The sequence below is a fragment of the Mustela nivalis genome, assembly GCF_964662115.1.
Source record: "Mustela nivalis genome assembly, chromosome: 4".
NCBI classification, from domain to species: domain Eukaryota; kingdom Metazoa; phylum Chordata; class Mammalia; order Carnivora; family Mustelidae; genus Mustela; species Mustela nivalis.
This window is the reverse complement of record NC_139023.1, coordinates 139,868,083-140,156,440: the sequence shown is the minus strand read 5'-3', so window position 1 is coordinate 140,156,440 and position 288,358 is coordinate 139,868,083. Positions and strand designations below refer to the sequence as shown.

Below are 288,358 nucleotides of genomic sequence, written 5' to 3'. Positions count from 1 at the left end.
ACTTATAATAGCACTCAATGTGCCACACATTATTTTAAATGTTTTACAAGTATTTATTCATATAATCCTAAGTGTAGTTTCCCCCTTGTACAGAGGAAAAACTTTGGTACAAAGAGTTTTTTAAAACTTGCTCAAAATCGCAATAGGATGTTGAGTTCATGAATGACTTTTTTCCTCTTTAAACAAATACCTTTGAAAAGAATAGTGGACATTATCGGTTGCTTATCCAACTATTCATTTACCCTTTCAATTTTTTTTTAAAGATTTTATTTGAGAGAGAGAGGGAGAGAGTGCATGCATGCAAGCATCCAAGGGGCAGAGGAAGAAAGAATCCCAACCAGGCTCTACACCCAGCATGGAGACTGACTCAGGGCTACACCCCAGGACCCCAAGAATATGACCTGAGCCAAAGTCAGACATTTAACCAACTGAGCCTCCCAGGCACCCCTACCCTTTCAATCTCTTGCCCAGATTTTTATTTGCGTATCCACCTCTCACCAGACAGGCCACGTAGTTCAGAGAAAATTAACCCCATCCTTAGGTATAGTAGTTGGCCCCGGTTTGCTTAAGCCAATTAACCATTTCAATGACCATAGTCACTCGTTCAGTAATCAGGTCCAGACCCTTATTTGGAATGTTAGGACAGTGAGGCTCTCCCCCAAGAGATGTGAACAAAAATATATATGGTCCCAACCACCACTGGCAGCCTTCCTACAATCATGAGAGGAACAGCAACAGACTGAAGAAAGCAGAACTTTCGAAACGGAAAGAAAGTGATCTTTAATATTACTGTATTACCGTAAGTCTTGCCCTACCTTTGGACTTGGAGATAAATAAGCCTATAAATCCTTTTTACTGTGTTTAAAACCAGTTCAAGTTTCCTATTACTTATAACATGATGTACAAATTTATGGGGGTTGGGGGAGAACATTAAGAAGCATTTTGTGCTATTATCTTTTTTTTATTCTTTTAAACTTGCTAATTTGTTACTATCTTTCTAATAAATGTTCATATAAACGCTTGAAAAATAACTACCTGCAATTTTATATGTCTCACACAGTAGCTTGCACTATTTTAATAGGACATTTAAAAATGTTATTTTTTTAAATATTAATTTCCAATTCTTCCTGGAAAATCAAAAGGTATGACACCTTTGGGCCCATGTTACTATGGTCCAACAACAAACGAGAATGGAACAGAAGCTGCCTTTCTAAGTCTATAAGCACACCCTCTGCAGACAGTCAATACAAACGGAACCTCTATGTGATATGCTCAGCTCCTATAGTTATTGTAAGTTTGCACCATTAATATCTTTAGCAGGACCTATATCAAATGACATATAGTGAGTCATGAAAAAGTATATTCCACTTTTTAAGATTTAACATTTTAAATAAATTAATATACTTTTTAAACAAGTTTTATTAAAACATGTATTTGTCACTAGCCCATGGGAAACACTTTTCTTGAATTGAATACCTTTAAAGGCCTGATGGAAGTTAAACTCAGCAGCAAGTCTCTGAAAACATGCCAATACCTTAATTTTTCTGGGTCCAAATGTCTGACAAATTAGTTTAGCACACAGATAAGAAAAAATGAAATGGTTTAAAGCTGCAACTAGAAAAATGTAAAAGTTGCCTAGAAGTTTGAAACACTTGAATACACAGGTGTACTATTAATCAAAACCTTTAAAACAGATTTGCAAGAGAAATTATAAGAACAGTGGTAAATTTCAAAGGAATTTTAGTCAAGTTACAGTAAGGTCAAGCTACATTAGCAAATTTAGGAGAGAGCACTTTGTAAAGATCTCTGAATGTATGGCTCTACCACTAATTTGGACAACTCCAGGGAAAGGGAAGTTATTAATTTTAACAGCACAGATATTATTACTTTAAGTAGCTAACATGTAATCAGTAAAAAACAATCAGTAGGACATGATCTATTTTAACAAAATGCATCAAAAATAGGAAAAATTTATAATTGCTATAAATAGTAGTTTAAACTTACTAATGAAAAATTCAGTGAAGATAGTAGAATAAAGCAGAACACACATAAGGAAGGATTCAGTCATACTGGTAATATACTGGGCTAAGTAAGCCAGACTCACAGGGCTTATATCATTGTAAGACTTAATAACTTACACATATTACATATTCTTCTGTCTGTATTCTAGTTTTTCACAATTTTATACATTTTAATCCAATATACTGACTATAAAAAGTGTAATGATAAACTTTCTACATCTGCATGCCAAGTAAAGAAACAACTGAATGGCCAGAAAAATGTTTTTGCTTTAAAGCTGTTTTTTGTTTTACTCTTTAAAGCAGTTTTGTGAAAGCTATTGGAATGTTAGAGGAAGAAATGGGGGGCACCTGTGTGGCACAGTCAGTTAAGCCTTGGATTGACTTAGGCTCACATGATGATCTCGGGGTCATGAGATCAATCCCCAAGTCAGGTAAATCTGCTAAAGATTCCTTCCCTCTCCCTCTGCCCTTCTCCATCCCCCCAGCTCATGCTCATTCTCTCTTAAAAAAAAAAAAAAAAAAAGAAGAAGAAGAAGAAGAAATGAATTATACTGATGGAGAGTTCATCATTAATATTAGGTGTCCTTATATGAGGAAAGTCATACCTGAGCTATAAATACCTGCTCAGAGAAGCAAACAATTCTATATCAACTCAACAGACAGATGTACTCCTAGAAAGGTGGCCATTCTAAGAATCACCAAATAGTAGGCAATCTACTCAACCTTTCAGTGTCTCTGTCTACTCATCCATAAAATGAGATATATATTAAACAGTTGTTCAAAGAATTTAAAAACATATGTAAATCACTTGACCCACTGCCTGGCAAATAATAAACATCATAACGTTTGTAAAATCATGATTATTAATATTTCCTTCTTTAAGCAGAATTAAGATTAAAGCTGATAACTATCAGGAAATATTTAGGTGCTGTAGAACTAACAATGTTGAGATGGACTAGCTTATCAGATTCCCAAAACTTCAGTTCTCAAGATTTTCTAAAGACTAGCCAAGACCATACATATCCATGAAGGAACATGTAAAGTACTGTAAGGTAGAATGGAAAAGGGAGGAACTAATCTAATTCTGTGCTCTACATAAGAAGAGAATGACCGTAAGTAAAGAAGAGGTGTAACTGAACAGAGTTTCCCTCTCCTTTATAAGGGACACCTATTACTCTGAAAACATACAGCTGTGCAGAATTTAACCAATAATCTTGTATCTCTAACAGGCCTACAATTATAGACAGCATATAAGCAAACCATTCCTTCAGGATTTGGATTTTCCTTAATAAAATGCAGATGACTCATATTTGGTGATCCACCTTCACACAGGGCATTCTAAAGGAGTTGGAATCCTCTTTCTGCCAGAAGAATGTTGTATTTCATACACAAACAACTAATTATGGGCTATATCACTACCACAGATTTCTGTCTGTCATCCAAGGAACATGACGTTTAGAAACAGAAAAAGAAATCTTAAAAAAAAGTCTATTTTCAAGTCTATTTTGAGGTAAAGGAATGAATCAATTTACCATTTATCTCCTTGAGACTTACAAACTTCTAAAGACCACAAACACACTAGATCCCCAAAGTTTAGTAATTGTTAAAACTGGATAATGGATACTAGAGAACTATCCTGTTTTTGTATATATGTGAACATTTCCATAATATATAGGTTTTTTAAAATGTGTATATATGTGTCTGTTCTTTCTAAATAAACAAACAAAATGGTAGAGAAATCCCCTATTGGAGTTTTTATACTCCAAAAGTAAGTGAATTTCATTTAGCTCCTTTCTCATTCTAGAAGTTGTACTGCAGGTGACCAGACTATTAGTAAAGGTCTAGTTAAGGAAACAATTAACTGCCCTGGAGTAAAACAAGCCTAATCTTGAAAACACAGAAGCAAAAGGGAAGAGTACTAAATAGTTATTACAGCATTATACATTCATATTTGTTCCAATCCGTTATCTTCCTAACACAGGTAAGTAGGCAGAAGAGGTGGAAGTATTTTTAAGGCCAAACTTACTTTTAATTCCATAAACTGATGGGCAACAGAAGTTGCAGTACAGAAATCTAAAACACCCCCATTAGAAATAACCATTTTTAAGAATGGAGTAGAGAAAAAGTATTGCATATCCACCTTTCAAAAATAACAAAGTTCTGAGTATAACCAGCAGCTTCCAAAGACCAAATATGCCTTATAGTTAGACATGCATTTACTAAAGAAATAGATTTGGTTAGACTGATTCTGCCACAATCCTCTTTTCAAACTGCCATTCAATTTTCACAAGATGTAACCCAAATCCATTCCAAAATTCAATTTTTGTTAATTATGTCTAAAATAAAACTGATCAAAATATAAATACTGACTTTGTAGCAAATTAATCTCTCATCATGAACAAATCTTTGTTCATCTATGAACAAAACTTTCATGTTCAAAACTTACAGCAAAATGCAACCTAGGCCAACTCAAAAGAGTAAGTAAGTACATAGGGCATTTATTTCTCAAGTCCAAAAAAAGACAAAAATATCTTTAAAATGTTGAAGAGGAATGCAGACTTAGTTACATACATCCCAAGAAAAAACAATGTTTATATAATAAAACTTCCCCACTGGAACCCCCACAAAATACTTCCAAGCGACAATTTATTTCCTTAGCACAAAAGCGGTACCGGTTCAGTTCCACAAAACCTGAAGCACCTACATTTACATAATTCCTCTTAAATTGAAAAATACAAAAAATTCTTTCATTTAGGTCAGCAGAATTTTGTGCTTCTATCCATGGAAAAAGCCATCATCAGTCTGAATCAAGCACATGGCTCCAGCTTCAACGTCTAGTTCCCCAACCCACTCATAAGAATATATGCTTACAAAATAGGTATTTACTTACCAGGTTAAAGACAGTTTCTACAATATCCCTATTGGATACTTCTCCAACTTCAACCAACCCCGTCAACACGGCAAATTTCATTCTGATGCCCCTGATGGGGAGCCCTGGTTTCAGGGACAATGCACCCTCTTCAGCAGAGGTTTCTTCTTTCCCTCCACCTCCCCCGTCATCACCTGTTGGTGGCGGGGAAGGGACATTATTGTCTTCACTAGCCATTGCTAGCTAGTTCGCGAGAAAGGACAACTCAGAGTCACTACGGGACAGCAGTTGCAGCACTAGGAATAAGCACACACACGCAACACAACAGGAAAAGGGTCACTCTTCCAAGTTGTGGAGAAACCCCAAAAGCAGTTGATGGGGAAAGTCCTTGGAGTCGCCCTCCTCCTCTTGGAGAATATTTGTCCAATCTCTCTCCCCGAGGCTGACAACAACGCCAAACCCTATTGGAAGATTAGATAAATGTTAAATACGCTAGGTTTTGTTTTAGGGTTTCGTGGGGGGGAGAGGGAAATAGTTACTGTCTGTCAAATAAGTTGCTAAAGGGACCCTACTACCAGCCACCCGCTACCCTCCCTGGCTCAAAGAGGTAGGTTCTGACTGAAGGCGGGTTCAAGAGGCCCCTGAACAGGTTCACTCCTCCCCCACACTCTCGCAGGTTCCAGGCGCAGGGCTACCTCTCCTCACAGGTGCACGGAAAGAGAAACTGTCGCTGGGAAATGAAGGGTCCGAGGAAAAGAGGGGGTCCCCAAGCTACCACATAAGTAGAAAGTTCCTCCTCACCCAGATACTCCGGACTCGTCCTCACCCCCCACCAGGGAGCCGCGAGACGGAGGTGGCGGCTGAGATCCAGGGCAGGAAAAGGCGGGGGAAGGGGGCGGTGATTACTCTCAACGCTCGGCCCAGGGGGAGGAGTGGAGCACTCAAGCACCTGAGGTTCGACGGCGAGAGGAGGGGAGGTGTGTGTTGTGGCTAGGAGGGAGGAGAGGCCCGGCGGCGAAGGCGAGGAAGGGAGGGAGGAGAGAGGTCAGTGCACCTGGTCGCAGCCTCCAAGTTTCCCTAGTCCGCTCCCCGGGAGTCCGCGGCTGCACAGAACTCCATGGCTTCCTGGCCCACCCGACCCCTGCGCTGAGCCTTTGCAAAAACAGCCGCCCTGGCGCTATGGACACCCCGGCTGAGGCTGCCAGCGGTGGTGAGATTGCTACTACCACAGCTCGCTCCCCCACGGCTCGCACGAATGTCCCTGTACCCACTGAAGCTACTCCTCGCCGCCATGACAGCGCCGAGGGCTGCCGGGCGCGGCGTGCGCGTGCGCGAGCGCGCGGGACGGTGGGGCGGGCGCCCGCGAAGGCGGGGGCAACCGTGTGGCGGGGTGGGGAAGCGCGGGCGGCCTAGGGGGGCGCGAAAGGGCGGAGGTGCTAGGCGCGGGCTTGCAGGCGGGACTACGAGTGAGGGTGGGCACCCTAGCGGGAGCGTTGCCCAGATTACACCATGTGTCTCTCGGACCGGCAAGAAGAGACATTTCCTTCCAGGAGCCGACTCTCTCCACACACGCACACATAACACCTACCACCCCCCGACCTGGGAAGGTGTTTTGACAAGTGCTGAGGTGATTCTGAAGCTTCTTCCGTTGTTAAGTTACCGTAGGGTATCCTAGCGCGGAGAGAACCCGCCTCACGTTTCCAAGGTGTTTTCTTGGACTTGAAGAAGGACACCTGAGGGACTGCTACGACGAGCCAGAGAAGTGGCAGCGCTGGAGCCAGCGAGGCTGCTTTCCTTGTCTAAAGGGAGCAGAGAGTCCCCACCCCTGCTGCTGCCCGCCCGCGGCGCTCGGCGAAGACTTGGAGAGAGATTTCCACTGGGATGCCCCAGCAGCTGCCACCAATTGGAAGAGGGTGGGAGGGGGGACGTGTCCACGAGGAATGGGAAAGATTCCTTGCTTTGCAGCTGCCGCCCCACCAAACCTCTCCCACATTCTAAGGGAGGGAGGATTCCTGAGACAGTTGCTCCAAACAGCGTGGAGGCGGGGTTAATTTTGCCTGAGTATCTCAGGGTTTTTTTTCACTCTTGAAATTTTCCAATGTAAAAGTTAAGTTCGCCTCAGTCTCAGATCAGTTTAAAAGATAAGTTACCTTAGGACTGAAATCAGCACAGGTCATCGTAATGTGTCCTTCCCCTCCACCCCCACTATTAACAATAAAGTATGCCTCCTGATGCATTAGAGAAAAACAGGTATCGTTAAAGAAAATGGGTTTTCACCCTTATGTACCCTTTGAAGTCATAAGGCCTTAAAAAATAATGATGTTTAATATACTAGTAGTTCCCTAAAATGAAAGTGAAGCAAAAAGTGAGGTCAAATGAAATCCCATGGAGGAGCCAGAAGAAAAAATATATTGGTTTGAGAAACGAAATAATTGCCTAGAGAAACGGTTACTTGAGATGGGGTTGAAAAGGAAACTGAATTTCAACTATCACATGGAAATTTGTGGAGGGAGGGAGGTAACATGAGAAAAGACAAGAAGCATCTTCGTACCTTCTTCAAAAAAACAGTACACCTTTTAAAAACACTAAAATGAATTTGACTTCACCAAATCGTATCTGGTTGCAAATGTTTGTTAAAGGCTTGTTTTATATAAGTGGATTTAAATATTCCAAAGGTGAGGCAGACATTTTTCTCATAATCTGAATTGGTGATTCATGTATTGCCAGGGTAAGGGGCAAGCCACATCAACGGCTTCCCTTGCCTTAAATCCCGAAAAACTAAACACCTCAGATTTCAATTTCAGACTGTGGGATGCTTGGGTGGCTCAGTATGCCTTCACCTGGTTGTGATCCTAGAGTCCTGGGATCAAGTTCCCCTTTGGGCTCCTTCCTCAATGGGGAGCCTGCTTTCTCCCTCTGCCTGCCTGCTGCTCCCCCTGCTTGTGCTCTAACAGATAAATAATTAAAATCTTTAAAAAAATAATTTAAAAGTTTTTATTTATTTATTTATTTCAGATTGCTAAATGAATAAGTCTGGAATAAGAGGGAGTGGGGTGTGCCTGAAGTAGAGAGACAAACTTCACTTGACCTTTAACACATATGTAGGGAAGGAGACAGAGAGGTACATTTGAGGTAGAGAAGCATTAATGAAAGGCTTTTATTATAGCATTTTGTCTCCCCAGATGTGGGCAAATAGTTGGGCAAATTGACTATGTTAATATATCTGGCATATAATTGCTAGTAAAGTATTTGCTAAATAAATAAATGTCTGCCATTAAGAAGAAGCAGATGACAATGAACATGTCCTAGTAACAATGTGGTCACAGTTACTCAATCTAAATGACTGGGACTAAGGTTTGTAGCTGTTCTTGATTTGCCAGCTCACTGTTAACACTATTCTACTGTTGAAACAAAAGAGACATAAGGCAATTACCCAAATATTTCCCCCCCAAAATTGTCAGCTATTTTTTATAGTTTTTCAGAATTATCCGCCTCCTGCTTTACTTTATCTCTGGTTACAGTATAGCACCTGACAAAAAATGGGAGTTCAGAAGGAAGCCTATGGAAGGCGGAAACTTCACTTCTAGCCACATTTAGAATAAAATAGCTGTGGATTATTGTTTAGGTCAAAAGAATAGAATCAGTTCTTCAGGGTGAATTATCTATCCATCAACTATTAAGTTCTTTCATGGCACCATCCTGAACATTGTAGGTACTCAATACATATTATATAAGTTGAGTTGAAACTCTAAAGATAACTTGCTTTAATTTTTCTCACCTGAAAGTCCTTGCTTGAATCTATACACCTACTATCAGTTAGAGAGGGCAGGATCTTGGTATAAATGGCTATCTTAATACGAAAAGCAGTTTTACCAGTTGTTAAAACATTTTTATATTTTTGGTACTATAATGGATGGTTTCTAGTCAAAAGATTTCATATAAAGGTGAGTTTACAGGACTGCATTACTTGTATCCCTATATTATATGTTCAAATGCTATACAAAAAGGAAGAAAGTAGGGAAAAGGATTACCTCCTATAAAGCCAGGCTCAAAGTTCTTTTTATCCTCATTGACTTTGTATTTCTTGTCTATCACCATCCTGACAGAATTAAGGACTAAAATTTTTCATAATTTTACTTGCCTTCAGCATTATGTTAAAAACCATAGCAAAAAAACAGTAGATTCAGAACAGGAAACCTGTGCATAACTCAGAGAAGCTCAAGCAAAGAGAATGTAATTTCATGGTGAAATCAAGAAGATTATTGATCTATAAACCCTTTCCTATATACAAAAAAAATTTTGATCGCAAAGATACGATGGAATTTTCTTTCTACCAGAAAGGATACCCAACCTACCCAAATGTAACTTATTGGCATTTTGCTAGGGTATAGATGAAATGATAATTTAGGGGAAAGGTACCACCCACATGATTTGCTATGAGCCTGGATGTGTATCTCTGGATTTGGAGTTTCTTCAAATTGTTATTTCTCATCGCTTATGGTATGATAGACTGGAAATATATGGTCCTGGCTTGCAGCACCCTCCTTGTGATAAAATGAAACATTCATTAAATCTTACTAATGTAAAATAAATTTTTTATGTTAGTAGTCTTTATTAATGACATTTTTATTGGGTGTTAGATTCTAGGAACAATTAAATTTAAAAGAAAAAGACATTACCTTCTCTAATAGTTGGAAACTCAAAAAAGTTTAAAAGTATTATTGACTTTTTTTTTTTAAGATTTTATCCATTTATTTGTCAGAGGGAGAGAGAGAGAGCACATGTACAGAGAGCAGCAGGCAGAGCAGGCAGGAGGAGAGTCAAGCACCCTGCTGAGCAGAACCCTAAGATCACTACCAGAGCTGAAGGCAGATGCTCAACTGACTGTGCGGCCCAGGCATACCTGATTAATTTCTTAATATCTAGAAGTTCAAAATGATCCACATCCACTTACTACATTTTGGGAATTCTTACATTCTTTTTTCCCTTGTGTATGTCACACAAGAGGTAGAGGCTTTGTAAAGGGCAACTCTACTTTCAGCAAGTATGCTAGCCAAGACATACTTTTTAAGACATAAAATATTAATGCAGTAGTTAGTGTATTTGGCATGGACATAGACTAGGTTGGTTGATTTGTCTTTTCTACTTTCCCATCTCTGTTTTGTTCAAAGTAGTATGTAAATAGGTTATCTCATTTGCAGTGTTCTCTTATGATAAGTTAACAGTTGTCATGTACTACAATAAAATGTACCACCACCCAATCCCACCTTTGCAATCTATTTAAGTGTATATCCCTAGAATAACTATTGATATTGTTAGCTAAATTCTGAATTTTTGTCCAGTGAGGTCTCTGAGAGGTCAGTGTGTCCCCTGAAAGTAGCAGGTTACTGTTTAAGACATCAAATAAAAGTAGGGGTATTCACATAGGAAATGAGACACCAGGAGAATGACTTCAAGCAGATAGGAGAAGAAATTACTTTTTTCCAGTCCCTACTCTCTGGATTTGAACTTTTCATTTCCTCTTGGTACTCAAGCTGAGGGGAGAAAGATGACTTCTGTCATATGGAGGCATACTTGGAGCATTCCTTCTTGGAAGCCAAGCTAGGCGGAGAGGCTATATAGAGAAAAATCAAGGCCTTCCAGTCAACAGCCCCAGCTGAGTTCCCAGCTGAGTTCCCAGCCAACCACCAGAACCAACAGCCTACCATGAGAGTGAGCCATCTTGGATATTCCAGCCAGGTTGAATCCTCAGATGACTGAAGCACTGCCAACACCACATGGTTTAGAAGAGCACAGTTGGATCCAGTTAACCCACAAGAAATTATAAGAGATAATAAGTACTTGTCAATTTAAGCCACTGAGTTTCAGGGGTGTTTCTTACATGGCAATAGATAGAACAACATCAGGTAAAAACATATTGTATAGTTTTGGGTTACTCTCCTGACCATATTACTTTTTTCTGTCCCCAGTATAAACTTTTATAAACTATTCCAGCCTAGTCACATCCATGTTGTAATTTGGAGTCCCCATAACTGGGCCCATATCTTAAAGAGGGTGGTAGCAGAGATCCTCAAGGGAAGGGGAATTATGTGGGATCACATTTAGGGTTATAAGGTCCACAAGAAATTTTCCAGGGAGGTTTTCTCTTGATTGCTGAAGAGTTAGATTTAATTTTATTCAAGAAAGCATCCATTTCCTTTAGACACCAAATTATTTTCTTTGCTGAGAAATGTGCAACCATGTGGGTAAGGCAAACATCTATTAAGAGAGGAGGAAAAGGGTTCAAATCCACTAATAATTTTTAAAATGGGGGTGTCTGGATGGCTCACTCAGTTAAGCATCTACCTTTGACTCAGGTTATGATCCCAGGTCCTAGGGATTGAGCCCCACATCAGGCTACTTGCTCAGCAGGGAGCCTGCTTCTCCCTCTCCTTCTGCCCACTCCCCTTGTGCTCTCCCCTTGTCGAATAAATAAATAAAAGTCTTTAAAATTTTTTAAATGTTAATTAAGATAATAATGAGATAATATTTTTTACTTCTCATTGCAAATATTTATAGTACCCAGTGTTGGCAAAGGGGAAATGTGCACTCTCATTTGCTGCAAATGTAAGACATCACTGAGAGGCAGTTTAGCAATATAAGCAATATACTGTTCTTGCACTGAGGAATGTATCCTAACCTGAATATAACCCGGTAGATCAGAGGCAGAGTTAAAATTGTGTTTATTTTAGTAGTATTTATAATTTCAAAAACTTAGAATCTACATATCTAACACAAAAAAACAGCTAGATAAATCATGGTTCTTCCACACAATGGAATTCTCTGTAGCCATTAAAAATAGCATTGGAGATAGTTAATAACCACAGAATATTTTCATGATACATTAAGTCAGGGGACTCTACTTTTTTGCGTCATATACCACTGATGATGTGGTACTGATTAGGACCAAAAGATATTTAAAGCAATAAGAAATTCAATCAAAGAAATTAAGATTATTCCAAAAAAATGTGCTGAATGATCCTACATATTAAGCACCTCATTAGACCGTTAGGTAAAAGAAAAATCCAGTCCCTGCCTTGGGGAGTCTCAGTCTAGTCTTTGAGACTGACATTACAATGCAGTATGTTAAACCTACAAAAACCTAAAAGAGAGACTTTCAAGAAAAATGTGATACCAAAGCTGAATATTAAAGGATAAATAGGAATAAGCCAGATGAAAAAGTCAGGGAAGGTTATTCCACAATATGAAAAGTCTCTAGAGTGGTTGGACATTTTGGACTGAAAAGATAATTTAGTCCAATTGTCACTCTTAAATAATAGATTTTTTTCTTCTGGATAGAGCTATAGAGAAGCAATAAGCTTGCTTTATAAATAAATATTTAAAAACACATCCTACCACCCACACTTTGATCACACTCTCTTTATAGGTATTCTTTGTGTATGAGGAATCTACGTGTGGGTAACTCTCATCCCATGACATTAGATGGTATTGTGATTGCCTAAAATGTTATTACAGTGTTTATTGTCCCTGTACAAAGGGGGAAATAGAATTGACTCTGTGCTTACACAATAGGCAGCAGGAGGGTGATTGAATAGATTATGATACATTCTTGGTTTTATTATGAATGAAAATTAGGTTAGCATAACCAAGACTCCCAATCCTAAATTACAATTGTTACAGGAAAATGGTAAGTGTAGGAAAAGCAAGTAGATTGTTAATAAGAAGTTGACTAGAGATGAAGCTGGAGAGGTGGAGTGGACCAAAGTAAACCAGGCCAAGGACTGGGCTCTACCATGAAGGGAACTTAATGCCTTCAGATTTCAAACTGTAAAGTGATAGGATTTTACCAGCTTCTTAAGAAAAATCACTACCCAGCTAGCTACCCAACTCCATTATATATATATATATTTGGGTGGAATCATCCATTGTACAGCATTGGTGGGAGACAGTGTTTATATTACTTAAATAATTTGCATTTTAAAAGGTGCAAAATGGTATGGGATAATGAGATGACTAACATATTCATTAAATGGGGGTACATCATTTTAGGCTTTTGCCTCAAAATATTGAGAAACTGAAGATAAAGTTAAGATTCATAGATTATCTCTCCGTAGATACCATGATATCTGATGAGGAGCTATGGAAGTTTATAAATACTATTTAGCTGTTAAACAAATACTTGAATTGAAACATATTTGGAAGGTTGATGTTCCTGTGTGTAGCACACACTCCTAGGAAAATATATTGCTACTAGTAACCACATGAAAAATGAAATTGGACCCCTATCTTACATCACTCACAAAAATTAACTCAAAATGGATTAAAGACTTAAACATAAAACCCGATACTAAAAAAACACCTAAAAGAAAACAAAAGAAACTCCTTGACATTGATCTTGGTGATGTATTTTTACCGAAAGCCCAAGCAGCCAAAGTAAAAGTCAACAAGTGGGATGACATCAAACTAAAAAGCATCCTTACACACACACACACACACACACACACACACAAATCAACAAATTAATAAGCAAAGCTGAAGAATGTGAGAAAATATTTGCAAATCATATATTGTATAAGGGGCTAATATCCAAAATATATAAAGAACTCATATAGCTCAAAAACAACAACAGCAAAACAATCTGATTTTTAAATGAGCAAACAAAATAGACATTTTCCCAAAAAAGACATCAAAATGGCCAGTAGAGGGGTCCCTGGCTGGCTCAGTCGATAAAGCATGCGACTCTTGATCTCAGGGTTGTGAATTTGAGCCCCATAATTTGGTATAGAGATTACTTTAAAAAATCTCTTTTAAAAATGGCCAGTGAGAGGTGCCTGGGAGGCTCCGTGGGTTAAAGCCTCTGCCTTCAGCTCAGGTCATAATTCCAGGCCAGGGTCCTGGGATAGAGCACTATATTGGGCTCTCTGCTTAGCAGGGAGCCTGCTTCCCTTCCTCTTTCTCTGCCTGCCTCTCTGCCTACTTGTGATCTCTGTCTGACAAATAAATAAATAAAATCTTTAAAAAAAGAAAAAAGGCCAATGAATTCTGGCACACTGAAAAGAAATAAAAAATAAATAAATTTTTTTAAATGGCCAATAAGTCCATGAAAAGATGCTCAACATCATTAATAATCAGAGAAATGCAAATCAAAACTACCTCACACTTGTTAGCCTGACCACTATCAAGAAGCCAATGACAACAATGTTAGTGAGGATGTGGAGAAAAGAGATCTCTTATACACTATCAGTAGGAATGCAAATTAGTGCAGCCACTTTGGAAAACTATATGGAGGTTCCTTTAAAAAATTTAAAGTAGAGCTACCATATAATCTGGCAATTCCTTATACTCATAAGTATATATCCAAAGGAAATTAAAACAGGGTATCAGAGAGATATCTGCACTTTCATTTCTACTGCAGCATTATTCATAATGGCCAAGATATGAAGCAAGTTCCTGTCAGTGGATGAATGGATATAGAAGATGTGATATACATATATAATGAAATATTACTTAGCCATGAAAATCCTGCCATTTGCAACAACAGGGATAGACATGAAGGGCATTATGCTAAGTGAGCTACATCAGACAAAGAAAAATAGTGTATGATATCACCTATATGTGGAATACTTAAAAAAGCTGTACTCATAAAAACAGAGACTGAGATGGTGGTCACCGGGGACTGGAGTTAAGGGAGATGTTGTTTAAGAGTACAAACTCACATCTGGTAGATAAATAAATCATAGAGCTCTAATGTACCACATAATGGTTCTAGTCAATAATACTGTATTAGAAACTTCAAAATTGCAAGAGATTAGATCTTAATTGTTCTCAGCACAGAAAAAGAAATGGTAATTATATGATGTGATAGAGATGTTAGTAAACACTACAATTATAATCATATTGCATATATGAATATATCGACAGGTTTTACATCTAAAACTTACATGATGGGGGTGCCTGGGTGGCTCAGTGGGTTAATCCTCTGCCTTCAGCTCAGGTCATGGTCTCAGAGTCCTGGGATCAAGTCCCGCATCCGACTCTCTGCTCAGCAGGGAGCCTGCTTCCCCCTCTCTCTCTCTCTGCCTGCCTCTCTGCCTACTTGTGATCACTCTCTCTCTCTCTCTCTCTGTCAAATAAATAAATAAAATCTTTTAAAAATAAATAAATAAATAAAATTTACATGATGTTATATGTGAATTACATCTCAATTTTTAAAAAAGAAAAGCTTCCTGGAGAAAGTTACACATGCTTTGAATTTTAAAGGATAAAGGAGATAGTGTGACATGAAAAAAAAGGAGAAAAAGGTATCTAAACCAAGAGAGAAAAGTGTGCAAAGACCTTAAGGTCAGAAACAGCATGGGTTCCAATGCCTATGAGATATCAAGAGGAGATACCCAGTGAATATTTGCAACGGAAGTTGTAGATAGAAATGTGGCATCATCACTAGAATGAGAAAAAAATCACCAAGCAAAGTGTGTAAAGTTAGAAGGGGTAACAATACACACTATGGGGCTTATGGTGGGCCTAGAATAGGTTCTCAAAGTTTTCTGAGTCCTAACCACTAGACCTGTGAATATATTACCTCACATGAAAAAAAGGACCTTGCAGCTGATTAAGGATCTTGAAGATCTATAGTCTTGGTGGGCCCACTGTAATCACACGGGTCCTTATAAGTGAAAGAGGGAGACAGAAAGGTTAGAGTCAGTGAGAGATTTGAAGATGCTACACTGATGTCTTTGAAGACAGAGGAAGAGGCCACATACTGAGGAATTCAGGCAGCCTCTAGAGCCTGGCAAAGGTGAGAAGGCAGATTCTCTCACCTGCAGTCTCCAGAAGGAATGCAGCCCTGCCAATACCTTGATTTAATCCAGTGAAACCCATTTTGAACTTCTGACCTCTGAACTATAATAAATCTGTGTTGTTTTAAACCACATAAAAAAAGGGGTGGGGAGGCACCTGGCTGGCTCAACTAGTTGGAAAAGCATGCAACTCTTGATCTCGGGGTCATGAGTTCAAGCCCCACACTGGATGTAGAGATTACATCAAAAATAATAAAAATCTTTAAAAGAAAGGAAGGAAGGAAGGAAGAAAGAAAGAAAGAAAGTAAGTTAGTTAGTTTGGGGGTGCCTGGGTGGCACAGTTGGTTAAGCAACCAACTCTTGGTTTCATGACCACTGGGCATGAGACAGAGCCCTGCATCAGGCTCCGCACTCAGTGCAGAGTCTGCTGAAGTTTCTTCCTCTCTCTTTGTCCCTCCCCACTGTGTAAGTATGCACTCTCTCTCTCTCAAATAAATAAAATGTTTTCAAAAGGAAGGTGGGAATGGGAATATATAGAATTCTCGGAGCTGTGATTGCCTAATGCTCTGGTTCTTAACCTTGGCCATGTTTTATTTATTTATTTTAAAGATTTATTTATTCAAGGGCACCAGGGTGGCTTAGTTGTTAAGTGTCTGCCTTCAGCTCAGGTCATGATCCCACGGTCCTGGAATCAAGCTCTGTGTCAAGCTCCCCATTCAGCAGTGGAGTCTGTTTCTCCCTCTCCCTCTGCCCTTGCTCATGTGCACTCTTTCTTGCTCACTCTCTCTTTCTCTCTGAAATAAATAAAGATTTTATTTATTTTATTTATTTTAGGAGAAGAGGGGAAGAAAGAGAAGAAGAGGGAGAGAATAGCCAACAGATGCCCCACTGAATCCCATGACCCTGACATTATGACCTGAGTGAAACTAAGAGTTGGTTGTTTAACCAAGCCACCCAGGCATCCCAACCTTGCCCATGTTTTAGAATCACTCAAACCTTTTATGAATCTCAATCCCAAGCCAATTAAATTATAATTTTTTAAAAGATTTTTTTTTATTTATTTGACAGAGAGAGACACAAAGAGAGAGGGAACGCAAGCAGGGGGAGTAGGAGAGGGAGAAGCAGGCTTCCCGTTGAGCAGGGAGCCCGATATGGGCCTTGATCCCAGGACCCTGGGATCATGACCTGAGCTGAAGGCAGCCACTTAACAACTGACCCACCCAGGTGCCCCTTAAATTATAATCTTGATTAGGACCCAGACATCAGCATTTTTTGCAGCTTCCTGTGTAATTCCAATGTGGAGCCAAAGTTTATAACCACTGAACTAATTAATTTTTTACTTCATAATACTCTTTTGATGAAATATATAATAAAGAGTTTGATGTTAATTAAAATAAATTGTATAAATATCTTAGTATCACTCATTTAAATTATTTCTATATTAAAAGCAATGGTCTTATAAATCAGAAAGTAGAAGAATTGAGAATTCGTGTAAAGAAAAGAAAGTAATGTTTGCTAGATTTCATGTTAAAGCAACACAGAAATAGTGACAACTCCAAAATAGTTTCTTTTTTTCCTTTTTCTTTTTTTAAAGATTGTATTTATTTATTTGACAAAGAGAAAGAAAGTACAAGCAGGGGAACAGCAGAGGGAGAGGAAGAAGTAGGCTCCCCACTGACTTGGGAGCCTGATACAGGGCTGGATCCCACGACCCTAGGATCATGACATGAGTCAAAGGCAGATGCTTAACTGAATGAGCCACCCAGGTGCCCCCAGTTTCTTTTTTTAAAAAAAGATTTTTTTTAAAGCAATCTCTATACCTAGTGTGGGGGTCAAACTTAAAACCATGAGATCAAGAGTCACACACTCCACCAAATGAACCAGCGAGGCATCCCCAAAATAATCTATTTCTAGAACAAAATGTGGTTAGTAAATGAAAAATTACCATTTAGGAAATGTACTCTAACTTTCAGGATCTAAATGAGATTAATGGAAGTTCTATAATCAGCAACTGTGGAAGAAATAGCAGGAGGAAGCAATTGCACTACTTCAGTGATCTGAAGGGACACCTGTACCCCAATCTTTATGGCAGCAATGTCTACAATGTCCAAACTATGGACATTGGAAAGAGACTAGATGTCCATCAGCAGATAAATGGATCAGGAATATGTGGATATATACATAATGAAATACTACTCAGCCATCAAAAGGAACAAAATCTTACCGTTTGCATTGGCATGGATGGAACTATAGGGTGTTATGCTAAGCAAGGTAAGTCAATCAGAGAAAGACAATTATCATATGATCTTACGGTATGGGGAATTTAAAAAACAAAACAGATCTCACTAGTATGTAGAATTTAAGAAACAACATTGGGGAAGAGAGGAAAAAATAAAACAAGACAAAATCAGAGAGGAAGACAAACCACAAGAGATTCTTTTTTTTTTTTTTTTAAGATTTAATTTATTTATTTGAGAGAGAGAGAGAGTGAGAGAGAACATGAGCAAGGAGAATGTCAGAGAGAGAAGCAGACTCCCCGTGGAACTGGGAGCCCTATGCGGGACTCGATCCTGGGACTCCGGGATCATGACCTGAGCCGAAGGCAGTCGTCCATCCAACTGGGCCACCCAGGCGTCCCACCCCAAGAGATTCTTAATCAGAGGAAACAAACGGAGGGTTGCTGGAGTGGAGGGGGTGAGGAGATGGAGGGGCTGGATGCTGGACATTAAGGAGGGCAGATGATATAATGAGTACTGGGTGTTATGTAAGACTGATGAAAAAAATTTCATTTGCTCATTTATTTTGTTTCTTAAATTCCACATGTGAATGAACTCATAACGTACTTGTCTTACTCTAAATCATTTCACTTGGTTTTATAGCCTCTAGGTTCATCCATGCTGTTGTAAACGGCAGGATTTCATTCTTTTTTATGGCTGAGTAATGTTCTTTTTTTTTTTTTAAAGATTTTATTTATTTATTTATTTGACAGATAGAGATCACAAGCAGGCAGAGAGAAAGAGAGGAGGAAGCAGGCTCCCCGCTGAGCAGAGAGCCCAATGCGGGGCTCAATCCCAGGACCCTAAGATCATGACTTGAGCCGAAGGCAGAGGCTTTAACCCACTGAGCCACCCAGGACACTGGGGTCATGACCAGAGCCAAAGGCAGAGGCTTTAACCTACTGAGCCATCCAGGCGTCCCGGAGTAATATTCTATTGTGTGTGTATCAAATCTTCTTTATCCATTCATCTGCTGGTGCACACTTGAGTTACTTCCATATTTTGGTTATTGTGAATAATGATGCAATAAACATAAGGTTTTATATATGTCTTCAAAAAAAAGGGTAGAAATAGCTGGAGGAAATTATGTTGTATAATAAAATTAGAAGTCTTTATTCCTCTACTAAACCCAATTTCTATTAATGGAAGTTTGTTAGACAGTTTAACTTTGTGTTTAAGTTTTAGAAGAACAAAATGTGTTTTGCTTATATCAATTTTAACCAGTTGAGAAAAATCTAATATAGAAAGTAGCACATAGCAGTGCTGATCTAGTTCAAGTTCCATGAGTCATAGCTGTAGAAACTTAGAAGGCAAAAAAAAAAAAAAAAAACAACAAAAAAAAACCTTCAAATTATTGAAGGCCTGGAAAAATGAGGTAAGACTAACTTAAGTGGAAACAAGTTTGGTAAGCCTCCCCAGACTATAATACATACTTATTTCAGCATTTCTGTTTTGTTCTTTACAGATGGATGAGAATTAAGAATAGAATATAATTTTCCTTTTTTTCAATTCTCCCTGAACCATTGTTAACCAAGGTGGTGGTGTACAAAGTGAACAGAACAAATGAGCATTTTTTTTTTTTTAGGTTCCCAAATATTTGACTGCTAGGAAACCAAAGGGAGTGCAATTTTTGTACTATTAAATTAATTCTGAATTGTGATAAATCAGACAAGTTCGGTAAATCTTAACTTTTCAGTTAAAAAAATGAAAGAGCAGAGCCACATCTTCTCAGTTTTCAATTTCAAATCCAGAGATTAGTATGGCTGGCTATGTGTGAAGAACAGATGGTAGCCAAGCAAAAATAAAAGCAAAGAGATAATTTAGAATAACAAATAGCCTAAGAAAAATGGAGCCTGAGAAGGCAAAGAAAAGGACTCAAGCTATATTTCAAAAATCGAACCAATAGGATTTGCTGATATACTGTATGTGAGGGGGTAAAGATGAGGAAAAGGGTGCAGTGAAAAATGCCATTTAGATTTTTGACTTGAGCAATTGTTGGATAAGCTATTAACTGAGGTGGAAATAACTGGTGTTGAGCTAGGGAAAGAGTTGGCAGTGACATCAAGGATTTAATTCACTCACTTGTTTATGGCAGGGCTCCTGAAGGCATGTGTGTGTGTGTGTGTGTGTGTGTGTCTGTCTGTCTGTCTATTTTTCCGCCCCTCTGAAATGGGTGGTGAAGAGGAGACCCAAGGCCAGGCCTAGGGCTCTTTGAAATGAAGGGGTGGTGGGTAGAAGAGAAGGAACTAGCAAAGGAGATTGAAAAAGGGAAGCCAGTGAGGTACATGGAAATTAGGAGCAGGCAGTCACTGAAGCCAAGGGAGGAAAGCAATTCAAGAAGGAGGAAAATGATTAGGATATGATTGTGCTTACTCATGGCCCTGGTTAATATGGTATCGACTAATGGAAAATTATGAGACATATCTGCACTTGTGGCTACACCTATGAAAGAACATGCATTTATGTTACAGCAACATTCAGTACGTTTAGTTCTCCCCTCCCTTCTTTCCCCACAAATTTTCCATTATCTGTCATAAAATTGATGACAGATACTACTAATTTTTCTGATGACAGATCTTACTAATTTCTCTCTTCTATACGAAATAACACTGAAGGGTCTTACAGACTTAAAAAGTAATGTACATTAATTGTAGAAAGGTTAGAAAATGTAGAAAAGTTGAAAAATGGGGGGAAAAAAACCCCACACATTATTTCCACACCCAAAGATACCATCTCTAACATTTGGTGTAGGTGAGTATTCGAACTAAATAAATGTTACAAAATTGAGCTCATGTTAAATATAGTGCTTGTAATCTGTTTTTTTTTAAACTTAGAAATATATTATTAACAACTTTTCATGTCACCAAATAGTGTTTTAAGCATCACTTTTTTAAAAAAGATTTTATTTATTTGACAGACAGAGATCACAAGTAGGCAGAGAGGCAGACAGAGGGAGGGGGGAAGCAGGCTCCCTGCTGAGCAGAGAGCCTGATGCGGGGCTCGATCCGAGGACCCTGAGATCATGACCTGAGCCATGACCTGAGCCGAAGGCAGAGGCTTAACCCACTGAGCCACCCAGGTGCCCCTTAAGCATCACTTTAATAACTGCATTATTACATTATTGACTAAACCATAATTTAACCAATCTTCTATTGTTTAAAAAATTCAAGTTGCTTCCACTGTTTTGCTATTATAAACATTGCAAAACTGATACTGGTTAACAGTATAGACTTTGACATCTAATACATCCGGTTTAAATTCTATTTCCATTGCTTACTGGCTGCTTGTTCTATGACATTACTGAACAAATTAGTTAAGTTTCAATTTCCTCATCTATAAAATGACTATAATAAGTGTACCCATTTTTAAGGATTAAAGTACTTACCATATCACCCCAAAGCAATTAATGCTTAATAAATTAATGCTTAATAAATGCTATAATTATTTTAATAATTTAAGCATATGTTATTAAATCACTATCTCTTAAATTTTTTGAAAAAAATTATAAAAGCCTTCCTGATCAATTTAGCTATTTGCCATTCTGTTTATCAGCTAGTCTGGTTGGCATTTGGGATATCCATATAATCTTTGATTTAGTCACAAATTCCATTAATTTCTTGGACCAAAAGAGGAAACTCTTCTTTTATTTTTTTAATTTTAAAATTTTAATACCGTTCAAATCAGTAGGCCAGGTTCATTTCAGCTCCTTCACTGAAAAGAGGTAACTCTTTTTTTATTTTTTTAATTTTAAAATTTTAATACAGTTTAAATCAGTGGGCCAGATTCATTTCAGCTCCTTCACTTCCAAGCCTGAGGGCAGGGACTGCTTTAGTTTTCCTGCCTTCTCTTTGTCTGTGATGACCAAGGGATAAGGTATCCACAGCACTGAACTTTAATGTTTATTATCTTTGTTTTTCTTGATCATGGTAGATTTGGCTGTGAGTAGAAAGTCGTGTTTTGTTCCATTCTGTGAGGCATGGTTACGAAGGATGCACGGGAGTGTGCAACCTGCACAGCAAGAAGGGAGGACAGAAGAGCCAAAAGAGGTAACCCTTGACATTGGGTTCTTCTTTGCTCATTCAGACCATTAGGAATCCAGGAAGCAAAATGATTTAATTGATTTTTTCAGAATCAGAATCTCAGAATCAACTCTTCAAGATCACACAAAATACCAAAAAATATCTAGTACTAAACACAAGAAACTGGTACAAACTCCTGCTCGTCCTGCTCAGCTCCCAGTGTTGCCCACTTCTTCTCTGCCACTTTTTTTTTTAAAGATTGATTTATCTATTTATTTCAGAGAGAGAGAGAATGAGCGGGGATGGGGAGCAGAAGGAGCGGAACAAGCAGATTCTACGCTGAGAGCCGCCTGAGGCGGGGCTCGATTCCACAACCCTGGAGATTGTGACATAAGCTGAAATCAAGCGCTGGACACCCAACCAACTGAGCCCCCCAGGCACCCTGACACTTTTTGTGGGTAGTGAAAGGAGAGAAGGCTATGCAAAGTTCATGTGGTATCTAGGAACAAGTCTAGAGGTATTGAATTCCATCCTGCCTAATACAACACCTCCCATTAACTCAGACTCTCTCGTCTAGCACTGCCCCCACCTGCTCAGAGCCTACAAACTGCACCAGATCCTTTTGCTTATGTGTCAACAAAGATGATTTTGACTTCCTTCGTAGGGAACAGAGTTGTCCCTCATGTCTTGGTCACTTTTTTATTACTGAAAATTCTTCAGGGTTCCTAATATGTGAGCTACTTGAATCAAAAGTTTTGAGCAGGTGATTTTTTTGGACAAAAGCAGGAGCAGCCAGATAAAATTTCCACTCCACTCCCTCCTCCCAAACTATTTCTGTTTTGTGGCTTATGGGTTGTCTACTGTGATCTTTTTCTGCTAGGTTCCTAGTGTCAGATGAGAACTAGAGAAAGTACAGGTACTATGCTTACACAGCCTTCATTTCTATTTACAAAATCTCTTCTGTGGAGTTTGTAAAGTTTTTTTGGTTTTTTTGTTTGCTTGTTTTTTTTCACTGCAGCACCTATTGCTTCGCTCTGACCATCAGCCAATGGGCACTAAGGTCTGAAGCCAGTTTACGATGGGGGAAGTAGGGAGGGTACCCATCAAACTGGTTTTACTGCCTGAAGATGACTGATTACCCCAGTTTTAGAAAGAAATGGAACAGGGGCACCTGGGTGGCTCAGAGGGCTAAGTCTCTGCCTTCTGCTCACGTCATGATCTCAGGGTCCTGGGATTGAGCCCCACATCTCTGCTCAGCGGGGAGCCTGCTTCCCCCCTTCTCTCTGCCTGCCTCTCTGCTTACTTGTGATCTCTCTCTGTCAAATAAATAAATAAATTCTTTAAAAAGAAAGAAAGAAAGAAAGAAAGAAAGAAAGAAAGAAAGAAAGAAAGAAAACATACAAAATAACATCAGTCTTTGGATTTCCCAATGCTGAAACTGAATTGAGGTCTGCAAACAACTACTTCACTTCAGTGAAATACACTTCAGTTTCTAACTGAAAAAAATACACTTCAGTTTTTAACTGCCATGTAAACCAGCTTTAGAGAGCTACATTGTTCTCAGTAACACTACAGACTGAATTTTACCCATTTGGATTGAGAGAGCTGTTATGTCCCCAAGCACTTGATTGCTGGATCATTCTGCCAATGAAGAAAATGAGTGTCCTGGGTTAAATCTGGAGGTCTGTGAGTCTCTTCAGTTTCAGTGCTGGCATTTAACTTTTCCACCTTGTAAAACCCAGAAGATGTATATTTAAATAAATGTTCTGCATGTAGTTCCCTAAAAAATTCATTTTAAATAATGAGGAAAAGAGTTTAATTCTATTTGAGGTCAGTTTCCTACATTCTTATTTAACTCCTCTGAGTCTCACCTTCTTCATCTGAAAAACAAGGCTAATAATATCTACCAAATAAGATTGTTCTAAGGATCAAGTGAGAAAAGGATTACCACTACATATAGTAATTGCCTTAAAAAGGAAGTTTCAATACTTGTAATAAAATGAACCAATAATGCAGGAGGAAAAACAAATTTTGTTTAAGAATCACACAAACTGGGCACTTGGGTGGTTCAGTTGGTTAAGTGACTGCCTTCGGCTCAAGTCATGATCCTAGAATCCCAGGATCGAGTCCCATATTGGGCTCCCTGCTAGGCAGGGAATCTGCTTCTCCCACTGACCTCTCCTTCTCCTGTTCTCTCTCTCTCATTCTCTCTCTCTCTCTCTCTCTCTCTCTCAAATAAATAAAATATTTTAAAAAACCCACAAACTTTATAACTTAATTTTTTTTAACCAATGGAGCATTGGTAATAAATGCCCTCATACTTGGAAAGATATGAATAATTATTTTATTTTTTATTTACTTTTAATTTTTTTTATTTTTAAAAGACTTAATTTCTTTTCATATTAGTGAGAGAGAGAGCATGCTTGGAGTGGGAGAGAGGAACAGAGGGGGAGGGAGAGGGAGAGACTCTCTAGAAAACTCCATGCTGGGGCTCCTGGGTGGCTCAGTGGGTTAAGCCTCTGTCTTCAGCTCAGGTCATGATCCCAGGGTCCTGGGATCGAGTCCCACATTGGGCTCTCTGCTCAGCAGGGAGCCTGCTTCCCTCTCTCTCTCTCTGCCTGCCTCTCTGTCTACTTGTGATCTCTCTCTGTCAAATAAATAAATAAAATCTTTAAAACAAACAAACAAACAAAAAAAACTCCATGCTGAATGTAGAGTTAGACACAGGGTTTGATCTCTTGACCCTGAGATCACAACTTGAGCCAAAAACCAAGAGTTGGGAGCTTAGCCAACAGAGTCACCCAGGTGTCCCTAATCCCCCCCCCTTTCTTTTTTAAGATTTTATTTTTAAGTAATCTCTACCCCCAACGTGGGGCTCAAACTCAACAACCCTGAGATGGAGAGTCACACACTCTGCCAACAGAGCCAGCCAGGCACCCCAGATATGAATAATTCTTATCTTCAAGATCATTTTAAATTGCCTCTCCTTTTTACATCCACAGAATGTTGCTTCTGCTTATCAACCCTTATCTTTTTCTGCTTTGAGTTTCAATTTCTTGTTTATCAATCTCTTTCCCCCACAAGATTGGACATTCCAGGGGTCTTTCCACTCTTACAACACGTGGCATGGTGTCTTGCATATAGCATGTTTTCCATATAAGTTTGTGTTGAAATGAAAGAAGTTAAATGTAGAGACTGTTACAGGTCCTTGCTGTTTCCCATTGACAGGTGTGTCCTAAAAGGAGCTCATTTTTGTTATCTGTCAATGGAAAATGGACCAGAAAAAGGGATATTATCAGAATGAGTTACAGAGGAAGAGGTTTCAGTAAAGAAAGAAGATTAAATTGTTGAATGCCACAGATAGGTAGGGAAGGGAAGAGGATGATCAAAGTCCACTGTTTTTTTCTGGTGGTTAGGGGTGACCTTCAATAGAACTGTCTCAATTAAGAGATAGGAAAAACCAAATTACTGTAGGCTTGAGAGTGAGTGAGTGGTGACAAATAGTTGGGAGGGATATAGACCCTATTTCTAGGAAATAAATTCCTTCAGGGTTGAGCTCCAGTCCACCATGACACATAAGCAGCCTCCACAGTTCTACACTCTAGCCATGCCAACCATATTACAATTTCCTCTCCACACACAGTGATTTCCCATCTCCAGGATTTTGTTCTTGGTCTTCCGATCTGATCTGAGAGCCCAGTGTCAACTACCCTGAAACAGTAAGATCTTTTCCCAATTGCTCCTGCTTAATGTGTTCTGTTTTGTCCTGAAGCCAGTAAAATGTAAGCTGTAACTTTCTTAAGTAATTTAACATGTTCAGCCAAGGATTACTGTTAGATAAATACGTGATTTTCTTATTAATCTGTAAGGGATAAATAAACTGTAATAAATACTTAAACCACTTTTTATAGTAAGATACTACCCATTCAAATGGATAGTAGTTATGTAGATCCAGACAAAGAATTTTAAGTCAGAAAAATTAAATCAAGAGACTTTAGAGTTTCAGCTATCCCAAAAAACATGTATTGAATGCCTTCTATGTGGAAAACACTGTCCCCTCAAGGAATTTGAGATTGAATACACAGGTCAGCAAACATTGTTTTATAAACAGTCAGTAAATATTTCAGACTTTGTGGACAACATGGTCTCTGTCTCATCTACTCAATTCTGCCACTGTAGCAGGAAAAGAGCTATTGATACTACCTAAAGTAATGAGGTGGGCTGTGTTCTAATAAAACTTTATAGACACTGAAATTTGAATTTCATATGATTTTCACATGTCATGATACATTATTTTTCTTTTGATTTTTTTCCAATCATCTAGAAATATAAAAACTCGTATTTGGCTTGTGACCATACAAAAACAGATAGCAGACCAGATTTGGCTCATGGGCCATAGTTTTCTGACTCTTGATACAGTGAATGGACAGAAAGACAGTTCACTCAGAAGCACTTTGAAGTTTGAGCCTCAACACCAAAATAATCTACCATGTTCCTACCATTTTGACAAGATTTGTGACTGATTTATCATATACAACATAGATTTTCATTTCTTCACCAAATTTTATTTAGTGCCTAACTTATTCTGAGCTGAGGATGTAGCTGTGAAGAGGTCAGAAAGATGATTATCCTTAGAAAGATCACTATTTTGCAACTACCCCTGTAAAATAATTATCAAAAGATGCTAAAACCAAAGGGTGAAAGGTTATGAAGAACTAAATACTCACATGTTGTTGAAATACCAAGCTAACTGTCAAGGGGAAAGTATTTTGACAATGAAGCAATCTGACAGACCCTGTCTTAACGAAGTGATTACTATGAAATTCATATCTTAGTGAGAAAGCCAAGCAATGTACCACTAAAAATATGTAATATATAACCATTGAAAGATTGTAAATCCAGTGAAGAAAATAAGTACAGTGATGTGACAGAATGTAACTAGGTAGATGGAGGCTATTTTTTGAATATTGTATTCAGGAAAAACTTCTCTGCAGAGGTATCATTTCAGCTGAGACCCTCAAGATGAGCCACCCATGTTAGATGCAAGTAGAAAAAGTATTCCAGGGTAAGGAAATAACAGCGGCAAAGGCAAATGTGTCCTGAAATAATTGGAGGGAAGCAAATAAGAGGCAGATTATACAAAGTTATAGGCCATTGTTCAGAGTTTAGATTTTATCTAAACTCCAGTGAGATAGAAAAGAAATTGATGGTTATTAGAAGGAGGTGGGTGTGGTGATGGGTGAAACAGGTGATGGGATTAAGGAGTTCACTTGCTATGATGAGCACCGGGTATTGTATGGAAGTGTTGAATCACTATATTGTATACCTGAATATTACATTGCTTGTTAACTAACTGGAATTTATAACTACTTAAGTAATAAAACTTCATAAAAAAATAAAATCCAATGGGTGATGTTTGCACAACTTTGTAAATAGTTCTCTGTAAAAAGTGAATTTATGGGGCACCTAGGTGGCTCAGTCAGTCAAGTGTTCAACTCCTGATCTCAGAGTTATGAATTCAAGCCCTTTTGGGTTCCACACTGGGCATGGAGCCTACTTAGAAAACAAGTAAGTAAATTAAATAAAAAGTGAATTTGCAACCATATGGTCAACTGATTGACAAAGCTGGAAAAATATCCAATGGGAAAAAGACAGTTTCTTCAACAAATGGGGCTGGGAAAACTAGACAGCAACATGTAGAAGAATGAAACTGGACCACTTTCTTAAACCATACACAAAGATAGACTCCAAATGGGGATGCCTGGGTGCCTCCGTTGGGTAAGCATCTGCTTTTGGCTCAGGTCATGATTCCAGGGTCCTGGGATCCAGGCCCCCATTGGGCTCCTTGCTCAGGCGGAGCTTGCTTCTCCCTATGCCTGCTGCTCCCCCTGCTTTGTGCTTGCTCTCTCTCTCTCTGATAAATAAATAAATAAATCTTTTGAAAAAATAAAAATGAATGAACAACCTAAATGTGAGACAGGAAATCATCAAAAATCCTAGCGAACACAGGCAGCAACCTCTTTGACCTCAGTTGGAGCAACTTCTTACTAGACACATTACCAGAGGCAAGGGAAACAAAAGCCAAAATAAACTATTAGGACTTCATCAAGATAAAAAGCTTCTGCACACCAAAGGAAATAATCAACAAAACTAATAGGCAGCCTAAGGAATGGGAGAAAATGTTTGCAAATGACATATCTGATAAAGGGTTAAAATCCAAAATCTATAAAGAACTTATCAAACTCAACACCCAAAAAAACAAATAATCAAGTTAAGAAATGGGCAAAAGACATGAATAGACATTTTTCCTAGGAACACATCCACCTGGCTAAAGGACACATGAACAGATGCTCAACATCACTCATCATCAGGATATACAAATCAAAACCATGATGAGAGACCACTTAACACCTGTGAGAATGGCTAAAATTAACAATACAAGATGTTGGCAAGGATGAGGAGAAAGAGGAACCCTCCAGCAGTGTTGAAGGGAATATGGAGGTTCCTAAAAAGTTAAAAATAGAACCACCTGGGTGGCTCAGTCAGTTGAGCATCCAACTCTTGGTTTTGGTTCAGGTCATGATCTCCTGGTTGGGAAATGGAGGCTTAGGTGGGGTTCCTCAGTCATCAAGGAGTGTGCCTCCACTCTCCTTCCTCTCTTTTTCAAATAAATAAATAAATCTTAAACAAAAATAGAACTACCCTATGATCTAGCAATTATACCAAGGTATTTACCCAAAGGATACAAAAATACAGATTTGAAGGGGCACATGCACCCCCATGTTTATAGCAGCATTATCAAGCTATGGAACTATGGAATCACCAAACTATGGAAAGCGTCCAAATATCAATAGAACAATGAATGCATAAAGAAGATGTGGTACACATGTACAACAGAATATTACTCAGCCATCAAAAAGAATGAAATCTTGCCATTTGCAATGATATAGATGGAACTAGAGTGTATTATGCTAAGTGAATTAAGTCAGAGAAAGACAAATAACGTGATTTCACTCGTATGTGGAATTTAAGAAACAAAACAGATGAACATATGGGAGGGGAAAAAAGAAAAAAGAGAGAGGGAAACAAACCATAACAGACTCTTAAAGATAGAGAACATGCTGAGGGTTGATGGAGGGAGGTGGGTGGGGGATGGGCTAGATGGTGATGGATATTAAGAAGGCACTTGTGATGAGCACTGGGTGTTGTATGTAAGTGATGAATTACTAAGTTCTACTCCTGAAACTAATATTATATGTTAACTAACTAGAATTTAAATAAAAAACTCAAAAAGAAAAAAATAAAATAAAGAGTGAATGTATGGTGTGTGAATTATATCCCAATAAACTGTTTAATTAAAATAAAAATAATTTGAGAACTCATTAAAGATTATAAGCAAGAACATGATATGGCCTAATTTACCTTTATAAAAAGTTCACTCTGATGAATGGCAGCTTTCTTGAGTCACATATCCTTAGTGGCTTGAATTAAGGTTTTAAACATGTGTTTAAATGGAGATCTTCCCAATAATCTATAAGTGGTTGAGTCATGGAAGTGGTGTCCAATTTATCTTTCTATTGTGCAGAGTGTCAAGCCCAGTGTCTTACTCATGTTTTATGTTCAGAAAATATTTTCTAAATGAAATAATGAACACACCCCATACACACAGATATATCTCAATGATAAGTTGTATTCTGTAACTTTTCCACAATTAGACTTTTTGGAATCAAGAAATCAGTGTCTAAATATATATTCAATATGGTTTATCTTCAATTTCAAATACCATATTTTTAAGACTTTTTAAAAAGATTTTATTTATTTATTTGACACAGAGAGAGAGAGAGAGAGAGAGATCACAAGTACACAGAGCAGCAGGCAGATGGAGAAGCAAGCTCCCTGCTGAGCAGAGAGCCCAATGCTGGCTCAATCCCAGAACCCCGGGATCATGACCCAAACTGAAAGCAAAGGCCTAACCCACTGAGCCACCCAGTTGCCCCTCACTTTTTAAAGATTTATTTATATATTCCAGAGAGAGAGAGAGCATGAGTGGGAGAGACAGAGAGAGAGGGAGAGAATCTTAAGCCTGGAACCTGACGTGGAGCTCATTCTCACGACCCTGCAATCATGTTCGGAGCCAAAATCAATAGTTAGACACTTAACCAACTGAGACACCCAGGTACCCCCGAATCCCACTGATATAAAACACCCTTAGATAGTTCCATGCAGTCATGAAACTGTTTGTAGAGGACTTTAGTTTTATTTTTCATTTATTTATTTATTTTAGAGAGACAGAGGAGGGTGTAGGGGCAGAAGGAGAGGGAAAGAGAATCTCAGGCGGACTCCCTGCTGAGCATGGAGTCTCAGGGCTCAATCCAGGACACTGAGATCATGACCTGAGCTGAAATCAAGAGTCAGATACTTAACTAACTGAGCCACCGGGCCCCCCTAATTTTATTTTTTTATATTTTGCCACATTTTTCAAGTTTCCTTTAAATGAACTTATAATACTTTTATAATCAGAACAAGTCTTTTTTAAGACTTTGAAATATTTATCTCTTCTAGACTCTTAAAAACAGAAAAAAAATTAGCATGGCTGATTTTAAAAACTGTGTACACAAAATCCAAGAATGATTCCTATCCAAATTTCACTCTCTGCAGCACTCTTCCTCACCCAGGTGAGGTCACTCATTCGTTCATTTGTCAATAAAATACAATCAGGCCAGGGCTGATAATTCTACAGCTCCAGCGTGGGCGAAGACCATTTACTTAGAATACGGTGTGAATGGCACCCTCTGGAATTGTGTAACACTTAGGCACTTAGCAGGTACTGGTCCAGGTACTTTGTAAGCCCTGGAGGTAGAGGAGTAAACAAAGCAATTCACACATTGTGATAATTACATGTTTAATTATCCGCCTTCCCCAGAGTGATGTAAACCCTGTGAGGCCAGGAACCATATAGAAGATAAATCAGATTTCTGCAGGAGGTGATGACTAAGACTAAGGGGTTTAGCAAGCAGAGAAGGGGGAGAGTTAAGGAAGAAGATTCCTATCAGAAAAAAAAACAAAAAAAAAACCACAAAAAAAAACCAGTATGTAGGCAGGCAAGAAAAAATTGTGTTCGACAAATTATGTTTGGCTAGGGAAGAGATCAAAAGTAAAGAACTGGAGAGAGACCCATCCTGGAGGGATTTGTGAGTCACAGTAAAGTATGTAGACTTAATACTAAAGGGAAGGAGAACCCATGAAAAATTTTAAGGAGGGAAATGGTTTGATCACATTTATGTATCCCCAAACCATATGCTGGATTAGAGACAAGATCTGACTAAAGGCAGGGTGATTTGTATAGAAGCTAAACAGCCTAAGAGACGGATTCACAAATTGGAGCCTATTGTAATTTGAACTTGAATAAGAAAAAAAATAATCTTTTTTTTTTTAAACAAGAGGAAAACAAACAGAAATGTATTAAAATGTATAGAGCAGGTATAGATGGACAATACCAAGGGAAACTGAGTAACCCCCAAAATAAAACAATTTAAAAATCCTTATCTTTACTGATCCCTAACTGAAATTTAGGAATTCCTCTTGTTATGAATGTAAGCACTAAACCACAGTACAATGTCTGTGGGGCACTGGGTGGAACAGTTGGTTAAGCACTGGATTCCTGATTTCGGCTCAGGTCGTAATCTAAAGGTCATGAGACTGATCCCCACATCAGGCTCCTTGCTCAGTGCAGAGTCTCCCTGGGACTCTCCTCTCCCTTTGCCCCTCCCCACTGCTCTCTCACTCTCTCTCTCTCAAATAAATACATAAACCTTAAAAAAATGTCTGTGACTTTATGATCAGTAGAAATCAGGTATTTCCTTTTCCTTTTTTTTTTTTTCAAGATTGTATGTATTTTTTTAGAGAGAATGTACAAGAGTTGGGAGAGGGACAGAGAGAGAGAGAAGCAGACTCACTGCTGAACACAAAGCCGGATATGGGGCTTAATCCCATGACCCTGAGAACGTGACCTGAGCTGAAATCAAGAGAGGCACAACTGACTGAGCCACCCAGGCACTCTGAAATCAGATATTTTCATAACACATTCCAGTTGTTGCAGATATCTCAAAACACTGTTTATTCTCATTGCTACTGTGAAATAGTAGTTATTATACCCACTGCCAGACCTTATTATTAACGATTAATAAAGAAATACACGTGTTACAGGGCACCGGGTGGCTCAGTCAGTTAAGCATCAGACTCTTGATTTCGGCTCAGGTCCTGATCTCAGGGTGTAGGATCAAACTCCACGATGGGCTCCGTAATAGGTGTGGAACCTTCTCCCTCTGATGAATGGATAAAGAAGATATGGCCCAGATGTACAATGGAGTATTATGCCTCCATCAGAAAGATGAATACCCAACTTTTGTATCAACATGGACGGGACTGGCAGAGATTATGCTGAGTGAAATAAGTCAAGCAGAGAGAGTCGATTATCATATGGTTTTGCTTATTTGTGGAGCATAAAGAATAACACGGAGGACATGGGGAGATGGAGAGAAGGGAGTTGGGGGAAATCGGAAGGGGAGACCATGAGAGACTATGGACTCTGAGAAACAAACTGAGGGTTTTGGAGGGGAGGGAGTGGGGGGGGAGTTGGGGAAGCCTGGTGGTGGGTATTAAGGAGGTCCTGTATCGCATGGAGCACTGGGTGTGGTACATAAACAATGAATTCTGAAACACTGAAAAGAAAAAAAAATTAAAAAGAAAATAAGATTCTCTCTCTGCCCCTTCCTGCCCCTCTTTCAAAGAAAGGAAAGGAAAGGAGAGGAAAGGAAAGGAATACATGTGTTACATTTATATTCTAAATATGGGGATAACGGCACAGAAATATAATAGTTTCCAACTTTATGTATTTAAAAACTTCACTCCGAGTAGGGTCCATTGGCTTTACCAAATGGGCAAAGTGGGCTGTGGCACACAAAAAAGGCTTAAAATCCCTGCTCAGAGTCTGGTTATACTTAAATACCTGGGACTCCTTTAAAATACCAGGCTTCCTTCTCTGGCCTCTACCTGCTTCCCTAATCTCTTCTGCTTTAAATACCAGCTCTTTCCATCATCAGACTAATGCTTCAGACCTCACCTCAGGATTCCCTGCTCCAACCCCATTCCCCACTCAGGCGTCCTTTCTATATACCCTCACGACAACCTGTTTTTACTCCAAACACAGTCTTTACCACATGGACCTCGCATCCTACAATTTAACATTTGAGGTTTTAAATATCACAAGTGGCCCTGAAACTCTAGGACATGTAGTAATTTGTCAGTCTGCTGAGGCATGAAATAGGATTGCTACTGCTGACACACAGTCACTGAGCCAGTCAGGAGCCTGACTGCCCAGGGTCCACACTGCTACATGATGTTATTTAATGTGCACAATAAAGCTATAAATGATGTCATATTATCCCCCATTTCACAGATGAATAATGTGATGAAATCACAAATTAGAGTAGAATTAGTGGATCTGGAGATTTTCAAAGGTTGACAGCTGCAACTCTTTAGACTACTGTTTTGTTTCTAACTCAACCAGAGGGAAGTGAGCAAGGTAAAGGCAAGGACTTTGTCTTGAATCTTGACACCCCCAGGGCACAGACTGGTCCTGGTATTAGTAGGTATTCATTAAAGGTATTCATTAGTAGGTATTCATTAATAAAAGGAGGAATCCTAAGAATTCTGCCTTCCCTCACTGAAAAGAAATTTCCTGCAGATCCTGGCCTTCATTTTGATCCCAGCTAATTCCCAGCTCCTAGAAAAGTGCCTCACTCATAAAAACTAGAAGTATTTATCTACGGACTGCTTGTTTAACTTTAATTTGTGTTTGACACCTGATATACATTTTATTTTATTGATATAATTCTATAAATGCCTTTAAACAGCAGAATATTGTACAAAGTATAAATAAGACCAGTTTTATAGATACCTAGTAACTCCAGCTTTCAACATTTCTATTCTTTGGAATAACTTGAACATCAGTCTCCTTGATTATTACAGGAAATTTTTACTTATAAACTGCAAAGAGAGATATCTATGTTTTGTTTTGGCTATTGATCATCAGTACACATACAACTGGTACACACACGTTAAGTGTACTTTTATGTAGTCACATTTTTCCTTAGGTTCAAATAAAGTAAAAATAATAATATATAATTTCTTAGTTTTTTCAGAATACTTGATCCTACAGAATGAAAAAAAAAATCAAGCAAGGATAATCAGGAGAAAGTCTTAATGAAAAATTTTATTATATTAAACTGAAGCATTCACTTAGGCTTAAGATATCTTTTTGAGAGAGTTGAAACTTTTTGGTGGTATTAAGTCAAAGAAAGAAGGGTCCATCTTTTTTCTTTGTCTAGAATGTATTAAGTATAAAAAGTGTTCTATCTCAAAATGCTTCCTTCCTAACTGATCCAGAAATAGACACATGAAATCCAAATGTGAAACGTACAAATTTCTACTTTACAGCTCCTTGCCCTTTTCTCTCATTAGCTTTATTTGAACTGAACTTGCTCAGATCGTCGCTAATAACTAGGTGCCCCATGTATATTTAGAAGCCACCTTGCAGAGGCATTTGTCTTTGCCTCTAATATACAGTTTAAATAAGCATTTCAGTTTCTGTTTCTCACAGATCACAAAATCCCCAGCTTTGTAAAATTAGTCACTTTCACTTTTTTAAAAAATAATGAATTTTCATGTGGTAAGGGATGACAAAAGCATTTGGTACTATTTCTTTATATGTTATGCAATAAAAGTAAATTTACTAATGCTTTTTAAGTGACTTATACAAAGATAAGGATAAAATATAATAAAGGAAAAATAACTTCAGTTCTTCCTTGTGAAATCTGGGGATACATTGACAAATAGTAATGTTTCAGTGAGTCTGAATATATCCTAACCCTACGTATTCGTGGCATGATATAATGGGACCAAAATCATCTCCCCATCAGTGTTCTACCACACCTCAAAAGTCAACAATGGGATTAGTCATTAAGGGTTTTCTTAGCACACAAACATTTTAACTGTAAGAAACCCTGTTAATTTTATTTGTGAATTCATTACTGCTCATGTCATCTAGAGGACACCATGGTCACAAAGAAACGATACATATAATAGGTAAGTTTTTATGGAGAAAAAACTGCTGGAGAAAAAAAGCTCACCTCTTACTATACAAAAGTGGAGACCCAGTATAGCCAGGAATTAATACTTCACCATCTTTCTTTCCTTCTGATCCCAAGGAAGGGTAACTTTGAGTTGGGAAAGAGGTAAAGAAATTTAGCAACTAGTGTCACCTAAGCTTTACACTGTGTATTTTGCTAAGTGATGACTCTAAAAGACAAATCCCTAAATTTCCCATGTATAGCATAAAAGGGGCAAAGATTTAGTTCAAATATAAAATAAACTCTAATCTAGGGGTATCTGGGTGGCTTAGTTGATTAAGCAACCAACTGCTGGTTTGGACTCAGGTCACGATCTCAGGGTCATGAGATTGAGACATGCATGGGGCTCCACACTGGGCATGGAGCCTGCTTAAGATTCTCTCTCTCCCTCTCCCTCTGCCCGTCCTCCCCAACCTTTCAAGACACCCCCTAGCAATTTACATGTTCTCTCCCTCTAAAATAAACAAATAAAGTATAGTATAATATTATAACTAAATGAGATTAAGTGAATTAGGAAAACTATTCCTGGGGCACCTGTTGGCTCAGTTAGAGGAGCATGCACCTCCTGATCTCAGGGCTATGAGTTCAAGCCCCATGATGGGTGGAGAGATTATTAAGAATAAGTGAATAAACTTAAAAAAAAAAAAAAGGAAGAAAATATTTCCTAAATTTCTGAGTTAGAATGGCAGGTCAAACAGTCTCCTTCCCAAATTCATTTTAGTCTCCTTCCCAAATACCACCAAAACTAAGGAAGTATGGGGAAAAGAGCAATATCAAAATTTTGGAAGTTGAAAACATAAAAGGCCATGTTAACTGAGTTAGATCCAAGCAACCTGACTTCCAAGACATCAGTAGGGAAACTGAAAATCTACTCAATTTATTCTACAGGATCTTCAAAAGACATGAGAAATGGTGGCAACAGGAACTTCTGGGACTTGCAGTTAGGAAGACTAGAGTGCAAGCAGTTTGATCTCCCCTTTTCAACCGGGGAGCAATTGCTCATTTTCAAGCATGGGATAGATCAGACATTTATTCTCTGAAAAAAGTAAAACTTAATGTCTCCAGACTATTGAAGTGCCTGGTGAAGTTGAAGGGATAGGTCTTGTAGCCCAAAGGATGAACTTACCAAATATGCATACTGATTGCTTATTGCAGAAAACAACCCCACCCCCTTCCCTTAATATCCAGAATGCTAGCAAACAGGCACTTACCTCCCTAGCAGGGTATTGGAGATAACTTTCCTGGTGAATCTAACCAAAGGGTTAAATTTGCCCACCCAAGTCACCTGATAGTAAAGTGCAATCCCTTTATTCAACACATTCAACGAGTGTTTTAGTCCCTCATGCTTAATCATGAGATCATGCTGTTAAGGATTACAAGTCATTGAGGGAAGTTTCTAATGTGAAAGATACGGTGTATAAATACAAACAGAAAAAAGCAGGGGGAGTGTGCCTGGGTGGCTCAGTCAGTTGAACATACGATTCTTGGTTTCATCTCAGGTCATGATCTCATGGGTTGTGGGACCGAGCCCCATGATGGGCTTCTCACTCAGTGCAGAGTCTGCTCCAGATTCTCTCTCCCTCCCCTTCTGCCCCTTTCCCCACTCTCTTTCTCTCAAATAAATAAATAAATAAAATCTTAAAAAAACAAAAAGGAAAAAGAAAGCAATAAGGAAGGAGCAAATTTTAAAAGGAAAACACTCATTAGTATCTTTAGAGTTATTTTTTAAAAAGCATACCGCATCCATGAAACAAGACCAGGAATTTTCGGAGAACAAAAATGAGTCATTGGGAATTAAAAGCTTGGTAGAGGAATACCTGGGTGGCTCAGTCAGTTAAGCATCTGCCTTTGGCTCAGGTCATGATCCCAGGGTCCTGAGAGTGAGTCCTGCATCAGGCTCCTTGTTCAGTGCGGAGCCTGCTTCTCCTTCTGCCTGCTGCCCTCCTTGCTTGTGTTCTCCCACTTGCTCTCTCTCTCTCTATCTCTATCTCTGACAAATAAATAAAATCTTAAAAAAAAAAAGCTTGATAGAAAAAAACCCCCAAAATCAAAAATACAACAACCCTAAAAGATGAGTTAAAAGATAAAGTTGAAGAAAGCAGTTCTGAAAGTAGAGGAGAAAAAAAAAAAAGAAGATGGGAAATAGGAGAAAAAAGATAAGAAAACTGAAGAAGGGGCGCCTGGGTGGCTCAGTGGTTAAAGCCTCTGCCTTCGGCTCAGGTCATGGTCTCAGGGTCCTGGGATCGAGTCCCGCATCAGGCTCTCTGCTCAGCAGGGAGCCTGCCTCTTCCTCCTCTCTCTGCTTGCCTCTCTGCCTACTTGTGATCTCTCTGTCATATAAATAAATAAATAAATAAATAAACCTTAAAAAAAGAAAAAACAAAGAAAACTGAAGAAAAAGAAAAAACAGAACAGGGCGCCTGGGTGGCTCAGTGGGTTAAGCCGCTGCCTTTGGCTCAGGTCATGATCTCAGGGTCCTGGAATCGAGGCCCGCATCGGGCTCTCTGCTCAGCGGGGAGCCTGCTTCCCTCTCTCTCTCTCTGCCTGCCTCTCCATCTACTTGTGATTTCTCTCTGTCAAGTAAATAAATAAAATCTTTAAAAAAAAAAAAAGAAAGAAAAGAAAAAGCAGAACAAAGGAAATCATCAAAATAATTCTTCCAGATTTAGAAAGCCCACTAAGTGCCAAGGAAGACAGATGAAGACTGACTCAAACAAGTTGTCCATTGTGAAATTTTAGGACACCTGGGCAGAGAAATGATTCCACTAACTTTCAGGAGCAAAAGTAAAAGAGGTTACACATAAAGGATAAAGAAATGTAACAGCTTTGGACTTCTCCACAGCAGTACTGGAAGCAAGGCAATAGGCTTTCAAGAAGCAAGAGAAATATATTTAAAATCCTGAACAAAATAATCTCCATCCTAGAATCCTTTCCTCAGACACTCTCAATCAAGAATGAGGATTAAACAAAAATATTTTCAGACATTCAAGGTCTCAATTTATTTCTCATGTATTTTTTCTTAAGAAGCTACTAGAATATGTGCTTCATCAATATGAGAGAAAAAAACAAGAAAGAGGAAGACATGAAATACAGAGAGGACACAAGGGAGAGGGAATCCCATATGACAACGGTGCCCCACACATAAGGGTAACCAGGTCAGGTGGGGAATCTAAAGAATCATGATCAACACTCTCATCATCAAAATCCTCTGCCTTATATCCTCTTTTAATCTGATGATAGAGTACCTGGGTGAGCCTGACCCATGTTCTTTCCTGGGTTTGGGTGTCTTGACCATGTATTGATGAAGTTTCTGCTCACCTCTTCATCTGAGGACCATCAATCCACCTCAAAAGGATTTGAGCTTGACTTAGTCCTCAGACCTAGAGGGAGACCATAGGAGTTAAAAGTAGAAACTACAGAACAGCGCTCTCTGAGCAAGCTTCCACTGTGTGATCAGTATCTACTCCATACTACATACGTGTCAGATGGGTGGATTCTGATAAGCTATTTCCCAGGAGTCTCTGTGGAAAGAGACATTTCTTATAAACTCTCAGAGGAGCTGAAATCACACTATGACCCAGAGACTTCATTCGGTATATTTTCTCCCGATAGCCTTCAACAAATGATGAGAATATTGCCTTTTCTTTATACAACTAGGTTTGTGATTGCTACTCTAATTTTCAAAACTAAATAATATATTCTTTGGTAATATATATACACAGATGGTGGGACAAAGCAAATGAATAGTGGACACAAAATCAAAATAATAGTTGCCTCTGGGGAGAAAGAGGAAGATGTTATGGGAAGGAGCACACAGTAATGCCATTTCTTCATCCAAGTGGGGGGTAGACGGATTTATCATGATTATTTAAAACCATGCATATGTGCATATGTAGCTTATACATTGTTCCATTTAAATGCTACATTTTATAATAGAACACCTAAAAATAAAAAAATTAAATAGACATTTTATTAAGGCTATTTAACTGCATTTCATTAAAAGATGCTTCTATTTTATAGCAACTTTGATTTCAGATTTTAACCAAATTCAAAGCATTTATAAAACTTAGTCTCTCCAGGGGCGCTAGGTGGCTCAGGGAGTTAAGCCTCTGCCTTTGGCTTAGGTCATGGTCTCAGAGTCCTGGGATGGAGCCCCACATCAAGCTCTGTATGGAGCCCCGCATTGGGCTCTCTGCTCAGCAGGGAGCCTGCTTCCCCTCTCTCTCTGTGCCTGCCTCTCTACCCACTTGTGATCTCTCTCTGTCACATAAATAAATAAAATATTTTTAAAAAAACAACAACAACAAAACTTAGTCTCTCCTGGTACAACCATCTGATTCAAATAAAAACAGACAAAACAAAAAACAAACAAAAAACCCCCAACTCATCTATCCTCTATTCATAGAACATTCCTAGCAAAAGGAAATCAAATGAGGGGCGCCTGGGTGACTCAGTTGAGTAAATGTCTGCCTTCTGCTCAGTCCTTGGATCAAGCCTCACACAGAGCTCCCTCCTCAGCTGGGAGCCTCTTTCTCCCCCTGTCTCTGCCTGCCCCTCCCTGCTGCTTGTGCTCTCTCTCTGACAAATAAATAAAATCTTTATAAATAAATAAACAGATATTTTTTAGACTCTGTTTCATTATGATAAATAAAACATGATCCAATTTGATTTTCTTAGGTGAGAAAGATGAATAAGATTAAGAATGACTATTATGGTTTGCTTGTTGAGTTTGACAATATCAAAATGTCATACCTGGCAACTTTTATTTTGTTTTGTCCTGCATCTGCAGATTCTGGAGGCAACTCCAATGTGAAATTTTTGGGGGGCGCCTGGGTGGCTCAGTCATTAAGCCTCTGCCTTCAGCTCAGGTCATGATCCCAGGGTCCTGGGATCGAGTCCCGCATCCGCCTCCCTGCTCAGCCATGAGTCCGTTTCTCCCTCACCCTCTGCCTGCCTCTGCCTTTGCTTGTGCTCTTTCTTGATATCTCTCTGTCTCTGTGTGTCCAATAAATAAATAAAATCTTAAAAAAAAAAAAGGAAATCATATCATACAATATTGAGGTTATGTTAAAAAAAAAGGAATTTCCTCTCAAATAAGCGTAAAGAAACATGTTTTTGCATTATGTAAGTTTTCCCTGACTGGCAATACACTTTTTTATACTCTAAATATAAAAAATTAGGGGTGCCTAGGTGGTTCAATCACTTGAGTGCCTAACTCATGCTTTCCAGTCAGGTCAGGATCCCAGGGTCTTGAGATGGAGCCCCGCCTCCAGGTCCACGCTCAGCAGGAACTCTACTTGTCCCCCTCCGTCTCTCACTCTGCCCCTCCCCCTGCTCATGCTCTGTCTCTCAAATAAAATCTTTAATTAAAAGGGTCATATATATATATATATATATATATATATATATATAAATCTGAAAATATTTGCTCTATAGGAATATAGAATTCATAGTTCTATAAGGTATTTTATAAGCTAATCAAATAAACATCAGATATATTAGTAACATAGGCAATTTATTAAAAGTATATTAAAAATTAGAAGATCAAATGTTACCACAGATTTACCAATCTCAAATATTATTTACTTTTTAAAACACTGAAGTATAGTAGAGCATGCCACTTTTAATCTAGGGGTTGTGAATTCAAGCTCACATTGAGTGTAGAAATTACTTAGAAATAAAATCTTAAGGGGCGCCTGGGTGGCTCAGTCATTAAACATCTGCGTTTGGCTTGGGTCATGATCCCAGGGTCCTGAGATTGAGCCCTGCATCGGGCTCCCTGCTCAGCAAGAGGCCTGTTTCTCCCTCTCCCACTCCCCTTGCTTGTGTACTTCTCTCGCTGTGTGTCTCTCTCTGTCAAATAAATAAATAAAATCTTTAAAAAAGTAAAAATAAAATACCGAAGTATAGAGGCATGCTGGCTCAGTTGCAGGTGTGTGCAGCTCTTGATCTCGGGATTGTGAAGAGGGGGGCAGAAAAAGAGAGGGGAGAGAGAGAGAGCCCCTTGAGGGGTTGGACCTCACAACCTGAGCAGAAATCAAAAGCCAGCCACTCAAGTGACTGAAACACCCAGGCATCCTGAAATACAGTAATATTTTGATGTACTGTTTTGGATTTTGGTTTGTTTTATTTTTAAACCCTGAATCATTGCTAAGGTGAAGTAAAGCAATTTTACAAAGGTTCATAAAACACAAATATTTTTCTAGCTTGGCTAAATATAAGCTATAGTTAAGAAAATTTTAATTTTCCTCTGGACATACTGCCTCGGGCAAATATCTACTTTTATCTATGCCCAGGGGTTGTCTGATTCATCACTTACTGAAACTGCAATTCACCTGATACCTGAAAAATGCTAATTATATCTACTTTTTCTAATTTGTGCTACAATTGCAAAGCAAGTATCAATCTAAAACCAAAAATAGGGCGCCTGGGTGGCTCAGTGGGTTAAGCCACTGCCTTCGGCTCAGGTCATGATCTCAGGGTCCTGGGATCGAGTCCCGCATCGGGCTCTCTGCTCAGCAGGGAGCCTGCTTCCTCCTCTCTCTCTCTCTCTGCCTGCCTCTCTGCCTACTTGTGATCTCTCTCTGTCAAATAAATAAATAAAATCTTAAAAAATAAATAAATAAAAAAAATAAATAAAACCAAAAATAAGTCATTTTATCTAGTTATCAATAGCACAAGTGCTTTTTGTAGAAAAGTCTTCAGTATAAAAAGTGAAGCCTTGCAAATTAACTAATTACAATTTTATTGAGTACTTGCTATATGCCAAGCACTGAAGTAACTGCTTTTGACACATCCATGTATGTATAAAACAGAAAAAAAAAAAAAAACCCTGACATCAGAGAGTTTATATTCTGATGAGGGGAAAGATGGTCAAAAATATATAGGTACATTATATAGCATGTAAAATGGTATGAAGACATGTGGAGGGAAATATAATAGGCAAGGAATATGTATGTCATGACAGTTGTGATTTTAAATAGGGTGGTAAAGGAAGGCCTCACTGAGAAAGTGGTAAGGGCGAAGAGTTAAGGTGGCAAGGACGTGCGTGAGACCTGAAGCTCTCTGGAACAAGGCATTCTACGCAAGAGAAGAGCAAGTACAAAAGTCCTGAGATGAGAGTTCGTCTAGTATATCTGTGAAAAAGCAAGGAGGCCAGTGTTACAACAGTGGAATGAATGAAGATTGTTGCAGGTGAGATCACAAAATTAAGGAGCTAGATCATGAATGCCCTTGTAGGCCATTGTAAGGAATGCAATGGAAAGTCACTAGAGGTCTTGAGCAGAAGATAGACATGGTTGCCATATATTTTTAAAGAGTTGCTCTGGCTGCTGGATTGTGAATAGGCTGAAGGAGGGGCAAAAGCCAAAGTACAAAGGCCAGTTAGAAGAATACAGACAAGAGATAATAATGGCTCTGATATGGAGAGTAGTAAGAAGTAGTCAGATTCTGGGACACCTGGGTGGCTCAGTCTGTTGAATGTCTGTCTTCAGCTCAGGTCATGATCCTGTGGTCCTGGGATCCTGGGATCAAATCCTGCATCAGGACTGCATCTTAAAAAAAAAGAAAGAAATTTGCAACATTTATCAATTTATCATTAATGGCAGCTGAATTTTTCCAGTAGTTTGCTTTAGAATTATCCTCAAGTCCTCTTTTTGTCATATTCCTCATCTTAAACTTATCAGCTCTATCTTCAAAATATATTCAGAATCTGAGCACTTAAAAAAAAAAGATTTTATTTATTTATTGTACAGAAAGAGATCACAAGCAGGCAGAGAGGCAGGCAGAGAGAGAGGTGGGGAAGCAGGCTCCCTGCTGAGCAGAGAGCCCAATGCAGGGCTCGATCCCAGGACCCTGAGATCATGACCTGAGCCAAAGGCAGTGGCTTAACCCACTGAGCCACCCAGGCTCCCCAGCAAATTTATTTCTAAATAATGTTTCACTACTTACCAAAGTATTTTATGGGTGAGAAATATTTATAAGTAATAAGCCGGTTGGATCAGAGTGTAATATTTTTTATTTCTGAGGATCTGATAAATGAAAAAACATTCATGATGGTTGTTTAAAACAGTACTTCTTATATAATTGTTAAGTATAACTTACAATCTTTGCTCTAGTTGATCTGCTTAAGTCCTTTTCTTATGGTGGGTGTTCAAGTGCTGGTGACACATGCTGGTGCTGTCTATACAGCACTTTAATTGTAGGAATTATCACTTAGCCTACCCAGCTCCTGATTTTTAATTATCTTTAGAGAACTTATACATAGAAGTTCCACAATGATTACCTACTGTCCTACGCTAGTAACTCCCATTATGATGTAAAGGGGACAAGAATATGTTCTCTGCTCCACTTCCTGGTGTATATTTATTTCACTGTAGTGTCTCTCTCCATTTCTACAAATAATCCAAATCTAAAAATGTATGGTTTTCTCTTCTCTTTTTATTTCTTGAAAGATAAAATTCCTGTTTTCACAACTTTACTCTTATTTTGGCTATGGTTTCTGTGCTTGCATTTTATCCTGGTATCCTTTTTATTCTAAATGAAATCCAGCTGACATACAATATTTTATTAGTTTCAGGTATACAACATAGTGATTTGAGAACTATATACATTATGAAATGCTCACTACAGTAAGTGTAGCTACCATCTGTCACCATACAAAGTTATTATAATATTATTGGCTATATTCACTATGCTGTGCTTTTCATTATTCTGATATTAATTTTAATTTATTATTAATATTAATGAATTTTAATATTCATTTTCATATTAATGAAAATGCACTGCTTATTTCTATGAGGCAAGTTTTGCTTTTAAGATCCTATAATTCTGTTTTTATTGCCATGGTAAATATTGGTCTGTTTGTAGTCTATTAAACCTTAAAATTAATATGGAAGCACATATTAGGCTAGGTTGGAAACCTGGAAGTAATCTGATTCAACTCAATATCTAATTACACAGTACCCAGGTCATTTATTTTAACCACATACAGTATCAGGGAACCCACTACACCAGATAGCAGTCATCACCTTCTTTTTTTTTTTTTTAAAGATTTTATTTATTTGACAGAGAGAGATCACAAGTAGGCAGAGAGGCTGGCAAAGAGAGAGAGGGAAGCAGGCTCCCCGCTGAGCAAAGAGCCCAACACGGGGCTTGATCCCAAGATCCTGAGATCATGACCTGAGCTGAAGGCAGAGGCTTAAACCACTGAGCCACCCAGGCACCCCCAGTCATCACATTCTTAAAGAGCTCCATTGGTTAGAAAGGTTTTCTTCACAACTAACAAAATAAAGTTGGCTTTCCTATACCTTTTATCCGTAAATCCCTGAAACTACAAAAGCACAAATGTCTTTGATTCAGACATCCGGAGTTACATTATCAGGTCAACCAGTAACTAGCTATGTGACATTGTCAAAATCATAACCACTTTGAGTCTCACCTTTTTTTTTTAAATTTATTTATTTGAGAGAGTGAAAACACAGGTGGAGGAGCAGAGGAAGAGGGAAAGAGAACCTTAAGCTGACTCCACACTGAGCATGGAGCCTGCGTGGGGCTCAACTCGGGTCTCATCTCACCACCCCAAGAGCATGACCTGAGCCAAAACCAAGAGCTAGATGCTCAAGCAACTGCAACATCCAGGTACCATGAGGCTCACCATTCTGATTTATAAAATGAGGGACTGGACCATTGAATATTGATAGTAGATCTTAAGTTCCATGTTTCTAGTAGCTCTTTCATAGGATCTTACAGTGCCAGAAAGTAGCTATCATATTCTTCCCTAACTTACTTTTTTCCTACCCTAAGGTCCTGAGTTCACTCAAGGATTACCTTAGTGACATGGTTTCTAGCTCCTCCACAGTCCTTAGTGTACTTGCCTGATAGACTCCAGACTGTCAACATGCTTAAAGACAGTACTCAGAACTGACGAAAATAAATGTTCTAGATGTGGTCTGGGTCTTGAGCTCCATGTTCCAGTCCTCCATCTTTCTTTATTAATTATCTATACCTGTGTAACAAATTACCCCCAAATTTGACAACTTAAAATAGCAATAAACATTTAGTAATTCATAATTCTGGAAGTTAAGAATTTGAAAAGGATTTGGCAGAGTGAATCTGATATAATTTCTCATCAGGTTGCAGTTAGGTCATTGACCAGGGCTGTAGTCATCTCAAGACTCAACTGGGCCTGAAAGATCTCTTCTAAACTCATTCATGTCATTGCTAGCAGGCTGAACTTTCTTATGGGCCATTCACTTGAGGGTCTCAATTTCTCATCATACCATGTGAGTCTCCTCTATAAGACTGCTTACATCGCAAGGCACCATGACAGCTTGCTCACTCGAAAGCAAGTGATCCCAGAGAGAGAAGGAGTGGAGAGGAAGAGAGAGAGAGAGAGAGAGCAAGACCAGAGTCTTTATAATTCAGAATGAGTATCCCATCACCTCTGCCATGTTCTGTTATAATTGAGTCACTAGGTCCAGTTTATAGGATTATAGTTAGACATTGAACATCTGGAGGCATTGGAGGCTATCTTAGAGGCTGCCGCTTCAGTTGTGAATATCACCTTTCTATAAATGCAGCCTAAGGTTACCTAATAGCTTTATAACAATGGTTCATGTTGAGCTTCTGGTCAATTAAAACACAGAAAGATTGTTTTTTTCACAAAACAATTGATTTTGCACTTAGTCCTTTGAATCTAAGGCAAGAATTATCTCTGATTTCATCGCTAGTGCATTTTTTAAAAATTACCTCCTATATCTTATAGTTTAAATTCCTATTGAGAGAATAGAGGTCTGCTAAAACACTGTTTCAGATGTTAACCAATTTACTTTAAGTAACTCCTGTGACATCCCTTGATAGGAGGATTAAAGTTGTCTCATCTACTTTAAATCAGTAAATCAGTACCTTAAAAGCCTTCAACATCTCTTATAAAACTTGATAAACATTCTTCATTAAATTAATTGAAGGTAATTATAAATAAACCATTCTTTTTCTTTTTATGGAGAAAAGAGAACTAAAAAGTATGAATAAAATGACATATTTAAATGTTGTAGCTGTGTTAAAAAATGTTGTAGCTGTGTTGTATTGTTTGTAAAATATGAAATAAATATCTTTTGAATGTCTGTTTTTAGTAGCATAGTACAGTTGTATGCTGTAAATTAAGGAAGTGCGTTCCAAGTTAAGAATCACTGATCTGACTCAGAAATCTAGTCAAATAAAATTATGTAGGTTTTTGATACATGGGAGAAAAAGAGGTTTCAAATTGGTTTTCCTTCTGTCAACAGGAAAAACTGTTTTATTCATAGTCAAAATACCTGGGCTCTGTACATGGCACTCACTGTCTGTATGGTATAATCTTAGACCAGTCATCAATTCCTCTTTATCTTGGTTACTGGTCTGTAAAAGGATGTGGTTGGACCAAGGTTTCTTTCAGATTACAAAGTTTCTGTTTTTATGAATTTCTTACCATTCTCACCAACTTCCTTGAATATTCATTTCAACCTAAAATGAAGGAATTATACAGAAGGGAAGCTTAGGCAAAATTAAATGTGTGGTGTCTGGCTCCTGGTCCACTACTATACTTTGGAATTTTAATTTATCTTTCTTTCTTTCTTTTTTTTTTCATGACTTGCTTGGAGCAATTTTAGGTTTACAATACAATTCAGAGGAAGGTACAGATATTTCATATATTCCCTACCCTCACACATGCACAGCCTCCCTCATTATCAACATCACTCAACAAAGCGGTACATTTCTTTTTCTAAATCAAGGATGAACCTACATTAACACATCAAAATAACCCATAGTTTACCTTTGGATTCACTCTTGGTTTTGTCCATAGTTTATCTTTGGATTCACTCTTGGTTTTGCTTTCTCTCGGTTTTGTCCAAAACTTTTATACAAAAGTGTAGTGCATATATTCATCATTATAATATTATATAGTGTATTTCTCTCCCCTAAAGTCACTAATCTTTAAGGATTTTATTTATTTATTTATTTATTTATTTGCAAGAGAGAGACCCTGCACACAGGTAGGGGAGGGAGGAGGCGTAGGGAGAGGGACAAGTCGACTCTGCTCTGAGGCCAAAGCAGGGCTGATCTCATGATCCTTATATCACAACCTGAAGTACCTGCTTGGAAATCAAGTGTGGGATGTTTAACTGACTGAGACACTCAGGTACCCCTAAAGTCACTAATCTTTAAAAAAAAAAAAAAGAGCAGATATTATTTTTTGGATTATAATTCATATGATCTCTATAAGAAATTCAAATATTTCAAAAATTATAATTTAGAAAAGTCTACCATGATTTGATAGATTTTAAATGTACATTTTAACCTGCATATTAATTTGTTCTAACCTAACCTACATATTTAATGAGCACCTATTATGTACTCAGTTTATATAAAATCATATAAATATTAATTTTTCAGAAATGCAGTCACCTATTCTTCCAATACATACTATTTAAGCCAGTTTTTTTTTCACCTAAGGAATAATCTTGGACTACTACATGTTACCCCTTGTGTGGATATTTAAGTTGTTTCCAATTTACATTATTATGAATAAATTTGCAGTGACTATTCTTATACTTACATCTTCATGCACTTGTAAAAATATTTCTCCAAATAAATTCTTTTAATGGAATTGCTGAATCAGAGGATATATATATTTAAAACTGTAGTCAACATTGCATATTACCATCCAAAACAATCATATGTTTACATTCTCTCACCATCAGGAAATGAGAGTGATTATTTCTAAACACTCTCTTCCACACTGGATATTATCAATCTTTTAAATCTTTCCCAATTTGGGGTGCCTGGGTGACTCAGTGAGTTAAAGCCTTTGGCTCAGGTCATGATCCCAGGGTCCTGGGATTGAGGCCCACATCAGGCTCTCTGCTCAGAGGGGAGCCTGCTTCCTCCCTCTCTCTCTGCCTGTCTCTCTGTCTACTTATGATCTCTGCCTGTCAAATAAAAAAAAAAATCTTTTTAAAAAATATGAGTACTAATTTTGACTTTACCCTGAGTCAGTGGCAATAGATGGGCTATTACTTTAGTTGTACCCTTTACCTCCTCAAGGACATTTTAAGAGATCTCTAGAGGTAGTTGTTATTTCAGCGCAGAGAATAGTATGTCAGGGGAAACAAATGTGTTTGTAAATCATGGGGAAAATATTTGAGAGAGTATAATATAAATTTGGATATGACTAATCATTGTTGACTATTGATGTTTTTCTATATACTCCTTACCTTGATTCAGAATGTATTTGTGAAATTGAAGTTTTCTTATAGGGGTGTCTGGGTGGCTCAGATGTTAAACATCTGCCTTTAGGTCAGATTATGATCCCAAGGTGCCAGGGTGGAGTCCACATAAGACTTCCTGCTAAGCAGGAAGCCTGTTTCTCCCTCTCCCACTCGCCCTGCTTGTATTCCTTCTCTTGCTGTCTCTCTGTGTCAAATAAATAAAATATCTTTAAAAAAAAAAGTTTTCTTATAATAATAGGACCCCAAATAGATAAAAAATCAAAAATTTTTTGAGTTATAATTCACATATCATACAATTCACCCTTTTATAGTGTGCAATTCAGCAATTTTTAGTATATTCAGAGTTAATCACCATACCATTATCCAATTTTAGAACATTTTCATCCCCCAAAGAAACCCCATATCCATTTTTCCTTTGTCTCTCTGCAGCTCCTGGCAAACATTAATTCATTTTTCAACTCTTTAAATTTGCCTATCTTGGAAATTTCATATAAATAGAATCATACAGGGACACCTGGGTGGCTCAGTCAGTCAGATGACTGCTCAGGTCATGTTCCCAGGGTCCTGGAATTAAGCCCTGCATTAGGTTCCCTGCTCAGCCCCACGTCAGGATTCCTGCTGCTGCTCCCCTTGCTTGTGCACTCTCTCTCAGATAAATAAATAAATAGAATCTTTTAAAAATAAATAAATAAGTAAATAAAATCATACATGTGGACTTCCTTGTCTGGCTTTTTTTTCTTTAATGTAATCTTTGCAAACTTCATCCATGGGTATAGCACATATCGATTCTTCATTCCTTTTTATGACCTGTCTTAGTCAGCTTGGGGTGCAATACAAAATGCCACAGGCTGGATGGCTTAACCAACAGACATTTATTTCTTATCATTCTGGAGGCTGTGAAGTCCAAGATCAAGGTGTTGACCAGATTTGATTCTTGGTGAGAGCCCTCTTCCTAGCTTGCAGTTGGCCACCTTTTCACTATATCTTTCTGTGGTGGAGAGAGGAAGCTCCAGGGCTTCTTCCTTTGCTTTTTTCTTTTTAAGATTTTATTTATTTACCTGAGGCTTGTGGGTGGGGCACAGCAGAGAGGGACAGAGGAAGAGGTAAAAGTAAACTCCCCACTGAATGTGGAGCCTGATACCGGGCTCAATCCTAGGACCCCATGACCTGAGCTAAAGTCAGACACTTAATCAACTGAGCTACCAAGGCGCCCCTCTTCCTTTTCTGATAAGGGCACTAATTCCATTATGGGGGCTCTACTGTTATGACCTGATCTAAACCTAATTACTTCTCAAAAGCCCCACCTCCTAATATCACAATAGGGGTAAGGGCTTTAACATAGGAATCTGGGTGTGGGCACAAATATTCTGTACTTAACATGACCCTATATTATTCCTTTGTATGGATACACTTAATTTTGTTTATCTTATTAGTTGAGAGGCATTTCTATTGTTTTCACTGAAGTTGGCTATTAAGAATAATGCTCTTCTATGAGCACTTGTGTACAAGTTTTGTGTGGACACATGTTTTCAATTCCCTTAGGTACACACCTAGAAGTGGAATTGCTAGCTCATATAGCAACTCTCTGTTTAACCACTTGAAGAATGGTTTCCCAAGTGGCTGCACCATTTTACAGTCATGCCAGCAATATATGAGGGTTCCAATTTCTCCAAATCCTCACCAACATTTGTTACTATCTGTCTTTTTTAGTATAGTCACCCATCCTACTGGGTGTGAAAGGATATCTCATTTTGATTTTGTTTTGATTTGTATTTCCCTAATGACTAATGATGTTGAGCATCTTTTCATGTCCTTGTTGGTCATTTGTACAGATATCCTCAAGTTAAGTCAGTTGGTCTGCTTTTATGAAAGTTCTACATTCATACCTGTTTTCACTAACCAAAAGAAATCTGGAAAGGATTTTTGCTTTTATGTAAAAAGGCAAAAAGCAAAAATAACATTTGTCATGTTTTGCAGTGAGCCGTTATGGAGGCAGAGCACACCCTCAGCGGCAAGAGCAGCATAACCAAGTTCCTTCCCTGGGAACTACATTCAACATCTCACCATCAAGCTGCCACAGCTCTGAACCATGCCTGTGAGCACCTATGCTTTACCTCTCTTTTGTGCATCTTTTTGCAAAATGTGTCCTAAGGTATCAGAAAAGCCGAAATAGGAGAGGTTTTCTTGGGGTATTTGGACTCAAGAAATTCTCCATATAGGTGTGCCTGGCTGGCTCAGTTGGAAGAGCGTGGGACTCTTGATCTTGGGATTATGAGTTTGAGCCCCACGTTGGGCATAGAGATTACTTAAAAATAAAATCTTTTAAAAATTAAAAAAAATTTTAATTTAAATTTTTAAAAAAATAAAAAATTTTAAATAAAATCTTTTAAAAATTAAAAAAAATTTTAAATAAAAGATTTTAAGTAAAATCTTTTAAAATTTTTTAATTTAAAAAAATTTTTTTAATAAAAGATTTTATTTTTAAGTAATCTCTACACCCAACGTGGGGCTCAAACTCATAATCCCAAGATCAAGAGTCCCACGCTCTTCCAACTGAGCCAGCCAGGCATACCTATATAAAATCTTTACAAATTCTTTCTCTAAATAAATTAATGGTAATTGCTTCTTTGTTTTATGACAATTTGGCTTACAAATGATTTCATAGGAATGCTTTCCTTTCAGATAGTTTGGGAAACCTGTATATTTTCTTTGGAGAAATGTTTATTTGAATACTTTGTCCATTTTTAAATGGGTTATTTGCCTTTTTGTTACTGACTGTACAGATTTTTAATATATTCTGGATAAGTCCCTTATCATATACAATTTGCAAATATTTTCTCCCATTCTTTGGGTTGTCTTTTTAGTTTCTTGATACTAGTCTTAGAAAAAACTTTTTTTTTAAAGGCTTTATTTATTTATTTGACAGACAGAGATCACAAGTAGGCAGAGAAGCAGGTAAGGGACCAGGGTGGGGGGGCAGCAGGCTCCCTGCTGAGCAGAGAGCCCAATACGGGGCTCCATCCCAGGACCCCAGGATCATGACCTGAGCCGAAGACAGAGGCTTTAACCCACTGAGCCATCCAGGTGCCCTAAAAAGACTTTTTTTTTTTTTTTTTTAACTTTGATGATAAATTGCTTTTTAAAAAAGCCTTTAGAGATCTAGTTCCAGAATAATGTTTTCCTAACATATAATGAATTTTATAGCAGGTAGGAAAGTAATTCAGGAGTGTAATACAAGAAGAATATGAGAGCTTAACTGATAATTAAAACAAAAAATATCTTAATGGGCAGGAAACTAAATTTCACATAGTTAATACATATGAGGAAAAGCTCTGTGATATATATTTAGAATCTTTTAATATGTGCAAGTGCACATAAAGCAGATTGCAAGACATTATTTTATAAGCACAAGCCAAAGAAAACTCTGTGCTTACCCCTAAACTTACTAAGTGGACCTGAAAACAGAGGTGATTACTTAGGTTAATGGACTGATGTCTATAAATGACAAGAGGCTATATTAAAGAAGTCTTTAACTTTATATACTGAACTGTTACTAATGATATTTTAATAAAAGCTGCTCTTGAAGTTCACCTTTCTGGCTAATTTCTCTTCTCTCTTTGGAATTTTTGGTAGTTTAAAAAAAAACAAACAACCCAAACTACTGAATTCAATATGCATCTGCAACTTTTACAACAGTTCATGTGGAGCATACAAAATTAACAGCTTATAAATTCTCCTTAACTCAAAAAAGAAAATGGGCATAAAGACACTATGAACCACTGTTGTAGTCACTCCTGTTAAAATACTTATACTTTGGATTGTTCATTTCCTTCTTGTAAATACATTTTAACATCCTTTAAATAAACATGAAGATACCAAAAGCCAGAGAAGGAATAGAACAGGAATTTGAGTAAGCAGATGAGGCTTAAATAAGAAGGGAGCTCTTTCCGGTAAACTTGGAGAAAGTCTAACTTGTGTCGTCACACAGGGGAGAAAGGCCAAATGAAGGCAGAAATCTATTCCAAGTCGTCTAGTCAAAAGAGTTCAGAACTTAAGAAGAGCTGAAGCAACAGTCAAAAACAAAGTAGAAAGCAGGACCTTAACACCTTTATATGCTTTATATTAAGGAAAGAACTTTTATGTGCTTCCTGTTAAGGATTCTCAAACCTGGCCTGGATGTGCAGTGGAAGTCAATGGGGTACCTGGCAGAAAGGAAGAGAATAGTAGCTTCTGACAGAAATGAATCCTGACAAGACATTGAAGGATGGGTGTCTGGGAGAGTCTCTAAAATTCTGGAGCCATGTACATTCCCCAGAGTGTTCTCAAACTACACTGGAAAATATGGGATAAGTTGAAGAAAGCATTCTATCAGCATCTGGGGGAAAATCAATGTTACCAAGTGGTGCTAACATTTAGTAGCTCAGTCGGAATGCTTTGACTATAAATAATTACCAAACCCCACTCATACTATCAATACTACCCATACAATAAGGAAATGTATTATGTCGTTTAACAAGGGGATTCATAGGAAGGATCAGAGATAGATGCAGTTGCATGACTAAGCCAGAAAAGACCCAGGGTTCTTCCATCTCTTTATTTCAACATCTATCAGGTAAGAGCTTCACCTTATAGGTAACAGCTTCATCCTCAGGCAACAGAGAGATGGTTCAGAAATTCCTGGCATCACAACCTAGACATGCCAACATCCAGAGAAAGAAGACCACTCTTAGGAGGAGATATTTCTATGACCCTTGGCACAGTTGGTCGGCTGAAAATTTGTAATCAGTTCTTGGTAAGGCAATAGAATAAACTATGACTAGTTCAGACTAGTCATCTGGGGTGGATTAAATTTCAGGGTCAGTTATTTATATCATCTATTTACGCAGATTTTTGCTTTTGTTGGGATTTCCTTAGTTTCTCCGTAAGTTGTCTACATGTTATTGTAAGTTAAAATTTTTGTATGGTATAACTAAAGATGTATCAGTTAATCATTTGCGCATCTGTTTTGGTAAAGAGCTCTTTTTTTCCCCTCAAGCCATGAAGCCATAACTGAGGGAAATGGATATTTGCCCTGCTGGCTTGTAAACCAACATATAAAATGATGAAAAATGTCTAGGAGAGAAATAGATACACATGAACTATGGCATACACATATGAAACAGTTTAGTCACATTTAATTCAGCATGATTAAGTTCAGAATTAATGCTATAAATACATACTATTGAACTCGAGGCAGCAGAGGGTATGAGAGGGGCATTGTGACCTTCTCTTGATTCCAGAAAGACAGACAGTAAAATTATGCAGTGTCATTTGAGTTTATCTAGCATCACAATAAAGACTCAGGGACCAGGCAGTGAGGGATTATAAATAGTAGTTCATTGTCTCTGAGATTACAAATGGTGGTCTTTCAGGTGAAGAGTCACAGTGTCCCTGTCCATCAAAAGGCCTGGCTGAATCGTGCCACAGATGCAGCAGAGGAAAGCCTAAACCTTTCACTCTTAAAAGAAGTAAAGAGGTTAAAGAAGTTCAATTCCCACCAAAGATCATGATTTCCAGGCACCTAAACTCATTTGTTTGTTTGTTTTTAATTTTATTATTTTATTTCTTTACTTGACAGAGAGATCACAAGTAGGCAGAGAGGCAGGCAGAGAGAAAGGGGAAAGCAGGCTCCCTGCTGAGCAGAGAGCCCCAGGTGGGGCTCAATCTCAGGACCCTGAGATCATGACCTGAGCCAAAGGCAGAGAGGCTTAACCCACTGAGCCACCCAGGCACCCCTAAACTCATTTGTATCTTCATCCCTGGCACGCCAAAGGTGTTGACCTGTGAATTATTAAACAGTGCCTAATTCCTGAATGAAAGCACCCAAAATAATTTTTTAAGGGAATTATTTTTTACATGTGTTAAAGGGGAAAATCCCTGCATGTGCAAATTCTAAAGTGAAAGAAAAATACAGTGAATTGTAAGAACCTCCTTTTTTCCCCTTGATTAATGGATTTTGTTAGATGTATACTTGTCACAGTGGTTTTAAAACTATTCTGATCATAACCCACAGTGAGATCCACATTTTACGCAAACACACACTTTGTATTTTTAAAACTGAAACAAAAGCTCATGAAACAATAGTTAAACCTTCTAAGTGATAGTTTTTATTCATTTCATTTAAAAGTAAGTGCTGATTGACACCCAGTGAGTTGATTTGATGACCTACTAATGCGCTTTGAAAAACATTGTCCTAAGCCAAATGGGTGAAGAATGTTCTGAGGTCCTTATACAAATTATACCTCTGCACCTCTTTAACAGGTGGTGGAGGGAAGGAGACTATCCCATAGATAATGGTAAGAAGTGTCTGGGCTGCTTAACCCCCAACTGTGATGTCTGAGTTTTACCTTCCCTTTGGGAGGTCACAATGCTGCCACCACCTACCCGGCCTCAAGGGGATATACTCTTCACTTTTAGCCTCTGGTCTAAAGGGGGCAGAGCTCTCAACTCCCTGTGGCCTAGATAAATCAGATTGAAACATTCAAATGACATTTCACCAATGGCTGAGGGTATAACAAGAGGGAAATGAACAAAAAGAGTAATAGGAACCTAGATAATCTTCTATTAAGATAAGGCTCATTTATTTTCAGCTTTAGTGTCTAGGTCATCAGTCTCTAGGGTGCAGAGGTCGTCTTTTTCTTTTCCTTCTAGGAGGGCCTTGAAATGAATTCTTAAGAAAACAACAGAGTGGCTCCCAGCCAAGTACCTGTAGTTCCTCCTCCTGACCATCTAGTTTCTGCTTTCCTGTTTCAGTTCCTACCTCTGCTCTAATACTCAGCCCGGTAAAAGTCCAAATCTTTGGTTGAGGTCTTCACCCCCATGTCAGGAGCGTGATCTTACTCGGAGGGTTTATCCTTCTCAGACTTTAAGGCAAAAGCTTTACATTCTTAGGAGAGATGTATATAAACTCTTTTTTGTGAGTCCCCAAAGGACTGATGGAAAAAAAGAAGTCTGAACATCTAGAAAGTGAATTTACCCTGGTCCTTCTGAAATACAATAAACTCAGATGGAAAAGACATAATTAGAATAGCAAAAACACCATGCTTCTCAATTTTAGAATCCCTTCCTTTCTTCCTTCTTAAGAGCACAGACTTCAGAGTCAAGTGTGAAGTCCAATTCTCCTTACCCTAAAGGGCAAGTTTCTTATTCTCTCTGAACCCCAGTTCCCTCACCCATAAGATGGGACAAAAGTAGTACTCACTTCCCAGGCTTATAAAAAAGAGTGAAATGAGCTAACCCACAAATATGTATAATTCACTTAGCAAATAATCAGTAAATAATGGCTGTTGCTTATCTTAGGCTCGTTGGAGACAGACTAAGAAAGCAAACATTGTCAACTCGTTGCTTAACAATAAAATCATTACAGACTGCCTATTTCCTGGTCTGATGTTTTCCTTGGGGAGGCTCTAGATTTGCCTATACCTAGAAGGATACTGCTCTGGTCTGCTAACTGCTGCTACTACAGAAATTGGATCGCTGGTGCAGTAGATACAAAAGAAGACCAAAGGGCAAATACAGGCATTCATATATTTCTTTCTATTCCCACCACACCCACCTTAAAGTCTCAAAAGTCTCCGACCATTACAAGAAGTCCATGCCTGTAGTCCATCACCCACCAACCAACCTTGTAGTGCCAGATGGATTTCCTAAAGTACAGTTCTGATTATGTCACTTTGTTGCTCAATAAATTTACTTGGCTTCCTACACCTGATCAAAGGAACTCTGAACTGTATATTTTGGTACCTGGTGTACCATATGAAGTAAAAGGCTCTAACTTGCTTTTTTTTTTTTTTAACATCTAGAAACCCATTTTGATTGTTGAAGTCAGTTTGCTTCTTTGTATTTGACATTTGTCTTAAACTGGATGGTAGGTATATGAGTTTTGTCTTTTTATAATTATTATTGTGGGACGTATTTACTCTACCCACCCTTGCTCTCCCTGCCCTGGGGAACCACTAATCTGTTTTCTGTCTTTAAAGATTTGGAAGTGCTGGTTATTTCAATAAATGGAATCATGTAATATATGTCTGAATTCCTTCACTTAGAATAATGTTTGTAATGTTCATGAATGCTGTAGCATGCACCACTCTTTTTTATGGCTGAATAATATTCTACTGTATGGATCTACCACCTTTTGTTTATCTACTTATTTGTTGAAACACTATTTGGGTTCTTTCCACCTTTTGGCTATTGTGAATAGTGGCACTATGAATACTTGGGAGCAATCTTTTGTTTGAACACCTTTTTTAAATTCTTTAAATGACATACCCAGGAATGGAATTGCCAGGTCATAGGGAAATCTATATCTAACATTTTGGGAAATTGCCAGTATGTCTTGCAAAGTTTGTTTCCTGTGATTTAGAGTCTTTTATGGTTTGTCTCCCTCTCTAATTTAGTCTTATTTTTTCCCTGCCTTCCTCTATGATCCTGTTTTGTTTCTTAAATTCCACATATGAGAAAGATCAAATGATAATTGTATTTCTCTGATTGACTTATTTCACTGAGCATAATACCTTTTAATTCTATCCACATTGTTCCAAATGGCAAATTTCTCTTTCTTTCTTTCATTGCTAAGCGGTATTACATTGTATATATATACCACATCTTCTTTTTTTTTTTAAGATTTTATTTATTTATTTGACAGACAGAGATTACAAGTAGGCAGAGAGGCAGGCAGAGAGAGAAGGGGAAGCAGGCTCCCCGCTGAGCAGAGACCCCCGATGTGGGGCTCGATCCCAGGACCCTGAGATCATGACCCGAGCCGAAGGCAGAGTTCTTAACCCACTGAGCCACCCAGGCTCCCCAATATACCACATCTTCTTTATCCATTCATCTGTCGATGGACTTCTGGGCTCTTTCCATAGTTTGACCTCTGTGGACATTGCTGCTGTAAACACTGGGATGCAGATGCCCATTCATATCACTACATTTGTATCTTTGGGGTAAATACCCGAAAGTATTTTGGGGTATTTGTATCTTTGGAGTAATTGCTGGGTCATAGGGTAGCTCTGTTTTCAACTTTTTGAGGAACCTCCACACTGTTTTCTAGAGTGGCTGCACCAGCTTGCATTCCCACCAACAGTGTAAGAGGGCTCACCTGTCTCCACATTCCCACCAACTTCTGTCATTTCCTGACTTGTTAAGTTTAGCCATTCTGACTGGTGTGAGGTGGGATCTCATTGTGGTTTGGATTTGTATTTCCCTGATGCCAAGTGATGTTGAGCATTTTTTCATGTGTCTGTTGGCCATTTGGATATATTCTTTGGAGAAATATCTATTCATGTCTTCTGCCCATTTTTTAAAAAGATTTTATTTATTTATTTGACAGACATAGATCACAAGTAGGCAGAGAGAGAGGAAGGGAAGCAGTCTCCCTGCTGAGCAGAGAGCCCGATGCAGGGCTCAATCCCGGCACCCTGGGATCATGACCTGAGTTGAAGGTAGAGGCTTTAACCCACTGAGCCATCCAGGCACCCCTCTTCTGCCATTTTTTTATTGGATTATTTGTTCATGGGGTGTTGAGTTTGATAAGTTCTTTACAGTTTTTGGATACTAGCTGTCAGGGATTTTTTTTTTTTTTTTAGTTGTTGTTGTTTATTTATTTATTTGAGAAGGGGGGCATCAAGAGAGAGGAGAGAATCCTCAAGCAGATTCCCCACTGAGCACAGAGCCCAATGTGAAGCTCAATCCCAGGACCCTGAGATCATGATCTGAGCAGAAATCAACAGTAGGACGCTTAACTGACTGAGCCACCCAGGAGCTCCAGGGTTTTTCAGTTTTTGATCTTGTCAAAGGACCAGCTTTTGTTTTGTTTTTATTATTTTTCTATTCTCTATTTCATTCATCTTGTCTCTAATGTGTATTACTTCATTTCATCTGCTTGCTAACTATTTAGTTTGCTCTTCCTTTGCCAGTGTCTTAAGATGGAAGGTTAAGTTACTGATTAAGATCTTTCTTCTTTAATATACACATATTCAGATATAAGTTATCTTCTAAACACTGTTTTAGCTGCATCCTATAAGTTTCATTTGTGCTTTCATTTTCATTCATCTCGGAGTATTTTCTTTCTTCCTTTCTTTCTCTTTCTTCATTCCTTCCTTTCTCTCAAGGAGGCTCCACACTCAGTTTCCTGGGGTTGAACTCAAGCCTGAGGGCTTAAACTCACACCCTTGAAATCAAGAGTTGGATGTTCTAGCAACTGACCCAGCCAGGCTCCCTCACAGTATTTTTTAATTTCCATTTTGCTTTCTTCTTTAACCTTTTGGGTATTTATGAGTGTGTTGTTTAATTTCAACATACTTGTGAATTTCCCTGAATTCTTTCTGCTACTGATTTCAATTTCCATTTTCTTTCCATTCTTGTGGGAAAACATACTTTGCATTATTTCTATCCTCTTCAATGTATTTGTTTGTTTTTATGGCTCAGCATATGGTCTATCCTGAAGGGCTCTATGGATGTCCATTAGAGCTAGTTGGTTTATAGCATTGTTTAAGTCTTCTATTTTGTGGCTGGCTTTTATCCAATTCTTCTATCCATTTTTGAAAATAGAGTATTGAAGTCTCCAACTATATTGTACAATGAACTCTCCCTTCATTTCTATAAGTTTTTGCTTAATGCATTTTGGCAATCTGTTGTTAGATGTATGCATGGTTACAATTGTTATAGCTTCCTGACATTCATTATAAAATGTCCCTCTTGGGCGCCTGGGTGGCTCAGTGGTTAAGCCGCTGCCTTCGGCTCAGGTCATGATCTCAGGGTCCTGGGATCGAGTCCCGCATCGGGCTCTCTGCTCAGCGGGGAGCCTGCTTCCTCCTCTCTCTCTCTGCCTGCCTCTCTGCCTACTTGTGATTTCTCTCTGTCAAATAAATAAATAAAATCTTTAAAAAAAAAATAAAATGTCCCTCTTAATCTCAAAGAAAATTTTTTGTTAATTGATTTTTAAATCTCTTTTGTCTGACAGTAGTAAAATCAACTCCAACTTTCTTTTGTTGTTTGCATGATATAAGCTTTTTCATTCTTTTACTTTCTATTTGTATCTTGGAATCTAAAGTATATGTCCTGTTGACAATATATAGTTGGATTTATTTTTTTTTAATTTTAAAAAAGATTATTTTTATTTATTTGACAGAGAGAGAGAGACCAGAAGCAGGGAGAGCAGCAGGCAGAGGGAGAGGGAGAAGCAAAACTCAACCCCAGGACCCTGGGATTATAACCCAAGCTGAAGGCAGACTCTTAACCAACTGAGCCATCCAGGCACCCCAATGGGATTTTTTATATCCAGTCTGACATTGTCTGCCTTTTTACTGGATTGGTTATACCATTCACATGTAATGCTATTGGATTAGATTTACACTTACCATTTTAATTTTCTTTTCTCTATTCCTTGTTTTTTACTGTGTTTCAAGAGGGGTAACCTGAGTTGCTCCCTAGCCAGTATATCCTAGGTTTCCAATCCAATATTGAATTTTACATTATAGATTCTAGGTGATAAATACATGAGTCTTGCCCAGTGGTTCTTAAAACATGGACTCCAAACCAGCATAATCAACTGCACTTGGGGATTTGTTAGAGGAAAAAAGTTAATTTTGGTGATCAAACTTGGGTTTGAATCCCAGCTCCACACTTAGGGCTGTGATTTGGGGCAAGTCACTAAACAACTGAGTCATATTTCCTCAAGAACAATCTTATCCTACAATATTGTGAGGACTAAACAAGATTAGTGAGATAAGGTAAATAATTCTACTACTAGATCAGGACTTCCCTAATGCTAGTTTTCTTTCCCATTACTATAATATAAGAAAAGCTTCTACTGTTTTCTCAGTACTTTCAGTATAACTACCAGGGGCTTAAATTATTTTTATTTTTTATTTTATTTTTTTTTAAATTTATTTATTTGACAGAGAGAGATCACAAATAGACGGAGAGGCAGGCAGAGAGAGAGAGAGAGAGAGAGGGAAGCAGGCTCCCTGCTGAGCAGAGAGCCTGATACGGGGCTCGATCCCAGGACCCCGAGATCATGACCTGAGCCGAAGGCAGCGGCTTAACCCACTGAGCCACCCAGGTGCCCCATTTATTTTTAAACCATTTCTCATTTCAGCAATTATTAGGAAGGAAAAATGCAGAAATAGGAATAGGAATAGAAAACATGAGGTTGTGTGGTAGTAAAAGAGTGAAAGAGAAATCCAGCCTGAGCTCATCTTTCAAAGTGCTCAGAAAAATTAGATGCAATTTAAATACTACCCTGGGTACTGGTATATGCTCAAGGACTGGAATAATAGCAATTAAAAAGAAATCATTGTTCTATGTATTTTTTACTTTTACTGAGAGCATGGCAATAATCCTGTGTGGTAAATAAGGTAGGCATTACTAGCTCCATTTTACAGAGACTTAAAACTCAGAGGGATTAAGTGCCTTGTCTGTGATTACATGTTGGTGGGGAAATTGGGACTGAAGTCATGTCAATTAATTGCAAATATCATAATATCACAATTTTTGAGAGGGCCTCAAAATAAAGAACCTATGAAGCAGATAAAGGTCACTATGTAACTAGAAAATCACTATGTAACTAGAAAACCGCATAAATTGCATAAATAAATATCTGATTAGCAAGAAATATTTTGTTGCAGTGAATACCATTGAAAAACCCTATTTAAAAGGTTCTCCATGCTACTGAAGAGGAGACCCTATGCTATTTGTAATACTGATTTTGGGAGTAGAAGGTAGGAAGTGTAAATGTGGATATTCATTCTGACCAAAAATTTAAACAACATGCATAATGTTTTTGAAGTCTTTATAATTTGACTTGACCATACATGGATTTTATGGTAATATGCACATTGCTGTCTTACTATAACATTTGAAGGTGTCACTGAGTGGAATACATGTATAGATTAGGTACTGTGCAAATATACAAGGCTGTATTATTCAACCGCCATAGCATACTATAATTTTTGAGGACAGATCCTATGTTTCTCCCCCTGATTTCACTGTTCCTGCCATTAATGAGTAAATAAACACATAAATGAATAAATGAATGCACTTTCTTTAAAATCATCCTTTGTTTACTCCCCATTTTGTCAAAAACACCCTTCTCTGTTTCTGACCTTTGACATTTACAGTCACTATTCTCTCTTGTTAGTCAAAATGTTTCCACCCAGACCCAGATTCAGTTCTCTCTAGAACCAAGATCCTTTCTTCCCCAGACCACTGATTTATCCCCTACCTGACAGATCAAAGTGATTCTTGCAGTTATTTTGATCATATCTTGGGTCCCTTGAGCTGCTCACATGAATTTGCTCATCAACATTTCCATTATTCTACTCATTTCTTATGAACCAAGCTTCTAATCAAAATCAGCACATTCAAGATGGTTTCTGGTGCTTCCCTTTTCCTTTTCCCTTTCCCAAGTCTGTTATTTTTACAGCACCTTTCATATACTTATTACAGTGTTCCACATCTTCTTATTATTTTATTTTAAAAGTTTATTATTTTTTTAAATTAATCTCTACTTCCACAACATAGGGCTCAAACTCACAACCCTGAGATCCAGAGTCACATGCTCTTCCAAATGAACCAGCCAGGCACCCCCACAGCAAAAATAACAGTTGTGTGGGTATCAAAAAAAAGTGAGTATCCTCTGAATGTCTGGTTCTTAGTGATAGCAGTTGTAAGGAATCTAGTTTGATTGTACCACGGGGTTTTTGTAATGACATTAATATCCCTATGTACGGATTTATTCACTTATTTTTAAAGATTTTATTTATCTGACACAGAACAAGAGAGAGAGCCAGAGAGAGAGCACAAGCAGGGGGAGCAGCAGAGAGAGAGGGAGAAGCAGGCTCCCCATTGAGCAGGGGACTCTCTCTGGGACTGGGATCATGACCTGAGCCAAAGGCTGACACTTAACCGACTGAGCCACCCAGGCATCCTCTGTGTACAGATTTAATCTCAATTTTCCTTCTCAGTTCTCTTGCTCTGCTTCCTGGAACAAGTTCCTCCTATCTGCTCCCAACAACAAACCACACAAACCATGTGAGCAGGGGAGCCCTTTCTCTAACAAGAACACACTTTAAATTTAACAAGGTTAATGATAGAGAGGTGTTGACAAGAGTGCAACTGGGCAGATATTTGTTTTGGAAAAGAGAAAAAGAGAGTTAAGAGTTACTGAGCACTGCCTACATGCTAAGCCCTGTGCTAGGCTTCTAATGTATATTGTGCCACTTAAACCTTGCAATAACCACAGGGAGGTAGGTATTACTTCCACCAAGCTGTGACAAAACAAAGACAGTATAGTCACACGGCAGGTGACAGAGCAGTGATTTGAAACCAGGTCTCAGTACAAAATCCATGTTCTTTCTATTATATCTTGCTGCCTTTTAACATTTTAAAGTTCTTTCGGGGGCACCAGGGTGGCTTGGTGGGTTAAAGCCTCTGCCTTGGGCTCAGGTCATGATCTCAGGGTCCTGTGATCAGGCCCACATAGGACTCTCTGCTCCATGGGGAGCCTGCTCCGTCCTTTCTCTCTGTCTGCCTCTCTGCCTACTTGTGATCTCTGTCTGTCAAATAAATAAATAAAATCTAAAAAAAAAAAAAAATTCCTTTAAAAAACAATGTTCTCATTTTCAAATACATCATCCCCTCTATATGACTCTGCAGATTATCTTGGGACTTAAAGAAATTTACCAGGCCTCTACTATGTTTGGCATGTCCAAGAAAAATTCTATAGCATTCAGAAAATCCAGCTGATCCTTTGTTGTAGTATAATAAAAAGTGCCAGTGGCAACAAGATAAGGAGCTTAAGCTAGAATGCAAATCTGCGTTCTACTTCCTTAATAAAGTTTTACTATGGAAAAAAATGTAAAAAAACAACCACAACTTCACTCTGTCAAGAAATCCTTATCTTGGGGAGCCTGGGTGGCTCACTCATTGAGCGTCTGCTTTGGCTGGGGTCATGGTCTCAGGGTCCTGGGATTGAGCCCTGCAGCATCCGGGTCCCTGCTCCCAGCTCAGCAGGAAGCCTGCTTCTCCCTCTCCCACTTCCCCTGCTTGTGTCTCCTCTCTCGCTGTCTCTCTGTCAAATAAATAAATAAAATCTTAAAAAAAAAAAAAAAACAAAAACAAAAAACAACTCCTTATCTCATTGCCAACTGGTAATAGTTTGTTGACTGGTAATCGTTCTGATGGCTGTATTTGGGGAAGCACTAGTGTAGGGTGTTTTTTAATAATCCCATCTAGAATACAATGAAACCTCATTATTATACAATACTTTCTCTTTGTAAATTGAAAAGCAAGGAGAAAGCTATTTTCTCAAAGAAAAAAGGTAATCTGCTCTAATGTAAAAATTTCAAACAGGATTCATCCCTTAATTGAGGCATTCATTCATTCATTCATTCAAGACTAGTTTACAAAGAAAGGTACTTAGGACAGAGCCTGCCTTCTGCTCAGAGGGAGTAGGGCAGGTAAGAACCAATGTAAAAAAATTATTATTATACAATGTGATTATCCTTGCATCCTCTTTTTATTCTCACACAACAATTCATCAGCAAATTCTGTTCTTTTTTTTTTTTTTTAAGATTTTATTTATTTATTTGACAGACAAAGATCACAAGTAGGCAGAGAGGCAGGCAGAGAAAGACAGGAGGATGCAGGCTCCCTGCAGAGCTGAAAGCCCAGTGTAGGGCTCTATCCCAGGACGCTGGGATCATGACCTGAGCTAAAGGCAGAGGCTTTAACCCACTGAGCCACCCATGCGCCCCAGCAAACTCTGTTCTTATCTTCAAAATATAACCAGAATTTTCAAGGCATCCCTCTACCCTGGTCAACTGCATTTCACCACTCCAGAGATGTCATTTGCATGTTAATCTCTATGAATGGTGTCCTGTTCCCACCATTCTTCAACCTCTTGCACCTCCTCCTCTAGCTCCCTAAACCAAGCTACCATCACCTCTTTTAACTTCTTAATTCTATTCTTGCTCTATTACATTGTATTTTCCACACAAGAGTTGGAGTGTCACTCCACTGCTCAAAAATCTCCAACGGCTTTTTAGCCTATACAGAAAAATACCCGAGTCCTTGCTGAAGCCTGCAAACTCCACATTATCTCAAGCAGGCAACAAACTTATTTTCTAAAAATGACAGGCGATAAGACTGAATTGGGGATGGGAGGATCAGGGTGAGGGACTGGAATGTTCAGACATTTTGAGAAGTAGGGGAAGGTAGCTGACAGGTAAAGGACTGATAGGGACTGCAAGAACCCAGGTGAGATGTGATCTGATTAATTTCTAACAGTTCTAGCCTCAGCTATGCAGTTTTCCCTACTCATGCCACGAAGGTAAGGGTAAATGTAAGGTTAGAGAAAATGCATGTTAGTTTTTGCTGCAGAACAAATTCTCTCAACGTTCCATGACTTAAAACAACAAATATGTATTATTCATCACAATTCTAAATGTCAGCAAGGTAGTTCTTTTGTTCCAGGCTGGCTTAGTTGGACAAAATGGTCTAGAATGGACTTCTTCAAATGCCTAATGATTGGCAAAACAATTGTTCTGGAGAGACCTCAACTGGGGCTACTTATTTCTACTTTAAAAGAGCTCTCATTCTCCAGCAGGCTAATAGCCTTCTTAGTGAACTAAGAAGTGTTCTAAAGAGCAGACAGCAAGGTCCATATGTGCCAGCATTTTGTTTGTTTGTTTGTTTTGTTTTGTTTTTTAGAGGGAGAGAGAGCACACAAATGAGCAGGGTGGTGGGGCAGAGGGAGAGGGAGAGATAGAATCTAGAATCCTAAGCAGTCTCCACGCATAGAGGGAACTCAATCTCATGATCCTGATGACCTGAGCCAAAAACAAGAGTCAGGCACTTAACTGACTGAGCCGTCCAGATGCCCCAATGCCAGCATTTTTTAAGCCATTGGCTTGAGTCACATTTGCTAATGTCCTTGATCAAAGCAAGTCACATGATCAAGCAGTTAGTGTAGGAAGGACTGAACAAGGTCAGTACAGGGAGGAGTGAAAAAACTGGGACCTACACAATCACAAAAGTATACTGCGCAATGAACTTGATTTAGGGTTTTCTGGGAAGGGTCAGACAAGAATAAGGCTATACGGAAGTTTAGAGATTCTCATCAAAGATGAGAAAGTTTGTTGCTCAAATGAGCAACCATGGGCTGCAGCTGAGAGGAAAAAGAAATGAGATCAGGACGTATTTACAGACTGAGAGAAAATGATGTTAAATGATCCTGGAACCCACTGATGGATGTCATTCCTACACCAAGCAATTCTCAGACACCAGCTGGATGTGCTACAATTGAAATCAAATTGTTTAAAAAGATTTTTATTTATTTATTTATTTGACAGAGAGGGAGAGAGAGATCACAAGTAGGCAGAGAAGCAGGCAGAGAGAGAGGGGGAAGCAGGCTCCCCGCTGAGCAGACAGCCTGATTCAGGGCTCCATCCCAGGATGCTGGGATCATGACCTGAGCTGTAGGCAGAGGCTTAAGCCACTGAGCCACCCAGGTGCCCTTGAACTCAATTATTATACTACCTATCCAAGAACAGCATCAGATCCCACAGGTGATGTGCTCCATCCTTTGAGACTGCCACCCCACCTCAGACAACAATCGCAAGTCCAGACTATCACCTGTTTCTGACTGGCTGTGGATCTGCGGTCCCAATGATCCCCTCCTTGGATTAATTTGATAGAGTGGGTCACAGAACTCTGAGAAACATTTTCCTTACTTTACTAAGTAAGTTAACTTTTGATTTACTTACTAGTTTACTAAGTTAGTAAGTTAACACTTAGATTACTGATTTATTATAAAAGGACAAAACTCAGGAACAACTAGATGGAGGAGATGCATAGGGCAGGCTATGGGAAAAGGGTGCAAAATCTCCATGCTCTCTCCAAACACACCAGCTTCCCCACATCTGCATGTGTTCACCAACTTGGAAGATCTCTGAACCCTCCCATTTTGGGTTTTTATTTTTATTTTTTTTAAGATTCATTTTATTTTAGAGAGAAAGTGTGCATGAGTGAGCAGGAAGAGGGGGAGAGGGAGAGAGAAGCAGATTCTCCATTGAACATGGAACTAGATCCCAGGACCCTGAGATCAGGACTTCAGTCAGCTGAAATCAAGATTTGGAGGCTTAACTGACTGAGCCACCCAGGCACTCCCTTGCCATTTTGGATTTTTAAAGAGGCTTCATTGCATGGGCATTACCAACCACTGACCATTGATGATTCAGAGAGGTAGGACAGAAAATTCCAACCTATAAATACAGGTTTGGCTCTTCTGGCAACTAGCCCTCATCCTTAGGTGCATCCAAAACTATTAACATAACAAGAGACACCTTTACTGATCTCATCCCTTAGGAAATTTCCAAGGGTTTTTGGAGCTCTCTACCAGCAACGCAGAGGAAGATGTAAATATGTATTTTTTTTTTATTATAAATCACAGTGTCACAGATGTATTAAAGAGAATGAAGGTCTCATGAGAAAGAGGATAGTTGGGGTACCTGGGTGGGTTAGATGTTAAGCAGGGTCCTGGGATCAAGCCCCTCATTGGCCTCCCTGCTCAGCAGGGAGCCTGCTTCTCCCTCTCCCACTCCTGCTTGTGTTCCCTCTCTCGCTGTCTCCCTCTGTCAGATAAATATAAAAACTTTTAAAGAGAGAGAGAAAGAGGATAGATGTGTTGGTAGCAGTGGGGAGGGAGCTGGGAAGACTAAAGTTAGAATAATATCTAATTATAAGGCTATAGGATTGACAAATTAAATATTTTAAAAAGCTCAAACACTGGGATATTTCATAAGCAATATTCACTTTAGAAATTATGTTTTTAATTTTTTAACAACAGCTTTTTCAGCTATAAAATTCCCCTTTTAAAGTACACAATTAAATGTTTTTAGTATATTCAGAGTTGTGCAACCACCACCAATATGTTATTTTATTTTAATTTTCAACTATTCATTTTATACTTAATGTCATAGGAAACTTGACAAGAACAGAAAAAAAGGAATACCACTCTAGTACAACTATGTTGACTTCCTCTGAGTCTGATATAGATGGGCTCACAAAATAACCTGAGAGATTTTAAATTGTTATTTCTTGTGGTTTTTTCTTTAAATTTTTAAAAAGGTTTTATTTATTTATTTGACAGAGAGAGAGCTCACAAGTAGGCAGGGAGGCAGGCAGAGGGAGAGGGGGAAGCAGGCTCCTCACCGAGCAGAGCCTGATGTGGGGCTGGATCCCAGGAACCTGAGATCATGACCTGAGCAGAAGGCAGAGGCTTAACCCACTGAACCACCCAGGTGACCCTCTTGTATTTTTTTTTTTTAAAGACTTTATTTATTCATCTGTCAGAGAGAAAGAGAGAGAGACCACACAAGAAGGGGGAGCAGCAGGCAGAGAGAGTAGCAGGCTCCCTGCTGAGCAAAGAGTCTGACAGAGGACTCTATCCAGGACCCCAGGATCACTACCCCAGCCTTAAAGCAGATGCTTAACCAACTGAGCCATCCAGTTATCCCAAGTTTCTTGTGTTCAATATGTCTTTTTTTTTTTTTTTTACTGCCTTCTGCCTTTTATATAGTTATGATGAAGATGGAAATAAATTTTATATCTTTCATTGACTACTTTATCATAAGTATTTTCATTTGTCTAAACACTGTTCATACTCATATTTATAATAGCTGGGTAATGGTATACCAAATGAGTATATCATAATTTACCATTTCTTTATTATTATTATTATTATTTTTTAAAGATTTTATTTATTTATTTGTCAGAGAGAGAGGAGCTAGAGCGAGCACAAGCAGACAGAGTGGCAGGCAGAGGCGGAGGGAGAAGCAGGCTCCCTGCCAAGCAAGGAGCCCGATGTGGGACTCGATCCCAGGACCCTGGGATCATGACCCGAGCCGAAGGCAGCCGCTTAACCACCTGAGCCACCTAGGCGCCCCACTTTATTATTTTTTTAACATGTAAGAATCATCATCCTTTTTACTATTTATTTAAATATTTATTTATTTTTGAGAGAAAGAGAGTGTGTGTGTGTGTGAGTGTGGGGGGGGGGGTGGGGGCAGAAGGAGAGGGAGAAAGGTTTAAGCAGATTCTGGACTGAGCTTGGAGCCCAACGTGGAGCTCAATGTGGGGCTCATCTTCTGACCCCAAGGGTACTACCTGAGCCTAAATCAAGAGTCTGAGGCTTAACTGTCTACACCACCCAGGCATCCCTTCCATTTCCTTACTTTAAAGCATTTAGGTTATTTCTCATCTTCTAACTTTATGATTAAGACTGAATAATACTTTATACATACAGGTTTTCCCCAATTTTATTTCCTTATGATATATTTGCAGGACACTGATGGTTTTTGAATCACATGGACAAATTACTTTTCAAGTGGCTTATCTTTGTAAAATACCAACAGGTATGAATTAGAGAGCACTAGTTTCACTGCAATCTGGTTAGCATTTAGTAATACCATTTAAACATTTAAGATAACCTCATCTGCAAAAACACAAACTTGCAATTATTTTGTCAGGATGACAACCAAAGTAAGATTTCCTCAATTTTTCTCCATTTATGGAAGACATTTCTAAACATCAATTAAATGAATGATCTACTGTTCCCCAAACTTCTAAACAAAAATTCTACTTAAAATGCTATTCCTGGGACGCCTGGGTGGCTCAGTCCATTAAGCCGATGCCTTCGACTCAGGTCATGATCCCAGGATCCTGAGATAGAGTCCCACGTCGGGCTCCTTGCTTGGCAGGGAGACTTCTCTCTCTGTCTCTGCCTGCCACTCTGCCTGCTTGTGCGCTCTCTCTCTGACAAATAAATACATAAATAAAATTTTTTAAAAAATGCTATTCTTGGGGCACTGGGCTGCCTCAGTCCGTTGACCATGAAACTCCTGAACTTGCGTTTGTAAGTTTAAGCCCCATACTGGGTGTAGATACCTTAAAAATAAAATCATTAAAAACTATTTCTTTTTAGTAAGGAATTAATTGTCCAAAACAGGATGGGGGTGGGGGAGGAATAAACAAATACCAAACTGCTTTTACCCTAAGTGTATTTCTTGGTTCCAGATAATAGGTACACCCACTTGGATAGCCACTCTGGGTGACAGGGACATAAATCCAATCCCAGGATCCATGGGAGGTATGAACTCTAATAGGAGGTCCTCCCTTCAGCAAACTGTGACCCCAAAGGGTTACACCATTAAGAACTGAATTTAAAGTAGGACACCTACAAAGAATTATATCTGCATTTGAACCTCCTGGGTTGCCCAGGAAGCCTAAAGCCAAAAAAGCTGGTTTACATGCCTTCAGGACTCCAGCAGCGGACTGTACCCGCTACTTTACCTTCTGGGGCTGGGGGCGGGGTGGGGTGGCGATGGGGGGAGTTGTGGGGTAGGGGCGGGGCCTCGAGGGTGATGGTCCCGAGGGGTGGGCGCTGGGGGCGGCCGCACCCCCCACCCGGCTGAGTTTCTGACTCTACAAAGGTTTTGGCCGCAGTGGGGGAGGGTCCTGGTCCCCAGCTCTGCCAGACCCCTCCCAGCATTTTAGGTGCCCCCGTGGCTGGGACATCCCAGTTCCTCTTGGTCCTCCTCGCCCAGGCTGCGCAGCCAGCCCAGTTCATCCAATGCACGCTGCCCGCTGGCCGGACCGCCCGCCCCCCACCACAGCCATGGGCACAAGCAAGAAGAAGATGCAGATGCTATAGCCAGACAAGAAGAATGCCATCAACCCTGCGGAGCAGGCCGACGCCCATAAGAGGCTGGCTGAGAACCATTGCAAGCAGCTGCAGGAGGAGCAGCAGGCCTTCCAGAAGAAGCTGAAGGGGACTGAGGATGAGGTGGGAAAGTATTCTGAGTCAGTGAAGGATGCCCAGGAGAAACTGGAGCAGGCCAAGAAGGCTACCAACGTGGAGGCAGATGTGGCCTCCCTGAACCACTGCATTCAGCTGGTAGAGGAGGAGGAGCTGGTCCAGGGAAGCTGGAGGAGGTCAGCAGACGAGAGTGAGAGAGGAATGAAGGTCATTGGAAACCGAGCCATGAAGGGTGAGGAGAAGATGGAGCTTGAGATGAGGGATGAGGGATGAGCAGGAGATGCAGCTGAAGGAGGCCAAGCACATCTCTAAGGAGTCTGCCCGCAAATATAAGGAGGTGGCCAGGAAGCTGGGGACCCTGGAAGGAGAGCTGGAGCGCCGGGAAAAGAGAGCAGAGGTGACTGAGAGCTGTGCCAGGCAGCTGGAGGAGGAACTCTGAACCAGGGACCAGGCCCTCAAGTCCCTGATGGCCTCAAAAGAGGAGTATTCAACCAAAGAAGATAAATACGAAGAGGAGATCAAACTGCTGGAGGAGAAGCTAAAAGAGGCTGAGACCTGAGCTGAGTCTGCCGAGAGTCTGTGGCAAAGTTGAAGACCATCGATGATCTGGAAGAGACCTAGGCCAGTGCCAAGGAGGAGAATGTGGAGATTCACCAGACTCTCGACCAGCCCCTGCTGGAACTCAACAACCTGTGAGGGTTGCTCTGCTCCCAGCCAGGCTGCCCTCCCACCCCAACACAATAAAATGGATGTTACTCAGAAAAAAAAAAAGTCATATCTGAAGAGACTATCTTCATCACAAGCCTCAAATTATTCCCACAGAGCTCTAGAGCAGAGTACGGACTGCGGCGGCCGGAGTCATGGCAGGACAGGCGTTTAGAAAGTTTCTTCCCCTCTTTGACCGAGTTTTAGTTGAAAGGAGTGCAGCTGAAACTGTAACCAAAGGCGGTATCATGCTTCCAGAAAAATCTCAAGGAAAAGTGTTGCAAGCAACAGTAGTAGCTGTTGGATCCGGCTCTAAAGGAAAGGGTGGAGAGATTCAACCAGTTAGTGTGAAAGTTGGAGATAAAGTTCTTCTCCCAGAATATGGAGGCACCAAAGTAGTTCTAGATGACAAGGATTATTTCTTATTTAGAGATGGTGACATTCTTGGAAAGTATGTGGACTGAAATCATTATTAAAATGGCATGAAGTGAAGCTGCCCATTCCAGTGAAGTTGTGAAATCTTTCATCATGTAAATAATTTTCATGTCTCTTTTATAATAAACTAATAGTATCCAAACTAAAAAAAAAAAATTATTCCCACAAATATTAGTTTTCACTTTTTTCAGATTTTTATTTATTTACTTATTTGAGAGAGAGAGAGGGAGAGGGAACAGAAGAGAGATTGTGAGTGGGGGGGAGGGGCAGAGGGAGAATCAGACTCCCCTGCTGATCAGGGAGCCTGATGTAGGGCTTGATACCAGGACCCCGGGATTGTGACCTGAGCTGAAGGCAGATGCTTAACTGACTGAGCCACCCAGGTGCCCCAAATATTAATTTTCAAATGCAATGGCCAGTACACAAAGATATCTAGAAACTAGACTCTACTCAAAGAACCAGCGCAGAAACAGGCAATAGAAACAGACTGAGAAAGAATTCAGATACCAGAATTATCATACAGTGACTATAGAACAATTATGCTTACTGCCTTCAAAGAATAAGAAACTACAAAGTGACATAAATTGAAAAAGAACTAAGTTGACCTTTTAGAAATAAGGCACAGTAATCAAAATTTAAAAATCATTAGATCAGTTTAAGAGATTAGTCACAGATGAAAAGAAAATCAGTGAAGCAATTTGACACTTTACTAGGTTTGATGCAGTGTGACATTTTTCTGTTCCATTTTATTCTATCTGAATTTTCAAATTCTCAGATGGTTGAGACCCAATAACCTGATTTCACATGCCCTGGGCTGTCTTTTATTCATCATAATTAAATTAAAACAGATAATTGCACCATTTAATGTAACAATGTCAAGGAACGTAATTTTTTTTTAAAAGCTTTTATTACAAATAGAGGATTCAAATATGTACCTCTGACAAATCCCTTATGTGCTCATTTTGCTAGAAGAAACTAGATGCAATTGACTTCATTACTGCCTCCTCTGTGGCTTTTTTACTCTTGGGCAGAAGGAGGAATCAGATTGGGAAGAAGACAAGTTTGATTTTAATTCTGGAATAGGTAGCCTTGGGGTCTATAACATTTTCCACTGGGAAGGTTTTAAACTAGTGAACTGCCACCTATGAAGTAAATTTAGGGTTACTCTAAGTATAGAATTAATAGAGTTTATTAGACTCAATATTATATTTATAAGGACTCATTGATTTCCATTGTCACTAGTTTTCACCAGCCTGCAGTGAGACAAGAAAAATATGATCTAAAGAGGTTTTCATAAAGTTGATTTATTTATTTAAAAGGACTGACTTGGGGCGCCTGGGTGGCTCAGTGGGTTAAGCCGCTGCCTTCAGCTCAGGTCATGATCTCAGGGTCCTGGGATCGAGTCCCGCATCGGCTCTCTGCTCAGTGGGGAGCCTGCTTCCCTCTCTCTCTCTCTCTGCCTGCCTCTCCGTCTACTTGTAATTTCTCTCTGTCAAATAAATAAACAAAATCTTAAAAAAAAATAAAAATAAAAAAAAATAAAAGGACTGACTTTTTAGAGGATATGTTCTTTATTTTTATTTTGGGGTCAAAATATAACTTAAAAATGAAGTGATACAGATAATAAATGGCAGTTATCTTTTTTAATAGGTTGGTAAAATTCAAAAATTGCAATTCTATTGGTTCTAAAATTATTTTGAAAATCTGGATTGATCCATAAAGTCCAAAAGACTGGGAAAACCACTGATGTTATCTACCTCTTATTTTTTTATACAACAAACATTTTGAGGGCCTATGATGTGCTAAGTGAAAGGGCTACAAAATAAGAAAATGACCGCACTGTCACTCCTGCTGACAGTAAGAAAGGAACAGGTTTAATCCATAGTTACTAAGAAGTTAAGTAGTATTAGGTCTTCTGGGAACGGGTCTGAGGGAAAGCCGGTTTGTCTGGGGACTCCAACTCTTACTAAAAGAAGAAATGAGGCTAAGCAGTCTTACAAATGCACAGAGGGAAAAGGAATGAGGGAAGAGAAAACTGTTTAGGGTAGGGAATTTTATTTTATTTATATATTCTTAAGACTTTGAGAGAGAGAAAGAGCACGAGCAGGGGTCGGGGCAGAAAGAGAGAAGCAGACTCTTCGCTGAGCAGGGAGCCCTCAATCCCAGGACTCTGGGATCATGACCTAAGCAGAAGACAGATGCTTAATAACTGAGCCCCCAAGGCGCCCCGAGGGTCAGGAATTTTAAACAGGGGTTGGAGACCTGGTAAAGGCCAAGATGTAGTGATAATGAAAAGAGATGAGGAGGGCCAGATAAAAGAGTTTTTGTTGGCTTGGCTACGGACTTTAATTTTTGTTGTTGTTGTTATTATTGTGAAATTGCAGTAAACAAACAAAAAACCCAAACCATGCAGCACCTGGGTGGCTCAGTCAGTTAAGCATCTGCATTCAACTCCGGTCATGATCTTGGGGTCCTGGGATTCAGTTCTTGCTCAGCGGGAGTCTGCTTGCTTGCCTTCTCCCCATGCTTGCTTGCTTGCTCTCTCTCTCTCAAACAAATAAATAAATAAAATCTTAAAAAAAAACCAAAAAACAAAAAAACAAACCCAAGCCATTTACCATATTTACCATTAAAAAAAATTTTTTTAATTAACATATAATTATTATTAGCCCCAGGGCATCTTTACCATTCTTAAGTGCACAGTTCAGTAGTGTTAAACATATTCGTATTGTTATAAAATAAGGACTTTATGGTGTAAGCGCCTTAGATTAATGTTATTACTGAAAGATCTCAGAATAGGATTGGAGATTTAGGAAGACTGTTTTGGATGGTGGGAGTAGTAGGAGGTAGGGGATGGAGGTTAGGAGGACTGAAAGGGATTAGAGGATTAAAGGTTTGTGGGGCCTTGTGAGTGGGAACCGGTTTCTGGCTTGGTCACAGGGTTTTTGCCAGAGGGAATGTTAGGGACCAGAACTCAACGTACCTCTGGCTGAGTACCAGGCCTGTATGGGCCAGCTTCCCAGGGGCTGCACTACTTGAAGCTGTGAGCCTCATCTAACCAGGATGTATTCTGTTAAAACCCTAGAATTAAAAAGACTTTTTTTTTTTTTTTTTTTGCATTGGTTGCAGAAAAATGAAGTTTGGTGATTTTCAGCTTTTCTTGAAAAATTAAAATCTTTAATTTTGTAAATTAAAGTGGAATCATAGTGGAATCATAAGACAGTGGAATCATAGTCCCTCAAGGAAACAATCACATTAACTTCGTTTTAATGTATAATAAACCGACAGAAAAGTGCACAAGTGTGTAACTTGATGCTCACCAGTGACCATTCCCCACTAACCAGCAATCCTATCAACATGCGGAACACTCCAGTATCTCTGAAGTTATTTAATACTGCTTATTCAAATCCTACTAATTTATTTAATCCTACTAATTTATTTAATCCTACTAACAACCTTATGAGGCAGATTATATTACTATCTCCTTTTTAAACACAAGGAAACTGAAGCACAGACAAGCCATCAGGCTAAATATTGAAACTAGCATTTGAACCTGGATCTGCTGTCTGATTCTGAATCCCACACTCTCCAGAAAAAAAGAGCGAACCGGTAAGTTCTTTTTTAACAACGTGGAAAGGCGGCCTCCTGCCACCGACACTTACTTCCGGGCGTCAGAGCCACGGAAACCACACGCCACCACTGGCTCGAACCTGAGGCCGCCAGCGCCAGCGCCCGCCCCTCCCGAGCGCGGCGTCCTGGAGAGCCGCCCGCGGCGTGCTGCGCAGTCTCCACACACGTGAGGGCGCTGTCGCAGCTTCAGTCGGAGTTCCTCTTTCTGTTGTCGCGATATCTTTGACGCCGGAAAAACGCAAGACCGAAGGTCCCGTAGATGGCACGCCTCTCCCGGTACGCCTAAGTTCTCGCGTGAGTTTTACTTCCGCCCTTTTGGCTCCCTGAGCAGCGCCATGGCGGTCGGCAAGAACAAGCGCCTTACGAAAGGCGGCAAAAAGGGAGCCAAGAAGAAAGTGTAAGTGTCTCCTGTCCTGGCCCCCAGCTTTTTGGGGTCTTGCTGGGCTCGGCAGGCGGGTTCTGGATGGTGGTGTGAGCCGGATGGTGAGGATGTCAAGTGGATTGCGAGGGCCGTACCGAGTTGGTAAACTCAGAACGGCGGCCTGGGGGGGTATGGGTGCTGCATCGTTACGGGCTGGTTTCTTTCCTTTGGCCTTTCGGGTCTTGGGCGCCCGCTTTTGAGCGAAATTGTCGATGATCTTTGGGGCTTGGGTGTTGGGTTTCTTGGCATTGTAAATTTCACGGGTAGTGGATGGTACTACTCCCGAGAGCTTGTTCACCCGAGACCCCGCACCCCTTCCTCCGCTTGGGCCAGGTGGGACCCTTGGAGTTCCTTTTGGGTTCGTGTGAGTCCTTGCAGAGCCAGGGCTACCACTACGTGTTTTCATGCACCCGGAAGGTTCAAGAGACGTGCATGTAACTTGGCGGCAGTGCTTCTTGTGAAGCCGAAGAAACGATGGGGTGGGAAGTGTGTACATTTATGGCGTAACTTTTTCGGTGTCCGGTCTGTACAGTGAAGCAGACCGTGGGAAGAGCTAAGTTTGCACCTCCCTGAAGGGAGTAGGTTCTTAGACTCCAGTTGCTTACATGAGCCATTTATGATCCTTAGAATGAGGAAAGTTTTAAAAACTCAGTAAGAGTTACGTGATCTGCGGTAACAACTTACTTGTTTTTAAAATACAGGGTTGATCCATTTTCTAAGAAAGATTGGTATGATGTGAAAGCACCAGCTATGTTCAATATAAGAAATATTGGAAAAACACTAGTCACAAGAACTCAAGGAACCAGTGAGTATTTTCTCGTTTTGTTTTTTGTTTTTTAAATACGCCTGCTGGTGGGAGAACTCAGTAGAATGGTCGCAGCTTTGGCCACGGTGGTGCTTGTTTGGTACAACACTTGGGGAAGGAAGGTGGTGCTTTGAGAATTAGTTAAGAAAATGTGCTTAGGTATTATTTGAGTTCCTTGTGAGGATTGTCAGTAAGTCATGGGTGTCCACATGGAATTAGGCTAACAAAAGTTAGGGTCTTTATAATTTACATTAACTTTCTAAGTTCAACCTTATGCATGAATGTTCTTGGCTGGCTTGACTTTATGTGGTTCTTAATGATAAAAACACAATTTATTGTTTTCTAGAAATCGCTTCTGATGGCCTCAAGGGTCGTGTATTTGAAGTGAGTCTTGCTGATCTGCAGAATGATGAAGTTGCATTTAGAAAATTCAAGCTAATTACTGAGGATGTCCAGGGCAAAAACTGCCTGACCAATTTCCATGGCATGGATCTTACCCGGGACAAAATGTGCTCCATGGTCAAAAAATGGCAGGTAAGAACAGAAGTTTCTTAGTGCGTGGTGTTCTAGCGTGCATGGTCAAGGATGCCCTTTTCGGAAAAGAAGGAACATATGTGATTGAAGTAAATTGTATTTCAAATCCGACGTTTTGTAGCTTTTATCGAGTGCTGACTCCGGGATTGGCACTCTTGAACTTGAGTAAAGCAGTGAGTGAGCCATGATCATCGTATTTAACTGGAGTTCAAGATATATTTATTATCTTTTTTTCCAAGTTTTTGAAATTAGGTTATCAGAGTTGGTAAGAGTGGCAAAGCTTCTTGTGAGGTTGGAATCTTTGCTCAGTTTCCCAATTGTGTTCTCTTTGGCAAGTAACTTAAAGCTTGCTGGGCTTTGATTCCTTTATCTAAAATGATATGTAGGTAAGAGTATCACTTCTTGGGAGTTACAAAGATGAAATAAAAGAGCCATGAAAACATGCTTATACACAGAATTTGTGCATAATGCACAATGCTTTGACACAAAGCATTTAGAAGGCATTGTTACTACAGGAAATAATAATTACATTGGTTCAGATGTGTTTGGCTAACCAGTTTTGGGATGTTTTGTATATGGGAATGAGTGATGACAAAATGTTTCGGTCCCAAATGATACATACTGATTATACCGTTACATTTATTTCTGACATTCCCTGAAGGTTTTATGGTTGAATTTCTGGAAATACTCTAACGTCCTTTCGCTATACAGTTTACAAAATGCAAAGACGGTATTTGTTTTTGTTGTTACCTAAGGTAGTTTTCATTTTTTACTTGAGGCAAAAATATGAGTAGTTAGTGGATTACTTACTAACATTTTAGTTGTGAAATTAAATATTTAATCATCATCACACTTTAGTTTGGAACAAAAGTTACATTTAAAAATATGCATTTAGGGGCGCCTGGGTGGCTCAGTGGTTGGCTCGGGTCGTGATCTCAGGGTCCTGGGATCGAGTCCCGCATCAGGCTCTCTGCTCAGCGGGGAGCCTGCTTCCCTCTCTCTCTCTCTGCCTGCCTCTCCGACTACTTGTGATTTCTCTCTGTCAAATAAATAAATAAAATCTTTAAAAAAGAATGCATTTAGTGTTGTAGTAGTATTTCACCTCTTCAGACAATACTTTTTAAAAAAGAGTGACCTAAGTGTAGACTAGAGTCTCAGAACGGGTTTTCTTAGATGCAGAGGTATATAGTTGATTGGTGGGAAAAAAGTCTGGCATCTAAAAGAAATGGGGCTGGATGCTGCTGAGATTGGGATAGAAGTGTTCACCTAGGGTAGAGTGTTGAGAGAACTTGGTATTTATTTAATTAGACATGAAGGATAGTAAGATTTGGAGTAACTGGGTAAGTTCACTTCAAGGAAGTTAATTCTGTAAATTAGGCGTTTAGTTTGTATGATGATCATGTACTTGATATTTCTAGCATTTTTATATTAGAATTTGAGGGCTGTAAATTAATAACATTAAAACCTGGTACATCTGACTATCTTTTTTCACTAGACCATGATTGAAGCTCATGTTGATGTCAAGACTACCGATGGTTATTTGCTTCGTCTATTTTGTGTTGGTTTTACTAAAAAACGGAATAATCAGATTCGGAAGACCTCTTACGCTCAGCATCAACAGGTCCGTCAAATTCGGAAAAAGATGATGGAGATCATGACCCGAGAGGTTCAGACAAATGACTTGAAAGAAGTGGTCAATAAATTGTAAGTGTTTGTTTTCCTCACACCTCATAACAATGAATCTCTTCTTATCCCTCTGATGAAGGACTTCTCAGGCTGTGTTTAAATCCTGTCTGTGAAGCTGTCTGGCTATATGTCCCTTAAAATATTTTAAGTGCTCAGTAAATGTGATTTGGTTTTTTTATCCTTATTTGAATGAAGCAATCTCATAGTGAGACCTGAAGTATAGGAAATGTTTTTGTCTTAATTAGAAAATATACTGAAAAGGCTAAACTTTCTACTGTCAGTGATGTATGGGAATAGATGATGACAAGATGTTTCGGTCCCAAATGATGTCCACTGATAAAACTTAACATTTTTCTGATGTTCCCATGCAGTTGGTTTGAGAGGGTAGAATAGAAAAGGCAGAAAGATCAAATGCTGACTTTCTTACTAACTGGCTGTATAATTTAGGTCATTTAACCTCTACCCTTAGAAGGACTGTCTTACAAGACTGTCCTATAAGAGCACTGTCTTGCAAGAGGATTTGAGTGGATTAAATGAGGTGGGTATTAATGTGTATATATTTATCCTTTCTTTACTGGTTTGCAGGATTCCAGACAGCATTGGAAAAGATATAGAAAAAGCTTGTCAGTCTATTTATCCACTCCATGATGTCTTCGTTAGAAAAGTAAAAATGCTGAAGAAGCCCAAGTTTGAATGTAAGTTAAAAAGTCATAGGATTCCTGAGAAAAATGTGCAGCAAGATATATTGGTGTTTTGTTTTTTTGAGTCCAGATAATCTTTTTTTTCTGTCCTGCATATGTAGTATTGAAGACATTGTTTTAAGAAAATGGTGTGCTATAAAAATTCTTTATTTCTTTCTTTTAGTGGGAAAGCTCATGGAGCTTCATGGTGAAGGTAGTAGTTCTGGAAAAGCTACTGGGGATGAGACCGGTGCTAAAGTGGAACGAGCTGATGGATATGAGCCACCAGTCCAAGAATCTGTTTAAAATTCAGACATTCAATGGTGACAAATAAAAAATCTTATTTGTGATGTTCAATTTCTGATTATTCTTTTTAATAATGTAGGCTTGGTGAATCAGATACTCTGAACTGATGATGACGCAAACTTTTCTGAACTGTTGAATGGATTTTATCCATTGCTCTGGGTTACTAAATAGCTGCAAAAGGTAGTGATCTGGATGGAAGTACTATAGAGGGGTAATAAAAGGAAATCTTTTTTTTTTTTTCTTTTTTTAACGTGTATGTTTTTTAAAAAATTGTTTTTTCTTTTTTCAGGTTTTGTTTATTTATTTGACAGAACACAGGCAGGGGGGGAGCAGCAGAGGCAGAGGGAGAACCAGGCTCCCTGCTGAGCAAGGAATCTGACCTGGGACTCAGTCCCAGGACCTTGGGATGACCTGAGCGGAAGGCAGACGCTTAACTGTCTGAGCCACCCAGGCATCCCTTAAATGGTTCTTGAATCATCTGGAAGGCTTGTTAAAATAATGGCAGGGCCCTGCCCCAGAGCTTCTGATACACCGATTGCAGTGTGAGACCTGAAAACTTGCCCTTTTTTTGAAATTTGAATTAACAAAGTTTCCAGGTGATGGTGATGGCCAGGGACCATACTTGGAGAACCACTATGCTAGACTGATTGAATAATGGGAAAAGCCCGTTAACTTTTTTTTTTTTTTTAAGGTTTATTTATTTGACAGATCACAAGCAGGCAGAGAGAGAGAAGAGGAAACAGGTTCCCTGCCAAGCAGAGAGCCTGATCCCACGACCCTGAGATCATGACCTGAGCTGAAGGCAGAGGCTTAACCCACTGAGCCACAGGCGCCCCTAACTTTTATTTTTTTAATCTAAATGATTTTTTCCCTAAAGCCTCAAAATGTCATATTGTGTACTAGTACTGGGAGTTGAACTTGGCTAGAGAACTTGGTTGTTGATACCTGTTAATAAGTGGGTATTTGATGTTGCACACTAGCCAGTAATTCCTTTTCTATTTTTTACCCATTCTTTTCTGTAGTCCTGCTCACCTCCAACTTTCTCATTTTCAATCAGCTGATGACCTTAAAATCATTAGAAGAGTTTAAAGTAGATGAGAGAAAAGAACTTGACAATTCCCAGTCTGCCGTGTATGTATACAGTGGCATTTTTGCCTTCCCTCTTGGTTAATCAAGCTCATGGCTTTAGCAGTTTTTACCTTTATTGGTATTTATTTGACCATTCCCTTCCATCAGCATACACCCTACCCAAACCCTTTGTAGAGCAAAGCTCAAAAAAGTTGACGATACATACTTTTTCTTGGAAAGTGAGTTTTTTGTTTGATGTTTGAGTAAACCATTTTCATTGTATCTTAATTTTACTTTTAAAATTACCCAGTTAAACACATCCACAAGCTGTTGGCTGTGAAAGTTACAGTGACTTCATCGCTAAGTCTAAATGGTCTTTTTATGACCTTTTATGTGCCTCTAGTGGCATTTGACAGTTGATTTTCTTCGAGAATTTTTTTTTAAACATTTTATTTATTTGTCAGAGAGAGAGAGAGAGGGAGGGAGAGCGAGCACAGGCAGACAGAATGGCAGGCAGAGACAGAAGCAGGCTCCCTGCCGAGCAAGGAGCCCGATGTGGGACTCAATCCCAGGACACTGGGATCATGACCTGAGCTGAAGGCAGCTGCTTAACCAACTGAGCCACCCAGGCCTCCCTCTTCGAGAGTCTTAAAAAGATTTCCTCCCATGTCAGTAGCCATTACTAGTTCATCTCAGACTTGTTGGAGAGGCCTAGGGCTTAGTCCTTGGACAGTTATTAGTACTCTCCCTAGATACTATTCAGTATATATATATATATATATATTTTTTTTTTTTTTTTTAAGATTTTATTTATTTATTTGACAGATCACAAGTAGGCAGAGAGAGAGAGGAGGAAGCAGGCTCCCTGCTGAGCAGAGAGCCCGATGCGGGACTCAATCCCAGGACCCCGAGATCATGACCCGAGTTGAAGGCAGAGGCTTAACCCACTGAGCCACCCAGGTGCCCACTATTCAATATATTAAACTGACTTCCAGATTTTTTATTTCTAGCCTGTACCTTTCTTTGAACTGTAGGTTTGTCTATCCAACTGCTTACTTGATATCTTTACTTGAATAGAGAATAGGCATTTCATATTTGACAGGTCTAAAATGGTATTCCGGATCCTAACAGTTTATACTACTCTTAGGTTTTAGGCCAAAATCTGGTCATCCTTGACAATTCAGTTTATTCAAAATAATATCTGGAATCTCACCATTTCTTTCTTTCTTTTCTTTTTTTTTTTTTTTTTAAGATTTTATTCATTTATCAGAGAGAGGGGGAGAGAGCGAGCACAGGCACACAGAATGGCAGGCAGAGGCAGAGGGAGAAGCAGACTCCCTGCTGAGCAAGGAGCCTGTTGTGGGACTCGATCCCAGGACGCTGGGATCATGACCTGAGCCGAAGGCAGCTGCTTAACCAACTGAGCCACCCAGGCGTCCCAATCTCACCATTTCTTAACCAACTCCATTGTGATCACTTTTGTCATCATTACTAACCAGATTGTTACTGCCCATGGTCTGTCCACTCAAGGCCCAAATTGGAATTGTCCCTGACCTCTTACCATTCCTTAACTTTCTAACCAGATTGCCCTCACTATTCCTGGATGGGATAGGTACATTGGTAACCTTAAGGATTTGGCACTTGTTCTCCCTGTGCTTGGAATGCTGTCCCCTTAAATGTCACAGCACTTGTTCCTTAACCTCTAAATCTCTCTAAGACCCCCATGATGGGCTTGGCCTATTAAAAATTGTGCCATATCCAGCATTCCCAATTTCCCATTAAACTTTTTTCTGTAGTTTTGTGTCTACTAGAATGTTCCATGAGGATTGCTTTTTGGTCTTGTTCACCACTATACCTCTAGTGCCTAAGAGTTCAGTGTTGAAAAAGGAATGATGTTCCTATGGTGAAGAAAATGTTTTCAGTGAAAAACATTAGTTGTACATTTGGATCTCAAATACAGGGGCTTCCCTTTCCAGGGCGGACAGAAGTTGGGTCTAAAAAGGTTACTGAGGGTAGGGTTCAGGAATTGAGTTAAATGGTTTTTTATTGGTGTTAATCAGTCAAGCTCCAATCTGCTACATCTATATAGGGCTTGGCATAGTTCTATCTTAAGGGTTCATTTGAAAGTGATTCAGAAACAATGTGTGATTGGATTTTTTTTAAATGGTTCAGCCTGTTTGATGGTGGATTTAATTAAGTTACATTCTTGGCCAGCTTGAAGGTGGGTAACTTCCAACCAGTGGAAAATATGTAAAGGGTAATTCTGTTTCCTGTTTCCCTTTTAAATCTTATAAACTTAATACATAGATCCTAAGTGTTCACACGTGGCTTTTCTCTGGCTCTAATTGGAACAATTTCACTTCGGTCTTTCCTTGGAAAACAGCTGCTGTAACCAGGGATACAGGAACCTTCAAAAACAAGCTACTGAAGAGCTTCGTGTTCAGGCATGATTGGATTAGGCAGTAAATCTAACAGGTGACCTTAAACTGGCTTTTGCCCTTTTTTTTAAAGTGGCTTTTGCTTCTGAATGTTGAGTTGAGAGGTATTTGAAAGTATGTACTAATGTGGAAAAAAATGCTTGGAAGAGTATCATAGATAATTTGGGTGCACATTATGTAATTCTACAGGTTGTTTTTTTTTTTTAAAGATTTTATTTATTTATTTGACAGATCACAAGTAGGCAGAGAGGCAGGCAGAGAGAGAGGAAGGGAAGCAGGCCCCCTGCTGAGCAGAGAGCCCGATGTGGGACTCGATCCCAGGACCCTGGAATCATGACCTGAGCTGAAGGCAGCGGCTTAACCCACTGAGCCACCCAGGCGTCCCTGAAAAACTCCAATAAAACACAGGACCTGCTCACCAAGTAGTTTCTTGGGACTGCTTGGGTGGATTTAGAATATTTAATCTTTTTAGTAATCAAGGCAGGTCTCTTGACCTGCTACAAAAGGAGGCCCAACTCCTTGGAGGCTTTGGGTATTGGAGAAAGCATACGTCTCAGTAAATGGACCTTTCCGGTCAAGTAAAAATGGCAGCAGCTTTAGCATCTCCATTTTGCATGAGGTTGTGACAGTTACTCTTGGGAATCCGTGTCTCCCAACCCATTGGCTGAAGCATAGCTGCTAGCTCATGGGGGCCCTCACTTCATAGAGATCCCCTATATACACACTCTCAATCACTGGTGGCTCAGCCAAGCTGCAAGCTGATGGTACTCATTACCAATGTGGAACTAAAGGGAGTGGTCACTGCTCAGTGAGCTGAGGCAGTTCTCACAGACCTGCCAATCCGTCCCTTGATCAACAGTCCCCTTTGCTGACTCTTTGCCCACGGCCTAGCCATCTGGTCTGCCACTTTAAAGACTATATTCAGGCAGATTAAAAACATCCCTTTTTTAGGGCTGTGAATTGTGGGAACAAATTGCAGCTACTGATTGGGCCATCTGGTAAAGGCCAGCTCTGACATGACCTAGTAGAATCAAACTACTGATCAAGCCTGCACCACCTGGATTGCCACCACACACGGCAACACATTCACCATTAAGGGCTGTTAAGAAGTGGAGTAACTGAACTCTCAAATATCACTAATGGAGTGTAAAATGGTACAACACTTTGGAAAACAGACAGCCTTTTTTTTTTTTTTTTTTAAAAAGGGAGAGCGAGTGAGCGAGCCCAGGTGAGCAGAGGGCGGGTCAGAGAATCTCAAAAGACGCCCTGCTGAGCTGGGAGCCTGACGCAGGGCTAGATCTCACAATCCTGAGGTCATGGCCTGAGTTGAAATCAAGAGTTGGCCACTTACCTTAAACTGAGCCACCCAGGCGCCCCAGACAGGCAGATTTTAATAAAATTAAATATGTACCTATTTCACCCCTTAACAATTTTACTCCTAGATATTTATCCAGGAGAAGTGAAATCCTATGTGTGCAAAGGACTTAAGAATGTTAATACTAGTCAACGATAAAGCTGGGGGAGGGGAATGCAGATACCAGTTTTATTCATAATAGCTAAAAACTAGAAATAAATCAATAGGATAAGTTGTGGTGTATTCATATGATGAAATACTACTGAGAAATAAAAGGGAACCAACTATATTACACAAAACATGGATGACTCTCAAATATGTTGAGCTAAAGAAACCAGAAGAGTAGATACTATGTTATTTCATTTTAATGACATCCTAGAATGGGCAAAACCAACCTTTAGTGATAGAAATCAGAACAGTGACTGCCTCTGCAGGGGGCAGGGGGTGGGACAGGAGAGCAGGATGTGATCATTGAATGGAAGGCGGCATGAGAAACTTTGTGGTGATGGAAATGTTCTATGTATTTACTGATGGTTTTGAGTGTACAGAATTGCATACTTAAGTTCTACACATTTTATGCAAAGTATGCTGCAAATTAACAGCAACAACAAAAAATGGATCTTAACCAGCTACGTCATGGACATGCTGCATTTTAGTATCTGTCACATTCTGGAATATGCTTTCCATTCTATGAGCTTCCTCCTTCATATCTACTTCAGTCTGGAACCAAATCTAAATACACTTGTTTGTCATAGGCTTCTGGGCCACCCCAGGATTCAGGACCTTGGCTCCATGTACAGCTCAGCACCGAGGCTTAGGCATCATCTCCAGGAACCACGCCAGATCTGATCACAATGTCCAACATTCCAGTGGTTATGGTTATTACTGCCATCTATGGCCTGATGGCAGTTGTCCTTATTACCAAATTCTAAAGAAGAAAATCTTACTTTGTGCACTTGGACACCAGCTTGAGTGATCTGGCTACTGGCTTTGTGCAAGGTCTGCTCAGCAGCCCTATCTGTGAGTGAATTTCTGAGTCTCATCTTTCCAGAGGAACTGTTTCTTTGGTCTCATCATTTGCATTTATTCTCTTTATAAAGTAGTCCCTCTCGTGTCCATCAAATAGAATGTGCTGTAGCAGCCATCCAGCCGGATGAAGCAGGAACAGCCTGACACATCGCACCAGGGTAATCATCCCACTTAGCAGTTAGTCTTCCGGATGCATGGTGCTTTAGTGCCCTCTATTCTCTTGCTTTCTGACCTTGCCCCGAACTGTCTCATTACAGTGGAAAACTAAGCCTTCTCATAGCCCAGCCAGGCCCCTCTGACCAGCAAAGATGCAAGCCTCTGTCTGCTCACCAATATTCTTCTTCCCTGAGAGTGCTCTGTATATATAAATGAATTTGATAATTTTTTTCATCACTGTATATTTTTTATTAATTATTTTTACTAACGTATAATGTATCATTTGCCCCAGGGGTACAGGTCTGTGAAACATCAGGCTTACACACTTCACAGCACTCACCTTATCACATAACCTCCCCCATGTCCATAACCCCACCACCCTCTCCACAGCCCCCTCCTCCCAGCAACCCTTAGTTTGTTTCGGGAGTTAAGGTTTGTCTTATGGTTTGTCTCCCTCCCGATCCCATCTTGTTTCATTTTTTCCTTCCCTACCTCCCACCGTCCCCACTGCCTCTCAAATTCCTCTTATCAGGGAGATCATATGATAATTATCCTTCTCTGCTTGACTTATTTCGCTCAGCATAATACCCTCTAGTTCCATCAACATTGTTGCAGATGACAAGATTTCATTTCTTTTGATGGCTGCATAGTATTCCACCGTGTGTGTGTGTTTTAAGATTTTATTTATTTATTTGACAGAGATCACAAGTAGGCAGAGAGGCAGGCAGAGAGAGAGGGGGAAGCAGGCTCCCCACTGAACAGAGAGCCCAATGTGGGGCTCGATACCAGGACCTCAGGATCATGACCCGAGCCGAAGGCAGAGGCTTTAGCCCACTGAGCCACCCAGATGCCCCTCACACCACATCTTCTTTATCCATTTGTCTGTTGATGGACATCTAGGTTCTTTCCTTCAGATCTGTATATTTATTTTTTAACAGCTCTGACATTTCATATGTTAAAGAGAAGACACCACTGGTCTCCTTAGTACAGGTATAGCTCATTTTGTTGTTGTTGTTTTCTTGTTTTTTCATAAGTTGGAGGTCTGTGGCAACCCCACATCGGGCAAGCCTATTGATGCCACTGTTCCAACAGCATTTGCTCACTTTGTGTTTCTGTGCCACATTTTGGTAAGTCTTGCAATATTTCAAACGTTTTCATTATTATTATATTTAAAATGCTGGTGATCCGTGATTTTTTTTTCCTTTTATTGTGCTGTATGACCTTTAATTAGGTATGAAGACTTCCAATCATGTCACCTAGGGACCATTTTACCAGCTGCTCTGTTTGGCCGCCAGTCTTGTCTCCCTCTTCAGCAATGGTGGGGCAGATATCCTTTCCATGGGGAAGAGAAATCTATAGTTTGTTGCCTTTGCCAGTATTTGATACTTCAAAAATGTTGGTAGTTGGGTAGCAAAGCTGTTGCCAATGGCATCTTTCATGTGAACAACATCAAACGAACTGGGGTGTCTCTCTCTGTTGGTGATCACACCAGTACTTCCCAGGCTAGCACCCCTAGTCATCATACACAGATTATCAGTGTCAAACTTGATGAAATCAGTAAGCTTTCCGGTCTCCAGATCAATCTGGATGGCGTCATTCACCTTGATGAGGGGATCAGGATAGCGGATGGTACAAACCTCGTGAGTCACCAGATGGGGGATTCCTTTTGTCCCCACAAAGATCTTTCTCACTTTGTACAACTTGTACTTGGCCTCAAGTGTAATGCGATGAAGAGCAAAGCAACGCTTGGTGTCATGGATCAGAAGGAAATTCTCCCCAGTCTTGTCCATGCTGATGACAGCCATAAAGCCAGCTAGGCCGGTCATATCAGTTTGGACCTTGCCATTGATCTTAATAAAACCCTGCATACAGATCTTCTTTACTTCATCTCCTGTTAGGGTATACTTAAGTCTGTTCCTTAGGAAAATGATGAAAGGGAGACATTCTCTCAACTTATAGGGACAAGCAGATGGGTGAGGAGCAAACACATTGGTCAGTTTATCCAGCATCCAATGCTTTGGCGCTGCTACACGCCTCAGATGCTTCTTAGGACCATAAGCCATGGCTGTGCTAGGCACGAAAAGAGGACTGCCTCCTTCTGGCACCGGAGATAAGAGGGTTGGAGGCTGCGTGCCGATAGGTAATCTTTGATATTACTATTATATCATTTCCTTGAGACCCAACAATGTTGAATTTAGGCCAATTAATAACTCTACAATGGCCTCCAAGTGTTCAAGTGAAAGGATGAGTCGTGTGTCTCTTACTTTAAATCAAAAGCTAGAAATGATTATGTTTAATGAGGAAAGCATGTCGAAAGCGGAGATGGGCCAAAACCCAAGCTTCTTGCACAAAAGTTAGCCAAACTGTGAATTCAAAGGTAAAGTTCTCCGAGGAAGTTAAAGGTGCTACTCCAGTGAAGAGTGATTAAAAAGTGAAGAGCCTTATTGTTGATATGGAGGAAGTTAGAGTGGTCTGGATAGAAGGTCAAACCAGCCACAACATTCCCTTAAGCCAAACCCTAACCCAGAGCAAGACCCCAAGTCTCTTCAATTCTGTGAGGGCTGAGAGGTGAGGAAGCTGCAGAAGAAAAGTCTGGAGCTAGCAGAGGTTGGGTCATGAGGTTTAAGGAATGAATCCATCTTCATAACATCAAAGTGCAGGAAGAAGCAGCACGTGCAGATGGAGAAGCTGCAGCAAGTTCTCCAGAAGTTCCGGCTAAGATCATTCATGAAGGTGGCTACACTGAACAAGAAATTTTCAACAGAGATGAAACAGTTGTATATTGGAAGAAGATGCCATCCAGAACTTTCAGAGCTAGAGAGGAGAAGTCAAAAAACTTCAAAGGACAGGCTGACTCCCTTGTTGGGGGCAAATGCAGCTGGTGACTTCAAGCTGAAGCCATTTACCATTCCTCAGATCCTAGAGCCCTCATGAGTTACGGTAAATCTACTGTACCTGTGCTCTATCAGTGGAACAACAAAGCCTGGATGACAGCACATCTGTTTACAGCATGGTTTACTGAATATTTTCAACCCACTGTTGAGACTTAATGCTCAGAGAAGACGACTCCTTTCAAAATATGACCACTCGTTGACAATGCACCTGGTCACCCGAGAGCTCTGATGGACAACATCAATGTTTCCATGCCTGCTAACACAACATCCATTCTGTGGCTTGTGGATCAAGGAGTAATTTCAACTTTTGAGTGTTCTCATTTAAGAAACACATTTCCTAAGGCTATAGCTGCCATAGTTTCTCCTCTAATGGATCTGGACAAAGTAAACTGAAAACCTTCTGAAAGGATTCAGCATTCTAGATGACATGAAGAACAGTTGTGATTCATGAGAAGATGTCAGAATATCGACACGAGCGGAAGTTTAGAAGAAGTGCGTTCCAAACCTCAAGGATGACTTTGAGGAGTTCAAGACTTCATGCAGGAAGTAACTGCAGATGGGGTGGGACGAGCAAGAGAACTAGAATTAGAAGTGGAGACTAAAGATGTGACTGGGTGGCTGCAATCTCATGATCAAACTTGAAGGGATAAGGAGCTGCTTCTCATGGCTGGGCAAAGAAACCGGTTTCTTGAGATGGAATCTACCCCTGCTAAGGATGCTGTGAATATTGTTGAAATGACAACAAAAGATTTAGAACATTCTGTAAATTTAGTTTGAGAAGATTGACTCAAACTTTGAAAATTATTCTACTGTGGGTAAAATGCTATCAATCAGCATCACATGCCACAGAGAAATTGTTCATGAAAGGAAGAGTCAATTAATGTGGCAAACGTCACTGTTCTCCTATTTTAAGAAATTGCCACAACTACCCCACCCTTCGGTAGTCATCACCCTGGTCAATCGGCAGCCATCATTATTGAGGCCAGACCCTCCACCAGCAAAAAGATTATGACTTGACTGGCTGAAAGCTCAGATATGGTTAGCATTTTTTATAGCAACAAAGTATTTTTAAATTTAGGTATATACATTGTTTCTTTTTAAGAACTTAATGCTATTGCACATTTAACAGACTATGGTATAGTGTAAACACAATTTCTATACACACTGGGAAACCAAAAGATTCATTTGACTTGATCTGTTGCGATATACACTTCATTGCAGTGGTCTGGAAATGAACCTCCAATATTACCAAGCTTTCTCTGTAGAGAGCGATCTTAGGCAGAGTACTGAATTGAAGGGTTAGTGACATGCTCTGATGCTCTTTGGAAGTACATCTGCCCTTCGGCTGTTGCTACTTGGGATCAGGAGAACACTGTGGTGGGCCTCAGTGGTCCCGGGTCAGGGCTCTATGGAATAAATAAACTTAGATACAACTAGAGAAATAAATGTTGCTGTACTTTTTATTTTAATTGTAAAGAAGAACTAAATAATGCTATTTTGGTATTAAGACTGTCAGCTGATTCCTGTTAAAAGAGGATAGACAACCAACAGGTAATTTTCCTTTCTAAATTTCCTTTCCTTTCTAAATTCTAAAGGAATTTGAATCACTATTTCTCCTGAAAAATATTTCAGTGAGTTATTACCTAATTTGCAGTATTTGAAGATAAACAATCCATGGCTTATATGCAATTAAGATTCCTTAAGAAATTCAGACTCTGAAATTTAGATTTATTGGCTTAACAGTGCCTGAGTTAATCTATTAGACTACAAAATACTATAACAGTGTTTTGCACTACATGAAAACTTAGGTTTAGGAATTTTTGCTCTTACCAAGAGCACAGCCCATAGAAACACCTTTTCATGATCTGATGTTTCAAGCATTCATAAATTCCCTATTAAGCCAAAAAGGAAACCCCATTAATGGATCAGTTTATGTTTGAGTTTTTAGGTACCATCAATATAAACTGTCTACATAAAATTGAGAAGCCAAGAAGGAATTTTCTTTTTTTCTTGAAGAGAAATAAATTTAAGGCTGTAATTTATTCTCTGCAACTTTTTTTAAAAAAAAGATTTTATTTATTTGACAGAGAGAGCTCACAAATAGGCAGAGAGGCAGGCGTAGGGGTGTGGGGGTGGGAAGCAGGCTCCCTGCTGAGCAGAGAGCCCAATGTGGGGCTTGATCCCAAGACCCTGAGACCATGACCTGAGCTTAACCCACTGAGCCACCCAGGCGCCCAATTCTTTTTTTTTTTTTAACTGGTATTTATTTATTATATTCGGTTAGTTTTTGATATAGTGTTCAATGATTCATTAGTTACCCATAACACCCAGGGCTCATCACAACACGTTAGGCAAGTCATTCTAATCATATGTATCATACCTGAGAAGTTATGTATACAAGAAAAACAGATCTACTTATTTAATTGCTAGAGAGAAATGCATCATGTTAGCACAACAAATGGGAAAAGGTACTCATCCGGGAATCAGTAGAGCTAGCTAGGTTTTGCTTTAGGCTCTGCCATACCTGTATGACCTTAGGCAAATCATTTACCCTCTGCAGGTTGAGCTCTGGTGTGCAGACTCTTCTGTGGTTTAACGGGATGAGCTTGCAATTAGGAGAGAGGCCCCTAGATGGTGCTGTTGTTCTGATTTAGGCTTTGTATTTTTTTCCCCTCTAGCCTTACAGTGAAGTAAAAAAGCATAGGTTAGAAAACGATTTCCTCTTAGTTCTGAAAAAATTCACTCTTAAGTATTCAAAACGGCATTGAGTTATGAATCATAAGGCCCATGTGCATCTGGCATTAATAACCATAAAAAGGAATAAACCATTAATGATTATAATGAATATCTCCTATTATAATTAGCCCAAATATCCATCACTATTTCTCTAGATATATGTATCTAGGCCTAAGAAACTGAATAAAAACCAAAAAAATTACCTTTAAGAGTTGATGGATAACAAATACTATAGAAGAGTATTTTGTTTTTCTCAAATGCTAGTTCTAACCAAAAATCTTGACAAATGCACTGATGGTTTTTCCACTATGAATGTTCCAGGCTATATTTAAAACCTGTGATTTCCACAAGCACAACGACAGATACATTGCATTACCCCCCACCCCGCTCAGCTATGTAAACAAGGACATCTTTTTTTTAAAAAAATCTACTTTAAGTATTTCAAAAGGATGAGAATAATGTATTAAATGACTTCTCTAGTTTCAACCCACTAACGACAAAGGATTTGAAGATTGTAGTTTGAGCAGGCTTTGGATGTACACTATCAGATTTCATCTAAAATTATGGAAAGGAAAAGTAATACATTCTTATTTCTCCCCTATGAAATTCACTGAGTATGAAAATTAGGTTCAATCAATACAGAGAATAAGGAGGTACCTATTGAAACCCATCCTGAGCAACATCCTGGCCTCTTGTCAGTTGAGTGGGTAATAAGTGGCAAGCAAAAAAGGTGCCTTGAAGGAGTGAAATGATACAAAACTGAATTTTGTTTCAATAAAAACTTTTGTCAACAAGTTCAAGAGGTTAAGATATTGGATCTTGGTGTATCCAATATAGTACTGCTGTGTGTGAAATCTTTCCATCCAACCAACCAATCTACCAATTATCCAACCAACCAACCAACCAACCAACCAACCAACCAACCAACCAACCGTTTATTGAGCCCTGTATGGTGCAAACGGCTGGAGACATAAAGGTACCACTTCCATTCTCAAAAAATTCAGTCTAGTATGAGAAAAGGACTTTGAAAAGTTCAGTTCAGTTTATTATAGTGTCAAGTAGATTTACAACTATTGCACTTATCATTCTGCTAACACAAGGCCAAAATTTAAGAGGGATATTTTTCTCCAATAAAGCTAGGCTTTCACGATCTTTGATATATGATGTCACAATTATAGGCAAAAATAATATACCTCATGTCCTATTCCAGACACATCCCCCACTTCCAGCTGTTGTGCACCTTAATGCAAATAAGACTTTACTTGAGACAATACTCTAAGCCATTCATTTCTCATGAAATTACTCTTAAGTGAGATTTGACAAGTTTTCTTTATAATGTCCTCTAACCAAAATGTATGAAAAACAGCTCCCATACTCCAAAATCAATGATAACCATGTAACTGAAAAATGAAGTTTTATCAAAGACAAAGTAAGTATCTCCTCCCTTACAGAACCCCACAGGGTGTTCAAATAATTGTTGACAACTGGCTGCCAAACTTTTTGGATAGTGGGAAACAATGACAAAAGCTAAAAAGTGACCAAGCATATGAAACTCTTCTCAAAAATGGAAGAAAACTGGGAGGGCTGTTGAAGAAATGTTTTACATTTCCAATGAAATTCCATTCCATTGATCTGTTTGGAAGATTGTCTTCGACCTATTTGGCTTAAGCCCATAAACTGTAATTGATTCAATCACATAAAGAACCACTTTTACCTTAAGTCTGGAATGCATAACAAATGGATAGCAGGAAAGTGGTTTTTTAATTTACTCTAATAATTTGTGCAGGAATAAACTGGGGACAAAAACCCAAAGAAGTATCAGCCTTGGATCTCCTTCAGTTATTTTTCATTCTGATTATAAGGAAGAAATGAGCTGTGGGGGTTTGGTGTTTTCTGTCTTAATAGTTGCTCTGTATTCTGAGATATATGTGATTCATAATGTACCAGTATAACAAGACACAGGTTTTTATGTATTACTGGGGTAACACAAAGAAAATGAATTTCTCTTTGGGTACCAGTAATTGTCAAAAGAATGATTGCAGATTCAGAAAATGTGCTTTATAATAACCCTGTTAGCATGAAATATACGTGGAAGAAAGAAGGTATGGCCGGTATGTGGAAGGGTTAGTTGTATTAGCAAGGCATTTCAGGATGGTTTTGGTTCTTTTGACTAAGATACATCAAATTCTAACCCCCTTTAAATCCTTGGACAAAGGGAAAAATACTTAGTAACAAAAGAAGCATTTGATAAGCACGGGCTGATTTACCAAGTGCTTATAAAGGCTCCAGCTAGTTAATAAACTGCCCCACCAGAAGCAAAGATTTACCCTGGTAATAAGGATAATGGGCTTAAATGGTTAGAACTAATTTGAATGTCAAAAATGAAATTTAGATTACCAACCATGTCCTGACAGTTACAGCACAGAGAATATCAAATTATCAAATGTCCTCTTTTTAAACTAAAGTGAAAAATGAAGAAGCATGGTTAATTTCCTGGTGTTGAGGTCAAGATGTCCAAGTGCAACCTCTGCTCATAAGCCTCCCCATGCCACCACGCCACCTGACGCTTTCCCTGGGGGAAGTGTGTACCTGCCTTGCTGATCCCACCAGACGTCCTCCCTGGTAGGATACCAGGGTGGTTCACAGGTTTCCATGTGCATGTTTCTACTGTGAATGAAAGCGGACTACAGAACCTGGACATATTCTGCTTTCAGAAAATTCTAGTGTACCATGTAGAGCACAGATATTTCAGTTTACAAAAATAGTGCAAAAATGTATCTGATAGTCAAAGTAATAGTTCAAGTGAGTGCTTGTGCCAAAGAACACAGTCATTCTTCACCTTTAGCTGACTTGTAAAAACTGAACGTAGTTTTTGGGAAATATTCCAGATTTTCCCATTAGTTCTCCACTCATCCAGTCATCATCTACAGATTCCAGCTCTGTTATGATGTCTCCAGCCTGTCAGAAGACATAAATTGGAAAGAATGATTATTTTCTGTTGTGAATTAAGTGTGGAAAGCAGCCTCCTTGAAGAGGCATGGTTAATCTTCTCTTGATGTCACTTGCTGATCTTGATCTGCCCAGTGGGTTACATGATGGGCCACGCAGATGATGGAGTCCTCACGACACCCTCTGCTTGTATGCCTCTTCTCAGAGCCCGTTCCTTCACTATTGTCACCCTTACTGCACTTTTATTTTCCCACTTGCATTTTGTGCCCCCCAAATTCACTACTCCTAATCTCAAATTCTTCTTTAAGAACAGTCCTAGATGTCATATATGTTATATATAGATTTTTCATGTAACAATTACTTCCTGAGCACCCAGCATGTGTCAGACCCTGTTCTGAGTATTACGGACACAGAAGGAGTAAGGACCTCATTTTATTTATTTATTTATTTAACAAAAGATTTTATTTATTTATTTGACATACAGATCATAAGTAGGCAGAGAGGCAGGCAGAGAGAGAGGAGGAAGCAGGCTCCCTGCTGAGCAGAGAGCCCGATGCGGGGCTCGATCCCGGGACTCTGGGATCATGACCTGAGCCAAAGGTAGAGGCTTTAACCCACTAAGCCACCCAGGCACCCCAAATAGGGTAGGGAGGCAAATAAATAAGCTGGCCCAAGAGGACAGAAAGTGGGGTTCACATCTCATTAGTTCCAGTCAGGGAACACCGCCCTGAAGGTGACATTTAAGCAGACTTAAAGGTAAGAGAGCCCATGTGTTTACTATAGGTAGTTCTACTCTGTGTACTTTAAAGGAATTAACTCGCTTGAACAACACCACAGTCCTAGAGGTTGACACTGTTATTTTGCTGTTTGAGAGAGGTTTGTTTTTTTTTTTTTTTTAAAGATTTTATCCATTTATTTGACAGACAGAGATCACAAGTAGGCAGAGAGGCAGGCAGAGAGAGGAAGCAGGCTCCCGGTGGAGCAGAGAGCCCAATGTGGGGCTCCATCCCAGGACCCTGGGATCACAACCTGAGCTGAGGGCAGAGGCCTTAACCCACTGAGCCACTCCAGTGCCCCATGAGAGAGATATTTTTATGGACTTCTTCATTTTAAATCTCTCTGAAGCTCAGAGAGATTCAACAGCTTCCCCAGGGTTGCATGTCTAGTTAGTGGTAGGGTCAGGAGTCCAGTCCAGTGTGATTTCAGGGCCAGTGTTGCTAACCATTGGGGAACACGGCCTTCACAATTTACAGTGGACTTTTTACTTTTATCATTGCCTTTTCTCAACATCCTGAGCATTTTGTACTGTACAATCATTCTTCCACATAATGGTATCCTCCTTTACCATTTAGTTCATTCCATGCTCCTATGGTCTAACAATCAAATTTAGATTCATTCCTGTCTTTAAAGAGCTTCTCCCTGACTCAGAACATCTGATTTACCCTCATCAAGTTAGTCAAAGGGACTATGTGTCTTATTCATGCGTGAATTTTAATTCCTCAACAGATGAAGACATCATTTTTGAAATTTTCTCTTGAAACTATTTTGTTCTTTATGGATTCTAACCATTTCTTAGAATCTGGGCTTAAGATTCTTTAATGGTTCAGGATGACCCTGGCTACTTTTAAGAATATCTTTATCAGGCTAAATGGATTTTATTTATAGCACTAGTACACTGCCCTCTGTAAAAATGGTTTGATTTAAGGCCTTTCTTTATGGAAAATGGAAGGGAAAAATGCTGACTATCAAATGTCATTAATTTACTTTACTCTGCCAAAATCTGTATAAATTCTGGCTGTTCAAAGTTTCTATTATAAATAAGTTCCTTCTGGTTTCTAAATTATAACATAATAGTTAAATGAAACTATTTTTTTTTGGCTCTGGTCTATATGTACATACTATGTCAGTTTTCTGATGGCAAGGAAAATTTCTTTTTCAAAAAAAGTTCTACTAATATTCTGTGAATATTTAATAAAATATTAAAGATTAACAATGAATCCCTTAAGCTTAAAAAAAAAAAAACCTCAGGAACTACCCTGTTTATATTCAGTCATTTGTAAAATGAAGACACCCTATTTTCTGGAGAATACTGTGAATTCTATTATTTACACTGACATAACTTAAACAAAGGCCAACATAACATCCAAAAAGTTTGAATCCAGATTGTTCACTTGCAGTAACATTTTACGTAACAATAAAAAGAATTAACTTTGAGCCACTGATTCCCATGACTGAAAAAGATGAGGGCAACAGTTTCCAAACATTTGGATTTTGAGAACCAAGAAATTAAGGAGGGAAAAAAGGGAACTGATACAAGGTTACCAAATTATAATTCTGCATAATAAATAGTATTTACTCACAGCATTTTATTAGAGAAATGACATTTTAATATGAAAAGGAAGAAATTCCTAGAAGAATGGAAAACTCCATAACAAAATAGGAAAGTTAGCAACTTTCTACTGACTTATCTCCGCATACCCCTTACTCTACGACTTCCCAGTATCACCTTCACCTCCCTTGTTTTGTTTTTGATAGCTGGTGGGGTACCTACTGGTTTAAGTTTCTTCTTCTCCAATCACTCCCTGATGATTTAATTTTTTCTATGGCAACTCTGCCTCTGGCCGAGCATCTGGTGATAGAGAACTTCCCAGCATCGGATGCAGGCTGCTCTGATGGCAACTGAAGGAAACCCACCCTCTTTCCTCTTGGAACAGTCCCAAAGTCCTGTCCTGAGTGCCTTCCTCTGACCATGGTCAGAGGAAATATTCGGTTCCTTACTCTTTAAAAAACAAACAAAAAAGAACAAACAAAAAAGAGGAGGTACTTCTTCGGGAAAGTAAAATTGAATTTTAGGCTGCTAAAAACAAAAACAACACATTTGCAGGGGCACCGGCTGACTGAGTCAGAAGATTGTGCGACTTTTTTTTTTTTTTAAGATTTTATTTATTTATTTGACAGAGATCACAAGTAGGCAGAGAGACAGGCTGGCCGGGGGTGGGGGGGAGCAGGCTCCCCGCTGAAGAGAGACCCCGATGTGGGACTTGATCCCAGGACCCTGAGATCACGACCTGAGCCGAAGGCAGAGGCTCAACCCACTGAGCCACCCAGGCGCACCAGACTGTGCGACTCTTGATCTCAGGGGCGTGAGTTCAAGTGTCACGCTGGGTGTAGAGATGACTTAAATAAATAAATAAATAAGCCTTTGCATAGGAGCATAACCTTTTGGGATCATTTCCCCAAAGTCTAGTCAGTATCTTTGTAGACAAGACTCCAGTGTTTTACGAAGCCTGCTGCCATGGCCAGCTGTGGCAGGAACCATCTGATTCTTCCATTGATTTCGGAGACATGATAGTAGCAGGCTGCAAAGGCCATGGAGAGAATTATCCTTCACTAGGGCTACCAATGAAAATTCCAGTATTGTTGAGCTCAGATGTTACAAGGCCCAGGAATAAGGAATTTGTTTGGGGATTGTGGGGCAGTAAGGTTTTAAGTACTTAAATGCCTTGCTGATAATTTAAATGTGCCCTATTCACCTTTTCTAATCCTATCCATTAAAGTTAGGGTCTAAGATCTGTTCATTCCTGACTAATAATCAGTTCTCCACCCAAATGTTCCCCTCTTCACTAGAAGACACTTCAAAATTTAGAGCCATTTAATGCAGTTACAAAAAGATACACATTCTTACCTTGAAAGAAAGTTCATCTTCATTCTCCCCATGGAAATCATACAAGGCTTTGGCCTTCTTCCCCTTCAATGCCAAAGCAGACATACTTTTTGCCTCTGCTGTGAAGACACCAAAAATCCAAATATATAGAGAGAGACACTGGACTAAAACACAAATCAAACATTTCAAGAAGCCCCCCTTCTCATTCCTGGGACAGAATAATTTCAATTAATTCTGTATTTATTTAACTTGCAAAAAGATGATGTTTTCTTACCAGGAATAAAACTAGACAGCATGTATTTAGTAGACAAAATTAGCCATTATTAAGTGAAGGCATTTTTGTCTTTATTTTCCCCCCAAAACAAGAGTGTGTGCATACATTTATGAATCACCTCTTTCAAATACAGGCAAGCAAGTTAAACTGAGCATGGCCAGAGGGGAAAGGAGTATCTACCATTTCTAAAGGTCTCAGGCTCCCCTTGGAGAGAAACAGTCATTTCGGCAGTTGCCGTACCTGGGCAGGGCCGCACGAAGACTGCTGGGAAGATCCCCTCCCTGTCCCGCAGTCTGCCCTTGTACCAGTCAGCGTCCACCCGCTCAAGGATCAGGATCCGGTCTCCCCTCCGGAAGGATAAGTCATCACCGGTCTCCGCTGTAAAACTGTGAAGGGCTTCACACCATTCTCCGGAAAGACTAGTATCCTGTTACAAACCACAGGTTTGGTAAGAAATGGGAGATTTTATTTGACGTTGATTCCTACAAAGCTTAAAAAAGTAGTGGGGGAAAGAAAAAAGAAGAAAAGCTAAGGGCTCAAAGATTTCAAAGCCTGAAGGCTTCTTTACGTCACCCAAGACTTTATGTTTTCTACCAACTTTCAGAAATAAAAGCTTCCAATAACTTTTTTCTTAAAATAGAATTCCAAATGACAGATATGATGAGATTCGCAGCTTTTTAGCTTTTAAGGTATACATACAATGCTTAAGCAAAACCTTTTTTCTAATTGAGATTTTTAAAAAAATTTTATTCATTTATTTGATACACACACACACACACACACACACACACACACACACAGAGAAATCACAAGTAGGCAGAGAGAGGAAGGGAAGCAGGCTCCCTGCTGAGCAGAGAGCCAGATGCGGGACTTGATCCCAGGACGCTGAGATCATGACCTGAGCCGAAGGCAGAGGCTTAACCCACTGAGCCACCCAGGCGCCCCTGTTACCTAATGTTTTTAATGTAACTCATGTTACAGATGTTATTTTAAGATCACAATTAGACAGTGCCTGGATGGCTCAGTGGGTTAAGCCTCTGCCTTCGGCTCAGGTCATGATCTCAGGGTCCTGGGATCGAGTCCCACATCGGGCTCTCTGCTTGGCGGGGAGCCTGCTTCCCTCTCTCTCTCTCTCTCTCTCTGTCAGCCTCTCTACCTACCTGTGATCTCTCTCTGTCAAATAAATAAATAAAATCTCATCACATTAGGTAACAGCATATGGTGTTTACATATAGTATTTATGATGCTTTGAAAAAATTCTGGTGAAGCATATAATTTTCAGTAAAGCTCTTCTTTACCTAAATTAGGAAGGCTCAGAATGGGCACTCTGTTAATTCCAGATCTTGATCTGATTCAGAGGCTATCAGATCCCACCACATGGGACTTCATTCTTCACACTTTTAATTTTATGAGGTATATAGTTAGCATTAAGGCTGGCGCGGTAATGACCCAAACATGGTGGGCTAGTATGAGGAAACACTCCAACAAGAATGCTTTTACCTCACACCCAACAGAGGAAGGTTTTGCTCTGTAAAAACGTGTCTCTGCCAAGTCAGGATGGGAACCCCATGTTCGAGGAGCTCAAGCAGGGAGGAGAGGAAAATGCGAAGGCAAAGGCTTGGAGGCAGACAGGCCTGGGTTCTAGAACCGAGCCTCAGATTCATGTTAGTGCTGCTCGGTGGTGTTGTGAGGACGGAATGAGGTAATGCAGGTTGCACGCTGGACACAGCGCCTAGCATAGCTGAAGTTTGCCACAACTGATGGGTTACTATACAAAAACAAAAATATAAGCAAACAAACCCCCTCTTTTTCCTGAACTTGAGTAACCCATCTTCAAGAATGGCACTTTAAACCCCCAAGAAATGCAGGCAACTAATGTGAACATTTCCTTCTGGAGAACTGTAGTCACTCACCAACCTTCCTGTTTGACTTTATCAGTGAACGGGGATCAAAGAATTTAGAGGTATACAGCCCAATTACCAGTGACGTTTTGATAAACAATGACCCCATCAGGCTCACTCTTCTAAAATATGTCATAAAAACAATGGCAATCACCCACATTCCTATTCCATTTAAACACTCTAAAGTCACATTATATAGCATAACATTTTTAATATTTTTTCTTTTTTCCACTATAAAAACAATAAAATGTTCCCAAACATTTGGCAAGTTAGAAAATGTATGAAGTTGGGGAAAAAACACTACCCCTTACAGCAACTTAAGTATATTTTCTTCTAGTCTTTTTATGCTATATATTCAATTTCCCTATGTTTTTCTCCCATGACATTTACTTTATAAGTCTAGTATTCATGGTCTCAGAACATCCTCCAAATAATGGAGGTTATATTTTATATATATATATTATATAAATATTAAATACATATATAAATTATATGTATTTTCTATATATATAATTTAGGTTGCTTCTAATTTTTTTCTATTATACAAATACCACCATGACCATCTTTGTGAAGAAAACCTTTTTTTTTTCCTCCTTGGGGGGTGGGGAAGCAAGGGGAAGGACAAAGGGAAAGGGAGAGAACCTCCAGCAAACTCTGTGCTGAGCATGGAGCCCCACGTGGGGTTCGATCCCACGACCCTGAGAACACAACCTGAGTTGAAACCAAGAATCAGATGCTCAACCAAGATACCCAGGCGCCCTTTAAAATTTTTTTTAGTATCAGTCACTTATGGTATATCTTTTATAAATATTCTAATCATGTCTCTTTGTTTTTATAAAAAAAATTTGCACGTCTTTTAAAAAAAATTATTTATTTACTTGACAGAGAGAGACAGCAAGAAAGGGAACACAAACAGGGGGAGTGGGAGAGGGAGAAGCAGGCTTCCTGCTGAGCAGGGAGCCCAATGCCGGGCTTGATCCCAGGACCTGGGATCATGACCTGACCTAAGCCAAAAGCAGACACTTAATGACTGGGTCACCTAGGCACCCTGTTTGCATGTCTTCCTAACCCATCTTTATGAGCTCTATTACACAGAATAAAGATAGTAACCTTCTAACCATTTATTTCAAACATTTGCTCTGTGAATTGAAAAATGGTTTATAACATTTTTTCTTGGTAATTATGATTTTAATATTCCTCCCAGAATTGAAAGCAGTTTTCACTACAGTTGCCTATTCAAGCAGCCTACCTGAGAATTTGCACCAGAATCTTCTTTTTTGGTCTTGGGTGGTACCTTTGTGCCTATGTTTAAGGGAAAAAAAAAAAAGTTAAAACTTTAGATGTTGCTATTGGAAATGCAATAGATGTTGGAGAAAAACCACAGAGAGAGAATAAAAATTCTGGGACTCTAGATCAGTTTCTTCATGTCCTGGTTAACTCTGACCAGTACCATCCTCTCTGGCCATGTTTTCTTTACTGAGAAGTGGAGGATACACACTAGTTATACTAGATAGTCTACTTCTGTTTCATAGTCTATGATTCTTTACAATTTCTGATATGAAGCAATTGCTAATTACCTAAAACACCAATGCCAGATCCTTGAGAGATTACCACAATAATGGCTATCCCAATAATGATTATTATCATTTAAAAATAATTTTTCTTTATACTTTAAAAAATATAAATTATTAAGCAGCTCAAGAATTATCCTATTATTTGGTTTAGCTGAATTAGGATAGAACATAATAAAAACCCATATTCTCCATACTCACTGAAAACATTTGTTCCAGAGATGGGATGGTCCTCCACAAGTTCTACAAAATTAAGGGGAAAAACCCCAGTTCTGTCTCGAAGTTCTCCTCTGGCCCATTCTTCACTCACATACTCTTTAAGAATAATAATTTCTCCCTCTGAGAAGCTTAACTCATCCTTCTGGTCTCCAATATATTCAAACCGAGCCACACATCTTGGGCCCCTGAACAAAGAAGATCATGCTGTGGGTTAACCTAGAGAGTACTAACTTTCAAAATTCTTTAAAACTTTCACTCGGTCTTTCAATAAACATGTATTCTGTGTTTATTGTGGAACAAGATACACGAGGCATAATTTAAAAATTCCTGTGGAAAAGAGTAAGCTGTATTTCTAAATGATAGTCCTTACTTTCTGGATATGAACCTATACTCTCAAAAAGAGTAAAGAAAAAAGGCCAAAGTCAGGGTCACAGAGTACATGTAGAATTCCAAACAAGGGTCGGGGGGGGGTGGTCACTCTACACTGGTCACCTTTTGGTCCCCTTTACTTCACTGCATGCTTGTGTATGCCTGGGCCACAGTAATCCACGGCTGAATCCAAACCCTCTCAATCGGAGAGGGTTTAGGAGCGGAGTTTAGGAGCGCCCACCCTGAGAATCTCGGGGCAAGACACAGAACTTCCGCGGCAGAAGGCAATGGGCAGCAGCTGGGCAGAGGAGACCGCAACACGTGGTGACTCATCCGTGAGTTGTCTATGGGGATACGTGGTCTTCACAACCAGGAAGTTGGAAGAAAACAGAAACTGGGCAAATTGTAACAAACGTAAACTTAATGTGGTTTCTTTAAAAGATGATTTCTGTAATCACCTTTAAAAAGGCTTTACTTCTGAGAATAAGAACAATCCTTCAATGATCTACAATGTGACTAAAAACAAGGTAAAAGTAAAGATAAAACAGTGTTTCCGGAAGGCACGGTTTAATACCGAACCTTCGATAAGGCTTCAGAAAGGAAGTCTCAGTCGGAGACTCAGAAGCAACAGTCACAGGAGACACAACTGCCTGAGGAGACAAGGTCGGTCCCGGCACCAATCAAAGTCTGATTTAAGTCCGGTCAATGGACCAACGGCTGCGAAAGCCCACTTTAAATTCAACCTGCTGACATAGTAAACACTGCTTAGAAAGAGGAGACAAATTGAACCGAGATAGAATTCAACTATTGTGACATCAGAAGTTTTCTTATTTGTGGTAACCTTTGCATTTATTTTCTGAAGTCCTTGGGGAGCATCTCCTTATGTCTGACCTATTCAAAGACAGGTTTACAGTCTTCAGCAGGTAGTGAATTCTACTAATTTGCTCCTCTACTGGAATATAAAGTTGCAGTATGGCAGTGTTTTAAATCACAAAGGAGTTACGGTGGTGCGTAAAAGGGTATATAAATTCACGGAAAGGCCTTTAGGCATAAAGGCAGACCCCTCCACCTTAACTCTTCCTTTACTTTCTCCTCATTCCTCTTAAAAACAAAACAATATAAAATGCCTAGCAGTTTTTGTGGGGTTCCTATTTCTATAAGGTTAAAATATTTTCAGTGACTAAAATATCTAAATAGTCTGTTGGTAGACAGACAGAAGGCCCAAACAAAATGCATCGATAATGAACCTGTCTCTGCTCGAACTCAGGCCAGGCTGTGTGTGAAAAGCTGCAGGAGTTAGTCTGTGGCTGTCTGTCTGTCCTGCATGACATGGAGCATTGCTTCTGCCAGCTTCTATTGGCATGTCGCATTTATCAGAATTTTAATCCACTATGACTTTTTATTTTTATTTATTCATTTATTTTTTAAAAGATTTTATTTATTTATTTGAGAGAGAATGAGAGAGAGAGAAAACATGAGAAGCAGCAGGTCAGGGGGAGCCTGAGCAGAAGCCGAGCAGGGAGCCTGATGCGGGGCTGGAACCCCTGACTCCAGGATCATGGCCTGAGCCAAAGATTGTCGTCCAACCAAGCCACCTGGGCACCTATTATTCACTTATTTTCTAAAAAGATTTTATTTCTGGGGTGCCTGGGTGGCTCAGTGGGTTAAAGCCTCTGCCTTTGGCTCGGGTCATGATTCCAGGGTCCTGGGATCGAGCCCCGCATCAGGCTCTGCTCGGCAGGGGGCCTGCTTCCTCCTCTCTCTCTGCCTGCCTCTCTGCCTACTTGTGATCTCTGTCTGTCAAATAAATAAAATCTTAAAAAAAAAAAAAAGATTTTATTTCTAAGTGATCTTTACACCCAACATGGGGCTTGAACTTACAACCCTGAGATCAAGAGTCACATGCTCTTCCAACTGAGCCAGGCAGGCGCCCCCCTCCCCCCACCACTAAGGCTTTTTTTTTTTTTTTTTTCCCCACTAAGGCTTTTTAAACAAGTTAAGTTTTCCTCATCATTACAAAGACACACAGAGAAGGTGAATAATCACACATGTGAAGTGTTTAAAGTTTGGTAATTCTTTATGACATAAATGCATGCCTCCTTTGCATTTTGTGCAAAAGAACACAAATCAAACTTACTTAACACAGTGAGATGAAACAGATTCTCTTTTCCCATTTCCTCCTTCTGGAACATCAACCTGTAAAGATAACGTCAAGGCAACAATTTTATGTTTTCAGATTTTAGTAAGATAAATGTAAGCCTAGGTAATTAGGAAATATGTGATTAAAATGAGCCAATTTACATAGGTATTAAACTGATGAAGTTGTACCACAGGTGCTAAAAGGTAAGAAAACCAGAATTGGGGTTTTGAAAAAAAATACGTAACCTGTCTTTCTGCAGTAGCCTTTTTTTGAATCGCCAATCAATCCTCTTTCTTGCTGGAATAAGCACACTGATACTGCTCTACAATGGACTCCCGTTTTCTCTCTCCCACATCCTCTAAGTCGAAAGCTTCAGATGAGGAGGACTGAAGACGGAAACTAGGCAGCAAGCACTCAGGCACCAGCCCGCCTATTTCAAAGCGTTAGTAGAATTCTGCCATACTTTCCTGACCCCCAAATAAAAATTTTAATCAAACTCGTGGATTCTCTCTCTTTTCCCCACTCTGGACCATTTTCTTTTCCTTCAGTGTGAGTGGGAAGGAAGTAAGGAGTGAGTACTCAGTGAGCGTCTATTAAATGGCAGGCACTTTACAGAATACCTCATTTTCAAGGCTCAGTAGAGCGGGGTTGTCATAAAATATTTGACCATAATGCACTATGCCTGAAAGCTACGTTAAGGTTTTCAGGTTTATTTGAAATAAATCAGCAACCTTCCAGATCAATTCTGAAAGTTCAAAAACAATTTTTTAAACTAGGAGGCTTCGAAGTGGCACTTATACCAATAAAGTGGCAGATTCGGTGTGACTGATTTCACTGTGGTTACTGGGCTTTTTAAAGTACTGCCATATTGGGCAGAAGAAAAATAAGGAAGAGTGCTAAAACAAACATTATTCTTAATATTAATTTAGAGAGAGTGGTAAAGATTTCTCTAAAGAGTCAGGGCATATAGAGATATCTATCTATCTATATATACACTGCACAATTTTTAAGACCCTCATTTTGGAATTCAAGAGACTCAAACTCATTTATCTTTGAAAAATAGTTTTTTAAAAAAAGATTTACTCATTTGACAGAAAGAGATACACTCAGAGAGAGAATGAGCAGAGGGTGAAGCAGGCTCCCCAATGAGCCAGCAGCCTGACATGGGGCTCAATCCCAGGACCCTGGGATCATGACCTGAGCTGAAGGCAGACTTTAATCATCTGAACCACCCAGGTGCCCCAGGTTTTCTGTTGTTTTTGTTTGTCCTGTTTCCTAGGTTTCTGATGTAATGGAAAATCCTTGGCTTTTTCCCCTTCAAATAAGCTGTTAATACTCAACGACTTAAGCTAGCTTTATTGATATCTTCCGGTATCAGTAAGTTATATTAGGGACTGAGTCATACTCTTCCTATTGACATAAATGTTCAAGTGGCATTCTGATTTTCTGTACGTTTTTCACAGACATCTGGGCTTACTAGCACTGAGGGCTCTACAATATGGACTCACATATTGCAGGCTGGGAGGGTGTAAAAAATTCCGATACTTTAATGTTTCCCAATCAGATTTGAAGTTATTATGTGAAAAACCATGAATGGATCACTACCTCTAATTAAAGTACTTTAGTAACCCCAAACCTTTTTTTTTTTTTTTAAAGATGAAAATAAATGGGAATGGAAAGAATGAAAGAAACCAAAATTGATATGTAGTCCAAAGAAAGTAAGTGGCACCATAACCTCAGGGAAAATTCCTCTGGGACTATCTGGTACCATTTAACTGTTGTTTACTAAAGTATCGTTTAGTGCCTACCCACCCCTCCAAGTTGGTTTGCCTGTTGACCTGCAGTCATTTCCCACCTTCGGATTTCAGACAGCACTGAGGCATTCAGTTGTACACTCCACATAATATAATAATAATTAATCATTATCTAGTTAAACAAAATTTTATTTTTCAAATTTTCCAAATACCAGATGCATCAATGTTAGAACAGGAACAAGAATGTAAGAATCTAGGCTTCCGTCTTTTTCCAAACTGCAAGTTACACAGAATATATGACAAATTTAAATAAGCATTACCCACTTACAATTACTCTGACGTAGTTGGCAGGAAATATGCCAGTCTGGTTTCTACATCTCCCTCTATACCAATCTGGGTCTATTTTTTCCAGAAGATAAACAATTTCTCCAGAAGTGAGGTGCAAGTCATCAGCTTGCTCTGTAACATAAAATTGTAATTACGTATATGATGAATTCTCTTGGTTGCAGATTTGATTAAAGCAGAGCACAAAGTAACATTTACTTCTGTCCACTGAGGCAGTATGTTCCAGTGATTCTGAGAACAGATTAGTTCAATCAAATTGACTTAAAAATATATTCTTTTGGGGGGGGGGGATATTGTTATTATGAGCTTCCTCTTTAAAGACCAAATTAGATGCATTTACCATGCATTGATTGATAGGAAATGGTTAAAAAAAAAATACTGTGCTGGCCAACGGTTCCTACAGGGCCAATATAAACGTTTGCTGAATACATATTGAACAATGAAAGATTTTATAGACATAGTATAATATTCTTATTATGCTCAATCATGCTTAAAAATCATTTTAATCTCAAAATATTAACTAAGGGACTACTACAGCTCTTTAGCAAGCAAATGTACTCACACTAAAATAAAGATCAGTCTACCAAGCAGATCAGAAGAGATGTTAAATAAATCAGGAGTTTATTTGTAGTCCTGTAATCTTAGATATAAAAGGTATCTAAAGATTTATTACAAAAATGTGTATTTTCATCTTGCAAATAATAGCTAAGCTATGTGTGCAAATTTTGCAACTGTTAGGAGAAAATTATTTCGCTTATTAAATTAGAACTAATCTCATTATAATTGCTAATTGGTATGCACTGTTTTTAAAGAGTTAAAAGTTTGCAGTTGGTAGGCAATTTGCTATCTGTTCATTGTAAGGAACCCTCCCTCCTTTCTGCCTCCCCTCACTCTTTCTCTCTCACAGGGAGTTTCAAAGGCAAGGGAATGCAGCTAAGCTCTCTGGAATGGTTGGGTCCAATCGACCCTTCCTTGAAGGCACGGCGATAGATAAAATGACCTTTCCAATTCAGAACTCCACTGGTACAGAATATGAAGATGTCCCTGAGAGGTTAGTTCAGGGAAGATGGCTGCCTGGCGATCCTAAGGCTCTAGCACCTGATTACTCATGTGCTTACCTGCTGGAAAATCATGAAGAACAACAGCATGAGGGGCACTACTGTCAACAGGCTTCTGGGCATGGTTCGGATCCTGAGGGAGAAAACAGGGCTGTGGATGAAGTGTGCAGGATGGATGCTGGATTTGCCAGTCACTCTGAGACCATTTTTTTTTTCTCATTAGAATCCTCTTGACACAATTACATTCTGAGTACAAGATGCAAACCACACAGCTGAGCCAAACAAGGGAATCATTATCAAGTTGAAAAGGCATGTGTCCTTGCCAAGGGAGGAGAGAAATCACTCAACTGTAATATCCCCCAGCACTTTTTTGAAACCAAGAGAGTAAAATAAAAGGGAATTAACTTTTTATCATTATTATTATTTTTTTAAACTAGTACCATTCTCCTCCGAAGTAGTGGTTTTTGATCTGTGCACCTTGCCAAGGTCGCTTTTTCCTTAAATTACGATCAGTACTAAATTTCAACAGAGCCTTAAAAGTTGAATCTTCATTAAAATGGAAAAAGAAGAAAGCTCTGCAATTTATGCTCTTGCCTTTCATAATGAAAAGAGCTAATGACTTCCACACAAGTATAATTCACAAAAAGTAAAATCTATTTCATTTATTACCACTTAACAGAATGCTTTCTCTAATTTGAAGGCCAACAACACTACTTCCCATGCCTCGTCTGGATTTTCTATTTAATCTAAATGGTTTTATTCAACAGTAATTCTAAGCAAATTAGCAAAGAGAATTCAACACTCTCTACTCATGTAGCCAACTTCCTAGATTGGCTAGGGGAGAAAGTAAAGTTGAAGAGTGACATTTTCTCATTGGCAAGCAGTTGTTACTCTTAGTTTAACACAAATTGGTTATCATCATCATCATCTAATCTGACTAAAAGATATTATTTGGAGTTATAACTTCAAACTCTTCAATACTCACAAACTTGTGAACTGAATGTAGATTTATTACCTCATCTTTCAATCAAAATACCTCCCCCCCCGAGGCATGCTATATTCTCTCAAGTTAGGTAAACATAAATACTAATTTAGGCCAAGACAGCTTACCAAAGTAACACTGATATTTTCTTGGAAGCTGCTCAGTGCTTTTCTCTAACTAAATGAGCATGATGGGAATTTCAGGAAAGGAGCTGTGAGGTATCTGCAGTCTGGAGGGGCTTTAAAAAATTCACTTAAGGGGGCGCCTGGGTGGCTCAGTGGGTTAAAGCCTCTGCCTTCGGCTCGGGTCGTGATCTCAGGGTCCTGGGATCGAGTCCCGCATTGGGCTCTCTGCTCAGCAGGGAGCCTGCTTCTCTCTCTCTCTCTCTCTCTCTGCCCGCCTCTCTGCCTACTTGTGATCTCTGTCTGTCAAATAAATAAATAAAATCTTTTTTTTTTTAAGATTATTTATTTATTTATTTGACAGAGAGAGATCACAGAGAGAGAGGAAGGGAAGCAGGCCCCCTGCTGAGCAGAGAGCCCGATGTGGGACTCGATCCCAGGACCCTGAGATCATGACCTGAGCTGAAGGCAGCGGCTCAACCCACTGAGCCACCCAGGCGCCCAATAAATAAAATCTTTAAAAAAAAATTCACTTAAGTTATCATAGGTATGTCTGTATGATTTTCATTTTTTTCTGATTTACCTCTGTGGAAAAAGGAATGACTGTTCAGTGAATAGTGTCAGGCTAGATGGCTATCCACTGGGAAAAAAATGAAGTCAGAGGCTTACCCCACACCAAACACAAACAAGAATCTTCAAAGGGGCCCAACAATCTGAACATTACCAAGCCTGAGAGGGAAGATGAGGTGGGACAGTAACTTGAGCCTCCCAATTAGTTTCCCTTCTCCGCCTTCAATGCAAGGATTTCCCCAGCAGTGAGACCTTGCCTGGCAGCTGAGGGGCAGAGAACAGGGTTGGCCACCAGGGGTCAGTACGACCACGCCATCCGGGTGGGTATCTGGTAGGTACATGGAATATATTCCAAAGCTCTTCCTAATAGGACTATAAATGCTGACATGAGTAATAAAAAATGCTAATATTCAGTGTTTACTCACTATGTGCTATTCACCAGGTTAAACACCTTAATATGCATTAATTAGTTCTTTTGTTTTTTTTTAAAGATTTTATTTTTATTTATTTGACAGAGAGAGATCACAAGTAGACAGAGAGGCAGGCAGAAAGAGAGAGGGAAGCAGGCTCCCTGCTGAGCAGAGAGCCCGATGCAGGACTCGATCCCAGGACCCTGAGATCATGACCTGAGTTGAAGGCAGCGGCTTAACCCACTGAGCCACCCAGGTGCCCAGTTCTTTTAAGTTTTTAAACATCTCTGAGATATCATTCATGGATCATAAAATTCACCCCTTTAAAGTGTACATAGTTTGAAAATTCACAGAACCGTGCAACTCTCACCGAAGTGAGAATTTAGACCATTTTGGGGTCTAAGTTTAGACCCTTTTTACCACTCCCCAAAGAAACCCTCTCCCGGTTAGCAGTCACTCCCCCTGCACCGTCCCCGTGGCCCTTAGGCAACCACTGGTTTACTGTCTGTATTTACCTCTTGTGGACTTTTTATAAAAATGGAATCATACAATAAATCAATTCTAAAGAAACCTCTGTGGTGTTATCACAACTATTTCCCACATTTATTTATTTATTTAAAGATTTCATTTATTTTTTTGACAAACAGAGATCACAGGTAGGCAGAGAGGCAGGCAGAGAGAGAGGGGAAGGGAAGCAGGCTCCCTGCTGAGCAGAGAGCCCGATGTGGGGCTCAATCACAGGACCCTGAGACCATGACCTGAGTTGAAGGCAGAGAGAGGCTTTAACCCACTGAGCCACCCAGGCGCCCCTATTTCCCACATTTAAAAATATGAAGGTAGAGGTTAAGAACGGCCTGGTGACGTACAGTGAACTGAAACCATGATCTGAGACATTCAACCTCAACTGATAATGTTCACTATTTTCTGTTTACTAAGGCAGGGGAGAGTAGAACTCAGCTGTAGAAATCTTTACCTTAAAACTAAGCTTACAAATAGGTAAATTTTATTTTTCTGAAAAATGTAATGCTAAGCCATGAATGCAGAGTCTACAGGAGGCTTCATTGTGGCATCACGAGTAGTTGGCCAAAGGAGGCCGGGTGTCTTCAATTCTATGGTACAAGGGGAAGGAGGTAACGTTTAAAGTGGAAAAAGCTGGGGTTCCTGGGTATCTCAGTTGGGTGAGGGTCCTGGGGTCCTGGGACAGAACCCTACATCGGGGTCCCTGTTCAGCAGGCAGCCTGCTTTTCCCTCCCCCGCAACCCGCTCCTGCTCTCTCTTGCTATGTTCCTCTCTCTCTTAAAAAAATATTTTAAAAAATAAAGTGGAAAAAACTTTGGACTGTTCTAAAAGAATAACTTCTAATTTTTTTTAGCTTTTGTTTATTTTATCGAGGAAAGCTTTTTGGCAGTACAAGTCCCACTATTACCCATCGGTGCGTTCTGAGAGAGGAAGGACAGCTGGGACAGATGGATAATGCTGTATCAAAACAAAGGGAAAATGAGCAACAGGGGAACTCTAGCTATGCGGACTAAACTTAGAATTTCAGTATCCTAGCGGTGACTCGTTTCATACATATCTTCTCTGCTCTCCGAAATATCATCTCTTACGTTTCTTAGCAAACTTCAAAAGATAAACTGCCTTCTGGGAAGAAAGAATTGGACTAGATTTTGAAAAAGCAGGACAAATGGCCAATCAAATAAACCCCCTTGTGTTAAGTGATAGGCGGCTATTATTTTTCATGTGTGCCACGTTAACTACCAGATAGTGAAAACTTAACAGGGTAACTTAAGAAGCTCTTTTACAAACAGACCTCTGTAAATCATTCCGTGCTACTTTTCTGGCGAAACAAATGACCTTCAACATGCACCGCATTCTCCCAGGCTCCGCAAATTTGTTAGGCCTGCCCTGTGACTTGAGGTTGTTGGATTACATTTCATTTCATTATTCTGAGCTACGATGAGAGAAATGAGGCTTGCTCTAAGCTTCAATCTTACAGGGAAGTGCTTCTTAATGTCAGACTTAGCATTTATAGGGCCCCCTTAAAAATAATTACCCATTCTGATAGAAAACTAATCTCTGGCACTTTGGTAAACATGTTTACATTATTTCAAAAATAAATAGCTCTCACAGTTGAAAATTAATGACGGAGTGGCCTCCTTGCTCTAAGTCATCATGAGATGAAGAAGGCTAAACACATGGTAGTCATTCTCTGTAGCAAAGTGATTAGCATGGCAGAGGCAAGTCTTTTAGAAGTAATTTATTCTTAAAATGAAATAAAATGCTACCATCATTTTTAACTCTGGTTAAGATAAACGTGCTAATAAAAACCTGAGGATGAGATATAATTAATAGTTCTATGAAATGTGCTGCCATGTGTGATACAAGGGCCGTACAGCATTAATTCCTTACATTTGGTCTGCTTCTAAGATGTTCATCAAGTGGAGTGATAATCTTTATCTGAGACAGGTGAACTCTGCCAGTATCTTCTCCCTTTTGGCATTCCAAGTAATTATTTTCTGCCTGCTTCAGCATCACAAGTACGTCCCCACGCTGTAAGGCACAATACCACACTCTGCAGCAATTATTATTTAATAAAACATTATTACTTTTTTCACATTTTAATCTTCAGAGCCTAAAGCATTTAATAACGTGTAAAGCAGTAACAGAGGCCAGTGATTTTTTTTTTTAATCAGTCAGTAAAGAAAGAGCTCTACTTTACCTTACAGGAGAGTTCTCCAGGGTTTTGGGAGACAATGTCTTCATTGGCAATTCCATGAGGCACAGACAGCTTAAACACAAACCCACAAAAGTATTATTCGCCATCAAATGACCTACTCATAAGCTGCTGATAACATGGGAGATTTCACATGTGTGCAGACGTGCGCGGACAGTGCAACGTCTCCAGCAGCTCAGCTGTTTGGGTTCCTCAGGCTCTAGATCTGGTGGGGCCTGCCACTCTCATGGATCCCTCAACAGTCCCTGGGGAGGTGTAGTTGAGCCCACAGGACGGTGGCTTAACGAGGCCCCAAGTTCCCTTTAACAACCACAACCTGCAAGTTCCACTGTGCAAGACAAGGCCCACCATGTCTCCTGGGCATATGGATCAATGCTCAGCACCCGACCTCAAGCTCTGTCAGGACAGGGTCCTCAGTGGTTGTCTTCTAAAGGCTGACAGGGGGCTGGAGTGTCCTCTGTAGTGCTTGACTGACTGATTCCATCTGCCTTGCATCTCGTTTTCTTTTAATCTCTTTGACACCAAGTGTCTACGTAAACCTAGTTCACTGCCTGACCCCAGTCACTTCCTGGTCTACCCCACTGCTTTTCTATCTGCAGCCCTCTCTGGCCAGAGGACTCTGTTCCCAGCCTTTGGTAAATTCAGGCCCGTGAGTGCAGATCAGAGGGCCTGTAAAATATAAAAGGCATACCCAGGAAATGTGAGCACACAAGCTCACTTCCAACAAGGATAAAGGAGGTTGCCTGGGCCCTTGGATCACTCAGGAGCAAAGACTCAAGAGTGCAAGAACGTGTGACCCTGTAAGGCTGGGTTGGGTGGTGCTGATTCCCAGGATCTCTGTGAAGAGTCCCAGGCTCCTGAAGTAACCAGATTCCTGATTAGCAATTTAATGAAAAGGTTGCCATGGAAAAAATGAGAGATTTAAAGAATCATTTCACAATGAGATACTTTACTACCACTTTAAATTTATTAACTTGAGACATCTAAATGTTTTATACAGTTATGCTAAGAACCATAAGCAAAATGCGGTTCTTCCTAAATGAGACTCTGAACATGGAATGGCCAAAACAAGTAGACTTTACAGTTAGTAACACTACTGTTGTAGTATGGTTTAATGACTACGAGCACGGGCTCCGAGCCAGCTGACCTATGTTCAAATCTTGGCTCTACCATTAACTGGCTTTGTGATCCTGAACAAATTCCTCAACCTTCCTGTGTCTTATTTTCCTCATTGGTACAACAGAGATCATTATAGTATTTACTTCACGGGGTTGGGTGATGAATAAATGAGTTATTTAAAAGGCATAAAGCGTTTCAAACAGTATCTGGCTCATAAAAAGTACTTAATACATCAACCACTGTTTATTATTTTAAGTCAAAGAACATCTCTGGGTTTTAGCCATTAAAATTTCCTCAGTTTAAATGAAAATGAAAATGAATATACTACATCTTTCTTACCTATTTCTTATCTGTCTATACCCTTCCCTCAGGGGGACTAAAAAATCCTAAATGGCTTAAGGTAGAAACAGATTCTGGCATAATGATGGAAATGTAGAACATGGACTTATTAATTAGTATCCTTGTTAAAAACCATTGTCCTATAATTGTTTAAAAAGTGCGAACAGTTCTGTTCCCCTTTTTTTTATTTGCTTTGCATTTTATCAGGCTAACCTGACCAAAGTAGAGACAGCACATCAGCTCTGTTTTCAAGCGCAGGGAATGGACTGGACAAATGTTTAAAGTCACACGGAAAAAAACCTTCAAAGAGAACAGAACTAATACCTCAACGATCTCAGTTATCGATTAAAAACTTCTAACCAGTGACTGTTAAAGGGGCCATGATAATTAGGTTTAGCAAAGGGAAAAGTGAGGAAGAATGCACCCATCCTAAAGAGGAATTCCCTTCTATTGTAATCTGAATTTTAGTCTGTGGGCAAGGTAGCTGTAAGACACAAACTGTATCAAGTTATGAACTACAACATCTGTCAGAGCTACTCCCATCAGTATAACACACTGGGTCAGGTTTTTCAGTTTGTTTGGTCAAGCCAGACAGCAGGTTACAATCTCTGTCTGCCCTACTTCCTCTTCCTGCATTTCTTCTAATAAGGAAACCCCTCTGGAAAGACCTAGGTTTCACTCTGGCCTACTTATCTCAAGCCTTCTTGGCGCTCAAGGGGCAATTCCACATTTGTCTCATCATCTTTTTCTAAGGAATAATGGGTCTTTTATGTACTTCAGGACAAATCTCTTGACCAGAAACATTTTTAAAAGCTACATTTACCATGTATTTCCTGTAGAGAGGGTGTCCTGGTTTGGGGCGAGGGGGCAGCACCGGATCTTGAGTTCTAAATACTTGACTCTTGGCTTTTGAGAGTCCAGATGCCAAGTTACTTTGCTTTTTCTGAAGATCCATGTCAGAAGAAGACCGATTAAAAGGCAGTTTTTTACTGGATGCTCTGGTTGCAGAAAGTTTGGGGGGAGGTGGTCTCTCAGGGGCTCCCCTGTGAGGAGGTTGTCGAGCTGGTATCGCTTTTCCATTTACAGGTCTGAAATTCAAGTTGGTAGCTCTAAGTCCGTGCTTGATCAATATTAGGGTCCTGGTTGACTCTTTCTTATTACACACACACACACACACACACACACACACACACTCGTATTTGCTGGTGTAATATAATTTGCTAAAACATGCAGGGTATGCTATTTTTGAGCAAATGACTGCTGCATTAAACATTATATTATTAGAGGAAATGCCATGGTGCTCCAGCTTCCTCTTATCTTGCACTAGAGATTCATTAGTTTCAGACAAACAAGGCTTTACTATCATGAGCTCTCTAAGGCCCCATTTACTCTGAAACACACCATGATGACTACAGAAGACTAAGCACTTTCTACCAAAGTCTCAGATGAGAGCTAATAATAAGGTATCAGGTGTATCTATGGGGTCTTAGACGTAATTACAAAAGGAACATCAAACTCCAATATTCGTGTTACAGGAATTATTATTAAAACCCCAATTTAGATTAATATAAAGCAAGCTAGTTCTGCAAATGGGGTTGGACAACTATTATTTTGAAAGCCTTCCCTTAACTCCTATGATAAAAATAATTGCCAACATAGTAACATCTTCCATTCCATCTTAGCTTTTTGTTCAAAGAGCCCTGGAACTCGGGAGGGCAGGGAACCCCTGAGCTCACAAAGTCTGTCTCCTTTTGGAGATAGTTCCCAAATCCAGGCTAGTTCTCACAGCAGGAAGCTTGTGTGTGTGTGTGTGTGTGTGTGTGTGTGTACGTACACATTCCAAAAGTGGAGGTGCTTTAGGTTCAGAAAGCAGTTTTGTTTATTTAATTGAGGAAAAGAAATAAAGATCCATGTCTGTGTTCTAGGAGTTGTGGGATTGTGTGAAAAGAAAGAAGGAGCAGAGATTCCTACAACCTGCCGTGGGAAGCAGACCAGAGGTTGGTTAGTGCTCTGGGTGAGTTTGTGAGTTCAATGCATCTCTAAAAGATCTAAGACCAACGACTCTCAGTTTTGTTTTGTTTTGAGAACTTATTTATTTATCAGAGACAGATGGAGAGGGAGAGAACATGAAGGGGGCAGTGGGAGAAGCAGACTCCCTGCTGAGTGAGAGCACAATGCGGGGATCGATCCCAGGACCCCAAGATCATGACCTGAGCTGAAGGCACATACTTAACTGACTAAGCCACCCAGGTGCCCCAACACTCAGTTTTGGTAACAGAAAAGAGAGTCTAGTCTTTGAATCATTAGTTTTTCTCTAATTTACCTTTTTAAAAAAAGTTTATTTATTTTTTTAATAATCTCTGTACCCAATGTGGGGCTTGAACTCACGACCCCGAGATCAAAAGTCACATGCTCTTCTGAATGACCCAGCCAGGCAGCCCTTTAATTTACTTTTTACAAGTTGTCCCACACTTTACTTACCTTGGTGGCAACCTTGGGGGTCCCCGCACAGAGCCTCCTGTTTGACCAGTGTGGTCAGATTCCTACAATTATCAGAGAATTCTTTTAAGTTAAGGTAAATCTGGAACAGGAGCTTGTCGAGAGGAATTATGGACAACTTGTTGGCTAGATCTCTAAGTGAAAATGTAGCTGTTATAGACAGTAGCTTAAGAGTTTCTGGTCTTAAGCAATATTAACTCATTACTTGTTCCTACCTAAGTTTTCAAGTCCTAATATAAGTGAAAACAGAGAGGAGACCAGCAGGTGGACCACAGTGCAACCGAGTGGACAACGTGGTTATGCATGCAGCAGACCCACCACGTATGAAAGATGTTGCTGAAATCCTATATAGCAGCAATTTAAGCAGAAACTGTGGGGAATTAAAAAAAAATATGGCCTCTATTTATCCCATGATAATACATAAAGTATGCACTACTCCTCGGTTTAAACATATAGTAAGTGAGGTGGCAGTTAGTTTGTTTTGCTTTGAACAGGCAGATCTCACATCGCTGGATGGTTTATACTTTATGTGGTGGCTTTTCAACTGGGAGAAGGAGAACACAGAAGAAGCTTAAGGGATGGCCTGAAAGCAAAGTATGTGAAGCGGAATAGAAAAGGCCCAAGAAAGAAGAGAGGGTAAAAGGGGATACCTGGAAAAAGAAAAAAGAGAGGTGGAGCAGGAATGTACGTGCCTAAGAGCAGAGGGGAAGAACTGGAAGCGTGGAGAACAACAGGGAGATTTCTTTAGGCTAAAGGAATCAAACCAGGTTCTTCAAACATGGTGTAGCCCAAGGACGGGGACATGAATACAATACAAAGGGAAAATGCTAGTCCTTTAAAATTACACTGCCCCCCCCCCTTTTTTAAAGGGAGATTGAACTGTTGCTTGGGGTTCTTTGGGCTAATTTAGACTGTTTTCCTCCTTCTCACCTGATAAATGAGTTAAAATTCACTTCCACAGTGTTTTAATTTGAACTGAATATTAAATACCAAATGATTAATTGCCAATAACTGCGATCATTTATGTATGTTTCAAAATCCAATTTTTAAAAAACAAATTAAGCTTGCCCTTAAAACCTGGTTTCACTAATGAGTTCAGTTAATGTAGTGAGGCGAGTCACCAGCGCATAAACCCTGCAATATTCCAGTCTAATCCATGCTTTATAAATACACGGCTGCCCATTCCCCCCCACTGACGAATACTGCTATGACTCTGAAAAACTCACTCACATCTTTGGCCCTCTTTAAGATTAACAAACGAACAAACAGAAAAACCATCTAGTAGACAGGCAGGAACTCTTACTTGTTTTTTTTTTAATTACAGTTGTTAGGTAACTTAACAATTAAGGGCAAATTAAACAAATACATTCGGAGAAATCTGACGAAGTTATAGGGGATGTACTTTAGTAACGACCCGCCACAGAATCCTAATCTTGTGTCAAATACGAGCTGCGATTTTCTCTCAGTGGTGTTCTGTTTATGGAGGATCCTAAGTGTCTTTTGAGTTTCTCAAGTTTTCTAACTGAGGAAATTTTAACTCGGGCGAAAAAAAACGGGGAGGGGACGGAGCGCCCCCACGGGCCAGGAACGGCTGGCACGCGGTGAAGGCACTGCTGTGTCCCGCATCCGCAGTGAGTACTGAGAAGAGGGGAGGGGACTGTCCTCCTGTTCGCTCGAGTCCAGCTTTGCGCCCGGTTCCGCCAACAGTCTCTGGAAGACGACTGATTAGCGATTCCCTCCTTTCCAATATTCCGCCCCTAACTGGAGCCTCTCTGCATCTGCTTTTTTGTAGTTTTTCTTTAGCTCTGACATCTCTGCACTTTGGCTTTTGATGTGTCTGGACAGGCGTTTTAGTGCCTGGAGACGTTGGTTTTTCCGCTTGTACTGTTCCTGCGGATGCCATCTTTTTGTTCATCGGCTTTGAAACGGCTTCTTACTTTCTAACATCAAAATAATCCCGCCGTTTTTTGCAGAACTTCAAAAGACCAGGGGGTAGTCTTGTCTGTCGGAACTGAGCAGCCTCCACGGATGCTCCTTCTGTTCTTTCTCCAGGAAGTGGGGCCACTTCTTCGCTCCGGAAGGCCGCGGCCAGCGTGTGCGCCAGCGTGTGCGCCAGCGTGTGCGCCAGCGTGTGCGCCAGCGTGTGCGCCAGCGTGTGCGCCAGCGTGTGCGCCAGCGTGTGCGCCAGCGTGTGCGCCAGCGTGTGCGCCAGCGTGTGCGCCAGCGTGTGCGCCAGCGTGTGCGCCAGCGTGTGCGCGGCCGCCCGGATTCCTCAACCACGCCAGGGGGCGCCTCCTGCCTCCTCCTGCACCGGCTGCAGCTTGCCTGAGGAGTTCCTGCGGCGTTCCTGCGGCGTTCCTGCGGCGAGCACGGGGCACACAGAAGCACCCGTTCTCGCTCCGGGGGCTCCGCACGGTCCTTACCCTTGAGTCGAGTGTGACATTCTGTAACGGTTCTCTTGTCCTAAGATGGGAAGTTCCCTGGCTCTCAAGGCAGGAGAAACAGTGGAGCGTTTTCGTCTTGCGCCTCGTCAGAAGACCAGGCCTCTCCCCACCGGTAATTACACTGGTCAAATAATCTCTCTAGGTATCCTCCCCGATACCTGAAGGCTTTTTGGTCTCTGGTCTACTATTCATTCAGTAATTCGAATTTTCAAACAGAAGGAATTTCTCAGGCATAGATTGGACTTCCTGGCCCTGGAATTGTGTGTGTGTGACTTGAGCCGGCTCCTGTCCCTTGCGGTCTGTTTCTTGTCTCTTCCTGCTCCAGACCCAGTGCGTCTCTCAAGGTACGGACTGATTAGAACACGGCACGGAATGCTTGGCCTTCCTTCGTCAACAGTGCAGGACAGGATTTTCCTGTTCTCGTGAGGTACCACTGTGATTACAGGACCTCTCCAGATGGTCTATTTATTCTAACTTCCTCTTCTTGTTTTTCTAGAATGTGGGAGTTGCTTCGTGGTCCGCTTAACACCCAATGTAATAATACCTAATACTTTAATAGAGCTTTACGGTTTACAAAAGCCCATTACACGACTTCCTGAATGAGGTATATGCCTGCTCATCCTCCTCTCACTCTCCTTTACAACCCTTTAGAGCAGAAGCCAGTAACCTTCTTAAGTAAATTTTCCTCCATGGAAATTTGGGATTCTCTCCTATTCAACAGTATTATAGGGACCCTATCCTCCCCTTTTGGGCTTTCTTGGCCCAGTTTTAATAAAAATTTATAACCAAGTACTTTGAAAATGCAAATGATCACTAAATTTTAGTTCAGCCTACAGGAAAATCTCATTAACTTGATATTGGCTAATTCAATTTAATGTCTCCTTCAAAGAAATATCTTTTCACTAGATGATTAGATGGGTTTGCATGTCTAATAAGCATAGTTAATGCACAGAATAAAACTACTATGAAATTTTAATTGAAAATTTGGTTCAAAGGCATTAAGAATTTGTTCCTTAAAATTTTTTTTAATTTTGTTTTTTAATTTTTATTTTCTTATTGAATAATTAATATATAACATTCTATTAGTTTCTAGTATACAATGATTTAATATTTATATACATTAAATAATGGGCACTACAGTAAGTCTAGTTACCTACTCTCTGTCACCCATATGAAGTCATTACAGTATGTCTTCTTTGGAGAAGTATCTGCTCATGTTTTCTGCCCATTTTTTGACTTAATTTTTTTTGGGTGTTGAGTTTCAGAAATTCTTTATAGATCTTGGATACCAGCCCTTTGTCTGTACTGTCATTTGGAAATATCTTCTCCCATTCTGTGGGTTGCCTCTTTGTTTTGTTGACTGTTTCCTTTGCTGTGCAGAAGCTTTTTATCTCGATGAAGTCCCCAAAATCCCTTTCGCTTTTGTTTCCCTTGCCCTTGGAGAGTGTCTTCAAAGAAGTTGCTGTGGCCGGGGTCAAAGAGGCTGCTGCCTTGAGGATTTTGATAGATTCCTGCCTCACTCTGAGGTCGTTCATCCATTTAGAGTTTATCTTTGTGCATGGTGTAAGAGAATGGTCGAGTTTCATTCTTCTGCATGTGACTGTCCAATTTTCCCAGCACCATTTATTGAAGAGACTGTCTTTTTTTCTCACTGAATATTTTCCTACTTTGTTGAAGGTTAGTAGCCCATAGAGTTGCAGGTCCATATCTGGGCTCTCTACTCTGTTCCCCAAAGTTGTTTGACTATTACTGATCATATTCCCTATACTGCATACTACACCCCCATATCTTTATTTATTTTAAAAGCATAAGATTGTACCTCTTAATCTTCTTCACCTGTTTCATCTATCCTACCCCCCCGGACCCTTCCACTTCCCCTCTGGCAACCTCAGTTTGTTTTCTGTATCTATGAGTCTGTTTCTATTTTGTTGTTTGTGTTGCTTTTTAGATCCCATATATAAATAAGTCATACGGTACTTGTCTTTCTCGGCCTGACTTACTTAACTTAGCTTAATACCCTCTAGGTTCATCCATGTTGTCACAAATGGCAAGATTTCATCTTTTTTTGTGGCTGAGTAATATTTCATTGTACATAGACAGCACATCTTCTTTACCCATTCATCTATTGATGGACACTTAGGCTGCTCCCACATCTTTTTTTTTTCTTTTTTATTTACTTGACAGAGAGATACACAATGAGAGAGAGAATACAAACAGGGGGAGTGGGAAAGGAGAGGCAGGCTTCCCGCCGAGCAGGGAGCCCCATGCGGAACTCGACCCCCAGACCCTGGAATCATGACCTGAGCTGAAAGCAAGCACTTATTAACAACTGAGCCACCCAGGAGCCCTGCTGCTTCCATATCTTGGCTACTGTAAATAATGCTGTGATGAACATAGGGGTACACACGTCTTTTTGAATTATTGTCTTCATTTTTTTTTTTAGGTAACTACCTAGAAGTGAAATTGCTGGATCATATGGTGGTTCTGTTCCTAATTTTCTGAGGAACTTCTACACTGTTTTTCACAGTGGCTGCACAAATTTACATGCCCACCAACAGTGCAAGAGGGTTACCTTTTCCCCACATCCTTGCCAATACTCGTTAACAAACCTTTAAAGATAATCTAGCATATGGGAATTAGAAACAGTATGGGGAAAAGGTATTGAGATTGAAAAAAAAATGTATATATATATATATATTTAATACTTGTTAACTACCATTGTTTCACAAGTACATGGTAAAGTACTATTTTTTATTTAAAAAATTATTTTCCTTAAATTTCTTATGTTAATTATCTTAAAATTATGTCACTAGTTGGACATTTTAAATAAAACTGATGACTAAGTCTAATTCCACAAATATTAAAGGTTTTCAGAGATGTCAATAACTTCCTCATTATTAGTGCCATTTAAAAGACAATATAGGACAGCATAGGACAAATTATTTTATGATGAAGTACAATGAACTGGCCTAATTCTTTTGTTCTACAAGAATTTTAAAAATATTGAACAACAGGGGTGCCTGGATGGCTCAGTGGATTAAAGCCTCTGCTTTCCCCTTGGGTCATGATCCCAGGGTCCTGAGATCGAGCCCCGCTTCGGGCTCTCTGTTCAGCGGGGAGCCTGCCTCCCCTGCTTCTCTGCCTCCCTCTCTGCCTACTTGTGATCTCTCTGTCAAATAAATAAAATCTTCAAAAAAATATTGAATATCACATTAAATAAGTACTGGGCTCAGAACTGGTTTGCAATAGAAGTCTTTATGTGACCAACAGTAAAATAATTCAGACATCATAATTTAAAATTAGTAGCTTCGTCTTTGATCTAAGACAATTTATAAGGACAACTTACCAAGTTTCTAGTTCTGTCAACAGTACTGAGCTTTCCAGACACTGTACTGCAAGTATTTCCAATAGGTTTTTCAATAGGGAGAGGAGGTGGGCTTTGTGGATCCTCATGTAAACCTGGAAAAATAGCAGTAATTCATCAGTAATTTCTGGCCTTTGGGGATTCTGAAAGATGAAATGATTGCAGCTTGTTTCCTCAGGAAAAAGACCATCTTAAGAGAGCCACACAAAGAATGGACAGCGAAGTAAATGAGAAGGAGCTAGGAAGCCTCAGAAGACTGATGGGTTAGGAGACATCAGGCAGTTTTACTGACTGTTGTACAGAGTAAAAATAATACCAATTAAATAGTAGCTGTAGCAGCCCACATTTTTGAGAACCCTCAGTGCGCCAGGCACTAAGTTAAGGCCTTTTGTTCATATACATTTCTCCAACTGATATCTCTGTGCTCTATGTGCACAGTTCTCTGGCTAGTCGTCACATGTGGTGATGTAAACTTACATCTTAAACAAAATGAAAAATTCAGTTCCTTGGCTGAACTAGCTACCTTCACTCAGTGGCCAAGCACTCACAGCCACATCTGGCTACTGGTTACTATCATGGACAGCACCATCCTGGAACATTTCCCTCTTTGCAGGAAGTCCTACTGGACAGCACTGCACTACATAACAACTTACCTATTCTATAGATGAAGAAAGCAAAGCTGAGAAGACAATAAATAAGCCATTCAATGTCTTAATGCTAGTAACTGTCAGATCCAGGGTTTTGAACCCTAAAGCCTGTGCTACTGTAATATGGCATGTTGCTTCCTAATAAGTTGTGTAATCCAGATATCCCACTCCCCCAAATAATTAAATGTTTTCTAATTCATTAGCTCCAGATTAGTGGACTTAATTGCCTTCATTTTAACAAACAATATCTTTACATCCAAACCATATCCTTAAGTCAGTGAGAGCATAGGCCCCTTAACATTATTCTAAAAAGAAGAAAAAGATCAGATTTAATTAGTGACAGCTAATTAAAATCTGTATGCAAAAACACTTGGAGAGCGGATGACTTAACATACTAAAGGAGGCTAAAGTCACCATTCACACAAATTTAGACACTTAAAGGAGATGGGATTTTTTTTCCTTCTTTCAAATGAACACTCTCTACTCTCATTTCACATGAAACACCTATAAACAAGAGGATGATCTGTCAGGTTCCTATTTTATCTACAGGCAGGAAAACACTCTCTAAAGGAGGAAAATTCCCAGGCCAGCTACTAGGAAACAACAAAAGAGAGACAGACAAGCATTCCCAGCGAGAAGCAGGTCTGCTCTGGAAATGAAGACACACAGCAACATTTCAACTCAGCTGCCATCTTGAAGACTCTCACTCTGGTACAGTTTTCTTATTCTTATAAAGAAACGATAAATCACACAGGATACTGTATTGCTCTGAAGAACCATTAAGGGTACAAAGTCGTAATAACATGAAAATAGAGAGGAGATACCTTACTGGCAGGACGGGACATAGGGATTATCAGGCATGGGTGTGTGGGCTAAGTGGAGAATTCCAATTTCAAGTCATGTGGTCAGAGGAGGTCTCAATGAGAAAAGTGGCATTTGAACAAGACCCGGAGGAGTGGTGGAGGGAGCCATGCACCTATCTGGGAAAAGGACATCCTAGTCAGAAGAAACAAACCTCAAGGGGAAAGATCTGACAGGCTCAAAGAAGACCAAGAAGTCTTGCACCACAAAGCTTTCCTTTCTTCATTTGACCATTCCAAGTTCTTCCAACACCGAGGAAATTTTTTTTTCCTCCACAGCACATATGAATTGCTTAATAACTAAAATAATACAGTCCTGGGGAACTGGTTTTTAATAGAAATAATGCTCTAGAAACTGGCATGTCCGTTCTCTCATCTACGGCAGTTAGAATCCAACTTTCGAAGAATTCCTGGAACTTTGTCAGAATAATAAATAAAGGTGCTTTCTCAATACATCCACTACAGGATTCTAGGACTATGAATCCAATTTGTAAATATGCAGACAAGAATGAATGTAGCAGGCCTGGGACTGCTTATTCATAGAAAGGCCTGCTTCCAGGGCGGGTCCTTGCTGGCATCTGGGAATTTGGGAGTTGGGGAATTCCCACCAGCCCCAGAACTGATAAAATGAAAAAATATGGTTGATGCTGAATACCTGCTTTTCTTCTCAGAATCTAGAATTTTACAATGTGCCCAAATTCCCAGAGGTGCCTACGTGATCAACCCCTAATAAAAAACCCTGGGTATTCAGTATCTAATGAGCTTCCTCAGCTGACAACATTTCACCTGTGTTGTCACAACTGGATCCTGGGGGAGTTAAGCAGAGCCTTTGTGATTCCCCTGGGAGACAACACCTAGAAGCCCGTGCCAGGTTTCCTCCAGACTCTGCCCAATGCACCGTTTCCTGTTGCTGATTTTGTTTTGTATACTTTTGCTGTAATAAATCACAGCTGTGAACATAATGCTAAGTCCTGCCAGTCCTCCTAGGGATTGTCAAACCCGGGGTTTTGGGGGACCCTGGTGCAACAGGAGAATAAATTTAATAAATGTAAAAACTGTATTACTTAAAACCTACATGAGCGTCAGGCAATATTTATGCTCACTGTATTTCACTGGGCCTGTTAAAATCCAGAATACATTTTGACAAGGTAACAGCAAACAGACAAACAACCCATTGAACTATCATCTGGGAGACTTACATATAGCCCACTGGTTTGCGGGCTATCTAATGCTGTCAAAAGAAATATACCACCAGTTCTTTAACCTACCACATAACCTCCTAAGAAGCAAGAACCCACCAGAATTTGGTACCCTTGACTTTTTCTCCTCTGCATTCTTCATAGTCACTGTTTAATCTTCTATGTGGCTTAGAGCCATCAATTAATAAAAAAACACTCAAAAGACCAAAACCAGTATGATCCTTCTGGGTAGTTTTTTTACAGAAAAACCAAACCCCTGAACTAAAGGGGTTTCATGGCATTCTAGGGTATGCCTGGAGAATAGGCTGGGGATGTTACAGACCGGTGAAGGACGGGGACACTTGATCTGCTACCAGGAGCAACGGAGTGGCAGGATCTCCTACTGACTAGAGGCAAGGATGCATCTGGACCATGCAAAGGCACTGAATGAAATGAAATGAGAGCAGACGCTCCTGGCAAAAACTATGTGATCGCCTCGAGCAATGCCAGGAACCGCTTTGGAAATCAGTGCACAAGCACATGCGCACACTGTACACACACCTTTACACACAACTTTTAACCATCTCCAGGGTCTAAAATAAATGCGCCTGGCCTTCTTGGCCTCTCTTACAATAATTTCCTTGCAGTCCTTATAAAAGCTCACAGGAAATATCATTTATTGTACCATTAAAAAAAATCAAGGCAAATAATATCAAAATGGAAAGTTACACTGATTTTTAAAAATGTTAAACATTATTATGTCTTCATAATTCTTGGTTACTGCTCTTCATATAATTCATACATACTTAGACTATGGTATCCAGGCAGACACACACAACGTTATTTGCTATCACTTTCAATCAGAACTGACATGTGAACAATGTGAGGTTAGAGGTGCTGATACCCTGGTGCAGCCAAAAATCCATAAGTATCATCATCTTTTTTTTTTTTTAAAGATACTATTTATTTGACAGAGCCCAAGTTGGGGAAGGGCAGAGAGAGAGGGAGAAGCTGACTACCTGTTGAGCAAGGAGCCTGATGTGGGGTCCAATCTCAGGACCCTGGGATCACAACCTGAGCCAAAGGCAGACACTTAACTGACTGAGCCAACCAGGCACCCCCAACATGTAACTTCTGATTCTCCCGAAACTTAACTATTAACAGCCTACTGATACCATAAATAGCCAATGAACACAGATTTTGTATGTTATATACATGACATACTGTATTGTTACAACACTAGGCTAGAGAAAAGAAAATGTTATTAAGAAAACCATAAAGAGGGGTGCTTGAGCGGCTCAGTTGGTTGAGTGTCTGCCTTCGGCTCGGGTCATGATCTCAGGGCCCTGGGATTTAGCCCCACATCGGGCTCTCTGCTCAGCAGGAAGCCTGTTTCTCCCTCTCCCTCTGCCACTAGCAACCCCCAGTTGAGCTTGCTCTCTCTCTCAAATAAATAAAATCTTTTAAAAAAAAATTTTTTTTAAAGATTTTATTTATTTATTTGACAGAGAGAGATCACAACTAGGCAGAGAGGCAGGCAGAGAGAGAGAGGAGGAAGCAGGCTCCCCGCTGAGCAGAGAGCCCGATGCGGGACTCGATCCCAGGACCCTGAGATCATGACCTGAGCCGAAGGCAGTGGCTTAACCCACTGAGCCACCCAGGCGCCCTCAAATAAATAAAATCTTTAAAAAGAAAAATAAGAAACCATAAAGAAAATACCTTTATAGTACTGTACTATAAAAAGTCTGCATGTAAGTGGATGCACACAGTTCATACCTGTGTTGTTCAAGGGTCAACTGTACTTTCTCACCACGTTTACCCAAGGCACTAACAAGACACTACAATTTTTCTGAGTTTCAGTTTCCTTCTACTCTCTGCCTCAAAACCACGGTATAGATAAATGAAAGTTTCCTTCTACTCTCTGCCTCAAAACCACGGTATAGATAAATGAAATCCATATTTACTGTACCAACTGTCAAAAGAACTGTGAAAAAAGAACTTGTTTTCAAATATCCTTTGACTGTAAATAATAGCAAATGGCCAATCCCACATAATTTCAAAAGCAGACATTGACAAATTAGTATTATATTTCTCCCAGGCTCTGAGAAGCAAAGAAAGAAGGCCGGTTAGTGCTTACATTTTCCTGGTTTGGCTGGAATTCGAATCACAGTGGGCTTCCTGGTGGGTGCTGGTTGAACTGCTCGTTCCTTTGTTGGTTCTGTTTTTATGGGGAGCTGAAAGGGATCTAATGAAAAACACAGTTTATTTTGCATGTTTTAGTTAACACGGACTCAAAACAAAAAAAATCTCATTCATAATTAAAGAGTCATATTTTCATGCCCCAGGGAAAACTATTCATGGTTAAACAGAATCTCAGTTTGCAGAGACAAAAACAAAGTCGGAGCTCATGAAAGGAAATAAGTTGGTGCTCTGTAAATAATTCATGTGGCTTTTCTTCCTCTCTGATGAGAGATATCCAGGACAATCTTGAATTATGTAGAAGCTATCTTCCACGGGAGTACAATCATTTCATAAGTGTCGCCTGAAAATGAGGGGCAACTGAAAGAGGAGCCAATTGCCCCCCTGCTGGGAGGCCTCCTAGATCCCCCAGGCAAGAGGTCTCTTCTCCCCCACACTGCTGCGCCTGGACTGGAAAACTGATGCACAGGGCTCACCAAGGGCCCTCATCCTGCCCAGCATCGTGCCTGGCACAGGGCAGGTACCCAGCGGAGGAGCGCCAGTCGTTCAGTCAAACCACACTTCAGTCAACGTGAAAATGGAAAGTGTTTTATCCTGGAGATAAAATCAGACATCTTCCTTCAAATATTTAATTTGGGGGCAAGGACACCGGGCTGGGCACTTCTCCATTTAACGGATTCATTTAAAAATGACAATACATGTTCAAAGAAAGTATTTTAAACAAAGACATAATTACCAAACTTTTTTTTTTTTTTAGCTGAAAGAAATAGTCTTTTTTTTTCTTTAATGTAAATATTCTTTTCAGTACTTTGGGGGAAATGACCATACAATTTATTTTTTTATTTTATTTTATTTTTTTTTATTTTAAAGATTTTATTTATTTATCAGAGAGGGGGGGGCAGAGAGAGCGAGCACAGGCAGATAGAATGACAGGCAGAGGCAGAGGGAGAAGCAGGCTCCCCGCTGAGCAAGGAGCCCGATGCGGGACTCGATTCCAGGATGCTGGGATCATGACCTGAGCTGAAGGCAGCTGCTCAACCAACTGAGCCGCCCAGGCGTCCTGACCATACAATTTCTTAAAGATGAAAAATCTAAAAATACTAGATCAGCAAAAATAAAATAAATGCTGTATAATAGATACTCTGTGCAGCACAGACTCTCCTGAGCTGCCTCTGCCTTTAATTCTACAAGAGGCTGTAATTCTGCACCTGTTCTACACTCTTCACTATAGGGAGATACTCCCTGTAAAAACAACATACACTATAGCTCCTGTGATGAACAGCGTTCATATTCTGCCGATTATAAGCTCTAGTTCCAGAAGCACCTTCTGCTGACCAGCTATTTTCAGGACACATGAAGAGCTGGGCTAAGGATAAGGAGGCCGTCCAGCCCTCCGATACCTGACCTTCCCTTGCCCCACAGCTCGCAGGCAACCCTACCATTATCCATGCCACCAAAGGCATCATCGCTCACTCACCAGCCACTTGCTCCCATGTGTATGTCTACCACGTGCCAGGAACAGTGATAGATGGGGAGATACTGTGGTAAAGTACGATCCCATTTTATTACCTCCCACCTAGGAATGGCCCTCAAGTGGCGTGCCAGGTAGAACAATTACTACTAGGCTACTGAGAAAAATAATATATTAGATGACCCTTTCATGAAAACATATTAGCTCACAAGTGAGGAAAGTCTTGTCTAAGTTCAAGAAACCAACTGGGGATTATCAAAACAATATCAAACTTGAAAAAAAAAGTTGTAATAATACAACTTTCTTCCACTGTAAACTACGAGCTCACAAAACAAAGTTCCTTCTAGATTGAACCACATTTTTAAATTCTATATTTTCTTGTACCATTTTTTACTTCAAAAGTAGTATTTATTATAAAAATGGGAAACATTAAGAAATCTATGAGGTAAGGTCTCCTGTAATCCCATCTCTCCGGTAATAATGAAACTTTGGTGATCTGCCTACAGATTTTTTTACTATATTACATGTATTATTATGTAGGTATTTTGATAAACAAAAACCCCAGGATTTTATACCTTGCCTTGTAATCTGCTTTTTTGCTTTTTTTCACTCGAAAGTGACTGGATGTCTGCTACAAAGCAAATGCTGTTCTGTGTTGCTGGGAATACTTCAGTGAACAAAGCAAAGAAACCTGCTCTCGGCACTTACATTCCAGTAGGGAGATGGCAGTAATAAACAGTAAATACAATAGTAAGTAGTTTATGTGGTATTCCACGTGAGAAGTACTACTGAAAAAGGAAAACGTAGGGCATGGTGAGAGATTCCAGGTGTGGGCAGACTGAAAGCAGGATGCAGCGTAAAACAAGAGTGCAAAGGTGAGGGGGGGGGGTGGTTCTCTACTACTGTCTCTCCAACAACTAGATTTCACATATTCTAATAGTTCTTCCAACTTGGATTATATGCACCAGTGTCTGGGAAACAGCAGTGCCAGCAGGTAAAAAAGGGGTATGCTCATTTGTATTAAAGCCCATTATTGCAAATATTATCTGAATGTGAACTCACTAAAGTGTTCATCTATTCTGAGTGATTCTAGCTGAAGTGAAAGATTTTGAAGTGCCTTTGTAATCCTGATATGCATTTTATTCAAACACAGAAACATAGTATCTTTCATTTGTGTTCATCTTTCCTTCCTATTCATCTTTCCCTACTATTGCCCTTGTTCTGCCTCCTTGACCCTTATTGGATCCCACTGACTTCCAAGGACCCACCTTCCTTTTCCCAGCTGTGGAAGACACTTGACTGTTCAGAGACTTGACTGTCCTCCCTCCCCCCAGTCTTGGTTGTCACATCCCATTGTATTGGGAGTCTGTTTTTCTGTTGGGAAAAGGACCAAAAACTCAAGGAAAGATTAAGGCTGGTGACTCTTCACTGTGTTCTACCTTTCAAGTGGCATTTCTGCTTTAATAGTTGTTTCTGATACCTATAATTTTTTGGTTATTAGTTGAGGGTTTTTTTGGGGGGGTGGTATGGAGGGGGAAGAGAATCTTGAGCATGGGATGACTTCAATTATTTCCCAGCTCATAGTATATTCTGAGCCAGAATACCACCTACACTCTCTCACATTCCAGGGGGACGGCATGCATAAGGTGGCGCAGGGAAAGGAGAAAGGACACCCATCAATGCCTTGAGGGGCCAAGCACAGGGGCATCCAAATTATGCTTGCTGTTGCCCTCAAGACACCTGCTCCAAATCCTGCACACTGTTCATAACTCACCCCTATTACATGGAAGGGTCCAGTTACTTTTTTGTTTTTTTTAAACCTAAAGGATTTACATTGAAGTAGTATAGATAAAATTTATATAACAAACTATTCCAAGTGTCCTAGTTACCTACCCACTCTTTCTCTTCTTTGGTCTTTATTTTTAATATCATTAGCTACTCTTTCATAATTGGTACTCAGATCATGTAAAATTATTCTACTACATGTCTCTGGAAAAAAAAAATTCTTCGTACAGTGAAGCAAGGAAGTCTTCGGGTTCTAGTACAGCGGGCTGTTTGGCAGGAGTGGGTCTGTTTAATGACCTGCCCCAGCTGTGCTCAGTGAGTCAGTGAGCTCAGCATCTGCCTCTCTGTCTGCATGCTGTCCAGGCTATAATCCAGACGAGGTGTGCGGATTAGTGGGGAGGGCACAGAGCATCATTTCAATAAGGGGGAGGAAAACTAGAGGCCTGTTTTCCATCTTGATGATGGTGTGCAAATCTCTTTAGTTAAACAGTATGCAGTCTACTTTTTATGTCTATTCATGAGCAGGGTATATTTTCTAACAGAAATGAAAGTGGGCAACATATAAAGCAAAGGTGGCATCTCATGTTTGGGAACTCCAGGCGTTGCCAAGTGGGAAACTGGATCGCTGGTACAATGAAAATGTTTCAAGTTCATAACCTCTGACCCGGCAGTCTCACTCCTTGGAAATTTATCCTTCAGAAATAAGAGCCGTAGTAGGAGAGGCAATATTTATGAATGTTTACTACAGCATTATCTGTAGAAGAAAAAGAAATCCAAAAAATCAGAAGCAATGTCCGTGGATAGGGGAAATGTTGACTCAATCGCAATATACTCACACTAAGAAATATTAGGCAGGTATAAGGAAACAAGGAATTAGATTTAGACAGACTGGACTGAGAAGTCCATAAATCTCACTGTTATATAAACAAACAAACAAGGGTATAGTATGATGAAAATGTTCGTAAAAAGTAGGAAAAAGTACATATATGTATGTTTGTAAGTTTTGGTTTGAAATGTCCAAAGGCATAGAAGACCATATATAACATTGAGGATATGGACAGACTAGAGATAAAAATTTTTTTCTTTTAGTAAATGTTTGTATCATTTCACCTGTTACAGCAAATATGTGTTACTTTGTAACTGAAAAAATCCAGTAAAATAAATTCAACCACAAGAAAAAAGTTACAAGATGAAGCTGAAATAACTCCCCTGCCAAACCAAAAATCACTTAAAAATAAGGGGGAAAAAGAGAAAATTCTAGTCCTTTTAAAGTTGCTTTTTAAAGGCAATAATGGGGGGCGCCTGGGTGGCTCAGTGGGTTAAAGCTTCTGCTTTCGGCTCGGGTCATGATCCCGGGGTCCTGGGATCGAGCCCCACATCGGGCTCTCTGCTCAGCAGGGAGCCTGCTTCCTCCTCTCCTGGGATCGAGTCCCGCATCAGGTTCTCTGCTCAGCAGGGAGCCTGCTTCCTCCTCTCTCTCTGCCTCTCTGCCTACTTGTGATCTCTGTCAAGTAAATAAAAAAAATCTTAAAAAAATAAATAAAGGCAATAATGGGCATAAAATTTTCCATAAGGTAATTAGAAAAATTAAAGCTATATGGAAAATTAAAACTCTTTTTTTGAGTCTATGTAATAGGATTTAATGCACATGTTTTTGAATGTCTTATTTACACATATGTAGTTCAAAATAATAGGCTTTCATTTATAATCTTAATAACAGCAATTTAGAAAAATCATATACTATTATTTTTTTTTAAAGGTTTTATTTATTTATTTGACAGAGAGAGAGACAGAGATCACAAGCAGGCAGAGAGGCAGGCAGAGGCAGAGAGAGAAGCAGGCTCCCCGCTGAGCAAGGAGCCCGATGCGGGACTCGATCCCAGCATGCTGAAATCATGACCTGAGCCGAAGGCAGCTGCTTAACCAACTGAGCCACCCAGGCGTCCCTATACTATTATTTTTAACATTTCTACTCATCCTATGACTGAGGGTCAGTGCGGGAAGCAGCTATCTCTCTGCGGCAAAGATGACAAGCGCTAACTCCCCCGGGTTTTCTTTTTCTTTTCTTTTTTTTTTTTAAGATTTTATTTATTTGACAGACAGAGATCACAAGTAGGCAGGGAGGCAGGCAGAGAGAGAGGAAGGGAAGCAGGCTACCTGCTGAGCAGAGAACCTGATGCGGGACTCGATCCCAGGACCCTGAGACCATGACCTGAGCCAAAGGCAGAGGCTTAACCCACTGAGCCACCCAGGCGCCCCTCCCCCAGGTTTTCATCCTAATTCTGCTTATGGTTAGCTATTGGAAAACCAGGTTCCCCATCCTCTCCTGCCAACCCAGTTCCCTCATAAAGAAAACCTTTGTTACCAGCTTTTTATATATTTTTCCAAAGATACTACATATCTATATGTGTGTGTGTTAACACAAACAGTAGCTAAAATGCCACGAATATTAACTATACCTTGCATTTTTCACCTAACGATATCTTGGGCATTGGAACACAGCAGGAAGTAATAGGTGGTGTGCCTCCTTTTTAATTAGCACACAATCCTTCACTGCATGGGCGTACCAGTCCACTGGAGGTTATCGCAATATTCTGTGGAAGTGCTTCATTTGGGGTCCAAGAATGGGCCCTTGAAGGTCTGGAAATTGTGCATAGGTGAGCTAAAGGGCTATTTTCAAGAGAGAAAAAAGAGTCCCAGGATAATCAGATTCTCAGAGTTCTGTGATTCCCAGGAGGGGTTAAGAACCACAGTGCCACGACTGGACCACAGAGTTTGCTCCGGCTTCTAAAAAGAAAACACAGAGCATCTCAAAAAAACAAAACAAAACAAAACAAAACAAACAAAAAATACAAACACAACAAAACAAAATCCAAAACGCTTGCCTATCTAAAACTAAGGAATCTCCATGGCATTTTTCTCTACTTTTATTTGCAGTAGTTACTCTGCCCTCCTTTCAGCATCTCGCACCAAACCAATTATTCCACACCTGCTGCCAAACAAGCCGGCCGCTTTTACACTTCTATCCGCATGGTCTTCATTACTGGGCTGAGAAAAACACTGATGGTAATGTAGTTTTCTGCCCATTACCTGTCTCTCATAATATGCTTGTCATCATAATTAGTTTCACCATCCTTGGCTTGCTTTTCTGTCATTTCTTTCCCTTGAGTTCTGTTAATAGCAGAAATTGGCTGCTAAACTATTATTCTGGTCTGTGTAATGGGGCTGACAGCAGAGGCATTCTGCCTTTTTTTTTGACAACTGGGTATGATTTCTAAAGGTGTGAAGAGGAATTGCTAATACTTCTCAGCTCCATTACATTAACCTGGAAGGCATTCTACCCAAGGAATGAATCCAATATTAAATTGCTTGTTTTATGAGTTTTCCCTTAATAATTTTTCTAATCTTTACCATGTTTTCACAGCTTCAGTATTTTCTGATCTCTATTTCCTGAGATTAATACAGCAACTTCATTTTATGAAAACCAGCTCATTAGATTTTCTTTATTTTTGAGGGAAGGAAAAGGAGGAAAGACATATATGTGAGTTCCTCTCCTTTCTTTCGCATTCCTATCTCAGTTTCTGGCTAATGCCAGGATGATTAAGTAAGGTTTCACAAAGAGACCGTGATTCCTTATTTACAAAGACAATGCTACTGATACACCATCAAAAAGTCACGGAGCCCCAGATCGATAAACGAACAGAAACTTCTCTACATGCTGAGGAATTCAGGGTGATCCTAAAGGCCTCTGGAGGACATTAAGTGGGAGAGCAACAAGGTCCAGGGTATACTCTAGAAAAATCCCTTGGGTAGCCATAACATGGAGGATGATGGGTTTGAAGCAAAAGCAGGGGCTCAAAGTAGGAGGCCTCTGTAGTCATCTGGCATAAAGACCCAAAGTGGGGCAGTACAGGCAGATGAAAATGAGAGGGCTCAAGAACTACTTCGAAGGTTAAACCAGCAGGAGTTGCTATCTAATTGGATGTGAAGGGCAAGAAGTAACAATGATTACTACTTAATAAGCACTTGCCACGTTTCAGACAATAGGACATGGCTTTCCTGCACAATCACATTTAATCCTCGCACTGCCTCCAAGAGGAGTATTATTACCATGTTTTATAGATGAGGAAATCGAGGCACAGTAGGGTTAAGTAAATAGCTCAAAGTCACACAGCAATTAAGTGGCAGATTCTGGCCTGACCCCAAGTCCAAACAAACAGCGTGACACATAGGAAGACTCGAAGATGATCTCTAGGCTTCTCCAAGGAAGGCTGGGGACATGATGGGGGACATGATGGCATTATTAAGTGAGTACAGAAAATAGGAAAAGGAGCAGGTTTAGAAAGATGATGAGGTAAGCATTCAGTGACTCCACAGTCAAGAGCAATGGTTCGAGTCAGGTAGGGCAAGCAAATTACATACTTCGCTAAGAGACTGCCTACATAATTAAATATTGTGCAACGAGGTGGTAGAAATCAAGGGACAGAAAAGGCTGAGTATGAGGCATGAGACTATATTCATGTTGAATGTATACTGTTGACCTTCTTTTGAAAGATGACTGTGATTATCCATTTGATGACAGGGAATAAAGTCTCAGCGGTTATTAATCAAGTTGCCATCCCCACAGAATCTAGAAGTTTCTACTAAAGGTGGTATTTCTTCGGCTTGTGCTGATTCCACCCCTTAACAACTTGCTGTTGTTGGTTTTACCATCCCTATCCCACCATGAACCTTGTAACACCAAAAAGGTTTAAATAAGAAAATGATGTAACAAAGTCTTGAAGTGTTACCTGGGTTAAGGATTCATACAATGTTGGTTAGCAATGTCATATAATGAAAAATACACTAGACCTAGAATAAAAAGATGGGAGTTTGAATCATGCCTTGGAAGCTGCTAATGTTATGACACTCGGCAAGCTACCCACTGATTTCTCTCAGTCTCATTTTTTTCTTCTGCAAACTGAGGCCAACAATACCAATACCTTGCAGAGGTATTGACCAACAATACCAATACCTTGTAGGTCTGGGTACCTAGCGAAATGTTTGGAACACTGCAGAAGCTCAGTACATTCTAATGTCTTTCCTCCTACCTCTTATAGACAAGAGGCATGCTGTAGCCACACTAACATGTTGTATGCATAATACATATTTAATAAATATGTTTGTTATCATTGAAAATACACCTGTGCTGTACAGAATTTGGTTTTGAATCACAGAGCTTATCCCATTTTGATGCATGTTAAACATTTATAAGATGACAGCTAACCTTTTGAAAATACTATTAAGCTCATATGTTCACATATGCTACCCAAATAAGTAAACAGCAGTAAAAGGAATCATCAACGACAAGGAAAGCAGCTTACTTTGACAAATCAAAGATAAGGTTTACCATCATAGCCTCCATCTGAATAGTGTGAGCAAAGAAAACATAATCTCTGAATTTCCTCTTGAGAAATTTAATTGTCCTGATCCTGGCAGGAAATGTACAGCTGTTGTATTTTATTTACAAAACTTTGCATTCCCCAGGGAAGATGTTCTGTGAAGATTAGCGAAAAAATTTTTGCTACATATGGCTGGGTCGTCATTCCTGGCTTTGCTCTTGCCAGAGTCCTCCCCAGGGTCGACGCCTCTCCTGGCATTCCCCATGGGGCTGGCTCAGTCTACGGAGCCCTTCTGGGGCCACACTGTTGACTTCTCATCTATGAGAAGTTTCCCCTGCCTCCCCCTAGTGCTTGACTCTCCACCTGCCAGAGTTAGGAAGCCAGCCTCACACCTGGTTTAGTCGCTAGACCCAGTCTGCTTATTTCTGGCTCACGTAGTAGTCTACACGTGTCTCCTGCTTTCTCTGTCTCCATCTCCCCCATTCCAGATTTTCCTATCCCTCTGTCTCCATCTCCCTCCCAGCTCCATGTTTCTTAATCTGTGTTTCTGTCTCTGTACACACACAGGCATGAGCGCGCACGCGTGCACACACACACACACACACACACCCTCCAGAAATTATGTCCTAGAAACTAAAAGAGCAAGTGCCATTCAAGATGCCCTCTGGTGAGTTCCCACTCCTTCCCACTTCTCCTTTTTACTCACCTAGAACCATCTCTGAACCAAGAGATTCTTCAACCAGGTTCCCAGCTGGTGTGGGTAAAACATCATCATCAAAACTGATGAGGTCAATGTCCCCTGGAGGCTTGCTTTGCTGAGCTGCAGCTGGGGAGACGGCCGGGGGCCCTTCTCCCAGTGACCTGAATGCTTTGGCCTGTGACGCCACTGAGAGTCGGGGAGGAACGGTGACCGGTTTCAGCAAAGCTGTAGAGTTGGGGATTTCTAAGGAGACCGATTTCTTCGGCAACAAAGGCCGAGGAGCAGGGGTTGGGACTTTCTTCCCACCGTCAGGGCTCTCAGCCATGGGCCCTCCTCCCAGAATCTCATGATTAATACTTCGTGTAAGGCCAGCATTTGGTTTCTTTGGCAATTCAGGTTTGGTTACTGGGATGCTCCCTACTTCTTGTGGTGGAGACTGTGGGGTGAGCCCTTCCCTGGGGGCCACCTTGAGTCTGTTTTCAGTCCAGGAGTCCCACTCTCCAGAAGCTCGGTTGGCAGCTGGCTTGGGAGCCACTAAGGGTTTCCCTGAGGGAAGAGCAGGCCTGGGGGGGAGTGTGCGGGGAGCGATTTCTGGTTTCACGGGTGGTCCCAAGGTTTCTTTATTTGTCTGGCCCTCAAATGCTTTGATTCTTGAAACGACACTATTTTGGCTTCGTTCTGTGTTCATAGTGTTCATCACTGCCTGACTATCCAAGTTGTTGGTACTATCCAACAAAGACTGGGGCTGGCTCAGCGAGGACTCCTTGTCTGTGGCTGTGGGGCTGGTTTTCTGGTGATTTTGCTCTTTAATGTGACTGTCTCTGGCTACAGGTCTGAGGTTGGCTTTTGATCTTGGTCTTGGCACTGGACATCTTGTAGCACTGGAGTTCTCTGGTTCCTCTGAAGTATCAAAGACTATTAAAGGTGCAACATTTGTTGGAAGATCACTGGCCGAGACCACCGGGGAAGGCTGGAGAGGCTTGAGAGGTGCCTGTAGTGCTGACAAGACCAAAACCCACAGACACAAGTTGCAACATTGTAATTTAAAAGAAAAAAAAAAAACAGAAGATACACAGACTGTTTAAATATACATGTAGAATATCAAGAGATCTTGGTTTCCTTAATTAGTAAAAAGTAATTCCAAAATCAATGCGGAACTGTTTACACTCAGCTTCTCGCAGGAGTGTTCTTCAAGTTGTATTTATTCATAAGAGAAATATTCATTACATAATATTTTTAAAACACCATTAAATTCTCAATTCCCAGCAGACTTAACACATGAACGCTTTCCCTCTCGTCAGAATTCCAACATTGCTTGCTTTACTTTTCCAAAGTAAGAACTTACTCTTATCTGTTATACAAACACGATGCTTTTTAAAAGCCTAATGGGACAACCCGTCTTTTACACTCTATCAAGTTTAAGGTTGCTAAATAGAGCATCCTTCTCAGTGGGCATAAAGGGGATCAATAGTAATACAACCACGAGTTAAAAGAACGCTGTTTGGGGCACCTGGGTGGCTCAGTGGGTTAAAGCCTCTGCCTTCGGCTCAGGTCATGATCCAGGGTCCTGGGATCGAGCCCCGCGTCCGGCGCTCTGCTCCGCAGGAAGCCTGCTTCCTCCTCTCTCTCTGCCTGCCTCTCTGCCTACATGTGATCTCTGTCAGATAAATAAATAAAATCTTAAAAAAAAAAAAAAAACGCTGTTTTTGCAATATGAACAGACACTGGGGCTGCAGCTCATGGGAGTGATCTGTTGTGATAATCACAGCAAATCAAAATAATGGAAGCACACAGTGATCACACTGACTGGGAAGCAGAGCTCAATGAATTATGCACAAGTCACAAATCATTTTAAAGGCCAGAAGCCTACTGATAACTCCCCTAGATCTAGGTCAGAATTAGGGAAGACAAATTACTTGCATTACTTTGAGGCAGCTGGTTGTCTATTTCTTCTGGAAAGTCAGTCTGAGTTGCAGAAGTAATTGTGTGCCTTGGAGTGGCAGCAGCATTATTATTATTTGTAGTATTCACTTGAACTTGGTTGATTTCTTTTATGACTTGTTCATAAGATGGTGGGAGCTGCAAAATAAAGAATGAAGATTTTAGACATCTATGGACAAGAGCCAAAGTACTGATGTATTAATAGTCTCACTCTTCTTATCTTTGAACTCACTTTAAAAAATAAAATGCAGAGAGATAATGTGATATTTATTTACCTCAGCAGGAACCAGCTCACTGGGCCTCCAAGGACCTGCTGCAGAAGATGGGGGAAATCCCAGTCCCGGGGGTGGGGCTCCTGGGAACCAAGAGGCCGGCCTCAGGGGCTCAGCTGCCACGATGGTGATCTCTGGGCGCCTAGCAGATAAGACCTCAGTGAGGGTTTGCAGGTTGATAACAAGCTATTGTCTGCCTCAAACATTCAAAGATTCCTAAAAACAACCATTGCCTCAAAAAAGTTACATAAGAATTGCCGTAGTCCTAGAAATGACCTATCTGGCCTGGGCTATCAAGGGAGCAGAGGACAGTCATCTTCCAGGACTCCAGGGCTCAAAGTTAGAGATGTACCTTAAGCATACTCAGCTCTGCCTTGCTGGATAAGAATAAGGGCTAAGGAAGGCTCACACAATCTCTTCATTCCAGGGTTCTGCTATCCAGCCTATACCATGAATATAAATAATATATGGTAAGGCAGAAAGTACACCGGTCAAATAAAACTGCTTCATTTTCTGCCATTATAAATGATATACTCTGACATGATACCAAAAAAGAACAATATCCTTTTCCTCCTCACCCAGCCTCTGCCCCAATTCAAAGTCTTCTCTAAGTGTTTAGAGATTGCATGTTCATCTCTAGACCCTGCTATGTGTGTCTGTGCTCCTAGTCAGTGTGGTATATGACTCTGGTAACTAACCTTTAATACTGGCACCACAGTAATTCAGGCAACTCAGGCATGGCTCCTTTCATCATTTTCTTAATCTGATTCTACATTCTCATGTTTAAACTTTATAGTCAACCTCATTTCCTAACAAACACCAACTGTGTGACCCTGAGCAAGCAATCAACCTCTCTGAGCCTCAGTTTTATTATCTAACAAGCAGGGATGATGAGATCTGCCCTGACCTTCTCTAGCACTCTACAGAAAATGAAAATAAAAAAGCACTGCAGGGGCACCTGGGTGGCTCAGTGGGTTAAGCCGCTGCCTTCGGCTCAGGTCATGATCCCAGCGTCCTGGGATCAAGTCCTGCATTGGGCTCCTTGCTTGGCAGGGAGCCTGCTTCTCTCGCTGCCTCTGCCTGCTTGTGTGTATTCTCTCTCTGTTGAATAAATAAATAAAATCTTAAAAAAAAAAAAAAAAAAGGCATGGTATTGAGGCACCTGGGTGGCTCTGGTCATGATCCCATGATCCTGCGATTGAGCCCTGGCATCAGGCTTCCTGCTCAGTGCAGAGCCTGCCTCCCCCCCCCCCCCCCATTCCCTCTGCCTGTGCTCTCTGGCTCTAACTCTCGGTTGAATAAGTAAATAAAATCTTAAAAAAAAAAAAAAAAGAAAAAGCCCTGCTATTATCAAAACTGGGCATATTCACACATTCTCGGCTAGCTCATGAAACAGTAGAACCTGCTCATTGATTAAATTTGAATTGCATTACCTAAAGACCTCTGCTTAAAGCTTTTGTCTAACTAATGAGGTATTGGCTAATAAATATTAAGCACTACGCATGCAGTAATCCTTATGACAGCCTTGAGATAGGTATGACTAGCAACATTTCTCTTTAAAGATTTTATTTTTAGTAAATCTCTGTACCCAACACGGGGCTCGAACTTAAAACTCTGAGATCAAGAGTTGCATGTTGTACCCACTGAGCCAGCCACGTTCCCTCATTAGCAACATTTTAAAGATGGGGATACAGAAGCTAAGAATAGGTTAAGCAGCTTGCCCAAGGCGACACAACAAGAAGGCAGTGAAATCAAAATTTGAACTCGGTTATGTCTGATGCTAAAATTCTCATTCTTCATTATTCTATATTACCCTGTTAAGAAATGTGAAAGCAGGTACCCTGTCTTATAAAAATCCCCCTATCCATGCTGCTTCCATCCATTCAACCATCTGTCTGTCTACTGGTACTTCCTTCTGTCTATCCAGCGACTCTCCCCTCCCTTCCCCCTCCTTCCCTCCCTCCTCCTCTCCAACCAGTCATCCAGCCATTTATCCAATTAGTTATCCATCCATCCTGCCTCTTCTCCTCTCCTATTCTTCCATCATTTCTATCTTTATCTATGCAACATTTACTAAGCAGTGAGGAGGTACAAAACATTTCTTTGAGCAACTCTTTGAAGCAGTTATGACAGTTCTTTACATAAAGCACTTAATAAACATTTAAACAATTAACTTCAGTAAATAATTATTGCCAAAAGAACATTCTGAGGTTTGTATTGCTTCTTTTCCCACCAAAATTTTCATCATTCAAGCTTACAGATTAATTCAGGAAATGTACTGCTGAGGCAGAACACTGCTTATGTAAACACACTGCGTATGAAAGAGAAATATTTAACTTGTTAACGGGCAGCACACTTTGATTTCATTATTAGCAGAATAGATGACCTCTGTTATAGCCATACCTCCTATCTCGATGAAGCTCACTCTGAAAAGAACTCCGAGAAGCTACAGAAGAAAGAATGAACTGTTAAAATACAAAATCAGTACATTCAATTAAGGTTTAAATTTTTATGGGTACATTATTGGAAAAAGTTAGCTGATACTTCAAATCATATAGGATATCTGAATTTTAACATCCATAAGTAGAAAAGCAAATCAAACTGATCTTTTTATATGGCATAAAAATAATTTTATTTACATATTTGAATTGCATAAAAAAACACAGATTTCAAAAACTCCCCAAAGCACATCCCATGGTTCTGAAAATAATTTGAAGAGTGAAAGGGAAAAGAAGACAACTATTAAATACAAATTGCCTGGTAAGAGCATTACGACAATGACATGAATTTACAATGGGCAGAAAAAATTTTAAATATCTATTCTAATCCATGAGACTGTACTTTTGCAATAGCTGTTAACAACTCTATTGTAAAGAAAGTGAAAGAGATCTGAATTCCATCTATTTTCTAATATTTCTGGAATTTCATAACCTTTAAATTGTTTTATTACTTAAATTCAAAGATAATGGTAAGAAATGCAAAAACTGTTCATAACACTTTTATAAAACATGTTTCTAGCACATACTACTGTATACCCAGCACCAAGTTTTCCTTTAAGCCTCAAACTCAAAAAACTAGATGGTTCAGACTTTTTCCAAATTTATTTTTAAATTAAATCAAGTCTTAATCATATGATCTGGAAAATGTCACATACGGTGCCACACATTACACGTATGTGTAATGGAGAACAGTATTCCTATTTTCAAGAAACACATTCTTACAATTCCTTTAAGAAAAGCTTCAAGTACCAAACTGTAAAGATAGGCACACAAAGGAGAAATTGTTTCCGATATAAACTATTTCTACCAGCTGCCTTTCTCTCTCTCTAGTAGTCTACTTTTTCCATTCTTCTGACTGAGAAGGCTAAGGACATGAATCCCTCCTTCCTTCCTCCTATTAACTTTGGATCCTCTCCAACGACGGAGGCTGCCAAAGCCGGGGTGCAGGGGTGGAGGTGGGCAGTGGAGATGAAATCTAGGCTGGAGTAGGGGGAGCTGTGACAACTGTTGGGCTGGTCTATCAGGAATCCTACATGTGTATCCTTAGCCGATGGCATTGTCGAATTTTTATTGAGAGCTAAACCAAGCAGAGGTACGTTTTGTCTCCTGGAGTAAGAGAGGACAGAGAGGCTCAAGCTCTGAGAGGGGTATCTGATTCGTAAGAACGGTTGCATTAAGTCAGACAGAGGCACAAGAGTGCTATGATCACGTCACCACCGTCGCGACAGCCCAAATCAGCAGACACAACACTATTAAAAAGATACCATGTCATTGTCACAAACGTACCTCTTCCACGGGGCATTTTGGCTGTGCACTATTCATGAGTGCTAAGGGAAAAAAAGAAGGGGTTATAGAAGAGGAAAGGGAGAAAAAAGAAGAGTGAACCAGTTGCCTAGGCTTTAAAGGGAATTCAGGAACAGGACTGTTCTGCATGCTGAGTTTCCTCCCATCTGCACACTGGGACAGAAAAGGGAAGTTGATGCGCCACAGTTTCAGAGAGTAAAGAAACAGACAAGGAGACATCTCTACAGACCAGGACATTCACCTACATAACCCCAGTAAAAATAAACCTACCTACAGTTTTTAACAACACTGCAAAAAAACAAAACAAAACCAAAAAAACCTAAAAAACCATTTTTGAAAAATCAATATGCTACTTTAACAGGGATTAATTTTAAACTATGAATATAGTACTTAAAGGGGAACCCGGGAGTCAATTTACATTCTCTTTTTTTTTTTTTTAATAAAGATTTTAATTATTTATTTGACAGAGAGAAATCACAAGTAGATGGAGAGGCAGGCAGAGAGAGAGAGAGGGAAGCAGGCTCCCTGCCGAGCAGAGAGCCCGATGCGGGGCTCCATCCCAGAACCCTGAGATCATGACCTGAGCCGAAGGCAGTGGCTTAACCCACTGAGCCACCCAGGCGCCCCAATTTACATTCTCTTAAATCAGTGGCTTTTCACTTGATTTCGCTCCTTCACAGCAGAGGTGATTAGTGGCAGGAGTCCCTGGTTGGCAGAGGGATACTCCCCCTCGGGAGGGGGCAGAACGAGGGACAGGAGATCTCCCAGCCTTACTTGTCGATCTCCTCCACGTCCTTTGGGAGTCACTGCTTTCCTCTCTCCTGCTTTGAATTTCTTTTTCTCCTTCGTACTCACTGATGTATGAAATCTCTTTTCTCTCTTGATCCTTATAGAATGACCGACTCTTTTTGCCAGTGTTGAGCAAGGTTAGCTGCTAGAAATATGTTAGATTTTCATACAGCATCTCTCAGTCTTCCTGCTAATAAGTCAACTATTCACTTCCTCTCATTCTCGCTTTCCCAGATCAAACAGACTTGGTGTAGGTGTTGCCAGGACGATCAAATTCGCCACTGACGCTCATACAGACCAACATGTTCCTTTGAACCCTGCCACAAACTGCTAGCTACTCTTCTGTGCCTTTCGGATTAAGGCCACAGTTAAAAGTTATCCTGTTTTTCCACAGAATTATTTTCAAACTTGTCTAGTTCATATGGTTAAATTCTAAGTACAAAATAAATTCATATTCAGCTGTTTATAAAAGACAGAGATCTGGATTTGCAATATTACTACTAATAAGGAATCCTTCTAAATTCCAACAGGATCATAAGCACAGACAGACACTCAGTGATTATCCTTGCTTTTCTAACCTTACAGATGAAGAGGATGGGCCACAGAGAGGTTAAATGAATTCTCCCAGGTCACACAGCCTATTATGAGAAGGGCTGGGAGAACTTTGGTCCTTGAAGCAGTTTAACTCCTCATGGAGCCAAGAGAGGCGGAAGCTAATCCTGATTCTAAATAATTCAAAATTACTGATTAAATGATGATCACATGAAATAAACATATAGACGGATTATTATTAGCATCATTGCTACAGGACCACCTTGCCAATGAAAACCACAATAATCACACACACACAAAAAAACAAAAAACCCACCTCCCTAACATATCCTTGAGATGGTATGAGTCACGTGTTTGACGTGGTAACAAGAACATCTGTAGTTTCAAAGCTCAATGACCTCGTAGTCAGGCAGTTTGGATTAACATCTCAAATCTACCTTGTGCAGCCATTTCATTTTTCTGAGACTCAGTGATCTACCGTCTGTAAAATGGGGTTAACATCTACCATGTGGAGCACTGTCTTATAATGTATGTGAGCAGTTCCAGACTCCAGGCAATGAAGAGTAGCTAAATCTGAATTTCAGATAATAATTTTCTCTTAAAAAGTTAATGAAAGGAAAAGCATGAAATTCCAGATATATCCAATTATAATCCTTCAAAATCTTTACCCATAATATTTAGGGCTCACAAGAATGACTGAAAAAGAAGGATCTCAAGACTTGACTGGAACCAGTATCATTATGGAAGAATTTAAAATACCACCAGTAAAGGAACCTTGCTTTTCAAATATAATGGAAGTCCTCCTTACTGGAGAAGGATGACTAAGTAAAGTTTACAGCTTTTTCTTAGAGAATGGGCAAAAAGTGCAAAAGAGAAGGGGAGAACACAGTTATTCTTCATTCTGCATTTACATGGTATTACATGAGGATGTCTGATCTTCTTGCCTAAACATCCAGGAATAATACAACTAACAAGTATTTCTCTGAGTATACGCAAAGTAACTGATCAATAAGAATTAAAAGACAACCGAGTTAGTTTTGTTCTTGTTTTTTTTTTTTTTTAAAGATACCTTAAAGCAAGTTTTCCCTCCTTTCGTCTCCCTCCTCTGCTATTTCACCAAATGCCTCTTTTAATGTGCCAGTCTGATCTCTCCACAAATTCCTTCCCTACTGCCTACAAATGTCTCCAAGCTTCCAATCCTGAATAGGCATGTTCAAATCTCCCCTCTGTTTGATACTCCTCGGCCTTTCCTTCTTTTATTTACCGCCAAATGTCATAAAAGAGTAGCCTACCCCAGCTGTCCCGAGCTCCACATATTCTAAATTGAGGCATGGCTTCCAATGTCAGTGTTCCACTGAAAGTGCTCTCTCCAAGGTCACCACTGGCCTAAGGGCCACACATGATGACCTATTCTCAGCCACCTTTGGCTTGTTCTTACTGAAACATTAAGCGCTATTTGCAGTTCACTTATCCTTTTAAAAAATCTCCCTTCCCCTTAACTTCTAAGGTACAGTTGTCTCCTGTTTTTTTTTTTTTTCCATTTTCTGATCATTATTTTTCAGTCTTTTTTTCTTTTTTGCCCCCTCCACCTTGTCTGCCTTCTCTAAAAGCCTTGCACAGCACAGGGGCCTCAAGGTAGAAGCAAGACCCATCCTAGAGGACCTATGGGAAGTCAGGTTCAAATTACAGTCCCCAACAAAGAGGTCCTAAAATCCAAGAAGAAGCCAGCAGACAGGACTCAGTCTCTCCTCCTTAGCAAGGAAGAATTTGGGGGGAGGGGCGGGTAGTCATTCACCTTTTGCTCTATGGCACCCTAAAGGCAGAGCGTGGCCTCTCAGACATCAATTATTTCCCAGGGTTCTGCCCTTTATCACCTTCTCTGGCCTCTAAGTTTCCTCTTTAAGAGTTCAGCTACTCCTAGGTTTTGCCTATAACCTTGACCACCCCAAATTATATCTCTAGCAAAAAACTCTTGCCTAAATTCCAGACCCTGATTTTTTTTTTTAATTTTCTGTGCCCCCTCCCAATCATCTCCATACACCACCCTGCCCTCAAAGGGCTCTAAGGCATGAATTTTCCATTTTCATATCCGAATTCCCTTCAACATATACTGTGGCATTCCCATATCTTTATAATTCACTACCAACAAATATAAAACGTGGGAAATGCAGAATATCCTTCTGTATGGCCACCTTGTAAAATTTTCACTGCAATGGTTCAAATGCATGCTCTTCACAATCCATGGATATCCTAAATTTATACTCAGTACTACAAAATTATGTTTTCAAAAATAGGGTACATTCTCCTCGGGGTGGTGACCTCAGATCAAATACTGCAAAGAACATCTAAAATCCCCACCTTATCAGCAACCTCATTCTGAAGGAGGTGAGAGGCTGGCAGGGGGAGCTCTCATGCTCTACCACTTGTCCCCAATTGCAGATCCAACAGGGAGAGATGGAGCTCAGCAGATACTGTGATACTCCGCCTTCAGGAAGAAGAAGGGCTTTCTTTCTCCCGTAGCAAAACCTCAGTCAATGAAGAGACTGTCACAACTCAGCCAGTGAGAAGCCACTATATTTTGACCTCCCCAGTTTACTCCAATGGGCTTTTTGTTTGTAATAGTCTTCCCAATTCCCCCCTTCACTTTCTAAAAGAATGTTTTTATGTTTTTCTCTTTTTGTTCTGCACACTTGCCTATGGTTTTGCTGTAGCTTGCTTGTCCCAGATTGCAATTCTCTGCTACTCCTGAACGAAATCTATTCTGCTGGTTTAAAAAAGAAAAAAAAAAAAATCCCCTCCTTATATTTAAATCAGGTAATCCATGTTCTGTTTAGTTTCCCTAAAACTATAGGGAACTTTGCAGACTCTTCTGTTAAAAACAATGTAAAAATTCTGCACCAAAACCAAGTTTTAACCAAGAGGTTTGCTAAAGCTTTAACTAAGAGGTAAGACTGAAAAGTATGAATGCACCATTTTGGAGAGAATTCTATTCTGGTACTTGTATGTGAAAATGAGCCGATCTCCACAGGCATTTATACAGTTAAATAAAAACACTACAGAAACAAATGAATCAAAAAGGACAGGGACCCATCAGATGTTTCTACCTATAGAAAATGGTAAATTTATTTTAGATCATAAAAATTGACCATAAAATCCGTATTTTTAAAAATAGTTTAGTTCTGTGAGTGGAAAATGTTATTCTGAGGAATGGGCTTATCAATAAATGAAAGTTGAAAAGAAAAGTTGAAAAACTAATGCCTGAAATGGTTTATTATTCCTTAGGAGAAGAGGGAAGCTACTTTTGTTGGGTTCTTTATAAGATTCATCAAATACAATCACTTGCTGGAAGCCTAAACCATCATTTAAAATACCACAGAGGAAAATACAGAGCAGGAAAAAACAAACTTACATCTCTTGATTACCGCTCTAATGGATGACAAAGGTCCTTGGCTAGAAAAAGAAAGAAAGAAAACATTATTGTATTCATTAATTCTTTTGAAGAAGAATCTTTCATAATGCCAGGTCATTTCTGGGACTCAATATGGCGCCAAGCAGCAAGTTTGATGTATTAGTTACTGGCTTATCCTCCTTACAAAACATAAATTTTAAAAAAAAGTTTTTAAATTGCCTTGGATATAAAATGTTTTATGGGAAATGAGAAGGCTGGTGAAGTATATGTGCAGTGCAAATAAAAATCTGCCTTAAAATTGCTTTTATAGCTACCTACACACTGCATCTTCCAGTGATGCTTTGGACAGCACTTGAAGCCAGGCAGCAATTACACGGTAATCAGAAGAGTTCTGACCCCCTATATGTCTCTGGTGTTTGACACAGGAATTCCTGTCTTTTCACAACAGATCAAAATAGATCATTTTTATAGTTAATTTGACCTAAGAACGCACAGCATTTCTTCCTAAGATTAGAACTTAGAACATCACCAACCTAAAAATGAAAGTCTTCTGGTTGCTTTGAGTTTTGTTCAACGGCTGGTTGGTCCTGGGTGTCCCTGACTGTGTGACCTTGGGTTAACAAGCACAAATCCTTCTGAGCCTCCATTCACTCACCGTCAAAGGTTTATAATCACTAGTTGGTAGGGCTTTTTTTTTTTTTTTTTGAAAATTTTATTTATTTATTTGACAGAGAGAGACACAGCAAGAGAAGGAACACAAGCAGGAGGAGTGGGAGAGGAAGAAGCAGGCTTCCCGCTGAGCAGGGAGTCCGACAAGTGGCTCCATCCCAGGACCCTAGGATCATGACCCAAGCTGAAGGCAGCTAGCTACTAGCTATCTAACGGCTGAGCCACCCAGGCGCCCCAGGCTGTTTGTTTTAAATTTTATTCAAACAAGCTGGCCTAACTGCTTTTGGAATCATTTAGAAAAAATACACAAACCTAAAACATTAATGATATGATTTTTTTAGGGGAAAAAACTGCCTTGTTTATAAAATTCTTCACTTTTTCCCCTAAATGCTCTTAAAATTTATACTTATTTTTGATCTTATTAAACTCGTGCTTTTGGTAATCTGTATAAATCCTCTTGCTGTTTCTTAGGTAAATATGATAATACTTGGAGAAGATGCAGTAACAGATCAGTTCATTTTATGGCAGACACTTTAAGAATATACTGTTCTGCCTGACCAAACAAAAACATTACAGGAGGTAATTACAAGGTCATGAAACTAGGACCGTAATATAAAAACATGTGTTTTCAGCAATACTGATTTTGTTATCTTAGATTTAAAGAAAAAAATCCACATATAATTAATTAAGTTGTAGTATCAGGTGTACAACACACTGATTCCACAATTCCATACATTACTCAGTGCCCATCACAGCAAGTGCACTTTTCACCCCTTCACCTACTTCAACCATCCTCTCACCCGCCTCCCTTCTGGCTGCCACAGGTTGTTCTCTGTATTTAAGAATCCTTTTTTTTTGTTTGTTTTTCTCTTATTTGTTAAGTCTTAAATTCCACATATGAGTGAAATCATCCAGTATTTATCATTCTCTGACTGACTTATTTCACTTAGCATAATACTCTCTAGATCCATCCGTGTTGGTTGGATAAGCAATGCTCATTTTTATTTTAAGTTTATTTTTTTAGTAATCTCTACTACTCCACATGGGGCGCAAACTCACAACTCTGAGATCAAGAGTTGCATGCTCTTCTGACTGAGCCAGCAATGTTATTATTGTTTTCATTTTATTTATTTTAGAGAGAGAGGGAGAGATAGTATGTGTGGGAAGGGCTGAGAGAGGGAGAAAGAGAGTATCAAGCACAGTCCATGCTGATTACAGAGCCTGATGCAGAGCTTGATCACAGGACCCTGAGATCATGACCCGAGCCAAAACCAAGAGTTTAATGCTTAACCAACTACACTACCCAGGTGCACCCCAGCAATGCTCATTTTTGAAAGATCTTGGGGCACCTGGGTGTCTCAGTCAGTTAAGTGTCTGGCTTCAGCTCAGGTAATGATCCCAGGGTCCTGGGATCCAGCTCTGCATCAGGCTCCCTGCTCAGCTATGAGCCTACTTCTCCCTCCCTCTCCCTCTGCTCTTCCTCCCTGCTCAAGCTCTGTCTTCTCTCAATTAAATAAATAAAATCTAAAGTTAAAAATATTTAAAAAAAGAGTTCTTGAAGGCTTTCTGTAAACAACTACTTGAAAAAATTAGCATAAGGTCACTCAGAAGAATAACAGTAATAAAACGCAAATAGGTTGGCTGAGGTTGAGTGGGGAACTTCTGAGTGCAAAACTGGAGAGACTCTGCATGTTAATATTGTATCTGCTGATTCAAGTTTAGTAATTAATAGACTCAAACTCAGTAATTAACAGGCAGGGCCAAAAAAGCCACAATTTCATAAATATGTCCAGGCAGAACATATGGAATGTTACTGAATGTAACTGAATATTACATCCTTTCTCATTACCACTGATTGGTGGGATGTTATTATTTAAATAATAATATTGTAAGTATTACTATAATATTACCATGTAACCAAAAAACTTCCTACCTTTGTGAAGGAGGAAGGTGAAGTGACTGGGATAGAATATAAGGGTGTCTGGGTCGAAATATTCCTCTCCCAATACCTCAGAATGTGACTTTTTTTGGAAACAGGGTCATTACAGACATAATTAGTTAAGATGATGTCATATTGGACTAATCCAGTAAGACTGCTGTCCTTAGAAGAAAACCATGAGAGAGACACAGAGGAAAGGTACCAGGTGACAATGAGGCAGAGACTGGAGTGACAAGGCTGTAAGCTGAGTAATGCCCAAGACTGCAAGCAAGAGCCAACGAAGGATTCCCCTACAGATTTCGGAGGGAGTGTGGCCCTGAGGACATCTTGCTTTCAAACTTGCAGCCTCCAGAACTGTGAGGAATTACATTTCTGTTGTTCTTAGTCACCTAGTTTGTGGCACATTGATAGGGCGCCCTAGGAAACATATATGTGGGGTCTTCTGGGTGCCAAGTACATGTGGTTAATTCACTGAGCTGCGTACTTTGTAAATATATGTTACACTTCAATAGAAAGCTGGGTGGGGGCACAGAAGGGTGGTAGAACCTTGGCACAAAACAGAATTCTGTCTGAGGTCATCCCAGGTTCTACAATTCTCAAGATTTATAGCATCATGTTTAGGCTAGCTCTATAAACCAACCAGCCAACCAACCAACCAGCCAGCCAACCAACCAATCAGTATTATATCTAAAACAGCATTTTCCAAACTCTAAAGTTTAATGTTCTCCTTTCTTTTTTTTTTTTTTTTAAAGATTTTATTTATTTATTTGACAGACAGAGATCATAAGTAGGCAGAGAGGCAGGCAGAGAGAGAGGAGGAAGCAGGCTCCCTGCTGAGCAGAGAGCCCAATGTGGGACTCGATCCCAGGACCCTGAGATCATGACCTGAGCCGAAGGCAGCGGCTTAACCCACTGAACCACCCAGGCGCCCCTAATGTTCTCCTTTCTAAGTTAACAGGTTCTGTGGTAGAGAAAATAAAAAAGGAGGCAAATGAAGACCCCCCTTTCTCCATCTGTATACAAAGCAGAGGCTGTAGGTGAAGGTTCCACTCTGTATTTTTTTTTTTTAAGATTTTATTTATTTATTTGAGAGACAGAAACAGAGCATGAACAATGGGGAGGAGGCAGAGGGTAGAGGAAACAGCAGATTCCCCACTGAGCAGGAAGCCCAATGCGGGGCTTGATTCCAGGACCCTGAGATCATGACCTGAGCTGAAGGCAGATGCTTAACCAACTGAGGCAACCCAGGTGTCCCTCCATCCATAGTCTTAAAAGAATCCCTCATGGAAGTTCTCCCTTAGCATGATCTCAGGTTCATGTCTTAGCTGGGAATGTCCAGGAAGGATGGGCACTGTGGGACATGCACATTTTTAGAAACTAAATATACTGTTGATAGGACTGACACACTAATATTTGATGAGATAAATAATGAGTGGAGGTGGGGAAGATAGAGGTGTGCAAGAGGAGGTTTCTGAAAGTGCCAGGAAGGCAATGGAGAAGTCTGGGGTGTCTTATTTATGCATTCAACTATTCAACCATGGAACACTTATTATGTACCTGGTGTCATACCCCAGACTGGGGAAACCCATATGAATATACAACCACCACCCTCAAGAAGAATGCAGTCATGTTGATAAGATCAATAAATAAGGGACGCCTGGGTGGCTCAGTTGGTTAAGCGGCTGCCTTCGGCTCAGGTCATGATCCCAGTGTCCTGGGATCGAGTCCCACATCGGGCTCCTTGCTCGGCAGGGAGCCTGCTTCTCCCTCTGCCTCTAGCCTGCCACTCTGTCTGCCTGTGCTTGCGCTCTGTATCTCTCTCTCTCTCTCTCTAACAAATAAATAAAAATCTTTAAAAAAATCAATAAATAAAAGATTAAAAAAATGTTATACCAAAAAAAATGTTATACAAGGAGTTGGAGAAAACAGCTGATGCTGGAATAGAGCTAATACAAGTTCTCCTCCTTGGCATGACTGACATTAGTAAAGGACGAGAGGTTGTCCTATTTATTACAGGATGACTGGCAGCGTCCCCGATCTACTGGATACCAAGAGTGTATTTCCTCCCACCCCCTGCCAGCTGTGACAACCCACAATGTCTCCAGAAATTGCCAAATGTCCTCTGGGTAGGCAGGGGAGGGGAGAATCACCCGCACTAGAGAACCACTAAGTTAGTGGCAAAACAGAGCAATAGGGTTTATATGGATGCAAAAGCAGGTGACTTTGTCATTTCTGGTTGCCAGTTGATGGTGGCAGTAGTGGGATAAAATTGGGGGCTGGATATGAAAGAACAGGACAAAGGCAATGAGGAGAGAGGAAAAAAGTAAAAGAAATTTCTAGCACCAAGTTTTAGAAAAGTGGTACTCTGGTTATATCAGATGAAAAAATGAATCTTTTTCTGATGGACATTTTTTCATTCTATGAAAAATATCCCTAGGTCAGGTGTTTATAAATCAAGGACGGACTGCACTTAAAAAAAAAAACAAAACATGATAGTTATTTCAGGACTACAATAAGCAAAAGTTCTTGAGTTGCTCCATTTCAAAAAAACGAAAACCCCAAAATACCTTATATGTACTTTTATAAGCAAAGCCTTAGGTCAGCCCTGATTTGCTTCTCAAAACAGAAAGCAATAATGCTATATCATGACAAATACCGTGTTTCACTCAATCTTTTATCATCCTATGTTACCTGCTAAAGTAAGGTAATATTATGTAATGGGAGAAGAAAGTATGAGTTAGTAAATAATAGTATGCTACTGAAACAAATATAGAGCTATAATGCCATTTTAATAATACTTAAATTACTATCATCATCATAATATGTAGAGTCATATCTGATAAGCTGTAGGGAGTAGCAAAGAACAGTGTATTACTTGAAATTAATGAACACAGATTACCTGTTAGTTCTAAAACTCTGATGAACCTCCATAGTTTGAAGTTTGGGTATATAGCAAGGGAGTAATTTCTTCTTAAGACTTAGAGAATAGGGAGGTGGGGTTATGGACAAGGGGGAAGGTATGTGCTATGGTGAGTGCTGTGAAGTGTGTAAACCTGGCAATTCACATACCTGTACCCCGGGTCTAATAATACATTATATGTTAATAAAAAATTAAAATAAATAAATAAAAGAATTAGAGAATAAAAGGGTGCCTGAGTGGCTCAGTGGCTAGGTGTCTGCCTTCGGCTCAGGTCATGATCCCAGGATCCTGGGATATAGCCCCACATCAGGCTCCCTGCTCCCTGCTCAGCGGGAAACCTGCTTCTCTCCCACTCCCCCTGCTTGTGTTCTCTCTCTCATGGACTCTCTCTCTCTGTCCAATAAATAAATAAAATAAAATAAAAAAATTAGAGAATAAAGATGAGTAAAGAAAAATAATTGAGATCCCACCAAAATGGCTTTTGCTAAAGTTAAAAACTCTAACAAAACTGCAAAATACTTCTATTAATACTCTGAAAGCTTTAGGGAAAGAGTTATAGGAGTTCTGATTTCACTTTTTTATCACCATTGACAGCTCAATTATAGTAATTAAGATCTATACTACAACATGAAGTTACACAGGAAGTTTTTCTACTTAATCTTTTTCAAAGCAAGCAAATCATATGTACAACCTTTATTTACACAGTTTCAGAATAAATAAAGCCAATGCATATTTAAATGAGCTTTCATTAATATATCTACCCATTATAAATTTGTAAAATGAGTTTTGGGGTTTTTTTTTGGTGGAAAATTTATAAGGGAAGCCTCGGCTCAGTTGGTTAAGTGTCTGCCTTTGGCACCAGGGAGGCTGCTGCATCTCCTGCTTGTGCTCTCTTTCTCTGACAAATAGAATTTTTTTAAAAAAGATGTATTTATTTATTTGAGAGAGAGAGAGACAGAAGGGGCGAGCAGAGGAAGAGGGAGACCAACAGACTGCCCACTGAGCAGGGAGCCCAATGTGGAGATCAATCCCAGGACCCTGAGATCATGACCTGAGCCAAATTCAAGAGTCAGATGCTTAACCAACTGAGCCATCCAGGCTACGCTGTAAATTAACAGTCATATCAGTGAGCATAAAGAATATGGAGGAGGACAGGTAGAGAAAAAGCAAATAGGATGCATGATGTGTCTATTGGGGCATCATGACTGTAGTGGAAAGAATACAGAATTTGAAGCCAGCCAGATACCTGCTTTCATATTTCAATTTACTTACTTGGTAGAATTATTTTCTTTGTAATGAGGATACTACTGTCTATCTTATGACTTGTTATTAAGATTGAATGAAAAAAACTATGTAAAATATAGAGCACAGTGCTTGGCACATATTAGAACCTTAAAAAATGTTACTTATATTTCTTACCTTTTTTTCCAATACACAATTTTGTCTAGTTAATAATCATGAGGCTGAAATTTTGGGGGCTATCCTGAGGATACCAGTTGAGTTACCCTACAGTTACCGTAACACTATCTTATAAATTCGAATAACTGATCATTTGCATTTCAGTTGCAATTATTATTCACTACTTGCAACCCTTCTGAGGTTCACAATGCATACTTCTCCTATATCTAATCTCCTACCAAGCTGATGCAATAACAAAGCCAAGAAAACAAAACAGACTGACAAGCTTTTGTGAGCACTGTATAATTCCTAAGAACACAGATCTCTATTCCTTTCCAGCACCCTTTCCATGATGTTTTTCACAAAATGGACACGGTGAAGAGTAGCTCTAAAGAGTTTCATATTCCTTTAGCTCTATTAAACCAAAAAAAATCCTGTAAGTATTCAAAGATCCTGGAAGAAACTTTCAGCTCTACTATTAATAACTACACTACATTTAAAATTAGAGTATGTTGCCCTGTTCTTCCCAATTCTTTGTTTTCTGGTTTTTTTCCCCCAACACATAAATGTCTTGACTTCCTAATTAGACTGCCAACTTCTCAAGGAAAGAGACTGCCTTTTACTCATTTTTATAGTGCAAGTCAGTGGAACAATTATCGTGTGCTCGCCGAACTCCTGTGAACTCAATACTACTCACAGAGAGAAATAAACATAATTTGAATAGTACAAGCAATCCCACCTACAATTTACTTCAAAAGCAAATCCCCCACAAATAATTTTGCTGCTGGCTTTGTTCTACCCGTCTTTATTCCCAGTTACATCTTGCTGTATGTTCACTTTGCTAAGGGTATTGGGCTCTAATATTTAACAAGAGCTATTTTTCACACAAAAAGTCACCTTGATGAGCATCTGGTACTCAAGAGGCAAAAAACTGGCAAGGTTTGCCTTAGGACATGGTACCTGAGATTCCAACATGGCACCGGGTTTGGCAACAAAGTGTCAGTTAATGGAAATTTCAGGGGTCAGTCTGCCTAATCACACATTTACATTGTACTCTATCTTTAGAGAACCTGTCTCTTTATTATATTTAAACCGTGGTAATTCCCAACTAATAAGCAGCACAAAATCTTCACCAGTGTGCTAAATTTCAAACCATGTATAATATACAATAACACAGAGTGATATTAATCAGAAAAAAATTATCTGAGTGGGTTTTATGATGTAGAACAAATAAAACTAATTTGAGAGGAGATATAGGGCATAATATTTATTCAGCACCTAAGGAAGGTGGTATTTACTGTAACATGGGACAGCAGAATCTTTAACCTCATCACATGCGAACACAAAAAAGGTTGAAAACTAATGATCTGAAGTGTGACTGTGTTCAATAAAATATACTGAATAAATTAAGGAATTAATAACCAAAATGTATTTTTTCTAGGGTTATATATTTCCTCCACAGCCTTCCTAAAGTGATTTGTAGAAAGAGTTTAACAGAAAGCCTAGGCAAAAAAGGGATAGCATAGCTTTTTTTTTTTTCTTAAGATTTTATTTATTTGTAAGAGAGCAAGAGAGAGAGAGCACGCATACAAGTCAGGGGAGTGGGGAGGGTGGCAGGCTCCCCGCTGAGCAAGGAGCCCACTGCAGGACTTGATCCCAGAACCAGGGGATCATGACCTGAGCCAAAGACAGATGCTTAACTGACTGAGCCACCCAAGCATCCCAGGATAGCATAGTTCTAAAGGGGTATCCACTGTGTGCCAGGAAAAAGTAGGGAGAATAAGAAAATACTAGACAAATATAAGGCAGGTGCAGTTTGAAAGAAGCCAATGACATCCAGAGACTGGTTTTTCAAATTTTGTTTTATTAGCTGGTTGTTTCTGTATTTTTGACCAAAAGACAAACATTCACTTAACTGTTCAGAGTAAATATTAATTTTCAGGAAATTTAATGCTTATGCTATTCCAGGTATTATGCTAAGTACCAAAGAAACAAGATCAACTAGGACATGGACCCTGCCCATGAGATGCTCATAGTCTAGTCAGAAGTCTACAGACAACAAAAGGGCTTATGCTCTGCTTGTGTTTTGTTTTTTCTTAAAATTGGGGCATTCATATACTTTCTACCTTGTATTAGAAGTATTCTGGTATGTTAGTTCCTCACTAGACTATAAAGTCCTTCTCAGGTAATGCACATATTGGAATGATGTTAAACCTTAAATTAAAAAAAATAATAATTATGACAAATTTTAAAAATTATAGTAATTTTTAAAGTCCTTTCGGCATGTTCAGAGTCTATGCTATATAGTATTTTAGATCGTACATAAGGAACAAGTCTTCTAAAAACAACTGACTCATCCAATTATATCCTACTTAACAATGACTTTTAAAAGAATGTAAAGAGAAGTTCTAAAAAAAAAAAAAGAATACAAAACTCACACTTTTCTCTCAAACCCATCATTCTGGTTTCCAAAACTACATGTATCAGAGCTTCTACCTAAAAAGGCTGACACACCCCTTTGGACACTTCCTTATGGACATTCAAGGAAAACCTGGTATAAAGTCCTAGGACTGACAAGAGACTGGCTTGGGATCCTACTTGGCAAGAGAAATTAGAACATGGAAAAGTTTGGCAGAAATCCAAAGAGTTACTTGGTCATACTAGAGAAGGAAAATTTAAAAGAAGATGTTCCGTCCATCACAGTCCATATATGGAATCCTAACACCTATAGAATAAGAAACAAACATCAAGTCAAAAAGCCCTCTGTTCAAAGATGAAAGAATACTCGAGGAGAAAAGAAAGGAAAAGGTTTCTCGAAACCTACTAGTTTATCACCTACCTGGAAACACCTGCTTTATGCTGTTTGTTTTTTACTAAATATATACATATATAAATATTCCAATACAATGGTTAGCATCAAAACACATAATCTACTTTTGTCTTCCCTTGGTTCTATGATGCAAAACGACAGAAGATACTGGAATGTAGAAAGTCCTACCGATACTGTCTCCCACACTTGCTGCTGTGAACTCAGATGTAACCCTCTCGATGTGAGAGTTACGGAGAAGAGCTCTCTCAATTCTTACATTTCTTTTTTTTTTTTTTTTTAAAGATTTTATTTATTTATTTATTTGATAGAGAGAGATCACAAGTAGGCAGAGAGGCAGGCAGAGAGAGAGATTGAGAGAGGAGGAAGCAGGCTCCCTGCTGATCAGAGAGCCTGATGCAGGGCTTGATTCCAGGACCCTGAGACCATGACCTGAGCCGAAAGCAGAGGCTTTAACCCACTGAGCCACCCAGGTGCCCCTCAAGATGGCATATTTATTTATTTATTTTTATTTTTATTATTATTATTTTTTTTAAGATTTTATTTATTTGACAGAGAGAAATCACAAGTAGATGGAGAGGCAGGCAGAGAGAGAGAGAAGGAAGCAGGCTCCCTGCTGAGCAGAGAGCCCGATGTGGGACTCGATCCCAGGACGCTGAGATCATGACCTGAGCCGAAGGCAGTGGCTTAACCCACTGAGCCACCCAGGCACCCGGAACAAATCTAATACTTTAAAAATAACCTGAGATTAACTATTCTTTCAGGGACATTGAAAATCAAAGGAACATATATATGGGTAAGAAAAGGACAATATCTGATTAATAAATTATTTTAATTTTAGGTCATATAAAGGATAGAGGAAAGGGTAGGAAGGACGGAAAGATGAAAAGTGGAATTAGACTCCTGGTAAGTCCATCGAAGTAAAAGTGGGGAGATTAATTATTTAGCGGAGATACAATTAATATAGACCAATACTTTTGGGTTTTGTTTTGACAACTTCCTGACCCATTTTGAATCATTCAGTACTGAAACCTACAAGACATAACTGCATAGCACAGGTGCCTGGTATTTCTTTGATGTGGCAACCAAAATCAGCACTAAAACTCAAAAGTTCCAGAAGCAGCTGATACTTGGAGCTGAGTCGGCAACAAAATATGTTAAAAACAAAGGGGTGTGTGCGTGTATATGAATATTTGGAAACATGTCTTAACCTTAGCATTCCCAATGAGACCAAATTTGTCTCCATTAAAACTCAGCATCTATGAGCAGGGTCCATGTCCCAGTATAATAAAAAATAAAACCTTACTATTAATAAAAATGTACAAAAAATCAAGAGGGTTTGGTAGAAGGCAGCAGAGAAATTAAAAAGGTGAGAAACATGATTTTCTGTTTCTCCATTCTTTATGGAATTAAAATAACACTGCCTCAAGAGATGATACCTTGCTGTTTCTCACTGCAAAAACAAATACATATTTTAAGCATCTGAAAATGATTAAAATATTAATTAAGTGATGCTTCCAACAAGTTAGAAAGAAATTAGGCCAGTTGGAAACCTTGACTCTAAAATCTAAAAACGGAGGCACCTGGGTGGCTCAGTGGGTTAAGCCGCTGCCTTCAGCTCAGGTCATGATCTCAGGATCCTGGGATCCAGTCCCGCCATCAGGCTCTCTGCTCAGCAGGGAGCCTGCTTCCTCCCCTCTCTCTGCCTCCCTCTCTGCCTACTTGTGATCTCTGTCTGTCAAATAAATAAATAAAATCTTAGAAACAAAAAACAACAAGGCAGATAGTTTTAAAAAGATGGGATTAAATGTTATTAACAAAAATAATAAATTATTGAGGTTATAGGATGCTACAAGATTTTTCTACACTAGTAATTTTTTAAAGTATCTTCTAAGGAGAGTGCGTAGGTCACCCATTTCTCACCTTTGTAATCTCTTGATCAAAAGTATTATGTTCGCTAAGCTCTTCCTTTTGCCTTTTATAAAATGCATCACATTTCTATCTTTTCACAAATCTAAGTAATAGCTAAAGCAGCGTGGACTTGAATCAATGGTGGAGAAAACAACAATGAAGCAATGAACATATACACAACAGCAAAATCTAATCTATGTAATTTCATGTATTAAGAGCCTTAAAGAAGGTCTTTATTTTACTAATAAAAGCAAATTCTTTTTCAACGTTTTTATTCAAATGCCAGTTAACCTACAGTATAATATTAGTTTCAGGTATACAATACTGTGATTCACACTTTCATGTATCACCTAGTGCTCATCACAAGTGCCCTCCTTAACCTCCATCATCTGTTTCACCCATCCTCCATTCACATCCCCTCTGGTAACTATCAATGCGTTCTCTGTAGTTATGAGTCTGTTCTTCTTCTTCTTCTTCTTCTTTTTTTTAAATTTATTTGACAGAGAGAGAGACATCACAAATAGGCAGAGAGGCAGGCAGAGGGGGAGGGGGAGGCAGGCTCCCCACTGTGCAGAGAGTCCGATGCGGGGCTTGATCCCAGGACCCCAAGATCATGACCCAAGCCAAAGGCAGAGGTTTAACCCACTGAGCCACCCAGGTGCCCCAAGAGTCTGTTCTTGATTTGCTTCTCTGTTTTTTTCCTTCCTAGTTTGTTTTCTTTCTTAAATTACACCTATGAATGAAATCATATGGTATTTGTCTTTCTCTGACTGACTTACTGAACTTAGCATAATACTCTTTAGCTCCATCTATTTCATTGCAAATGGCAAGGTTTCATTTTTTATGGTTGAGTGATATTCCACTGCATGTATACACCACATCTTTTTCCTGTCTCAGATTTAGGGTTAGTATTAGGGCTAGAGCCAAGATTACGATTAGGATTAGTGTTAGGGTTCAGGTCAGTGTTCGGAGTTAGGGGTTAGCAGTTAGGGTTCTAGTTTGCACCTGGCATCCTGCTTTGCTGGCAGCAAAGAACACACATGACAGAGATCTACTGAGCTGAGGCAAAAAGGGGTTTGGGGGCTCTAGATAGTCTTCCTTAAAAAGAAACAATTTTTTGAAAATTCATTTAACTGAGTTCTTCAAAAACAGGCAGTTATTTTTTTTTTTTTTAAGAATTTATTTGATAGAGAGAGATCACAAGCAGGCAGAGAGGCAGGCAGAGAGAGAGAGAGAGAGAGAGAGAAGGAAGCAGGCTCCCCGCGGAGCAGAGAGGCCGAGGCAGGACTTAATCCCAAGACCCTGAGATCATGACCTGAGCCAAAGGCAGAGGATCAAACCTCTGAGCCACCCAGGCGCCCAAAAAACAGGCAGTTCTTAAAGACTTTCTGTTAAAGCCAAAGGCTTTGACCAAGAATGTAAGACAGAATACAGAAAGAGCTGAGTTCATTCTAACACATGGATTTGTTTTCTGAGAATCAGAACACAAACTTCAACACTGAGTAGGCATGGAACCTTTTACTTCAAATGTTCAATAACTCTCCATTATATCAGCAAATATCTATTTTTTGCAAAGCCACTGGAAAACTTTAGCAATGGAGAGCAAGAATATGGTACCTAAAGGACTTTAAAGTTTTTCAGAATCATGACTATCAACAGTTCTATGAGATTACCCAAAGTGGTAAAGCAACAGACAGGTATAGGCTGGGGAGCAGAAAAGCTGATTATAGGATACATATTATGTATTTGAGGATACCTTCTTTTAAGGGTATGTCTTCACTAAGACTGTAGGCACTGAATCCATCTGCCCTCAAACAGGTAGTTCTGTATTTATAGGATTCAAAAAAGACTCAGAGAGAGTACAATGTGCCTCCTGTAAGCATCAGAAGGACGCAGAAAGAAGGGAAGCAAGAAAGTAACAGAAGAGGATGTAGGACAAAACTAAGTCTGGGGTCCAGCTGAACAAGGACAGAGCACCACACGGGAGGATGAGAAAAAGAAGGTTTCCAAACACTCTTCCCATAAGGACTCTGCCTGAGGAATGATGAAGCCCATACTGGCACCACACTTAGAAATAAACAACCTGCTATGCAGGAGATTTACGCTGCCCCTGTCCCCACTCATTCTCTCCTCCTGCACTCACACTGGAGAGGAGAGACATTTTATTCAGCTACTCTGACCAAGTCCCCCTTAAGGCTGACATGGCTTTGCAGTCTGTGGCAGAGACACAGAGCATGACCAAAAGGTATTAGAATTGACTTCAGTAAGGTAGATAAGCAGATCCCCAAACCAAATACTTAGTATGAGCTCATTGTTTTTATTATTTTTATTTTTTTAGATTTTTTGAGAGAGAGAGAGCATGAACTGAGGAGAGGGGCTGGAGAAGGAGAGGTGTTGAAGAAGGAGAGGCAGACTCCCTACTGAGCAGGGACCCAATGCGGGCCTTGATTCCAGAACCCTGAGATTATAAACCGAGCCGAAGGCAGTTACTTAACCAGCTGAGCCACCCAGGTGTCCCTGAGCTCATCATTTAAAAAAAACAAAAAACAAAACACATAATTAAAAAATGCCTTATTTTTAAAATCTTACTTAAAAAAACTTATATGTGTATATACAAACACACATATACATAAACATATACATACACACATACAAATACATATTATATGTATTTTTTTAAGATTTTATTTTTTTATTTGAAAGAGAGAGAGAGAGAGCATGAGAAGGGGGAGGGTCAGAGGGAGAAGCAGACTCCCCGCTGAGCAGGGAGCCTAATGCAGGACTCGATCCCAGGACTCTAGGATCATGACCTGAGCCAAAAGTAGTCGCTTAACCAACTGAGCCCCCCAGGTGCCCTATATATGTACTTCTATATTTTTTTACTTATATAAGAAAAATGAGAAACATATCCACCCAGTGGTGGGCCAGAGCCACCTCAAACTAGATTATGAGAACAGAAAAATGTTCAGACATGTTGCAGGCCAGTTGTTAGACATAGCCATTATTAAAAATTGTATCAACTTAGGTCCAAGTCCCTACTCCAGTGCATCGAATATACTTGGGCCCAAGCTTAAGCATGTCACCTTGGGGTCCAAGTCCCTACTCCGCTGTGTCGGGTATACTTGGGCCCAAGCTTAAGCTTGTCAAATAAATCCCCGTGTGATTGCATCGGTGCTTGGCTCCTTGGTGGTTTCTCAGACGTGAAAACTCAGGCACAACATTTGGAGGTCCCACCGAGATCTGGGAGACTCTTAGGACCCCAACCTGGAAGGTCTTGCGCCAGCTGTTCGAGTGGGAGGAGTGAGGAACTAAAGAGAATGTAGACAGTTGACATACTGAGGCCGTCTATGAGAAAAAGCCCTGTGCTTCATGTTCCAGTTTTCAATTCCAGGGGGAAGAGAGAGAGCACAAGCAGGAGGCGTGGCAAGCAAAGGGAGAGGGAAACCGACTAAAACACTCTTTGTTCCATTCTGAGTAAAGTTTATTAACTAGTCAAAGAAATAAAATAAAATAATAAAAAATTAAAAAAATTGTATCAACTTACAGAAATTATATGACCTTACAATGAACAAATCACATAAAGACAAAGGTAGTAAGTACTCAAAACTTATTTCCCACTTATTTTACCATTATCTATGCTCCTGAGATTATGTGTGCCTATGACGTCTGTTTGGTGGAAATACTTGTACAACAATGTGCTACTGAGCAACCCTTTCCAATTTACCACCAGGGCTGTCATGTTCTTAGCGTGTAACTGGCTACGGGTGGTGTGTGTACAAACAAAACCTAGCCAACCAGGGCTTAATTTATCATTTTACTGATTGCTTCGATTTAAGAAAGTGATGGGGGAAAATGTTAATAATGCAGATTCGACATAAAAGCATGTTGTGCTTGTAGAGGTTACATTATGAACATCACAAAACACTGAGGAAACATTCTCCCAATATTTGAACACTATGATCCGAATCCACAAAGAAGCCTCTTGGGTCATCAGCCAAACAGGTGGAAGTCCCGACATATGCTTTGGTTGTTTCACTTTCATCCTACTCATTAATATAAACAAGAATATCAACTAATATTCACAACGGAGTTACACTCAAAGAGCTGGTTGTTAGGTATTGATTTATCAGCACATGACTGCAAATGCCCAAAATGTTAACTACTATAATTGTTTCTAAAAGGTACAGAATTATGATTTTCTGTCTGCCTATAATGAACATTATTGTTTTTATAAGTTATCTTTAAAAGAGATTTGCTGTAGGAAAAAAAAAAAAAAAAACCCAAAACCCAAAAAACCAAAAAACAAAACAAAGAGTGATAGACCTGGCTGGCTTGGTCAGTAGAGCACACAATTTCAATCTTGGGGTTGTGGGTTTGAGCCCCACACTGGGCGTAGATATTACTTAAGAAGATTATATTTAAAAGGTTCATGTCAAATTTACGACTCTTGAATAATTAAAGTTGCATGCAAACCATCATATAATCAATCACCTTCTGGAAATCACAGGCAGAGATCAAATCAAGATGCTATGCACAAACAGTAGCATGCCTACAACTTCAAAACAATTTACAAGAAGAAAGCCATGTATTTCACAAATCTCTACTGCTACAGCATAAAATAAAAAGCCAAGGAGCTAATAATCAAATTAAGTGAATAAAAACATTGATAATTTAAAAATCACTGAAGTAACTATTATTCTTTTAGCATATTCTTTGCTCCAGGGTATTCTTTGTTCTCCTCAGTGTCAGGCAACTAGAGTAAAAATGACGAGCCCCGGTCCAGTTAAGTGGAGAAGACAGGAAAGTAAACAGCCAATTTGTCTTTAAGTGACTAATATTTAATACAGATTAGGAAATGTGTAAATGCCCAAGGATATCTGGAATCTTTAAAATATATATCACACATACTGAACTAATCATGAATGTCAATTCAAATAGGTACAATTGACAGAGAGAGTAAAATATAACCAAGTTTTAAAAAATAATAAAATAGATTCTCCATGGCAAGACTGTGCAGCTATGAACAGTAACACTTATCTCCTTGCAGCACTCAAAGCCGGAGTCACTCCTCCAACTCCCACAGCTCGTCCAGCGTGTTGGAATTTTCCGAACTGGCTTGGCATGATGGCCCAGTCTTAGATCACACTTTTAGTTGCACTCAAGATCATCCTGCTCACACCTATAACCAATGGCTGTCACCTGAAGTATGTCTGTATGATATGCAAGTTGTTTCTGGGCAAAGCAAGGCCCTTTCTGTTAGATTCCCAACAACTGAAATGAATGGGTCTATGGACAGATGGACAGGCAGGTAAGCAGGTGGACAAACGGTCAGCTAAATAGATGGATAAATTTTTTTCTTAACAACATTTCTTTTGAAAAAGAAGATACATTATTTAGTAATTTGTAGTACCTGCAGGTCCTACCTATCTAGGGAGCAAAGACCTTCCTATTTTATTGATGGGAGTGACAGAAGGAGGAAAGCCTTTCCAAACATGGGAAGCTGCTGTCATGAAGTTACACCCTTTGCTTCCAGATAGACACTCTGTTAAAACTGGGGCCACAACTCTACTAGGAGACATATACAGCTGTTCTTGGCTGAGGTAAACCCAGTCAGGTGATATTTGGGATTCTCTGTGGAATCTGGAGAAGAGAAGGTGGAGACAAAAGAGGAAAGAGAAATGTAGCTGTGGGTGGTAGGCTGAGCATCTAAGACATGCTTTCAAACTCTACTCCAGATATTACCTCATTCCCACAAGCCACAACCCTGACACCAAGGGTCTGAGAAAGACTGGGTGCAATTCCCCTGAAAGGACAGTCAACAACAGCAGCAACCATTCCCCCACCATTGTTACCAGTGATGTAGAACAATCCTGGGAAGTGGGGTAGGGTAGCAGAGCTACCAGATGATTTCGGCAGCCTGAGAAGACAACAGTGTGTCAAGATAACCAACACACAAATAAAAATCAGGAAGGTTTTCTCCAGCACACTTATTTATTTTTGCAAGTAGCTTCAAAATGGAATACATTTCTTGAGCTCCTCAGATTTCTAGGTGTTTCTAGTCCTTCTCTCAAATCAAGGAACATTAACTTATCATCTGTTCTGTATCAAACCTGAAGGCACAAAGATGAGCATAATTCTTCCGGTGCGGGGGGCCAGACTTATACATATAAACTATAATACGAGATGATCTGTGCTCCAGCTAGAATTATGCTAAAGTAATTAGGAAGGGATCTTCAGTTTGTCCATTTTAATCCTTGTGATCTCAAAATATTTCAAATAGTAACTTTGGTCCTGATTTATTGTAAGTTTAACATAAAGACTGTACTTGTATTTCCTTTTAACGCCAACATTTCAGAAGTGTTCGTTCTCAAACTAGGATTTTTTTATAGGAACAACGACCTTTCCCTCATTGAAGTAATTCAACCTCAATCACTTCATCTTATACCACCTGGTGAAGCAGAAGGAAAGCTGCTCACTTTGCTAATATTGAATCGCTGCAACTTATTTTGCCACAGTAATTTTGTATGTTATGTTTTGTGGGGAAAGATCTCTTTTAAAATTGTGAAATTTTGTAATAGCTTTAGATTTGTAGAAATGTTGAGTTTTCTTATACCCCACACCTACTTTCCCCTACTGTTTACATCTTACACTAGTATGTGACATCTGTCACAATTATGTATGTGTTTTTGAACACTCTGATCATGTAAACTCTACTTTTCCATGTTTTATTTGTAAGAGATTACAGAAGGTTCTAGAAAAGATCTCCTACAGGAATTGGTGTAACACTGAACTATATAAACACTGAGTGACAGCATTGTTCACCAGAACAACAAAAACACTGTCAAAACCCAAACATTTCTTCTCAAGGTTAAGTTAGGTCCAAACTGAGATAAGGTCAAGCCTATTCATGGGGCATGCCACTTTGACTAGCTCCATATTAAGACAAGATATTTGGGATGGTATTTTATGAATAAGAGAATTTACCAGCAAATGGAAAAAAAATTCATGAGATATGAAGACTGCTACCCTTAACAGAGTTTAAAGTAAATTAGGATGAGGTGAAATTTTTGTAGATTTATTTTTTAGGGTTCCGTTTCCCTGGATTTAGTATAAACTACCTCAGTGCCTTGTAGAGTGCTTACCACATACAACTATTTGTTGAGTATTAGTGAATCCCACTTTCAAATATGTCATCGTACAGAAACCCCCAATACATCTGTTTGATGTCAAATTTGCATTCCTCAATGTTTCATGGAGATGTTATTTTTTTAGTCATGATTCTTCCAACATCAGGCCTAACACAAATATAATTTGTGATTTTCCCTCAGGATTAAGCAGAACAAATCTGTGAGAGATCTGAAGGCTTTGTTGAGAATCAACAATCACTGTTTAAGAGTAAGAAAGGGTAGTATTTTATTTAAATACTGAGATCAAGTCTCTTCTGTATGCAAGTAAAAGGCCAGGGAGAAGTAAGAGGTGACCTACCCTTGTACAGAAAGCACCTGTTTCATTAAGACTACAAGTAAATTCACAAAGAATGAAGGACTTAGGCCAAGGGTCCCTTTAATGGTGGTCAGATACAGCGAGTGGACTGTGTGAAGAGTTTGGAGGAGTGAGATCTGGTCTCAGCCCTGTCACTACTCACTTGTGAGCACAGTCGTATCTCTTGGTACAAATTTCCTCATCTCTAATATGACATTACTGGATTGGATCTCTTTTACCCACTATACTAAAATTTTTTAATATCAAACTTAAGAAAATACCAAGATCCCAATTTCAGTTCTACTTAATAAGAATCAATCACTTAATCTAACTTGGAGGGAAGGGAGTTAGATGTGGTAACTGATGCATTCTGGGAATAATGACCATGAAACCTGACTGAGTGTTGCTCTAATTTTTCACGTCTTTCAACTCTCTTGATCAACACACCCACTCCTAGTGGTAGGTCCTATTTATATCCCAGATTTACCAATTGGAAAAAAGGTGTTTATAATTTAAATGACCAAGGTCTCACAGCTTGTGACCAAGACTTGATTTAAACTTGGACAGTCTGGCTCTAGAGCTGGAGGTCTTAGCTACCATGCCTCACTACTTCACAAAAAGGTCACCTACAACCAAATGCTGATGGGGAAAACACACATACACAAAACACTTATGCAAGCAAGAACCGTGGATTAGTTACCAAGAAACCTTGAGAACTTGCTCTCTTTCACCACACAACCCAAGACTGGAAGATTTAAATCAGAAGTGGTAGTGGAGGAAGGGAGGAGGTGTCTTGAAAAGTATTAGAAAATGATTTAAGACTTCCATCACTTTGGGGATTTATTTATGATATGTAGTATGTCAAGAAGTATATGCAAACAAATGTCTGGAAATTCATGGATCTAGATGTATTTTGTGTTGCTTGAGTAGGTCCCATATTAGGGAGTTTTTTCCTTTGGCTGGTGGAAGAAGACAAGAACGATAGAGACCTCTGTTACTCACTGAGGCACAGATCTGGTTTGTCAGTTTTCATAAGACAAGCAATGTATTTCCCTTTTCATGCACCATACTACATGGGATTTGGTGTGTACATAAATACCTTACAAAGTACTACTCTGCTCTGTTTTTTAAATATATTCACGGTGCCCTCACCTATGTGGAAATAAATCCTAAAATCAAGGCTATTGTCTGGGAAAGTCCTCAAGCCAATGTGTGCTAACTATGTAATTTTCATTTCTAAGTTTCAACACTGTTCTTGTTGTATCTTCTAATGGTATTAGAATATCTCGTGAGCTTAAAAGCAACTGAACTGCCTTTAAACTCAAATTAAATAAAAGAGGTTTAAACTATGAGGATGTAAGGTATCTTAGGAATCCCCACAAACAGCGTCCACACCGTCGCTGCTTTACTCCTTGCATCTGCTACAGTGGGACTCTCATTGCTTGTTCACCAGCATACACGGCAGTATTCATCAGGAAGTACATCCCGCCGAGCCCAAATCTAAGTAATTTTCAAAGTCCAGAAATCCTGGCTCTCAGCTCTGTCTTTGGTCTAAAATTTCAAGAGAAACAAGTTGATGATCACAGCATATAGGTCAGAAGTCCATCAGCTACGGCCAAAGAGGGCAGGGCCACGTGGAAACGCGCTCACAGGGAGACAGTTCTCAGAGGTGCCAGCGCAGGCTGGCTGCACCGCAAACACACTACAGTAAGTTACTCCCCCTCACCACCGCGCCTCGTGGTGTCAAGGGCAGATGCTGTCCAGGTTAGGAGGTTTCCACAGAGGCTAGGTTATGTTCCTGGGTAGACTCCTGTGTGACCAGACACCAGGGCTCTGGCATGAAGAACTCTCTAGGGTAACAATTAATGTAACTGCACAGTTACTTAGGACAAAATAGATAAACTTAACAAACAGATCTCTCAGAAAGAACTGCTGGATGAAAGACCCTTGAAGAGTGCTGATCTTGAAAAGCAGAAAGAACAATGAAACACCTATCCAGGTGAGTTTCATCTGCTTAACCGAGATCCAAAGCAACTGTGATGGCCAATGTTATGTGTCAGCTAGGCTAGGCTACAGTCTCTGGTTATTCAAACATTAATTTACGTGCTGCGGTGTAGGTCCTGTGTGGATGTGATTAAAGTTAATAATCCGTTGACTTTAAGTATGAGCAATTATCCTAGAGAATCTGAGTGGGCCTGATTCAGCCGAGAGGCCTTAAGAGCAAAATGGAGACTTCTCTGAAGAAAACCTGCTTGTGGAGAGCAGCTTCAGTCTATGCACTAAGGTCCAGCCTGTGCTTGGAGGAGATCTACTCTGTGGGTGTCTGACTTGCCTGGCCAGCCTTCATAATCACACAAGCCGATTATCTGCAAATTAACCTCTTGATACATATACATCTCCTATGGGTTCTGTCTTTTTGACTAAACATTAACTGTTACAGCAACTAAATAATCATTGTAATAACCCTAGGGAACAGGTATTATTAGACCCGTTAGACCCATGAATAGATGAGGAAACCAGTACAGAAAAATAAGAACCTGCCCAAGGGAACCCAGCTCCTGGGTGGGAAAGCTGGATTCTAACTCAGCAGAACCTATGTCTGAACCCAAACACGTTACCTTCTATTCCACAGCCTTTCTGAATGATTCTACGAGTATGAACAGAGCCTAAATAACTAAAAAGGTGTATTTAGAAGTTCAATTTGGAGTACCCTAAAAGGTTCCCCAAACTTGAACACAGATATTCCCGATTTCAGATACAGGCTCAAGAGATATGAACATTGACGTCTACACCTCAAATCCAGGTACTCTCAGCCCCGAATGCCCTTGGATGGGCCTCTGAGAGGCTCTGGGTAAGGGGATCTCCAGAGTCTGGGGATTAGTACAAGACTCCTTTGGAAAGTATTATTTGGGGCCTAAAATAAAGCTTACAGAAATGGGTATGCTTAACAAAACCTAAGTATCCTAACAGAAAAATGAGTTCAATTGAAAGAAGCAAAATTCTTAGTGTTTATTTTCTTCTGACTCATTCACAACAATGCAGGGCCAGTGATCTTTAGCCCTGGTGAGAACGAAACCCTTTTCTGAGCAATTTGGTAGTACTAAGAAAAATCTTAAAATGTTTTTTTTCCACTAATTTTAATCTATTAATTCCACTGCTAGGAATTTATCACAAAGGGTTAATCTGTGATGGTCTGTAAGAATGCAGGTTTAAGAATCTTAATCACATTGGGGTGCCTGGGTGGCTCAGTAGGTTAAGCCTCTGCCTTTGGTTAAGGTCATGATCTCAGGGTCCTGGGATTGAGCCCCGCATGGGACTCTCTGCTCAGCAGGGAGCCTGCTTCTCCCCCACCCGCCACCTCTCTACTTGTGATCCCTGTCAAATAAATAAACTCTTTTAAAAGAAAAAAAAAAGAATCTTAATCATAGTACTGTTAATAATAGCAAGAAATTAGAAAGAACCAAAATGTCTAACAATAGGAAATACGTACCTGATGAAATACCATTAAAAATCATATCCTAGGAAAATTTTGTAAACTATTTTTTTCTGATAAACAGTATGCAACAATATTATTACATACATATATATGTATGTATTTTTAAATTATATATTATATAAAATCACATGCGCACAGAAAAAAAAGACAACCATCAATTTACCAAGTTAGCATTCAGTGGTTGGACTACGAGTAATTTTAATTCTTTTCTTTTTAAAAGTAAAATTTGGGGGGTGGGGGGGCTGGATGGCTCAGCTGTTAAGCATCTGCCTTCAGCTCAGGTCATGATCCCAGGATCTTGGGATCAAGCCCCAAATCAGGCTCCCTGTTCAGTGCAAAGCCTGCTTCTCTCTCTTCCACTCCCCCTGCTTGTGTTCCCTCTCTCACTCTCTGTCAAATAAATAAATGAAATCTTTAAAAAATAAAATAAAATAAACTTTCTAAAATAAAAATTTATTATTTTGTAGTACAAGTTTTTTTTTTAAGATTTTTAAAATTTATTTGACAGAGATCACAAGCAGGCAGAGAGAGAGAGGCAGGGGGAAGCAGGCTCCCTGCTGAGCAGACAGCCTGATGTGGAGCTTGATCCCAGGACCCTGAGATCATGACCTGAGCCGAAGACAGAAACTTAACCCACTGAGCTACCCAGGCATCCCTGTAGTACAAGTTTTAATCATAATTTCTAAGTTTAGTGAAATGGGAACATTTCATGATATAATGTTAAATAAAAATAATTTTATGGAGCAGTGTACTCATGAGCCTCTATGTTAAAATTAGTGTCTCTTTGAAAAGATGCAAACCAGAAAAAAAATTGAAAATGTAAGTGATTAACTATGAGGAGGGATTATAGATTTTTTTCTTTTTTCTTTTTTTTTTTTAAGATTTTATTTATTTATTTATTTGACAGAGAGAGATGACAAGCAGGCAGAGAGGCAGGCAGAGAGAGAGGAGGAAGCAGGCTCCCTGCTGAGCAGAGGACCCTGGGATCATGACCTGAGCCGAAGGCAGCGGCTTAACCCACTGAGCCACCCAGGCGCCCCGATTTTTTTCTTTTATATACTTATTTTCCCCCAGATTTTCTATCATGAACATAATCTGCTTTATAATCAGAACAAATGAATGCAATTTCATTGGGGAAAAAAAAACAATGGTGTTAAATATTGGAATTCACAACATGGAAAAATTTTGAACAGTATAGTCCTAATAAGAATTTTTTCTACTTGGAACTTCTCTTTAGAATCTGTAACCAGAGAGAAACTACTGGGGAACAAAGAGGGCTGACCTTTAAGTCCTGCTTGTCATCCCTGGATAAGGCAGTGGGCCAGGGACAAGACTATCTACAGGAAACCAGTTTACAATGGAAGTCATGTTTGTATTTTAGACATAATCTAATCCTTCAGACAATCAGATAACCAACATTTTCCCTTTATTCTTGTAATTTCTTAACTTCCGGAGGGTACTGATTCTCAACCCTCCTTTCCGAAAGGAGAGACAGACACGTGAGTTGTTCTTGGGCACACCTGTCTCCTTTCTACTACACTTAGTTCAAAGTGTTGCACAAGGGTGGGCAAGTCCACTGTGCATCTTTGCAGAGGTCCTCTACAGCTCAAACGAGAACCAAAGTGACAAAAACTTGATTTCTACCTGATTTATTATCTAGAGGAGGATGTAGTCAAAAGGGAAGCCCCCAACCTTGAAATTATATTTTTTGGACAAGGCCTGATTTCTGGTTTGAGAAGGGTTTGGTGTGTAAGAACAGAATGAATTTGGATCAATAGCCGTTAACTATTAATGAGATAGGAGGTGACTGGGATACTGAGTGACTGTGTAGCAATACTGTGTGCACAAAGATTCTACCAGGAATTAGGTAGTACGTGTCTGTGGTTTATAGTCCTAATCAATGCTCTTGAAGAATGTGATATATACTGTGCCACTAAGGGGAGATATTTCAATTAAAAACTGAAGTCCAGCTGTATGAGGATATTTATTAGCTGGGGTAGAACCATAACCTAGGAACATACTGAATCTACAAAGACGTATACAAAGTTCATTCTACTAAAGGCCATTTTTCATAGATGCTGTAGAACTATGTAAATAAGTGCTTCTAAATTACACTGCAGAAAAATAAAGGATGCATATAAAATGTAACTAACCCAAGGGGAAGAGAGAAATGAATTAGAATGAAAAAGTGGAAGGTCTAGGCATTTCATTCCCTCCTTGGAGTGCTGAGAAATGGGTAGCCATGCATGCCCATCCTGAGAAAAAGTAATGAATACAGGACAAGCAGCTGTTCCCAAGCTAACTGCCTGCTGACAGTTTAATTCGAAACAACCTCAGAGAAGCCCCCACACTAAGTACTATGGCAGTGGTAGGCCAGCTGATAAAACTTTTCAATTACCTAACTGATAAACCATATAAATGCTTCATTTTCATGCTCATCACTCTGGGGGCAAATGCTAACGTCACGTTGCTTAAAACCACAACAACATAATAAATGTACATTCTCTGTAGAATGATTCTCTGTAGAATCACATTTCTCACTGAAAAAAGATCCACCACCCCCCAAAAAAATCTGCATACACTTTAATTTTTCACCTCGTTTATAGCATTTATAGATGCTACAACAGAAGTAATGCTTCTCTTAGAGCTTAGAAAACATAATGCCACAAAGTAATTACACACAAGCTATAGTTTATAGAGGTACAGGAATCAAAACATATGGGCAGGGAAATGCTACAGAATTATAGTAGTTAAACTAAGCCCAGCAGAGCATGACATTTTAACAAACATTTTAGAAAGGAGAAGATCAAAAACAAGTTAAATCTTTTGCTTCTAGCTAATCTATTTAAGCCATAATGTGATGATGGTAAAGGGTCAAGTAAAATCCTCAACATCTTTGTCAACAGGGTACCAATGCAGAGAACCAAGACTCTTCCAAATTCTTAGCAATAAAGGGGTTGCTGATTTTTACCATCATCAATTATGAATGCTGAATGTACTGACCTACTGCATGTTTAGTTTGAGTCTCTCCCTGTGTGGGGTGACATTTCAGGCCAAATGATGTGGAAGTGAGGCCCTTGCTGAATCTGGAGTGACACCAAACCATCATGAAGCAATCTGAGATTCAGGATGAAAACAGAAATGTAGGGTATGTAAATTTTCAAGACTTAAGATAATTATGAATGAGAGTAAGAGTTCAAGAGAAACTTGAAGAAAGAAAATCTACCTTAGGGCACCTGGGTGGCTCTGCCTTCAGCTCAGATCAGGATCCCTGGGTCCTTGGACCGAATCCCGCATCGGGCTCCCTGCTCAGTGGGGAGTCTGCTTGTCCCTCTGCCCTTCCCCATGGTTCATGCTCTTGCTCTCTCTCTCTTTCTCACTCAAATAAATAAATAAAAACTTTTTAAAAATTTATCTTAAAATAAACAACAGAGATGTGTATACATCTTACACATGTATGCACAAGATGTGAACATAAAGATGTTTATTTCAGGGCACTTGGGTGGCTCAGTCAATTAAGTGGCTACCTTTGGCTCAGGTCATGAACCCAGGGTCTTGGGACTGAAACCCTCAACAGGCTCCTCGCTCAGTGGGGAGACTGCTTCTTCCTGACCCCACCTTGTGCTTTCTCTCAAATAAATAAAATATTTGTATTTTTTCTTTTTTTTTTTTCTTAAGATTTTATTTATTTATTTGTCAGAGAGAGAGAGAGCACAGGCAGGCAGAGTGGCAGCAGAGGCAGAGGGAGAAGCAGGTTCCCCACCGAGCAAGGAGCCCGATGCAGGACTTGATCCCAGGACTCTGGAATCATGACCTGAGCTGCAGGCAGCCGCTTAACCAACTGAGCCACCCAGGCATCCCTCAAATAAATAAAATCTTAAAAAAAAAAAAGTGTTTATGACAAAGCACTTCTGCTATGCTATTGATAAGCAACCCAAACGCTATCAATAAAGGATGGATTAAATAAATAATAATATATTACCTTAGAAAATTCTATTAAGCTGTTTAAAAAATAATGAAGTAGAAAGTGACATGGTAAAACTTCCTAAAATACAGTAAGTGAAAAGGGAAAGTTTGCATAAATATATACATATATGAATATATATATACACATTTACTATACACACACATCCTTGTTTATTCTAAATATAATTTGAATGTATACTATACATATACACATAGAAAGCAGACTAGGCTAAACACTGAACCACTAGATTCTCTTTTCAAAAAGAATGTTTATTTATTTATTATTTATTTATTTATTTATTTATTTATTTGAGACCCATGCATACATAGTGGGGAGAAACCTGGAGTCCCACATGGGCTCCAACCCAGAACCCTGAGATCAAGACCTGTGCCTAAATCAAGTGTCAGATGCCTGACCAACTGTACCACCCAGGTGCCCCTGAACCACTAGACTCTTAATAATAGTTGCCTATGGAATAAAAGCAGCTACCAGGTTTCTGTACTACTAAGAAATGTTTTCACATGTATTACTTATGTAACTCTTAAGTGACAAAATGAGATAAAAATCCACAAAGCAATAAACTAGGCTTCAAGTAAACAAGCTACAGGAGGGCGCCTGGGTGGCTCAGTCAGTTGGTTAAGCACACCTACCTTCTGCTAGGGTCATGATCCCAGGGTCTTAAGATCCAGCCCCACATTGAGCTCCCTGCTCAGAAGGGAGCCTGTTTCTCCCTCTCTCTCTGCCCCTCCCCACTGCTAGTTTAACTTTTCACAGTTAAATTTACCAATCTTCTTTGTGGTACTTGTTGAGTCTTGTTCAAGAACTCATTCCCAGCTCCAAGATAATAAAAATATTCTCATATATTTCTTCAAAATTTTTCACTTTCATTTTTGGACTTCTATGTATTTAGATTCTACCTCATATGATAAAACAAATTCCATCTGAGTTTTTTTAAAAATATGGATTGTCAGGTGCCTGGGTGGCTCAGTGGGTTAAAGCCCTTGCCTTTGGCTCAGGTCACGATCTCAACGTTCTAGGATTGAGTCCCACATCGGGCTCTCTGCTCAGCAGAGAGCCTGCTTCCCCCTCTCTCTCTCTGCCTGCCTCTCTGCCTACTTGTGATTTCTCTCTCTGTCAAATAAATAAATAAAATCTTAAAAAATAAAATAAAATAAAAATATGGATTGTCAATTGTTGCTGGACCATCTGCTTACATGTCCATTTCCCCCGTCATCTGAACGCTGCCTCTAGAACTGTATGTATCCACCTATGTCTGTGTGGACTCTATTCTGTCTGTTCCCTCGACCTGTACTTCTGTTTACTGACAAAACACTGTCTTAATTACTTGCAGGAGTGAACCTCTCTCTCTGGAACTTCAAAACTGCCTTGGTTATTCTTGCTCTTCCTCATAAATTTCAGAGTCATTTTGTTGAGTTAAACAATGTTTTTGTGATTTTTCTGAAATTTCATGGAATTTTAAGAATAGTTATCAAAGGGGGTTATAACATCGTTTTCAGAAGGCTTCAGGAAGACAAAGATTCAAGTGATAATTTTTGAAAAAGTAGATTTAAGGTTCTTATTTCAATGCCTTTTTTTTTTTCTTTTGGCTGCTGTAAATTATTTCCTTGTAGTAGGTAAAAAATTTAAGACAAAGTAGCTGGGTTTTCAGCCCCATGAGTCATTGGGATCTATTATTCAGAGCTGGTAGGGTAGCAAAAAGAGCTCCTAATTTTCCATTCCTGGCACTATTGCCATAGGGCTTAACTTTCTTTATTATCTTTAGCTCTACTTCCCTCTCAATTAGTTTTCCCAAAATGTCATTTCAGAGCACATTTTTCTAGATGTTATTAATAGCTGTGTCTGGGAAAAGAAGTTACAACCGCAAACAAATTTTTTAAATCCTGTAGTGTAAATCTCTCCCTTGGAGTTTTAGAATGCACTTTAGTGTATCAAAGACTCTTAGTGGAATCCCAGCAAAGAAATTTGTCTAATTTTGTTTTAACTCACCATTTCATGGGCTTTTTTGTGCATGGGTATTTATTTCTTGTATACTGATTAATATCCTACATAAGAATGTTCCATGGGACATCAATTTGGTAAATGATATATTTAAACTAACAAGGCAAAGACAAGAATTCAGGTATTTCTGACTTCAAGAGAACTCAAGCGGGGCACCTGGGCGGCTCAGTGGGTTAAAGCCTCTGCCTTCGGCTCAGGTCAAGATCTCAAGGTCCTGGGATCAAGCCCTCATCGGGCTCTCTGCCCAGTGGGGAGCCTGCTCCCTCTTCTCCCTCTCTGTCTCTCTCTGCCTGCCTCTCTGTCTACTTGTGATCTGTCAAATAAATAAAAATCTTAAAAAAAAAATCTAAGACAAAAGAACTCAATCAGCAACAGGCAGATTTTTTGAATGCCAACATAAAAACAAATGAATCAAAAAACACCCATCAAACCTTTTACAGACGCTTGAGCAGTATTTTTTTAGCTTGAGATCTTAGTGTTAACCTATACCTGATTAAATTCTCCCTTTAACTTGTCAAGAGTTATGCTTTCCTTCTATCAGCAATGAAATGAAAGGCAGACATCCCAGGTTTATTCACTTGTCACTGGGAAAGCTATATGAGTGTCCAGCCTTATAAAAATACAAACAAAAGAAACACATCTCTCTCATCCTTGCTGGGCAGTGAGCCCACTATTCTTACTGCCCAATGAGTGGACTGCAGAGAACCAACAAAAATACCAAAATTAAGGGGTTTCTGTTTATATTCTCTTCTTTCTGCTCCGCTGATGCAGCAGGTATGAATCTGCAGACACAACATGGGTCTGGTGAGGTAGCCCTGCACGGCTGAGACTAGCTGGGGGACAACAGGTCACGGCCAATCTCAGCAGACCCCCTGCACAGCACACAATGGTCCTTCCTGCAAAAACATTTCTTCTTTCTTATTAGGGCATTACTCCTTGCTGTACTGTAACAAACATAGTCAATAACAGTTACTGGTGAGCTTTTGACAGTCAGATTCCTCCCAATTTGCAAAGGAAGGACACTGGCATTTCCCTTAGCTCTTTGAACAATAATTGTCATTTATCCGACAAGCATTTATTTATTAAGTGCTTATCATGGACCAGGCACTATACTAAGTGCTAAGGTTACCAAGACTAGGAGCACGGTCCTTGAGAATCTGAAAATTTAAATTAGAGGTCAAAGATAAAATACTTTCCAAATAACCTGAAGATTACCACTAGCAGTGCCTAAGTCCAGCGATGAGGACCGGGAGGTTGACTTTCGAGTAAATGGGCTGAGATTGGGAGTATGAATCCCAGACAATGGGCGCTCTATGCTCCAAGCCCCTGGAGACTTTTTCTTATTTTCTGTGGTACCCTGAGCCCAGATTAGGGCCTCTCAACAAATACCTATGAGCTACTGAATGAATGAAGTGCTAGAACCGTCTAGAATAATAATTTAGCCATGTATGAATCTTTTTACTCCCCACACTAGCTTATCTAGCTTTTGCTTGGCAATGCTCCCTTACAGAGTAACCTGTTCCATCTTTGACCAGATAGGGTAGGCATTCCTTCCTCACACTGTGCAGAAATACAACCCTTTTCAACTTCCACCCACGGATGCACATTCTGCCCTCTGGGACTCGATGGAACACAGAACCGTTGCTTCCACTGCTGCTTTTTATTTTGCAAATTTCAAGTCCATACAAAAGTTGAAGGAACAGCACAATTAACGCCCATAAGCTTGTCATCTATTCACCAATTATTACTATTTTCCTGTTTCTGCAGTTCTACCTCTTGCTTTTTTATTTACTCATAAATCATCTGAGAGTTATTGTGCAAACATAAGACTACATTATCTCTATTACTTTTGTGTATATCTCTTAAGAATAAGGACATTCTCTCACATAACAACTTTTAAATATCCCAAAGAAAAGTTTTATTAATAAAATATTATTTAAAATAAAATTCATATTTAAAATTTCTTAAATTATCCCCAAAGTACCTTTTTTAAAAGAAATCTGGATTTTAAAATTCCAGGTTAAAGAAAAATTCAGTCTCTTTTAATCTAGAACTTTTTTAAGGCTTTTTGTACCTTTATTACATTACCTGTTTCTGCCAGGACTAATACTACAACAGTGGTATCTATATGTATATCTATATCTACCTATACATCTAATATCTATATCGATATAGATATACATATACTGTCAGGATGTCTCACTAGTGATGATATGTAAGTTGACTGCCTGATTAAGAATGAGATCACCAGGGGCGCCTGGGTGGTTCAGTGGGTTAAGCCTCGGCCTTCGGCTCAGGTGATATCAGGGCCCTGGGATTGAGCCCCGCATCGGGCTCTCTGCTTAGCACAGAGCCTGCTTCCTCCTCTCTCTCTCTCTGTTTACTTATGATCTCTGTCTGTCAAATAAATAAATAAAATCCTAAAAAAAAAAAAAAAAAAAAAAAAAAAAGGAATGAGATCACCAGAACTATTCACTGGAAAGTTACATTTCCCCCTTTGTAGTTAAAAGTAATTTTAAGGCAGTGTGTGTGAATATTCATCCCTCCAACAATTTATTGCCCAACTTTTAATAGCCACTTGATGATCCTTGCCTGAATCAACTAATATACTAAGAATTATAAAATGATGATTTTCTGATTCTACAAGTTCTTCTGCATGGATTTTTAAAAACCCAATGTGTTAGAATCCATTACCACTTAAAGGTTTTTTTTTTTTTTTTTTTGATACTCAAAGTGTCCCAGATTTGACCAGCAGGAAGTTCTTGCAACTGAGTTCTAGGCCTTTTTGGTATGACCCATTAGTTGAGCTTTTCCCATCTTCCCGTCACACCATGAGTCTGGACCTCCCCTGTACTTTCCACTCCACAGACCCGAAATTAGTCATTCCTTGAAGGATCCCTGGTTTCTGGTGGTGGAGACTAGCCTTTAGGAGAAACAAGTATGCTAGAGTCTTCTACATAACAGCCCTTCAGGTGCTCAAAGCCAGTTACTTCTGTCCCACAAACTTCCACACCTAGGCTAAAAATTCACCAAACTCTTTTCACAAGTCTTCCTGGGACTTAACTTTGAGTTCCATCCTAGTCTTCTCTTTCATATTCCCAGTCTCAACTCAGTTGCTGTGTTCTATTCTAGTGGTTCTCAACATGGCCACACAACAGACTCACTGAGGGACTTCTTTACTGTACAGATTCCCAGGACCCACTCACCTATACTTACTGAGTAAGATTCTCTGGAGTGGAGTCTGGAACTCTATTCTTTATTTTAAGTTCCTCAATGATATCAACATAACCAGTCCACCTACATATTTCAATTTTTCAAGGCCTTATGGATCCAGAATTAGATAGAATATCAAAAAGCATGGTCTAGAGCTACTACTTTTCTTTTATTGGACATTCTATTTCTTTTAGTATAAATAAACTGAAGCTCACATTTTTGGGGAGGTGGAGGCAATGACCTAATATTTTTGGCTCACAACAGATTTTCAAAGAACTAAATCCTCAAGACTTTTTCAGACATACTGTTAAGTTATAACTCCCTTATGTCCTTATGTTCCGTTGGTCTTTCAGAGCCAAGTGTAAGGATTTCTATTTGTTCTAATTAAAACTTCTATTGCTTGATTTACCAAACCTTCAGTGTCTTATGGATCCTGATTTTATCATACAAAGTGTTTTTTTTTTAACTATTCCAATTTTATGACATTCACAGTTAAAGTCTTCTCTCTTACACTGCCTTTTTTCTGTTATTATTTTTAAGTATTAAAAAAAATCAGTCTCACAGACTTTTCTATGACTGTGGTGGTGGTTACATATCTATATGTATTATCAATACTCATAGAAGCATACACCAAGAAGAGTGTGTTTTAAAGTATATGAATTATACCTGGAAAAAAAATCAGCCTTACATTCCAAATATTCCACTGTATTTTTCTCCCAGATTAGGCCTCACTGATATATGTTGATTAATAATTTCTGCAAAATGGACGAACCCAACTAATGGAGTTTTCATAGACTTTGTATTTTTATTCATTTGAGGTCAATGTATTCTGGTTTTGATACCTTGAAAAAGCATCAGGGTTTGTTTTTGTGTGGGGTTTTTTTTTGTCTTTTGTTTTTAAAATTTATCATATGACAGCAAGCGAGAGAGAGAGAGAGAGAGAACACAAGCAGGGGGAGAGGAAGAGGGAGAAGCAGGCTCCCTGCTGAGCGGGGAACTGGATGTGGGGCTTGATCTTAGGATCCTGGGATCATGACTGGAGTCGAAGGCAGATGCTTAATGACTGAGCCACCCAGGAGCCCCTTAAAAGCATCAGGGTTTGGTTTACTAACCCAGTCAACCCAGTGAATGCATTATTACCATTTAATCTGTTCCCACAACACAAAATGCAAAGTAAAAGTGATGAACTGTGAAATAATGTGAAAATAATATTAAAGGAATTATAATCCTTCATAGAACTAGGATTAAAAAAAAAAAAACAAACACAGGCCTATCTTTTTGTGTATGAGTAGAAGTTAGATCATTTTCCACCTGTAAGTTTGACAAGGATTTTAAAAAATACTCTTCAGTGCTGGTGAAGGTCTTGTGAAATATATCTTCTCTCGGTATGTGTGATGGGCTTAAGTGAAACAGCCTTTCCGGCCTTTGAATCTATCTAACAAGGACTTCAAGAATTTGACTGGAATACATAGATACTGAGAAAAACTAGAAGAATTACACCAAACTTCTAGCAGTAACCAGCTATTTCTAGCTAATGGAGACAGGCTGTTTGGCTTTGTTTTTTAATGCTTTATATAAAAAAGAATGTTTAAAATATTTCTACAGTGAGCCCATGTTAGTTTTATAATTAGAAAAAAGAAATATATATATATATATATCTTATAAAAATATCAAAGAAAGGGGAAGAAAATAAACCACCAAAGGAAGGAAATAGGGATAATTTTGGGGGGAGTAAAGATTTAGCTGTCACTCATAGGAATGATCAAGTAGTCAATAATTTCATAAAGAATTTCTGTTCCGAAAATGAACAGTATTTCCCTTGTGAAGCTTCTCTGACTGCCACAGAAGATTCAAATATACAGCAGCTCGATAAGGGATACTTGAACTGCCTCCAAATATTTTCCAAATAAGAAGTGTTATACAGAATTATTAAAAACCATAAACTCATACCTTGAAGAACGATGCTCTGGTTTATTTCGTTCGTTGCGATCTGTAAAGGAAGGAGACAGTAACATGTCAAAATACTCTTCAGAAGCTCTGGGAAAGAAGTTCTCAAATGCCAGCTGCCATACCATAGATTTCACCAAGGACTGTTCAAAGGTTGCTGTGTCTTCCCCTGTATGAGGCTGTTCATCAGAGTTGAAAGGAATTGTCTGACAGAAGAGGTACAAAGGATACAAAGATAGACAGGCATGGAAAGTTTTTATAGTTTGTTAAAATCATCTACTTGGAAAGTATATCATTACACATATTATTTCATTTTCAAAGATCTTTGCTGTTTTAAACACTTTGCTAAAACCCAAACAAATTTAGCTAAGGAAAGAAAGTAAGGAAACTGAAAAGCCACAGATTACTCAGCTCAAAAAAATCATTCCATGAATCATGGTTGGCAAAAGCTTCCAACAGAATAGGGAGGGGGGAAAAATGAGCAGTCAGCTACAGCAACATCTGCAAACACCCTAAGACCCAGACAGCCTCATCCTTAACTCTCTAGTGCCCAGAACTTTTCAGAAGCTGGGTTTCAACATTTCACTGATAATGAGGTGTAATGTGCTACATAGAGGGCAGAGATTCTGGACCACGAGTGCCCCCTTCCCCTGGGGACACTTGACAATGCCTGGAGACATTTTTGGCTGTCACAACTGGGGAAGAAAGACCTACTGGTATCTGGTAGGTAGAGAGCAGTGATGCTGTTAGACATCCTACAATGCAGCCTACAACAAAGAATTATGTCACCCAAAATGTCGATAGAGCTGATGCTGAGAAACTTTGCCACAGGGTAAGAGACAAGGACATGGCTGCTTGAAGTTTTCACATGTGCCTCTTTGAAGGCTGCTGTAAAAGGCTGTTAATTAACCTGAAGACAACTGTATAATAGAGAAAGGACTACAAAATCCACAGGTTGTCTCTTTTTTTTTTACTCCAAATAATTTTTTTTCAGTACATGCTTAAGAATAAACAAAGTGAAAAGGTCTCAGTGCTTTGGAAAAACTAAAAACAGAAAGCAAAGTGTAAGCCACAATAAAATCCTATGCAATGTTATTAAAATACAGTTTTCTGAAGTTCTTCTGAATTAATACAAACAATACAGAATTTAATGGCAAAACAAAGACTGGACAGGAAGTATTTTCCCCCTAATTTTACTGCTTGTGGAACAGCACAAAGATACTAAAAACATACTATAAAACTTCTTGGGAGAACTACAGAAGAAAAGGCATTAAGATTCACACAGTTAAATGTATTTATCAATTCTTTCTAAATAGGTTCATAATGAAAAAGAAATGCTTTCTAAACCAAGGAGTTAGTACACAAGAAGTATGTTTTCTGAAAGACTAACATGTAGGAAGAGTCACAATAAAACATGTTTTTTTAGATACACTGCTCTCAAAAAGCACAATGTTAATATGCTTCTGGTTCCAGTTTCTCTCCACAGTGACCTCGTATTACTGCCGCTTTGAAAACTTTTGTTTTAATTTAACTTCGTTTTACCCACCCTCAATAAAAACATCATTTTTTTTTTTTCACTTGTGGAGCACTAAAAATTTAAAGTCGTAGCAAGATAGCACGCATTTTAATCATTTTTTTCAATCGCTCTTCTTCAGCTTTAGGCTGCTAGTTTTGTTAACAAAAGGAAAATATCTCAAGGCAAAGCGGAAAACTGGAGGCAGATCAGCTATCCTCATATAACAAAGCAACAACTCTTACCTGTGGCTAACGATGAGCTAAAAATCTGCCCAGGATACCATTTGCTGTGGCTGGGATCCTAGTTTCGTAGAGTTTATTTAGGCATGGAATAGCAACTCCCCCCCAAATCTCCCTAGTGGTACAACACACAGGAGGAGGGGAGAAACAGAGTTATGATGCGTGTAAACAAGACTCAGCATCTGAGGGCTTCCCTCCAGGGCCTGTTCTGATTGGCAGATGTGCTATGACCAATCTGCACAGCTGGAATGTGTCCACTCAGGAAGCAAAAGCCTCGTAGCTCTCCTTCATTCTTGGTTAAAACAGGAAATTCTACAGTCATTTTATACGTTGTGCTCTAAGAAGATATAAAATGCCTCCTCACCATACTTCTCTGTCGAACTAGCTGATAATCTGTTGGAAGACATTTTTAACATTCCCTCCCAAATTCCCTCTGCATTGTATGTGTTATATTCCTTTGCAAATATACGTGCACAGTGATTGTAACATTTTAACACTCCCAAGACCCATATATTTCATAATTTGAGGGTAAGGGTAAATCATCTGTTACTCACAATAGCCCCCATTCCCCCAGCTCTTGACAATGGAAAACAAATTAAAAGGTGTTCTTGTCCTGCTATTTTTTCTCAAAGTATAAAAACAATCGGATTTCACATTTTGCCATAACCCATCTTTTAGCTTGAATACGTATATATGTAGTATGTATCTGTTGTGTATCTGCGTGTCTACACAAATTTTTACATACTTACTTTAAGCAAAGTAATTTTCATGACAATCAAGATGATTGTGCAATTGTCAAGAAACAACACTAGTGGCGATGCTGAATTTTTGGCAAATTAATAAATGGTTATTATTTTGGTTCAAAATCCAAGACTGAACAAAACAAAGCATCGAGGGCAGATTTGGGATCTGGATCTTGCCATCAATAATGAAACATCTGGACAGATCTCCGTTAAGAAAAACGAGAACAGATTCATAGCGAATATGAAAACTTCATCTTGTCTATATATAGTGCTTTAAGCATATGGATTTTATTTATTTCAAATCAAATACTCCTTGGCATATAACCCCAGCCTCCAATTTTTTTTTTCAGAGTTTCTAATTTTTAAACTATTAGGAGAGAATATACTTGCAAAGGTTTCTTGAACTTTTACATCAGGAATCATACAAATAAACCAGACAAAAGTCTCACCATTTATATGAAAAGAAAGAGTTCCTAAAAATAAGAAGGCTCCAAGTCTAACATTTAGTTGCCGAACAGTGTATCATCCACAGCAAATGTGCCTACCAAAGGCCAGCAGCACACACTCTCAATGTGAAGGTCAGCGTGGCCGGATAGCAATGTAAAGTCTGTTGGTTTTGTAGGTATCTTTCTCTCTCTCTCTCTCTCTCTCTCTCTCTCTCTCACACACACACACACACAGTGAGGCAAGAGAGAGAAAAAGAAAACATGCTTGCATTCCCTGTTCCTATTCATCCATGTGTCCTGGTTAAAAAAACTAATTGAGGAAATGGAAGACTACCCCACAAGCAGAACACAAGCAGAACATGAGGCAGAACTGGTGTAAAGGGTGCTGTTGGCTGTGTGAGTGTAAATGTTATCGGGAGGCAATGGGGGAACCCAGGCACATCAAGCGATCTGAGATCAAGAGAGTGAGAGGACATTATTATCATGGGTTGGTGACTCTGTAGGAGAACTCTTTACCCAAAATTTCCTGCCCTGATGACTTGTGATTCTAAATAATCTGGACATACATGAATCCAATGTTTATATATTTAGGTGATATTCCACTTAGGTAGAAATGGGCCCTGTTTTGGCAGGGACAGCTTTTGGGGAATGGCTACGCAGAGTCTACTGATGTGCAACTATTCAGGGTGATTCTGAATCTAGTAATACGGCAAACACTTTGAAATGAAGATGACAAAAATGCAAATGTCATCCTTTGCTTTGATTAAAACTGTGAAGAATGGCCAACTTAGAACTTATTAGAATCCATGGTAAGACATTCAGGCTTTGAGGATTTAGCTTTGATCACTTAACTGGACAGAAAAATCAAACCCCATTGGGCAGGGAACTTAGACTACTAACTCAAGTTGGCAGTAGAAAGTTCTAAATCATTCTTTGAAATTAGCAGGAAGACTCAAGCTGACATGAATGAATACTTACAGACATGCTCACATCAGAATAGGAAGTGGTATAATGAAAGCTACCTTCTACCTCATATTAGGGTATTAAAATGAATAGTATCTTTAAAATTAGTATTATCTATAAAGGGATTCTATACCATACTCCCAAGAATTATTATCAAATTCCAACTTGGGGAGTATATAGTATATGTTACTTTTTAAAAATGGATCAATCCTGGGGCGCCTGGGTAGCTCAGTGGGTTGGGCCTCTGCCTTCGGCTCAGGTCATGATCCCAGGGTCCTGGGATCGAGCCCCACATCAGGCTCTCTGCTCAGTGGGGAGCCTGCTTCCCCCTTTCTCTGTCTGCCTCTCTGCCTACTTCTGATCTCTGTCTGTCAAATAAATAAATAAAATCTTAAAAAAGAAATTAATTAAAAAATGGATCAATCCTACAGAAATCCTTTGTGCCATTTTTTTAAATGATTTTATTTATTTATTTGACAGAGAGAGCAAGAGAGCACAAACAGGGGGAGCAGTAGAAAAGGAGAAGGAGGCTCTCCGCCAAGGAGGGAGCCTGATATGGGGCTTGATCCCAGGACCTTGGGATCATGACCTGAGCTGAAGGCAGATGCTTAAAGATTGAGCCACCCAGACACCCCTATGCCATTCAGTATTAACCAAAGGATCCACACATTCTGAAAAAGAATTTCCTGCAGGAACAATATCATTACCTCATTACTTAGAAACAGAAAAAATAAAATAATGTGTCCATCCATTAGAAGGAGGAAGATATTCATGGATCATGAATCTCACTTTGGCGACTCTTGGAAAGACTGGGGAAGTAGTTCCACTCAAATAGCTCATGGGTGGAATTGTACATATATGAGATAAGAGTTTTCAAAGGCTTTATTAAAGTTTTTAAATGGTTCTTTTATTTAGGCAAAGAAAACTGCAAATATATGTCTACTTGAAAAGAAGCTAGGGTTCATTCTACAAAATTACTCACACTAATACTTCCTCACCTCCTCCTTCCAGTCCGTTCCACCACCCTCATTCAGGTATGTCTCCAAATTGGCTAGAAGTCATTTTTGAGACTCCTATAGTAAACTGTATATTGGTCTTTCATCCATTTATTTATTTATTTATCTATTTATTTATTTATTTATTTGAGAGAAAGAGAGCTCAAGCATGAGCACAAGCTGGGGGAGGGGGGGACAGGCAAAGGGAGAGGGAGAGAAGCAGACTCACCATTTGGTGGGGAGCCTGAAATGGGGCTCTACTTATCATGACCCTGAGAGCATGACCTGAGCACAAATCAAGAGATGGATGTCTACCCGACTGAGCCACCCAGACACCCTAGTATACTGCTCTTTTAAATAGCAGGTTTTCAATAAATATATATTTGCTGTTGTTGAACTTAAGCGAGTTATTACTACACCAAGAAATTAAAGAGAATCTCTGTGAGTTACCACTTCAGGAGGCTTATTATAGAGTTTATGTGACTGCTACCCACGCGTCTATGGTAAGTGGAAAAATTTAGTCTACAGCATGGTCCATACTGACACCTGTTATTAATTCTAAAATGTCTAAACTCATTAAAATGCAGCACCCTAATCACACAGAGAGGGAGAAACTAGAGAATATGGGAAGTGTTTTTCAATAAGGAAATTATGTTTCAACAAAGCAGACTGTCTCTGGAATCTGCCCCCCACCCCCACCATAGCTACTGCCTTACCTGTATTTTTTTTTTAAGATTTTATTTATTTATTTGACAGACAGAGATCACAAGTAGGCAGAAGCAGGCAGAGGGGGCAGGGGAAGGAGGCTCCCCGCTGAGCAGAGAGCCTGATGCGGTGCTCGATCCCAGGACCCTGGGATCACAATGGGAGCTGAAGTCAGAGGCTTAACCCACTGAGCCACCCAGGCACCCCTTTACCTGTATTTTATGTTCTGATCAGCACTTGTCAGGACTATTGCATCTTGACTGGATTTTCTGGTTCTAGTCTCTTTTCCTCCAATTCAGCTACCTTGCTGGCCAGACAACTCTGTGCCTCAGAAAAATTATCAATCACCTCATGCTTAGAGTCTAAGAGGATTACATGAGCTAATATCATGACATCCTCAGCACTTTGCCTTTGCAAAGTAAGTACTCAATGAATGTCAGCTGCCATCTTGTGAAAAGGCCAGCTATTTACTAGTGGTAGTAACTGGTCCTGCCCTTTGGTGACAGCACAAGTTACTCAGTCTCTTTAAACCTAGGTTTTCTCATCTACACAATAGAAAAAATGCTATCCTGATAGAGCTATGGTGAGCTAAAGGAATTCAACGGTATAAAGAACTTAGCTTAGACCCCTGAAACAAATGATACATTATATGTTAATTTTTAAAAATTAAGAAAAAAAGAACTTAGCTTAGTACCTGGAACATAAATTCCATGACCCTGTTACAATTGCTCTTAATTATCTTCAGTGCCTGGCTCAAAACCACTTTCTTCATGAAACTATCCCTGATTCCTCTTTCTTTTCAGCATCCTTGTATTTCGTTTCCTTATGCTGCTGTAATAAATTACCAAAACTTAGTGGCTTAAACAAACAAAAACTGACTATACTATAGTTCTAAAGACCAGCAGTCAAAACAGGTCTCAATAAGCTGAACGTCAAGGTGTCTGCACAGCTGCAGTCCTCCTGGGCGCTCAACATAAGAATCTGTTCTCGAAGTCTCCTGCATTTCTCGGGTTATGGACCCCTCCTCCAACAACGCAGCATCTTTACATCTTCCTCTCACTCACTCTGACCTCTTCTGCCTCCCTTTTCCACTTAAAGGACACTTTGGATTACAAGAAGCCCACCAGGATCATCGAAAATTATCTGTTCATATCAAGGTCAGTTGATCAGCAATCTTAATTCCTCTCTGCCAGGCAAAATAACATCTTCACAGGTTCCAGGGTTTCGACATGGGCATCTTTGAGGGGGCAACATTATTCTGCCTACCATATCCCATCAGAATTCTCATACTATCTGTATCACTCGACACTTAGCATATGTGTCTTATTACTTAAAGTTTCAGGCACATGTCTATCCCTTATCTAACCAGTGTGCCTAGTGAGGGCGGTACTCTTTTTTAGTAAGCTCTATGGGGGGGGGGGTTGGTTTGAACTCATGACCCCAAGATCAAAAGTAGCAAGCTCTATTGACTGAGCCAGCCAGGCACCCCTGCAGAACTCTATCTTAAAACTCTGCTTCACAGGCAGACTGTAAATATTTACATCTGTAAATGTTTGTTGATGATGGTAATGTCCAATGAATGCCGGTGAAAAAAATGTGTCTTCCTAAGAATGCCCATACGTGTATTTTACGTTTTATAAACACAGTAGTGATTCAAGAGTCACCTCTGCCCTATTAATGACCCACGTTTGGTCTACTCACGTCTCAAAGTAGCTCTCACCAAACCAAACCATACATAGAGGAAGAAATGACAGCACATTTGAACTCAAAGAAGAATCACCTCTTTGGCAAGAGACTGCAATTTTTAAAATATTTTTTTCTTTAAAATAGTTCAACTGAATCATTTTGATTATTGAGTGCAACTCACTACTGAACCAGGCTTTTTAAGGTAATAGTTTCAGAGATGAAAAATCAGAGCCACCATCTACACTTGCCCCTCTTCACCCCAAGGTCCATTTGATAGCAACTTCAGGAAGATGGACATTTTACCAGTGCCACTCCAGTCCTGGGAGCAAGGTGGTAAAGGCAGGAGAAATGGAACCAGGCTTCGAACAGGGTGCCATCAACTCTCCTTGCTGTTTCCACCTCAGGCTCCCTAATGATTTTCTTAATAATTACTCTCAGACCTCTTTTTGGTACAAAAATCACACGTCTTCTACAAGTGAAACTCATGGTTCAAAGAGAGATGAAAAGACCTTTTAGCTAAATTTGAATCTCTTTAGTTAAATTTGAATCTCAACTACCAAATTAAAAATATTAGAGCCATAGTCAAAACATGAGGTCATTCCTAAGGATTTTTCTAAAGAAGTCATAAATTTTAACTAGAATGAGTAAGATATGCTATCAGAAAGGCAACCTGAGAAAGTGACTCAATAACAGGTATTTCTTTCAGTGTTTCCCAAATTATAATAACCTCTTGGATAGTCATAAAGCATATTATTATCTTAAAGTCTCTGAGAAATCTTGCCATTAAACACAAACACAAACACAAACAAAAACAAAAAACTGTTTAACTTTGTTTAACACAGGATTTCCCAAACTAATTTGAGGATGAAGTCATACTTGGTATCTGGTAGCCTGGCACATTGTGTGATTTTATCGTCACCATCCACTCCCCTGGAAAACCAAAGTCCCTTACACAGAGTTTGGTGTAAGGAGCTCCCAGGCCAGCACCAAGCCTGGTATGCAGGTGGCCCGGCTCAAATGATCTCAGCTGCAGTATGGCCAGGCATAGGACTCGAATGCAAATAGAATAGAAGTCTCCATTCCAATCCTATCAGGTCAAGCCCTGATCTTTTAACATGGTATTAAATGTCCTCTCTAGGGGCGCCTGGGTGGCTTAATGGGTTAAGCCTCTGCCCTCGGCTTGGGTCATGATCCCAGGGGCCTGGGATTGAGCCCCGCATCAGGCTCTCTGCTCAGCAGGGAGCCTGCTTCTCCCTCTCTATCTGCCTGCCTCTCTGCCTACTTCTGCCTACTTGTGATTCCTCTGTCAGTAATAAAAAAAAAAAAAATTAAATGTCCTTTCTATATTCCCCTCACTTATTGATCTTTGATTTTATCATTGTTTAGGTTAATTTGTGCATCTCAGAATCATGTGTTCCACAGAGATGAGTGCACTTAGTGCCTCCAGGTACCTACTACTGCGTCATACCCGCAATGGGAAATCGACAACGACTTCAGTAGGACAACCCAGACAGAGGTTAAGTGCAGGCAGTCTAGGTCAAACGGCCTTGTTTCAAGTTCTTGCTTCACCATTTATTACCTGAATGGCCTTTAGCAAGATATTTAAGCACTGTAAGCCTAGCATCCACTTCTGTAAGAAAGGGTAACAGGAGTTCCCATGTCTCAGCAAGATGAATGGGGAGTACGGGAAGAAATACATACAAAAGACAGGATGATTGCTGACTAGGATAAATGCTCAGTAAATGTTTATTATGATGATGATAATATCAGGGAAGCAATATGCATAGAGTTCATAATACTGTGACTACAATGATCTAAAAAGGTGAATTATCCTTTGTCTGGTATGGATTTTTTTAATTCGTGGGATTTTTTTCTCCTGCTTGTTACTGGTCAAGAGGACAGGACTGTACTAATAATTAATTTCCGAATCTCCTCTTACCCAATCTTATCCAGCCTCTTACCCTTCTGAACCAAGGGCTAACTATAAAAAATTAATAAATCTGGACTTTCACTTTTCTTCATTTTCCCACTGCAGCCTCTGACAGAAGTGATAAATAAGGCCTAAGTAAGCAGCAGAAAAAAGAGAGAGAACTCAAAAGCAGACAGAGGCAATGCCTTCAGGATGCAAACTGTGCCAACCAAGAATCACCACCTCTCCCATCTTTGAAGTCTTTCCCCATCCCTAGTTCATCCTGAAGGTATTAAACCCTCACAGTCATTTTTTGAGACCCAAGATCTCGAAAATAAATTTCTGGAGTAGGATTAATGAGTGATACAAAGAAAGAAACAAAATAGAGAAAACATTTCTATTTATAATATGTTACTAAAAGTATTATTTATATGTGTATGTAAATATATGTATATATACATATATATGTATAAAACTACTGACATCTGCCTCCTTATCTTAGGATAGTATGGATTTCTTTTATAAGAATCCAAAAAACAGGGTGCTTGCATGGCTCAGTTGGTTAAGTATCTTCCTTCTGCTCAGGTCATGATCTCAGGGTCCTGGGATTGAGCCCCGCATAAGGTTTCCTGCTCAGCAGGGAGTCTGTTTCTCCCTCAGTCCCTGCTCATGCTCTCTCGCTCTCTCTCACTCTCTCAAATAAATAAAATCTTTTTTAAAAATTGTTATTTGTTATTGCAGGTGTCAAGGATAGATAACATCTCTACCCACAGGTTGCTTTTTCAGCTGTTAGAGTAAAAATGATGATATTTTTTCTTTAACGGGCAAAAGGCCCATTCTTACATTCCTTATTCCTTTAGTTTTGATTAATTCGCAGATGTTATAACAAAGTTTTACCTTTTCACACCTGTCTCTTCAAAATGAGCAAATATCAGAAACCACTCTAAGCAGAGACTCCTTCATCTGCAGGGAAAAGGAGAAAAAGCAGGGAAAAAAGGGAAGTTCACCATATTCCAATTACCATACACTCAATCTGAGGTGAGATCATTAGGCTGTGGAAATCTTTCTTATACAGGTAAGGATTTTTCTGATCGGAGTCCTCAAACAGATTTTTAGCCACAGTGGGGCAGTCTTGGTCTCTAATCTAGAATGACTTTTTCCCTTTTAATCAAGTAAAGGTAAAGCCATATCTGGCAGTGTCATATTACCTTACCTAGGGATAGACAACGTATTCTTTGCACAACACCACACTGCCTCTTGCAAATTCAAGCCCACCTGTCTCCTTCCTCTCCTCTTTCTCAGCAACCTTCCATCTGCACAACCACCTTCAAAAGGCTACTGGGACCCAAGCAAAGAGAATGCCCCATTGTCTCATTGTGTTCTTCAGCTGCATAGAATGCCTCTGAACTAAGTGTTCAGTTCTGATTTTTCACAGTTCTAGAGACACATAGGATCTTTAAGAGACCTGAGAGACACCTGCCATCTCAGCTTTGAAGCCTTACTTGATTCCCCACAAGCAGAAATATCGCTTCCCCACCCCCACACCACACAGTGCCGAGCACCGGTCAGCACTTCCCACATGTTGAATCACCTTATAATTCTCTTTATCTACGTCTTATTGCTTCCACTTTGTAAGTTTCTTCAAGACAGAGCATTTATGCGCCTTGCCATGGTTGGCACAGCACGTTACACACAGTAGGTACAACCCGAGTATCTATTGTAGAGCATACCGGTAGGAGTCCTTGCCATCACCTCTGCAAATTGGGAACCCGCAGAGCTACAAAAGCCTTTGTATCATCTACTGTTTCTTTTGGGGGTGCGAGGGAGCAGTTGTTACTAATTCATGGAGAAGACAGATTGCGCATTACCATGCAAAGACTTCAAATAATTTTGATTTGGAATGAAAGCATTTTGAAGTGCGGCTTCAGAGTTGCAGGATTCACAAAACACAAAACACTGTGTCATGAAAAATGCACCATTTAAGGGAAGGCAAAAGCAATGCAATCATTACGAGAAGCACACAAAGCTACACAAGGGATTCACCTTCTGTGGCTCCCAGGTCACAAAACACAGTGGAGATAAATTCAGAGCCCGCGATCAGCATAATGACAATGACAGCGATGACAGCTATTATTCACCGAGTCTCACTATGTTAGAGGCATTCTAATATAGTCTCATTTACTCTTCATGGAATTCCCACGATATGAATCTTTTCCACTTTATTGATGAGAAAGCAAAGCCTCTGAGAAGCTAGTTAAATAAAAAGGGACTATGAATTTTCAAACCTGGATCTGAAGAATCCCAAAGTCCCTGCTCTTTCCACTCGGTTAGAAGGCTGGAGGTCCCACTCATTTGATAAACTACAAGGGTAAAAATGTAGAAATGCTGTTCACCATAAGCCACACTTACACTTCAGTATCAGACGGTGTGTCGTTTACAGACTGAACCCAGGGCCTCAAATTCCTTCTAACTGTCTCTGAGGCTTTCTTCAGCTTCACAAAACAAACACCCTCTCATAAATTCCTAAAAATACAGAAGATTTTGCCTTGGGTGTCTTATGACAAGACCCCTGCACTGGGAGAATAGCTCCAATTCATGACCTGATGCCATCAAAAATTTTATGCCACTAACATTTATCTATGGGTTCAACAGAGTATGGAAATAGGTACATGGTGATAGGGACAGTTCATTATAAAATTAAACAGTTATGAGAATATTGCTTATTGTTAATTCCTGTACTTACAGAGTGAAATTTTTAGAAAAGAATAAAATGACCTACAGTAATTATTAAATTTTTGTATGACACCAATCTGGGTATTGGTGATTTTCTTTTCAAATACAATTAGCCATCTTTTAATTGCAACACAAAATCCACTCTTTTTTTTTTTTTTTTAAAGATTTTATTTATTTATTTGACAGAGAGAGATCACAAGTAGGCAGAGAGGCAGGCAGAGAGAGGGGGGGAAGCAGGCTCCTGGCTGAGCAGAGAGCCCGATGTGGGGCTGGATCCCAGGACCCCGAGATCATGACCTGAGCTGAAAGCAGAGGCTTAACCCACTGAGCCACCCAGGTACCCCAAAATCCACTCTTAATAATGATAGTTAAAACATACAAACACTGGGCAGCGAGGAGGAAGAAATATTAGCCACATATCAGAAACTGGCTCTGGGGCAGCTTATGTGTCATTTATGCAAAGCAGACTCTCAGATATCATGGGTTTGCCCGTCATCCACTAGCCAAGATTTCCACACTATTCCACACCCAGACTCACTGACACATCTGAAATAATGTCTGTTTGCATCATTGCTGAGTTAACCCATGCACCACAAGCAATTAAAAAACAGGTCTGAGAAACAGCGGACACTTCTAGTAATATGGAGATGAAGTACAGATCCAATTCTACTTTATCAGAAACCCGAGTAAGGCATTGTATGCTTTCTTCCCACAGAGCTGTGAATGAAACACCTGCAGATGCAGGTGCGTGAGATCAACCTTAGCCACTCTCTGGCTCAGTGTATTCAGGTACAGACCTCTCTGATCTACCCAGCTCTGGCCCAGAGAAAAAAGAATCAAAGACAATGCTGACTGTCTTGGAGGATAAGAGACTGTGGAATACTCCTGGAACACAACAAAAGCTACATTCAACAAACCTACAATGTATGTTGACACACAAGAGCAAACAATTTCTTCTTCTTCTTTTTTTTTTAAGATTTTATTTATTTTATTTGTCAGAGAGACACAAAGACAGAGAATATGCACAAGCAGGCAGAGTGGCAGACAGAGGCAGACAGAGGAGACCCGAGTGGCTCAACTGACTGAGCCACCCAAGAGTCCCTCTTTTTTTTTTTTTTTTAATTTTATTTATTTGACAGAGAGAGAGAGAGATCACAAGTAGGCAGAGAGGCAGGCAGAGGGGTGAGGGGAAGCAGGCTCCCTGCAGAGCAGAGAGCCTGATTCGAAGCTTGATTCCAGCACCCTGGGATCACAACCTGAGCCGAAGGCAGAGGCTTTTACCCACTGAGCCACCCAGGCACCCCCTTCTTTTTAACTTTACATTTTATTTTATTTTTTTCAGTGACCCAAATTTCATTGTTTATGCACCACACCCAGTACTCCATGCAATACGCGCCCTCCACAATACCCACCACCAGGCTCCCCCAAAGCCCCACTCCCTCCCCTCCAAAACCCTCAGTTTGTTTCTCAGAGTCCACAGTCTCTCATGGTTCATCTCCCCCTCCAATTTCCCTCAACTCCCTTCTCCTCTCCATCTCCCCATGTCCTCCGTGTTATTCCTTATGCTCACAAGTAAGTGAAACCATATGATAACTGACTCTCTCTGCTTAACTTATTTCACTCAGCAGAATCTCTTCCAGTCCCGTCCATGTTGACACAAAAGTTGGGTATTCATCCTTTCTGATGGAGGCATAATACTCCATCGTATATATGGACCATATCTTCTTTATCCATTTGTCTGTTGAAGGGCATCTTGGCTCTTTCCAGTTTGGTGATTGTGGCCATTGCTGCTATGAACACTGGGGTACAGATGGCCCTTCTTTTCACTTCATCTGTATCTTTGGGGTAAATACCCAGTAGTGCAATCGTAGGGTCATAGGGTAGCTCTATATTTAATTTCTTAAGGAACCTCCACACTGTTTTCCAAAGTGGCTGCACCAACTTGCATTTCTAATGTATACTGTGAGTACAAACAATGCAGAAGAACCTTTGATATGTCATGAGAATTTTAAGAATCCACAAAATCTTTAACAAAAATATTTGTGTAACTTCCCAGACCTCTCTCAAATAACAATTTCACCAAAATCCATGTATTTCCTGTGCATATCTGTATACCATGAGTTAACTGTGTTTTCAACGTTCACTACAGTTTTTATCAACCACTTGGATTCACGTACTTGCCTTACAGCAGGAATAAAAAATTCCAACGTCAGCTGACATGAAAATTACTTGAACTTACAGGGTTTCTATTGAACCATCAAACGGTGAATATTAAATAAATGAATGCCCAGGAGCTACTAAAATCTAGGAATATAAGGGAAGGATTTTTTTTTAATTTAAGATTTTATTTATTTATTTGACAGACAGAGATCACAAGTAGACAGAGAGACAGGCAGAGAGAGAGAGAGAGAGAGAGGAGGAAGCAGGCTCCCTGCTGAGCAGAGAGCCAGACTTGGGGGCTCGATCCCAGGACCCTGGGATCATGACCTGAGCCGAAGGCAGAGGCTTTAACCCACTGAGACACCCAGGCACCCCAAGGAAGGTTTAGTTGTGACTAACAATCTTAAAGGCTTGCCAGAATAGATTGCATTTGGTTTGAGCATAACTTTAAGCTGGCAAAATTTGAGAAGTAAATATGGGAAGAAAGGCATCTAAGTTTAAGAGAACTATATACAACACAATAGTAGAGAAAACACAAAGAACTGAGGGATGATACTGAGTAATCCAGGTAGATACCAGAGTGTGAGGAAAATATACTGGGAGATCGTATTACAACATGAATTAAGGATCATTTGGAGCAATTTATGGATGTTGTATGTTAGCATCTGTACTTTTGTGCAAGAAGTGGAGGAAGGGTAGCCTGGTAGAATGGACTACAGTGGAGGGCTGGAGGATGAAAGAAGAGAGACCATGAACAACAGTAAAAACCAGGTGGAAAGCTTGATGTAAGGAAAGAGTAGGAGGAAATGAAAGTGGGAGGGTTGGGTAGAAACAGACAGGATTAGGAATGGGCAATATGTGTTGAGGGAGGGAGCAGGAGTAATGATTTGGTACATGGTATATGTTACCAGTAACTGAGGTTAGAAATAAAGCAAGATCAGACAATGGGTAGGAATATACCACATTTAGGGTAACATTCACTACTTAGCACTATCAAGAATCTTATGCTACTAACATTTATGAGTTCAGCACAGTATGGAGCCAGGTTTGAGGCTTTTAAATGAAAAATCATATGTAGGGGCGCCTGGGTGGCTCGGTTGGTTAAGTGTCTGCCTTCGGCTCAGGTCATGATCCCAGGGTCCTGGGATTGAGCCCCACATCGGGATCCCTGCTTGATGGGAAGCCTGCCTCTCCCTCTCTTGCTCTCCCTCCTTGTGTTCCCTCTCTCACTGTGACTCTCTCTGTCAAATAAGTAAGTAAAATCTTAAAAAAAGAAAGAAAGTCATATGTAAATGTTTACTTGACTCAGTGGTTATATCCACCTCCTCTGCCTATAAATTGAAAGATAATGAAATAAAAACCTGAATAGAGGGGTGCCTGGGTGGCTCAGTGGGTTAAAGCCTCTGCCTCCAGCTCAGGTCATGATCCCGGGGGGTCCTGGGATCGAGCCCCACAATGGACTCTCTGCTCCACAGGGAGCCTGCTTCCTCCTCTCTCTCTCTCTCTGCCTGCCTTTCTGCCTGCTTGTGATCTCTGTCTGTCAAATAAATAGATGAAATCTTAAAAAACAACAACAACAACAACAAAACAAAACCTGAATAGAACCATGACAACTCTAAAACAAATCAAGAATGAGAGTGATCCAATGAATCAGACATCCTAAGAAATTTGAAACCAAGGTCAAAGACATCAGAGGTTAAACATGAGTTCTCTCTAGCAAGCTCTTTCTGAATCAAAGAATAAAAACTGGCCCCTTGGACATCCATGAAGATAGCTAATTAAAGCTATATTCAGATCAAGAGATCAAACTCCTCAGCACTGTTCAGCCCATTCAACAACAAATTACACCTAGAAGCCAGACAAGGTTTCCCTTTTGAGCTGAAGGGAGAAGACTGCTACCCATATGAAGTTAGTGATCTGCCAAGGGATAGTCCCAGTGGGGGACCTGGGACTTGATGAGGGAAAAAGAGTATAGTTTACGGTAATTTAGGCTTTAAATTAACTTCAGACCCAGAAATTATTGGGAGACAAAGAGGAAAGACAGGTCCTACAAGTAAAATATAGTAAACCACTCCATTTCAAGATACATCTTACTCCTGGAATAACAACTTTCTTAACTTGGCAATTTTAAGGGTCTGAGCTTGTCTTCCAACTCCCTTATAGGAAAACCCAAAATAGTACAACCCATTGGGGTGCCTGGGTGGCTCAGTGGATTAAAGCCTCTGCCTTCGGCTCAGGTCATGATTCCAGGGTCCTGGGATCCAGCCCCGAGTCGGGCTGGCTCTCTGCTCAGCAGGAAGCCTGCTTCTACCTCTCTCTCTCTCTCTCTCTCTCTCTCTGCCTGTCTCTCTGCCTACTTGTGATCTCTGTCAAATAAATAAATAAAATCTTTTTTAAAAAAATAGTATAACCCATTAATACACCATTTACACAGTAAGTTATGTCATTCAGAGAAAAGCACTTCTGGAGAAATAAAACCACTACTTGTATCAGCCAATTTAGTCTTCATTCATAAACATGTACCTACAACCAATGCCAAGCAAACATCTAAGGAAAAAGCAATGGTATAAAAGGTAAAGATCAAAATGAATGATCAATTCTGGATCAAAACAAAAGTGAATTTAGAGACTAGAAGAGAATGTTTAAAATATTCTATCGGAGGGGCGCCTGGGTGGCTCGGTCGGTTAAGCGTCTGACTCTTGGTTTTGGCCCAGGTAGTGATCTCAGAGTGGTTAAATCAAGCCCCACTGGGGGCTCTGCACTCAGTGGGAAGTCTGCTTGAGATTCTCTTCCTCTGCCCCTTCCCCGCCCCCCCCCAAATAAATAAATATTTCTGACTTACACATACTGGCCTGCCAACCTGATCTATGCCAAACTGAGAAGTAATGGTAATAAACAGAGCTGCATTTCCATTCTCTGTACCATGTGCATCAACTAACTGTCACAGCCCTGCAATTATTCCCATTTCAAGATGTGCAGACTGAAGTTCCCCAGGGTTAAGTAATTGATGCAGGGTCACAAGACTGACCAACAAGGGCAGATCTGAGACTGGAACTCAGCTTGGTCTGACTCCAATCCCACACTCAAGATGGCTTTTCAGAACAGCACATTCTTGATGCGCCTTTTTAAAGAAACAGTGAGGGGCACCTGGGTGGCTCAGTGGGTTAAACCTCTGCCTTAGGCTCAGGTCATGATCTCAGGGTCCTGGGATGGAGCCCTGCATCGGGCTCTTGGCTCAGCAGGGAGCCTAATTCCTCCCCTTTCTCTGTCAGCCTCTCTGCCTACTTGTGATCTCTCTCTATGTCAAATAAATAAAAACTTAAAAAATATATTAAAAAATAAAGAAACAGTGAAAGACACTGAAAACACCACATCTCTACTAACAAGTCCGAATTTTATTTGTTAAAAGGAAAAAGTCCCACGGAATATAAAGGCGAAGGTGCATTTAGAACAACAGGTTTTATATGAGCTTATATGGTTCTTTTATGCCCTTGGGTAATAGTTGATTGGGAAATTAATGATAATATTCTAAGATAAAGTCTCCAGTATGAGGACTTCAATTATAAAGGGGGCTGTATTTAACTAGATATTTAAGATTCTTAATCCCTAAATACGGTATGTGGGAAATAAAAAAGATAAATGATCTTTCAATAAAAAGCTGTAAGAAAGTTCTCCTGGGTACAGATAAGAAGTCGAACTAGATTTGGCATTGGCAGTACAACTAACAAAGCTGCAGGAATCAAGAGGGAAAACAGAATAAACAGAAAAAATTTCCCAATAATAATTCCAAGTAACAAACACAGTGATAATCCTAGAAATACTCCTATTAAACAAACTATAAAAAGATTCAGAGAGAACAGAATAAACCCAAACTTCTGAGGCATCTGGGTGACTCAGTCGTTAAGCGTCTGCCTTTGGCTCAGGTCATGATTCCAGGGTCCCAGGACTGAGCCCTGCACTGGGCTCCCTGCTTAGGAACTCCCTGGTCGGTGGGAAGCCTGCTTCTCCTTCTCCCACTCCCCCTACTTGCGTTCCCTCCCTCGTTGTGTCTCTGTCAAATAAATAAATAAAAATCTTAAAAAAAAATACACCCAAATTTGTCTTCCATTTCCCAAGAAATAGACACCATTGTAAAAGGGAAAGAGCTCTTACTAGTTCTCTCTCCTTGATCTTTATGATGTTAATCAATTAAGAGCAAATAAATGTGCAATTAGGAATTTTTATACTTTTAGTAATCTGTGTCCAAATACTTATTAAGAAAAATCATTTTATATCTAGATAGAGAGCATACTCTGATATGATCAAATTTAAAAGTATAATAGTAAATAAAAAGGTGAGACTTTATACTATAAAAGGAGAAAATAAATTGAAGAAAAAGAAAAAAAGGAAAAAACAATGTCCCATTTCTAATTCACTCCGTGAATACTATTAAGATGTGGGAGAGGAAATGTATAAACTGATGTCACAGACCCTCAACAAACATGGCAGTAAATAAAGTGATTCCAGTCTCTAGTGAGGATGTCACTGACAACAGAAGTTCTCAACTGTTTTAGGCATTCATATTGTGTTACCTACTGGCAGAAATTAAGTCATATAAGGACAAGAGGTGGACAAATGGCAATCATTAATGTTATTATTTTGAAAGACTGAAACACAACATGAAACATTGGATCTGTCCCATGTGTTTCCAAGGCTATTCCCTAAGTCAATGCAGGACAACTGTTGGAGAAAAGCTGAACATTCAAAAATTCTCAATCTGTTATTCTTTCCCTGAGCACTAAGGAAAATTGCTTTTCGTTGCTCTAAGCTCAGGGAAGACTGATGTGGCTTGAGAATAGCTGCTAAAAAGGAGATAGACTATAAACAGAGAGATTTTCCAATCCTTGCCAGAGCAAGAACCGAACAGGGAGTGCATTTCCATGTATGTCCTTTTTGAGGAATGAAATAATCCACAATTTTCAAGCCTCATTTTGAAACTGAATTTCTAAGGTATAACATATACTTTTTCAGAGCAGTAGCAGGCGCTGATTGGTAGGGAGGCTAAGTGATTTTTTGCGGGTTAGTGAAATAGCTTTCAGCTCCTGAACTTAGTAACTAGGAATCAATGGCTGATTTGACCTTCAAGGGTCTAGAGCAAACAAGACACACACATCTTACCGTGACACCAGAGTCTGAAAAATGAAACTGCAGACGGGTTTTGTTTAACTCAAAGACAAGCTAATACATGAGTTTGGGGGAACTGTACCTTTAGATTTTAGAGAAATTGGGTCAAAACCCTGACAGCATGTATAAGGAAAGCTCAACATTCAAATTAGTCCAAGGAAAACAGAACTGCAACAAAGTCAGGAAAGGACGATGCTATAATTATCTGATTCTCCATTGTTGCTTTCAACATTTGAGGATCCCAGGAATGGCTTCTTCTCAGAATTATCTTTAAAAAAAAACCAAGAATATTAAAAATGAGTTTTAAACATAAACCCAATGTGGGACGCCTGGGTGGCTCAGTTGGTTAAGCAGCTGCCTTTGGCTCAGGTCATGATCCCAGCGTCCTGGGATCCAGTCCCACATCGGGATCCTTGCTCTGCAGGGAGCCTGCTTCTCCCTCTGACTCTGCCTGCCATTCTGTCTGCCTGTGCTCGCTCTCGCTCGCTCTCTCTCTGACAAATAAGTAAATAAATAAAATCTTAAAAAAAAAAAACCATAAACCCAATGCTTATTTTTAAAGGGCTTGACACTACCACGTTATAGTCAGAGACCATAAGATAGACATGTCAAGGGAAATGTATGTTCTGGGAAAGTATAAGATGCAAATAGACATCAGAACTATGGCAGCCTCTCAATCTTGCCACCTAATTTAAAATAATTAATCTGTACAGAAAAAGTGTCTCCAGTGTTGAACTGAAATGTTAACCAAGTGCCAATAGGTGTGGCTGTCTCTAAAGCACAGCCATAGCAAAACCGACAGGTCACAGGCAAGCAATCTCTACTGTACAGAATCCAAGCACAAATAAGAATAAATTGCAGGGCACCTAGGTGGCTCAGTCGGTTAAGCCTCTGCCTTTGGCTCAGGTTATGATCTCAGGGTCCTGGGATCGAGGCCTGCATCGGGCTCCCTACACAGTGAGGAGTCTGCATCTTCCTCCCTCACACGCTTGTGCTCTCGTTCTCTCTTGCTCTGCCCTCTCTCAAATAAAGTTTTTTTAAAATAATAATAATAATTAAATTGCTAAGCAGTTTTCATCACTACTGACCTTTCTGATTTAGTCTTTAAACTCATTAGTATATTAACATTAATTTGCTCAAATCCTGAATAAATAGTGTAACAAGACACAGTCCTCTATTAATTTGTTTTTTAGGGGAAATGTAAAGGGATGTCACTATTTGTTAAGATTTCAGGTGAATGTTTTAATACAGGAAAAGGGAATCCTCCCTTAGCAGTGCCACGTTTTCAGAGAACAAATCTAGGACACAGATGAGTTATTTCTACCTTCCTAGCTTTTAGTGGTGACTATACCCAGAGCCCTTTTAGATGTTCTTTTTTTTTTTTTTAAAGATTTTATTTATTTATTTGACAGACAGATATCACAAGTAGGCAGAGAAGCAGGCAGAGAGAGAGGGGGAAGCAGGCTCCCTGTTCAGCAGAGAGCCCGATGCGGTGCTCGATCCCAGGACCCTGAGATCATGACCTGAGCCGAAGGCAGAGGCTTTAACCCACTGAGCCACCCAGGCACCCCCCTTTTAGATGTTCTTGAGGAAGACACACACATTCCCTATAAAAGATCATAGAAGTTCCTGGTTTGATCTAGCTGAAGTCATCTAAATTCAAATTGAACAGAATGGATTTGCATTGGCCCAATTTGGCTTATGAGTTTTTCACTGGGACTTGACCCATTCTCACTTCCCAAAGAATTTAAAAACTGGGATGGATTTAACTGGAGAAGGAACAACAGGATTTTATAACCATCTTGAAGACAGAGAAAAAAGGGCTACAAACAGTTTTTCCCTGGTGGCACTGTTTTGGGTAGATTATTTTTTTTTTAATATTTTATTTATTTATTTGAGGCAGGGAGCAAGCATGAGTTGGGGGGGGGGGGGACAGAGACAGAGGGAGAAACAGACTCCTCACTGAGCAGACTCCCAGATGTGGGGCTCAATCCAGGGAACCTAAGATCATGACCCAAGCCCTGAGCCACCCAGGCATCTCAGCAGATTATTTTTTAACCGATGTTTTTCGGAAAATTTCTCCATCAAACTAAGTCGCTTGAAGCAAAGTTACAAAAGGCAAATATCCTAACATCATGTTAATATCTGAATGTGAAAGGAAACCCCAACTCCAGGTATTCATCTAAGGAGCACTGACAATATTTTATTTCTCAGAGTTTCAGGTGCTTTGTGATAACATTCTGAATTAAGGTTTTGTTCTATGCTCTCAATATTTGAAGGCTATGAACTGAGTTACTTTCTATTTTGGGCTTATCACATTACCTAAGATTTTCTTTTCGATGATGATGCTCAATAGTGCTTTGAGTAGTGTAGAGAGACCCTCTTACCTACCACCTGTAGGAATGGGTACAATCTTTCCGGAGAGCTATTTGGGGCTTTAAAGTTTATAGCTTTTCCTCCAAAATTCTACTTCTAGAAATCTACCCTCAGGAATAGAAAAGTGAGGGAAATACCCATATGAAAACATTTAATTGCACTATCCTTTACAATAGCAAGTCCACATGGTCAACAGTAGAGAAATGACCATATGTTGACACATTTATAATTTTTAATAAACTGTGTGGTTATTATCCTATTCAACATTTATTGCCAGGACTTACCTAAAGTGCTTTACTCACTCGGCTTCCCACGAACTCTATGAAGGAAGTTCTCTTATTTACTGATGGGAAAGGAAGAAGTTCAGTTACTTTGCTAAGGTCATGGAGCTAGAGGTGGGATTCCAAACCAATCCTGCTCCAGAGCCCAAACTGTTCAACACCAAACTGCTGTTGTGTGTATTGCTTTTCAAAGGTGATACTGCATTACAATTTTTCTTCCAAAGATTTTTGCTTCAATATTCACACCCAAAACTGATCTCTGGTTTTCTTTCAGGAAACATACCTCTTCCTTGTTTCAATATTAATGTTATTTTCCCTTCATAATAAGGAATTTGGAAATTTTCCTTCATTTTCTGCGTTCTGAAACAGTTGAAAATCGCACTGCGATCACCTGTTTCTTAAAGGTGTGGTTGAATTACCTTGTAAACTTGAAGGAGAGAAAAGGGAGGGTAGCTCGTTAACTATTTTCTCTATTCCATCAGTAATAACTGTCTTTTTAGATGTCCTATGTCTCCTGAGGTCGGCTATGGTCACATATCTTCCTTTTCATTTAAAAACAAAAAATCAATAGCTTTATTGAAATATTATTTACATGCCATAAAATTTACCTGTTTGCAGTACACAATTCAACAGTTTTTAGTAAATTCACAGATTGCAGATCTGTGCAATCATCAGTCATTTTAGAACATTACCACCACCCTAAAAAGATGCTTTATGCCCATTTGGAATCAATCCTTGCTGCTATCTCCAGCCCTTCCAACCTGTTTTAATTGTACAACTCTATAACCCTGATGCATGTATGAACAGATGGATTCGTTTTATATGGATTTAATAAAACAAGAGTCAAATCTAGGATATATTGCATATAGTGTGACTATATTAAATTATTTACTTCTAGGAAACTAATGTAATGCTATGTAGAAGTGGTATCATTTTCTTATAGCTCATTAGAGTTACTTGGCATTTATGGGGAGAAAAGGCAGTATGATTGTTCTTATTTTCTTATGTTCAATACTGAGACTGCAATAAACATGTATTCTTAAATGCCCCAATGGCAGCCAAACAATAGGAAGCAAAACCTGAAGTATGATCACAAAAACCACCCTGCCTCCAGCCATATCAGAAACTGCCATGTTTCTTTACTTTGTATTGTCCAACTGTAATATAGTTTTAAATTATTTTCTTACTTTCATTTTTTAATTTTTCCTAATGAAAGTATGAAAAAAATCTAGCTATTTCTGAATTGGACAAAGTGTTTTTTCCATAATGTTCAGCACCTGAGTGCTGAGAATTAAGCTCAGCTGACTAGACGTCCAGCCAATATATTTTTAATTAACACAGAATAGAGATTTCTCTCATTAGGAAGCATTAGTGTCATTTGATTTCAGATCCTTGCTTCAAAGTTCTCCCCATATAATAGGGAACATTAAGTATAAGATTAAACTTAATTTAACAAGAAAATCTTTCTACATGTTCAAACATGCATAATTCAGTCAGTAGCATATTTAGATTGAAGATTAGAAAAAACTGCTTTGAGCATTGAGAATTTCTTCTAGTGATAAAGGTCAACAGAACACAGACTCGGGGGGCACTTGGGTGGCTCAGTGGATTAAGCCTCTGCCTTCAGCTCAGGTCATGATCCCAGGGTCCTGGGATCGAGCCTTGCATCTGGGATCTCCGCTCAGTGGAGAGCCTGCTTCCTCCTATGTCTCTGCCTGCCTCTCTGCCTACTTGTGTTCTCTTTCTCTGTCAAATAAATAAATAAAATCTTGGGGGCATGGGGAACAGACTCAGAGAAGCAGAAATAGCATTGACTTTGGTATAAAGAGGGGTTCAAATCCATCTTTTTCTTCTTCCCTTTTTCACCCCACCCCACCCACCACCAGGGCTTATAAAAACAAAACAAACAAACAAACAACAACAACAACAAAACAAATGGAGACAAATCACAAGCAAAAGACTTCAGGGGAAACAAAGTCCCAGGACTTTCTTAAAGTGACTTTATACTGTTTTAATTCCAATCTTTAACTCAGGAACTAAAGTAACTAAACTAAGTTGCTTTCCTGTCAATTTAATATCCTTGTTGGCCATCTGTTACTTTTCTATTGTCTTCTCATCAAAGACATAAAGTAAGCCTCAAAAACAGTTAAGTGGGTATTAAAAGATTGTTTCAAGTTTTAAACAGATGTGTACTTATGTGAAAGCCCAACTATAGAGCACTCAAGGGTATGTAATTATTTTGCTGACAGGTTTGAATTCACAATCAAGTTATCCGAAACATACATACACTCGGGCATATTTTCAGAGTCTATACATATGCTTTGTCCTAGATATACACTCATTACATCCATAACATTTAAAAATATTTTCTTGGTTAAATAAAAGAAAAAGAATTTACTTAGCTCTTCTAGTTTCATACCTAAAACTTGTTTTCAAATGTTTCTCTGAAGAAATTATCAGTTATAAGGCATCAATAATAAATATCTTTTAACTGGAGGGAGATCATAAATATGAATTTCTATATAGAATAATAAGCATGAGAAAATGAAAAAGCAGTACTAAATCTTAAATATGAACCATTAGAGGTTTCTCCTTCCAAAAAAGGCCAAAACTTTGAAAACACGATCAAGTAGAATAAATAAAACTTCATATAAAATTTCTTTCCAATTCAGTCACTACAAACTCAGAATTCAACTCCGATAAAACCTGGAATCAATGATTTATAAGGGTTTACCAGAGAACTAGAAATCTTTATAAACTTTAAAAAAAAAAAGATTTTTGAAAACAACATTTTCAAGGACAAAACAGAAATCAAGTCTGCTCTTTTATTATGATAGCTTCCATTACTCTCCAGCCTTGCCTCTGATCACTTTCCTCTTTAAAAATTCAGTTAAGGCCCTCTCTGTTTAAGCTCAGCCTTAGAATTTGGAGAAGTATTAATATTCCATCCCCTGCATAAGGAATAAGAATAAAATATCTTCTTATTTTTCTTATTCCCAATTTCAGTTACTCCCTCCAAATTGTTTAGTGAAAATGTTTTCTCCTAATAGTCCCATCAGATGAGCTACTGTGGAGGAGCTGAGGAAATCAACAATGAGTATGAATGAGGAGGCAGGAAAAGGGATGCTCTCAGTCACTAGAACTAGAACTCGGTACCATCTTTGTGAAAGACAATTTAGCAACAGAGATCAGACTTAAAACGCTAGGTATTTTCTGGGCACCTGGGTGGCTCAGTTGGTTAAGCAATTGCCTTCGGTTCAAGTCATGATCCACGGAGTCCTGCATCGGGCTCCCAGCTCCACGGGGAGTCTGCTTCTCCCTCTGACCTTTTCCCCTCTCACGCTCTCTCACTGACTCTCTCTCAAATAAATAAATTTAAAAATCAAAAAACAAAAAACTAGGTAATTTCTTTAGTAATTCCATGTAAGAGCAATTCACACCGAAGCGTACCCAAGAACACAGATATTCCTTAGCATAGTCTACAGCGTAATTTATAATAGCAAAAAATAAACACTAAGTTTCCATCAGTGCATATGAATTTAAAGTCATGCTCTACTTCTGCATTGTGTAATGTTATGCAGCTGAGCTAAAGAAAAGTCTTCAGCTCAGTATATGTTGGTATGGAAGGACCTGAGGGAGAAAGGTAAATTGCATGTAGAATACTTCCACTTTTCTGTGATGTATTCACACACACACATACACACAGAGATATGTATACACAGAAGCCGCACAAATATACATGCACAGGCAGAAAAAGAAAGAAAGACATCTGGAGCGATGCTCAGAAAAGCACCCAAGAGGTGCTAGAAGTAAAGAGGGCGAGGAGGCAAACTTTCTATTTTACTCCGTATCTTCATTTCTCGACAGTTCAAATTTTTTCAATAATTTTAAAGAAAAAAACCAACTATATATTATGCCTCGCATGCAACAGAAGAGGGAGCCAGACTTAGTAGGATTTTAATAATAATTGTTAACTCTAGATTTCTTTCCATCTGACAGCCTGGAGAAAAAGGGCGTTCTGCTCTGGTCACAGGAGCACCAGATCTAACGTCAAGTCTCCCATGATGGTTTTGGGAACCAAATGGGGAACTGTGGCCAAAGAAAACAGTGGTTTTTGAGCTGAATCGCTAGGCGAGGCTTGGTCAACAAAGAGGACTGAGGGACGCATCCCAGCCTCAAGTTTCAGTGGCCCTTAAGCCTGGGGTCTTGGTGTTCAGACCCGTACTTGGAAAGTCTCAGAAAAGTAAAAGAAAGGACAGCCAGAGGCCTCTCTGTGCTTCTGACAGTTCTCTCTGATGTCTAGGCCCTCTCCCGCCATACTCTACCATCAGGACTAAATGATCTATCACCCGATCTCAGATGCTACCTCCGTGATCTTCCCCGGCCTTCTTATCACCAATAACTGCATCTTCTCCGTGACCTCAACCTCAAGCATCTCACTTTCCCAGCACACTTAACTGTCTTTCCCACACACCTGAGAGCAAGAAAGCCAATTCCAATAATTTTCAACCCCATTAAGATATATAACTCACTGGGCGCCTGGGTGGCTCAGTGGGTTAAGCCGCTGCCTTTGGCTCAGGTCATGATCTCAGGGTCCTGGGATCGAGTCCCGCATCGGGCTCTGTGCTCAGCAGGGAGCCTGCTTCCTCCTCTCTCTCTGCCTGCCTCTCTGCCTACTTGTGATCTCTCTCTGTCGAATAAATAAATTAAAACAAAATCTTTAAAAAAAAAAAAAGATATATAACTCACTGATTTTTGCCTTGCTGTCCTCTCTACAGTCCCCTCATTCCTTATTTCCCTCCTTCCCAGCTTAAGTTTATGATTTCTCATTATCATCACTCCCTTTCCTGGCCCCGTCATTGTACTCACTTAGAGAACCTTGGCCTGGGTACCGCCACCACTCTGCCTCTCTATGCCTCCACCCATGTTGCCAAACACTACCTGTGAACAACATAAGTCTGGCAATTTCACTTCAAATGCCAGTGGACGCTTTCTGCTGTGCAGCAGTCACACTATTCTTTCTCTGGCCCATTCATCTCCCACACTTGTGGATGACTAGTTCACTCCCTCTTTTTGGGTCCTCAATACTTCCCTTCCTGTCCTCACTCTCAACAGATGATTTCTCTCCCACTGAGGAAATGGAAACCATCAGCAGAGAACTTCTACCACCACATCTCCTACCAAACGGCATCTGTATTCACATACTTACTTTTCTTCCTGTTGTACAAAAGACCTGTCTGTGCTCCAATCTAAGCATCCTCACACCCCAGCTGACGGTTAGGTTCAGTCCCCTCCTGTCTGCTCAAGGACAATGCAGCGATTCTCCTGCTTTCTCTCCTGCATCAATTTCTCCCTCTTCTAGGTAATTCCATTAGCACACAAACATGAAATAATTTCTCCCATCTTAGAGCAAGAACAAAAAATTGTACCACCTAGGCTCTTCTGCCAGCTGTTTCTCAATTTCTCTTTTTTCCCAAAGATTTTATTTATTTGTCAAAGAGAGAGTGAGCAAGCACATACAAGCAGGGAGAGTGGAAGAGACAGAGGGAGAAGCAGGGAGCCTGATGTGAGACTCCACCCCAGGACCCTGCAAGCATGGTGCTTAACCAACTGAGCCACCCAGGCGTCCCAATTTCTCAATTTCTCTTAACAGTAAAACAACTTTAAAAAAATTGCCGGGGCGCCTGGGTGGCTCAGTGGTTAAGCCGCTGCCTTCGGCTCAGGTCATGATCTCAGGGTCCTGGGATCGAGTCCCGCATCGGGCTCTCTGCTCAGCAGGGAGCCTGTTTCCTCCTCTCTCTCTCTCTGCCTGCCTCTCTGCCTACTTGTGATTTCTCTCTGTCAAATAAATAAATAAAATCTTTAAAAAAAAAATTGCCTTATTTTCTGTCTCAAATTCTTCTCCTTTCTGTCTTGAATCTGTTGGTTTGCAAGCACCTTGGGAGCTTCCCAGGGGTGATCTGAAACAGAGGGTAGGGAGAGACCAAAGAAAGAAGCAGGCCACTTCCAGACTGGTAGTTTGATAAGGAAGGGAATTTACACAAGGCTTGTTTTGGGCAGCCACCAAGACAACTAGATATCTATCCTCACCTGCCAAATATTAGAACTACACAGAGGCCTTAACTGGGCTAGTCACATATACTGTCTGGACAGTCTTAGCACCACATCACTGTCTCAGGGATGTGTCTTTGGAAAGTCTCTAGGAATATGAAAGGCAAATGGAACCCACATTCCAAGAACAGAGGAGGGGGTAAGGAACCTCTAAATGCCCAGGTCCAGTTCATGGGTCAACGGACAGTCATGTCCACTTGATAACCTCCTTCAACAGAATCCGTCCATGAGGCTAAATTCAATGGTCAGTTCTTCATTGTCTGCAGCACTTGGCAGCCAATCACCTCCTCCTCCCTGAAACACATTCTTCACCTGCCGACCAGAAGACTACTAGCAGTTCTCTGCCTAACTCATGCTATCCTCTCAAGTCTCTTACTGGTTCCTGTTTATCTCATCTGAACTTTGGTGTGGTCAATCCTTGAAACTCATAATGGGCTCCATTTCTACTCATTCCCTAGGTGACCTTATCTCATTCAAAGGCTTTAAATACTTTGGCGGGCCGGTGACACCCTAATCCAGCCCTTCAGTTTGTGGCAATCTCCTGATTCCACATTTATATATTCAATAGCCTAGCAGACATTTCCGGCTGGACATCCATCAAGCATCTTAAACTCAACCTGCCCATAAATGAATTTCCTATCTACTCCCTAAAAACCAGGTCTTACAGTGTACTCCATCTTAGTAAGTGGTTATTCCACAGTTCCAGGGGCCCAGGTCGAAAAATTAAAGATTTTGTTTATCTGTTTGATAGAGAGAAAGAGATCATAAGCAGGGGGAGCAGGAGAGTGAGAAGCAGGCTCCCTGCTGAGGAGGGAGTCAATGTGGGGCTTGATCACGACCTACACTGGAGGCAGACATGTAACTGACTGAGCCATGCAGGTGCCCCCAAGATCTACCACTTTTTACCACTTTGCCCTCACAGCTCTGGTCCAAAGTCATCATTACCTCCTGCCCAATTTATTGCAACAGTTTTCTAACTGTTTCCCTGCTTCTACCCCTCACCATTCTCAACCTAGTAGTCACTGTGATCCATTTAAAAGTCAGACCAAAATCTTCCCATTCTACCAAGAATAAAAGCCCAAGTCCTCACCCCATGAGGACCTACTCGGTCTGGCTCACTCCCTGTCTGACCTCATTTCCTACTACTGGCACCCCGCACGCACTCTGCTCTAGTTTCAGTGTTTCTCAAACGCCCAAATATACCCCTGCCTCGGGGGGCTTTGTACTGCTATCATTCGTGCTTCAACTCCTCTTCCCTCAGGCGACCACTGGCTCAATGCCTCTCTTTCCTCCAACACCTGCTCAGAAATTACCTCAGTGATGTCTTCCCTGACCACCATTATTTAAAAGTCACCACAGCTCCACCACAGCATCCCTTTCCTATTCTATTTTTCTGCCCAAAGCATTTGTCATGATCTAAAACTGCAATATAAGCTCCATGAGGACAGAGGCTTTTTCCATGTTGTTACTCCTCCTATTCCAGAACACTGTCTGGCATGGACAATGAAAAAATGATCACTGAATAAATAAACAATGTCTCCTGGACTTGGGAGACTGCCGTAGCATGCAGGGAAAGATTACCAGACAAGGAATCAGGAGATTTGGATGTGAATCTGATTACAGTAGTCCCCCGCTTAGCCACATTTTCGCTTTCCACAGTTTCAGTCACCCCTGGTCCACCGTGGTCCAGAAGCAGATGTCATCAGAAGGTCTGTACTAGTCTAACCTACTAGGTCCCAAATCCTACATCACTCACCTCACTTTACCTAAGCACACAGGCATTTTATCATCTCACAGCATCACAAGAAGGTAGATATAGTACAGTAAGACATTTTGAAAGAGGCCACATTCACATAACTTTTATTAGAGCATTGTGTTATAACAGTTTTAGTTACTATTAGGTATTGTGGGTAATCTCCTACTATGCCTAACGTATTAATTAAACTTTATCCCAGGAATGTACATGTAGGAAAAACAGTACATATAGGGTTTGGTACTATCTGTGGTTTCGGGCCTCCACTGGGAGTCTCAGAAAACATGCCCCAGGGATAAGAAGGGGGACTACTATTGTACACTAGGAAATGAAAGCAATTCCCAGGTTTGTAGTGCACAGTAATACAGCTACTTAAATCAGTTAACCTCTAAGGTCCTCTGTTTGCTCATCTATAAAACAGAAATGAAAACCTTCCCAATCACCATGTGGAGGAAAATGTTAGGCAAATGGAAAATAGTGTCGAGCTCCAGTAACTGATCACACGCTAACCTACTGAGAAATCAATGTTAACACTGCTAGACAAAAGTTTATTCTTGGGCACCTGGGTGGCTCAGTGGGTTAAGCCTCTGCCTTTGGCTCAGGTCATGATCTCAGGGTTCTGGGATCGAGCCCCGCATCAGGCTCTCTGCTCAGCAGGGAGCCTGCTTCCTCTCTCTCTCTCTCTGCCTGCCTCTCTGCCTACTTTTGACTTCTCTCTGTCAAATAAATAAATAAAATCTTAAAAAAAAAAAAGTTTATTCTCTTTGTAAACTAGAAGTACAACCTTAACTATAAACAAAGACTTTAAACTGCCCTTCTCCCTCTCTCCAATTTGTAATGTGCCTACATTATTAATTATACACATTAGTATCCTAATACTAGTGTCAAACTTCTGGGCATCACGGCTAAAATAATTTTTGCTTTCTATCCATTTCACCTAGGGCCAGGCACTGAAGGACCAGACTTCAGAAGTATGGCTGCAAGACCCAGGGGGGAGCTGGGGCCTGAGATGCCCTCGGCTGTCCAGGGAGAGAGGGTGTCTGGGGCTTTTGTCTGGCATTGGGGAGGACATACCTTATCCATTCCCTTCTGAATAGGGGAGATGAAACTTTGTGTGTTGAGATCTTTGGTACTTTTATTTGGTCCCGGAACTGTCCTCCTCACCTGTCTTCCTGCAGCCCATAACCAAACAAAGCTGAGAGAGGCTCTCATAGAGACAGAAATACAAGCCAGGTTCCTTAGTCAATTAAATAAAATGTCAATAAAATGTCAAGACAGTCTGAAGGGTGTCTAGAAAATACAGACCTCGCCAAAGCACAGCTGGAAAAACTGGTACTTGAAAGAGGAAAGAGGCATCTACTCTAAATTCTACTTTTGTTTCAAGTTACATAACAAGAAAAATAAATACTTCATTTAAGTTAGTTTAGTTCTTCACAGAAATCCCTTAATCGTGATTCAGAATGATGGCATTAGCGTGTATTAAGGGAATATAAAAACCAAGGTGTGTTTCTCAGTCCTCTAGAAAACTTCTTGTTACATTAACCCCTGCACTTTTTATAATATTCTAACAAACTCATTGAATTTATTGCCAAGGCGGAGAAAGTCACCTCCTGACTACAGGGTCTGATTATGCTCATTGATATGCTTCAGGTGATGTGAACTATATAGCTCATCCTTTTCTCCTTTGGTCTCAAGTTAAATTAATTCTCAATTTTAATAATCCCATGCTTGATTTTTTATAAGTAAAAATTCCTCCCACCCCCGATTTCTGTAGACCTTCTAATTGCACTCATTTTTACTGTACCCACACTGCCCTCCTGTGCCAAGCACCAGCTCTGGAATTAAAGAGCCTAAATAACTGTGTCAACATCATCCTCAACCTCCTCACCATGGTTTTGAAAACAGCAACCAACATTTGCTCAGTATGTTGGTTATGTGCCATATCCAAGCCCATTCAGATTTTAGAGCCCCTGGCTCTCTTTTTTTAATGAATAGGAGATCAATTATAAATAAAAACCTCCTGAGTTACATCCTTATTCCACTTCTCTCCAACTAGATTGCCAGCCCCTTGAAGGCAAGGAGCCCCCACAATTCATGCTTCTTTATACATTCTGCCATATTTAGCATATTACCTTGTGCATCATACAGATCTAATAAATATTTGCTGCTTTAGGAAGGCCAAGGACAAATTACAACAGGTAAACCGCCACAAAAAGGGGAAAGAGACAAAGCAGAAAATACTGGTCAGCTATCTGACTGGCTTATTTCCTTTTCTTTATTTTCTCTTGTCAGTTCTGTAACGGGTCAGGAGGCCAAGGACTTAGGGCACAGCCCTTTGGGATCCAAGCTCAGGGATCCGCCCCAGGTTGGTTCACCTTTGGCCAGAGGGTAATTACAGCAGAGCAAGTAGGGCAAGTCCCTGAGATGTGGCAGGCTGGACAGAAGGAGGACTGCGAGCCTGGCCTTGCTCCACACCGGGATCACTGCACTTACTGAGCCCAGCTCCCTCTGGTGCCCACCCCAACTTGCCCCTCTTCCTATTGGCAGAACCCCAGACATCCTGCTCTCCTGCACAGCAGGGGGCGCCTCAGGCCCCAGCTCCTCCCCCTGGGTCCTGAAACTCTACTTTCATCCAAGTCTGGTCCTGTCAGTGCCTGAGTGTTGTGAAAACCAAAGGAGAGGAGGAGGTGAAGCAGGAGAAGCTGGTCTTGACCCCCTTCTCTGGCGGCTCCCCAGCTGGCCTCTCCCTGGGAGCCCGAGTCCGGAAAGAAGGAAGTGCTGATTCTGAGGGGAAAAAAGACATGGGCCCAGCTGGTTGTGTCTTCCTGCTGCCCCTTCTGCTGGGGATCCCAGGTGTGTTCCTGGGGTGATGAGAGTCCTAGGCAGGGGTAGGGGCTCAGCCCAGGACAGCTGCTCAGGGCATGGGCTGTGGACCTCCTATGGCAACAAGAATTCATCATGGGTGTCTCCCACATACCCCCTTTTCTCTCCCTAGGCGCCAGTGAGGAGGAACCAGAGAATCTCCTGAAGTCAAGTAAGAGGCCCCAGCCAGTGCAGCAGGACTGGGTGGACCAAGTGACAGGCATTTGTGCCAAGCTGAAGAGAGGACACCGGTTTGGGAAAGGAGTGCAGAGGGGTGGGGGCAGAAGAGCAGGTCTCTGGGCAGATCTCCCATGCCTTTCTCCTCTTTGTTGGCAGTCTGTGGGCGCCCTGCTGTCTCATCTGGCATTGCCTCAGGCAGGGAGGCCAACGTGGGCCAGTGGCCCTGGCAGGTCAGCGTCCGCCAGGGCCTGCTTCACATCTGTGCAGCCACCCTCATCTCAAAGCAGTGGGTGCTGACCGTGGCAAGCTGCTTCCGGTGAGTGCGGGCCTTGCTTCAGAGAGACCTGTCAGGGGACTCGGGTGACTGGAGGTCCTGGGCTAGGAGTTTACCTTGCACTGCCCGATATGGTACCCTGTGCCTTAGAAGAGGGTCCAAATGTTTCCTGCCCTAGGTCTCTAGTCAATACAACTACTCTTAAGATTTCAGGCATCTTCATATTTGACAATCACTTTGACTGAAATGAATGCCTAATAACAGTTATCCCCTGTGCCCCCAACTCAGCAGCTACCCAAGGAGATACTCCCTGAGGGGGGAATCCTCCCTGTCCAGCATGCCACGTGTTCACACCACTCTGCACGCACAATCTTGAGCCCTCTTCACTCACCCCAGGTGACCTCATTCTCTCCTATGGTTTAAAATATCATATATTGGCTGGCAACACCCACATGGACATCAATAGCCCCAAGCTCTAGCTCTGCCCCAATTCCATCTGGAAGTCTCACTGGTACCTCAAAGGTCACACGAGCAGGACAGAGCTCCAATTTCACCACCACCATCATCCCCAAACCAACTTCTATCTTCCCTGTCTCATTCAACAACATAACCTGTTGCTCAAGCCATACTCAGAAATATGAACTCACTCTCCCCCACCCTCCATATGCCAATTCTGTCAGTTTTATTTCCAAAATACACTTTGACTCCAGTATAGCTGGCCCCAGACCACTGCAGTAGTGTAACAGGTTTTGCTATTTGATTCATATACATAACAAAGTGATTTTTCAAAAAGTCAGAGGTAAGATCCCGTCACTCCCTCCTTCAAATCCTTCAGTGGATGCCTAGGCAAGAGAATAAAAGCCAGCTGCCTCACTGTGGCCAATAAGCTGTGGATCACCAGATGGCTGCTCATTTTCCCAACCTCATCTCATTCTACTCCAGGTTCACCTCGATTCCTAGAAACTGCCAAGTTCTTTCTCACCCTCCAGGTCTTTGCACAGTCTGCATTATATTCCCTCTGTCTCACATGCTTCTCCTGATAGCTCTCCTCAAGGCTGAAACTCGTGTCTTTTGGGACCCTGTTGAGAACTTATCTCTTTAGTGAGACCTTTCCTGATTGCCCAATCCAAAGACTCTTCCCCTGTCCTTTATTCTCTAACTTAAAATCCCATTTTCTTCATAGTATTCATCACACTTTAAAAGGCTGTACTTGTTAGCCTGTTGCTTGGCCATCTTCTTTCCCTCCCTTCCTCACTCCCCTCTCTCACATACACTCGCAGTGCACAGACACGCACGCATGCACACAATCCACCAGTCCTGTGAGGGCCAGATCATGTCTAAGTCTCATTCATATCCTCAGGAAATGCTCAATACTTAGTGAAGGAACAAAAGCTTACGAAGAATCAGAGGAAAAATGCAACCTCCAGAACTGGGGTTTTCAGGGACACCCCATGACAGAGTCACAAGAAACTCATGGTCCCCCCACTCTGCTTCTCTTTTCAGGTCTAAGGACACCAGAAAATACCATGTGTTGGTAGGGTCACTTCAGGTCTCTGATCGCCCAAGCTCCAAAACAACGACAATCCCTGTGTCCAGGATTATCCCCTACCCTCACCTCCAGGGAAACACAACTAGTGCCATCGCTGTGGCAAAACTGGCCTATCCAGTTTCTTTTACCCCTGTTGTCCTGCCCATCTGCCTCCCATCATCTGCAGTACAGCTCAAGAACTCAACCTCCTGCTGGGTGACTGGATGGGGCTATTCTGGAATGCACCAACATGAGGGTAAGTGGATTTTCTGAGCTCTCTTTCCTCAGCTGACATTCTCTAACCCCTGCTCCCTATCCCAGCCCTAGCTCCACATATACTGCACTCTCCAAGGCAATTAATCTGTCACGCCACAGACTTCAAATTCTCCTTGACCCTGTTCCCTCCCCTTTGCTTTCATACTTCTGCTGCAATCTCTCTTGCTTATTCGTGTCTGCCTCTGCTCTTGTTTAGCAGTAGTGCTAAGACCTTCAAAGTGATAAAGACAAGACAATGAGTTTCCGGAGAGGGTAGCTCTCAGTCTGAGATGTAATAGAGCTTTCCCTCTGCACCTGGGTGGTATATGTGGTTAGGTGGAGAGGGGAAGCGGGCATGAAGATGTATTAAAAAAAGTAAGGCTCCTCAGCAAGTCTCAAGTCAGGAGAGGAGAGTAGAACTTCATGACTGAATCAACGGTCTTCATTCTTCAGAGTCTGCTAGATCTACTACCTCTTCGTATTCTATGGAATATAACAATATATTCCAAGGCCAAATGAGGTCATTCTGTGTTATTGTTTTGGGTTTTCCTGAGTCACAAGATTTTCTGTTATTTGTGGCATCTGAGTGGGAGCAAATGCCTTCTGCCCTGTTCAGACCCAGGGAACTCAGCCCTTCAGCTATTTCCCGAACTGGAAAGCAGAATGCCATCTGATATGGAGGCAGAATATTTAAAAGCAGAGCTGAAATCCCTGAAAAACAGAGGCATGAACTCTCTATCCCTAGCTGAAAGTTGCTTCCTGCATTTTTAAGACAGCTCTGATTGTTTTTGTTCTCACAGATATGAAGCCGGCTTATATACTGAAGGAGCTGGAAGTGCCCCTTATGGATCTCCAGACATGCAGTGACTACTATCAGAAAGCAAACCTGCGTGGAATCAAGCCCATCATCAGTGAAGCCATGATCTGCTCCAAGCTCCCAGTGGGGCAGACGGATCAGTGTATAGTAAGAATCCATCCTGTAGGCACCTTCTAGAACCCTCCCCTTCCCCATATCTCTTATCTTCCATGTCTCTTATCTTCAGAAATCTCTGGGAGAATCCAGCAGTGCCTGGAGAGGCCCTAACTCCACAGTTCTTGACTAACCAACCGGGAGAGTTATGTCTACCCTGTGCAAGGCTTAGTCATCTTTCTTCTCCCCCCAGGGCAGTAGAGGTGATCCCCTGACGTGTAGAGTGGAGGATTTCTGGGTCCTGGCAGGAGTGGTCAGCTGGGAGTCAAACTGCATCCAAAACAATGATCCTGGAATATATACAAACATCAGTTTCTATAAATCTTGGATTGAGAAGTCAGTCATTTCACATACTGACTTTTCTGCTGTCGTCAGTCTGTACTTCTCTGGGCTCCTCCCTGTAATGCTTCTACCTCTCATTTTCCTGGGGCTACCTTAAGTGGCTGAGGTTAGTACAACCACAGTAAGTGACAATTAAGAATGAGGAAAAAAGGCGGGAAATTCTAATAAGTTGATGGCTTTTGTTTGTTTTTTAAATAGGCTCCATGCCCAGTGTGGAGCCCAATGACCGAGCAAGACCTGAGGGGAGATCACATCGAATTCCTAACGACTGAGCCACCTAGGTGCTCCTAGAAGTTGATAGTTTTGATGAGAGATTTTGAGGAGTCACCAAGACAGATGCAGTTCTGCTATTTCTGCTAGTCACCATAAGCCTAACGTGTCTGTTGCCTTTTATCCCCAAGTCAACCTGGAAAACAAGATCCCCAGTGTTAATAAAGTTTGGTTGATTCCAACTGTTATTTCTTATATTCATTCTTTTGATGAAACTGGAGACAGTGCCTGGGGAAATCCCAAAGCACAGAACTTTAGGGCTGAAAAAGATCTGGAGATCACCTGGCCCAACCAATCCCATACTCTACAGAGAAAGAAACTGGAGTCCAGAGAAATTAGTAGGTTTTCCCTTGCTGAATTCCAGATGAAAATCATCCAATATGGGGGGCACCTGGGTGGTTCAGTGGGTAACCCCCCTGCCTTCAGCTTGGGTTGTGATCCCGGGGTCCTGGGATCGAGTCCCATATCGGGCTCTCTGCTCAGCAGGGAGCCTGCTTCCCTCTCTCTCTCTGCCTGCCTCCCTCTTTCTCTCTCTCTGCCTGCCTCTCCATCTACTTGTGATCTGTCAAATAAATAAATAAAATCTTTAAAAAAAAAAAAAAAAGAAAAGAAAAGAAAATCATCCAATATGGGCCTAGACTGGGTTCTGAAGAATGAGCAAGGAGTCAAAAGATGAGGTTTCAGTGGAAGCACAGCAGGAAAGAAGAGCCGAGGGCAGTGTGTTAGTTATTCCTGTGCAACAAATCACCCCAAAACTTAGCTGAGAAAACTCCCAACACTGATTCTCTCACAGCGTCTGGGGTCCATAACTAGGGAGGGCTTAGCCAGGTAGTTCCCACTCAGGGTTTTTTCAAGGGGCTGCTGCTGTATCAGCCACAGTCATCTCAAAGTTCAACTAGAAAAGGAGTGCTGTCAAGCTCATTCATAGGTCTGCACCAGCTCCAGAGGATCTGCTTCTAAGGTCACTCACACATCTCCGTAGGGCTGTCTCATGGCAACTACCTTTCCCTAGAGTAAATGAACCAAGATAAAGTAAAAGAGAGCATTCAAGATGGAAGCCACGGTCTTTTCATAACCTAATCTCATAACTGACATCTCATTACTTCTACTGTATTCTAGTCTTCATTTATTTATTTATTTATTTATTCTTTCTCCATACCCAGCATGGAGGCCAAAGCAGGGCTTGAACTCATGACCCGGAGATCAAGACCTGAGCTGAGATCAAGGGTCAGATGCTCAACCAACCAAGCCACCCAGGCACTCCTGCTGTATTCTAGTCTTTAAAACAGTGAATCAACGAGGTTTGAGTTTCAGGAGGCAAGGATGGCTGGGGCCACGGATTTTAAAGGGTGCCTTCCATAGAGTCAGGGAAGGGTGTGGCCTAAGGAGCTAGAAAGCTAAAACTCACCAGCATTTAGTAGTTGAGGATTAAATGGAGGGAGGAGGAGTTTAAATAGAGATATTCAGAGAAGAATGCCCTCTGAGCCTTCCCCCCACCCACTGAAAGCACTTCATGGTTGTACTCTCAGGTGTCCTGGGGTTAAGGGAAGGTGTTTATTAAAGACATCTCCAACTCACAATTTCCTGACTGAAGAGTGGTCTAAGAACATGTCTTCATGTAAGAAATCTATGGGTGCTTTACCTGTGTCCTTTTCCTCGGCAGGTATACAAAGAGTGGTTAAGAACATGGGATCTGAGGGGAGCGTGAGTGGTTTAATTTGTTAAGCCCCTGCCTTCCGCTCATGATTTCAGTATCCTGGGACTGAGACACAAATTGGGCTCCCTTCTCAGATCAGTGGGGAGCCTGCTTCTCCCTCTACCTGCTGCTCACCCTGCTTGTGCTCTCTCTGTTGCAATAAATAAAATCTTAAAAAAAAAAAAAAAGAACGAACAAACGTGGGATCAGACACTGGCCAATGCTGACTTAATTTATGGATTTCATAACAAGCTAATTAAAATAATAACAGGATTCTCTGTATTACTAGGCAAATGATAGTTAAAATATAATTGGTAGATGTTTGGCAAGACAGTGGAATGCACAACAAAAAGTGGACATACATCCCTTGCTCAAATTTCATTAAATACCAATAAAATCATTGCTTTAAATGGAAAATTTTCATTAATAACTGTGAAGATAATTACTTAAAGATACGTAAATTAAATCTGGGCCATTAAAAAGCTTTCCATACATATGAAAATGATAACTTTGAAAAAAATTAATTCTCTAAATGAAAAAATGATACAAAGTACCACCAGGATTCAAAGAATGATAACAATTTATTCTCAAAGGGACACTATTCATGTTAATAACTTTCCTCAGGATTATTTTTCAGACAACACCACTACGGAATGGCAAGCAGGGACACATTAACATAACTAACAAAACGGACAAAAGATAAACTCACTAAACATGTGAGATTCTAAGTATAAAAGATAACGTTGTGAGAAAAGACAATGGATCTAGATACTAGAGCCAAGAAATCCAACAAGGAGAGCAAAGGTTTCAGGATCAGGAAATAAATTGTTGAAAGGCACCTTCCAAGTTCCCTGACAGAACTCTCAAGTCAAGGCCTAGGTCTGCTTATATTGAACAGATCCAGGGGCGCCTGGGTGGCTCAGTGGGTTAAAGCCTCTGCCTTCGACTCAGGTCATGATCTCAGCGTCCTGGGATCGAGCCCCGCATCGGGCGTCCTGGGATCGAGCCCCGCATCGGGCTCTCTGCTCAGCGGGAAGCCTGATTCCTCCTCTCTCTCTGCCTGCCTCTCTGCCTGCTTGTGATCTCTCTCTGTCAAACAGATCCAGTAGCTGATCCTTACCCTTCTTCACACAGCAGCACTGGAAGATCAACTAAGTTGAGTAACTGCTGGGAACGTAAAATGCACCTATTTCCACTACAAGGCACCATCCCCCTTTCCCACCAGGACGCTCCAAAAAAATGGACACTTAGCAGAAAAACTGACACATAATGCACGAGATGGAATGAGGTAAGTATCTGTAAAAAGAACCTCCCAAAATTTCAGGAAATACATGCCTCTGTGTTTTAATAAGCTGAACTTGGAGATCTGGGTATAAGGTCAAAGCAAGGTAAGAGGCGTGAAATCGTTAAGTGAGAAGCTTAAATCTAATCAACAGCACAAGGCCCTGACCATAATCCGAAGGGAAAGGTCAGCATGGAATCCAAGGCAGCGAAAGCCGGATAACTATATGAGTTCATCAGACCCTAGGCCATTAAGGGGAAAAAGACTCTGAGTTTGACGAATATAAACATCACATTTATTTAGAAAAATATGTTCTGTTGTGGAGAAGCACTCTTTCACCTAGTTTTCATAAAGAAGGGATATTTCATCCTCATAAGTGAAATGCTCATGAGATGAGATTAACCAATTCCATTTATTCAGATCTAAGTCTCTTCAAACCACCACCCACTTACTAATTTGTCCCTACTCATATCAACAAGATGTGCCCTGGTTAGGAAAAAGGAAAATTCCAAATAACAGAAAGGAATAGCCCTCAATGCAAATAAACATTCTGGCTCATACACAGGTCTCTTAAAATTTAGTGAGTCCGTCTCTTGAACTTGATGTATTCTAGGTGATCTGACAAACCTTGAATTTCTGAAGCTAAAAAACTAAGGCCCCAAATTGAGAGGACTTGTGCAAAGTCACATTGCCTGTGAAATACCTGCCTAAGGGGGACTCTCTGGGTGACATGGCATCTTTACCTCATCTCTGTAGCAGGAATTTATATTTACTTTATGCCTCCTCCATATTAGCTAGTACACTGATCACTTTATTTATTTCTCTTTTAAAGATTTATTTATTTTAGGGCACCTGGGTGGCTCAGTCGGTTAAGCATCTGCCTTCAGCTCAGGTCATGATCCTCATGTCCTGTAGCCTCGCACTGGGCTCCCTGTTCAGTGGGGAGCCTGCTTCTCCCTCTCCCTCTGCCTGTCACTCTCCCTGCTGTGTGCTCTGTCTCTCTGTCAAATGAATAAATAAAACCTTAAAAAAAAAAAAAAGGATTTCTTTATTTTAGAGAAAGAGTGTAAGTACATGCATGAGAGTGGGGTAAAGGGGAGAGGCAGAGGAAGAGGGAGAAAGAATCCCAAGCAGACTCTGTGCTGAGCATGAAGCCCAATGCAGGGCTCAACCTCATCACCCTGAAATCACAACCTGAACCAAAACCAAGACTCAAATGCTTAACTGACTGTGCCACCCAGGTATCCTGTTATCACTTTATATATTATCTTACTTAGTTCCTAACAATTCAAGAAGGGATTACTAATTCTGCTTTCACCAATCAAAACACACACACACACACACACACTAAACACAACTGAGGCTCAGAGGGGTTAAGTAACTTGCCAAAGATCACATAGCTAACATTTGACCGTCTGACTCAAAAGATCTGGCCCTTTTCACTATACCAGATTACCTCCACTCACTGTTAGAAGGCTCTACTAAAGGTTCGTCTTTATACTATGCCAACATAACACTGCCCTTTTTCCTGGTTATCTGCACTTACTATACTCCTAGCTCCATTTGTAATTATTTAGGTATATACAACTTTACTTTTCCTGAATAGATAAGAACATCCTTGAGAAAATACCCAGTTATCCTATTCATGTTCTTGACCTTCTAGCAGCATCTAATATAGAGACTTGCAAACAGAAAGCATCAAATCTTATTTTCTGAAAAACAAAATGAGAGCTATAGACGATAGAAAACCAGTTGTCAAAACCATTGCAAGAATTCCTTTAGCATGAGAACAAGTAAACAAATAGAAAAAGGGAAATATTTTTTCTCTTAGTGATCAAAAGAACAAGACCAACAGCTCTTGCAAAGAGGGACTGACTGATGCACAGGCCGCAGGGCCCTGGCCAAGTAGGATGGCGCTCAGAACAGGATCAGTCCCGTGAAGAAGGTGACTACGGAAGAGGGAAACTATACAGAGTACTGGCCAAGAAGGCAAAACGCTGGGAAGAGGAAAAGGGTGTCTCTAAAAAGTTGTCCAGGGCTTAGCCCTGAAATAATGGATGCCAAGTTTATGGACTAATGCTAGAACACACTGGTTAGTGGAACTAAAGGTGGACTAAAAATGTCTTGTACAAGTTCAAGAACTGAGAACAGACTGGATCTTTTAACAGGCCTAGGGTCTATTGTGGCGGTGACAGAAAAGGCAAAATGCCAGAGTAATCAATGATTCTTTAAAAGATAGTTTTGTAAGGGGATTTATTCATTTTCCAATAAAATACATCAATCTCATGGGTTGAATTATAAAAGAGACAACGGAATCCATTTGCTCTTCCTGGAAATACAGACAAAAAGCTACAAAAACTTGCAAATCTATTGCTGTCCCTGTTTTATTCTCAGATGCTCAAGAGAAGACTGCATCCCTGAAATGGCATCCCCACTTTCCACAGTGGTTTCCAACTGAGGGTGATTCAGCCCCCCAGGGGACATCTGGCAATACTCACGACAGGAGGTGGTAGTACTCCTGACAGCCAGTAAAATAAAGGCCAGAGATGCTTCTTAACATCCTACAATACCCAGGACAGCACCCCACAATAAACAATCATCCAGCCCCAAATGCCAATAGAGCCAATGCTGAGACATTCTTATCCACAGGTACCATCAACATTAATCTAAGCCATCACAGAGATGAGTTGTTTGTCCAGAATTAAGTTAGCACTTAAAAGGGAGATATTAGTTTAATAACAACAATAAAAACTGCAACTACTATTTATTATTGCATCCTTAAATAGGCCAAACCCAAGCTAAGTACTTTCTTTTTTTTTTTTTTAAATAAAAGACTATTTATTTGAGAGAGAAAGAAAGAGAGCGAGCTCTCAATCACACAAGCAGGGGGAGAAGACAGAGGGAGAGGGACAAGCAGACTCCCCACTGAGCAGAGAGCCCACTGTGGGGTTCGATCCCAGGACCCTGGGGATCAGGACCCAGACCAAAGACAGCCACTTAGCCGACTAAGCCACCCAGGCACCCCCTAAGAACTCTGACTTTATCTCATTTTATTTTTACAAAAATCTTGTGGGGTATTATTATTTTTATTTTGCAAAGATGTAAAAGTTCTAAGTTGGCCACAGCTACGTGCAAGTGATAAAGCTCCTATTACTACCATCACACTGCTGCCCCTTTTCCAAACCAGCAGTTAGCGTGCAGAGCACAGGTACTTAAAGAGCATTCTAATGTTACTAGGGTAATGATCTGGGAATACAGAATCTAAGACCTGGAAACAGAGCAGAATGAGAAAGGAAGAAAGCTCCCAGAGCCATCTCAGGAAGTCTCTGGAGTGCCACTGGCATCTAGTTTCTAGAGGCTTCCAAGTCCCTGGCACTTCCTTACCTGAGAAGAAAGGGAGCAGTAAAATGGCACACCAACATGTCCGCTGACTGCTACACCAAAAATAAGAAAATAATTGTAGAGGGACAGCTGGGGCATAGACAAAGGTAAATAAATAAACAGATAAATTAGCCATGTATAATTCAGTGTTACATCTGTAAAGAACCTGAGATCAACTGATTGCAATGCCTTCACAGAATAGGAAAACACAGGCCTTAGGAACAAAGTGACTTGCTTAAGATCTTAAAGCCGTCCCCATGAAAACCAAAGAATAGTCATTGTGGGTTGAGAACCAGAGTGCATCTGTCCAGTATAATCTTAAAAAAAAAAAAAAAAAAAAATCAGGGGCACCTGAGTGTATCAGTCATTAAGCGTCTGCCTTTGGCTCAGGTCATGGTCCCAAGATCCTGGGATAGAGCCCCACATCAGGCTCCCTGACTGGCGGAGAGGGGGGTGTAGAAGAGGGTAACCTGCTTCTCCCTCTCTCACTCCCCCTGCTTGTATTCCCTCTCTTGCTGTTCTCTCCCTCTCTCTGTCAAATAAATAAATAAATACATAAATATCTTTTTAAAAATAGTAATAATAAAAAGTGAAAATAAAAATTAGCTTAGATTTAAAAAGGACTCATAAGTTCTAACTCTTTAAAAAGGAACATTTTCTGGAGAGTATCCAAGACAGCAGCACTGAAAAATCCTAAACTCCCCTCCTCCCATGGACACAACAAATCTAAAGCTACAACATACAAATCACTTCCCTCTACAGAAGACCTGAAAACTAGATGAACTGTTCTCCCCAAAAATGGATAAAAGGAGCAATCAAGATATGCAGGAGAGATAGAGATATGGTCTCATAAACAACCCCACCCCTGGCATGGTGACAGACAACAGGGAGGGATCTCGCCAAACAGGCACTCCTCTCAGGGCAAGGGAGAGGTTGGTGCCCCATACCTGGCAATCTACCCCTGCTATCCACAGGAAGACAAAAGCCTCCAAAACATCTGCCTTGGAAAACCAGTGAGGGTATGGCTGGGGTTCCCAAAGTGTTAGAGGAAACTTAGATTCCCCTCTCAGAGGGCTCACATGTAATCTTGAGGGCCCTGAGACACAAATCTGAAAAGTGCCTATGCTATATGTGACAGAGATTCATTTGCTAATCTCGGGGCATTGGCTGGAGGAGTGGGAGACAGCAGAGATGCTCACCAGAGCACTACTGGCCACTACTGCTAGCACAGGCAGGTGAGAATGAATGCAGTATCCTCCTGCTGCTTTGCTGGCACAGGTCAGGGCAAGAAGTCACAGCACTTGCTAAGGCTGGCAAATGAGGGCAGGAGAAATGTTCCGTTGGCTCCCTGGCTGGGGCAGGCAAGATCACAGAGCTCTCCCACTCTCTAAGACTGTGAGTGTGGGCAAACGCAACACTCTCCTGCCCCCTGATTGGGGCTGGTGACTGTGAACAGTCGTGGCATTCTCCTGCTGCCGGCCCAAAGCCAAAGGGGGCAAACTGAAAAGGCACTTTCAGTGAATCACTGAAGCCCACAGATGCAAAATGCCATTAAGGCATTTTTCCCACTGCCTTTCTGAAGCCAGTGACCGTGCCCTGCCCCTACACTCTCCAACTGACTCAATAAAGCCAGCAGATACATGCAATTCACACAAGAGACACCCTTGATTGGCCCTGGTGACCAAGAGGACTGGTGTTCTAAAGCTCCATAGAACTGTATAACAACTGGAAAGGCGGTTCTGGGCAGGCTCCGACCCCCAGGGCACTACACAGACAGCACACTGAAACACAACTCCAGTCTCTCCGTGAATAAAACCCATTCACTTAGCCTGAAGCTTCAGCCTGCAGGGTAGGCAGGTTTCCCGAAGGAGTGGTCCCAGGGAACACAAGCAGGGAGACATCATCCTTGTACACCCTGTTAGCTTCACTAGAGTCAAGGAGACTTCCCAGAAAGGAGCCTATATACTCATCTGAAGCCCCAATTTTTGCAACTGTCACCCAGGGGACCCCCCCCCACACCAATCTACTAATCTAAAGATCAGCTAGGATTACAGCTGAGGTCCCACAGGACTATACATATTTGCATACTTGAAGCAGCTGCTTGAGAGTCTAGATTCCAATCAGCAGGTGCTTTGATTACAAACAGGTCTTGGCACACTCTCTACAATGGAAGAACATCAAAAACAATTCAGGTAGCTTAGGCAATCATAAAGGCTCAGAGACAACCGATAGCTAAAGCAAGATTGAATGAAAAGGATACTTACATAAGGCCATTCCTTCGAGACTGAGAGAGGTAGATGTTTGCCTACTATACAGAAACAAACACAGAGAGTCAAATAAAGTGAGGAAACAGAAATATGTTCCAAATGAGAGAATAAGACAATATTTCAGAAAAAGGCCTTGCTGATACTGAGTAAGTAAACTATCTGATAAAATAATTTAATGTAATGGTCATAAAGATGCTTGCCTAACTCAAGAGAATGGGTGAACACAGTGAGAATTTTAACAAGATTGGTTCAGTTCATGATATCAGGGTCTTGGGATCAAGTCCCACATCAGGCTCTGCACTCAGTACAAAGTCTGTTTGGGATTCTCTCTCTTCCTCTCCCTCTGGCCCTCCCCCTGCTTAAACTCTCTCTCTCTCTCAAAATCCACATTATAGGAGTCCCAAAAGGAAAACAGGGAGATAAAGGGACAGAAAACTTATTTGAAGAAAATAATGGCTAAAAACGTCCCTAAAGAAAACAAAAAACAGGCAATGCAGGTCCAGGAAGCCCAGAGTTACAAATAAGATGAAACCAAAGAAAACCAAACCAAAATACATTATAATTAAAATGTCAGAAGTTAAAGGTAAAGAGAGAATATTAAAAGCAGAAAAACAAACTGTTACATATAGGGAAATTCCATAAGCCTATCAGCAGATTTCTCAGCAAAAACTTTGCAAGTCAAAAGAGGGTAGCATGACATATTCAAAGTGCTGAAAGGAAAAAATTTCCACGAATACCTTGAGAATACTCTACCAGGCAAGATTATCTCTCAGATTTGGAGATAAAGAATCTTCCAGATAAGCAAAAGCCAAAGGCTAGTAAACTACCCTTAGAAGAAATAGTAAAAGGCTTAAACTAAACAGATATAGCACTAATTAATAACAAGAAACATACAAAAATTAAAAAAAATTACTGAAAAGGTAAATACGTAGTAAAGGTAGTGGATTATTCACTTACAAAGCTACTAATAAGGTTGAAAGGCAGAAATTGTAAAATTAACAAAAACTACAATAATTAAGGAATACATAAAATAAAAAGATGTAAAAAGAGACATCAAAAACAAAATGCAGGGGTCCTGGGTGGCTCAGTGGGTTAAGCCTCTGCCTTTGGCTCAGGTCATGGTCTCAGGGTCCTGGGATCAAGCCTTGAATCTGGCTCTCTGCTCAGCAGGGAGCCTGCTTCCCCCCCAGAACCCCCGACTCTCCACCTACTTGTGATCTCTGTCAAATAAATAAATAAAATCTTAAAAACAAAATAAACAAACAAAAAGCAAAATCTAGGGGGGATGGGGAGTTTAAAAATGTAGTTTTAGAATGTGTCCAAATTTAAGTTATTACCAATTTAAAATAGATTTTTACACACAAATGATTATATATGTGAACCTAACCACCAAGCAGAAACTTAGAGTAGATGCACAGAAGAAAATTAGAAAGGAATCATATAAATATAACACTAAAGAGAGTTGTCAAGCCAGAGGGAAGACAGAAAGAAAAGAATAAAGAAACAGAGAAACTATAAAAACATCTAGAAAACAGTTAACAAAATGGCAATAAGTATATACTTATTGTAATGTAATGTAATGTAAATGTGAGTGGACTAAAATCTTCAATCAAAAGACAGAGAATGGCTGAGTGCACTAAAAAAAAAATAAAACAAGATGCATTCATATACTACCTACAAGTGACTCACTTCAAAAGTTAGGACACACACAGACTAAAAGTAAAGGTATGAAAAAAGATATTCAATGGATATGGAAACCAAGAGAAAACGGATGTAGCTATACTCATTTCAGACAAAAAAGACTTTGAAACAAATACTATAACAGGAGAAAGAGGAGCACTACATAATGATACCCAGCTAGAAGATATAACATTTATAAATATATATGCAAATAAAACAAGAGCACCAAAAACATAAAGCAAATTATTAACAGACTCTCTCCCCACTTCATTTAACATTGTACTGGAAGTCCTAGCCACAGCAATCCGACAAGAAAAAGAAATAAAAGGCATCCAAATTAGTAAAGAAGTAAAACTGCCACTATTTGCAGATGATGTGATCCTATCTATAGAAAACCCTAAAGACTCCACTAAAAACCTGCTAGAACTAATAAATGAATGCAATAAAATTAAGAGTACAAAATTAATATATAAAAATTTGTTTCTTATAACTAATAGCAAACTATCACAAACAATTCAAGAAAACAATCCCATTTACAATACCATCAGAAAGTATAAAATAAATTTAACTGACGTAGGTGAAAGCCTATAACCTGAAAACTGTAAGACAGATTAAAGAAACTGAAGACACAAAGAAATGAAAAGATATTCTGTGCTCATGAATTGAAAGAATTAATGTTACTAAAATGTTCGTACTACCCGAACGAATCTACAGATTCAATGCAATCCCTAACCAAATCCCAACGGCATTCCTTGAAAAAATAGTGTAATTCTAAAATAGGTATGGAATCACAAAAGATCCCCCAAATAACCAAAACAATCTTGAGAAAAAAGAACAAAACCAGAGGTATCACACTTTCTGATTTCACACCATACCACAAAGCTAAGGTAATCAAAACAGCATGGTATTGGTATAAAACAGACACATAGATCAATGGAACAGAACAGAGAGTCCAGAAATAAACCCACGTATGTATAGTCACTTACAATAAAGGAGGCCCAAATAGACAATGAGAAAAGAACAATTTCTTCAATACATGGTGCTGGGAAAACTGGACAACTACAAGCAAAAGAATGAAACTGAACCATTATCTTATACCATATCTAAAAATTAACACAAAATGGTTTAGAGACTTGAGTAAGACCCCAAACCATAAAACTCCTAGAAGAAAACATGGACAGTAAGCTCCTTGACATCAGTTTTAGCAATATATTTTTGGACCTCAATTCAAAGGCAAGGGAAACAAAAACAAAACAAATAGGACTACATTTAAAAAAAAAAATGCTTGTCCACAATAAGGGAAACCATCAAAAAGACAAAAAAAGCAACCTACTGAAAGGGAAAAGATACTTGCAAATCACATATCTGATAAGGGGTCAATATCCAAAATATATAAAGAACTCCAACAACAACAACAAAAACCTAACAATCCAATTTAAAAATTGGCAGAGAACCTGAACAGACATTTTTCCAAAGAAAACATGCAGCTAGCCAATGGGCACATAAAAACATGCTCAACATCATTCATGATCAGGGAAATGCAAATGACAACCACAGTGAACTACCACCTCATATCTATCAGAATGACTAATATCAAAAAGAGAAAAAAATAACAACTGCTGGTGAGGATATGAAAAGGGAACTCTTGTGGACTGTTGGTAAGAATGTAAACTGGTGCAGCCACTATGGAAAACAGTATGGAGGTTCCTCAAAAAAATTAAAAATAAGAGCTACCGTATGATCCAGCAATTCTGCTACTGGGTATTTTGAAGAAAACAAAAACACTAACTCGAAAAGACATATGTACTTCTATGTTCACTGCAGCATTATTTACAGCAGCCAAAATATGGAAATAATCTAAGTGTTCATTGATGGATAAATGGATAAAGAAGATGTGATTATCTGTCTGTCTGTATCTATCTATCTAATGGAATACTATGCAGCCATAAAAAGAGTGAAATTTTATCCATGACAACTTGGATAAACTCTGAAGGCATTATGCTAATTGTAAGTCAAAGACAAATACCACAAGACTTCACTCATATGTGGAAAATAAAAGATAAACATACAAACAAAACAGAACTAAATTCAGACTCAAAGATATAAAACAAATTGGTGGTAGCCAGAGAGGAGGAGGATTTGGGTAGGTAGGGGGCAAAACGAGCGAAAAACAAGATGTACAAACTTCCAGCTATGAAAAAGTCATGGGGATATAACATAAAGCACAGGAAATGCAGTTGATAATATTGTGTTAACTTTGTAAGGTGACAGATAATAATCAGACTTACTGTGGTGACCATTCTGCATGATGTAAAAATGTCACATCACTCTGTTGTACACCTGAAACTAATATAACAGCGTATGTCAATTATGCCTGAATTTTAAAAAATAACAACAAAGAGAAGAAATGAAAAAGAGGACATTTTCTTCAATAACTCGATGCCATTATCACACCTATCAAGACTAAGAATAATTCCTTGATACTATCTAATACCCAGTTCATTATCAAATATCCTTGACTGTATCAAAATGTCTTTTTAAAGTTGGTTTGTTACACACCTGGGTGGCTCATTTGATTAAGCGTCTGCTTTCAGCTCAGGTCATGATCCCAGGGTCATGGGATCAAGTCCTGCATCGGGATCTCTGCCCAACAAGAAGTCTGTTTCTCTCTCTACCTTCCACTTCTCCTTGCTTGAGCTCTCTCTGACAAGTAAATAAAGTTGATTTGTTACAAACCAAACAAGGGCCACACATACTTATGTCTCTTAAGTTTCTTTTCATCCAAAGGAACTTCCATCCCTTTTTACTCTCATACCATTTGCTTATTATAAAGAAATCATCAGTTTGTTGTTTTATATAATGTCCTGCATTCTGTATTTGATTATTAAACTTACTCTTGGGACGCCTGGGTGGCTCAGTTGGTTGAGCAGCTGCCTTCGGCTCAGGTCATGATCCCAGCGTCCTGGAATCCAGTCCCACATCGGGCTCCTTGCTCCGCAGGGAGCCTGTTTCTCCCTCTGCCTCTGCCTTCCATTCTGTCTGCCTGTGCTCGCTCTCACTCTCTCTCTCTCTGACCAATAAATAAATAAAATCTTAAAAAAAATAAATAAAATAAAATAAAATAAAATAAACTTACTCTTTATCCTCTCTGTGTGCTATGAGTAGAAGCAGCTTTAGAGACTCGGGTTTCACCTTTTTTTATCTGAATACGTCACTGAATATTGCTTCATACTTTGTCGTATCAGGAGACACACATCTGCCTTTTTTCTATTTTTCATGATGCTCAGATTGATCAGAGGATTCAAATGGTAGCAGACTGAGGACTCTATCAAGTTCTCATCTGAAACTATCCACTTCTGATAATCATCCCCCGAATCAAGGATCTTATGATGGGCAGTGATTTTCAAATTCCATCAGTCCAAGCACATTTATTAACTGAAATTCTTCCCTCTCATCAACTAAGCCCCCTGGTTGTTTTTTTTGTTGTTGTTGGTTTTTGTTTTTTGTTTGTTTGTTTGTTTTTTACTCTGAACCACCATTTGGACAGCAAAAGCAAGATAACTACTTAATACTTTCCTTTCACTTCCAGTTTTCAGAGGAAGGAGCTGGTGTCTTAGCTACTTCCAGTAAAGCTTATTTCTAACTAAACTGGAACCAAAATAAACTATGTATTTTTTGTAAGACATTTAAACAAAAGGGAAAAGAAGAGATGCGTAAGCAATCTACTAATTCTAAAGAGTTAACCAGCGACTTCAGATTTATCCGGGGATATAAAAGTCCAAAGATCTAGGACAGCTAGATCTAAGTCTCCCAGAGGAAAAAAAAGGGTCTGGTCAAATTCTTGTTCCTTTGATAAATCAACAGAAAGACCTGTCCAGAGCTTTGGTGTCTTTGCCAAAGGACTACCTTTATTCCAAACATGACTTGAAGGCAAATCTCATCCCGAGATCTTCTTAAAAAGCTACACTTACATGAGTTGACTAAATAGTACCATTTCCTGTGGATACCATACATAAACTGGAATACCCTGAGATACAGTGAATCTGGCTTGTGTCCCACTACAACAGTCCCTTCTGCTAAGCTGGCCACATTTCTGCATCCTCATCTTCCCTGCTACATGCAAAAGGGCACTCACACCGAACACAAGAAGTTCATAGCCAAGGAACTATGCCCTGACAAGATAAGACCATCTGTTCAAATTCTTGGGAATTTGAAATGAAAATAAGGAAAAACTTGGGCAGAGTATAGTGGAGAGAAAGAAAAGTCATGGACTATGGTTGAGCCATACAACTGGCAGAGGACCCGAATGAAGATCCTGAACTCTCATGATGAGCTTCTGAGTTATCGTGAATCTCGAGCTACCTTCCTACTCTGGTCTCCATCCAGATCTGTCCTATGATAGCTCCAGATGTCTTTGTTACTCTGATCTCCCTATTGTTCCATAGATAGCTGTATTTTTTTGCTAGAGATGCCTTAACAAAGTACCACAAACTGGGTGGCTTAAGAAACAAAAGTTTTTTTCTCACGGTTCTAAAGATGAGTCTGAGATCAAGGTGTCAGCAGGGCTCTATCCTCCTAAAAGACATTCCTTGGCTTGCACATAGCCATATTTCCCCTTCGTACATGTCTGCGTTCAAATTTCCTCTTTGTGTAAGGACGCCAGTTATATTGGGTTAAGGCCTACACCTAATGACCTCATTTACCTGAATTACTTCTTTAAAGACACTGTCTTCAATGGTCACATTCTAGGTACCCCACATTCTGTGGTTAGGACTTCTGTGCATGAATTCTGGGGGATGCACATTTCAGCCCATAACAGTATCTTTAAAGCGATCCCCTCTTTACTTATGCTAGTCTGAGTCTTGTTGGTTGCAACTGAATAAACCTTACCAAAATCGCTACCTTTTTTGGTCTTCTATTATTTAATTATTCATGTGTTTCTTTCAAACTTCCCAAGAGTTTGAGCTATGAGAGAGTAATAACATGCTTTAAAAGTTCAGTGAATTCTATCTCCACAGACCTAGTACCCTATAAATAGGTGGTACCAGAAACATAAAAGGCACAGAGAATTCTGTAGAAGATGCTGTGCCATGGCACCCAAGATCCCCTTTCAGGACTAAAGTATTCATTCTCTTAGCAACCAGGAGTGTTGGCTTCTCTTAGCTCACGGCTAAGTTCTATCCCAAGAATTGTCAACAGAGTCACTTCACCCAAGGTAATGCCCGTTCCTTTCCAGCAGCCTACATCCAATCATACTAAAGTCCAAAGGCCCAGCCTTCTTTTCTCCACTCAGGACATCTCTGAAGAGCCACCCCAGCTCCAGAGCAACTTGTGAGATTGGCTGTGGCCCTTATGCAAATGAATTACAGTCCAACTCTCCCTCTGCCCAATCCTGCTTCCTTCCTGCTTCTGTCCCCACTCACCCCTCAAGGTGTTGATCCTTAGACTACTCCCCAATAAACTTCTGCACACAAATCTCTTAATCTACTTCCCAGAAAATCTGACTTGCCCTATATTCAATGGCTAACACTGTGACAAAGATGCTACCCTTGATCTTAGCCTAAAGGCCAAGAACTGATAACACCATGACAAAGAAGAAAACAAAACAAAACCACCAAAAAAATTTGGGAAAAATTAGCCAGGTACTAGGTAATTTCCTCGTTTCCGTTTCTTGCTTTTGAAGAATCCTGTCCATCTTCCACTTTCTTGCTAGAGCAAGGGTCCCGTTCCTTCTGATGCCCTCTGACTTGCCCTGTGCAGACATCTATGTCAATCCACAAACATCCTCCAATCCACAAGCAGGATCCCCAGACATCCTGCTCTCCCTGGACAGTAGGGGGCGCCTCAGGCCCCAGCTCCTCCCCCTGGGTCCTGCTACGCATTTCTGAAGTCTGACCCCTTCACTGCCTGGCTCTGCGGTGAAAACCAAAGACGAGCAGAGGGTGGACCAGAGAAATACATCCAAGAGCAGAAGCTGTCCCGTCCCCCTTCTCTGGCTACCCCCCAGCTGGCCTCTCCTTGGAAACAAAAAGTGCTCATTCTGAGGACCAAGACATGGGCCCTGCTGCCAGCACCTTCCTACTGTCTCTACTACTGGGTGAGCCTCTGAGGGGTAGGGGGACACGAGCGGGGGGATGGGGGGTTGGGGGTAGAAGTTTTTGGCTGAAAAAGTTATCATATAAAATAATAGGACACTTCACTATGGGACATTACTTACGAAGAGTGTGTCCTGGGGAAATCCTGAGGGGATATTATTCAGGAAGCAGTAAACAAAGACCCCTGCCCTCGTGGGGCTTGTAATCACGGCATTTATTAAATACATATATTTTAAAGCAGGTTAGAAAGTCCTAAATGTTATGAAATGAAAGGGGCAGCAGGGGTGCAGGGCAGGAGGTGTGGTGTAATTTTAAATAGAGTAGTCAAGGAAGTTTCACTGTGGAATCATTTGAGCAAAGCCCTGAAGGAGCTGAGTGACTTAGCGAGGAGCATCTAGGAAAAGAGCATTTTAAGCAGAGGGAACAGGAATTCTGAGCGATTTCAGGCATAAGCTTGTTCACTTATTTTTCTGGCCCACGATGATTTAAAATCAGGGTAGGCTGAGAGCAGGAGAAAGGTAACAGGTAGCAGAAAAGATACACAGATACTATAAAATGCCAATTCAGATAAAGAAAACAGCTCATTAACCTCAAACGCGCCTGAAGACATCATTGTGTTTAAACCTAATATGTCTGATATTCCTGATGACAATCCTGAATCTTCCAGTAAAAGTTAAATTACGTTCTGTGTATGCTGCTAAAGAAGGCAGGTTAAGTATGTAATTTTCGAGATTCTCACTAATGGGCAGACATTTATAAAAATCTGGCCTTTAATATAAATCTGAGAAATTAAAATGTGTGGAAAGCTTCATCATTCAATGAATCTAGACATAAAATGCATTATTGTATATTAACAATATGGTGTTTGTCTTAGGGTCTTGCCCAAGCTCTTCCCCTGAAAAGAAAAATCTGCAATCAGGTGAGTGGTCTCAACCTGGACTGCTGGGTTTGGAACTGGGATAGGATGGAGGCTGGAGCCAAGAGAGGACTCAGGTCCTAGGAACAGATGGGAGTTTGAGGATGATAAGATGAGGACCTGAGGAGCAGGACACTGAGGTTCTACATGTCCATCTCTCTTCTCTCTCTAGTGTGTGGACGACCTGTATACTCAGGCCGTATTGTGGGTGGCCAGGATGCTGTTGAAGGGCACTGGCCTTGGCAAGTCAGCGTGCGCGTGGGCGAGAACCATGTCTGTGGAGGGTCTCTCGTCAGTGACAGATGGATATTGACAGCAGCACACTGCATAAAAATGTGAGTCCTAGTTCTGGTGACTAGCATGAAGACAGATTCTCAGTAAATACTTGAATGACTTCATGAATGAACCAACAGACAAATGAAAGTGGTAAGACAGGCTGGGGCAGCTGGGTGGCTCAGTCAGTTAAGCGTCTGACTCCTGATTTAGGCTCAGGTCATGATCGTGAGATTGAGGCCCAAGTCGGGCTCTGTGCTCAGCGTTCTGTTCCGTCCGCTTGAGATTCTCTCTCTCTCTCTCTCTCACTGCTCCTCCCCTTGCTTGCAATCTCTTTCTCTAAAATAAATAAATAAAATCTTAAAAAAACAAGGAAAAAACAAATACAAAACACAGAAAGTGAGAAGGAGGCAGAAGGAAACCCTACATCACCTTGGACGAGGGACAGGACATAGAGGTAGAAAAAGAAATGACAGAGATAGGCACTATATTAGAAACTTCTCCTACTTTGTGCCAAATTATTTCCTAAACATCAGCCAGGGAACTGTCTTGAGCTTTTCTGGATCACAAACACAATCTGAGCTCTCTCGCTCAGGGCTACTGCTGTAAGAGAAGAAAGGTGCCATGTGGAAAGTAGTTCTAGGGAGAGGCTCATGTGAAACTGACATCTCCAGCCTGTAACAGCTAGTGAAGACTTGAGGCCTGCCACCATAAGGGCATTTGGAAACAGATCCTCCCAGAATCAAGCCTTGAGATGAATGCAGCCCAGCTCAACTGTAGCCTCGTGAGAGAGGAGTTGGAGGCACCCACCTAAGTCACACCTGATTCTTGACCCACAGAAACTGTGAGATAAATGTTTATTTTTTTAAGCCTCTAATTTGTGATAACTTGTTATGCAACAGATAAGTAATATATATAGAAAACAAAACGGCAGGACTTTTCAAGAACAATACCAAAAGCTCAAAGGAAATAGAGCAAGAACTTCAGAATGCTGGGAGAAAATTATTTCCAACCCAGAATTCTACCCTCACACAAATTACTGATCAACTGTGGGATAGAAACAAGACATTTTCAAATATACAAAGCAGCAAAAATATTACCTCTCATGCACATTTTCTCAGGAAGCCTTGGGAGAATGTGCTTCAGTAAAATCAAGGAGAGAAAAAGAACATGGAATCAAGGGGGGGAAAGGGGACACAACACAGAAGAGAATTCCCAAGAAAATGGAAGAGAATACTGGACAAAACTCTGGCCATAAAGCATGTAAGAAGAGACCATGGAGACAGGAGACAACAAAAGAAAAGTGATTAGGAAGAGAGGAAAGGAGAAACAGCAACAAATCAACCAAGCTGAAAGAAGCCTGGTTCATTCTAGGTCTATTACCACCCTTTCTTCCCTAGAGACTTGTTCTCACCCAGCTGTAGCACCTAGGATGCTCCATTTTTATTCTCCCTTTTCTATTCCCCTTAGGAGCTGGATTCCTTTGTTTTATAATGTACAGCTGGGATCCATTCAGCTAGACCAGACAAGTCAAAGTGTGAACCATCGTGTGTTCAAAATTATCACCCATCCCCAAACTCAACGTACTACTGCAGACATCGCCTTGCTGAAACTGGTCTCTAGAGTCACCTTTACTTCTTCCATCCTGCCCATCTGCTTGCCCCGGATCACAAAGCAGTTGAAAATTCCAGCCTCTTGCTGGGTGACTGGATGGGGAAATGTTAAGGACGATGAAGGTGAGAATGGGTTAAAAAAAAAAGGGGGGGGGTTGTTTTATCCATCATCCTCTTTTTGTACCTGCTCCAGAACATTTGCATTCTATGCATACCAATACTATGGCAAATATTTTTTAATAAACTCCAACCATTGATATTATCTATAAGTCTTCAAATAAAATATCTTTTTTCACATTTACTATGTTTATTTTATTTACTTTTAGATCCTGCCTAGAGTCTAGCGACAGCTGCAAGAGCAGATACTAACAATTTGAACACATAATTACTTCTTTGAAACAAAGGTTAACAAACTTGATCTAAAGCCTGGAAGAGTCTAGTGGTTTTAAAAATCTGTTTTTAAAGTGTTGGGTCAGCTCTTTCCCAGAAGGCATGAACGCAAGACAAGAAATGATCTGGGAGCAGAAAAATGGGAAAAGAAGGACTTCAAATACTCTTATCTTTACTGAATCAAACTGTATCCCAATTTCTCTTTATTTAGAACACGAGGAATACCCCACATTGGCACATCAGAAAAACCTTAGGACAAACTGAAATAATTTTGAACTACCCATTAAGATTAAATTTACCAAAAATATTCTTGCATTAGCAAATATGACTGCAAAGTGACTATATTCTGCTTTTGGATTCCCACAGACATTTCTGCTAATCATGAATGAAAGTCGCCCTTGCAACTTTCCAGATTGCTTTTCCTTTCATTCCTGTCTGTCTTTACAGATCCTGATTCTCCCTCCATTCTCCAGGAAGCAGAAGTACCCGTCTTTGACCGTCAGGTCTGTGAACGACTCTACAACCCAATTGGTTCCATGCTGCCAGAATCAATGCCAGTCATCCAAGACGATGAAATATGTGCTGGTGATATAGCTAAAATGAAGGACAGTTGCAAGGTTAGGGTTTGCTCTGAATTTTTTTTAATATGAGACTTTAATTTTGATCTGGGTTTTCCTGTATGTAAACAACAGTAGATTGGGAATCAGGAGACAAAGGTTCTGACAATAATTCTTGTGTTATGCTGAATTACTGATGAATTTAATTCTCTTCCACTTTTGATCTAGAGAAATGCTAACCATTGGTTACTGGGGTTTTCACGGACTTGTATATTTTTACAAATATATTTAGAAGTTGACATAGAACTGCCAACTTTATTTTTAAGTAAGAACACTGCATTCTTAAAAAAAAGAACATTGCATTCTACACTCAAAAGATGTCATTCCACTGTCTCCTGATCATAACTGTCCAATGAAGAATGTCTTCTTCCACTGAGTGTGATGTGTTGTTTTGCTCTGATTGTTTTCAATACAATTACCTTCACATTTGATTGTCAGAAAGTTGAATGTGATAGGGCACCTGGGTGGCTCAGTTAAGTTAAGCATCCAACTCTTGGTTTTGGCTCAGGTCAGGGGAAGTCAGGTTGGGATTCTCTCTCTCTCTCTCTCCTTCTGCCCCTCCCTTGCATATGCGCATGCGCTCGCTCTCTAAAATAAATAAATCTTTTTTTTAAAAAAAACAAGGAGTTTGAATATGATGTGCTAGGAGTGATTTTCTTTGTATCTATCCTATTTAGGATTCGTTGTTTTTGCTTTTTTGGTTTTTGGTTTTTTTTAAAGATTTTATTTATTTATTTATTTGACAGAGATCACAAGTCAGCAGAGAGTCAAGCAGAGAGAGAGGAGGAAGCAGGCTCTTGGCTGAGCAAGGAGCCCGATGCGAGGCTCGATCCTAGGACCTGGGATCATGACCTGAGCCGAAGGCAGAGGCTTTAACCCACTGAGCCACCCAGGCGCCCCTGTTTTTGTTTTTTTAATCTGTTCTTTTATTTTTTACCAAAACTTGAGAATTTTTTCATTCATGACTTCTTCAAATATTGTCTCTTTTCTCTGTCTAGTTGAAACAGAAAGTGTAGGTTACATCTTTTGATATTTTCACACTGTCTGATACTGTTTTTTTGTTTTGTTTTGTTTTTTACCTTTCTCTCCTCTTTAAATTGGATACTTATAAATTAATCTATATTCAAGATCATTGCCTCTCTCCTGTCATCTATGTTTCAGTGTTAGGGTCATCTAGTGAAAGTTTTCTTTACATATTTTCACGTATTTTGTTTTTTAGTCCTAGAATGACCACTTAGGTTTTATTTCCTTTTCCTCCCTCTCTCCCTCTTCTTCTTCTTCTTCTCTCTCTCTCACACACACACACACACACACATGCACGCACATACTTTTCTCTAATTCTGCCAAGATGTCCTATCTGTATATTCATTATTTGCAATAAAACAACAGTGGAACACGGTTTCATATCCACTGAGATGGCTATTATCAAAGCAGACAATAACAAGAGTTGATAAGGATGTGGATCAATTAGAAACTTCATACTCCCACTGGGAATGAAAAATGGTACAGCTGCTTTGGAATTACTATTCTTCAAAAGGTTGTATACAGAGTTACCATATTACCAAGGAATTCCATTTTAGGTATACACCCAAGAGAAATAAAAACAGGTCCACAGAAAAAAATTACATATGAATAGTCATAGCAGCATTATTCATAATAGTCAAAAAGTGAAAATAATCCAAATGCCCACCAACTGATAACTAGACAAACAAAATATGGTCTATCCAAATAATGAAATAGTACTCAGCCATAAAAAGGAAGGGAGCACTGATAGATGCTACAAGGATGAACCTTGAAAAAAGTATTCTTTTTTTTTTTTTAAAGATTTATATTCGGGGCGCCTGGGTGGCTCAGTGGTTTGGGCTGCTGCCTTTGGCTCGGGTCATGATCTCAGAGTCCTGGGATCAAGCCCCGCATCGGGCTCCCTGCTCCGCAGGAAGCCTGCTTCCCTCTCTCTCTCTCTCTGCCTGCCTCTCTGCCTACTTGTGGTCTCCGTCTTTCAAATAAATAAATAAAATCTTTAAAAAAAAAAAAAGATTTATATTCATTTATTTGACAGACAGAGATCACAAGTAGGCAGAGAGACAGGCAGAGAGAGAGAGGAGGAAGCAGGCTCCCTGCTTGAGCAGAAAGCCCGATGCGGGGCTTGATCCCAGGACTCTGAGATCATGACCTGAGCTGAAGGCAGAGGCTTTAACCCACTGAGCCACCCAGGCACCCCTGAAAAAAGTATTCTAAGTGAAATAAGTCAAACACAAAAGATCATATATCCTATGATTCATATGTCCAGAATATGCAAATCCATAGAGGTAGAAAGCAGATTACCGGCTGGCCTAGGGCTGAGAAGGAAGGAGGGCGACTATTAATGGGTATGGGGTTTCTTGTAAGGGTGACGGAAATGTGGTGATGGTTGAACAACATTGTGAATATACTAAAAAACACTGAACTGTACACTTTAAATGGGTGAATTGTATAGTATATGAATCATATCTCAATAAGGTGTTAGGAAAAGAGACAGCAAGATTGAGAGATAAACCATCAACTACTATCACTATTATTTTATATAAGAAAGGATTATTTTAACATTTAAAAAGGCAATAAGAACCTAAGAATAGAAAAATATAAGGACTGTTCATTAAATTGAAATAAATTTACCTTTAGGGAAAAAATTCATCACATTAATTTTTCTTCTTTATCACAGGTGAGTATTTTGAAACTACTGATATATTTAGCTAAGATCTCTGCCAATTTCAAATTCTATGATTCTAGAATTCCCATGATCGTCCCCTAATGCAGTAAGAAGCCTAGCTCCCTCTAGGGTTCTCCTGCACCATGGGTTCCATTGCCCCATTTAAGGAACTCTCCACCTCTTGTGGCCACTTTTCTCTTCAAGGTCCCTTCTCACTACCCTCATGACCCTTATCTTTCCTCAGGGTGATTCTGGAGGACCTCTGTCATGTCATATTAACGGTGTATGGACCCAACTAGGACTGGTAAGCTGGGGATTAGGCTGTGCTAAATCTCTCCCTGGAGTCTACACCAGTATTATCTACTATCAAAAATGGATTGAGACCACTATCTCAAGAGCAGAGGTCTTAGATGCCAATATTTTGGACTTCTCTGACTTCCTGAACCTTACTGTACTGCTCTTTCTGGCTCTCCTGGGACCCTTCTGTGCCTTTGGGCCTAACATTTTACCAGGAGAGTAGTAGACAGTATAGCTAAAGCCACTGGCCAAGTATAGGGTCGGGGTTGGAACACAGAGAGATTAAGCCCCAGGAGCAGAGAACTCACAAGAGAGTCACTGGGAACCCTAGAGCACTTCATTAAAAGAATTAGAAATTCCTTTGTTTCAAGGTTCTTTATTCTGAAAGTATGTTTTAGTGGTTGGAATGTGAATAGCTGAGAAATGAGACTGCCGGTTTTGTACATGGCATTTTTTGTCCCTGACTATGAATCTTACAAGGCAAGAAAGGTGCCTTCTATGAATAAGTAATTATGGACACAGATAAAATGGCTACTGGAGAAGCAGGCAAGAAAGGAAGTATCTGTGAAGGCAAAAGGGGTTAGTCCTCAAGGAAATATATTAAGAGCTGACTTTGGGGGCACCTGGGATTCAGTCCCACATTGGGCTCCCTGCTCAGAGGGGAGTCTGCTTCTCCCTTCCCTCTCCTTGCTGCTACCCCCACGCTTGTGCGCTTGCATGCTCTCTCTCTCAAAAAGAAACAAATTTAAGAAAAAAAAAGTTTACTTTGGGTCCAAGGTTTTCATTATCGGCTTCATTGTCTATATTCCTCACTTCCTCTACTATTTTGCCTCTGCAAGGGATCAAATAAAAAATGTGTATGTATAGGGCGCCTGGGTGGCTCAGTGGGTTAAGCCGCTGCCTTCGGCTCAGGTCATGATCTCAGGGTCCTGGGATCGAGTCCCGCATCGGGCTCTCTGCTCAGCAGGGAGCCTGCTTCCCTCTCTTTCTCTCTGCCTGCCTCTCTGCCTACTTGTGATCTCTCTCTGTCAAATAAATAAATAAAATCTTTAAAAAAAAAAAGTGTATGTATAATTCAGCTCTGTGTTTTTCTGAAATTTTAACTTTTTGAAATACCAATGTGACCTACTACCAAGAGATGGATTAATGCCATGATCTCAAGTTTCAATAATCCAGACCTTCCCAGGTTGTTTAATGTTATTCCAATAATAAAATATTCAAATGTTTAATAAGGACAGGATAACGTCCCTTGCTTAACTAGCATGCTTCTTTTTGCTAATCCATCCCATGACCTACTATTTCCTACTTTACCTAGGCTTCCAGGAGCTCAGAGCTAAGTTAAATACTCAATTTCAGTTATTATCTTTATCCTAGATAATTGAGTGCAATTTCATTCACATCCCTTTTAATTTAAATCATCCTTCATTTCTCATTTGAGTGAACGTTAAGTTTTATTGCATCTGTGTCTTTCGGAGTATGTCAACTTTCAAAAAACAACTTTTTGGATAAACAGACACCTTTAATAGGAAATGAGGGTAGGTTTGGAAACTTAAAATCCTTGCTAGCTGTTAACCCCATCTCTCTTCTTGACTGCCACTGCCACCCACGCCCTTTCCCTCACTCACACCTATGCTCAATGCCACTTACTCTCCACAGCATTCAGATGAGTGTTTTTTAAAAATAAAGATTAAAAAAATAATAAAGGTTCTTTAATACATTCCCCTCCCCCCCCATTTTCCCTGCTTCAGCACTTCAAAGACATCTCCTTGCTCAGAGGGTAAGGACCAAAGTCCTTAAGAGGACTGACAAAGCCCTGCGGGCTCTGATGCCCGCCTACTTCTTCAGCCTCCGGGCACCCTGCTCTCCATGTTTTCAATTCTTCAAATGTTTCAAATCCCCTCTCAGCGCAGGGCTTCTGCATCTGCTATTCCCACTCCCCTACTGCCTTTGCCTAGTTAATTCCTACTGTGCCTCGGATCTCAACTCACCCTATACTACCTCAAGGAAGCTGTGCCCAACTCTCCCGAGCATATCAAATCCCCCAGTATATATCCTCATAGCATTATGGAGCCCTCTTTTGTAGGACGCAACACAGCTGTTAATAGAGTATTCGTCTGTGTAATTGTCTAGTTGAAGTACATTTGACTTACCAAAATGGAAGAATTTTTGTTTTTGCCAACCACTGTCTCCTAGTTGCAGTAAATACTTGTTGAACAAATGAATGAATGAATAATATTCAACCTCTTTGTTTCCCCAACTAAGAACATGGGTATTTTGTTCAAGAAGGTGGCCCAGAACCTGACACAAGCTCTTACACAAAATAGACCTTCAAATATTAGTTAAATAAAAGAAGAAAAGAACATTTCAGTCTCATTCCTTTTCTCGTCTCTCTCCAGTCATAGCAAACGAAGGAGAGCAAAGAGCACGTACAACAGGCCAACTGGAAGGTTTCTGTAGGCAAGAATTTAAATTAGGCAACCGCTGGAAAGACATAGAGGGCAAAGCAAAATAGCAACTGAGAAAAAAGAACAAAGAAAAAAGGGGCAAGAAAGGAAGTAGAGGAGAAAGCACAGACTAAAATCAAAACAAACAGGAAGAGAAAGCACACAAAAGTATGGGCCAGGACAACACAGCACAAGGACATAAAGAAGGTCAAGAAGGCCAAAACACTGCTTCCTATCATTTCTCCAGACTCTCAAGAAGACCTGTTCTGCAGCTTGGGATCTGGCAAAATTCTTCTCATGAACCAAGAGGTGAAACTTAAAACTTCTGGAGGGACCAGACCATTCAAGGGGAAAGAATAAGATAATGAAAGAAGAGGACCACATGACCTCACTGTCCTGGCCACTACTGGTTGGATGTACCAGTGATAAGCAAGCCCCTGCTTAAACAGCTGCCCAGAGAAGATAGGGCAGGTAGCCTAAAACCTTACCTGACAGATGCACTCAGCATTGGACAAGCCAACAGATCCCTTCTCCTGGGAAGTGTGAATATGCATCGTATAGGATTCAGCATGCACTCAACAGTACTGAGTGCCCCCGGTGTTCCAGGCACAATTTTGGCCACTGAAGATGCAGTATGTTCAACACATCAAGCCTGCCTTCAAGGAGCTTACATTCCAGTGGGGGAGAAGGACAATAATCAAATGGAAAATAAATGTTTATTATAATGTCATGTATGGGAAAGTCTGATAAAAATAAAAGAGAAGCAGCAGATAGAGGATCACAGTGGGGGATTCCATTTTAGATAGGGTGGTCAGGGAAATTTCCCTGGGGTGTCGACCTTATATAGAGGCCTGCATAAAGGAGGAAAGAAAGAAACAAACAAACAGACAAACCTGAGAAAGAGCATTCCAGGTAGATCGAATAGAGTAAAAGGTTCTGAGTTTGAAGTATGCAAGGTGTGTATGTGAGGAAGAACAGAGAGGTCAGCGCAATGCTGGAACACTGTGGGCAAAGAGGGAGAAGGGGACGAACTATGACCAGAGAGGGTGTCAAAGGCAGGTCCTATGGAGTCTGGAAGACCCCGGTAAGGACTCTGAATTTTATTCTCAGTGCAACAAGAAGGCACTGGAGGGCTAAGACAAGGGGAGTGATGAAAGAAGAGAAGAACAGAAAATCCCATACCGCAGCACATGGGAGTATGTGGAGGCTATGAGGGGATAGGGTAACAGAGAGGGGGTTCAAAAAGCAGAGGGAATAAGAATCTTATACCAAAGTACTATTGAGCAAAACACGAGGGCTGCATACAGTATCCTGGGGCATCAGTGAGGAAGGTTGGATTCCATAAGGCTGTGTGTTGTTGTCTACCCTAGTCCCCATATGCACTACCCTTACAATAGGGCCCCACAAACCAGGGTGAAGAAAAGCACAAGCCCAGGTTTCTTACCATCTACTTTGTAATTCATCATTAAGACACCAATCTAACTTCCCATTTGTCTTTTTCCCTTCTTACCCAGACCAATGTTCTTCTCCTCCCTTCATCTCACTTTTATCTTGAGCCCCTGATTTATCTGCCTTCTATTCTGATATACCCTTCTCTCATAAACCTCAACCCACTTATTTTTGTCTACTGATTAAGAAAAAGAGGCAGTAATTATCTAAAAAGCAGACTGAAAGGACCCTAGGAAATGGTTTTAAAAATTAACTGGAAATGGGTGAACTATATGATGTGTGAAATATATCTCAATGCTATTTTTAAAAAACAGGGAAATTTTTCTTCTGTTTAAATTAAACAAAAATGATTCATCTGTAATGTATTTGGGACTCTAGGATCTTCTAAATAATTCTTTAACTGTATTTTTTTTAAAAAAAAGTTCAAACTAACTACATACATTTTTTGTTTCAAATGCTAACACACAAAATGTAAAGCTTAACCCAGTACGAAACAGCAACTGGTATACATTACGGGGTGGGGGTGAGGGGAATCAATAAACATTTGTATTCACACAACTAAAATGTCAAGTACTTACTGGTAACAAATTTAGTCAATGACACCACAAGTGACTAAATGGGGAAGAAATAAACAGGGACATCTTTACACTCTATTTTGGAGGGGGGCTCAGCAGCATTTCTGCTCTAAAAATCAATTTTAATTTGTAGAATACTTTATTCCTTGGAATATCTGACTTATGCTCCAATTTTCACTCTCACATCTTGAGGAATTTAACTAAGGTGGGATTTAAGGTCCCATTTAACAAATAAAGCTGTACAATAAGGCTGCTGAAAATCCAATCAGCAATTTTTCCCCTAAAAGTGGGGGAAAAATTATATAGCTATTTCCAGATCTTCTATTAATGACAAATGGACTAGTTCAAGTAATCACCCATTTTTCCTTTATTTCACTGAATTGTGAAGTCACCCTCAAAATCTAGGGACATTATGGAAAAAAAATTCAAAATAATAAAATGTGGAGGCTGAACTTTGAGATTATTTTTCTTCTTTTTCTTTTTTTTTTTTTTAAGATTTTATTTATTTATTTGACAGACAGAGATCACAAGTAGGCAGAGAGGCAGGCAGAGAGAGAGGAGGAAAGCAGGCTCCCCGCTGAGCAGAGAGCCCGATATGGGGGTCGATCCCAGGACCCTGGGATCATGACCTGAGCCGAAGGCAGAGGCTTTAACCACTGAGCCACCCAGGCGCCCCACTTTGAGATTATTTCGACAGTGACTCTTTTATCTTTTCAGATGTTTGACTTAATTCTGAATCTGTACTATTCTCCCCACCACATTTGATTATGCATAGTTTATTTATATACTGGAAATCAGCTACCTGAGAATTTCATTAAACAAATGCCTTCTTCAGGAAAGGGAGGAAGAGGAAGGAGTCACTCAAAATAACCAGAGGTTAGACTGATTATATTCCCTACTGTCAACATTAAGAGAAAAAACATTATCTGTCATAAGAATAAAAAAGACTGAAATATTTAATAAGAAATTCTAATTGTCATTCAGGATAATCACCCTTGACTGACACAAATTCTCTCCATGGCATCGTCTACCATATAAGTGTTCACTTCCTCTCTCAACATGGTTGGAAGAAAGTGACTGGGGTCTGGTCCTGTGGCACATGACACCTCGCCCACACTACCTTGTTCCATAATTAACTATGAACACCCAGGAGTGAAAAGAGTAAGACAGGATTAGGGCCTAGGGCTCCAAAATGCTAAAAGCTTCTGATTTTCGTGAAAATTAGTGAGAAGAGGATAGATTCTAGATGCAGTTGGGTAAAAATGAGATAATACTTTGATTGGATTTAGATATGATGTGATGGACTGGATGTGGATGATGATGAGAATGGTAACTAGGATACAAAGATAAGAAAGAGAAGGACCTGAAAAGAGAAATCAAGAATGACTCTTAGGTTACTGGCCTCAGAATGGTCATACTATTCAATGAAATAAGGAAGGATGGAAGAGGAACAGATTTGAGGGGCTACCTAATCCAGTGGTAGGCTGAATTTCCCCAAGGATGTCAATGTTGTAATGCCCAGAATCTTTGACTATGTGACCTTACCTGGTTAAAGAAAGAAAGAAAGAAAGAAAGAAAGAAAGAAAGAAAGAAAGAAAGAAAGACAGACAGACTTTCCATACATAATTAACTTTTTTTTTTTAAGATTTATTTATTTGACAGAGAGAGATCACAAGTAGGCAGAGAGGCAGGCAGAGAGAGAGAGAGAGGAGGAAGCAGGCTCCCCGCCGAGCAGAGAGCCCGACGTGGGACTTGATCCCAGGACCCTGAGATCATGACCCGAGCCGAAGGCAGCGGCCCAACCCACTGAGCCACCCAGGAGCCCCAAAGTTAAACATTTTGAGATGGAGAATTTATGCTGGATTATCTGGGTAAGCCCCACAGAATCACAAATTTTCTTGTAAACCAAATGCAGGAGAGTCAGAGTCGGAGGTGTTTACTCCACAACGCAGAAGACATAAGGACTGAAGCAGAAGGAAAGGAGGAGCAAAGATGCTATGCTGCTGGAACTGAGGATAGAGCCAGGGGCTACAAGTCAAGGAGTGTGATCAGCCTCCAGAAGTTAAAAAAGGCAAAAGCACGATTCTCCCCTAGAGCCTGAAGACCGAACGCAGACTTATAACACCTTGATTTTAGCCCAGTGAAACTGATTTCAGACTTGTGACCTCCAGAACCGTGGGACAAAAGATTCATGTTGTTTGAAGGCACTAAAGTTTTACTAATTTGTTACAGCAGCAACAGGAAAGGAATACATTCATCTCAGACTTGAGAAGCCTATTAGATAACCCAACTACCAATACCAAGCAGGCAGTCTGGAGCTCAGAGAGGGCAAGACAAGAGAAATAGACCCACAAGAATGTTTAAAATACGGACCCTCTTATCCACACCCCTCTAACCCTACACCCCAAAGAAAATTCAAGCTGTTCAGGCATTCCTAGATTTATTCATAGAATCTGCAGAATATTTTAAGTAGCCAGAAGGAAGCTTATTCTAACCCTGATAAGAAGACTGTTTCCTCCCTAAGGAGGAGGAAACCAAGTAACTCTTCATTTAAAAACAAAACAAAACAAAAAAAACTTTAAAAATTTGTTTCCCAATACTGTTTATTTAAAGAGAGAGAGGCACCCCCTCAGATCTTGATCTCAGGGTTGTGAGTTCTGGCCCCAGCAACAGAAATGTTACAGAAATATCTAACAGAGAAAGTTCAAATCCTCCATGTAACCACTGTAAACCACTGTATTCATCACTACCACCTTTTATACTCCTCATGCTTAAGGATGTGGTCAAGATGCCTCTGACTTCTTTTTAATTGTTTACTCAGATGCACAGTTGTGTTGTTTTTTTTTTTAACCTTGCTTTAAAAAAAATTGAGGGGCACCTGGATGACTCAGTGGGTTAAGCCTCCGCCTTCAGCTCAGGTCATGATTCCAGAATCCTGAGATCAAACCCCATATCGGGCTCTCTGCTCAGTGGGGAGACTGCTTCCCCCTCCCCCTCTGTCTGCCCTGCCTCTCTGCCTATTTGTGATCTCTCTATCAAATAAATAAATAAAATCTTTAAAAAAACAAAACAAAAAAAATTGAGCTTACTTTTCAAAATTAGCTTACAATAACACAAAGTTGTGGTTACAACCTGCAAAGCCTCAGAGTTGAGAGATATTGGATTCATTTTATTAATAATACCATGTAATTAGGCTAGATAAAAAGACATGATAACAGTTGATCAAAGAAATTTTCTGAAAGTGAATTTTTTTAAATAATGAAAACATTTAGCTTTAAAAACTAAAATCACTAGTTCATCTTAAAAGGCAAGTATTTCAATGTCAGGAGAAATCTCCTATCCCCCTGTGAGTTCAATGAAGCTATTTTTACTTCTGAAATAGAGCCCTAACATGAAGGACCTTGCAGAGACAGTATTTTAAAAATGTATTTTTTTCCACATTCTTTTGTTCAGAAGCTGCTGAGTTGGTCATAAGGAAAAATATGTTAGGTCACTAAAAGAGGCCAAATAAATGGATAGATCTAAAATGGATACATGTTAAAACTTCTGAAAGCAGGTCACAGAGAAAGCAAAACAAAATGAATGTCAATCTACCTTTCTTTGCAGCTCATCAGGCCTAACCAAGCTCTTCCAAGAAAGAATGATCCCTTGAGCATCACAATAGGAGCACCCTTGCTGTTGGATCATGCTGAAAACTGTGCACAGTCAATGGGGCGCCTGGGTGGCTTAGTCCGTTAGGCTTCCGACTCTTGTTTTTGGCTCAGGTCATGATCTCAGGGTTGTGAGATCAAGCCCCTCGTGGAGCTCTACTTGTCCCCTTTCCCCTCCTCTCTGCTCCTCCCCCATTCACGTAATGCTCTCGAATCTTTTTTAAAAAACCTGCACCAGTCAACTTTGCACAATATTTTTCATCAAGTGTTTGAATCTCTATAAGTGGAAAACATCTACCAAATACCGTGTGAATTCATAAAATAGACTAGAAAAATCTTTCTTGGACAAACACTGTTTTTCCAGTCATGGAAATAAGCTAAGCATACAGGATATATCTGGGAATTCCCAGGAAAAAAAAGTCCGAGGCCCCATTAAGAAATCTGAGCTTTAAGGGGAGGATACAAGGTACAAAGTGCTGGGGAATAACAAGGTCAATTTACATTTTAGAAAAATCACTTGGGGGACGCCTGGGTGGCTCAGTGGGTTAAGCTGCTGCCTTCGGCTCAGGTCATGATCTCAGGGTCCTGGGATCGAGTCCCACATCGGGCTCTTGGCTCAGCAGGGGGCCTGCTTCCCTCTCTCTCTCTCTCTCTCTCTCTGCCTGCCTCTCTGTCTACTTGTGAACTCTCTCTGTCAAATAAATAAATAAGATATTAAAAAAAAAGAAAAATCACTTTGATGGATGTGTAATGAATTAATTACAAAAATGCAAGTATGGAGGCAGAGAAGCTAGCTACTAGGCTGTTGCGAATGGTGAAAAATACCTGGACCAGGGTGGCAGCTGCGAGGACAGAGAGAAGAGGACCAAGTCAAGGACTACATAGGAATTTATGTTCAATAGAATTTGGTAAGAGATTATTTAAAAATATAAGTAATCGCAGTGGGGGAGGAAGTTAAGAACTTTACCTAGGTTTCAGGGTGAGAAATATAGATTAAAAACATCAAGAGTCTATTTAAAAAAAAAAAAAAAAGAAATCCAAACAGACACATTATATTTTTACATTGTTCATTTACTAAATAAGCCAGTTGAGAGAATCAGAATATATTCCAAAAGCTCAATAGGCCAATTTCTAGTTACTTATTAGTTACAGAAAGTTCATGAAAAAATAACACACAAAGAATCCTAAAATCCAAGTTTCTGCCATGGTTCCAGTCTCCTCACTAGCAAACATTTTAAAGAGGGTGTGGTAAACGATGTTGTTCCTAAGGACTCACAGCCCTCCCTGGAGAAGGATTATCCACCCATTGAAGGTCCCAGGTAACTTGTGGGGGCCTTCTGCAGAAAGATTACACTTCCCTATACCACTAACATTGTTGGCCAAAGAAACGAAGCTACTTCTGAATAAAAGTTTTAAGAGGTAGCACATGATTTATCCATTGTTCTTTTTCCCAGGTAGGAATTGCTCCTTCAGCCAGGATCCCAGAATGAAGAAGACAAGTGAGGCTAAGCTATACCTCACCAACTGAATATAATTGTTACAAGATACTGAGCTTTGAGATTGTTGATAACCACAGCATTAACAACAAAATACGACATATGTGTCTAACAAGTAACAATATAAGACTTATTTCCCCTCTTCCAGCTGAATTTTTCTGTTGATTTGCTAAGAAATCAGCGGATAGTTTAAAAAAAAGAAAAAAGTTGGCCCAAGTACTCCAAAAATAAAAGAACTTTTAAACTGGAAGGAAAACTTGATAGTCTGTTACAGTAAACTTTTTCCATAAAGGTCTAGAAAGCAAGTATGTTAGGTTCCTGGACCACATGACTGTCAGAACTACTCAGCTCTGAAGATAGAGCACAAAAGCAGCCACAGACAATATGCAAATGAATGAGCATGGCTGTGTTGCAATAAAACTTTATTTATAAAAACACTGAGTCAGATTTGGCCCACAGAAATATAGTTTCCAGAGCACTGGCCTAAATCCTTCATACTGTCAATGATGAATCTGAGACCCAGAGAGATTAAATCAAGGTCATACAATTGACTAGCTGCAATATGAGCATCAGAATGCAGTCTCCTAAATCTAGTCCTCTAGAAAAGGTTCTGCTGGGTCACAAGATGGAAATGACATATACAGGAAAGTATAAGGCCGAGAATGCTAAGGGTGGGTTTTGATTATATTAAGTAGCTTTCAACAGTTTAGTTACAAATGAGGATTTGCCTTTCAAGTACTTATGGCTTTCAATAAACAAGTGAAAATCACAAGATTGAATAGGTGAACAAATGATAAATTAGCCAATGCCTGAAAAATGATCTTCACAGGAAACACAATTATATACCTCCTTCCTATTATCATGTCCTCACTTTATCAATCACTTAACAACAGGACAACAATTGCTATGATCATTGCAATCCAACTCATCTTAAGGATTTTTTTTTTAAGGGCATAATATAAGCAACAAATACACTAGACCAGTAGGCAATTATTTTACATGGTATTTTAAATTTATTTCTTAAAGTAATATTCATTGGAGGAAACTCAAACAATACAGAAATATATATAATGACACACTCTACGCCCTCATCAATTCCACTCCCCAGAGTTTTAACACGACTGATTTATATCAATCCCAACAGTGCCAACTGTGCAATCAAACTTTCTCTTGGGACACCTGGGTGACTCAGTCAGTTAAGTATCTGCCTTTGGCTCTCAGGTCATGATCCCAGGGTCCTGGGACTGGGTCAAAAATCCACACAAAACTTCTGCCTCCCCCAAAACTTAACTATTAAAAGTCTACTGTTGACTAGAATCCTTACTGATAAGCCTATTAATATATATATTGTATGTTACATGTACTACATACTGTATTCTTACAATAAACTAAGGAATGTTACTGAGAAAATACATTTATAGTACTGCACTGATCAAAAAACACCTGTGTTGTTCAACGGTCAACTGTAAAATGGGTGCCTTGAAAGACCAGCACAAAAGACTTGCCTTTATCTTGCTTAACTCAGAACTCTCCAAGTGCTAAAAAGTGGCTAGCTGGAGAAGTCTGTTGAAAATATTTACAGGTAAATAAATATATTAGTTGCTGCTATATGGGACAATGGATAACAGTTGGGGGAAACAGACTAACCAAAGACATTGGGAGGAAAGCCTGGAGAATAAAAAGCTTTGGGGAGTAAGGACTTTGAAAAGCTCCCCCATATTCCTGGGAATCTAGAAAGCCCTGTGCATTCCCCGAGGCTAGGGGGGAGGAGAGGACAGTCTCAGAAAAGATCTGAGAAGGCCCTAAACTCCCATCTCAAGCTGATCTTCAGGCTCTACACCAGCAGGAAGTGAAGGCTACAGCAAGTTGCACACTGCCTGGCTGGGCCTTGAGGGTATGCTTGATACACCCACAGAGCCCACTGCAAAGACTGGGAGATGGGGGCGGGGGCACTCTAGATATTTACGGGAAATTATCCAATCACTAACTGACCACTAAGGTAATGAAACTGATACTTCAGTGCCACACATCACAAAGAATACATACTTTACAAAATGAGTTCAAAAAAGTCACTAAACAAACTATACCCAAAAGAAGCAGTAATAATAAACTTTGTGGCGAGAGAAGAATCTGATTTCTAGCACTGCTACATTGTAATATTCAAAATGTCCAGTTTTCCACAAAAAAATTACAAGAAATACAACGAAACAAGAAAACATGGCCCACACACAGGGCGGGGGGTGGGCAACAATCTAGAATATAAATGGTTCCTGTGGAAGCACAGACACTGAACTCACTAGACACTTTAAACCAGCTATATTCAAGATGTTCAAAGGGCTAAAGATACTACTAACAGAATGAAAAAATTAGCTACAGACTAGGAGAACTATCTTCAAATCTCACATGCAGCAAAAGATTTGAATGCAAAATATAAGAAGAACTCTTAAAAACTCCACAATATGAAAACAACCAACCTAATTTTAAAATGTGCAAAGACGATATATGGATATCAACTAACCACATGAAAAGATGCTCAACATCATTATCCATTAAGCAAATGCGCATTAAAGCCACAATGAAATACTACTATACGTCTACCAGAAGACCAAAAACAAGTAAGAAAAACTTGCCAATACCAAGTGCTGATGAGGATGTGGAACACATGTAATTCCCATACATACAGCAATAATGCAAAATGGTACAGCCCCACTCTGGAAAACAGCTTGGCAGTTTCATATAAAGTTAAACAGGGGCGCTGGGTGGCTCAGTGGGTTAAGCCTCTGCCTTCAGCTCAGGTCATGATCTCGGGGTCCTGGGATCGAGTCCCGCATCATGCTCTCTGCTCAGCAGGGAGCTTGCTTCCTCCTCTCTGCCTGCCTCTCTGCCTACCTATGATCTCTCTGTCAAATAAATAAAAAGTAAAAAAATAAAAAGTAAACATACATTTACCCTATGAGCCAGCAAACTGGTATTTAGGTACTTACACTAGGAAAATAAAAATTTCTACACAAAAAACTATGCATGAATATTTATAGCAGCTTACTCAAAATCTCCAAAAACTGAAAACAACTTAAATATCCTTCATTAGGTAAATGGATAAATAAACTGTGGTACATTCACAGAATTCTACTCAGTAGTAACAGGGAACAGACTACTGATACAATATAACAATACAAATGAATTTCCAGGACATTGTGTTGGGTGAAAGGAGCCAATCTCAAAGGTCAGATTCATTATGCTTCTATTTATACCATATTCTAGAGAAGTTAAAACTACAGACACAGAAAAACAGATCAGTGGTTGCCAGAGGCTAAGAGTATAGGGAAAGTCTGAATGTAAGGGGAAGCACAGGCATTTCAAGGTGATGAAAGCATTCTCTATCTTGACAATGGGGGTAGTCTCATGAATCTAAACATGTATTCAAATTCATAGAAGTATGTACCCCCAAAAAGTCAATTTTTGTATATAATTTTTTTTAAGATTTTATTTGAGAGAGAGAGAGAGAGAGAGAACATGAGCCAGAGAGAGCACAAGCCAGAGCAAGCACAAGCAGGGAGAAGGGCAGAGTGAGAAGCAGACACCCTGCTGAGCGGGAAGTCAGACCAGACCTACTGGAGATTGGGCCCCAGGACCCCGGGATCATGAGCTGAGCCAAAAGTAGACTCTTAATTGACTGAGCCACCCAGGCACCCCCATATATAAATTCTTAAATTAAAGGAGAAAAGAAGACTGCAGGGGTTCAAAACTTAGCTCCCCTTAATTTCTCTTTGCCTCAATTTTCTCATCTGAAAAACAGAATCTGACTTTGTGTTATTAGGAGGATTATGAGTTCTTGGCATATATTAAGCATCAAACAATGACTGATAAATAAAATATTTTGTTCACACATGCCAAAAAGTTGATACTTTTTAAAGACCTACTACAGGAGTTAAGAAATCTAGTTTTCAATTAAATGAGCGAATAACTAAAGAATATTAGAATTAAAAACTCACAATTCCACATTATCATTAAACATTCTCTGGAAACCTACGAAGTGATTAATACCAAATCACCTTCTGCAAAGTGTGAACCTGTAAAACCTCTGAACATGAGCAGCTCTACTTTAGGGACTCAAACTTTGTCCTGTTTTCTGAAACAGTAACTACACTGCACTACTGAACTGGGCAAAAGCAGATGACCGGACACAAGATTATTACACCTACCTTCTTGATAAAAAATGGGACACGGCAGAAAATAGTTTCTTAATAATTGTACTCAAAATATTTATTGTAATGTAAAATATAATTACATCTCCCGATCACCATTTTTAGGAAAACACTTCAATTCCCTGCTATTTCCCCAAACTGCTAATAAAAACCCCTGGCTCTTAAACGTCAACAGGGCACAGTTTGGGTTGCTACCCGAATCTGTGTTCCCTTGAACTGCAATTCTAAGACCCCAGATATATGCTTTTGTTTTATTTCGGTGCTTCCCCTCTCCTCAGTGAACAAAAGTTCACAGAATCCTTCTGCTCAAGGAGCTACTGAAAGGTATGTTCCAAGTACTACATTAAGAACTCATCATTCTAGGGACGCCTGGGTGGCTCGGTTGGACGACTGCCTTCGGCTCAGGTCATGATCCCGGAATCCCGGGATCGAGTCCCACATCAGGCTCCCAGCTCCATGGGGAGTCTGCTTCGCTCTGACCTTCTCCTCGCTCATGCTCTCTCTCACTGTCTCTCTCTCTCAAGAAATAAATAAAATCTTAAAAAAAAAAAAAAAAAAGAACTCATCATTCTACACTTACAAAATGCTCTGATTAAGACTTCCTACCAAACGTCCCTTACCACCGCCCCTCTCCTGCGAGGCTGTCCAACGAACGCAAACTCCTCCTCCCACGTCAGTCAGGTAGCGTGTGCGGCGCTGAACCTGCTGCTTGCGTTGACGCCCTGCGCGCCCTCCGTCACTTGCCCCGCCACTCCTCCCTCAGGGGCCTGTGGCTTTCAGGCAGCAGCGGCGGCTGCAAGTAAGGGTGACTCCTATTTTCCCAGGGTCACTCTTCTTACCTGAAAATCAACCTCCTTTCCATGGCCAAGTATCCTGAAAATCAGCCTCCTTTCCATGGCCAAGTATCCAAATCCACATTTGAACATTAAAAGCAGGTTCAAGGGGGACCCAAGATGGCGGCGCCCTGGCCCGCGGAAGACGCGCAACCGTCTGAGGTGGCGGCGCTGCGCTGCCCGCAGGCCCGAGGCGCCCGCGACTTCAAGGCCCCCACGGAGCTGCTTTGCCGCCCCAGGCTAAGAAGACCCCAAAGGGAGGCCATGGGGAAAGGACTCCCAGCCCTGGACTTGACATCCATCTGCTGCCCTTTCAGACCCGAGCCCCGCACTAGCTGAACTGACGACACCAAGCGGCAAACGACCTAAAGTTCTTCTTCTTCCCCACCCCCCTTTTTTTTAAGATTGTATTTATTTATTTGAGAAAGGGCGGGGGCGGGGGGGAGAGTAGAGGCAGAGGGAGACTCTTCACGGAGTGAGCAGGGAGCCCAATGCCAGGGCTTGATTCCAGGACGCTGGAGTAGGCAGACGCTTACTTAACTGAGTCACCAAAGAAAAGGAAAGAGGAAAACTGTGAAGTTTCTTAGTGTCAGAGCACATCCTTTCTTCTCATGCATGAACAAAGTAGGAATTTGCTTTCCATCATGGTGTACATAAGGTTCTGGGTCAAAATAAAACAAAAATAATAAAGACCACATTAAATCACTTCTTAATAGTTCAATTCTATTCTATTTTGGCAGATATGTATTGACCATAAGTACCAGACACTGTTCTGAGTTATGAGGCTATAACACTAGGGAAAAAAAAAGTAAGTTTCTCCCCTTAGGGAACTCATAGCCGGAAGTCAAGAGCATTCAGGTCAAGCATGGAGTTGGCCAATTTTTATCCTCCTCATTCTAATAAGCCTCATAACAACCCCGAGATCTGAACTCCTATGTGACAGAAACAGCTGTAGGTGATTCTCAATTGTCCTACGCAGGTACCACACTCCCCTAGGAAAAGGGATCTGAGATGGGTCCAAAAAGGTAGCTATCAATAGTTTGTCCTGAGCCTCTAAGGTAAACTGGCCTGAGAACCCTGCCCAAAAGGGTACAGGACAGCAGCTGGCCAACATACTTAAAGCCTCTTTCTTGGAGAAGCTGACTATAAGAAAAACAAGAGAGCCAATTCTTCAGTACCTTTAGAAGCCATGGAAGCAGACAAAAGTAAACTAAATCACAAAAATTGTGGTATCACTACATACAAGTAACAGTTATCCCAACTTTGAAAGAAATATTCTCTGGAGTCGCTATTTGCTATCAGTTTCCCAGAGCACACTGTATTTCCAAATGACTTCTGAGGCTATTTCTAGTGTCTTCCAGCTTACCGGTGTATCCCTGTAATAAGCCTCCATTAGCTGAGGTTAGCCAAACAGGACTCTATTTCTTGCACTCTGAAAATACATAACTATCACATACATTGCTTTCCAGTTCCTTCAACGATAGTGTCTTACAACATTGTTTATGTTCAGCCCCGTTATGCTACAAGATAATAAAGGGATTAAATAAAATCCCTGTATAAAATGCATGATGGATTCTGATTATTTCTTGACAAGTCATCACAATATGAATTACTTAGGATGGAAAAACCGAACAGTTCAAATTACAAGAGAGCATGCTGATACCACTCAACCTCACCTTTTTTTTTTTTTTTAAGATTTTATTTATTTATTTGACAGAGATCACAAGTAGGCAGAGAGGCAGGCAGAGAGAGAGGGGGATGCAGGCTCCCCGATGAGCAGAGAGCCTTATGCGAGGCTCAATCCCAAGACCCCGGGATCATGACCTGGGGCTCCAACCCACTGAGCCACCCAGGTGCCCCAATCAACCTCACATTTTTTTTTTTTTTTAGATTTTATTTATTTATTTGACAGAGAGAGATCACAAGTAGGCAGAGAGGCAGGCATAGAGAGAGAGAGAGGAGGAAGCAGGCTCCCTGCTGAGCAGAGAGCCCGATGCGGGACTTGATCCCAGGACCCTGAGATCATGACCTGAGCCGAAGGCAGCGGCTTAACCCACTGAGCCACCCAGGCGCCCCATCAACCTCACATTTTTTAATAGGACACTAGAGCAGTGACTCTCACTTCACACTGAGAAAGTTCAAATCCCAGCTCCCCAGCAACTATTCCAGAAGTAATTAATGAGGAAATCTGAGGATGGGGTCAGGAGCATACATCTCTTTTTTAAAGTTCTGCCCCTGTTCTGATGCCTAGCCAGTGTTGAGAACCTTGGCACTGAGGTGTAGAGGTAACTGTAGGTAGGCACTGGTACAGACAATGTGGTCCAGGGAGCAGCAGCAGCAGCATCTGGAGCTTGTCAGAAGTGCGGAGTATCAGGAACCACCCCAAACCTAGTAAATTAGGGATCACATTTTTATAAGATCTCCAGGTGATTTATATAGGCATATTAAAGTTTGAGAAACACTGTTTAGAGCACCCATTGCTACAGAACTGTGCAAAATACCCATGCCGTGTTATAAAGTTTAATTCCTCAAGAAAATATTCTAAGAAAAAATAGGAATAGAACAGCATAAGATGTAAAAATGTTTGTGATATTAGGCATTTCACATTATTAGGCATCTTATTAAGAGGAACATTCAAGGGGCGCCTGGGTGGCTCAGTGGATTAAGCCGCTGCCTTCGGCTCAGGTCATGATCTCAGTGTCCTGGGATCAAGCCCCGCATCGGGCTCTTTGCTCAGCGGAGCCTGCTTCCTCCTCTCTCTCTGCCTGACTCTCCGCCTACTTGTGATCTTTCTCTCTGTCAAATAAATTAATAAAATCTTTAAAAAAAAAAAAAAAAAGAGGAACATTCACATGCAATCCCTATTCCAAATGAATTCTACTTACAAACCACACCCTCCACTGGCAAGAGTTATAACTCAACTGGGTAACAAAACTGTACTTTAAAATCCCAGAGTTCCAGTTATCTCCACTGAGCTAGTAGTGTGTCTAAAGGAGGAGTTCTTGTAGGGAAATAAAGAAATAAAGAAATAAATCCCTTGTAGTGACAAGGGATCATCTACAGGAGTGGCCCCATGCTGGGGGTCCTTCCAGTTTTTTGTGAACATCCCTTTATTAGTTTCAAAGGACTGTATGGAAATGATTCTTATTGCGAGAAAAGCTAATTCTCCACAGGTTATGCAAACCTTGTCTTGTGTGCCCCTTGTTCTTGGCCAGCTCTCAGAGAAAAAGCATTTAAGTTATCTTCCAGTATAGTGATTCCTTGATTAATGTATTTTCAGGAAACAATGCTCCAGAACAATGAAGGCAGCCCTATCAAATTCAAATGAACTCTGAATCCTAAGTGGCAGGCCTGGCATGCATTGTAGGGCTCATCAGCAATTCAATTGTGAACCTGCCCAAATGCAGCAAAGGAGGGACAAAATCACCTCCCATCAGAGCTTCCATTTACTTATTCCCCAAGAAATATTCTGACCTGGCAATAAGCAAAATGACAACATCAGAAAACTGTTTTCAGATCCTACAGGTTTCCTTTTCAGCTCCCTTCAACTTGTCCTTGGAGGACTGGCACCCTCTTGAAGAACTCTACATCACAAAAGGGAACTAGCACCCTCCCTGGAATACACTTGTAAAGCAGTTTAAGAATGAGTATTTCCTGGGACGCCTGGGTGGCTCAGTGGGTTAAGCCACTGCCTTTGGCTCGGGTCATGATCTCAGGGTCCCAGGATCGGGATCGAGTCCTGCATTGGGCTCTCTGCTCAGCAGGGAGCCTGCTTCCTCCTCTCTCTCTCAGCCTGCCTCTCTGCCTACTTGTGATCTCTGTCAAATAAATAAATAAAATCTTTAAAAAAAAAAAATGAGTACTTCCTTTTCAAAAGATTGAGGGGGGCTGCTCTAAGTGATTTTTCAGTGGTCACATGACAATAAAGAACAAAACAGCAACAAGAATCTAGGTATCTTCAGGTTACCTAGATTCTTGTTACCATGTTACCATGCATTAACCCTGGTGGTAAGGAGAGAAAATAAGATCAAATTAGAATTTGTATCAGTGAGGAATTGCATTCAGCTGCTAGTTGTACAGGCCGAAGATAACAGTGGCTTTAACCAAATAGTTTATGTTTTCTCAAATAAAGGGAGTCAGAGGTGGGGCTCGATCTGACCTGAGAAAAGGCAGAGAGGCTTAACCAACTGAGCCATCCAGGTCCCCCCCTGAGTCCCCTCTTTAAAGTACTTTCCTATGGGCATCTGGGTGGCTCAGTGGGTTAAAGCATCTGCCTTTGGCTCAGGTCATGGTCTCAGAGTCCTGGGATGGAGCCCCACACCGGTCTCTCTGCTCAGCAGGGAGCCTGCTTCCTCCTCTCTCTCTGCCTGCTTGTGATCTCTGTCTGTCAAATAAATAAACAAAATCTTTAATAAATAAATAAAGTACTTTCCTAGAAACCCCACTCAACTTTTACTTGCATCTCATTAGTAAGCTGGTAGAAGTAGTTTCAAGGTGGGCACACTGCCACATTTGGCAATACAGGGTTCCACTGACTAAGGGAAGAAGGAGATGAATACTGGGTAGGCAACAGGAGTCTCTGTCACTTCCTAGCTGTGTGACCTTGAGTAGATAACTTACCCCTCCTAGGTCTCATGTTCCTCTATCTGTAGAAGTGAAGGAAATCATCACATCTACCACATAGAATTGGCACAAGGACTAAACGTAAAACAACTACAATATTACCTGGTACCCAATGCACAATAAATATTAACTGGTTATTATTTGGTTATCTGAGTCCACTGCTTTTCCAAATTCCTCTCCTACTCTAACTTCCTCTCCATATCCAAAACTGAAACACAACTCATATTAGCCCTTTGTACATGCTGATACTCTAGTAGGAATGAGTTTTAATCACAGGACGCCTCAATGAGACATATGTATTTTATGCCTTTCCTTTCTAATTATGAAATGAAATTATGTGCCTGACATCAGGACATACCAGATATTCTGTACAGAATTAGGGTTCAGGAACTGAGCTTACATTCTCCTCCCAAGGCAGGGTCTAAAGACAACCCCAATGCAGATGTTTAGAGAACCTCAAGAAATGAAGGAAACAGTAAAAAAAAAAAAAAAAAAAAAAAAAAAAAAAAAAAAGAATGGTATTTCTGACGCAGAGGGATTAAAAAAAAAAAAAATGATGTAGATACTCTGCCCTCAAGAAGTAAGAGCGTAACTCCTGCCTCCTTAAGTGTGGGCCATGCACAGTGATTTCCTTCACTTCCTACAGGATAGATAGCGTAACCCTGAAGTAGAGAAACCTGAAATATACTAACTCAGCTGAATGATCAAGATCAACATCAACAGTGATAAATGATGTTAATATTATGTACACTTAATATACAATAAACATGTGGCAAACATTCATACTTCCCAAACACCCAAAGCTCCACTCTAAACATGAGAAAACGTATCAGACAAATCCCGAGAGTGACATCCTACAAAAATATCTGGCCAGTAACCCTCAACACTGTCAAGATCATCAAAAACAACGAAAATCTTTGGAAACTATCAGAGCCAAGGGGAACCTAAGGAAATACCACAACTACATGTAATATGATATTTTAGACAGGATCCTGCAAAACAAAAAGGAATTAAGTAAATGCTAAAAAAATCTGAATAAAGTATGGATTTTAGTTAATAATGTATCAACACTGGTTAAGATGTAAATAATTAGGGAAACTGGATATAAGTATATGGGAACTCTATGTACTATCTTCACAACTTTTCTACAAATCTAAAACTATCCTAAAAAACAAAGTTGTGGGACACCTGGGTGGATCAGTCAGTTAAGTGTCTGCTTTCAAGTCAGGTCACGATCCCAGGGTCTTGGGATCAAGTACTACATCGGGTGGGCTCTTTGCTTGGCGGGGAGTCTGCTTCTTCCTCTGCCCGCCACTCCCCCTGCTTATGCACTTTCTCTCTCTCTCTCTCTGACAAATAAAAAAATAAAATCTTTTTTTAAATTTTTAAATATTAGGGGCGCCTGGGTGGCACAGTTGGGTTAAAGCCTCTGCCTTTGGGGCGCCTGGGTGGCTCAGTGGGTTAAAGCCTCTGCCTTCGGCTCAGGTCATGATCTCAGGGTCCTGGGATCGAGCCCCGAATGGGGCACTCTGCTCAGCAGGGAGCCTGCTTCCTTCCTCTCTCTGCCTGCTTGTGACCTCTGCCTGTCAAGTAAATAAATAAAATCTTTAGAAAAAAATAAAAATAAAAATAAAGCCTCTGCCTTCGGCTCGGGTCATGATCCCAGGGTCCTGGAATCAAGCCCCGCATTGGGCTCTCTGCTCAGGAGGGAGCCTGCTTCCCCCTCTCTCTCTGCCTGCCTCTGCCTCTCTGCCTACTTGCAATCTGTCAAATAAGTAAAATAAAATAAAATAAAAAATAAAAATTTTAAAAATTAAAAACAAAGTTTATTTAAGAAAGAGGGGAGGACCTGGGTGGCTCAGTTGATTGAGACTCTTGATTTCACCTCAGGTCCTGATCTCAGGGTTGTAGGATGGAGCCCTACCTCAGGCTCCGTGCTCAATGTGGAGTCTGAGATTCTCTCCCTCTGCCCTTCCTTCCCCTTTCTCTCGCTCATGCATGCTCTCTCTCTCAAATAAATAAATCTTTAAATAAATAAATAAGATGGTCTACAGCCTGTACCCCCCGACACTCCCCCATATACCCATTTCCAACCCAAAGGCAAGCTTAGAGCTCCTAAAGATGAGGCCTATAGTTAATGAGAGAACAGAACTGGTTTCCACCTCCTTGTAAACCAGAAGGCAGGCTACCTTCCTGCTTTGTGTCAGGCTCTTTCCACTTCCTCCCCAACCTTAACCCCCTCTATACTCCAAAGCTACTAAACATATATTTGCAACTTCTACTTAATTGATAATATTCCCATCATACCGACCCTCCTTACTATAAATTCCCTAAAACACATCTCATGTTTTCCATTGTCAAAGTAGATCATCACTTCATCAGTAGAGATCCTGTCTTTTTTTTTTTTTAAGATTTTATTTATTTATTTGACAGAGATCACAAGTAGGCAGAGAGGCAGGCAGAGAGAGAGAAAGGGGGAAGCAGGCTCCCCACTGAGCAGAGAGCCCGATGCAGGACTCGATCCCAGAACCCTGAGGATCATGACCTAAGCCGAAGGCACAGGCTTTTTTTTTTTTTTTTTAAAGATTTTATTTATTTATTTGACAGAGAGAGATCACAAGTAGGCAGAGAGAGAGAGGAGGAAGCAGGCTCACTGCTGAGCAGAGAGCCCGATGCGGGACTCGATCCCAGGACCCTGAGATCATGACCTGAGCCGAAGGCAGCAGCTTAACCCACTGAGCCACCCAGGCGCCCCTGGAGCCACTGTCTTAAGCATGCAGGACAACTGAAGCTAATGGAACTGTTCTCTCCAGGTGAGGCAATTTCTTGAGCTTTGCACTTTGGGATTCTCCCTCATCAATAGAGCACTTCACAAAGAGCCCTAAGAAAATTGCCCAAAATCTTATCTCACATTTTGGCAAACATCTATAAACCAAGTCAAAAGTTACTTTTCTTCTCATCTCCTAGAATCTTCAAGTGTAAAGTTGGAAGCCTTATCCTTTCAATTAATAAAGCAAAAACCAAGGCCCAGAGAGATGCTGTAAATTGCTAGAGGCTAAGCAAAGCTAATTGAGAGAGACTTGATTAAAACCCAAGTGTTCAGAGGATTAGTTCCAAAGTACCACTGAATGCAAAAAAGCTGAAATGATCTAAGGGAAAACAGAGTATGTTGCCCTCAGAATATAATGTGCCAATGAAGTTGGAAGCACCAATGAATCGTGTCAAAATTTAACAAAAAGAAGAATAAAAAGATGCACCATGGTTAGTTAACTTTGAACTAAAGCAAAAATGAGCTTTTCATTTTTAATGATAAATAAAAGGTAAAGGTCTATACAAGACATGCTGAAATTCTGTATGCAACAAGAAATGCCAAATGAAGAACTCCGCTCAGTCTTTGGAGGTCTTGTAAAATTGATGCATTTCTAAAAAATGCATGAACTCCAAAGCAAAGCAACTATATTAGATTACAATATGCTGAAGATGCAGGTTTACCTCCTTCTTCTCCACCAAGTGAAATCCCATTAACTTCTCCCAAATGAAGAAAAATGTGGATTCAGTTAAGTGTCAGCTATTTTAACAAAAACGTAAGTATAAATAAATAAACACAAGTAACTTTATAGGTATTTACTACGTTCCTTGCCATGTTCTAAGAGTATTAACTATACTAACTCATTTAATCCTCAAATTCTGTGCAGTAGGGCGCCTGGGTGGCTCAGTGGTTTAAGCCTCTGCCTTCAGTTCAGGTCATGATCTCAGGGTCCTGGGATCGAGCCCCACATTGGGCTCTCTGCTCAGCGGGGAGCCTGCTTCCCCCTCTTTCTCTGCCTGCCTTCTGCCTGCTTGTGATCTCTCTCTATCAAATAAATGAATAAATAAAAATCTTTAAATCTTAAAAAAAAAATTCTATGCAGTAGACTTTATTAATATTCCCATTTAAATCACAAATAAGGAATGGAAACAGAGGTTAGGTAACCTGTTCAAGGTCACACACTTTGTGAGAGGTAAGCCAAAAAAAAAAAAAAATCAACCATGACAGTTTTGGTTCTTTTGCTAAAGTCCCTTTGGTAATCATCATAGACTACTTTATATTCCTATTTACCTTATTTATTATAAAGTGCATTAGCCTAAAAGCATGGATAAATTCCTAAAAAAATAAGACAGGGATAAATTCCTAGAAACATGTGACCTCTCAAAACTGAAGCAGGAAGAAACAGAAGATTTGAACAGACTGATTACCAGCAATGAAATTAAATCAGTAGTCAAAAAACTCCCAATAAACCAAAGTCCAGGACCAGATGATTCCCCAGATGAATTCTACCAAACAGATAAAGAGGAGTTAATACCTATTGTTCTCAAACGTTTCAAGAAAAACAGAGGAGGAAGGAAAGCCTCCAAATTCATTCTATGAGGGCAGCCATTACCCTGATACCAAAACCATATCAAGACAACTATTTAAAAAAAAAAAAAAAAGAAAAGAAACAAACAAACAAAAAAACTATAGGCCAGTATCTATGATGAACCTAGATGCAAAAATCCTCAACAAGGGGCACCTGGGTGGCTCAGTGGGTTAAGCCTCTGCCTTCGGTTTAGGTCATGATCTCGGGGTCCTGGGATCGAGCCCCACATTGGGCTCTCTGCTCGGCGGGGAGCCTGCTTCCCCCTCCCTCTCTCTGCCTGCCTCTCTGCCTACTTGTGATCTCTGACTGTCAAATAATTTAAAAAGAAAAAAAAATATCACTCACTATCATCAAGTGGAATTTATTCCTGGGATACAAGGATGGTTCAATATTCACAAATCAATCAACCTGATACATCACATCCACATGAGAAAGGATAAAAAGCATATAGTCATTTCGACGGATGCAGAAAAAGCATTTGACAAAGTACAACATCCACTCATGATAAAAAACCTCAACAAAGTACGTTTAGAAGGAACATACCTCAACATAATAAAGGCCATATATGAAAAACCCACAGCTAAAATCATATTTAATAGGGGAAAAACAGAGCTTTCCCCCCAAGATTAGGAACAATTAAGGATGTCCACTCTCACTACTTTCATTCAACAGCACTGGAAGTCCTAGCCACAGTAGTCAGACAGCAAAAAAGAATAAAAGGCATCCAAATTGGTAAGGGAGACATAAGACTTTCACTACTTACACAGGATATGATACTATAAATAGAAAACCCTAAGACGCCACCAAAAAACTACTAGAACGGATAAATGAATTCAGTAAGGTCACAGGATATAAAATCAAAACACAGGAATCTGTTGTATTTCTATACAGTAATAATGAAGTAGCAGAAAATTAAGAAAACAATTCTATTTACAATTACACCAGAAATAATAAAGTAGGTAAAAATTTAATGGAAGAGGTAAAAGACCTGTCCTCTGAGAACTACAAAACACTGAAGAAGGAAACTGAAGATGACACAGACAAATGAAAAGGTATTCCATGCTCATGGACCAGAAGAACAAATACTGTTAAAATGTCCCTATTAGGGGCACATGAATGGTTCACTGGGTTAAGCGTCTGACATGAGTGGTTCACTGGGTTAAGCGTCTGACTCCTGATTTTGATCAGGTCATAATCTCAGGGCTGCGATCCAGCCTTGCAGCAGGCTCCATGCTCAGTGGGGTGGCTGCTTGGGATTCTCTCTCTCCCTCTGCCCCGCCCCTCATGATTGCAGGTTCTTGCTCTCTCCCTCAAATAAATAAATCTTAAAAAAAAAAAAAAAAAGTCCAGGGTGCCTGGGTGGCTCAGTCAGTGAAGTGTCTGCCTTTGGCTCAGGTCATGATCCCAGGGTCCTGGGATGGAGCCCCACATCAGATTCCCTGCTCAGTGGGGAGCCTGCTTCTCCCTCTGTCCGCTAACCTGCTTGTGTTCCCCTCTCGCTATGTCTCTCTCTGTTAAATAAATAAAATCTTTAGAAAAAAAAAAATAAGTCCATATTACTCAAAGCAATATACAGATTTAATGTGATCTCTATCAAAATACCAAGAGCATTTTTCACAGAACTAGAACAAATGATCCTAAAATTTGTATTGAACCACAGAAGTACCCAAATAGCCAAAGCAAACTCAGAAAAAGAACAAAACTGGAGATATCACAATCCCAATCCCAGATTTCAGTATACACTACCAAAGCTGTAGTAATCAAACCAGTATGGTTTAGCACAAAAAGAGACACACAGGTCAATGCAACAGAAAAGGGAGCTCAGATATAAACCCATGATTACACGGTCAATTAATCTACAACAAAGGAGGCAAGAATATGCAGTGGGAAAAAGACAGTCTCTTCAACAAATGGTGCTAGAGAAACTGGATAGCTATATGCAAAAAAGTGAAACTGGATCACTTTCTTATACAATACACAAAAAAAACCCTCAAAGTAGATTGAAGACCTAATGTAAGAACTGAAGCCATAAAAATCCTAGAAGAGAGCAGACAGTAATTTCTCTGACATGGGCCATAGCATCATTTTTCTAGATATGCCTCCTGGGGTAAGGGAAACAAAAGCAAATAACCCCCCCACACACACACACAAAAGGACCCCCCCCCAAAAAACTACCGGAACTGCAACAAAATAAAAAGCTTCTGCACAGCAAAGAAACAATCAACAAAACTGAAAGGCAACCTACCGAATGGGAGAAGATATTTGCAAATAACCAATCCAATGTTAGCATCCAAAATATATAAAGAACTCCAATAACTTAACACCAAAAAGCAAAAATAATCTGATTGAAAATGGGCAGAAGACATGAATAAACATTTCTCCAAGAAGACCTATAGATGGCCAACAGACGTATGAAAAAATGCTCAACATCACTAAAAATCGGGGAAATGTGTATCTAAATCACAATGAGATATCACCTCACACATGTCAGAAATGGCTAAACTCAACAGCACAAGAAACAAGTGTTGGCGAGGAAGTGGAGAAAAAGGAACCCTCTTGCACTATTGGTAGGAATGCAAACTGGTAGAGCCACTGTGGGAAACAGTAGGGAGGTTACTTAAAAAAATTAAAAATAGGGTGCCTGGATGTCTCAGTCGTTAAGCAGCTGCCTTTGGCTCAGGTCATGATCCCAGGGTCCTGGGATGGAGCCCCACAACAGGCTCCCTGCTCATCAGGAAGCCTGCTTCTCCTTCTCCTGCCCACCCTGCTTGTGTTCCTTCTCTCTCTGTGTCTCCGTCTGTCAAATAAATAAAAAAAGATCTTTTGAAAAAAGTAAAAGTAGAATTACCACATGATTCAGTAATTCCACTACTAGGTATTCATCCAAAGGATACTAGAACACTAATTCAAAAGGATGCCTGCACCCTAGTGTTTGTACCAGCATTATTTACAATAGTCAAGATATGGAAGGAGTCCAAGTGACCACCAATGATAACTGGATAAAGAAGATGTGAGATATATATATATAGTGGAATATTAATCAGTCATCAAAAGAATGAAATCTTGCCATTTGCAATGACATGGATGGAGCTAGAGAGTATAATGCCAAATCAAGTTAGTCAGTCAGAGAAAGACAAATACCATATGATTTCACTCATGTGTGGAATTTAAGAAACCAAACAAGTGAACAAAGAAGACAGACAAAAAAAAGACTCTTAAACATACAGAACAACAAAAAAAATAGTGACAAACTGGTGGTTACCAGAGGGGAAGGGGGGGGGGCAGGTGAAATAGATGATGGGGAGTAAGAAGTACACAAGTCACAATGAGCACTGAGTAATGTACAGAACTGTCGATTCACTATGCTGTACACCTGAAGCTAACATCACACTACATTAATTATACTAGAATTATTTTTAAACAAAACAAAAATAAATAAAGGGTATTAGCCTTACCTTCCTTAATTCTATGACATGTTCTTTTAAAAACAGGGATCCTATTTATAAATCTTGGTGTTCCCTGTATTTTCTATACCATTTTGCATATATTATCCTAAAGAGGATAACTAGACATATTTTTTTAAAGAATTATCTTTTTAATTGAGAGAGAGAGAAAGAGAGAGAGCACATGCATAAGTGGGGGTGGAGGGGCAGAGGGAGAGAAAAGGGGATAAGCAGACTCCCCACTGAGGGGGGAGCCCCACACAGGGCTTGATCCCAGGACCCTGAGATCATGAGATGAGCCGAATTCAGACGCTTAACCACTTAACCAACTAAGCCACCCAGGCACCCCTAGACAGGTCTTCTTAAAGAATTTGGAGAATGCAGGTCTTTAACATATATATATATTATATATATAATATATATATAATATAAATGTGTCCATAGTTTCCAGGGGACTTAAAATAAGTTTCTTCAACTTTTTAGACAACTGCAAACTGGGCCATATGACCTGGAATGTCCCATGAATCAACTCAAAAAAACTGTAGTTTATGACTTAGAACACAAAAAGAGAGGTAACTGAAGTGAGGCTGTACCTACCACCTGTATTATTTTAGACTAAGTTTTCTCACATTTCTGAGTTTCAATTTACTTGTCTTTATTTCTTTTCAAGATTTTTTTTATTTATTTGAGATAGAACCAGAGTGAGCAAGAGAGTGCACATGCAGACCACGAAGGGGGCAGGGAAGGGGCGACCAGGCTCTCAGCTGAGCAGGGCACGGTAGCCTGAGCCCAGGGCAGACACTTAATTGACTCAGCCACCCAGGCGCCCAGGAAAAGCATTATTAACCAAGCAACACAGTAGGGGGAAGAGGGACACAAACTATCAAGAAAGACTCATAAATACACCTACATTAAAATTCAGAATTTCCACATCAAAAGAAACCATAAAGAAAATTTTTAAAAATAAGCCTGAGTGGAAGGAGATATTTGCAACATATGGAACCAACAAAACTTCAGATTCCTTTGTAAGAACTCCAGTAAATCAATAAAAAATGACAGACAAAAAGGGTGATATATTTATGCAATGAAAATAAACTACATCAGCATATAACAATATGGATAAATCTTACAAACAATATTGAGTGAAAAAAGCATAACACTAAAGAATACAGACAGCATGGTTCCACTCATATGAAGTTTTAAAATAGGTAAAATAATAATACTGTATAGGGATGCATATGCATACAGGTAAGACTGTACAGAAAGGCAAGAAATAATAATTGCAAAAGTCAAAAAAGTAGTTTCCTCAAGAGGAGAGAAGAGGCCATGACCTGGAGGCATCAGAGTCTGCTTCTGGGGAACTGATAATATTCTATTTCTTGATTTGGACATAGGTTACAAGAGTTTCACTTTATAGTTTATAGGCTTTATATACTCTTCTGAATGTATATTGCAAAAATAAACACACCTTCCAACCACACCTACATTTAGCAGGAAGAGAAGGAGTTCACAGACTCCCCCAGTCCATAAACCCCAAATGTATGGTGTCAAGTTATGTGAGATCAAAGAGAAAATTTAGATTGTAAAATCGTGGGGGAAGAAGGAAGCAGTGAGAACCGGAGAGGTCAAAGATTAGAAAGACAGACAATAAGCAGAAGAAACACTAAGCCTCTGGGTCAGTTCACATTCTCACTTGGATAGAGAACAGCATCTAACACAAACAGAACTAACAAATGCCCAAGCTTGGTAAGGAATGCAATGGTGTCTAAAAAACACGTGAACTAATGAGCAGAGTTTGTAAAGGAATGTGAGCTATTAAATAATGTATCGCAAAACAGAGAAGACCAATTGTTGCAAGTTTAACCTTCTGCCTGCTCCATGGTATTTCCATCCCTCACTGCCTAATGGAAATAGGACATATTACATGGTTAGAAACAGCAAACACCAATTTCTGAGTGAAAACGTACACAATGTCAGGTCCAGCAAAGTAATATCACAGAACCTAGAAAAGCTTCTGCCAGCCTTGGAATAAACACAAATATTGCAACTAAATGATGAACATGTATCTGGATCATATCTAGTCCGACCTCCAATATTCTTCACACTACAGTCCATTGTAAGAGAAAGTGAAGCTTTTTGCTGAAGATAACAGGAATCCAAGGCAGCCTACACTGTTTAAATCAGCAAATCAATGGAGGTTCATCTTTGTGAAGTTTTTTCATTGTATTCTTGCAAGAAATATTAATTCATATCTAACAACTGCCCATGATTTCATTAGTCTGGATGATATCGAACAAAACTATCAAAACGTCTAGTGTTGGGACGCCTGGGTGGCTCAGTGGGTTAAGCCGCTGCCTTCGGCTCAGGTCATGATCCCAGGGTCCTGGGATCGAGTCCCGCATCGGGCTCCTGCCTCTCTCTTCACCTCTGCCTGCCTCTCTGCCTGCTTGTGTGCTTTCTTTCTCTCTCTTTCTGACAAATAAATAAATAAAATCTTTAAAAAAAAAAAAAAGTCTAGTGTTCATGCAGAAAGTCAAACGCTTTATTTTGATGAAAAGCCCCTGTAATGGGCATCAAGAATTATTTTTAAGGTTCCAAGATCCTACCAAGGGCATCAAATTGACTATTTCTTTATGTTCCACTAAATTCTTTCCCATCATCCCATTTTCTATCCCTCATTGGTTCCCCTCAGACCTGTTCTTTTCTCTTAATTCTCCAATTTTCCCTCAGGTTAAGCCACACAGAACAGCTTCACCATGACTTGAGGGAATGTTTACTATGGTCCATTTTCTAAAGAAGCTCTAGTAACTCGTTCTCATCTAAATCTTTCTCACTTCTCTATCTCCCTCCTGTTGTCATCTCCCTAAGTTTGTTCTTCCCTCCAGTGTGCAGATACGCGGCTAATGCCATTTTAAACAAAGGCCAAAGAATTTCCTCTCCATTACGTTTGATTGAAAAGCTGCCCCAGGAACACAGAAGGGGTGTGTGGATCTACCTACTCTTCCACTTAAGTTCCAAACTATCGAGCCAAGCCGCCTTTGTGCACCCAAAAGCACAAGACCATAAAAGTAACTAGAGGCCCAGAAATGAGTCTCGGTCCAAACGAACTGCCTTCTGGCATGCCCCATGCTGGACTGGAGGGCTCACAGAGGAACTAAAGCAAGTGCGAGACATAGCTGGTGAACTCGGGCGGTGGGGGCTGGGCAGAATCAAAGGTCCGAAGTTCAAGAGACACGAAACCAGACTTCGACTATCGGCACACGGTTCCACCTGGTAGCCGCCGAGCAGGCCAACCCATCGGGCGGGGTCGTCCCCCGAGACGGCCGGACCCAGAGAATTCTGCACCGGCCCTGACTCATCTAGAGACAAGCCGTCAGTCCCCCGGGCCGCCCAGTTCAAGCCAGCAGCTCCTAGACTAGCGCGGACCAAACGTCCGTGGTTTCGCCGCCAGCACCACGAGCAGGTACCGACCAGTTCTGGATTTCCCGGGGGCTCGGCCCCAAAGTGAGGACGAGGATGGAGAAGCCACTCTTCCTGCGTCTCCCGGCGCAGAGTGAAAGATGCCGGTCGCAGCCGGGCGGGTGAGCGGCCGCCGCCGTCCCGGGCAGGACCTGCGCGGCCCCGGGGCGCCCGGCCCCCGGTCCCCTCCTCCCCCGTAGCCCCTCGCGCCGGCCGCGCCCCTCACCTGCGGCCGAGTGGCCCGACAGCGCACGGCCGCGGGCGCGGCGCGGGCCCCCGAACTCGCGGCGCTCGCGCAGCTCTTCCTCCTCGTCCTCCCGCCGCCGGCCCTCAGCCATGGACGAGGCGCAGAGGCTCAGCCCGGGAACGGCGGGCGAGCCGTGGGCCTGGGCGCCGGGTCCGCAAGCACCGCGCGCTCCACGCCAGCGCCCTCCGGCCCGGGGGTGGCGGCGGCGGCGGCGGCTACCTCGGCGGACTCCACCTGCAGCCCGCGGGGGAGCGGCCTGGCTCGGGCGGGCCGCTTTCCCCGCCTCCTCGCGGCGCCCCAGCGGCCTCCTTCTCCCGCTTTCTGTCTCCCACTCTTCCCCCCTTCCTCCTTCCCTTCCCCGCCCCGCAGAGTTGGAGCCGGGATGGGGCGGGGGGTGGCCTGGCCTCGCCTCCCGGGGGAGGGGTTCCCGCCGCTGGGGCCGCCCCACAGCCACACGCTGGAAGCGCCCGCGCGACCAAAACAAACGTGTACAAAATAAATAAATGGGATAGGAAGCCGGGAAAGAGGAGGCGGCTTGGCCTCTTCCTGCCCTTTCACGACGTTCGGGTGTCAACAGGAAACCCATTTGCTTGACACTTACACAAAGAGGGGGGAGGGGCAACCTTCCCTTGGCTGGACTTGGAGAGCCCGTCGGCTGGGAGCCCTCAACTTGGGAACCAACGTGGAGTTTGGTCAAGCCTCTGGGCTGCACGCTTTTCTTCTTTTCCTCTCATAGCACCCTTTTAAATGGACTCTCGCCAGAACACAGGATTTCTAGGGCAGTGGAATGATTTTGTATATTGTAACGGTGAATGCATGTCAGTATACATTTGTCCAAATTCATAGCACGTACAACATTCACGGAACCCCAGTGTAAACTGTGGGCTCTGGGTGATTGTGATGTGTCAAGATTATGATGTGTTCCTCAGTTATAACAAATGGATGGATCCCTCTCTCCCAGATGTTGATAATGCGGGAGGCTGTGCAAGAAGGTTACATGTGAAATCTCAGTCTTAGCTCAATTTTGCTGTGAACCTAAAATATATAGTAAAATTTTTAAAAATTGGTTGTTGATTGGTTTCCCCCCCCCCCCAGCCTCGCTGTATTCTATATACCTTAGGGTTAGGAAGTGGCCACAAGCCCTAGAAGAAAATGTGTTTAAGAACCATGTACCTGAGTAATTGCAAAGAAATGATTTGGCGCTGGAGTGAGAAACTGTAATTTGAAGCACTTAGCTATGAGACCTCCTCCATTTTTCAAAGGTGAAAAGAAGGTGAGAGAAAGTTATTAAGTGTATCTGTATAGTACACATCTTAAGTTCAGGACTTGCATATGCAAACATTCTCACAGAGAGGGGCAGATCCTAGAATCTCAGAAAAATATCCAAGCGATATTTTTGGCAGGGACACTGTCTGGACATGAACCTGTAGGAAACTCCCTGGTGGAATGAACAGGCCTTTATCTCCAGCTTGGTGCTCTATTTCTGAGAGATTGAGAGAGTTCCTGATGTCAGCATGTGAGAGAAAAAGAAAGGGAGAAAAGGGTCACTGAAAATAGAATTGCCTGCTGTACCTGAGTGCCATTTCTTTGCCTTTTCAATAGTGGTTGTTACTGCCTGAAAAAATCATTCTGCTTTTAGGCAGATAAGAACCACAATCGATTTTGTGGAAATGAGGTCAAATCCACCAGTTAAAATTTTATTATTGCATAAGCAGTTAAATAAGTAGACATCTGGAGAATTTGAAATTGAACTAGGGAAAAAAGTGTTCTGGACCTGTCAGGTCATTCTAAGTGCTTGGGTTCACTTTAAGTGAAAGCCTGTTTGTAACTTACCTTCAAGGATGAGAAATCACTTGAAGGCTCCTACTCTGACAACTTCACAACTTCACTGAGCTGTTGGGAGTCAGTCTCTGGTATTATTCATATTCTTAGTTTGAAGAGGCTTGAAGGTGCTCTGGATCTCCCATCCAGTCAGAGTTTTCAGAAGCCACCTGCTTCTTTTGGAGTGCATGCTCAAGACCACTTTACATTCAGCAAACATTTATGGGAACTATTTTGTGCCAAATACCACACTAAGTGCTGTGGGGAGACTCAAGAGGGAAGGAAATATTTACTTTCAGGCCCTATGGTAGGTGTTCTTCATATAGGTTTTCCCATTTTTTTCAATTTTTAACATAAAATTTACTACCTTAACCATTTTCTTTTTTCATTGGGGCTTGAACTCATGACTCTGAGATCAAGAGTTGCATGCTCCCCTGACAAAGCCGACCAGGTGCCCCAATTTGCTCCTTTTTAAATGAGCAAAACATGCTCCCTATTCTCCAAAGACAAAGAAAGATTTGTCCAGTTTACCACAAAACAAGGCTAACTTTGGTAAATCTTATAATAGAGATATAACCTCAGAAAAGAGTGCCAAGATAATTCATTGGAGAAGGAATTTTCTTTACAAATGATATTCATATGCAAAAGAATGAATTTGAGGGGCCTTTGGTTGACTCAGTGGGTTAAGCCTCTGCCTTTGGCGGGGTCATGATCTCAGGGTCCTGGGATGGAGCCCTGCATCAGGCTCTCTGCTCGGCAGGGAGCCTGCTTCCTCCTCTCCCTTTGCCTGCCTCTCTGTCTACTTGTGATCTCTCTCTGTGTCAAATAAATAAATAAAATGTTTTTTAAAAAATGAATTTGAATCCGTATTTCATACTGTATCAAAAATAAACTTAAACAGGATCATAGATCTATATTTTAAGACCTAGTGATGAGGAAAATCTGTGCTCTAAGATGGCCAACCCAGTGAGCAAAGTAGTTCCAGTCCCTATCCCGGGGCTCTTCCAGGTTCTTCTCACTGCTCTGCTTCCCAGAGGTGCCAGAAGTACCAAGTATGCAGAAGCAGAAGGATATAAATTACCCCCTTTGTTTGTGCTCAGGGATCAGACCTTTGAAGATCACTCTCCTCTGAGACCACTGGTGTTAAACCTCTGATCCTCCAAGGTCTCCGAGTGCCTTGGTTCTTCCAAGATTCCAAGGTTCTTCCAGGATCCAATGCAGATTCTATAACACTAGAACTATAAAGCTCCTCAAAGAAAACACAGGATTGAATCTCTGTGACCTTGGCTTGGGCAATCATTTCTTAGGATGACATCAAAATGTGTAAGCAACAAAAGTAAAAGTAAATTGGATCTCTCCAAAATTAAAAGCTTATGTGCTTCAAAGGACATCATTAAGAAACTAAGAAGCCAAACCTCAGAATGTGGGAAAATGTTTGAAGATCATATATATAATAAGGAACTTGTATTCAGAATATATAAAGAACTTACAACTCAACATTAAAAAAAAAAAAAAAAAATAGCCCAACTTTAAAATGGGCATTCTCAAGGTGCCTGGGTGGCTCAGTCAGTTGAGCAGCCAGGTCTTGTTGATCTCAGCTCAGATCTTGATCTCAGGGTTGTGAGTTCAAGCCCTGCATTGGGCTTCACACTGGGCATGGAGCCTAGTTAAAATAAATAAATGGACATTCTTCAAAGAAGATATATAAATAAATGGCCAATAAGAACATGAAAGATGTTCAACATCATTAGTCATTAGGGAAATGTAAGTCAAAAATTACTGAGGCATCACTTCACACCTCCCTGGATGGCTAAGATAAAAATATAGACAATAATAAGTGTTGTTAAGGATGTGGAGAAATTACAACCCTCATATGTAGCTGATGAGAATGTAAAACGGTACAGTCACTTTGCAAAACAGAGTGGCTTCAAAAAGTTAAACATGGGGTTATCATTTAATGCAGCCATTCTACTTGTAGGTATATACCCAAAAGAAATGAGAACATGTCCATACAAATATTTGTGCATGAATGTTCACAGCGCAAAAGTGAATACAAATGTCCATCATTTGATGAATAGATAAGCAAAGTGTGGAATACCCGATTAATGCAGTATTATTTAGTGATGATAAGGAATGAAATGCTGCTACATGCTACAGCTTAGATGAACCTTGAAAACATTATACTGAGTTAAAGAAATCAGAGACAAAAAGACTGCTATGATGTCTGATTCTGTTTATATAAAATGTGCAGAGTAGGTTAAGCCATAGAGACAGAAAGTATATCAGGGGTTCCTGGGGGCAGAGGAGAACGGGAAGTTGCAGCTAATAGGTACAGGATTTCTTTCTGAGGTCATGATAATACTGTAAAATTAGATAGTGGCAAAAATTGCACAACTCTGTGAATGTACTAAGAGATGAATTTTATGGTATGTAAATTATATGTCAATAAGGCTATTTATTGAAATATTTACGTATAAGTATATGTATCTAAATCACCATAAAAACACAAGAAACAAAGACCAGTAAGAGGACTGCACTCTGAAGTCATCATATTAAAGCAGAGAAACCAGATGGGAGTAACAAGCAGTGACAATTTACTCATATGAAAGAAAACCAAAGGTGTGGCCAACTAGCAACTAAATAAACATAGTGAAACATCCTACCCACCCAAGTGACACAAAGGCCAAACCCATAGAAGGAAGATGTTAAGAAACTTGGAATGAAAATTTACAGACTAAGATAACAAGATTCACCATCAAAGCTTTAAGGTATTAAAAAATTTTTTTTCGGAAGAGAGCCCTGAAACATTTCCTAAAAAAAAATGTTCTTTGCTTCTCACTTTCGATATACAGCCTGTAATAAACTGGTATATTGAATAAAATGCTACCAAAAGGGGCGCCTCGGTGGCTCAGTGGGTTAAAGCCTCTGCCTTCGTCTCAGGTCATGATCCCAGAGTCCTGGGATCGAGCCCCACATCGGACTCTCTGCTCGGCAGGGAGCCTGCTTCCCTCTCTCTCTCTCTGCCTGCCTCTGCCTACTTGTGATCTCTCTCTCTCTGTGTGAAATAAATTTTTAAAAAAATGCTACCAAAAGAAAGAAGAATATAATATATCAATAAATATGTCATAAAATTCTTGGCAAATAGATAACACAATAAGTACTTGTTTAATGACTAAATGAATATAATTTCTTTTTTTCCTGCTGAATCTCCAGAAAGCATGAGTCTCAAGTCCTTTAGCTTGGATAAAAAGAAAGTATTTGGAATTTAAAATGCATAGCTGAAGACCTCAAAAAAGGAAAAGCAAGGATGGTACATAGTAGGTATACAAGGGTATACAGTGTTTCCAAAGTTTTATTTCTTAAAATATCTGAACCAAATATGTCAGAATTTTAAGAATTATTCGAGTAGGATGGTGGATTCCTGAGTATTAATTGTATTATTCTTCACATATTCTGTGTGCTTTTAGATTTTCACTATATTAAAAGAATTAAAAAGCAAAAGGCACAGTATAGTTGACTGACATAGCTATAATTTGTGTTTTCCAGTGGACTCCACTGTAGGGCCTTCTCCCTGTGATAGATAGCTTGTTAAAATGTCCCCATTTCTTTATGTCTCCCTCTTCCTATACTTTATGACTTTGTATCTCCTCCAACAAGCAGTGGTTTCCTAACCCATGAAGTTGGGCCAGCTTTGAGATTTTGCTCTGGCCAAAAGAATATGGCCACACCTAGATCTCAAGAGGCCTTGCTTGCTTCAGCTTGTTCGCTTGAAAGCCTTTTACCACCATGTGAGCAAGCCAATGTGAGCTGACTAGAGAACAAGACATTCTGAAGGGAAAGACCACTTGTCCCGGTGGGAGCCACCTAGACCTGCCCATGGCCAATGACCCCTAAACTTGGGAGAGAAGCCAGTCGCGATTGGCGGAGCTGCTCATCTGTGCCACCGCTGACTACAGGCACAGAAGTGACCCGGCTGAGTCCAGAACTGTTGCCCAGCTGGCCTGTAACCCCATGAGCAGTAAGAAGTGCTTAATGTTTCATGTTACTGAGGTTTTGTGGTGTTTTGTTATGCTGCATGTGCTGATTTGGGAACCCCTGCAATCAGTCAATGAAATAGAATTAGAGGTGCAAAAATAGGATTAGAGAGTAACACCTGTGAAAAGAACAGGGGAGACAGAAGTACCAGACAATGGGAAGCGTCATATCGCTCTGCAGACCCGACAAAGCCTCTGCAGGTCCAGGACTTTAAATGGCTAGGCCGTCACTCAGTCACTGGCTGAGGCTGCTTGAAAGCTGGGACAGACACTGAAGAAGCCATCAAACAAGGGGCTGTCTACTTACCACTTCTCCGTACCTGGGCAGCAAGAGTTTTCTTTTTTTTCTTTTTTTTTTTTTAAGATTTTATTTATTTGTCAGAGAGAGTGAGCGAGAGCGAGCACAGGCAGACAGAGTGGAAGGCAGAGTCAGACGGAGAAGCAGGCTCCCTGCGGAGCAAGGAGCCCGAAATGGGACTCGATCCCAGGACGCTGGGATCATGACCTGAGCCGAAGGCAGCTGCTTAACCAACTGAGCCACCCAGGCGTCCCAGCAAGAGTTTTCTTGAAGGACATGGCATCTGTCCCTGTCTGCCATTGTTCAGACAAGTGTTGCAGCACGCAAATCCACTGCTCCATACACGTCCAGCAAGCAGCCCAGGGTAAGCTCCCGTCACTGCACAGGGTTTTAGGGCCTGCACTCGCTGTCCTAGCCTCTCTTCTCCACTCTCCATCCTAAACTCGCCTCTTGCCTCAGCTACCACCTCTACTGGTCTTGATGGCTTACCTGGTGGTATGACCCCAACTTTAATTATCAGGGTATCTTAGCCATTATTAATCATATCCTTCTCAGACTTGGGTCGCTTCACTTGTCTATTCACAATTACAATTGGTCAAAGGAGAAGCAAGAACCAAGAAGGTGACCAAGTGGGTCATCTGAGTTCCGAACGTGTGCCTCCCTGTTCCTGTTGTATAAAATTAGCCTTACCTCCCATTGTTGATAGGAGTTAATTATCCCTGCCAAGACTCACTATTCTCACCTGCCGGTCCCTGGCCACAAGGGACTCAAAGTGCCCAGATGGCAGCCATTGTTTGTAATTCAACTGGACCCTTGCTGTATCCTCTGGTAAAAGGCTGGCTCTATCGACAACCAGAACCTCTAACCCTGTAGACCCCAAGAAGCATAACTCAGTAGGTCACTGGGAGTGACCGCTCCTGTTTCTGCCCCCTCATTTCCAGATCCACATACCCTTTTTTTTTTTTAAGATTTTATTTATTTATTTATTTGACAGAGAGAGAGAGAGAGGGTGAGAAAGAGATCACACGTTGGCAGAGAGGCAGGCAGACAGAGAAGGAGAAGCAGGCTCCCTGCTGAGCAGAGACCCTGATATGGGGCTTGATCCCAAGACCCTGGAATCATGATCTGAGCCAAAGGCAGAGGCTTAATCCACTAAGTCACCCAGGTGCCCCCCACATACCCTTTAGATTGGAGACACAGAACTATGAAAAGAAAGATCTTGGGGCACCTGGGTGGCTCAGTGGGTTAAAGTCTCTGCCTTCAGCTCAGGCCATGATCCCAGGGTCCTGGAATTGAGCCCCACATCGGACTCTCTGCTCAGCAGGGAGGCTGCTTCCCCTCCTCTCTCTCTGCCTGCTGCTCTGCCTAGTTGTGATCTCTTGTCTGTCAAATAAATAAACAAAATCTTTAAGAAAAAAAAAAAAGAAAAGAAAGAAAGATCTTTGGTCTGATATGCATTCTGCATTGTGGAGGGTTAAGGGCCACCCCCCTTCACAGGGGATTGCCTCCAACTTTGCACTTCAGTGATGGCCCCTTTCCTCATGGGAATACACACACACACACACACACACACACACACATACACACACATACATATATATGAAATCAGAGGTAAGAAGTGTAATGTAGAATAGTTTTTTAAAATAAGTACCATTGCATCCATCAAAAACAAATCCATAAAGCATGTGAGCCTAAAATCCAAATCTCTCAAAGTCACATTCATGGAACAGGCGATTCTTACTAGTCCCTCTCTTCCAATAAAAACGAAGCCTATATTGCAAAATCAAGACCAGGGCTCTCGGGAGTCATAGCTTCAGGTTCAAAACATAATAAAATACATGGACGTGTCAAAAATGAGAGTTCATTTCCTGACAAAAGGACATTTTTATTCAAACCCTTGACACCTCTGAAAAAGAGAAATGTTAGTGGTTTATGTGCAGTGAACTAGAGCTTCTAGTGTTCTTTGGCCAAGTCAAATTTTAATCCTTTCCTTTGCCACTTCTTTCTTTTTATTCCTGCCTACATCTTAACTTTTCCAAAATTTCCTTCCTCCCTTCCTCCTCCTTTCTTTCAGTTTGTACATATCTCTTTCACTGTATTTCTCCTTGGCACTCGCTTTGGTTTTCTTAACTGCAACATGCCTCAGTTTCCTCATCTCTCAAATAGGGATAATAATAGTTTCTTTCTCACAAGGCAGTTGTCAAGATTAAAAGGAATTGATGTATTAGTTTGTTGGGGTTGCCATAATAAACGACCACAAACTGAGTGGCTTAAACAACAGACATTTATTGTCTCACTGTTCTGGAGTCCGGAAGTCCAAGATGAATGTGTTGGGAGGGCCATACGCTGTCTGAAGGCTCCAGGGAACAATCTGTTCCAGGCCTCTTCCCTTGTCTCAGGCAGTTCCTTGGCTTATGACTACATAACTCCAGTCTTCACATGGTGGTCTCCCTGTGTACATATCTCTATGTCCACATTTCTTCTTCTTTTTTTTTTTTAAATATTTTATTTATTTATTTGACAGAGAGAGCTCACAAGTAGGCAGATAGGCAGGCAGAGAGAGAGGGGGGAAGCAGGCCCCCTGCTGAGCAGAGAGCCCGATGAGGGACTCGATCCCAGGACCCTGAGATCATGACCTGAGCTGAAGGCAGCGGCTTAACCCACTGAGCCACCCAGGCGCCCGCACATTTCTTCTTTTTATAAGGACCCCAGTCTTATTGGATTAGAGGCTTGCCCTACACCAATATGACCTCATCTTAATTATATCTGCAGCTACTCTCTGTCCAAATAAGGTCATAATCTGAAGTAGTGGGACTTTAACACAGGAATTGTGGGGGAGGAGGAGAGTAACACAATTAAACTCATATATGTAAAGAACTTAGAACAGTTTCTGGTACATAAAAGGCACTATGTGAATATTGCTATTTTTTGAGTGCATATTATCTGTGGAGCACTGTGCTAGGAACTGAGGATGTAATGGTAAAGGAGACACTGTTCTATTCCTCAAGGAGCCCAGAGTTTGATAAGATCCCAGGTAGAGATAACATAGGGTGACTATCATCCCAGTTTGCTTATCAATGATTGGGGGCTGGAGGGTGGAAGGGGGTACCTGGAACACGGGACTTCAGTGCAAACATCCGGAAAGCCTAGGGCAAATCAGGCCAAGTCATTCACTCTGGAGGTGAGCAAGATGGGAGGATATATAGGATCTAAGAGGGAAGTAAGAGAGGTATAATGGCAGGAACCGCTTGTTTCCCCCAATATCTGTTATCTCCTTGGCATTTGGTCATCAAGGATAAAGACTACATTCTCCAGTGTCCCATGAAACTAGGGATGGCCGTGTGATTAAATTCTGGCCAATGGGAAATGGTGTGTACAACTTCAGAGAAATGTTTAAGAGAAGGGGCATGTCCTTCTTCACCTCTTTCTTCTGTTGGCTAGAATTTGAGTATAATGTTGAAATGGGAGCAGCTATCTTTTACCACAAGATAGAACCCAAATATTAATAAACTAGCCTGAACCTCTGGTGATTATAGAGAAGGCATACCTATCAGACCTCATACATCCAGACTTCATTTATGTGAAAAATAAACTACTTTTTAATGCTATGATTATTTTGGCTTTTCATCACACAGTTAATATAATTTAATATACTATACATATTAACCTCTGTCTTAAACAGTCATAAAGAGGAGCTAAGAGGGAAAGAGTTTTACACAGAAAAAAGGTCATATTTCATATCTGATAAAGGTTTAGTATTCAAAATAAAAAACTTATAAAACTGAACACTCCCCAAAACAAATAATCCAGTTAATAATGGGCAGAAGACATGAATTGACATTTTGCTGAAGAAGACATACAGCTGGACAGCAGGCACATGAAAAGATGCTCAACATCACTCATTATCAGGGAAATGCAAGTTAAAACTACAATGAGATAGCACCTCACACCTGTCAGAATGGCAAAAATTAACACGACACAAGAAACAACAGGTATTTGTGAGGATATGGAGAAAGGAGAACCCTCTTACACTGTTGGTGGGAATGTACACTGATTTGGGCTCTCTGGAAAACAGTATGGAGGTTCTTCAAAAAGTTAAAAATAGAACTACCCTATGATCCAGCAGTTGCACTACTAGATATTTACCCAAAGGAGAAAAAAATACTGATTTGAATGGATACATGCACCCCGATGTTTATAGCTGTTTATAGCAGCATTATCAACAATAGCCAAGTTATGGAAAGAACCCAAATATCCATTGACTGATGAATGGATAAAGAAGTGGTACGTATATATATGATGGAATATTACTCGGCCATCAAAAAGAATGAAATCTTGCCATTTGCAGTGACATGGATGAAGTAAAAAGTAATATGCTAGGGCACCTGGATGATTCAGTTAGTTAAGCATCTGCCTTTGGCTCAGATCATGATTCTAGGGTCCTGGGATCCAGTCCCAAGTCAGGCTCCCCGCTCAGTGCAGAGCGTGCTTCTCCCTCTGTTCCTCCCCCTAACTCATGCATACGTGCACTCTCTCTCTCTCAAAAATAAATAAAATCTTTTAAAAAAAAGTAGTATGCTAAGTGAAATAAGTCAGCCACAGAAAGACTAATATCATATGATTTCACTTGTATGTGGAGTTTAAAAAACAAAACAGATAAACATATGTGGGGAAAAAGAGGCAAACCAGGAAACAGACTCTTAACTATAGAAAACAAACAGAGGATTGCTGGAGGGGAGGTGGGTTGGGGGATGGGTGAAATAGATGGTGGGAATTAAGGAGGGCACTTATAGTGATGAGCCTTGGGTGTTGTACATAAGGGATGGATCAATAAATTCTCCTGAAACTAATATTATACTATATGTTAACTAACAGGAATTTAAATTTAAAAAAAAAAAAGGAAAAAAGGTCATATCTAAAGGTTTGCAAGCAGGAGAGTGTACAATAACTTCAGATTTCACGAGAGTGGGCTAAGCAATCAGGAAAAGACCTCCCCATTATACAATACCCCTACAACTCTGTTCCCAATTCTAATGTGTGGGTGGTTTCTTATACCACCAAGTGGCTCTTAGACAGTACAAGTGTCCTATAATTCAACTCAATTCAGGCACTGTCTACTAAGGAATAGCATCAGACTAGAGGTTCTAGTCACTTCTCCTCAGGTTTAATTAATTTGCTAGAGCAGCCATAGAAGGTTATGGGATAGGTTAGATTGAACTCAAAGAAACATTTTCCTTACTAGATTACCCATTTATTATAAAAGAATAAAACTCAGGAACAGCCAGATGGAAGAGATGCTTAGAACATGGTATGGGGAAAGGGCATGGAGCTTACATGTCCTCTCTGATCCTGCCTCTCTCTCCAAGTCTCTGTGTGCTCATCAACCTGGAAGATCTCCAAACCCAGTCCTTTGGGGTTTCTGTAGAAGCTTCACTGCAAAGGGATGATTACTTAAATCTGACCATTGGCAACTGATTCAACCTCCAGCCCTTCTCCCCTCCCTGGAGGTCAGTGACAAAATTCGGTCATCACATGGTTGGCTTTAATTGGCAACCAACCCTTATCCTCTGGGGTCGTCCAAAAGACACCTCATTAACATAACAAAAGAAAACTTTTCCTTTCTCTTCACAGGAAATTCCAAAGGTTTTAGGGGCTGTTTGCCAGAAGGAATGAGACCAAATCTATGTCTTTTTTTTTTTTTTTTAATTTAAAAAAAATTTTTAAGGTTTTTTTTTTTCTAAGATTTTATTCATTTATTTGCCAGACAGAGATCACAAGTAGGCAGAGAGGCAGGCAGAAAGAGAGGGGGAAGCAGGCTCCCTGCTGAGCAGAGAGCCTGATGTGGGGCTCTATCCAGGACCCTGGGATCATGACCTGAGCTGAGATTATGACCTGAGCTGAAGGCAGAGATTTAACCCACTGAGCCATCCAGGTGCCCCTATATTTCTTATTCTAAATTATAATATCATTCCCCTAATAGAGTAAGGGAAATCTCCAAAGGCTAAAAGTGTAGACGGAACTATAACCTGAGTGTTAATAATAGCTGACACACATAAAATACTATTCTAAGTGTTTTAAATTTATCTTAACTCACTTAATCCTAACAACAACCTTATGATGTAGATACTGTTGGGCTGGCAGAAAGAAAGGGCTACTTAAGATGGTGAAAGTACTGGGACGCCTGGGTGGCTCAGTTGGTTGGACGACTGCCTTCGGCTCAGGTCATGATCCTGGAGTCCCCGGATCGAGTCCCCCATCGGGCTCCCAGCTCCACGGGGAGTCTGCTTCTCCCTCTGACCTTCTCCTCGTTCATGCTCTCTCTCACTGTCTCTCAAGTAAATAAATAAAATCTAAAAAAAAAAAAAAAAAAAAAGATGGTGAAAGTACCCGCCACAAAACCTGAGCTCGGACAGAACAAAGAGGCAAGCAGGAATCTGAAAATCCTCCTGCCCAGGTTCCCTTGGACCAATGGGACCCTGACAAGCAGGAATCTGAGACTCCCCGCCCCCTCCCCCAGTGGACCAATGGGACTCCCAGGAGCAGGCGAAATATCCAAATAAGGGAAACTTGCCAAAAGACCCCTGAACTCCCCTCGAGGCCCCTTAAAAGCCCCCTTCTCCCTGCCTTGGGCGCGACTTCGGCCACTCTGCTTTCCAGAGTCTCGGAACCTCGCCGGAGGATGCCCACCTCCTCCTGGCACAACTTTCCTGGCTCCCCTTCTCCTGAGCCCTGAAACTTTGCCGGAGAGTGTTTTTAATAAATCTTGCCTTGCACCTGCTTTGCCTGGTGTTGTGTTTATCTTGACGGAAAAACTTTACAGATACTATTTTGTTAAAAAGAAACAAAAGGTTGAAAATGGAGTCACTTGTACTGAGCCCCATGCTAAGACTTGTGTGAACCAAGAGTTAATACCAACGTAATCGTAGTTTCAGCATCTCCCATGAATGTCTTAACCAGTCAGTCTGGAATTCCTGGTCAGCACTACTGAGGCAATCTACCTGATAGACTCCCTCCATTCCCTAAAGGAAGGTGACCTTGTCTGAAATAATCCACTCTTGTTCTTCTGCTTATAAAAGCCTCCCATTTGGGGGCATCTCCGTGGCTCAGTAGCTAAGTGTCTGCTTTTGGCTCAGGTCATGATCCCAGGGTCCTGGGATTGAGCCTCGCATCAGGCTCCCTGCTAGGCGGGAAGCCTGCTTCTTCCTCTCCCACTCCCCCACTCTCATCAAATAAATAAAATCTTAAAAAAAAAAAAAAAGCCTCCCATTTCGTACAGGTTCATGAAGCTCCTTTCTATTTGTTAGATGGAATGCTGCCCAATTCATAAATCAGTGAAATGGGTCAGTTAGATCTTTAAATTCACACAGTTGAATTTTTTTAAAACAGATTTGGTGGTGGAGATGGAATCCAAAGTAAACTTTTGGTAGCATTCGGAGACAATGAGAAACAGGAATAGTACCCGTAAATCCTTCTGAGTTCTTTCTTGCGGTTTCTGTGGGCCCTGAGTAAGCTTCTCTCAGTTCTGAGTTCCAATGTCTTTGCATCAAGCTCCTTATTTAATTGGCTTTCTGGTCAGTTCCACACTGAGAGTGGCTGGTAGTTCAGGTTGCAATTGTCATGTAACTGAGGGAAACCCTTAGCCCTTGATTCTGTCCCAAGATCCAGGTGGGAACTGCTGGAGGGAGTTCACAATTCCCCACTTATGTGGAGCTCCCTGGTCCATAGTCCCATTTGTTGAGGTATACTTATTCAATCCTACCCCCATTCTAACTTCCAATGTGGGAATTGGTGTTGCAGAATGGGGTCTTCTGTCGGAAAGAATGCATTAACATTTCTTGGTTACTGTCAATATATTAAGGTGCACACGTTTGTCTTCTTTTGTGTAGATAAAGGCTATTGCTAGTGGGAATCTTGGAAGCTGCCACAAAAGTGGCAGGCACAAGCTAAGCATTTGAAAGTCTGTGAGAGTGATTGCCACCTAACCTGAAGTCTCCTGTGTTGGGATAAGTTGGTTATGGAATAGCTTAGATTGACACTGGGTCATTCACCAACTTCAGGAAAATTTCCAATTGGAAAATTTCCAATTTGCAGTGAGGTACACTGTAAAACATCACAGTTTCCAACCCGGTGCCATGACCTTAGTGGGTATTATATCCAAGAGATCCAAAGGCTTAGATAGATAGTTAGATAGAGCCTTAAACTCCAAAGAATCAAATGTGCCACTTTTCTGCACACCTGGTTATTTTATATCTAAGAACTATATGGTCCCCAAACTATAACTATCTACAAAAGTGGCAAAATCATACTAAAAACAATACAGAATTACAATGGCCATTATGGGGAAAGTTCCAATTAGATAAGATCATTCATTTAAGGGGCACCTGGGTGGCTCAGTGGGTTAAGGCCTCTGTCTTCAGCTCAGGTCATGATCCCAGGGTCCTGGGATTGAGCCTGGCCTCTGGCTCTCTGCTTAGTGGGGAGCCTGCTTCTCCCTCTTCCCACCCCCAGGTTGTGCCCTTCTCACTCTCTCTCTCTCTCTCTCTCTCAAATAAATAACATCTTACTCCTCCCCAAAAAAGGCTAATGAAAAATTAAAGACACGAGGTACCTAAAACAACATGGTAAGACCAGCTGTTGTGACTCCTACTGAATTCCTCTCTCTTTCTTTACCTGAACACTCAAACGTTATTTACTCTTTGTCTGACTTGACTTGCCACTCTGAAAATCTACCTTTAGTAATAAAGCTACTTGAGGTTATGGGCAATCTTCCTCGGATATTTTTAACTCCTTGCTCAAATACCAAACTAAGGGCTATGGTTAAAGAGTTTCCTTGGGACGCCTGGGTGGCTCAGTGGGTTAGGCCTCTGCCTTCCACTCAGATCATGATCTCAGGGTTTGGGGATCGAGCCCTGCATTGGGCTCTCTGCTCAGCAGGGAGCTTCCTTCTCTCTCTCTCTCTCTGCCTACTTGTGATATTTCTGTCAAATAAATAAACAAAATCTTTAAAAAAAAAATTTCCCAAGTCCAGGGAGGGTCCCCAAAAGTTTTCTGAAGAATTTAGAGTTATTATCAAGGCCTAAGACTCTGGGCTGTCAGATCTTTATCAGTTTCTGCACATGCTAGGGGTACCTGGTGGAGTCCAGAAATGGATGCAGGAAACAGGATGGTATAACCCAGAGCATGATATCTGAGATCCTTGACCTTCAACATGGTCCCGTCATGGACCAGAAAAAGCTCACAAAACAGCAACTGATTTTTTTTTTAAAAGATTTTATTTATTTATTTGACAGAGAGAGAGAGAGTAGGCAGAGAGACAAGCAGAGAGAGAGAGAGAGAGGAGGAAACAGTGTCACAAGGAAACAGGCTCCCCACTGAGCAGAGAGCCTGACAGGGGGCTTGATTCCAGGGCCCTGAGATCATAACCTGAGCTGAAGGCAGAGACTTTAACCCACTGAGACACTCAGGTGCCTGCCCCATAGCAACTGATTTTTAAAAGTCATTCCTAGAGTCTTCCCTACCCACATCAATTTCATGTTTATTCAAACACGAAAACAAAGGAAGATGATGAACTGTGGCAGACTTTATTTTTTTTTTTAATATTTTATTTATTTATTTGACAGAGAGAAATCACAAGTAGATGGAGAGGCAGGCAGAGAGAGAGAGAGAGGGAAGCAAGCTTTCTGCCGAGCAGAGAGCCCGATGCGGGACTCGATCCCAGGACCCTGAGATCATGACCTGAGCCGAAGGCAGCGGCTTAACCCACTGAGCCACCCAGGCGCCCCCAGTCTTTATTTTTTATTTATTCATTTTTAAAAAAGATTTTCTCTCTTTATTTGACAGAGAGAAAGAACCTAAGCAGGGGGAGCAGGAGAGAGAGAAGCAGGCTCCCCACAGAGGAGGAAACCCGATGCGGGGCTCTATCCCAGGACCCTGGGATCATGGCCTGAGCCAAAGATAGATGCTTAACTGACTGAGCCACCCAGGCACCCCTTCCGCAGACTGTAAGGTCCATCTGGAAGCTTTCTTCTTGTGGCATTCCAGGTTCCATGCAATAAATGAGATCACTCAGTCTGCTCTAGCTGTTCTGTTTGTAAATGAATTATCTCCTGAGATTAGTGGATTGATAAAAAAGCAGAAAATAGGATGGAAGGTTACCAGTTTGAGTGAACTTGTGACACAGTTGAGTACTTTGAAACGACTTTGCTGCAAGACTAAAGACCACCAAGCTACTGGCCTTACAGATAGAACGGCTCCAAAACTATGCACTAAAAATAACACTTGGACACCACCCCCCCCCCCATCGTACACATCTAAGGGTCCATCATCAAAATGATGGCCTAAGGGTCAATATTCCATTTGCAATCAACTGGAATTGATTCCTCAACACCAACTCAAATGAAGTAAGTCTGTAGTCAAAAGCTGATAATCAGAAGTTGATTTAAGCTGCAACCCAAATCTTTGAGGCATTAAAAGCAATTGTCCTTGCCTTATAAATCTTTACAAGACTAAAAACCAACTTGGATTCAAGTTCTTTTACAACTAGTGAGTTTTGTACTGGCAGGGTCCTGGGATCCTGAGATGGAGCCCTGCATGTGGCTCCCTGCTTGGTGCGAAGCCTGTTTTTTTTCCCTCTCCTACTCCCCTGCTTATACTCCCTCTCTCCCTCTCTCTCTCTCTCTCTGTCAAATAAATAAATAAATAGATAAATAAAATCTGTAAAATACAAAACAAAGCTCCCCAAAGCAACCAGAATAAAACTGCCTGTGTGGTCTATAGGACCTTAAAATTTTACTGACCTCCATGATTGTGACCTTTCCAGGCCTGACTCACAGATTCCAACGGGAATTGTCAGGAGGCATTCATGATTCAGGATTGGCTTCCTTTGTCAGGGCCCTACTTCCCTGGTCAGTAGTGAGTACAAATGAGACTATGGTCAGGAATTTCCCCTTAACTC

The 288,358-nt window shown here is 40.4% G+C and overlaps 6 protein-coding genes, 1 long non-coding RNA gene and 2 pseudogenes across 28 annotated transcripts in view; 5 read left to right on the top strand and 4 right to left on the bottom strand.

Moving 5' to 3' along the window:
- LRBA (LPS responsive beige-like anchor protein) overlaps window positions 1-7,875 on the bottom strand; it is a 730,800-nt gene extending 722,925 nt beyond the window's left edge. For both annotated transcript variants that reach the window (XM_082728100.1, XM_082728101.1), the window contains exons 1-2: window positions 5,692-7,875; window positions 4,912-5,351 (exon numbers count right to left, since the gene is read on the bottom strand). In XM_082728100.1, coding sequence (XP_082584226.1) covers window positions 4,912-5,127 — 216 coding nt within the window. In that variant the 5' untranslated portion in view covers window positions 5,128-5,351; window positions 5,692-7,875. The remainder of the gene's footprint in view (window positions 1-4,911; window positions 5,352-5,691) is intronic.
- A 62,279-nt stretch (window positions 7,876-70,154) lies between these two features.
- LOC309863503 lies at window positions 70,155-70,992 on the top strand (annotated as a pseudogene). Its single transcript has one exon. The product of its transcript is annotated as an uncharacterized misc_RNA (transcript).
- Window positions 70,993-71,123: 131 nt separating this feature from the next.
- LOC309863947 (10 kDa heat shock protein, mitochondrial) lies at window positions 71,124-71,591 on the top strand. Its single transcript, XM_082729200.1, has one exon. It carries the CDS (start codon window positions 71,156-71,158, stop codon window positions 71,462-71,464), a length of 309 nt encoding a protein of 102 aa, XP_082585326.1. The 5' UTR covers window positions 71,124-71,155; the 3' UTR covers window positions 71,465-71,591.
- A 2,088-nt stretch (window positions 71,592-73,679) lies between these two features.
- Window positions 73,680-75,178, bottom strand: LOC309863363. 2 transcript variants are annotated; one of them, XR_014311006.1, is made up of 3 exons: window positions 75,098-75,178; window positions 74,419-74,516; window positions 73,680-73,979 (listed from the first exon to the last, which is right to left on the bottom strand). It is a non-coding gene; the product is annotated as an uncharacterized lncRNA (long non-coding RNA). The 2 variants fall into 2 exon arrangements; XR_014311007.1 differs by lacking the exon at window positions 75,098-75,178 and adding an exon at window positions 74,989-75,056.
- On the top strand, window positions 75,131-79,545 carry RPS3A (ribosomal protein S3A). Its single transcript, XM_082728140.1, has 6 exons — window positions 75,131-75,462; window positions 76,188-76,291; window positions 76,638-76,825; window positions 78,321-78,529; window positions 79,097-79,206; window positions 79,376-79,545. Exons 1-6 carry the CDS (start codon window positions 75,401-75,403, stop codon window positions 79,495-79,497), a joined length of 795 nt encoding a protein of 264 aa, XP_082584266.1. The 5' UTR covers window positions 75,131-75,400; the 3' UTR covers window positions 79,498-79,545.
- Window positions 79,546-86,208: 6,663 nt separating this feature from the next.
- Window positions 86,209-90,098, bottom strand: LOC309863361 (small ribosomal subunit protein eS4 pseudogene; annotated as a pseudogene). Its single transcript has one exon. The product of its transcript is annotated as a small ribosomal subunit protein eS4 pseudogene (transcript).
- Window positions 90,099-92,192: 2,094 nt separating this feature from the next.
- SH3D19 (SH3 domain containing 19) lies at window positions 92,193-272,309 on the bottom strand. 17 transcript variants are annotated; one of them, XM_082728106.1, is made up of 22 exons: window positions 271,231-271,593; window positions 180,778-180,817; window positions 146,987-147,027; window positions 142,219-142,259; window positions 140,837-140,879; window positions 138,437-138,575; window positions 138,146-138,299; window positions 136,227-137,219; window positions 126,822-126,929; window positions 121,982-122,094; window positions 116,174-116,235; window positions 114,516-114,780; window positions 112,220-112,288; window positions 111,910-112,050; window positions 107,477-107,549; window positions 106,342-106,472; window positions 104,257-104,315; window positions 101,733-101,935; window positions 101,210-101,262; window positions 98,300-98,486; window positions 97,807-97,904; window positions 92,193-94,130 (listed from the first exon to the last, which is right to left on the bottom strand). In XM_082728106.1, the coding sequence occupies exons 4-22, from the start codon at window positions 142,232-142,234 to the stop codon at window positions 94,014-94,016; spliced, it is 3,024 nt and encodes a 1,007-aa protein (XP_082584232.1). In that variant the 5' UTR covers window positions 142,235-142,259; window positions 146,987-147,027; window positions 180,778-180,817; window positions 271,231-271,593; the 3' UTR covers window positions 92,193-94,013. The 17 variants fall into 17 exon arrangements, with proteins under 17 accessions (XP_082584232.1, XP_082584231.1, XP_082584244.1 ...); XM_082728105.1 differs by lacking the exon at window positions 271,231-271,593 and adding an exon at window positions 216,779-216,797 and having other exon boundaries at window positions 138,137-138,299; XM_082728118.1 differs by lacking the exon at window positions 271,231-271,593 and adding an exon at window positions 191,190-191,285 and having other exon boundaries at window positions 138,137-138,299.
- Window positions 212,909-217,416, top strand: LOC309863360 (serine protease 48-like). 2 transcript variants are annotated; one of them, XM_082728138.1, is made up of 7 exons: window positions 212,909-213,406; window positions 213,549-213,587; window positions 213,752-213,911; window positions 215,373-215,653; window positions 216,453-216,616; window positions 216,816-217,070; window positions 217,163-217,248. In XM_082728138.1, exons 1-6 carry the CDS (start codon window positions 213,355-213,357, stop codon window positions 217,059-217,061), a joined length of 942 nt encoding a protein of 313 aa, XP_082584264.1. In that variant the 5' UTR covers window positions 212,909-213,354; the 3' UTR covers window positions 217,062-217,070; window positions 217,163-217,248. The 2 variants fall into 2 exon arrangements, with proteins under 2 accessions (XP_082584264.1, XP_082584265.1); XM_082728139.1 differs by lacking the exon at window positions 216,816-217,070 and having other exon boundaries at window positions 217,163-217,416.
- Window positions 232,740-241,514, top strand: PRSS48 (serine protease 48). The gene is made up of 8 exons (XM_082729144.1): window positions 232,740-233,637; window positions 234,510-234,554; window positions 234,724-234,886; window positions 236,295-236,662; window positions 237,147-237,162; window positions 237,240-237,444; window positions 240,378-241,287; window positions 241,494-241,514. Exons 1-7 carry the CDS (start codon window positions 233,595-233,597, stop codon window positions 240,651-240,653), a joined length of 1,116 nt encoding a protein of 371 aa, XP_082585270.1. The 5' UTR covers window positions 232,740-233,594; the 3' UTR covers window positions 240,654-241,287; window positions 241,494-241,514.
- Window positions 272,310-288,358: the final 16,049 nt, after the last annotated feature.

What these genes read in the sequence shown, in the direction of transcription:
- SH3D19 (XM_082728102.1), bottom strand. Translation starts at nt 271,837, where the DNA reads ATGGGTTTCCTGTTGACACCCGAACGTCGTGAAAGGGCAGGAAGAGGC. An exon ending in GTGAGCTGGTTCCTGCTGAG is followed by an intron (nt 138,300 to 138,436) that starts GTAAATAAATAT and finishes TTTATTTTGCAG; the next exon opens with CTCCCACCATCTTATGAACA. An exon ending in CTCTGGAACAAATGTTTTCA is followed by an intron (nt 101,263 to 101,732) that starts GTGAGTATGGAG and finishes CCTTAAACATAG; the next exon opens with GCACAAAGGTACCACCCAAG.
- PRSS48 (XM_082729144.1), top strand. Translation starts at nt 233,595, where the DNA reads ATGGGCCCTGCTGCCAGCACCTTCCTACTGTCTCTACTACTGG. An exon ending in CCTACTGTCTCTACTACTGG is followed by an intron (nt 233,638 to 234,509) that starts GTGAGCCTCTGA and finishes TGTTTGTCTTAG; the next exon opens with GGTCTTGCCCAAGCTCTTCC. An exon ending in AAATGAAGGACAGTTGCAAG is followed by an intron (nt 237,445 to 240,377) that starts GTTAGGGTTTGC and finishes ATCTTTCCTCAG; the next exon opens with GGTGATTCTGGAGGACCTCT.
- RPS3A (XM_082728140.1), top strand. Translation starts at nt 75,401, where the DNA reads ATGGCGGTCGGCAAGAACAAGCGCCTTACGAAAGGCGGCAAAAAGGGA. An exon ending in AAAGAAGTGGTCAATAAATT is followed by an intron (nt 78,530 to 79,096) that starts GTAAGTGTTTGT and finishes ACTGGTTTGCAG; the next exon opens with GATTCCAGACAGCATTGGAA. An exon ending in GAAGAAGCCCAAGTTTGAAT is followed by an intron (nt 79,207 to 79,375) that starts GTAAGTTAAAAA and finishes TCTTTCTTTTAG; the next exon opens with TGGGAAAGCTCATGGAGCTT.
- LOC309863360 (XM_082728138.1), top strand. Translation starts at nt 213,355, where the DNA reads ATGGGCCCAGCTGGTTGTGTCTTCCTGCTGCCCCTTCTGCTGGGGATC. An exon ending in ACCGTGGCAAGCTGCTTCCG is followed by an intron (nt 213,912 to 215,372) that starts GTGAGTGCGGGC and finishes TTCTCTTTTCAG; the next exon opens with GTCTAAGGACACCAGAAAAT. An exon ending in TGGAATGCACCAACATGAGG is followed by an intron (nt 215,654 to 216,452) that starts GTAAGTGGATTT and finishes TTGTTCTCACAG; the next exon opens with ATATGAAGCCGGCTTATATA.
- LOC309863947 (XM_082729200.1), top strand. Translation starts at nt 71,156, where the DNA reads ATGGCAGGACAGGCGTTTAGAAAGTTTCTTCCCCTCTTTGACCGAGTT.